This window comes from Cydia pomonella, unplaced genomic scaffold, assembly GCF_033807575.1.
Source record: "Cydia pomonella isolate Wapato2018A unplaced genomic scaffold, ilCydPomo1 PGA_scaffold_183, whole genome shotgun sequence".
Lineage (NCBI taxonomy): Eukaryota > Metazoa > Arthropoda > Insecta > Lepidoptera > Tortricidae > Cydia > Cydia pomonella.
Genome location: NW_026907824.1, coordinates 636,136 through 894,950, shown reverse-complemented (window position 1 = coordinate 894,950; position 258,815 = coordinate 636,136). Strand labels below are relative to the sequence as shown.

The following is a 258,815-nucleotide window of genomic DNA, read 5'->3' as shown; positions in this document are numbered from 1 at the left end:
TGTTTGAGGACTACTAACGTATTCTAATCTAGAAGAACTTGTGTTATACAACTATATCTACAAGTCATGGAATTGAATAAATATAACATCACCCAATTTATCGATCCTGCATTTTATATGTACCAGTGGCGGCGCGTCACAAATATTCATAGGGAACCCGGAGCTAATTTTGCTTTCCTTTTCTCCATGAACCGATCGTGAAAGTACTCAACGGGCTGAAATTAGACAAGCCGGTGGGAATCGAGTTCTATGAACGATCCGCCACTGATATGTACTGAGACGTCGGTGGCAAACAACCATACAGTCCGCTCAAGTAAGCACCCTAGCCTATGGACGCTTGCAAGTACTATTGTATGTACTGGTGAATGTTTATTTTCGGTTGGTTTTGGTCAGATAAACGCCAGTCCATACAATAAGTATGACCATTGGGCGAGGTTTTCGACAGAGGGGTAAGCTCTTAATGGCGACTCCGGTTTAAATGCTCTAAGGATTGTAGGCATTTAACGGAAAATTTGAGGAAATATTCAACCTTAAACGCTTTGAAATAAGCTTCATTAATAATTCACGAGAGCTGATATTTGCTTGTAATTTCATACAAAATATTAAGGACAGTAGACCTTATTAACCTTAAATACGGCTTACCATATTACCATACCGTATTAAACCTTAAGCACTTTGAAATAATACAATACTTAATTCACGAAGACTGATATTTGCTTGTAACTTCATACAAAATATTAAGGACGGTAGATCTTATTAACCGTAAAACTCTATCTGTCAAAATCAAATATATTCTAGATTAACATAAAGAATAATGACAAACAACGATCAACTCTAAGTACTAGAATTAAAGTAGAATTTTACTCAAATCGGCCGGCTGTAATGCGACATGCATAATTGAGGCGATGGAATAAAAGTTTCACTTTAAGGGGCTCCCTAGTGCCAATGACCTTCGATCTGAATCCCCTTAGTTACCTTACCATAGCTAGTAGCCAGCTTACCATATTTACTTCAAGTTTATTGTCTTCGAGATATTTGGCATCAAAGTTGAACAATTTTAGGCCAAAAAACTGGTTTTCTGGACATAACTTTTGTGTTAGTTAACTAGTTAGTTTAAAATTAAATTCTCTGACGAGTTTTTAGAGACGACAGACGAACCCAAATGTGTAGATTTCGTGTACGTAAAACCCTTCACAGCAATCGAGTAACGAAAAAAGTGTTTTTATAGACAATATTTAAAAAAATCATAAATAAATAAGTGTTCATGTTTCTTTTAAAATCGGCAGACCAGAATGGAGATAAAATATTGAAGACCCGATAGCCGTTCGTCATAAAATTCTATCTATTGTGCAAATGTAGGAGTAACGACTCAAAACTTGTCAAAAATCTGGACTGGGGACTGTGACAAGAACAAACAATAGCAACGCCTTCTCTGCTACTCCTACTGAAAGATAAATAGGACTATCCCGTTCGGTCATTTCCCCCACCGCTCATGCCATGGTTCAGAGAAATGTTATCATAAATGAGACCACATTACCGGCAACCTGCCACTAGCGCATACGCATTCTAAAATTAATTAAAAATCAGAAAATAACAATGGAGTACGTAATTGAGCTCGTTGTGAGGCTGTGGTTCAGTAACAAGGGGTTGGGGTATAATTATAAATGCGGAGATAGCGACGGAACAAATATTGCTTTCATCTCATCAATCGAGGCGCTAGCACCTGACGTGGACATCTACAAGTGGGAGGCAGCCCGGAGCGATCTGAAGAAGCTGATCAAAGAGATTTTGGAGGAGAGGTCCGTCCTCCAGTTACACTCGGGATACCATGCGGAGGGGCTACTGCTGGAGGTGCTAAGGAAACACAACATTAGATCATTGCTCTCCGTGCCTGTCAAACAGAAAACTTTAATCTGGAAAGACGCGGGGTTGTGGTTCGTGGAGGTGATTAACCCGAAAATCATAAAAAAAATATATGTGTTTGCGGACTAAGAATAATTGTATTTGTATGCATTCCGAAAATAAAAAAGTTTAAAAGTGAATGACTAATTATTTATTTATTTACCAATCATTTAGGTATTTTATAACGTCCCCATGCAAAGGTTTTAATACCATCGTCTAAAATTAACCCTTTACCGCATACGAAGCTATGTATGGCGGATATGATATTCAACTATATTGACAACTGTTAAAGTTCAAATTTCAACAAATATCTTTATAACATGTGGTAAGGGGTTAATCTCTTTTTCATTCTTTTAATTTGTACATATTGTGCTTCATCATCATCATCTCAGCCAAAAGACGTCTACTACTGGACAAAGGCCAAATTATACATGTTATCATAAAGAGGTTTACGTAAGACTAAACAGCAAGAGCATTTATTAAAATTTAATCGTTGTCGTACAGGAGCGGCATTAATACCTTTCGTTTTTTACACATTTTAATTTTGTTTATTTATGTCGTCTGAGGCTAATATACACGCATACATTTTTTGGTCTTAACGCAACCAATTCTCGCACTATTCTCCATTTGTTTTCATCCTTCATCATGCCTAAAACTTTTTATTGACTTGTGGTAAATTATATACATTGTTATGAGAGGTCACATTAGAGTAAATTGTCTATTTATAAGGGGATTCTACGTGTTTGCTTCGGCTCCACGCACGCATACCAAATTTCAGGTCCTGAGATTATGTAAATGACAGAGATAATAATTAAGTAAGTAAATATTCTTTATTGCACCACAAACAAAACAAATTTTAAAACATATTAGGTAGCAACAGGCGGTCTTATCGCTGTAAGCGATCTCTTCCAGACAACCTTAGGGTATCAGGATATAAAGAACAGTAAGTTTTTATAACAGGTAGTGCACGAATATATTAGAGGAATAGGAAAATTACACAAACATTAAGCAGACAGTACATACAGTACATTTACAATTTAAATAAACAAATAAATATAACAATACATACCAATATTAAAATAAATGAATATTAGTTACATATCTAAATATACATACATACATACATACCTAATATAACACAGTGACACATTAAGAGAGACAAGTAATGATTTTTCAGTAGGGTTTTAAAGCTAATTAATCCCTTGCTTTTAGATTAAATTGTCTTAAAGGACCTCTGCGCTGTTGGCTTCGGCCCCAAGCATGCCTCCCAAAGGTCCCGAGATATGGAAAGGACAAACAAACAAAATAACTAACTAACTAATAACTGGAACTGGAAGAGATCCCCGAAAGGGATAAGTTCGCCTTTGTACACATGATGTGTTTTTTTTCTGTTTTATGTTTCTTTTTGTACAATAAAGTGTTTTACTACTACTACAATAATAATAACTCTAGACCCTAGCTAATTACGAGCGTGAGCTCTAATATGCCCTCGTAAAGCCGAAACTCTGTCGCAGGTGGGGTAGTAAAGTTGACGAGAATCATTGTAGGTATAATTATAGGAGGGTTTCGGTAGGGATTTACCTATCTGACGTTTCGCATCAAGGTCAATGAGACTCGTGCCTTCAAAGTTCTTTACACTTGTTTCAAAACGAGAACGTCATTCTGACCGCAGAGATGCATAAGTACTCCTCCCATTTGTCAGGTGGTATAGCGTAGGTGGCGCGTAAGCACGTCCTTATTACGTAGGTGCTGCCCACATTGCTTCCGATTACCAGTTGATAGCTGGGAATAGAAAACGGCTTTCCAGTCCAGTCTGCAATCCGCCATACGCTAAACATGCCTACACCACCTTAGCTGACCCTTCATTAAGAGCGCCTCCATGTCAGGCATCTTGCATCGACTAAGAACTTCAGTGTTGGGCACGCGATCTTACCATCTTAAACGCAGAATGGAACGTGGCTTGCAAGCGAATGTCGCCTTTGTACAAATACCAAGAATCGAAAGAACCATGGCTCTGTACATCGACAACTTCGTCTGCAGCTTTAGATTATGCGATCCCCGGATACGATGTGTTAACCGACTGAAAGTGGACGCAGCAATCCTAGTTGGGATCTCGGAGGCTAGTCTGTTATCCTTTCTGATTTGGCTCCCAAGACACTTGTAAGAAGACACTTCTGTTAGGAGTTTCTCTTCTATAGTAATAATATCAAGGACCGAGGCACTTTAAGAAATAAAGAACAAGTAATGTTGAAAGGTCTTGTAATGAAATATGTGCTCTCTCACCATGATTTGAGTAGAATCTAGTGGGCATAAATGTTTTTAATGCAGTCAGGGTTTCCTAAATGAGCCCTTGACCCCACTGTAGGAGAGCAGGGAAGATCCCATCCGGACCAGCCGTCTTGTAAGGATGAAAGCTGTCAATGGGCCCACGCCTGAGTTTTTCAGCGGTGACGAGATTCTGTACGCCATTTGTCAGTTGTACTGTATTCCTCGTCCTGCTGATCTTCATTGTTGAGACTTACGCGTCCTGGAAAGTGGGTTACTAGCGAGAGAACGCGTTGGGTCTCTGTAGGGGAAGATGTGTATGTACCATCGGGCTGCCCAGTTGTGCTGTGGGCTTGTTTTTCGATGCTGCTGCAGACGTTCCTCCATGATCTCCAGTACCGCAGTATGTACCTGGCCTTGGTTTCATAGTAGTTGTCCCAGTCCATCTGAGCCGTTGTGTTCATGGCCCTTATAGAACATACCCCATTCTGTTAACTATTAAAACAGACCAATTCCAAAACAGGTCACAACAGAACAGGCAAACCAAAATAGGTTAGAACAGGTTTCCAAAACCTGTTGAAACGAAGTTGTCGATGTACAGAGCCATGGTTCTTTCGATTCTTGGTATTTGTACAAAGGCGACATTCGCTTGCAAGCCACGTTCCATTCTGCGTTTAAGATGGTAAGATCGCGTGCCCAACACTGAAGTTCTTAGTCGATGCAAGATGCCTGACATGGAGGCGCTCTTAATGAAGGGTCAGCTAAGGTGGTGTAGGCATGTTTAGCGTATGGCGGATTGCAGACTGGACTGGAAAGCCGTTTTCTATTCCCAGCTATCAACTGGTAATCGGAAGCAATGTGGGCAGCACCTACGTAATAAGGACGTGCTTACGCGCCACCTACGCTATACCACCTGACAAATGGGAGGAGTACTTATGCATCTCTGCGGTCAGAATGACGTTCTCGTTTTGAAACAAGTGTAAAGAACTTTGAAGGCACGAGTCTCATTGACCTTGATGCGAAACGTCAGATAGGTAAATCCCTACCGAAACCCTCCTATAATTATACCTACAATGATTCTCGTCAACTTTACTACCCCACCTGCGACAGAGTTTCGGCTTTACGAGGGCATATTAGAGCTCACGCTCGTAATTAGCTAGGGTCTAGAGTTATTATTATTGTAGTAGTAGTAAAACACTTTATTGTACAAAAAGAAACATAAAACAGAAAAAAAAACACATCATGTGTACAAAGGCGAACTTATCCCTTTCGGGGATCTCTTCCAGTTCCAGTTATTAGTTAGTTAGTTATTTTGTTTGTTTGTCCTTTCCATATCTCGGGACCTTTGGGAGGCATGCTTGGGGCCGAAGCCAACAGCGCAGAGGTCCTTTAAGACAATTTAATCTAAAAGCAAGGGATTAATTAGCTTTAAAACCCTACTGAAAAATCATTACTTGTCTCTCTTAATGTGTCACTGTGTTATATTAGGTATGTATGTATGTATGTATATTTAGATATGTAACTAATATTCATTTATTTTAATATTGGTATGTATTGTTATATTTATTTGTTTATTTAAATTGTAAATGTACTGTATGTACTGTCTGCTTAATGTTTGTGTAATTTTCCTATTCCTCTAATATATTCGTGCACTACCTGTTATAAAAACTTACTGTTCTTTATATCCTGATACCCTAAGGTTGTCTGGAAGAGATCGCTTACAGCGATAAGACCGCCTGTTGCTACCTAATATGTTTTAAAATTTGTTTTGTTTGTGGTGCAATAAAGAATATTTACTTACTTAATTATTATCTCTGTCATTTACATAATCTCAGGACCTGAAATTTGGTATGCGTGCGTGGAGCCGAAGCAAACACGTAGAATCCCCTTATAAATAGACAATTTACTCTAATGTGACCTCTCATAACAATGTATATAATTTACCACAAGTCAATAAAAAGTTTTAGGCATGATGAAGGATGAAAACAAATGGAGAATAGTGCGAGAATTGGTTGCGTTAAGACCAAAAAATGTATGCGTGTATATTAGCCTCAGACGACATAAATAAACAAAATTAAAATGTGTAAAAAACGAAAGGTATTAATGCCGCTCCTGTACGACAACGATTAAATTTTAATAAATGCTCTTGCTGTTTAGTCTTACGTAAACCTCTTTATGATAACATGTATAATTTGGCCTTTGTCCAGTAGTAGACGTCTTTTGGCTGAGATGATGATGATGAAGCACAATATGTACAAATTAAAAGAATGAAAAAGAGATTAACCCCTTACCACATGTTATAAAGATATTTGTTGAAATTTGAACTTTAACAGTTGTCAATATAGTTGAATATCATATCCGCCATACATAGCTTCGTATGCGGTAAAGGGTTAATTTTAGACGATGGTATTAAAACCTTTGCATGGGGACGTTATAAAATACCTAAATGATTGGTAAATAAATAAATAATTAGTCATTCACTTTTAAACTTTTTTATTTTCGGAATGCATACAAATACAATTATTCTTAGTCCGCAAACACATATATTTTTTTTATGATTTTCGGGTTAATCACCTCCACGAACCACAACCCCGCGTCTTTCCAGATTAAAGTTTTCTGTTTGACAGGCACGGAGAGCAATGATCTAATGTTGTGTTTCCTTAGCACCTCCAGCAGTAGCCCCTCCGCATGGTATCCCGAGTGTAACTGGAGGACGGACCTCTCCTCCAAAATCTCTTTGATCAGCTTCTTCAGATCGCTCCGGGCTGCCTCCCACTTGTAGATGTCCACGTCAGGTGCTAGCGCCTCGATTGATGAGATGAAAGCAATATTTGTTCCGTCGCTATCTCCGCATTTATAATTATACCCCAACCCCTTGTTACTGAACCACAGCCTCACAACGAGCTCAATTACGTACTCCATTGTTATTTTCTGATTTTTAATTAATTTTAGAATGCGTATGCGCTAGTGGCAGGTTGCCGGTAATGTGGTCTCATTTATGATAACATTTCTCTGAACCATGGCATGAGCGGTGGGGGAAATGACCGAACGGGATAGTCCTATTTATCTTTCAGTAGGAGTAGCAGAGAAGGCGTTGCTATTGTTTGTTCTTGTCACAGTCCCCAGTCCAGATTTTTGACAAGTTTTGAGTCGTTACTCCTACATTTGCACAATAGATAGAATTTTATGACGAACGGCTATCGGGTCTTCAATATTTTATCTCCATTCTGGTCTGCCGATTTTAAAAGAAACATGAACACTTATTTATTTATGATTTTTTTAAATATTGTCTATAAAAACACTTTTTTCGTTACTCGATTGCTGTGAAGGGTTTTACGTACACGAAATCTACACATTTGGGTTCGTCTGTCGTCTCTAAAAACTCGTCAGAGAATTTAATTTTAAACTAACTAGTTAACTAACACAAAAGTTATGTCCAGAAAACCAGTTTTTTGGCCTAAAATTGTTCAACTTTGATGCCAAATATCTCGAAGACAATAAACTTGAAGTAAATATGGTAAGCTGGCTACTAGCTATGGTAAGGTAACTAAGGGGATTCAGATCGAAGGTCATTGGCACTAGGGAGCCCCTTAAAGTGAAACTTTTATTCCATCGCCTCAATTATGCATGTCGCATTACAGCCGGCCGATTTGAGTAAAATTCTACTTTAATTCTAGTACTTAGAGTTGATCGTTGTTTGTCATTATTCTTTATGTTAATCTAGAATATATTTGATTTTGACAGATAGAGTTTTACGGTTAATAAGATCTACCGTCCTTAATATTTTGTATGAAGTTACAAGCAAATATCAGTCTTCGTGAATTAAGTATTGTATTATTTCAAAGTGCTTAAGGTTTAATACGGTATGGTAATATGGTAAGCCGTATTTAAGGTTAATAAGGTCTACTGTCCTTAATATTTTGTATGAAATTACAAGCAAATATCAGCTCTCGTGAATTATTAATGAAGCTTATTTCAAAGCGTTTAAGGTTGAATATTTCCTCAAATTTTCCGTTAAATGCCTACAATCCTTAGAGCATTTAAACCGGAGTCGCCATTAAGAGCTTACCCCTCTGTCGAAAACCTCGCCCAATGGTCATACTTATTGTATGGACTGGCGTTTATCTGACCAAAACCAACCGAAAATAAACATTCACCAGTACATACAATAGTACTTGCAAGCGTCCATAGGCTAGGGTGCTTACTTGAGCGGACTGTATGGTTGTTTGCCACCGACGTCTCAGTACATATCAGTGGCGGATCGTTCATAGAACTCGATTCCCACCGGCTTGTCTAATTTCAGCCCGTTGAGTACTTTCACGATCGGTTCATGGAGAAAAGGAAAGCAAAATTAGCTCCGGGTTCCCTATGAATATTTGTGACGCGCCGCCACTGGTACATATAAAATGCAGGATCGATAAATTGGGTGATGTTATATTTATTCAATTCCATGACTTGTAGATATAGTTGTATAACACAAGTTCTTCTAGATTAGAATACGTTAGTAGTCCTCAAACACGCAAACTGGGGCGAGGCAACGCGCATGTGACAACTTTGAAGTTGCAGGCGTCCAAAGGCTACACTGACTACACTTACAATCAGGCAGGTCGCGCCGTATGCAATTTCACAACATTTCGCATACTTTAATGATCAACAACGCGCATGATCCATAGGCTACAGTGATTGCTTAGCATCAGATGGGTCGTATTCTTGTTTGCCACCAACGTGGTATAAAAATGTTCACCAATACCAGTGATCGACAACGCGCATGTAACAACTTAGAAGTTGCAGGCATCCATAGGCTACGGTGACAGCTTATCATCAGGCGGGCAGTATTCGTGTTTGCCACCGACATGGTATAAAAAAAAGTTGCAGGCATCCATAGGCTACGTTGACAGCTTATCACCAGGCGGGCAGTATTCGTGTTTGCCACTGACGTGGTATAAAACAAAGTTGCAGGCATCCATAGGCTACGGTGACAGCTTATCATCAGGCGGACAGTATTCGTGTTTGCCACCGACATGGTATAAAAAAAAAGTTGCAGGCATCCATAGGCTACGGTGACAGCTTATCACCAGGCGGGCAGTATTCGTGTTTGCCACTGACGTGGTATAAAAAAAAAAAGTTGCAGGCATCCATAGGCTACGGTGACAGTTTATCATCAGGCGGACAGTATTCGTGTTTGCCACCGACATGGTATAAAAAAAAAGTTGCAGGCATCCATAGGCTACGGTGACAGCTTATCACCAGGCGGGCAGTATTCGTGTTTGCCACTGACGTGGTATAAAAAAAAAAGTTGCAGGCATCCATAGGCTACGGTGACAGTTTATCATCAGGCGGACAGTATTCGTGTTTGCCACCGACATGGTATAAAAAAAAAGTTGCAGGCATCCATAGGCTACGGTGACAGCTTATCACCAGGCGGGCAGTATTCGTGTTTGCCACTGACGTGGTATAAAAAAAAAGTTGCAGGCATCCATAGGCTACGGTGACAGTTTATCATCAGGCGGACAGTATTCGTGTTTGCCACCGACGTGGTATAAATAAGTTCACCAGTACCAGGAATCGGAATTAGGTCAGCTAAAAAATACCTATTACATAATATAGAGTGGTTACAACCGGATATAAAAATGTATTTTTCTTGAATACCTGGATATTCGATATTTATTTATTATTCACATACAGATATACTCGACTTTGCTAGTTAACGACATAATTAGGTTTAGAAACTCCCTTTTCTAAAAAGTGTGATGTAAATGTTACCAGATGTAACTAGAAATAGTTACAACTTTTAGATTAACATGAAACATCCCGTAATGTAAGTAAAAACATGTATGTTTAACATTACGACTAGTACCTGGATAAATATCGAATACCCAGGTATTCAAGAAAATATATATTTTTCTATCCGGTTTTAACCACTCTATATTATGTGCTCTTGCAAATATGCCCGTATGCATATTTTAAAACAAACTTATTGGGCAGTTGGAAAAGTACAAAGTCCATATATTTGTTGACCACAAGCTCCAAAACCAACCGCACCTGGAGCAAGCCGATGCCATCGACCTGGACCTTGACGCGTACACGTGCTCTGTGGCGTCAGATACATACAAAGTAGCGCCAATATATAAACATATAAATATATATATGCATATTTTAAATCTAACTTATTCTCTCTCTTATCTCGATCGACCTCGACGCCCACGTAGGAATTTGCAGGTGGCCGTCGGCGCCACGGTGGCGGCTGATGCAACACGTCGGGAGATAAATACCTAAATTGAGCCAGTAACGAGAAATTAGGACCAGTTTCACCGTGACGGGGTGGCCTAGGGGTTCATGACGTTAACTGGCTGGCTGGGGTGAGGGGGGGTGAGGGGGGTGAGGGGGAGGGGGTGAGGGGGGAGGGGGAGAGGGGGAGGGGGAGAGGGGGGAGGGGGAGAGGGGGTGGGGTGAGGGGGGTGAGGGGGTTGAGGGGTGGGGAGTGAGGGGGGGGTGGGGGGAGGGGGTTGAGGGGGAGGGGGGAGATAAATACCTAAAGTGAGCTGGAATCGGCATATCCTCCCTACTCAAGGGCAGACGCTAATCAAAACCTTAAAAGGTTAAAGTTAGTTCCATAGAAAAAAACACGAAAAAATATCTTATTTTATTTTGTTTTAGCAGTGTAGAATAATTTTAGTATATAAACTAACTGACGTAACTGAGGATCCTGACTAGCAAAATTTTCAACAGAAGTATATTTTCATAATAATTGAGATAAAAGACAATTTTTCCGTCGCAAGTACTCCCGGCGCGCCATATATTTTGCCCACTTCTATTTATTTGGCTTTACGCCCCCCCTTAATTAGAACACAAGGAAGCCGAGGTACTTGTAAAAAGTTTCCCAACACCTTACAAGATTGTGACTCTACAACAAAAGATTAGACGGAGAATGTTGTCTTGGCATTGTTCAGCTTTTAACAATAAAGGGTATTAAGGAAACGTAAGCAAATTTTGAAGTGGTGTCATTGAAAATTAGGTACTCGTTTATTAAATCGCCATCAGTCCATCACATTACTTTTGAGTGATATTTTTTTACGCTCAAACATTTCTTTTTAACGCGACGTACGCGGCAGGCCCAGACGGAGATGGCGGGACGACCTAGACATCTTTCTCAACAACTGGCCGGACGAGGCATTAAACCGCCGGGTCGTGGAAGACTAGGGAAGAGGCATTTATCCAGCAGTAGGACACCATAATATGTAATTATTTCTTATTATAATTTCCCTCCATTGACGTGGAGCATGCGAATAATGGATGGATACCCACCGATTAGTTGACAATCGAATTAATTTTCGGGAATGCTATTAAATAATTTGCAAATACATTCTCACTGTATTTGGAGCTCACCACTATACTACTCACCACTATAGTTGTATAAAGCAAAGTTGTTTTATTAATGACCTATAACTGGTATACACCAGGAGACCTATAATTATGCGTTATTGAAGTTCTCGGTTACACAGATTCTGCCGATGCGCTTAACTAGGAAGCATTATGTATGTTTTAATATTGTTCGTGCTGAAAAGCATCATCCACTACAGTTGCCGTTGTTCAGTACGTCTATTAGTACGAAAACATGTTTTAGAATAAGTACATTAATGTCTGTGCGATACGACTCAAAATTGTATACGTCTTTTTTACGGTAACAGTACTCATAATGTACCTACCAGCCGTTAAGCTCATGTGAAATTTACTCCGCATGCAGTCATTAACGACGTATATGAAGCACGTTAAGAAGTGTTCAAAGGACTGCAAAGATTCACTAGTGAAGGATATTCACTGTTTTGCTGAAATATCACAGTTTATTATATACGCGTTCCGAACACAGTGAAACGCTAACCTTCCCGCTTATTGAGCCCAAAAATCCTAGGAACTCAAGTGCGTATTTACTATACCTATCTATAGTAGGTATCGCTTAAGATAACATCCGTCAATCCGTCAAGATGAAACTTTTATCTACAGAAAACAACATTTACCGAAATAAGACGAATCATTCACGAAAAAGCTTAGCAAAACGATATCGGCGAATTTAGCTAGAGATCAATTTAGATTTTTAACATTCACTGCCAGCGCGGACTACGTGCTACGCTTGTAGCCGATAGCAAGTTTTTACCGCTTTTCGCTGACAGTAAATATGTTAAAAATGTGATGAAAATAACGATAGCCACTTTGGTGTCATATTACGGCGATGGCTGCGGTAAATTTCTGAGGATTTAATAGTTTAGCAGTGATTTGTCTCAATTTACCTACTTTTTATGTAAAATTGACACACAAATACAGATTATTCCTCCCGTGCCATTCAATGAGTTATTAATAAAGTTTATGCACCTTGTTTTTTTTATATTTCCGTTAATTTCAAGGGTGCATGTGTGCCTTGAGCTTAAATTAAGTAACTTTCTCCAAGACACCGGTATTCTAGTAAACTCCATTTCGGAGATAATCAATAATTTATTTTTATCTTATAAGGCCCTCACGAGCGTATACACTTGACTGTTTACATATTGATTAGTATTACCTTATAATGTATTCAAAAACACGGTCAAGACTTTTTTTTAAAACCATGCCTTCTATTCGATTACTGAATATTTATCATTACAAAATATTTTAATTGAAGCAAATTGTAAATAGATTTTTAATATTATTAATCGTATTTACTTCGTATAGTAAATTCATAGTGTAGAATATTGTGAAATACTGACTTACCATGTAATGATCATGTTACATTATGGTTAATAAATAAACTAAACTAAACTAAACTATTTAGTACGAGTGTGTACATTTGCTACTAAACGTAAATAGTATCTCGGACTATTGATGTTCGAAATGACATTGACATGTCATAGTTTTCAATTGTTTGGTTAAATTCAATATAATGTCCGTGTTACAACAACGCTATATGCAAAATTTAATTACTTTATATAAAATTTTTTTTTTTTTTTTTTTAATAACTATGCCATTACCCATACCCCGGAGTTAACGGAATTCAATAAAAACATGGTGTATAGTATTAAAATTTTATATGCTTCTAGTAACATGATTCTCATTTTATATTATGTTAAAACGTTGATCTTGTTATGACAGACCGCATTAATTACGGCCCCATTCGAACTAAGATACGTCAAATATATATTACTTACTTTTGACACTGACATATCCGATCGACATTTAAGTAAAGGATTGTAAAAGGCACAGGCAGGGTGTTTTTAGGTTTTCATACTCAATTCATTATCATATAATATTATGTAAACGTAACTAGCGTGGTCATCGGTAAATCTTTTTTTTTTATAACGATAGGCAAGCGTTTGACCACGATCTCACCTGATGGTAAGTGATGATGCGGTCTACGGTGGAGCACGCTTACCTATGAGATACCTATTTACCCTATTTATCTTGAGAGTACTTGACGTTTGATGGCTTACAGAAAGCCGAAATTGTACGCCTAATAATTTGAATGTGCCTTTATCTTGCATCAGAAGGGATGTTTTTAGGGTTCCGTAGCCAAATGGCAAAAAAAATGTCCGTCTGTCTGTCCGATTATGTCACCGCCACTTTTTTCCGAAACTATAAGAGCTATACTGTTCAAACTTGGTAAGTAGATGTATTCTATGAACCGCATTAGGATGTTTACACAAAAATAGAAAAAAAAAACAATAAATTTTGGGGGTTCCCCATACTTAGAACTGAAACTCAAAAAATCTTTTTTCAACAAACCCATACGTGTGGGGTATCTATGGATAGGTCTTCAAAAATGATATTGAGGTTTCTAATATCATTTTTTTTCTAAACTGAATACTTTGCGCAAGAGACACTTCCAAAGTGGTAAAATGTGTGTCCCCCCCTGTAACTTCTAAAATAACAGAATGAAAAATCTAAAAAAAAATATATGATATACATTGCCATGCAAACTTCCACCGAAAATTGGTTTGAACGAGATCTAGTAAGTAGTTTTTTTTAATACGTCATAAAATTGAAAAAAAAATCCATTTCATCAAACCTATACGTGTGGGATATCTATGGATAGGTCTTTAAAAATGATATTTAGGTTTCTAATATCATTTTTTTCTAAACTGAATAGTTTGCGCGAGAGACACTTCCAAAGTGAAAAAAATATTAGCACTGTCGCTTGCTCGTTAAAATAATAATCAAATCAGGGGGGAAGTGGTAAGATTTTGCCGAGAGCAAAAAATAACTTCATAAAAAGCCTCTCGCTTTACCGAGAAGCGTGGGAGTTTTGTAATATATTTTTTCCAATAATTGGGCGAACCCATTTGATTTACATATATTTTATATAGCATTTCTTTATAAATCTTAATATATGTTGACGCTGAGGCATCGATGGTAATATAAAGATTTTCAGTAGGTCCTTGTAATTGAGATTTCAAGTTCTTTGTAACCACCGGTTTAGTGGTTCCACGAGACACGCGTTGTAACGTGTAGTGTCCAGACTAAATACCTGTAGTACTTAACTAATCTAGAATGTTTTATATATATTTTGTTTGTTTGTAAACTTTATTGCACAAATTTACAAAAAGAGTACAAATGGCGGACTTAACGCCTTGAGGCATTCTCTACCAGTCAACCATTGGGCTAAACAGAAATAGTTAGTTTGGTGCAGGATTGTAAAGAGTTGATATGGAAATAGACACAAGTCGAGACTACTATGATACTATACTTACACAAATACAGTACATTACTATAGGGGACGGGAAACGAAAGGTTGCAGGCCAAATAGATATAGACGGCCGAGCGTAGCGAAGTCGAATAGGGATATGCGGCCGGCAACCCCGTTTCTCGCTGAGATTTGTATAGTGCTTTTCTCAAACTTACAATGATTAAAAAATAAAATAAAATAGGATGATGATGATGATGATGACTGTTTCATGTCCTAATGTGATTGGTTATTCAGGGCGTCGGGTATTGAAGGGGAACAAAAATGTGATTATTTTGGCGCTACGGCGCATGCCATTACGCTTTTTTTTCTTTCTTTTTTTCTTTTTTGTGTTTTAAAGTTATTAAAATATAATGGTTGAATGCCCAAACTTGCCGTAATTTGACGTTTAAAAACAAAAGAAGGTTGCTTTACAGGCCTAGGTGTGTAAGGCTGTATGAAATTCCTTTACATATCATCTTCACTCATCGCACCTGATATATAGTATTTCCGGACCTAATTTGAAGTAAGTCATGTCAACAATTCCTTACAAGTTTGAGAAAAGGTATATTTCAGACAGACTTTTAATTCCTTCAAGGCGCTAAAGTAAAGTAAAGTTACATTCCGGGGTTAAAAAATAAAAAAAGCTCCAATAAAGGACCATGGGCAAATTTGTATGGGCACTGTCCCCACCCACCAACAGAAACGAAACATGTCTCATTCAATAAGTCTTGGCAACCTGATGATTTGTTTCTATGACGAGGATCGCCCTATGCATGGGGTTTTCTTGGAAAACTGTATTTTCTTTTTATATATTTTTCGCTCATTTCATTGAAAGTTGCAGGCAGAAGGTTATAGAAACATTATGTTACTGGCAATAATAAACAAACTATGTGTCTTAAAAAAAGAAAAACAAAAATTCGCTTAGAGCTGTATATTTTTTATATCTACAAAATCTAATACTACTTTACATATTAGACATATTATCACTTATCACATTGTTAACTCAAAATTCATCTAATATTACATTACTTAAGAGTTCTGCTGGCAGAATAAAATCAGTACGCCTAAGGGCCGGTACAGACGGACTGCAACTCGACTGCAACTTGTATGGGAACTGCACGTCGACGTTGCAGTTGGAGTGCAGTCGGCATGCAATTCCCATACAAGTTGCAGTCGAGTTGCAGTCCGTCTGTACCGGCCCTTATGATACTCTGATAAGGAAAATTCAGAAATAGATGTCGTTCGGGTACTATTTAGAATAAAAGTTAGGTTTGACATTCATTTGCATTTGGCAGTTTTTTTTTTTCATTTGGCGGTTTTTTTTTGTCTCGCACTGTTATGGAAAATCGAAGATGTCTGGCCTAAATATATGTATGTATAGTAGGAAGATTATTGCTATAACCTTTTGCCTGCAACTTTCAATGAAATGAGCGAAAAATATATAAAAACAAAATACAGTTTTCCATGAAAACCCCATACATAGGGCGATCCTCGTCATAGTAACAAATCATCAGATTGCCAAGATCTATTGAATGAGACATGTTTTGTTTCTGTTAGTGGTTGGGGACATTTCTGCCCATGGTCCTTTAAAGATTTATCTTCTAATTTTCCGAGATAAAAGGGTACTTTTATACCTATACTCATAACGTAACATACCGCATGTGTTTTTCTTAACTTATTTTATAAGCCTGAAAGACTAGTACATTTTATGTATAAGTTTTCGTCAAATAACATACATGACAGTATCATATATGACTTACCTTTTTCTTGTTTTTCATGTGATTCGCGTCCCGTATTTCCAGTGCATTCCCTGGCGCCCGTGCACCCCACAGCTTCAAGGACATGTGAGCGTATGCGAACGTTATCACGCACAGAGGGATGATGTACTGAGGGAAAAATGTGACATTAGTCTTCTTATATTTATTTTTATGTAATGTTTTATTAAAAAATATAAACAAGCAATCTAGGGACTTAAAATACGGCCTAGCTACATATTCCATCTAGAATTCTTTAAACAAGTATTACAAATAGTCAATTATCCAACACTCCTTAGAAAAAACATATATTATTTATTAAATGTGATCAAGATCAAAATATATATTTTTTATTAAATCTGAACATGATTCTAGTTTCATTTCCATCCACGTCATATTTTGTATATTTTATTTTAAAAAGCCGCAATAATTTTACTAAATGCGCTTTTGTCTATAAAAGTTTATGTTGTCAGATTCAAGTTTTCATTGCAGGATTTCTCAAAACTCCCTTTATACGAGTATTTCGTGATTCTGTTTTTAGCATCATAATTATGACGGTTAATTTGAGTACCATTTCACTGCTCCAGTATGATTTGGGCCGAATTTCTGAACAAAATCGACGGTCTCCTATGCCTCTCGGCGGTTGTCAGACAAATGATTTATAAGTCGATGTCATCAATCACATCTGTTTACATCGAATGCCTAAATAAACACACTGTTTGTATTCATCAGAATCATCTACATATAGTTATGTATAGAAAAGGCAATGACATTCTATACTATGTTTATAATACAATATGCTTAAAAATTGCCCTCTACATATATAGGTACACATTTCGGCTATAGTTTGATAAAGCAGTGACGTTTTCCAGATAGATTTTCGCACATTGACCCGCCCGTTGCTATCTCTATTGCACACGACCCGCACATTATTGACCATCGGCATCATGGGCTACAGCAAACTACCTCTTAAACTACGTCCAAAAGAGAGGTATGGGCATTGTGAATGTCATCTCGCTTTGTGTGGTAGGGCACAGCACAGCGGATGTTATTACAGATCTAGAGCAGAGCCCAACTGGGGAAGTACCTCCACCTTACAGAAAACCGCAGCCAAATAACACAAGACCCTACTCGTAGTGTTGTGTTCCTGCTGGTGAGTAAGGTTGCCAGAGCTCAACGAGGGTGTGGAGTGTTAGGGTCGGCAACGCGCATGTAACTCCTCTGGAGTTGCAGGCGTACATAGGCTACGGAGACTGCTTACCATCAGGCGGGCCGTATGCTTGTTTGCCACCGACGTAGTATAAAAAAAGTTAAGCTGTATAATTAGCTTAGTATAAAATAATAAAAAAATAAACTCGCATATATCATTAAAAAATAAACATAATTTACCTGACAAATGTATAATATTAGTCGATAAATTGCCAAGGAATGTAATCCAAATTCACTAGGAGCACAAAATGGTTTCTTGTACAGCAGCTTTGTAACTGTAACAAAACATTAGTGTTATGAATTTTAGATTATTTTCAGTTTAAAAATACTTTTGATATTAGGGATATATGAATGGCTGAAAGCGTGAATCGTGAAGCGTGATATGAGGTATGAAATGAAGTTATAGTACCGTCTAAAACAAGATAAAATGACGTATTTAAGTACGTTAAAATAATCATGTTCATAAGTCCAACGCCTTTTTTATTTGTTTTATACAGACATGCAGTATGCGAAATGTACGAACAGAGAAAATTGAATTAAAACAGAGTGGAATGGAGTTTTACCATGAATCCGTCATCTTTGCATATCTTCATACTCACTCCTAGCTATGCAGGGAACTATTATTTTTGTTACTGTGGGCGCCGATACATTAGTAGCAATACGTTATTAGTCAAATAAAAAAATAACATGATGTATGATAACCCTTCTCTTCCCTTGGCAACCGATCTCAATGTATTAGTTTACTTATAGCCTGAATCAATCCTCTCCATTTTCGCAACAAAAAGTTATATTGTATCGCGTATATTTTTTAGTTTTCCCTTCGGTGCGTAGATGGAATCCACTGTTTTTAGGGTACCGTACCCAAAGGATAAAACAGCACCCTATTACTAAGACTTCGCTGTCCGTCCGTCTGTCCGTCACCAGGCTGTATCTCATGAACCGTGATATATTTATTTGTAGATGATGTATTTCTGTTGCTGCTAAAACAACAAATACTAAAAGTACGGAACCCTTGGTGGGCGAATCCGACTCACTCTTGTCTAGTTTTTTTAGCTTCCTAATACTTACTTAGGTCATTCTGAAAGTTCCTAGAATCTCAAAAATTGTTGTAGATATGTAACTTTTTCGTGTATAATTCTTTTTCTAAACTCTTTCTCACAATGCGTAAAAAAATTCGAGAACGATAGGATCATCCTTAAAAGTTCACTACCCATTTTTCTTTAGACACTTTTTGTATGCAAAAATGGGACCTTAGTATAGCATATCAGCGTTTCAGAAAATGCATCGTCCGTAAGATTATTATGAAAGCAATTCAGTTTATAAAACCACAAATAGTCGAGCGAAAACTAGGCTTCATTATTATATCGAAGCCCGGTATAAACTTGTTTTCGACTGAGGGCACATTGACAATCATATAAAATTCCATGACTAAAAATAAATAACTCGAGTTATAAATTTAAATTATGAATTTCCTGTTTATTTTTAATTTAAAAAATAAAAGTTTAAGAATAACAAACTGCCAGGATTCCTAAAATACACATCATACCAAAATAAATTGTAGGTACCTCAAAAAATTGCTAGAATAGATTTTCAAACAATGAACCTTTTATTTTACTGCCTTATCTCCAAGTGACTCATTCCTATAACTTTCAGTATTGCCCATGTATTACTTGTCATTTATTTATTGCTATTATTTATTTTGTGGTTTCTTTGAGATGTATTTTTCTCAGTAAAACTAAACGACGCACCAACTTCAATAAAGTCTTTTTTAGAATCCCCTTATTGTCAATGAGTCTGTGAAAGGGTTAATAAAAAGGGAATTTAACAGTTGAAAGTATCAAGGCCGAGGTTCGATTTAAACGTTATTGACAACCCTTCAGGTCTTATACTTTTATTTGAACAGCTACTAAGTAAAAATACGTAGGTACTTATTCTTGGAAGCAAATAAAGATCTTTCATATTTACTTACTTTTACCGTGTATTTAAGACGAAAAAGAAGGAATTACTTTTTTGTTATAGTACCTATCCTGGGAAAATCGAGAGAGCTCTTGAAAATATTATAGGCGGACCTGTAGTGACGTGACTTGAGTATTGTGGTATTTTAAAGAGTTCCAGCATAGCTATGCATTCATTTTCTGCGAATACCACTTGGTGAAGTGCAATTGCTGATGGCCTCGGTTTTTTTTAATATATTCATTTTTTTATACACCTTGCTTAGTCCAGCTGTCGTTTTTATTATGCTCCATACATCGGTCGCCGAGTAGTTGCATCAGCATAATGTGCACCGCATTTTTCTAGGCAATAGGTATGACGTTTTTTTGAGATTCAACAGATTTTCACCGTATTCTTCGCTCGAATATTAAGAACTAAAGAATAATACTGGAATTAAGTACAGTCAGCACCAATGGTCACTAGACCTCATAAAACGAAGTTCCCGCTGCATCTGTATGTCTGTATGTTCCCGATAAACCTAAAAATTTCTGAAAGTGTCTGTAACATTCGAATTGTGCTACTTACATACAGCGACATATCTCGTTTTGTTAGGTAAGCTAGCAAATGGCTATATGCCTTTGACTGACGGTATTCTAAAATTTCTAAATATGTCATATTTGCCATGCAAAGCCACTGCTCGCCCTTTAGTCAAAGGCGGGTAGCGCTGTGGCCGGATGGCTTAGAGGTCTAGGTCGTTAGTCGCGTAAGCTAAAGAGGTCGGTTCAATTCCGATCTCGGCCATTTGGTCGGTCACTTTTTCTTTAGTATATGATATCTATTGCAGTTTATGATTTATATATGGTAGTGTGACTACTTAAAAACAGATATCAAATATTTAATAAAAATAATTTGTATTGTTCCCTTAATGTGGTATTTACTATAAGATAAGTACATTAAGGTCTGACGTCCGACAACTGAACTGGTTTCAGCACTGATCTTTTCGTGGATTAGGACCCATGTTTTGACGGTAGGGGTAAAGTAGCTAAAAAATGCTTGTAGTAATACCTGGGTCCAGTTCTGGTACAATGGTCACCTCCCACGACATGGCCATGGGAGCCGCTAACAGGAATGCCAACACCCATATCAAAACTATTGTTACTTTAGCCACCCTCTTGGACGTGTGAGCACTGTAACAAACAAATAAAATACATAATTAAGTACATACTCGTATTAATATAGTACAGTAAATAGAAGTTGCTAGGCGGGCAAGGTGTCTGAAATGAAAACAACTTTGGGATTTTTTTTAAATACCACTTTTTACCACAGAATCACGAGCTCTTTCAATCCTAATATAAAAAAGCGGCCAAGTGCGAGTCGGACTCGCCCGTAAAGGGTTCCGTACCATTTATGACGTATTAAAAAAAACTACTTACTAGATCTCATTCAAACCAATTTTCGGTGGAAGTTTGCATGGTAATGTATATCATATATTTTTTTTAGTTTTATCCTTGTGTTATTTTTGAAGTTACAGGGGGGGGACCCACATTTTAGCAATTTGGAAGTGTCTCTCGCGCAAACTATTCAGTTTAGAAAAAAATTATATTAGAAACCTCAATATCATTTTTGAAGACCTATCCATAGATATCCCACACGTATGGGTTTGATGAAAAAAGATTTTTGAGTTTCAGTTCTAAGTATGGGGAACCCCCAAAATTTATAAATAAAAATAAAATCATTTATTGCAGACAACATTGATCCATATACATATAACATTTATAAAAAGAACTAAAAAAAATAATTAAAATAAAAACTAGACATCAAAATTTATGGTTTATTTATAGTTTTTTTTCTATTTTTGTGTGAAAATCTTAATGTGGTTCATAGAATACATCTACTTACCAAGTTTGAACAGTATAGCTCTTATAGTTTCGGAAAAAAGTGGCTGGGACATAAACGGACAGACAGACGGACATGACGAATCTATAAGGGTTCCGTTTTTTGCCATTTGGCTACGGAACCCTAAAAAGTCTCCCTAAGCTTTTTACAATTGTGCTAACTTTACCTAAAACAAATGAAAGCTTATAAATATGTGTCTATTAACAAATGTATACACACAGTTTTGGGACACGTTTTTTCGTTTGGATGAAATGAGCTCGTAAAAGAGCTTCGAAAAGAAATAAAAACAAGTCATTGTTGTAGCCATCTTCAGAAGTCCGATTCAAATTGTATGGTTATGAACTGGTTTTGACATGACCATGATCATGTTTCGTGCGCATCTCACGCACGACTTCCACTTAATTTCGCATGCACCAATCAGTGTGAGCGATCTTCAAGGTCGTGTCAAAACCAGTTTAAAACAATAACAAAATGTTATATTTGAATCGGGCTCCAGATAATATAAGTGTGGTGAGTCATTTTGAGAAGCGCTGATGGCCAAGCGGTAACCGTAAGTGCGTACGATTTATAATTCAGAGGTCGCGGGTTCACACACTTCAAACCCCGGCTCATACCAATGAATTCGGCAACGTCTGAGGTTAATAATTGTTTAAGCTTAGGTTCTACCTAGTCAAGTTTGGTGTCATTTTCACCTAAATCGACGAACTACGAACTACGAAAAACGTAGATTTCATCTAAATCGGTTCAACGGTTATTGATTCCTCATAAAAACCTCCCTCTTCACTTTAAAATGATAATTTTTGGAATAAAAACTATCCTATGTTCTTTCCCGGAACTCAAACTATCTTCATCCTTCATTTCATCTAAATTGGTTCGGCGATAATTGATGCCCCATACAAGTTTTTCACACCTTTAAGGGATGGTTTTTGGAATGAAACCTATCCTATCTTCTTTTCCAAAACTCAAACTATCTCTATTCCTTTTAACCAAATTGATTCAGCCTGAAGTGAAATTAAAATAAGTTTTTTTTTCATATTTTATACGTTCAGAATCTTGCCAATATGATTACATAATATTAATGAACTCGGCATCCCCGATATAAATATCAAGATACATTTGAGACCCTCCTTGTAAAAATTTACATCGAAAATCTTGGTGACTCCACTTCTTAAATCCATCCTTGGGTTCTAGGGACCAATCCTGCCAAAGGAAATCTTTTCTCTGCACCGACTACTACAGCGATTTTCTTTGAAATAGAATAGGCAAATTGGCCCCGACTCGGGAAGTTTCGTGATTACTTTTGTGTAAGTAACTACGTGTATAGGTATTAAGTAGTATTTATACGAGTATATGTTATTTGGGAATCAACGTTACATTACTGTAATTAGTGATAGATACTATACGAAATGTTATTAAGATAAGATTATTGTAGGTATAAACCCAAAGTTCTCATAAATACGTTAATTGGTATAATGTATAATAAAATACATATTAAGGTTTCTCTAAGATGGTTTCAATAATAACAGTTTTTTTTTTAACTAAAGCAGGAAGGTAATTATATGATCAGCTTAATTTAATTTTTATGTAAACAAGCTGTGCCTAAAAAATAATTAAACAAACATCAACCTTATTTTGGTGGTAATAAGGTTCATTATGGCTATGAACTTGTGGTGGTAATTTGTGAGTTTTGCTTGTCACCTAACGATACGTCCATGGGATGGTCTGTGTAGTGTCATTCTTAATTTTATTTTGTATTTCTAACAGCGAGTGTATACAAAAAACTTGTTCATTCCTACATACAGACGAGCTGGCTAGAAGAGGATCAGACAGCAATTAGGCCAAGCCCGATGCTTCCCCAACCCTTCAACCAGCTAAGGTCATGGCTGCGGCAAATATCCAAGCGCAACATAGTCAACATGCCAATCAATGGGCAATTAGTAATACACCGGGGTGTGCGCTTAGGGTAGGTACTTATATGAACATTGCTTCTAAAAAGGCGCAATTTTATTTTTGATCGAACTCATCGATAATATTTTTTTAAGCAGCCAAAAAAATAAAACATTACATCTCGCTCACGCTTACGCTTAGTGGAAGTGAGAGAAGAACTTGAACCCACGGGGTCTTAATGCTGCGTTCTGACCAGAGCTGTGCAATAGAAACACTTCATTTACATATCCTTGCTCAGCGCAGCTCTAGTGAAAGAAGCTCAGCGGAGCGAGGTTTTTGTACATGATGCCAACGGCCGCTTTTTATCACCGCACCGCTCTTCGTTGGAAAGGTGTCCTTCCTCGGTGAATTCCCATCTGTGCCCGCCCCACGTGACCACCGCCATACAAGAGGCGGGCACAGGTGGGAATGATTTGTATGCAGCGCCTATGCCCATTAGTGCCCGGCGGACACCCTAGAAACAGAATGGTCGCGCAGTTTGCTGTTTTAGGCAGTGTCTTACGTGAGCGAATAACTCGCGAACGCGAAGCGGCGCGGCGCGGGTGAATTCAATCCTTTGATACCTATGGAAGTGTCCTACGTGGGCAATCTCCGAATGCCGTTGGGCCTCTGCGCCGCGCCGCGCCGCGTCGCATTCGCGAGTCATCGCTCGCGTAAGCCGCTGCGTTACAGGAATTTCCTCCCGTGGACGCTTCGGCTGTAGAATGGGCTCATGTCGAGGTTTTCCCGAGAGGCTCCAAATAGATAGATAGAATACTCGTTATTGAAAAACCTCAGTAAAAGATACAGCTTAAAGAAAAACAATTGATTGATGATAGAGGCAGACAACAGGCGGTCTGAGTATAATATAGGTTCTTTAAAACAAGGAGTGAACAGGTCGTTTTAAAGGTTCGGCAACGCGGATATAATACCCCTTAAGTTGCAGGCGTCCATAGCCTACGGTGACTGCTTACCATCAGGCGGACCGTATGCTTGTTTGCCACTGACGTGATATAAAGAAATACAAAACAAGTGAAGGATGTGAGCGAGGTACGCTCCCACCTCACCGCACCCCTACTTGCTTATTTGAAAAGGGCCCGCTACACATTTTTGCTACGCATACTCGCACCGCTTAGCTTCGGTTGGTTTGGCTGGTTGGATTGGTTAGCTTAGATTTGGTTGGTTGGTTATTTGGTGGTGGTTTGGCTTTGGTTTGGTTTGAGCCCATGTGAAACTATTTATAATATTGTGTAACATCTATATTACCATGGTCGCAATAAAGTATTATGATTATGATTAGTGGAGACGCAGGCTAAAATAACACTTGAAAATATAATCAATTTTCCACGTTGGTACGCGGTTACCGTAGCCGACTGTACGAGTACCTTGCAATTCCCGGGAGCGTAGCGTAGTCGACTCTTTAATAAACTCCTATGGGTAAAATACACTCCTTATAATAAGAATCTCGTACATTATTTATTTGATAAGTTGGATTCGAACATCAATCATATTGTATTTGATTAATACGAGTATATGGTAATATTTTTAATGCTGCTAAATAAAAACCTGTAGTTGACTCTGTTCACCCAGCTCAGATCACCCGGGTCAATTAAGTAAACTAAAAATACACTTAGTTCACCTATGATTTTCTTGGGGGTATTAAGTAAACTTTAAGTATATTTGATTCCCCTTTGTTCACCTGAGGTGCATAAAGCTAACAGACAGTAAATTTAATGCACCTGTGACCAATTATGGGTGCATTAAGTATACTTTAATTTACTTTTTGTTTACTATGTTAACAAATTTAATGCATCAGTGACCCATTATGGGATTTATGTGGGTATAAAAAGTACGTTTAGTGTACAATACTGTAAATCTACTGTGGTGTACCTACCTAATTAGTAGTAGTAAAACACCTTATTTAACTGAATAATTTATAGTTAAAGAACTGTTTTTTCAAAAAATTTAAGGACTGTAGTTTCGGAGACAAGAAGACTTCAGCACAGAAGTGCCGCGACAGTATTTCACTTGTGAGATAAATTACCAGTCCCTCTCTAATGAATACCGCTTCAAAAATACGGGTAGTCTATTTCGCGGGCGATATCCTGGCGCGCCACTCCTGTTCTAGGCCGGAATGTGGGGGAATGGTTATTTTTTACCCATATCTTAAATAACTTCTAAACTATTTATCTTTAATTTATAAAGAGATTCTCTTAATGAGTCCTTTCATTCAATATTTTAACACGATATTGTTTGCATAACTTTTTTTTAAATTTTTAAGAGTAATTTATATACGTTTCATGGCCGTCTTTGGGTTACAGACTTAGGTAGTTCAATATCTGTACCAAATGTTAACTGTAGTTATTAACTGGTTACATAGTTTCGGGACAAATAGGCTACAGCTGGACAGATAGACGTATTTAACCGAGGTACAGAAGCCTAAAAATCGGTCAAATGCCTCTCGGGTGATGGATAGTTTTTGTATCTTCATAAGTGTCGCACGATATCAGAAAGACGGCAGGACCGACCTGGAATAGAACCGCTGCATACAGAACAACATGGAAATCCATGAAAGAGGCATATCTTCAGCAGTGGACGCATATATTCTGAGAAGAAGAGAGAATTTTAGCGTCGTAAAAGCCTACAAATCTGTGCTTTTAATTCTTTTGAATCTCTACAAAAAATGTTTTCTACTCAACAATAGATGCCGCTACATGTCATAATTGTACTTAAATATTTACATTTAAGAACGACGTTATTGTGACGTTAATGCCGTCGGTCTTACTCCATCATTTTATTAAAACGTATATAGATAAGTTATAACAAATTGTCTATGCATGAACAAAAATAGAGTTGTCACCTTCTATCAAAAACGACATTTTCAATCATTAGTGAACAATTTGCTAATACAGTCATGATATTTTGAATGTATAAATGAAAAAAATTAAATACCCAACCACGACTTCGTAAACATTGTGCCATTTATATTATAACTATAATAATAATCTTGAAACGCTGTGGCTACGTTCAAGAAGTCTAGCTAAAAATTCCGTCACTCTTCCCATCATCCCTGAGAATGTCGGGCTATATTGAAATTAGTTGATGTAGAACTAGCATGTTGACGCTGACAATAAGAGACCGACTGAGAATATCGTTGAGCGCGGCGTGCCTGTTGTGTTCAAAGGCGTCGTGGCGAGGACCTCGGGTGGTCGATCACGTCGGCTTCGACATCATTACCGCAGTGGCACCGAGTCGCAGGCAGATTGCAAAGCACTAAGTGTGATATTCAAAGAGAGTTTCAGTGTGTACAGACGGAAGAGCGTGTAACCAGACAGCAGATTCCTTGCTGCTAAGCGTCTGGCGTATGCAAAACCTGTGCTGCGTGATATAAATGTCGGAGAACGGCTGAATTGTGCCATCTATCGCCTTTAACAAGTGTATAATAACGCTATCTTTTACAAATAGAGCAAAATCAATCTTCAGGCGAAAAGAAGCGGGAGAAGATGGCGTTAGTGGTGGTTCTTGGGATCAAATCAAACCCACTGGTTTGCTTAGGCTAAGTAATGTAACGTGTACTATGATTTTGTAATCAGTATTGTCCAGGAAAGACTGTGAGTTGAATATCGTTTTTCATTGAAAGCCCTCGTCATACACGATTGAAGGTTCTGATGTACTGTCTCTAGTATTTTGTAGTAGTATATACATATTCATTCGTTTACCTTAGAACAGTAACCATGAGCCTCTAAATAGAATGGTTTAACTGTTTAACTGCAAATTCTGTTCTTTAATAAAATTAAACCTAAAATAAAATTTCAAATGTCCGTACTTATTATGTTTGTTTGAGAGGCAAGGCTGAGCAAGTGTTTTTTTATATATACTTTGTTTTACCCACTTACTTGATATAATGCTAGGTCTCGTAAAAGGCATCGACTGATCAGTACGCGTCAGACACTAGTTTGGATTTAAGTTTTTATTGAAACATTCGTCGCCAGTGGTTTGTTTTAAGTCCAGCGGGATTTTGTTATATATGCTTTTCATTTCTCATTCTCTGGAAGTGGGCCGTTGTTCTAAAAAGTGTACAGAAAATGATAAGTTTCTGCTTTAGAGCACTGTACTTTTTAAGTTCATCTTTTTGTACGATAAGCAATTAAAATTTGGTTTTAAATGGATTTGTCTCTCTCCATTTCATAAATACCGATATTTTTACCGAAATTGTTAATTGAAAGTACCCTACTGAAGTTTATTATTATTATTATTTAAACTTTATACCTACCTACCTATTATTTTAGTTTATACCTACTTAGCAGTATTTTGTGAAATGCACAAGTCTTTTAATTTCCTCAAATATGAAATGAAAATTAAAGTGTTTAACACGGGTGAAAAGCACCAATTGAAATGGGTGCCTTTCATCTCTTGGCTAACAATATACTATTTATAAATTATATATACAGATGTCAATCACAAGGAAAAAACAGCATATGGTTATTTATTTAATCTATTGAATCGTCTATCGTACTGGTGTGGGACGCAACGTGTGTCGACACCTTTCCACAATCCCACATTGGGGCAGCCCGCAATCAGGCCGGCGCTGCGGTTGACCAGGCCCAGATGCTCAAGCGCCGCAAATACTCGGCCTTACTCAAAGTCTATGAGTTTGCGCGGCGCTCTCGGTTGAGACTTTTGGTCCCTGGTCAGCCGACATGAAAGCATTTATGAGGGCACTGTCGGCGCGGCTTGTCGACACAACAGGGGACCCCAGGACTGGCGCGTACCTCTCTAAACGTATCTTCCTTGCGATACAGAGAGGTAACGCCGCCAGTTTCATGGGGTCCATGCCGCAGGCAGATTTATTGGACGGGGTGTTCTCTTTGTGATTGGGTTTTTTTATTATTTTGTAGGTAAGTATATTTTTATTTTTCCTTTGTTATTTTCTATACTTAGTTTCAACTTTAGTATTATTTATTTTTTTATTTAGGTTTTACGTTTTTATTGATTACAAAACTCTAGCATCATAGAAATAATATTACGCCATTCAATATTATTTATAAACGCGCTGCAAGGCTAAATTAGCTTTTTCATTTACGCTTTACATCCCCTTCGGCCGCGTATGTAACCGGAGTTTTGTAACCAGTTACCTAAGAAGAAAAAATGATCCTCATAGGATACTGGTATCCAAGTGATATATTTTTTTCCTTTCACGTAACCGAGTTACAACCTAGGAAAACTTCTTAATGATTACGAGTAAGTACTTTATATTCCTCGCAGGTAACTGCTTGAAAGATAGGTATGGTATTATCAACCTCTTTTGATATCATGCACTCAACATCTCAACATTCTTTATATAACTGACATTTTCATAACACCTAGCACGGTACTGCTACAACCTGAACGCACAAACTGAGACAGAATAGTATAGTACTGTTCTGTCTCAGCTTGTGCTGCCTACTATTCTGCCCCGCTGCTCTGCCCTCGTGTGAAACGGGCATAACTTTGCAACTCAAATATCATGAACTAAGCGTAATACTTTCTGTTGCCCTGCTTTTCACTCTTTTCTCACCACGATATTCGTCACTTATTCCAGATGTCTTCAATTACAAAAAAAATAATATGGTATAGGTCCTCGGTAAAGCATGGGTCCGGATGACTCATGGTTTCATAAGAGTATTATTTATTTCTTACTGGATACTAGTTACGAACAATCATACAGGTATCAGTAAAGGTAAAAATCCTATTACTTGGATACCAGTATCCTATGAGGATCATTTTTTATTTTTATGTAACTGGTTACAAAACTCCGGTTACATACGCGGCCGAAGGGTTTATTTACATCATAAACAAAAACCTCTTTGACATGCCAAGGTCCCGGGCGCAAGCAAGCTAATGTATACCTAACTTGTAAGTGTCAAGTTTATTTTGACAGTGTCTTATGACAGACGTTTTTAGTTGTCCCTGGCGATGTGGGGCTCTGGGCACGACTACAGTCAGAACAAGACAAGTCTGCAACGATTTTGATAGCACACGCAGAGCAAGTGTTATTTTTCTACGTCATAATTTCATAGATGTTTGACGTGCCCCTCCCCCGCAAAAATCAGTAGACTGTAACAGGCTTGTTTTGTACAGAAAATTCAGGCAAGGCGTCTCCAATTGTCAAATCTTCCAAGGTTAAAATCGACAATCTAGTCCAAACATCTTAGAAAGGCGTCATCATAGTCTATGAATAAAGCACTAAAAAATAAAAGTGACATTTGTCATTTTATATCAGGTGTCATTTAAAATCATAAATTTATTTACAGAAAATAATTCTAAAAGAAAATCTACCAAACTAATTTACAATAAAAACCATAAATTCCCAAGATTTGATCAGTGTTCCGTCCTATTGACAAGGTTAGTTGACTTTTATTCTACTAAGATTGCATGCGTTTGCTGCTGTTGACTATAAGTATAGCGGACTAGCAGACCTGCGATAATTATTATTGTATTTCCAACTGACTTTTAAAAGGAGGAGGCTCTCCATCCGGCTGATTTTATTTAACGAGATAACGACAAACCCAAAAAGATAGAGTTATGATTTTAACAGTTTTTGTGTGCATGTCTTTGATGTGTCTAAAGAATAAATTACTCTTGATGAATTGGAGCTGCTCCTAAAAACATTACACCGTCAATGTTTACTTATAAGTATTATGATGATGGCTTTATAGTCGTTCGTAAGATATTAGCATGCTGGTATAACCTGTAAAGTACTAATAGCAGAATAAGCAACCAATTGCCACCTAAAAACCACTATATTTATTCTTTACAAATAAATATTGTAGTTAGGTAGATACTTTGTTAATTATATTCCATATCTGATCATTAGATTTATTTGTTAAAAGAGGACCTGTTCTAGTGCTCATTAAGATCGTATAATGATCAACGGAACTCCATAATAAACCAATTTACCTATCCTAGTCATGTTTGGAACAATTGAAATAAGATGCACAAGTATATGTGAGTAATAAATGATTTCAAAGGTATTTTCACTACTCTTAAGTTATTATTATTATTATACTTGTTGTATTCCGAGGTTATAAGCATTATTTGTTATAAGTTAACTATAGTCGAGCACGACGTTCTAATATTTAGAATTAATGGTTTCGTAGCCAAAATGGCAATAAAGATCCATCCGTCCGTCCGTCCGCCCGTTCGTCCGTCCGTCCGTCCGTTCGTTCGTCGGCCGTCCGTCCGTCCGTCCGTCCGTCCGTCCGTTCGTTCGTCGGCTGTCCGTCCGTCCGTCCGTTCCCAGCTGTCCGTCCTTTGTCTGTCCGTCCGTCCGTCCGTCTGTCTGTCTGTTTGTCTATTTGTATGTTAGAGCCATTAGACTAGGAGTGTATATAGGTATAATAATGATAATGACATTTAGGATGTAGGTAGTAAAAACGTATAAGCTACTCTTTTTTACAGAGGCAACCAGGCGTACGGCCCGGCCCGTCCGATAGTTTAGTTTAGTTTATTCATATCACATACTTACAGGTTTCATTTTATTAAATTAGCTTAACCGTTATAAAACGATTGTTTAGATACTTATGCAAAGTAAGTTCCAGAAGAAGAAAATGAAAAATGAATTACTAGTTTTGAATTTTGACAAAGTATGTATTTATATAAGCACCAGGTTTTAGTAATGTTACAGCAAGTCGGCAATCTACGACGGTCGCTTAGCTTACGAGTAGTTGCTGGTGATTCTACCCACAAAACTGCAAATCCCGGGTTCGATTCCCGATAAGGGCATTTATTAGCATGATGAACACGGATATCTTTATTTGTTTATGTAAGCCCATACAAGCTTTTATTTAACTTGCTCTGTTAGTATGTAAGTTTGTTAGTTAGGGTGGGTCAAATCTTGGAAACTAAAATTGACCCACTTCCCGATACATAATAATAACATTGCATACATAATAACATATAAGTCGGGTGACAATGCAATATTATGGTACCATCGAGCTGATCTGATGACGGATACAGGAGGTGGCCATAGAAACTCTGTGATGAAACAACGGAACTATATTGTGTTTGGGGTTTTTAGAATTATCTCGATGAGTATTTAGTTACCTATGGTAAGAAAAGTACAGTCAGCGACAAAGGTTTGTACCCAAAAAAGATAAAAACTTTTTTTTTTGGCAAAAACTTACCTATTTATAAAACAGTTTCGTTACTTATATACTGACAGACAACACATACAGCTTAATAAATCGTTGAAGTTAAAACTATGAAATTTAAAACATTACATATGTATATAGTACAAATGGTGTAGAGGTGCCCTAAGGTAGGATTTTCTGAAATTTAACCCTTAAGGGGTAAGAAGGGGCTTAAAGTTATTTAAGTTATCTTTAATTATGTGAGTGTATTTTTCAGTTAAAATATAAGTGATTGTGACTGATAATGTTTTTTATTTTCATAACTGCAAATCTGCTTTCAACTGGCCTGGATATACAAGGAGACAAATCATGAATGGACCAGTGCAACCATGTTGAGCTACCTTCTTATAATAATTAAGAAGTGGAGGGCGATCCTTATTTTAACAGTCGGAAACTTATGCCTGACGAAACCGAGACGCTATATAAAATGCATTTATGGTAAGATATTGTGTATACATAGAAATGTATATTCCCAATTATTTCCAAATCAGTTCTACTGATCTAGTTGCAGCTATATGTAAAGCATTTGTGATACACCAGCGATGGTTATTAGATGGTTTTGAGGTGACATTGTTATAATTGTCGATTTTTTTAAATTTAAACTTAAACTTCTTAAAGACTACACATGCGCAGGCATGTATGTTCGTAACAAGTAAGTCAAAGATATGTAAGCCTATATCTTCTTTAAGTAATTTAAGATCATATGAATTTATCCTCGAAAAGTCTCGATTTTCTCATTATGAAAACGCAACCCACTGAGTGATTAACCTTGATACTTTTTTATTTGTTTTGAAATTCGACCAACATTTGTAATAGTGTCATATGATTAAATAAATGAATAAATTACAAATATACTGATATCCCAAGAAATAGAAAAAAGAATCGCATAATATTGCCGAGTTATGTCTGTGGGTTAGCTTAGAGAAGAACCACTAATTACGAGTACATACTCGTATTACCAATACTCTGTCTATGAAGTAGGCGAGCCTGGCTTCGAATCCTCGTACGGGAATTTAATTGATATAGAAGAAGATTTGCAAATACCTTGGTAACCTTTTTGTTACGATGTGAGAACTGTTACCTAAAATTAATGTAAGTACTTTTGTCAAGGTAGAGAACTATAGTACAATGGCTACAAATATACATAAATAGTTGGTACAAAATATGAGTCGTGCGTAACAGAAATAAAATATTTTTTATGTCATATTCCCCTATAGGTACTAGGAAACTTTAATGTGTAACTCATCATCCCTTAATGTGTGTTTTTTTTTGCATTGCTTAGACGAAAAGCTCTTCATTAGTTTGGCTACGGCGGTGATCAGGTGTCATCGGGGCGATGTTGTCAAATTGAAACGGAGATAATTTATAATTATATTGGTGACAATATTGGCTTGTTTTTATTTTGTAAGTAGGTGTGTAGTTTTAACCTAAATACTTATTTAAATAATCTTCAGAGTGGTACTGTCAGCATCTATCATAGTGGATAAAACAACGCGCCAAAAGTATCTGCCACCATCGAACACTTTTCCAATATATCTGTACAGTTCGCGTTCAAAAGTATTTTGTCGCAGTTGATTTTTTAGGGTTCCGTACCCAAAGGGTAAAGCGGGACCCTATTACTTAGACTCCGATGTCCGGCCGTCCGTCCGTCTGTTCGTCCGTCCGTCCGTCTGTCCGTCCGTCCGCCCGTCTGTCCGTCCGTCCGTCCATCTGTGCGTCCTTCCGTCCGCCCGTCCGTCTGTCCGTCCGTCCGTCTGTCCGTCTGTCCGTCTGTCCGTCTGTCCGTCCGTGCGTCTGTCTGTCTGTCCGTCCGTCCGTCTGTCACCAGGCTGTATCTCATGAACCGTGATAGTGAGAAAGTTGAAATTTGCACAGATAATGTATTTCTGTTGCCGCTATAGCAACATATATCTACTAAAAAACAAAATTAAATAAATATTTAAGGGGCCTCCCATACAACAAACATAATTTTTTGTCGTTTTATAGATAATTGTACGGAACCCTTCGTAGAGTCCAACCCGCACTTGGCCGGTTTTTTGTGTATAGAGACGTATCTCTTTAGGTTAAGTTATATGTAAAGCATTTGTGATACACCAGCGATGGTTCTTAGATGGTTGTGAGGTGACATTGTTGTAATTATCACTTTTTTTTTTAATTTAAACTTATAGTACTTAGTATTAGCTTCTTAAAGACTACACATGCGTAGGCATGTATGTCCAATGTGTGTATGAATGTATGTAGAATGATAGCTACTTTTGATGCTGACTATACGTATAAGTAGCAGCTGTAGAGTTCGGAACATTTGACTAGGTATATCTAATAAGTGTAATGTTAAATGTAAATCCCTACTAATATTATAAATGCGATTAGTATCTAACTCTGATTCAAATGAAGTTCAATTCAGGGAGTCCTCGGAGATAGGATGTAGGTTAGTTTTATCCTGAAATCCTGTCTACAGGAGATGAGAAGGGAATATTGGATCGCGTACGCAATACATATTTTTAACTAACTACCTCTTAGCCAATTTGAAACATTGCAAAAAAAAAACCCTTTCATTATAATAAGTACCTAATTATGTTACTAATAAATAAATAAATAAATAAATATTATAGGACATTATTACACAAATTGACTAAGTCCCTCAGTAAGCTCAATAAGGCTTGTGTTGTAGGTACCTAGGCTTGTGTTGTAGGTACTAATTAAGCCTTATTTATATCTATTGATTTTGTATCATAATGTAAAGCGAAGTATTTGCCGTGCACGTAGGTATGTACGAGTATGGAATCATATCGTTAAGTATGTATGTGTGTTCGTATATTACATGTGACGAAGATGTTGATATTTGTAAGAAGGATCCCTACAAACTACTTTAAACTGAGACGGACACTAAGCTTAATTTAAGCCTAAGCGACCCTATCTAAGAAGTAGGCGGTCCTAGGTTCGAATCCTGGTAAGAAAATAAAAGTTGTTACAATCCACTTAATGCACCACTTAGCAGAATTGAAACTAAGATAACTGTTTGTAGCCTTTTGGATAGAAACCCTGGCTAAGAAAAAAGCGACTCTGGGTTCGAATCCTTGTTAGAAAACTAATTTATATGTGGAGACTTGAGAGGTTTTTATTGGACGTACTTTCGCCACTCTTAGAAATTAAATAAACTTCGTAAATTTAATCAGTGTGAATAAAAAAGTATACATAATATATACTGAATAGGCATTCTTCGCAAACTGAATAGAATTGACCAGAATAGGTTTTTTTACTGACCATGTAAACTTGACAAAGTTATCTTATTAAACACGTCCATATGTTGCTTATGCATGTATGTATGTAGTTGCGCTTTTGATTTAACTCCCGTCTTCCATTACGATGGTACAAAATACAAACGGTAAGCTTTACATAATATGGATACCCGTTATCAAAATTCTAAATAGCCCCACAAGTGGGTTGGTCTAATAGCATTTTGCGAGTCGCATTCCAAGTTACAATGGTATATAGGTATACAAGGAAACAATACCAAAGGTATTAGATGTAAAAAATATATATTAGGGCATTACCTTACAACTTCCTAAAGTGGAGATGAGTTTGTTCTTGTCGATCACACGGTCTCAAGTATTATTGTGTAGGTAATCCATTTCCCGCCCAGGAGCCTAAAGTATAATTGAGTGCTAGTCAAAGTTTAGAACTCAGAATTAAAAAAGGTTTCTTTCTCTCGAAAAGGCGTCGCCATTGTTTAATATCTATTTCATTTTGTTTATTTTTTTACGATAATCTACACACTTCTACCATTCTTACTATATATATTATAAATATTATAAATGCGATAATAACTCATATACCTCGTCTTGCTTATGGAAAAAATCCAGAAAGCGTTTCTGCGATTCTTATATAAAAAGGTTTACGGGTATTACCCATATTTGTACCCATCAAAGTTCCTGCTTGGCGTTTTAGGGTTTAATTCCTTAGAGGTGATACGTAACTACGGGCTATTGACTACTGTATGTAACGTCTTACGGTGGAACTCGGACTGCCCTGAACTGGTTGCACAGCTCGTACGCCTGTTCGTTCCATCTGTGGCTAAGGCCCAATTTAATTTCCGACCACGAATTCGTCACCTATTAGCGGTGCCTAAAACACGCACTATGTCCCATGGCAAATCACCACTTGTCCGCGCTCTACAATATATCGCGCTCCTCGCATCAGCACCGGAATGTAATGTATTTGCAAGTAGTAGGATGGATATGTGTAAAGAATGTATGAAGTTCTGTGAGACGATGGATAAGCGAGAATCTTCTGTTTTTTATTTGTTTTTAGGGTTCCGTAGCCAAATGGCATAAAACGGAACCCTTATAGTTTCGCCATGTCCGTCGTGTCTGTCTGTCTGTCTGTCTGTCTGTCCGAGGCTTTGCTCCGTGGTCGTTAGTGCTAGAAAGGTGAAATTTGGCATGGATATATAAATCAATAAAGCCGACAAAGTCGTTCAATAAAACCTAAAAATTTAATTTTTTTTAGGGTACCTCCCCTACACGTAAAGTGGGGGTGAAATTTTTTTTTCTCTTCAACCCTGGAGTGTGGGGTATCGTTGGAAAGGTCTTTCAAAACTAATAGGGGTTTTCAAGAAAAATTTTTTGATGAAGTGAATATATTCAGAGATAATCGCTCCGAAAGAAAAAAAAATGTGTCCCCCCCCCTCTAACTTTTGAACTATAGGTCCAAAAAATATGAAAAAAATCGTGGAAGTAGAGCTTAAGAAAGACATTAAATGAAAACTATAGCAGACATGATCAGTTTAGCTGTTTTTGAGTTATCGCAAAAAGTTTTCCCTTCATAGTAAAAAGACTTACTTTAATTAGGTACTGATTATGCAAATTTGCCTATTTGTTTAACTCGAGTGAAAGGTATCGTTTCATCCCTTGGTTAACAATTTACTATACTTTAAGCTCCAGTTTAGCTTATTGTGACGGAAGAGTAACTACGGAACCCTACACTGAGCGTAGCCCGACATGCTCTTGGCCGGTTTTCTTTCTTACATTTGTTCTCTTTTTCCTTTCTAGACTGTATCATGTACCTAGTTTGTATACATACTGTCTATTCAAAATTTCACAGTGTATTAGTTTGCTGTAATGCTGTGTAAATTTTTTGAATCAATAAAATAAAAAATAAACTCTGTGTAAAATTTGGTATGGAGATTGTTTCAGAGCCGGGGAAGGACATCAGGATAGTTTCTATGATTCATCATCATTCTACGTCTACGCGTACGAAGTCGAGGGCAGAAACTAGTACTTAAATAAATGCAATATAAATAATATTACTTAATTAAGAGGGTAACATAAATAATAACTAGACTTCGATAGGTACCTAAAACAGTTTTATATTAAATCAGGTTTCGTTGGAGGAAGAGTCCGAATTTTGAGCAACGATGCTATGCGAGAAGTCGCGCAAAACAACGCGAGTTGCGTATCCTGTACTGGAGGCCAAGACCCACGGTGCTGCTGATTTACAAAGTTAGTATATTTTACTCTGCACCCTACCGGCAGATCATTAATAAATTCGAAAGCGAGATAAACAATTGTAATTTACAAGATTCGATAATTAGGGACGCTAGTATTATATCCTAATGGACATCTATCATTTGTAAATATTACTTGTTATATATAATGACCCAAAACTTATATGTACTTGTATGTATATAAACATGATAACTTAAATATATATTGTATAATACTTGCAGTGAAAATTTGTGTAATGATATGCAAACGAAACCAGAGGAATTAAGTGTTCAGCGGAACTGCTCCTGAAAAAAAGATTGCTGTCATAAGGTATGTTTATTAATAAATATGTACATATTGTGGTACCTAATAGGTAATATTACCGTGCTACATCACTCGTTCTCTAATCTCAAAGTCAAATGGACCCCATTCCATGTAGGCAGACATTCATAATAACGTTTATATAAATCAAATGTTTGCCTTCTTAACATTTCATAACATACCAACGAAATTAAAAATTATTATTAAACAGAAACGTTTGCGAACGATCCAGGGGCCGTGAGTTCAAGTCTCACCTAAGGCAGTAATTTTTCTCTTAAGTAACTTTTTAATTTATTAGATACTTTCTTATTAAGTACTTTATTGTGCAACCGCTAAGAGTCCTAGCGTCTAAGACGAAGAGGCAATCTTAGAATTCGGTTCAACTATATGTAGTCGTATGGCGCAAACACATACAATATGTATTTTTATTTTATATTTCATTGAAATAAACGATCCGTTTAATTATATTATGTACTCATAGAGGTAGACATTAATATTTCATACAAAAAAAAGTTGACCAGCTAAAAATTGGGCCCGAAAATGCGAAAAAGTTATTTTTTTTAATTATAAATCAAGATGACAGAATATCCAAAGGTATGCCACGGTTTTAAGATGATTGTTATAAAATCAAGAAAAACAAATATAGTGTGATGTACTTGTGTACATATTGTAATAAATAAATGAACGTGGAGATTTACTGAAAGTCTTTCCCGAGGGCCTCCATGACGACACGTTGTGCCCTCCCATTGCGACCAGGCCCACATATATCGACAACGAGCTATTTTGCCTTGTGGTACGTAATTACTGATATTTAAATGAATTTGGACTTATTGTGTTTTACGCTATTGAATTTCGGTAAAGGTCAATGTCGGGAAGTCCATCTATAAGAGAAGACAGTCTGACAAGCTCTTTCGTCGCTTTTAACTCCCTTTAATTTTACACTCACTGAAGCGATCAGGTCTAGCGAGTAGCAGTCTAAAATGATCGCCGACTGCGTTGAGTTTTGCGCATGCCACAGACTGTATTTTTCAGTTTATAATTTATATTATACTACTTACTATGTCGACTTACTACTGTGACTACTTAATAAAAAAAAACACAAATCAAAATATTTTATAATATGATTTGGTTTGTTCCCAATGTTGTAGGTATTATGACTGTGTGTTACTTTATTTTATGTAGGTACGAGTACGTATTGTATGTGTTTGTGTACATGGTTGAAAATAAATAATTTGAAATTAAAATATTTAGAGAGCACTAAATTTGAAACGCTTGTTTCATGTATAAAAAATAAATTAAGTAGGGTGACTGCTATAGTTATTGGCCGCTACATAGGAATTGGCCACTCATAACAATAAGACTTCAATTGGCTTCTTTCTTCCTGATTTGTTAGGAGTGGCCAATAACTATAGCAGTCACCCTAGGTAAGCTTAACCAAAACTAAAACGCACAATTTCTTTTTCAGAGATGCGGGTATCTACTTTTAATATGTGTGACCAGCCTATAAGATCGAACCTGAAGCAAACAAGACAATTTACCCTTAAATGTATTAGTATAAGTTTGCCTATTTATTATTAATTCTCCATATTGCCTAATAAAACAACTATATTGTGCATTAGAAGACAGTATCATCCGGACATGGCGGACATGGTATATCAGAATGTTACGTTCTGTGGATATACTCTGTTCTAATGCACAGACATTTTTATTGTGTGATTAATTCATGGGATCCATAAATTGAGACTATGACGATTGCCCATGGTATGTGTTTAGTAGTAGTAGTAAGAAAAGCATTCCTTTTTACCAATTTGAGAAAGGCCCTTTTTTCTTGTATCGTCCTGATATATATTATGTCAACCTTAAACTTGTATGTAGTATTAAAGTCACTTCTAGGGTACTTTTGAGGGTTTAATTCTACTTACTTACATATATGACATGACAATAGGGTTAGTGGAAGAAATAAGATGTAGACGAGTGCATGCTATAATAGCGTAAATTAAGTATCTATAAGTATTACTCATTAAGTGTTAGACCTATATAGATGAGCCTTTCAGCTTTTTTTGGACAACATTTGTAACACTTGATGAGGTTATTGTACATTTTTTTTCCTTATTACTATCTACTCAGATTGCATTTTTTTGTGATCCTTGCCTTTTGGAGTGAAATATAATGGCGAAAAGATGAATGTAAATATTGTTGTCCATTGATAACGTTCTCTGCAGATTTTGACGGCGAAATTAATAACACTGTCAATAACTATATACTTATTTTATTATTCATATTTTAAAGGGACTCTTATTATAAAAGTATGATACAAATTGTATTCATATTTTAAAGGGACTCTTATTATAAAAGTATGATACAAATTTCGGATCGGCAATCCAGAGGTGTGGGTTCGAGTCCCACGATGGCCACAGTTTATCATCACAGTTAATTATTACATTGTGATTGACATCTGTATATACAATTCATAAAGTATACCATTTTAATATTTGCTGCCCACCTTATTAAATTTTAGAGAAGAAGAAACAATACACGAGAAGTTCTGTACTAAGTGCATAAATACCAACATAATGACAATATTGTGTAATAATTCTATATATTTTTGTTAAGTACCTACGTTATAATGTATAGTTTTTATTTTATTTATTGATTAATTAGTCACCTTAGGATGTCGTTATAGGTACTTGCTAAGCTATAGGTTTAGCTTGTAAGACTCCAGTAACATCATTATTAAGATGTAACTCGTTTGTAACTACAGGATCTACAATAGCGTCTCATAAGTGTAAAGTATTATTTTCTTTTCCGATATAAGGAGCTCTAAAAGACTTTTTTACGCCTGTTTAGACCCAGAAAACGCAAATAGCAGCTGTTTATTGCGTGTATGGATGTTAAGGTTGTACGATTCACTTTAAGCTGTAACACTAACTTCTCACAAGTAGCATGCATTATAGCGACCAATACAGCTACCTGTGGCTCGGTGAACCTCTTAAACACTTTTATGTCAACTGTACCTGTAGGCTAAGACTACGAATATGTAGCTATTCTAGAGCTGTTTTATGTCTATATTAGGTTCGGCTTTCCGTCCGTCTGTCTCTCTCTCTCTCTCTCTCTCTCTCTCTCTCTCTATCTCTCTCTCAGTTACCACTTCACGCTTAAACCGCTTTAGATAAAATTTGTTCTGGAGGTAGTTTGAGGCCCGAGGAAGATAATAGGATAGTTTTTATCAATCATCATCATCATCCCACGCAGACGAAGTCGCAGGTAGAAGATGGTTAACTATAATAATGGATTGGATAACAATGCGTACGGTTACAGATAACTTCTTGGTACGTTTTTGGTGACCGTAAAAAATAACTAGTATTACATTAGCAGCATGCAGAGGCCTTGGAAATTGCACTTAAAATGTAATACTTATATAAGCTGTATATAATGTAAATGGCCTGTGATACGAGTATATCGATCACTTATAGACAGGAAGGAAACTTATCGTAAGGAAATGTGATGCAGTCGGCGAGACAATACAAAGTCGTATAGATAATATAATATATTAATGTAAAAGGCTGAAAGAGAATAGGTAAACTGATTATGTAATTGATGATTCGACCAAGAAGAAAATGAATGACTGAGATGTCTAGTAACCGAAGTCTGAAAGCGATACTAAGGGCCAGTCGCACCAACCGCAATTAGCGGACTGATTAACGTCACTCACCGGTGACATGAAATTTCCTAAAAAATAAATTTAAGTAGTGAAAGCTTTAACTGTGACAAATGGTCTGTGTACGTGATATATGCAAACGGATGACAAACCTCTATAATAGTACGGGCACGTCTGAAAATATCGATACAAAAAAGTGTCAAAAATATGTGTACACGACTTTATTGCCCATATATTAAGGTGGTGTATATTTCAGACGTACCTTACTGTACGTCCTATTATTAGAGTGGAAACAAGGGCAAGATTTTTAAACTCTTTTTTATTTAGTTTACATAGTAGCGTTACAAAATCGTTTATATAAGGTATAATTATGGTAAAAGGGAATGCAGTATTATATTTCTAAAGTCGTCGTTACTAGTCGTGCCCACAGCGTCGTGGCGCTGTGGGCACGACGAGCGACGACGCCTTTAGGTGTTATTGGCGTTCAAAGGATTAAAAAAATCAGAATGAAGTGCCTACCGCGAAAATCAAAATTTTGCTATCCGTCTATCACTCTTGCATAAACGAGCGATACAATGGCGGATAGAGAAATTTCGATTTTCGCGGTAGACCTCGATGGTCTACCGTGAAAATCGTTTTTGGTGACCATAAACAACGCATTAATCAACAAAGCCGTAATATTAACCCCCTTAGTACATTAACCTTACGTCTATGGACGGTAGAGAACTCCATACTTACGTCCGAAGTACGTATCGGGTCTACGTTGGTCAATTTAGATATACTAATAGTCGCGTGTCACCATGAGGTATACGGCCGTTTCCGATTAGCGTTTTATACAAGCGTACGTGTACGCGCGCGTAAGCTGGTATAGACTAAATGGAGGTAAAAGTAACGCGCGCGTATGCCCGTAAAAAGCAAATGCAGGGAAATGTAACGCGCGTATAAGCTCGTATCGCTGTAAGGGCCGTATACGCTAGGCTGAAACCGCTCATAACGAAGCGGCCGAAGTGCACAAAAAAATCGAAACATGCACTCTAACGCCTTGACAATAGAGGCATGTTCAGATATTTGTGAGTATCTTGGCCGCTCCGATATATATAATGGCGACTACATATTACCAAAGAGCAAATTTTGTAGCCACAGTAAAGTTACTGCCATCTTTCGACATATGATTAAAACTTTTGGAACGCACGAATAAAAAGTGGCAACATCATACTGAGCATTGGCTAAAGGTCGTGGCGCCATCGCTCGAAACGATACCGCCATGCATTTGGCTTTTGATCTATTAGATTTATTCATTAACAAATTTAACATATATCAGTGAAAGAATAATGATCAAAGTCAAATGGCGTTTTAAAAGTTTTAATCATGTGTCGGAAAATGGCAGTAATTTATCGTGGTTACAAAGTTTTTTTTTACAATCCACCTCTATTTCAAATTCTCTTTGATACCCATACATTAACCCTTTGAATGCTTTATGTCATAAACACAACATCAGTCAAACACCAAAATCCCGGGCGCAAAGGGGGCCAATGTAAACCTTAGGTATTCGAAAGTGTGAAGGTTACTTTGACAGCGTCTGCCAGAACACCTATAGGTGTCCTTGGCGCTGTGGGTACGACAAGTAACGACGATTTTAGGTATTTTTGGCGTTCAGAATGTTAATCTGTACTGCATATCTCGTTTTCGCTCATCCTAACCTATCACCCATCCTGCGTCCATAGACGGTAGAGAAAGGACGAAAATCTCTTATGACAGAACTATTGCAAAAGTAACCAGCTTTCAGCTTTAACCTTATGAACGCCAAGAGCCACTAAAGTGGTCGTGTGCTGTCGTGCCTACCACGCCAACGACCACTAAAGAGGTCATGGCAGACGCTGTCAAAGCAATTTTACTGTTGACAGATAAGGTTTAAATTCGTTTCTCAATAGTTGACATATTGGCGTGAATGCCACATTTTGATGAGAGGGAGAAAGCGTTGAAAAGGTTAAATAATAGTTCCTAATCTCTCCGGTGGCGCTAGGTAGGCTCATGGATATTACATGAATCATATACGTATAATAATATAGAGATGAAATGGGGAGGGGCAGCAAATAACCCGACCAAATTACGACGAGCCTACCTAGCGCCACTGGAGATATTATTAGGAACTATAATTTAACCTTTTGTACCTAACCCTTTTTTGAAAAAAGTTTACTTTGACAGCGTACGTCATGACACCTATAGTTGCCTTGGCGCTGTGGACTAGATAACGACGCTTTTATTTTATTTTCTTGGCGTTCAAAGGGTTAAAGCTGAAAGCTGGTCACTTTTGCAATAGTTCTGCCATAAGGGATGGTCGTCCTTTCTCTACCGTCCATACTTTAGATTGACCTATGTTAGCCCAATTTGACATTGCAAATGTCAAGCAGAATTAGCTTTATCCGACACGACAGTGTGTACACCAACCATACAAATGGCGACAGCACACGAAAACTGATTGCATTCACACTGCGACAGAGTTAAGCGCCACCATAGTTATATTCCTATAAAAATGTGGTGTTTACCTAGTGGCGCTGGCACACTTTGGAGGGGAAGGACATTATTGTAATATTTATAACACAAACGTTATGATTTTTTTCTAATGTCAAGCAAATGTTAGTCAAATTTATATACGTTAAATAAAGTATCTGAATGATATATGAATGTTTTATTAACTAAAGAGGTTTTAGTGAGGTATTAGTAAGGAATTATAGGAAGCCCGGCAATCCATCGTAGCTATTAAATTTGTAAAGTACAGCGGTAGCAGCATGGTTGCATTTTTATCATTTGTCACTATGCCTGTCACTTTCGCACTTACATACCTATTAGAACGTGACAAGCATGGTGACAGGCGATAAAAATGCTTAGCCCGCTGCTATCACTTTACTATGAGCAATCACCGTACAACGTCATGCTTTACGAGCACATTTTTATATGGTGAAATCTTTATATAAATTTGATCGTTCAACCTTGACGCTGGCAAAATTGTCCCATTTTACAAATGCCACCAAAATACTGGATTGAATTGCTATATGCGTGACAGGGAGCGAGGGACAAAATATAAGCATTACGACGAAATTAAAAACAAGTTTTTACTTTGCCGTCAACATACTCGAAAACGACCTATGTAATTTAGTCGTATTTAACAATGTAACCTCCTTGCTGAGTCCTTTAGATACTTTTTTCGAGCGTGTAAAGTTATCATGTGGAGCCAACATTATTGACAGATATACCTATGGTTAGTTCGGCTACTCGCCACCTTACAGTTTGAGTTCTTCTATCGCATACGAGATGTCACTAGCTAAAGTGGACACAAAGCTTAAACATTTCATTTGGAATTTTTATAAACCTTTCCTCGGTTTGTAAATTACTTATTATTCAGAAAACTTGCAGTCTCACTGATATTTCTGTACAGTATTAAGGAACTATAGACTGGAATCGTTTTTGTGTCTAGTATTACACGTTTTTCTTGCACTTAAAGCATTTCAGTAATTACAGAAACTACTTACTTGCTCATTTTGTGGTACGTGGTACTTACCTAACGCTAGGCCATCAGTGCTCTCTTTGAAATTCCTTCGTTTTGAATATATCAATGAGCATGCTATGACCGTTTCATTTAAACAATTATACACTGCATTCATTCTCCTGGTAATATTATAAGAGTTATAAGACCCGTTTGGCCTAATCTCATAATTTTCAATCAAATTTTATACATTGCAATAGGATTTAACGGATTATTTTATTCGGAACTCAGTAGTAGAACAAAACAAATTAGTTTTCTACTGCGAAGTCAGAGTCCTTTCCTGTCTTGAATATATTTATTTCAGGTAAACTTACTATATTTAGGAACTAACATAATACTTGACCCTGTTAGGAAAACTAAATCGAAGAAAAAATATACTTGGTGTATCGGCAATTCATCGTGAACATTAAATTTAAGTCGGCTTAATTCATCTGCATTCGGTCATAAATACATCAAATAAACTTTAAAAAAACTTAGTTCACCTGCAGTTGGTCACAAGTACATTAAGTAAACTAATAGTTTACCTAATGCACCTTGGGTGAACAAAGTAAACGAAAAATATGTCACAAATTTGACAATGACGTAAAGGTGAATAAAGTGTATTTTTAGTTTACTTAATTGACCCAGGTGATTTGAGCTGGGTGAACAGAGTCAACTACAGGAATAAAAACGTACTTAGTTAATGGTGGTTAATTGTATATTGTTCTTGTTTGGTGACTTCCTTTTGACGTTGAGTAAGCGAAATAGCTTAAAGTTTGTGTGTTCATCACGAATATTGGTTATTATGTTAAAGTTATTGGTGTTTATAATAATATAAGTATGTATTTGTCTATTTAAGTATATCGACTATGTGTGATCGATATGAAATTGTCCCCGAATATTTATTTAAGTACTTATTTATTCTGTTTCCCAAACTTTTGACATTGGACGGTAATGCAAATGTTTCTCAAGTAACATAGTTGTGCCTGTTTTGATTATGTACAATCCTTATCTATCCTAATGAATTTAATATTTGTTAGGGGCATTCGATGAGAATGTCGCTTACGTAACGCTATTCTTCTAATACTTCCAAAAATGCTGAGAAATCGATATTGGATCTGGTAATATTTAATGAGTTGGCTAATAAACTGGCAGTATATTCACAAGCTTTATGGATTTGATTGAGGTGAGGTAGCAGCCACACAAAACATAAGGGTTACGTAAGCGACATTCTAGTGGAATGAAAATGAAAATGAAAATGATTTATTTCATAAATGTTAGGAACACATATGAAAACAAGGTTGGGTCTTCCTAGTAGGTAAGAAATACCTGTGTCAGGAAGTCCCGCTCCTCCATAATAAACAGTGGTTGTTTGTAACAATTGTAACTATTTAATTACTTATCTATAACTTAAAAACTAGAAGTACTTATTATTCATTACGACGACAGAGCAGTTGTAGTAATAATAGTCTTACGGCATAAATACTATAAATAGGAACCTGTAGTTGGGTGCGTCTGTGTGTGCGTGATAGTGATTGTGAGATTGTGTATGTATTCCCCAATAAATGACTTACCCCACTACTCAACCATCGTTTACTCTTAGTGCTTGAAGTTCCGTGTACCAAATGCCAAAGCTTATCAGTTATTTATCGCATGGCCTATATGTAGTTTTGGAAGTACCCACGCACTAGAAGCTACTTGAATAGTTGAATATAATATTGCTAAACAACCTTTATCGTGTAACTGTTATCTGTGTGCTTTAGATATAGGTGTGATGAATATGAGCACATTAACCTGCATAGGTCACCATTTTTTGATTATCATTACTGTGATTTTATAGTGTGGTACTTAGTGTTGGTTAACAAAATACAGCAAACATGTAAAAAATTTCAAAGGGAAAAAAGTGATTGTTTTTTTCTGTATAGTTAATTAATTAACATATCTGCCAATATTTAACTGAAAGAAGGAGCCCACGAAGATCATAAAACGTGACAACTGACAATGACATTTGAAATTTATGACAGTCGTGTGACCGGACCCAAAGAGCATATAATCACTACTTTTTAAGAGACGGGACTTCCATACTAGCGAGTGGAATCCCTTTGTTTCGCAAATCATTACCAAAATGTACGACAAAGAACTGTCAAAGAACCATAGTACCAACATAAGCAATTTAAATAGTGTAGTACGCTACACGCTTGCGTTTCTTATCGATATCGATAAAATGGGGAGGGTTGAAATATAGACTCTTGTCTACAAATTTTGTACTCGAAATCAAGTTAGGATCGAGTCCACATTTAAGTTGTATGTTATATGTATAGTGGATAGTTCTATGAGTGGACTAATACGTGGTCGAGCTTAATGTGGACTCGATTTTTTTTTAGAACACCTTGTTGTTCTTCAAACAAGAACAACAAGGATCAAAGTAGCACTTTTTTTCCCTACTAGGGGGGACCACTTTTTTCCTCTTTTTGCATACTTCTTAGGTTAAATTATTTAATTTAATTACCATTAATTAAATTTATTTATTTATTTGTACCATAATAATTTCCTCATAGGTGATGTGAAAAGCAGTGTGTAAATTTATCACGAGGTAGCAAAAATATTTCCACCTTAGGGTGGTATTCCACCTATCCAATTTCTTGGTCCAATGTCATTGCGTCTCACTCTGTCATTAATCAAAATGTGAGACGCAATACACATTGGACAAAGAAATTGCATAGGTGGAATACCACCCATAGGCGTTAACACTTGAATCCCTCACTACGCTAGGATTCTATTTTAGAATACCTCGTTACACTCAGATTGTAATTATAAAATCCTTCACTATTTTTTTTCTTTATTTTTTTTTATTAAAAGCACTATTTCAAAATGATCTGCAGATACATGTTTCAATAAATGTAAATTTTCTATGGGAAGATGTATCAGGTCTTCGTTCCCAACAAATTTAACCCACTGCCTGCATCTGAAAACATACAGCCTTGGTTATGTACAGTTTATATTCCAAGTGTTTGCTAATGAGATGATCAACTGATTATTTAGCGCTAATATGCATCTATAAATCAAATCAAATATGTTAAATAATGACCATTAATGCATAGATGATAGATAATTTTCCACTGAAAATCTTCCACGAATTAATTTTGTGTCATATTGCATGCAAGTTCTCAGGAAATTTCACATATTTTATTTAACTACTTACACTGATATACAAATAAACAGTTTTGACGACCGGTTTGGCCTAGTGGGTAGTGACCCTACCTACGAAGCTGATGGTCCCGGGTTCAAATCCTGGTAAGGGCATGTATTTGTGTGATGAGCATGGATATTTGTTCCTGAGTCATGGGTGTTTTATATGTATTTAAGTATTTATAAATATTTATATATTATATATATCGTTGTCTAAGTACCCTCAACACAAGCCTTATTGAGCTTACTGTGGGACTTAGTCAATTTGTGTAATAATGTCCTATAATATTTATTTATTTATTTAATTATCGATAGTTTTAGTACATCCCTAGTTCACAACTAAAAATAATATAAAATATCAAATTTTCGATGTGTTTAAAGCCTGCTGCACCAAAATAAGGTCAAAAGTATCTAAAGCAATACGTACCGGTCTTTATCCAAGGAAAATTTCGCCATAAAATCCCTTTTTTCGTGATTTTCTCGAGTGGCTTGCTTGCCACATATTTCACTCTTAGTAAACCGTTTTCTCGGTGGCATTGTAACAAACTCGTTCTTTACTCTGATCACGGTTCACTATTTTCGATATTTTCACTAAATAATAAAGAAATTGCACGAAATACCCGAACAAAACATTGAAGCCTTCATAACAAACAAAACAATTAGGCTGACAGTTGACTTGATGTAAACTTGACAGAATAAATAGCACTGACGTTTTATTTTTCTTCGTTGGCAAAGATTTGCGAAACAAGTTCCATACAAAACTTATTTTGTTCCTAGTTGCGTCAGCCTGACCGGACCAACCAAATTTTATACCAAAGAGTAAAGTAAGTATATAGAAAAAGAGAGCCCTCTTGAAGCATTTTAAGGAAACTAATTTCGAAGCGCTATCTCTGATTTGCATCCGAAACTAGCTATGTATGCACATCTACATATGCATCCGTATGTGTAGGTACTTGCGTACTACGTAATATTAGGTCTTCTTGGGCGGTTTACAAGTAAATTTTTTGTTTGATTTCTTGTAACTTTGATAGTTTTTTTGTTTATAAGATATCAAACAAAATATTAACTTGTAAGCCGCCCAAGTAGACCTAATATTATGTAGAATAGTTTTAAAAGAATCGAAACCATAAAAAAGACATACTTTATAGTAAATCAAGTATATGTATACTGTTTTCAATTTGGTATACAAGATAGTAATAGACTAGGTGTTGTAAGTACTTGAATTGTTCTTCTTTTTACCTTTGGTCATCTTTGTGTACAAATCTGCATTAGCTTCGTCTCTGTGACTTGTGTCTCAGTCTGACTTAGAACTCTTTCATGTGCGCATAACTGACTTGCCTAGTTCTCAACTGAGCGTTTCTTCTTTGACCTTAACATCCAACTGGGTTTGAATTCAAGATATTCCGGAGGTAAAGTAAGGACAGGTAAAGTGCACATTAGGAGCATTCCTGGTAATTTCGTCTCGCTCTGTAGCTCCGTAAACAATTCGCTCCAGATATTCTTTAAAATAAACAAATGCGATGCGTAATGATGTCGTGGTTCGGGTACTTCTTGTATTTATTTATTTATTTATTTATTGATATTTAGGACAACAACAGCCGTAAATAAAAGTTTTACATATGAGTGATTACATAACAGATGGCCAATGACAGTTATCCACTAATTACATTTTACTTAGAATAACGTACTAATGAATTTCAGGCATAGGACGTATGTCTCGTCTACGCACGTACCTCCATATATGCACTCTATCTCGTCTAACTTAGCGGTATCAAATTGCACAAATCCTGGCAGAGTGTCAGCGGAAATGTTTGTCGTAAACAAAATTAAATTAATCATCGCTTGTTTTCATCGCTGCATGAGCACTAAGGACGATGGTATTTTCTTCTTACCTTCGAAAATATCTGTGCCTCCCGGCATTGCTTTGAACACTGTTAAAATTTTAAACCTCCAGGTTTTGTAACACTAGAACTATTGGGATTCTAATTTCCCTATTTGAATTTGATTCGTGTTTAATGCTTGCCCCGATTTTACTCTGCTCTGCTCTGCACTTTAAAATTAATAGAGAAATAATAAGTTCATATCAATCATATCTCTGTTTACTTTTATTTGACAGTAAACAACAGTTGCTAGGTAACAACATTATGAATAAAGATAGGTCTTGACATACGAGGTATATGCAACCTTCTTAATGTTGTATTCATCCCTTTAAATTGTACCAATTTTATAGTGACATCTGGTGATGTAGTTTGCACAATCGGTAGTCAACTTTACGCAAAAGTAGGTTATCGGATGCCATTAATAGAAACCGCCGCCATCTTTACTAATGTTAACTACGTTTCCTAAGTGTCGTCCCCCTGTTTTATACATAAAAGTACCTTGGCGACCGAGCGTTGCTCGGTTATAACTATTTATTGCAATATGGTGGTGTATAGGTGATAATCTTAACTAAAATTTTTTAATAAATTAAACTTGTCTAAAACAATAAAAATTAAAAAAATAGATATTTATAAACTTGAACATATATATAAAAAAAAACAAAAGTTAGTCACCGGGCGAGATTCGAACCCGTAGCACTCGTTTCTAGCAGTCCGCGTCTTAACCCGCTGGGCCAGACGGACAGTGGCCGGCAATACGAAATTAGCGACCATATTCTGCGTCGAAAGAAAAACGCATGAAAACTCGAAAACACGCGTTTTCCCAAACATAAGACTAATCTAGATCGATTGTATACCCCCAAAAACCCCCATATACCAAATTTCAGCGAAATCGTTAGAGCCGTTTTCGAGATCACAGAAATATATTTATATATACACAAGAATTGCTCATTTAAAGGTATAAGATATTATATCTTAATCAGTCATAAATGTAGTAATAACATCACAGTTCTAGTTTATACTTTATCGCGTTCTTTATCTAGTTTATAGTTTATATTTTCTATGAAAATAATGGGCAAAAGAATAACTTACTACATACACGTGCTATTCACCGAAATGGTTTTTGATTTAGCCCACTTTACAAATTTTGAAATGTTGTTATTTCCCGCTACCCAAAGGTTGTTGTTGTTTGTTTATTCATACAACACACAAGCTTACAGTTCAGATACCAAAGCGCTTACATGTTAAATAATAATATTCAGAATTATTTACAATATACACAAATAGTTTAACATTACAAACTAGGTACAATGACTTAAAAACATATATAGAGCTGTGAAAAATGAGCCTGGCGAGTCATAATAAACATCAACATCAGGTCTTTGGATACATAATGCGTTTAGGAGTAAGAGTGCCCGATTGGTGGGAGCATTGTTGGTCTGACGCGTACGCAACGCACCCTACCTACGGCGAATAGTCTTCTCCGGCGTCGCGGCCGCGGTTGTCTGGAAGAGACCGCTTTTTAGCGATAAGACCGCCTGTTTTACCTAGTTCTATTTACTTTTTAAATTTCTTTGTATTTTTGCGTGTAAAATGTACTGTATTTACTGTATTTGTCTTTCCCCTCACGGAACAATGGTGTTCCGGACCTTTGGGAGGCGTGCGCGAAGCCGAAGCCAACACGTAGAGCTCTTTTTACACTTTAATGAAATGTAACTACACCGAGCGGATGCTGCCCTTGCCCGTGTCATGGAACGCACGCAGAGGCAGCATCCGCCAGAGTGTAAAGACTATTAAGAGTTAATGAAATCTAAAATTAACTGGGCTATTGGGTGAAAGCGATGGACTAAATACTTATCTACGGGATATAAAACCGGACACCTGCCTAATAAAATGGTATTTAATTTAATTTGCAGCAGACGGTGACTTGCCCCCACAAGATGGGGCCCCCCACATAAAGCGACATCTAAGATGGTTCAAAAGCAACACCGATGTGAGAGCTGAGGGTAGAGAGTTGTCACTGGACTTAAACATATAGCCAAGTCGCTACTTATGTTTCCACACAACCGTTGAAAACGCAGCTCTCGACTCTACTCTGTACGGCCGGCCAAGGCAAGCCAGAAGCAGAGAATCCTCTAACACCCACCCACCTTCGGGTAACAGAACTCCCCAGGAGTACTCTGGTACGCGGGGTTGCTAGTGCCACGAGCTGCCCTGCACTAATACTTGTGCGGACAAGTCTGAGCGAAATGAACGCGTGAATGACAGTTAACTGATAGACCGCGGGCCAGGAGCATATTTCTCGGCTGATACTTTGTCAGATGATAGTTTATTTATTTATTAATTTATTTAATCTTTATTGCACAAAAGAAAAACAAAAATACATAAAATAACATATACATACAAATATAATACACACAAATACATACACATACATACATACAAATACATACACATACATATAAATATAAAAAGACGAAACATATGAAGCTAATAAATAAATAAATACATTAAAAATCTTTCATTCTGCTAGCAAAGAAAGCACGTAATGATTTTTTGAAAGCGAACTTATTTGGCGCATTTTTGATGTTAAAAGGAAGTCCATTCCAAAGACGCGCCACCTGCACGGTGAACGAATTTGACATGAACCCGGTCCGGTGAAGATATAGTTTAGATGCTGTTTTAAATTTTAAAAACCGTCAGCCGGTTGTATCGCGGTGGAAAGACGGTCAGCTGTAAAATGAACATGTAAAAAATATGCGCCTTACCACTTTATGTACGGCAAAGTATGCATAATGTGTAAATTACGTAATCCGTTGACGACTTAATTTCAGGCGTTACGCCTGATGGAATGCTACATGCAAAGTTTCATGATTTGTTATTTCTATCATAAAAAGGTATAGCGCTTATTTTTTACATGTTTATGCGACCAGCTGATGTTCTTACCACCGCGATATAACTGGCTGACGATTTTTTTTATTAACAATAGCATCTGAAATATCATTTGACAAAGTATCAAACGGAAGGCGATAACAATTTCTGTTTTGTTTTACGTATTTCAGTGGCTGCCATTCCTCAACCCACCAACGGAGCGGCAGCTGACGTCCACGAGGGTTCATCATACCTAGCCGTTAACCGCTACACCAGTTTTCGGCCGGGAGGCGATTGGTCATGGAAATCTGTTCCTGGCTCGCGGTCTATGATAATTATGATTCCAGTATAATTCTAATATCGGTTTGGTTTAATTACACGTTCTAATTGGTATGTTGTTTGTTAATATATTAATACCGACTTGTGGAAGATGAAGCCAGGGAGGCCAATTCGGACTTATAATTTAATGTCGAAATGTCAATTTGTTATCATTCTCGTATCGTATGTACGTAGTTGTGTGAAATATAATAGCAGTACATAAGAAAATGAAAATTAGGGGAAAACTAACTTTCAATCAGTTATTATGGATATTTTTTATAATTAATCTGAATTACTTGATGTTTTTTCAAAATAAATAATATTGGAAGTAAAAAAAACGTAAAACCTTAGGTACTTAAAAAATACACAACGTACTTAACAAGTAAAAAAAGACGGTTTTCATGATTTTTTTAATAGTATTTAAGTAAAGGCTGTAAAAGATACAGTTTATTTTGAAATAATGTCAAGTAATGCAGAAGAATTATAAGCAAAAATCCGATATAATTGATCTAAAGTATAAGTTTTCCCCTAATTTTCATTTTCTTATTGATTGCTAATGATAACAAAATGACATCATTTAGATATCATTTTGACATCAAAATGTAAGTTTAAATTGGCTTCCAGGCATCTATCTTCCTATCTCTGCGCGGTTTTCGTGGCGTGAACTGTAAATTGACGGAAATTTGAAATAATATTAGTATACTATTATTACTATTGTATATTAATAGTGACTTAATTACAGGTGTTGTCAACGAAGGAGCGCGTGAAAGCCACGAAGCTTGCTTAGTAACTAAGTACGATCGAGTTTTCCGAAAATATATTTACAGGAGCTTATTTTCAGTATCCTAGAAGCATATTATATTATTTTTAAGAACGTTGACTTGTAAAGATATTTGTAAACTCGATTTTACCTAAGGCACAAGTTTAAAAAAGGTAATTATAACTGTTTAGAATACATAGTAACTTTTTCTCACACATAAACATTCATAGCAAGCTTTATAGGGATTGTTAATGAAATTTCCTCCTCTGTAGTTGCAGGCGTAGTATATACAAAAAAAATTAAAACAGCTACTAATTATATCTTGGATTTCTTTCTATTTCTATAAATCCCGGTCTTTTGATGGGCTTGCATGGGGATATAGATCCAACACCTAGAGGCCCCTTGGAGAGATTTAATGTTATGTAGAATGCCTGCTGGAACCCGTTCACATGCGCAACAATGACACAACAGACACCCAGACGCAGCAGGCATTGGGACTATTATAGAAAAAGTGAACAGTATAACGGTCTTGAAGTTTGGGTGGACAATGAGACTGGGTTTTTGCAAAGTCGTCCGGACACCTGCCATAACAATGTTTTCACTATTTATCGAGGCAGGGAGTGACTTGCCGCCCACTAGATGGGCTCCAGAAACTGCCGTCGTAAAGACGACTAGGAGCAACACCGGTGTGAGCGGCTCAGGGGTGTTGAGAGGTGTACGCCGCTTTCTACCCAGTGGCTGATAACAGCCACTGTGCCAACTCGCGTCTTCACTTCCACCCCTGGAGCATATAGCTCTAACAACTCGTCTCTGGACGGCCAATGAAGGCAAGTCAGAGTTGAGAGTCCTGCGGGGTCCACTGCGACCGACAAAGACCCTAATCGACTCCCAGGAGCACTCGGATCCGTGTGGTCGTTACTCTCCAACAGCTCGCCACAAGCTGATCTGCGAATTATATTATTATTAATTATTATTTATTAGCTTCTGGAACTGCTATGGCTAATTAATATAAAAGCTCGTAAATAAATAGTCACAATAAAACTACTATATATAACTATGAACGAAATTATTTTTAAGAACCAATATTCTTCTGCTTCAAAAGACCTCTTCGCTAGATTTACTTTACTTTTTAATATTGTATTCAGTGAATTTATAAATCGCGTTAGCAATACCTACCTAAATTGGCTAAATTTAATATATCTTTCTGTTCCCAATTCACGTGAATAGATTTACTTTATTTTCCATCATTCTATTTATGGGTTACCTTGACATGACAAAAAACAAAAACCATACGCTATGTAATTAAACTGATTAAACAATGGAATGGGTACAAGGTGCGATCAAAAGATCAGGGTTCGGGTATGTTAACCACTTGTGTCAATAATTTTATTGTGACGACCCAATTCTGTAAGTTACCGATTTCCATTTCGATTCATTTCACAAATATTAGTTATTTCTAAACAATGTGTATGACCTAAATACGTAAGCCCGCATATTGAAATGCTTAAATAAGGTGTTCGTAATCACGTAAAGCCCCAAGACCGCTAAATATCTACCACGATATAAAGTTCATGTTGGCAAAATGCTTGCTGTGTGCATTTTCGGTCGGATATGGTCTTTATAGAAGATGAGTAATAATATAAAGGTCATAAAGAATATACGTTAAAATAAATGTCTGCAAACCAGAATATTTTTATTGGAAGTACACAGTATTTCGACATTTCACGTCTTTGAATATGTTCATGAATAGTCTTAATACAGGGTTTTATTATTATTAATTAGTAATTTTACTCCTGTTTAAAAACGACGAGGATGCAATTTTATTAGTGAAGAGTTAGACCTATAGGTAACTATGAATGAACGAATGAATGAAATTTAATCCAGAAAATTATTTCCATATACATTATACATTTACACATAATTACATTACATAAAGAATTAAATTAAATTAAAATGTTTCACCATATTATGCTACGAGTATAACGTTTCTAAGGGGGCCAGTACACCGAAAATTCCCTATTCCCCATCCGGGTATCCTCCTGGGACGTCATTGGTCAGTAAAAGCCCCTAGCAGGGCGCTCAATTTACCCAAACCCACGCATAAACTACAGAAAATCCGGATTACTTTTTACATTGCTCACCCGACGTTGAAAATGCCTTAACCAAGTATTTTTGTAGTATTATCGAGAAGCTAGAAAGGTCGCTTTTTAACATTTCCAAGTAGGTTATTTGCATATCTCGACTGGAAATGGTCTGTGGTTTGCATATTTCATTAGTATAATTTGGGAATGGTACAATGAACGATACAAGCATATATAAGCATTTAAAAGCGCATATTTATATTTATTAGTATACGGACGCATATTGGGTAAAACAACTTTTTTCAATCAAATAAAATTTTCGCTGATTCTTCTGGTCGATAATCATTTCGGACAGCAAAATAAAAACAATGGAATAATTTTGGATATAGAAAATCACCCGAACCTACTACATGGTTTCTGTGATATTTCTGGTATATGCAGACTATGTGTGTTCAAAAGATTATTTAGGCATTATGGTATCTAATACCTTCTTTATAAATATAGAAGACATAAAAAACGCTTAATTGAGATATTCCTTGAATATTGTACTACTTCTCCCAAGATTCTACTACAAACATAAATAAATAAACGTGTCTATCAACTGAGTAGCAATGATTTTGCAAATTTAATGAGCTATATTAAAAGTTTTCCTGGGCCTAGCTAGACTTATTTTATTTTAAGAATTAACAACATATACTATTATCCCAAGGGCGTCCAAAAAATGTTAGACGTAGCTAATCAAAAGGTCCCGTATAAAGTATCTGAAGACATCTTTATCTTTGTACAAGATCCATAATCTGGCTGACCGACCTCATCATACAAAGTGTGCGTTTTTCCTCCACCTGCACCTACCTACGAGTACACCACTGTGCAGTGCAATAAAGGGTCATCCATTAATTACGTCACACGTTTAGGGAAGTCACAAACTTTGGGACGTCACCTTAACTTCACCTGTAACCGATTTTTTTGTTGTTTTTTTTTCACATTATTACACAAATTGACCAAGTTCCACAGTAAGCTCAATAAGGCTTGTGATGTGGGTACTTAGACAACGATATACTTATACAAATACTTAAATACATAGAAAACACCCAAGACCCTGCAAATATCCGTACTCATCACACAAATAAATGCCCTTACCAGGATTTGAGCCCGGGACCATCGGCTTCATAGGCAGGGACACTACCCACTAGGGCAGACAGATCGTCAACAGGTTTTTTGTATTCGCTGTACAGTTCAAAATTTGCCAAATGTGTGAAGTCAAACTAGGCGGGAGTGGATTGGCAAATGTGACCAGCTATGACAAGGAGGGGGGAAGGGGTCAAAGAAATCATGAAATTCGTGTGACATAATTGCCTACCTAAAGGTTGTCTGGAAGAGATCGCTTTTTAGCGATAAGACCGCCTGTTGTTTACCTCTTCTTTATGTGTTGTATTATTTGTACTGTTTCTGTATTGAGGTGTGCAATAAAGTATATTTGTATTGTATTGTATAATTGAGATATAGTAGGTGATAACTGTCAATGTGTTAACCACTGATGCGTTAAAAAACTTTTATTTTTTTTGTATTATTTTATTGTATTAATGCATGTGTACTCGTATTTGTAGAATAGTGTTTAAGTCTAGTGTTCCAAATTAATATGTATGAGTCATTATGTTACTCGAAATAAACGAATTTTTATTTTTTTATTTTTTTTATTTTAATAATATGATTCCTAATGGGTCTCGCAGACACCTGCGACAACGCCGCGCTCGATGTTACTGCCAAAAGTTCAAAGATAAATAACTAGTCGTTTGTAACGTTCTCCAATGCCGTCTAGTTCACAGGTTTTGGCAATCAACTGTTATAGCGGAAAACTTTCGCAAACTGCCTTTCACTTCTCTTCATCAAAGCGGCGTAAGCTTTTACTCACATCATTTTCATGCCATTGAAAAATTGAAATAAAAGACTATTACGAACTTTTGTCCATCGGACAATTTTGAGTAGCGTATCTCCCTATGGGATTTTTGCATATTACAACTTGCTAGATTGTTCAAGCGCACGGGAAAATTTAAATAAATAAATAATAATGGGGCGAATATATGAATTGCACGACCTCCACAGCGATAGTATGCTTTTCCGGGGTCCAGCATGTCAACGAAAAAATAGTAGAATGTGCAACGAGGGGGGGTAAGTGAAATTTTGGAAGCAAGGGCGGGAATTAAAGACTCAAGTTAGCAATATTCTTACCCCCGGAGTTACAATGTTTTTCATCATACATGCGAAGAAAAAACTAAATTTTAAGCGTAAGAGTCCTTATTCCTACAGACGAGCGTATTTTGTAAAATGCTTCCTTTTTCATTCAAGATTACGACGTAACTATTAGTATTTATTCAAAAACTGATAACGTACTTAAATAATCGTTTCCTAAACTAGGGGCTCCAACAGTTCAAATTTTCATTTTCTCTTTTAAACCTCTTTTTTAATGAGGTTTTTTGGGAGTCTTTTCCAAATTTTGCAGTGAGATGTGGCGTTTCGGTTCTCAATTTTGCTATAAACAAGAATCATTTGGTACATGAATGACTACAATTTGATTCAACATATCTCGTACGAGGGGCTGGAATGATTAACAATCGAAGATTCATTTGAAAAAACTGATAAAATACCTTCCGAGGTTTCTTCATTTTTTTGGCGAAAACAGGGTTTTATTATATTTTATTTCCGCAATTTGTACGCATATTTTGCTTTAAAAATAATATTATAGCAAACTGTAACTTTATGTTAACCTATAAAAAAAAAATCGTAACTATGGGACCTACATTGCCGTAAATTTATATTTTTTTAAAACACGTATAAATCACGCAGCAGCGACGCCCCGCTCTCAGTCCGCGCGGAGCGCGCTTAGAGGACGGACCTGTGCTCGATTGTCAGGCATTCGTTGCGATCGTAATCAGCTACGGAGTTCCGAGAAGTGCTATATACTGCGATTAGAAAATCTTAATAAAAGTTCATTTTTTACAGTATGCCTAACAGACTCGCTTATTGATGGATTTTCTGTTACTTTTTTTTTAATACTAAGTCGGTGGCAAACAAGCATACGGCCCGCATATGTACGCCTGCAACTCCAGAGGAGTTACATGCGCGTTGCCGACCCTAACCCCCTCCCACCCCTCGTTGAGCTCTGGCAACCTTACTCACCGGCAGGAACACAACACTATGAGTAAGGTCTAGTGTTATTTGGCTGCGATTTTCTGAAAAACGCATTTTCACTTGAAATTACGTTAGGGTTTGCATTATTATTTTTGACCCGGATGAAGTCCAAGTTCTCATGATGGAGTCAGGAGTTGGTCACCAGAACTCCTAATCTACTAATTATAATCCCATCGTGTTTGGGCTCAAAAGATTTGCCCTGACGAACACCATCGATCTAGATGAGGTCCAGGGTCTCATGATGGAGTCAGGAGTTGGTCACTAGAACTCCTAATCTACTCATTATAATCCCATCGTGTTTGGGCTCAAAAGATTTGCCCTGACGAACACCATCGATCTAGATGAGGTCCAGGGTCTCATGATGGAGTCAGGAGTTGGTCACTAGAACTCCTAATCTACTCATTATAATTCCATCGTGTTTGGGCTCAACAGAGTTGCCCTGATGAGCACCTTCAATCTAGATGAGGTCCAGGGTCTCATGATGGAGTCAGGAGCTGGTCACCAGAACTCCTAATCTACTCATCATAACTCCATCGTGTTTGGGTTCAATAGAGTTGCCCTGACGAGCACCATCAATCTAGATGAGGTCCAGGGTCTCATGATGGAGTTAGGAGCTGGTCACCAGAACTCCTAATCTACTCATCATAACTCCATCGTGTTTGGGCTCAATAGATTTGCCCTGATGAACACCATCGATCTAGATGAGGCCCAGGGTCTCATGATGGAGTCAGGAGTTGGTCACCAGAACTCCTAAACTACTCATCATAACCTCATCGTGTTCGGGCTCAATAGATTTGCCCTGACGAGCATCATCAATCTAGATAAAGTCCAGGGTCTCATGATGGAGTCAGGAGTTGGTCACTAGAACTCCTAATCTACTCATTATAATTCCAACGTGTTTGGGCTCAAAAGATTTGCCCTGATGAGCACCATCGATCTAGATGAAGTCCAGGGTCTCATGATGGAGTCAGGAGTTAGTCACCAGAACTCCTACTCTACTCATCATAACTCCATCGTGTTTGGGCTCAATAGAGTTGCCCTGACGAGCACCTTCAATCTAGATGAGGTCCAGGGTCTCATGATGGAGTCAGGAGCTGGTTACCAGAACTCCTAATCTACTCATCATAACTCCATCGTGTTTGGGCTCAATAGATTTGCCCTGATGAACACCATCGATCTAGATGAGGCCCAGGGTCTCATGATGGAGTCAGGAGTTGGTCACCAGAACTCCTAATCTACTCATCATAACCTCATCGTGTTCGGGCTCAATAGATTTGCCCTGACGAGCATCATCAATCTAGATAAAGTCCAGGGTCTCATGATGGAGTCAGGAGTTGGTCACAAGAACTCCTAATCTACTCATAATAAATCCAACGTGTTTGGGCTCAATAGATTTGCCCTGATGAGCACCATCGATCTAGATGAGGTCCAGGGTCTCATGATGGAGTCAGGAGTTGGTCACCAGAACTCCTAATCTACTCATCATAACTCCATCGTGTTTGGGCTCAATAGATTTGCCCTGATGAACACCATCGATCTAGATGAGGTCCAGGGTCTCATGATGGAGTCAGGAGTTGGTCACCAGAACTCCTAAACTACTCATCATAACCTCATCGTGTTTGGGCTCAATAGATTTGCCCTGACGAGCATCATCAATCTAGATAAAGTCCAGGGTCTCATGATGGAGTCTGGAGTTGGTCACTAGAACTCCTAATCTACTCATTATAATTCCAACGTGTTTGGGCTCAAAAGATTTGCCCTGACGAGCACCATCGATCTAGATGAGGTCCAGGGTCTCATGATGGAGTCAGGACTTGGTCACCAGAACTCCTAATCTACTCATCATAACTCCATCGTGTATGGGCTCAATAGAGTTGCCCTGACGAGCACCATCAATCTAGATCAGGTCCAGGGTCTCATGATGGACTCAGGAGTTGATCACCAGAACTCCTAGTCTATTCATCATAACTCCATCGTGTTTGGGCTCAAAAGATTTGCCCTGACGAGTACCATCGATCTAGATTAAGTCGAGGGTCTCATGATGGACTCAGTAGTTGGTCACCAGAAATCCTAATCTATTCATCATAATGGTAATTTGATGGTGCTTGTCGGAGTAAATCTATTGAGCCCAAACACGATGGAGTTATGATAAATAGATTACGAGTTCTGGTGACCAACTCCTGACTCCATCATGAGACCCTGGACTTCATCTAGATCGATGGTACTCGTCAGGGCAAATCTTTTGAGCCCAAACACGATGGAATTATAATGAGTAGATTAGGAGTTCTAGTGACCAACTCCTGACTCCATCATGAGACCCTGAACATCATCTAGATTGATGGTGCTCGTGAGGGCAAATCTATTGAGCCCAAACATGATGGAGTTATGATGAGTAGATTAGGAATTATGGTGACCAACTCCTGACTCCATCATGAGACCCTGGACTTCATCTAGATCGATGGTACTCGTCAGGGCAAATCTTTTGAGCCCAAACACGATGGAATTATAATGAGTAGATTAGGAGTTCTAGTGACCAACTCCTGACTCCATCATGAGACCCTGAACATCATCTAGATTGATGGTGCTCGTGAGGGCAAATCTATTGAGCCCAAACACGATGGAGTTATGATGAGTAGATTAGGAATTATGGTGACCAACTCCTGACTCCATCATGAGACCCTGGACTTCATCTAGATCGATGGTACTCGTCAGGGCAAATCTTTTGAGCCCAAACACGATGGAATTATAATGAGTAGATTAGGAGTTCTGGTGACCAACTCCTGACTCCATCATGAGACCCTGGACTTCATCTAGATCGATGGTACTCGTCAGGGCAAATCTTTTGAGCCCGAACACGATGGAATTATAATGAGTAGATTAGGAGTTCTAGTGACCAACTCCTGACTCCATCATGAGACCCTGAACATCATCTAGATTGATGGTGCTCGTGAGGGCAAATCTATTGAGCCCAAACACGATGGAGTTATGATGAGTAGATTAGGAATTATGGTGACCAACTCCTGACTCCATCATGAGACCCTGGACTTCATCTAGATCGATGTTACTCGTCAGGGCAAATCTTTTGAGCCCAAACACGATGGAATTATAATGAGTAGATTAGGAGTTCTGGTGACCAACTCCTGACTCCATCATGAGACCCTGGACTTCATTTAGATCGATGGTACTCGTCAGGGCAAATCTATTGAGCTCGAATACGATGGAATTATAATAAGTAGATTAGGAGTTCTAGTGACCTACTCCTGACTCCATCATGAGACCCTGGACTTCATCTAGATTGATGGTGCTCATCAGGGTAAATCTATTGAGCCCAAACTAGATGGAGTTATGATGAGTAGATTAGGAGTTCTGGTGACCAACTCCTGACTCCGTCATGAGACCCTGGACCTCATCTAGATCGATGGTGTTCGTCAGGGCAAATCTTTTGAGCCCAAGCACGATGGAATTATAATGAGTAGATTAGGAGTTCTGGTGACCAACTCCTGACTCCATCATAAGAACCTGGATGGACTTCATTCGGGTCAAAAATAATAATACAAACCCTAACGTGATTTCAAATAACACTGAAACTCTATAGCACTAATGTGCGCAAACGATTGGCATCTTGACTACGCAGCATGGGTGCGTAGCCACCATGCCAATCGATACGACAACGAAACACTATCTGTCTCTCTCTCGTACTAATATGCACAAACGATTGGCATCTTGGCTGGGCTGCACGGGTGCGTAGCCAACAAGCCAAACGTTTACGATACGACAAGGAAACACTATCTGTCTCTCTATCGCACTAATATGCGCAATCGATTGGCTTCTTGGCTAGGTATCATGGGTGCGTAGCCAACATGCCAATCGTTTACGATACGACAACGAAACACTACTCTCTCTCTATCGCACTAATATACGCAAACGATTGGTATTTTGGCTAGGCACTAAGCAAGTGTGTGGCCAACATGCCAATCGTTTACGATACGACAACGAAACACTATCTGTCTCTCTATCGCACTAATATACTTTATTTATACCTGCAGTCATTTAGTAACTTCTTCATTTTCCATTGGTGTGAAAGAGACAGAATAAAGAGCAAGGGTTATAGTACACTCTGTAGTCTGTACACTTAGTAGTAGTGTACATAAAAAAAAAACTACTGTGCATATACAATAAAATAAAGAGTGCCCATATGATATCATATGACACTAAAATTAATGTTGCTTGAAATTATATTGAAAACTATCAAGATTATTCTAGTCTGCATTGAAACGCGCGTCGCGTTGCCGGCGCTCGCGTACCGAGCGCCAACGCCATCTATCGAGCGTTATTTCGTGAAATCGGAGAACGCTCCAAGGATTAAGGGCTCTTAAATACGGTGACCATACGGTGACATACCAAACATTCGTCCTCCATATTGTCATTTGTTGACAGGTTAGACATCCAAGGTACAGACCTATTCGGCATTCAGCCACGATTAAAAATCATGGAAAAATCTTTTAAACGGCTATTAAATTAATCAAATTTAATATTTTTATACCAATACAAACTATTTACGCTACTTGGTTGGCTTGATTTATATAAATTAGTGTCAAAAAAAAAGAAAGTTATAACTCCTTAGGGAGTTATAGCTTTTTTCACAATCCATAACTCCCTCAGGAACAATATAGGCCTTTGTCCTTCAGTACACCTGCATGAAAAAAGATCTTTTTCAAGCAAGTGTGATTACAAAGTATATTTTCGCATGGACTTCAGAAGTAGTAGGTAACGCTTGTATATATTGAAATACTAAGTATAAACCAAATTTCTTATAACGTAAATGATCAAATCCTCTTAGAGAAACCATCCTTTTTTTATTCGTATACCCATTCGTTTTTATCGTCTTGCTATAATTGTATGAAGTAAGTATACTCAGTCTACTCTTAAATTCTGTCAGTAAGAAGATAAAGCATTCACCACATTTATACGAGCAATTACATTTCAAAAGAAAATACGATAAATAAAACTTTTCAATATGTCACCCTTCTCTTTATACGCATTTCTCAGATTTACAAAGGCATTTTATTATGTTTCGACGTTGTTATTAAACTTTATATTACTTACTACATTCTTTGTCAGCTAGGACAATATTGGTAGCCCTCCAATACACACACATACACACACACACACCAATCGCATAGACATTTACGTACAAACCCACAAACATGGCCTTACTGAAAATCAGCGTCGCGGAGTGTGCCATGCCGCTCATACCACGACATAAAGCTGAGTAAGGACCATTTAGCGCAACTCTTTATTTTGTGTAATTATTTTTAGCTAGTTTATAAGGTTATTTATTGTCCTAATAAATGGTTTTTCTTCTTCGCCTTCTTCTTCAATACATAATATTTCTCCCTCTAATAAATAAAAAATACTATATTTCATTTGTCTCAAAATAGTCGGTCAATGACAAACTAGCTTTGAAATACTTGTATTTTCAACTGATTTAATTTCTTACGATAAAAATGCATGCAGAAAAACCGGCCAAAAGCGAGTCAGACTCGTGCACGAAGCGTTCCGTACCAGTGCGTAAAAACACGTTTGTTGTATGGGAAGCCAGCTGCATTAAATATTTATTTTATTATTTATTGTTATAGCGGCAAGAGAAAAACATGTGAAAATTTCAACTGTACATACAGCCTGGTGACAGACAGACAGACGGACAGTGGAGTCTTAGTAATAAGGTCCCTTCGGGTACGGAACCCTAAAAACGGAATACCATATAATTAATTCATCTAGTTCCACTGTTGTTGTGTCTTGCTGTAATTGTAAATGTTTAGAAGGGATGTATATATGACTACATATTTCTGCGCATGACTATGACTATAACAAACTAAACGTTGTTGTAAGTATATTTGGTTTAAAGTGTAATATAATATAATATATTTATTTAAAGTCAAATCTAATTAACTAATGTGAGATTGTAATGTTTTCAGCGTCAAGTTTTTCCCACTTTCTACATTTCAAAACCTTTTAAATATTTATTTTAGGTATTCAATAGGTCAATTGTTATTGTTGATAACGTATCTTTAATTATAGATGGCATCAGTGAGAAGGAGTATATTAACGAGGTTTGTAATCGATATGTACTTAAAGCCAGAGATACACTAGTATTCGATGTCGAGTCAACGGGGGACGTTGCCGGACTTCGCTCGACATGTCTGGCAACATCGCGCGACACATGTCGCCAGTGTGCGTCATAAGTTATGATATGTCGCCAGTATATCGGACATAAGTTGCTCGATGTCACTAAGGTGCCTAGCCAACGTGCCAATCTTTAACGCTCCGCAGCGTAGCGTAGTAATCTCTCTCTATCACTTTTCCATATTAGTGCGACAGTGTGTAATATGGCAAACCTGCATCATGCAGCCACCGAGCGCACTGGCCGGTGCTAAAATAAAAACTAAGCCATAGCATTATTATAAAATTGATTTTACTATAAGGACCAAGTTTTCATTTACCCCTCTAGTTTGCTGGCTACAATACGAGTGACAGTTTCCGTTCCCTTCGCTACGACGGACGCATAAACGATTGGCACGTTGGCGTTGGCTACGCAGCGTATGTCAAGCGAACGCTCGACTTTGCTTGACATGTCGCCGACACGCGTCGTGGAACATTTGTCCCCTAGTGTATCCCCAGCTTACAGAACATTCACAAAATTAATTAACGACATCACGCACGCGATCTATGTTTTGTTACGAATCGTTAAATTCATAAAGAAAATTGAGTGACGATAACGAAGTTATGAAGATTGCTTGATAATTTAGTTAATAGGCCGGCAGAGGTCATGTGGCAATGGCTATGTATATACTCGTAGTACTAATAACAATATCTCACTTTTCCACTTCTGCAAAATCTTAAATGTGTAGATATTCATATTGTACCGTACGTAAAATTCAATATAAAGCCGAACCAATATTTGAGCGTCACGTCGTGTTGTCACGTTTTCAATATCTTTTTCACCGTGAACCACCTAGTATTTATATTTAGGGATCGAGATCGGGGTTGGGAGGCCTGGATGCTTAGCCAACGTGCCAATCGTTAACGCTCCGTTGCGTAGCTATCACTCTTAAATAAATATAAATAAATAATAATTAAATAAATATTGGATATTCTTACACAAACCGACTAAGCCCCACAGTACTCGTAAGCTCAAGAAGGCTTGTGTTGAGCCTACTCAGACAACGATATACACAATATATAAATACATAGAAAACACCCATGACTCAGGAACAAATATCTGTGCTCATAGACCGGTCGCCAGAACTCTTCCATTATGAAAGGTGGAGGTAAGGAATTAAATCTCCATGTACCAAAAAATTACATAAAAAAACATTAAATAGGTGGCGCTACAATACCTGAAATACTTGAAAAAAATATCAAATCATAGACAGCGCACGTCACTCCGTTAATAACGCCTAGGTTCTTAGCTACTCTAGCGCTACTCTGGAGAGATTTGGAACTATTATTTATAGCTGATAGCTGGACATTTTTGCAACAGTTCTACCATAAGAGATTTAACTCCTTTTAATTACACACTCCATATCTTCCATATTAGTGTGACAGTGACAGTTGCGTTTCGTTCGCTACGGAGCGTGAACGATGGGCACGTTGGCTACGCAACCTGAAGTGTGAACAAGTTTAGAAACGAAACGAGAAAGCCAAACCCCAATATTAGATGGACTTAGACAGAAAGAAAGATACTGATAGGTATATAATAATATAACTAATTACCTATATTGACCTGCAAGATTTACAAAAGACTAACTTAACATTTGCATAATTATAGGTACAGTCACGTTCTTTAATTGTTGAGCCATTTGGAGTTCAAGCTAATTTGGTTGTTTACGGTATTAAACACACCCGTACTGCCTTAATGAACATTGCCAAGTAAATAAAAAGCATTTAATTGCGAACATGACAAACACTTTCTGGATACCCATTTCGTTAAACCTAGTACTTATAGGTATCTGTACCTATATCGTAGACTTCTTCCACACATAATTAATATAGGTAAACAAAGCAGTGACCTATGATAAAAAAGTTTTGCAGAAATCAAGGTACTTAAACTGTCCATATTTCCCATATTTATTAGAAATCTTTTTGTATATTCTACTACAAATGACTTTGTCAAAAGGAAACTTTGTTAAATTTTAACATAAACATTTTGGTACATTAATGGAAAAGAAAAAGCTGATGACCAAGTTGCGGGCTGCTAAACATTTTTTTCAACTTTCGAGATTGAGTGCTCCCGTAATCGCTTTTAATGACTTTAATTTAAACCGACTTCAAAAAAGGTAGAGGTTATCAATTTGATCGTTTTTTGGAAGCATGTAGGTATGCTACCACGAAAGTCCGTCATTGTCCGCCTTTATGTCGACCGTGAATGTTACAAATATGTAATAGTGTGATTATTCATAAATAGTTTCTGAGTTGATTAATTTCTTACATTTATTTTTAAGTTTTTCTGCGAGCCCTTACTGTAAGAATACCTGACTTGACTGCAAGTGCCACTTTGACAGTGACAGTACTCGTAGTTTATTTACCTACATTAATTCCGTGTGAATGAAATCTACGGTATACTCACGTCGAGATTTTTTTTTAACTGAATACAGTTTATTAAAAAAGTCAGCCAGGCATAATGTAGCGTTCCGTACCTTCAAACGGTATAATAAAGGCGTACAAGGAAAAAGGCTTATCTGAGTGGCACTTACGTCCTTTTAATATCAAGAAATGTTTTTGAAAAAAAAAAAACACCTTTTAATCCTCTCCTATTTATCTCCCTCGGTTGCTTAAAGGTTATCTGGAAGAGATCCCTTAAAAGAATACATAAGTTTGCCTTTGTACACATTTATTGTTTTGTTTTACTACTACTTACTCATTAATAGCTAAATCGGTCATTTTCCAAACCATTTTCTTAGAACGTATTTATTTTCTGAATCTTTTTCTAGCCTAGGTCAAAAAAAGTAGCAGCTCACGAAATAACACCTTTTTAGGGTTCCGTAGCCAAATGGCAAAAAACGGAACCCTTATAGATTCGTCATGTCCGTCTGTCTGTCCGATTATGTCACAGCCACTTTTTTCCGAAACTATAAGAGCTATACTGTTCAAACTTGGTAAGTAGATGTATTCTATGAACCGCATTAAGATGTTTACACAAAAATAGAAAAAAAAACAATAAATTTTGGGGGTTCCCCATACTTAGAACTGAAACTCATAAAATCTTTTTTCATCAAACCCATACGTGTGGGGTATCTATGGATAGGTCTTTAAAAATGATATTGAGGTTTCTAATATCATTTTTTTCTAAACTGAATAGTTTGCGCGAGAGACACTTCCAAAGTGGAAAAATGTGTATCCCCCCCCCCCGTAACTTCTAAAAAAACAGAATGAAAAATCTAAAAAAAATATATGATATACATTGCCATGCAAACTTCCACCGAAAATTGGTTTGAACGAGATCTAGTAAGTAGTTTTTTAAATACGTCATAAATGGTACGGAACCCTTCATGGGCGAGTCCGTCTCGCACTTGGCCGCTTTTTTTTATAAATTTAATTAAAATATATCATATTTTTGAAAAAAAAATTGCTAGGACATACGAACGGACTCACAGACCGACATGATGAAACTACATATAAGGAATGTTTCTAAATAATCAACAGCCCCCTTATTGATCACCTGATTTTGAGAGCGTCAACAGGCTCAAAAAAAATTGGCATAAATATCATTTTTAGGGTTCCGTAGCCAAATGGCAAAAAACGGAACCCTTATAGATTCGTCATGTCCATCTGTCTGTCCGTTTATGTCACAGCCACTTTTTTCCGAAACTATAAGAACTATACTGTTCAAACTTGGTAAGCAGATGTATTCTATGAATCGCATTAAGATTTTGACACAAAAATAGAAAAAAAAACAATAAATTTTGGGGGTTCCCCATACTTAGAACTGAAACTCAAAATTTTTTTCTTCATCAAACCCATACGTGTGGGGTATGAATAGTTTGCGCGAGAGACACTTCCAAAGTGGTAAAATGTGTCCCCCCCCTCCTGTAATTTCTAAAATAAGAGAATGATAAACCTAAAAAAAATATATGATGTACATTACCATTCAAACTTCCACCGAAAATTGGTTTGAACGAGATCTAGTAAGTAGTTTTTTTTAATACGTCATAAATGGTACGGAACCCTTCATGGGCGAGTCCAACTCGCAGTTGGCCGCTTTTGGTACAAGCTTTTGTCGCTGACTGTACTTTTCTTACCATGGACAACTAATACTCATTGATAAAATTCTAAAAACCCCAAACACAATTAAGTTGCCATGTTTCATCACGGAGTTCCTATGGCCATCTCCTGTCTCCATCATCAGATCAGCTCGATAGTATTGCATTGTCACCCGACTTACATATGTATGCAATTTTTTAGCTCAATCAGAAATTGGGAAGTGGATCAAATTTAACTTCCAAGATTTGACACTAACAAAATAACAACCATACTAACAAGGCAAGTCAAATAAAAGCTTTTAAAACCGCTTACCGCCGACGTGAAATAAAAATAAATCTCAAAGTCGAAATTAGCCTCGGCTTGCGGGCGGGCAAGCCAGACCCGCTGGTCTAAAAAGTTAATTACTTTTTCCATATCTTGGTGTATTTATTAAACAATACTCTGTTTCAATTCCGTTTCAACATTCAGTTTGAATTCCGAAACATCCTTACATCAAAATAAATACACCCCAACAAATAGCAATCAAACCACGAACGAGCATGAACAAATAAAATTTCCAAATTATGTCTGTTAACCGAATTTTTAACCGACTTCAGTTGTATTCAGTTGTGGCTATTTTTTTTTAAGACTATGGTCCCACGGTGAATTTTATCAGCCGCATTACAGAATTTACACATCTCATTCAGGAACATAAAAACATATTATTCCAACTAGGATTGTCTAGGTTTTGTGCCACAGATTGCAAAAGGCGCATACGGTCCTCTAGGAAATTTAATCTTAACAAAAACTTTAAGATGACTAAAGAAAATTTAGATTTCTTAATAAAACATTTTACATATATACTGGGTGTCCAGTAATCAATGGATAACCTTCTAACCACTGACAAGGCACCTTAAGCTGGGTCAGAAAATAGACTTATAGGTCTAGTAAAAGTTTCATGGTTTTCGCGATAGTCGAAGTTTTCTTTCTTTGTTCTTAAAGCACCATACTTTGCTTTTATCACCATCTAAGCAATATTTTTTTTTGTAAAAATGTAAATAGCATGTTTTCTAACATCTTAGAATCAGTATGAGGTAAACTATTTCTCGAAGTTGACCACATTGGTCTCCGTATATTTGATTGCCACAAAAAATTTCTAAACAATAGTTTACTTAATACTGATATTTATATCTTTACAAATAAAGATATGGCTTAGATGGTGATTAAGTAAAGAAAAGTATGGTGCGATTATTTCGTAGACCATGAAACTTTTAATAGACCTATTAAGTCCATTTTCTGGACCAGCCTAAAGTGCTCTGTCGGTGGTTAGAAGGTTATTCCATTAATTCTTGGACACCCAGTATACGGCATCGAAGGAATTTAAATCCACAATAAAGAAACGTGTGTTTACATATTAAATCAATGGTTTACATTTACACAGTCCACGAGGGCTGCTACGTCAAGACACACCTAGACCGATATTCCACGCGTAAATGCTGTAATGTAATTGAGCCGTAAAGCTTTCGTCGGTCTATCTGTAGTATTAAATTTAATTTGTGGAACGAAATACGACGTAGTATAATCTAGAACTAGAGGCGTATTCAGGTTTTAATTAAAATGAAGTACTAGATTATACGGATGAGGCCTGTAAACACGAGAAAATTAACTTTAACATAGATTATATTATATACAGATGTCAATCACAATGAAAAAATCAACAAAGATCAATTTGATGATGATGATCGCATTGGACCGGCAATCAAAGATGTGGGTTCGAGTCCCACGTTCCAGACCAGAGTTGATTTTTTCCTTGTGATTGACATCTGTATTTACAATTTATAGATTGTAATGTGGTACATCAGCATATATTGAGTATGGTGTACTGAACTATTTGGCTAGTTTACACTTTTATTCAATAACTTTTAAAAAAATTATGAAGTCTTTTAGACTCCCTATTTTTCATACAAGCCTATTGTATAAAATTGAAAATGCCAGAAAGGGAATAAAACGAAGGACGGAGCGAGGCGCTGGCGCCTTACAAAACTTTAAGAATTAGGTGACACGTTTCATAAGAAAAGACTATGCAAATCTATTGTTTTAATATGAGAATAGAACAAGAGCATAATAACTACCGTTTTCGCGGTGTATTTACTTCACAATCAGCTATAGAAATTTTCACAAAAATCTTCATTTTACGACGATCGGCTATTTTCGGCAACTTTCGGTGGTTTCACATCTACAAAGTTTAAGTACTTAGTCCAAATTATGTTCGTCATGTAGGTATGCTGTTATATCCGTGTTTTTTTACTCGAAGTAAAATTTAATATCAAAATTGAGTAGCTTAGCTTCAAACTCAGGTAAATCCATGTGCCAGATTATGCGATTTTGGTATTATGAAAAGGCAATAAGGTAGATATTTGCTGAGAGGGTCGAATGGATTTATCTAAGTTTGAAGTTAAGCGACACAATTGCTGTCAACCGTAGTGTATGCCCAAACAAAGCCCGCCCGACAAATTTTTGACGTAAATTCAAGTAACCTAAAGTATGTTTGTCAAGTTGGTATGCAATTTAATCGGTGTTTTTAACTCGAAGTGAAATTAAAAATCAGAAGTGCTATCAACCTTAAGCGCCAATTACATCCACACTTCCCGATATCTGGTCCATAATTAGTCCCGATTTCGGGCCTGATAATCGTTTTCCGTTTTACGGAATACCAGCACACCGTTAACAATATTTGAAATGTAAAAAAATACTTTTCCTCTAAGTGCCAAAAATGTTCAATGTTAGATATTTTTACATATTAACCATTTTTTTGCATTTCAAAAATTGTAAACGATGTGCTGATATTTGGTGAAACAGAAAAACATCCTTGCTCGAGCGCGAAATCGGGTCTGATATCAGACCTGATAAAGTGTTGATGTAATTGGCACTTCAGTCTATGCCCATCCGAGAAGTGTGATAGTTTGTGGAAAATATTCCTTCCTTCCGATGTAATACCGCCTGTAATGGATGTTGTACATTAAAAATCAAAAGTGCTATCAACTTTAGTCTATGCCCATACGAGAAGTGTGACAGTTTGCAAATAAGTGGATGAAAAAATAGAATATCTAATTTTTCCAAATCATATCATTTATTGACAATTTGCAAATTATCCCCCTTATTCATAAAACTTAGCAAACTTCTGTTAATTTTTCCCACTTTCTAACAAACACAAATGTCAATATTGCAGACAGGGACAAACGGCATTTTACCTTAAACAGACGTTTATGAATAACGCCATAAATATATAACTGTTACAAATAAGAAGTATCACACAACTGTTACAATAAAAATATTTAACCTATACCTACTATTTATACTATTAATAAAATAAATTAATTAAACATTTAAAAATATGACTGCACCTTAAAAGCAAAGTGAAAAGCTAAAAGTAAACTTTAGATATGTTAAGGGGCCCACTGATTAACAGTCCGCCGGTCGGTATCGGCCTGTCAGTTAGAACAAAAAGTTGACAGTTCCGAACTACTGATAGGCCGGTACCGTCCGGCGGACTGTTAGTCAGTTTAGTTACGCAATTTAATGATTGTTAACTAAAATATAAGTGTTCAGTCAGGTCAGGGTCATAAACAGCAAACGCAAAAGTTTATGCTTATTTGATACTGCGATTGAAGTTAATTTTACAAACAAACTATCGGCCCGATTCGAAGAATGAGATATGATAACGATAAGTTCTGGTTTAGATAAGTTCTCATTTAGATATCGTTTGTATGTCGTATATTTGACAGAAGCAGCTCGATTTGGGCAACCAATGTCACTTTGACGTTAGAAATATCGTAGGTAGAGCTTTAATGGGATCACAGCGGAATCGAAATAAACGTCAATTTATGTGTCGTTTAATTATCGATCTTTTAAAGATCTTTCCAAGATCTTAAACGTGTCTTAATCATTTTTCGAATCGGGCTGTATGTGAGATTTTAACAAGCTATAAAAGCTCCTTCGACCCTACATGGACCCCGACCTTCGGCCTTCGCATTTAGGCACCTGTAGGTACACTTATTCTATTTTTGATGATCTCCAAAATATTTCTTCATCACTGACATGTTTTTAGATTCCCGTATTTAGTATTTTATAAAAACAATACCTATCGATTGTGACGTGTCTATCAGGCACCTATCTCGTAATTTTGCAGTTGAAAATAAACGCACGCAAGTTACACGTAAAGATTAGATGGACTAAAGTATGCACCTACGCATCAAATCAAAACCGGGTCTTTGCTTTGCAGTTGAAGTAAAACAGTATAGGAGAGAATCTACATTTTTTACAAGAAATTAATTTGGTCTCTCCCTTTGAAGTTTGAGTTTTTCCTATGATATTTCCACTCCTTGCATATTACTAACACTTACTTGACGCATGTCACTGAAAGTTTTCTCCTTCTCCATAATACTCAACCCGCAGCTTTAAATACTACCAAATCCACAATTTGCCGCTAAAAAAAGTTCTTTTTGGGGTCACTAAAAGTTGCGATGAATTACAATATTTAACGTTGTCAAACTGCGCTTTGAGGGCCTAGTCAAGGTGGCAATCGTTTGCAGAAAATGTAACAAAACGCTATGATTTAGATATGTTTGCAAATCGATGGATGTTTGTGTATCGGACTTGTCTGCGGTACTGTGAGAGGATGGAAGAAAGTTGATTGTGATCTAATTTTTTATAGTGAATTATGTGTTTTATAATATAACCTGAATTGTACAGTGCCTTTACCAGTACCAGTGTTTCAGATGTAATTCTGTATAAATTATGTTTGCAATAAATAAAATTAAAAAAATCTTAGTGCTTCGTTTCGTTGTCTACGAACGAGTGTCACCTTGGCTAGGCTACACCATACTGGTGGGGTTATTTTAGATCTCTAGTCAGACTTAGCTATATAGTTATTTTATTTTACTTCGTTGCAAGATGCAAATCATAGATATTAGACATATTTTGACTTTAAATAAGTAGCTGTTATGTAGTTGTTGTAATGGACAAAACATTACATCAGTATCGGTGAATTAATATGCAATACCAATAATGGTTGATTTTATTAACCTTTTGTAAAGTGAGGTTACCACAACGGTATTAACACGTTGAGCTATTGAATATGCCCAATCGATGCATTGTTTTTTGGAATAATGTGAATCATTGTAATTTATGCGTATTTTGTAATGACGGTAATAAATGCAATAAGTTAAAATATTCACGAGGTATGTTAATAATGGTGACAGTCAATACAACCATGTAAATTTCCTATAACAGTTTTTTTTTTCAGCACGGTTAGTTTCACTACACTTAAATCAACCGGGATATAAACCGTGATTACCATCCATGTCTTTTACATTGAAAATGGAACAAGAAAGGAGTATTGCGTTTCTTGATGTGAGACTTAATGTTAAGGATTGTGAAATGTTGCGACACTTAGTCTATAGGAAACCGCCTCACACAGACCGCTATTTACACGCGAGCTCACAACCTCATGCCAGACAGTTAAACACAGTTGTGGCATCACTGACCAATCGAGCACACGCTCTGTGTGACTCGCTACATCTAAAACAGGAGCTGAACCACGTTCAGAGAGTCCTGAGGATGAATGGTTACCGAGTTAACATTAACAAGCGGGACATAAAAACCAAGCGTCTCACTCAACGCGTTGAGAGACAGCCAGCATTTATGCCGTACATCAGGGGGTTGACAGATAAGATCTCAAAGATCTCTGTAAAAACTATCTTCACCCCGCACAGGAAAATTGCACATGTTTTGCGGTCGCCTAAAGACAATTTTCCTCTGGAAAAACCTAGTATGTACAAGGTTGAATGCAGCTGTGGCAGTTCGTACATTGGGCAGACCAAGCGCACTATTGGCTGTAGAATCAAAGAACACATCGCTGCGGTCAAGAGCAATGACGTTCGCAAGTCAGCTATTGCTCAGCATCTCCTTGAGTCGGGTACAAATCACTGGATCGAGTTGCATAGTCCGAAGGTCATTTCGACAGAACGCCACTATATACCAAGATTGGTAAGGGAAGCCATTGAAATTCATAAATACAGAAATGTCAATAGTGAAGTTGGTTTAAATTGTCAAATGTGTGGAATCCTGTGATTTGTTTGTGTAAAAAACCATTGATATCCGAATCAAACACGCGTAGTGACACTGTCAGTGTAGTCTGCGTAGATAGACTAACAAGTGTGCACGCGACCAATGGTAATGTTGAAAGCGAACGCAACCGACGCGCACGAATGAGGGTAGACCGAGCGCGGTCTACACTACACAACTTTGACACCCACCCGCTATCTCCAGTTACCCGTGAACAAGATGCATGTAACTGTGTCTAAATATCGGGAGTTCAATAAAAACAATATACAAGGTAATTACGGTTTATATCCCGGTCGATTTAAGCGTAGTGAAATTTCCTGTAGTTTCAAAATCTGTAGTAGATATATGTAACATTATCTTTGAAAATTTATTTTATTCACTTTTTCTAAAAATGTGTACGAAATATGCGGTGTCAGATAACTGCAATATTTAGTAATGAGTCACAGCCTCACAGCACATAAAGCATGTAATCACGACGACGACTAGGCCGGGGTCGTAAAACTTATCATTCACGCATTCGTGGTCATGGCAAGACTGATAAAGATAGTGATTAGTTTACCTCAGTGGTGTGATGATGGCGCGATGCCGATCAATGGCAATCGCTGTGAGCGTGAACACGCTAACGTTGACGTTCAGTGCCTGCACGAACGGGCAGAACGGGCACATGAAGTGTGGTAGCAGCCATCGCTGCAACAGCGCAGCTTGGAACTGGAGACAAAATAAATAATTAGAAATCATTATTAACAAAGTTTACGAAGAGAAAAGAAATTATTCTTCAAATAAATAGTGAATTGAACGTATTCTGTGTTGTATAAACGTGATCTAGTTAGAAGTCTGAATGTGGACTATGATAGCAGAGGCTCCGAAAGAGGGTAGATCGCTATGGTGTGTGTGGAGCATGGAAGTTACTTTTTGAAGATGACATGTGGAACTGTGCCGAAATATCAGGAACTCGCTAAAATTCAGGAACAGAAAGTTGAATTCCTAAAATGTTGAATTCCCAAAATGTTAATTCCCAGAAAGTTGAACATTAAAATGTTGAATTTGCATAAAGTTGAATACCCCGTTTTCACTAGTATTTATAAGGGAACAATATAAATATATGTTTTTTATATACTACGTCGGTGGCAAACAAGCATACGGCGCGCCTGATGGTAAGCGAGCTATGGCAACCTTACTCACCGGCAGGAACACGTCAGTATGAGTAGGGTCTAGTGTTATTTGGCTGCGGTTTTCTGTAAGGTGGAGGTACTTCCCTAGTTGGGCTCTGCTCTAGATTTGGAATGACATCCGCTGTGCTGTGCCCTACCACACAAAGCGAGATGACATTCACAATGCTTATACCTCTCTTGAACTTCATGACTTACCTGATTCGTAAGATATTATACGGCGGAGTGAAAGCTTAACGAATTACCTCACGAAATTCAGATGTCAACTGGCCACCAAGATCATGCGAATGAACGCTGTGCGGTTTTTTTCTTAGGGATTTTGTAAAATCTCGGGTTTATCCAAATAAACCAGAAACAATTCCTGAGGTCAAAGCCGAGACCCAACGCATTATCAGTGAGATTGCCAAATCTTTGTCAAAAAGTCATCGAAAATTTCATGAAAAGAGTAATAGCCTGTCATCAGAGCTGTGGAGCCCATATGCCAGATACATAATCGGAACAGGTCTTCCTAATAATGCAATATAAATTTCACAACTTACTCAAACAATACGTGTTTTTATTCCTAAACGAAATAGTTCACTATAATGTGATATAAATATCACAACATACTCAAAAAAAATAATGTTTTTATTTTTAAACAAAATAGTGCACTCTTATTGAGTGTTTGATACGTAGACGGCTTCTTCTTGATGCTAATGGTAAGTACCATTAGTGTTTAGTGTTTTAAGCTTTTTTGTTCTTTACTTCCACCAAGTATAGTATTTAACTTATTCATGTGGACATCTTTAATTGGCTTTCTGTATTATACTTTTAAGTTTAGCATTTTTTGTTTGTGTTGCTGTTGATGCCCCAAATAAACGAAAAAATAAATAAAAGAAACTCAAAGCTTCATATTTTGTAGACCTTCAATCTTTCAATAGAGTCTTTTAACTTTTAGAAGTTTTAAACACCTTATATATTTGCATTGACTTCATGATCAGCTTTGCTCATCTATTAAACAAAGTGTCCGGAATGGGAGGAATGCGATTATCTTGCTCCGGAAATAATGACAGCAGCTTACAGTGGATTGTTTGAAAAACAGAAATGTTTATGTTCCTACTTTACATCCAACGACCCGCACTAAAAACCCACATCTATAAACTTATAATTAGCATATCTCTTTGTCTCTTAGGGACGTAGTACACGGCGACTTTTTGCAGCAATAGCGATGCAGTCGCAAAAAGGCCGCGATGCTGTCATTGGTCACACAAATAAACACAATTCGGCATCGCTACTATCACGCTACGTATCGCTACAGTCGCGATACAGACGCAATACAGCATCAATACAGCCGCGATAACTGTATCGCGCCTGTATTGTGCCTGGAAAGTCGTGGCAACACTGATTCTCGCTTTAGCAATAGGTATTATTAATAGACTAGCGACCCGCCCCGGCTTCTCACTTCTCCCGGGTTACGCAAAAGTCACAAAACCTTAACAAATTATACACCTAAACGATCCTCAATTTTTTTTGAGTTTATCACGAACATACAGACATACAGACAGATAGGCGTGGCGGGGGACTTTGTTTTATAAGGTGTATTTTTTTAATACCACGTCGGTGGCAAGCAAGCATACTGCTCACCTGATGGTGAGCCGTCACCGTAGTCTATGGACGCCTGCAACTCCAGAGGTGTTACATGTGCGTTGCCGACCCTTTAAAAACCTGTACACTCCTTTTTGAAAATTATATGTAGGTATAATATAATAAGTTTGTGTAGTTTATTATTATTATATTTTATACCCTGCTAAAGGCAGCCTTATTGTTTCAGCGTTATTACTACTAGAGCGTTGACAAAGACGATGTTACATATTTCCTTGTCTCAAACATGCAATGAAATATTGCCGTTGAATTCCTTATAATACTCGTAGGCTTCAAAGTAGCCTCGTTTCGGGCGCAGTAGCTCGAGAGGACTGTAACAGGACTATCCAAAATTGAAGGTCTCTATGAAGGAAAGATTTAGGCCTGCAAGGCAACCATCTTTTGTTTCAATACACAACGTCATTCATTTTGATTTTTTATTAATAACCTCCAACGCAAAAAGAGAGGTATAATTTTCTAATGCTGGACTGGTTAATAGACTAACATATCCACGATATAAGCCATAATAGACGTGTTGAATCTCATATATATAAACAGAGACGATATTAAATATTATGACGACAACAGAAAATTAAAAATAAATCATTGTATAATTCGATTTCACAGTCTACCGTGCCCCCGCTAAGACGAGCCGAACGAAGCGAACGGGTACGGACTTTTTCTCGAAGCATTTCGTTGTTTTTTGAACCCTCATAACTTGGGTTTGGATTATACCAGATAAAATTATCGGGATATAATATTAATAGTGGACTTATTAAACATATAAAGTTTCACTCGCATAACTTGTATACTTAAGATTATATTGATATCTAAAAAAACGATTACGTCACGATGATCATCAAATTTTTTAGGGTACTTCCTGAAGTCCTAAAAAGCTTAAATTTACAAGTAAACTATTAGTATTAATACATAAAGAAAAAACCTAACAGGGCTTCATTTTATGATGACATTTGCCTTGTGAAGCAGGACAATAACCTCTAAAACTCAGAGGAAGGCCTGTTGCGAAAAATAGCAAAGCTCCAAAAAAACCCAGCCCTTCTTATTCACGCGGAGTTTCTGGAACCAGCCAACCGTCGTTTAAGATATAGGAATGCTTTCTACAGTATCTCCAGAGATCTTCTCGACAGGTGCTTCAATCTGAAGCGTGAGAAGACACAGTCGTGGAACTCATTGATGGCGGGAAAGTTGGGCTCGTTCCAGGTACCATTATTAAAGGGTCTGATCTCCCAAGACGGCACTGGTATAACTTGAACAGACTCCGCACTGGCCATGACCGCTGTGCTCAATACAAACACCGGATGGGTGGAATCCCCGGCCTGCACTTGTGGAGAGGCTGCCCAAACAATCCAGCACATTATCGAGTATTGTCCCTTAACGAGCTATGCCAATGGACCTCCTGAAGATCTGATCATCTATATTTAAGTATAGCTGTCTGTATTTTGTTAAAAAAAAAATATATGCCATACGATTAAATAAACTTATTTTATCAAAGAAATTGGCAGTGACATCGTCCGCGTCAGCCCTGCAATAAAGCTGCAACAACAACGCTGTCGCAGTCGCCATCCGAATTAAACTGTATCCACATCAGAAAAACACACAGTTTTCTTACACGTATTTTATTATAATGCATTTCTATGGGCGTCCGATAGCTAGTGCCATTGCACTGAGCGGACGCACCTACGCGGGTTCCAATTGTACGTTAAATCCGTCGCACGCGTCCACAGTCCGCACCAGTTAGCGTTGCTCAAACTGTTGTTAACTTCCCACCCGCTCCGTGCAGCCGCGCCAGCTAGCTGACGCCCTAAGTATTTTCTAATGACTGGATTATCTTCATTTTATTACTGAATTAATGATAATATTCATTTTCAAGTAACTATGGACTCATACAACTTGTTAGTAGACTTACGTTCCTAATATTAGTGCCTACTTAACTATATGCCTAGTTAATATATATATATATATATATATATATATATATATATATATATATATATATATATATATATTATCTTATACCTTTAAACGAGCAATTCTTGTATACATATATATATATATATATATATTTCTGTGATCTCGGAAACGGCTCTAACGATTTCGCTGAAATTTGGTATATGGGGGTTTTTGGGGGTATACAATCTATCTAGATTAGTTTTATGTTTGGGAAAACGCGTGTTTTCGAGTTTTCATGCGTTTTTCTTTCGACGTAGAATATGGTCGTTAATTTCGTGTTGCCCGCCACTGTCCGTCTGGTCCAGCGGGTCAAGACGCGGACTGCTAAACGAGTGTTACGGGTTCGAATCTCGCCCGGTGACTAACTTTTGTTTTTTATTTTTTATATGTTCAAGTTTATATATAATTTTTTAATTTTTATTGTTTTAGACAAGTTTAATTTAGTAAAAAAACGTAGTTAAGATTATCACCTACAGACCACCATATTACAATAAATAGTTATAACCGAGCAAAGCTCGGTCGCCCAGGTACTGCCTATTTAAATACAGTTACAGTATATATACACTGCTTAATGAAAACAAGTGATTTAGGTACCTACTTAACTGTCTAAGGTCTCTGACGTGCCTACTAAGCCAGAAAGTGTTCCATTGTGCTATGCGGCGTTTTGCCGGAGGCATTCCCTTACGCCACATTTACACGTGCCCGAAATCTCAACCGCCCAAATCCAATAAGGAAAAGCGGGTTAAAATTGTATCCCAGAAAATTGGCCATACCTTTCAAGGCGAAGGACAAGTCAAATTCAATAAACTTCCCTCCTCCTTTAACTACTTCGCTCATTTATTCGTGCGTCATTCGAAGTTTCAAAATTTGATCTCAATTTATAAAATCTACCCTTGTGTCTTTATATTGTTTCACCAGGTATTCTATCCCTAAACAATGAGTTACAAATATAAAAAGGGTCGAAACCTCAGTACTAGACCGCGGGCGAGTCGATCAAAACTTTGTCAGGTGGTAGTTTAGATGCTATTGTGAATAAAAAATATCGTTAGCCGGTTGTATCGCGGTTGAGAGACCGCCAGCTAGCCACATGAACAAGTAAAAAAAATTTTTATCCGTCATCGCCTGCCATTTGATACTTTGCCAGATGGTAGTTAGTAAAAGAGAATCGTATTGCAGTAATTGCGTTGCACAAATGTGGGCACCCGCTAAACATGATTTTCAAGTGGCACTAAGAATGGCGCTAGTTCTGTGGTGTCACATCATGTAGAGAAGCCCTTAGACTGCACAATTGGCTCGAATTCGTGTGCGTGACACCGCTGTACTGGCCCCATTCTTATTGTCCGTAAGGCCCGTGCTTAGATATATATGTCAATGCCGACGACATATAAAATTTCTAAAATCGTCCGGAAAAGTGTGAAATAAATACATTACACACATTTCCTAGGAAATGTATACATTTCCTAAATATCAATCAGAAGTACTAAAAAAATGAAGAGGAAACAATTTAATGTATTAAATTTAAAACTTCTGGCAACAATTCGTTTTCGTGATGGTCGGGTTGCGGTTCTAACCTAACCTGACCTACATAATATCAATCTTCGTGCAAGCCGACAAGATTCACGATAACGCGCCGCACACGATACGCGTAGCGTTCAAAGGGTTGATCTGAATGATATTTATTGAAGTCCTTAATTTTGTTTTTGAATAATAACAACAATAATTTGAGATTTCTAGCAGCTTTCATATTGAGGCTACTCTGATTATCTGCCGTACCATATTTAGAGTAAATTCAATCATGCACAAAATTTACTGACGCACCTGAAACGGTACAGCAAAGAGTCCAATAACGATGTCAGCAAGCGCCAAGTTCGCTATGTAGCAGTTCGTGACACTCTGCATCCGTCTCGAGGTGGCGACCACCCACATCACTAGGAAGTTTCCTACGACGGCGAGCACCGATATCGAGCCGTACAGGAACGACAGGAGCACGATCATGCCCGTCGGAACATCGTACAACGTTTCTGAAACGATAAAGATAAAGTTAAAATCATTTTTCGACTTAGGGACACTTCATTAATTAAATCGAATCGCTAAACAATTGAATCGATTCGCTTAATATACTAAACATAATAAAGAATTACAGAGCAATATATCTAGCCTCTTTTCATGTACGGCTGCGCAGCGTCTTCATAGGGGTATTAAAATGCGCTTATGAACGACGTCAAAAAGAAATCTACCACCGTTTTAACCCTATAGCTCTGACCAGAGAAGATTGGTATCTGCGCTTCACCGAGTTTCTCGGTTGGCCTTTTTCAAAACAGTATACATCTTATAATTAACATTGTACTAATATGTATTCACGACATACAATAGGTACTCGTACTATATAGAAATTACATGCACCGGATTATTTGTACAGGACGTTATCACTCTAGGTAGTATCACTACCAATCATCCATCATTACCATCATTCATGACAGTAACTGCATCTCTATCAATGGTATATACGTACTTTTTATCAGAATTGGCAACAGATTTTTTTATTTTGATGACACTATTTTCATTAAACTTTCTCACAAATTTCGTTATGTAAAAAAAAACCGCGGGTTTTAAAAAATTCCAAAAGGTAGACTTAAATCGACCGGGATATAAACCGTGATTACCCTTTATATTGTTTTGTTAATGCCAAAAGGTGAACAGTTTTATATGAAATTAATGTAATCGGAGCCATTACAGATTTTATTAACAAGGTAATATATGACTTTCATATTTTGCTCTCTGCTCCCGACATCTGCGGCGTAGAATTCGTTAAGCTTCGCCCACCCTCTTTCCCTTAGTATTACTAGTCGCACTATTTTCCCACTTGGGTGTACCTCTTTCGATGATGAATTCCGGGATTAAAAGCGTCCTATATCCTTTTCCAGGTAACCTATGTGAGTGTCAAAATTTCATTGACTTCAGTTTTCTTAGCTGTCGCCAACGGGATGGAGGAACAATTATCCAAACAAACATACATTCACATTTTTAATTTTATAGTATTTTTTTTTTGTAATTATACAGTACGCAATATATTTTCTGTGCATGAAAGAAATGAGAGTTACATACTATTTTATATGGGCAGTACCTACCTACTTCATAGTTAACAGGGTATTATTAATCTGCCTTTTCTCAGATGTTTTATTGTTCAAATTTTACTTGTCAACCAACTTTTCGCAGATGATTTACTTTGGCAAATTTTCATTATGATATTGATAACGTTTCACTTTGTTGAATATTGTGACAAGGGTTGAATTTGTAGAATTATTGTTAAGTTATACACCATTTAAATACCTACATTTTACCCGCCAAATAATTTGATTGGCTTAATATTTTTTAATACAATCTTATCTGTACTTAATGATAAGCAAAGAAACGCATTTCATTCATTCATGCATTTAATACATTATCGTCTAATCATTGGACAGCTTGGAGGATTTAACAACTGGAGACACCTTGTCAAATGTATGGCTATTTGTATGTAACGTGCAAATCAGATGACCGCCAGTCCAAACAATACCCATTGGGCGAGGTTTTCGACAAAGGGGTAAGCCCTTTAAACGACGTTGCAACGACGAGCGAAGTGAGGAGGAGAATGTTAGGTAAACTGCTACCAAATATTGCGACAAAATTTAAGATAAGTACATAAACCACTGACATAAATGTACTACGTACTAGACACGCTATCGGGAACAAATTGTGTCTTCCATTTTCGGCGTTTGACGTCTGTCACAAGCAGAGATCGGACAAATTTGCGTCATTGCTCGCAATAATGTGGACATGACTCCAAAATTAATCAAATATGTAACATTTAATTAATTTCTTACTTGACTTAAATTTTAATTCCTAGTCAATAAATACAAAAGTTTGTTAAAGTATAGATTTATTAAGAAAATGATCAGTATTTTTTCCAAATTTTCTGCAGTCAAGTCAGTCTATTTCTTTTTACATCAAAAATATACTTAAGTGCTGAGAAACTCCGCTCGCACTCCACTGATGTTAATGGGGCAAACTTAAGTAGTTTTATAGGAATATTATTATTCCAGTATAATTCAGAGTTTATTTTCTGTTCTAAGTTGTGGGCGATAACCTCAAAATCGGGATAAACTAAACAAAGAACAGAAAATATAATTATATATACTTTAACAAACTTGTATTTATTGACTAGGAATTAAAATTTAAGTCAAGTAAGAAATTAATTAAATGATTACATATTTGATTAATTTTGGAGTCATGTCCACATTATTGCGAGCAATGACGCAAATTTGTCCGATCTCTGGTCACAAGTTAAAGAATAAGCGAATAAGCCAGAGGCGAAACTGTTATGACAACTGTTCATTTTCTGCCTAAATACGCACTGTATAAAAGAATCTTGATAAAATGTATTTATTTTCTTACAAGTGTATTGATTTTTTTTACATATGTGACACTGACGACATTAAAATGTATAAAAATAGTTATAAAACTCTTTCTATTTGACTCTCGTACTCGTAGCAATTTTATTCAAATCGCGCTTACAGCGTAATACACTCAATAAATGTAAAAAAAAAAACACTACAAACCATTACGATATAAAGAGTAATATATCATTATTGTGTATATATTTAGCAAACAATGAGGTAGGTAATCATTAGTACCTAAACACTTAGGACGTTTCGAAATTATCAAAATGAGCTTAAAACAATAGTTTTTTCGCAGTGTATTGTTATTATATAGCTTTTATTATGTTTCTTGATATTATTAGAATACATTTTCATAACACACACGTGGCACAAAGGCATTTTTAATTATTTATTATTTTTAATTTTTGTTACATGCGTGGCATTTCGCCAGTAGTCGGAGACGTACTAATCGCAATGAAGCCGGCACTTCATTGAGGTGCGGAACCATTTTGATAGAGATGCCGACTCTACTTAATTTATACCTCAATGATATAAACGATAGGACCACGTTTTACTTCAAAAGTGCGTGATTACCTACATAGTTACTTACTTACTAACTTACTCCTCTGGCGCAGCGACCCAAAGTGTGTCTTGGCCTCCAACACTACTGCTCGCCACTGATCCCTACATCGTTAATGGAAGTAAATTAGTTTGATATTAAAAATAAAATACAAGTCTATACCATAAAAATAAACCTTAGCCTGAGCGTAAATTCACTTAAATACATCAATATATACAATTATACATAGACATATTAGACTATAAGTAGACCTGTTTGCCCGTATTTGGGAAAAAAATGTCCATTGCGACGGTGTTAGCATAGCCGTCTCTTTATCACGTGTCACGTCATGCGTTGTTTTAGAGTTTACTTACTCTGTTAGAACGTGACAGATATGGTGACAGACGACAAAAAGGCGGCCATGCAGACGCCGCTGGACAAATTAAAAGTCGACACATGACTTTATCTATTTAACCTAAAAACAAATGACCAGGGTAACGAAAAACAAATGAATCATTAATTGAAGGATATCCAAACTACTCCTATTACTCAACACTTAAGTTTGAGTTCTCAAATTAACTGAAAAAGACATTTCAATATTAAAGACTACGGGTCTCGGCCCCGAATCCAATTTTGTACCTTTTGGCGTCGAGACCCTTGGCCCGTGGGGTCCGAACGCGACTACACTATTTAAAGAAAAGAATTAGCTAAAATAATAGCAGACGCCACCAGTGATCGTAGAGCTGGCAGCTTCCTCACACCAAGAATAAGTATTGCGATACAACGAGGAAATGCTGCCAGCATCTAACGGCACCATGCCGCAGGGGGATAGTTTTTAAATATTTATTTTATGAACTAGATATATTTAGTTTTATTGGTAACTCAGTTATATAATTCTGTTACTTTTTTCTTTTTTTTTTTACTGAAATTAACCGAGCAAAGGCGAACTATTCTCATACAGGTTAAGCTCATAGAGGTTATACCATTGTCAAACTTTCCGGAAATGAAGTACTTCATTACATGCAGAAATGCCACAAAAGGAAGTCCTTGCGAAGCAACTAAACTGCCGAGGTTTATGAGAGAAATATACCCGCGGATTTATTAGTCTGAAAGCTGCAATAAATTCGAACTTTTTTGAGACTCAAATTATGCACTAACTAATAACTCAAGACAATCGGCCCAATTCAAACTTTAAGATACGTCAAATATCAGGTCTAAATACGATATTGGATCGGATATGTCAGACAAACAAAAACGCCACTTCTGAAGTTCGAATCGGCCGTTAGTATCGTAATCTAACGACCAAATAGAACAATACTGCAATATTAAACATGGGCTTATTACTCGTATTATTCGGGCAACTAAAATATTAACCAGGAACTTTCATTGGGCATATAATATTAAAATATTTTGGTCGTGTATATTAATACACGATACAAGGTACGATTTTAGAGCCTAAAAATATATATTAGCTCCAAATATAAGTATCATATTATTAAAAAAATGGCAGCAAATTCAAGTCACAAAAAATTAATAGGGAGCTTGAAATGATAGCTTGGCGACTACATAATAAATTGGCACCTATTATTGTAAAGCGTATGATTTTTAATATTTGTTGTAATATAGTTGTGCACACCTAAGTAATCGTATTGAGCACATTGTTGCAGGTAGTATTTTAATTGCTGAAGCAGCTAAATTTAATGAATATTGCTTGAAATTTTTGTAATAATACATCGTTTGTTTATGAAAACGGGTAACAACGCAAACATCATTATTTGCGCGTAAACCACGGGTAGTTTCATGGCACAGCTATCGGCTAATAGCAACCGCCATGCATCGTTCATAATCGTTTCTAGCCAAGTCGACCATCGCGTTTGTTATGAATTGTTATCCATTATACCTATATAACTGATATACCTAACATCAAACGAATATATGTACCTACCTAATGAAAGAAACAACAAATTTTTAATCACCATCTTATCTACTCGTACCTAAAACTAAATGGTTATTTACAGCTATTTTCACAGTTTTGGCACTTGGTTCGGGTATAGGTACTAATTCGAGTTTAAATAAAATCGAAAATGTTTCTCCTCGCTGCACTCTTAGTCACACATAAATATTTCAAGGTACTCTAAATTTAAAATATTCATATTTCTGAGTAATATGAAATTTTAAAAATTTAAGACCTGGTTTAGGTTAGGTTATCGACTACCGTGATCGTTAGGTGTGATCGTGAGTGAGGCCGGGAAGAGCATGTAAGAATTAACTGGGACTTAAATACGAGTGTAAGTACCGAGAAAGCGAAGCGAGTATACAAAATGTCATTAAATTCAGATAATTCGTTCATTAGGTTATTTTCAGGCATAACGACCATTAAACTTTTCAAAATTAAGTATTTCCGCCATAGTTTATTTAGACAAGGTACTTACTTGTTGTTATGATAAGAATTTATTTTAGGAAGGTAGGTAATTCGTTAATTGGGTGTAATATAGTTAAAATAATCATAAGGTTTTTATGATATACTACGTGTCATATGTTATACTTCGATAACATGCAGGACGACCTAGACATGCATGGAGCGTGAACGAAGGGCCCTGGCAATACGTAGCAATATGCTGGCGCGCAGGTTCGCTAAGTGCTCTAAGGAAGTTAAGCTTGTGCTATTTCGGGCATATTGCCAAAGTTTTTATACTTGCCAACTATGGGCAAAATATACACGAAAAGCCTACAACATCCTTAGAGTACAGTACAATGACCCTTTGGGAATTCTCACCAAACAACCACGGTTTTGCAGTACGTCAGCGATGTTTGTTGAAGCCAGGGTACCTGACTTCTTTGCCATTATTAGCAACCGAATAGCGTCGTTCTGGACCAGGGTTATGCATTTCTAATAATAGGCTAATTATGACAGTAAATGAGAACATTTACCAAAATGTGTTCTTTCTGCATTGGTTGTCCGCGCATCAGCAACCGAACTGTAAGTAGTTTTTAGTGTTTATTTATTTTATTTTTATGTATTTTTATTTTTACTGTATTTCTGTATCTTTTTTTAATTTGTATTTTAAAATTATGTAATGGGTCTATTGCCTGAATAAAGAAACATTCATTCATTTATATGTATTTATTAAGTAGGTAAATCGATTTTTAATACAATTATTGAAAAAGTTCTACTTTACATAGCTGTTTACATTTATAACATACGAAAAATATTATTAAGGCTTTTTGTAGACTTAACAAGAAATGATTGGTGCGGATTTTTTTTATTCCTACACCTACAAAAAATAAATAAAAAAATTAAGAAGTGTCCTTGTAAGCTTGAATAGACAGTATCTTGCGCATGACATACTAGTCTATTCCTCCCTCTTTGAATTAATACAGTAAGAAAAAGACGAAATCAGTCGTGTTAATATTAAGGATATCGTGTATGCATACTTATGCATCGATATTTATGAACTCGACTTTACCTAGTCTATCTCACGCATTTGACACTATTGCGGCGCACTATAGTAGCCTAACAAACTTATACAATTATAAATGTGATGTTTTTATGTACACACTAACGTTCCGCAATTATTCCACAAACATTATCTTAACGACGACATAATCAAACAGCTTAAGTTTTCTACCCGTAGGTTCCATGTTTATACGACCACAATAACTTTTTAAGGATCCTTTTTTATATTTAAATGACGTCGATACACAAATTTTAAGTGTGCATTTACCTTAATTTGCTATCTAAATATTTTTTTAAAGAACTTTATTTTTAAATTAATAGAAAGGCGTTTTCTATTTCAAATGTGCTTCACAAATAGTCTCCAATATAATAATTCAGTCGCCAAATAAATAATTGGTACTTGCCTTAAAATAAACAAAAGCTGTAACGGAATGAAAATACTGTTCATATTGAAATATTTTAAGGTTCCGTTTTAGTTGCCAAACTATTAATTTTAGTACCTATTTGTATTTTTTTTAGCTACCGCAATACGATTAATTAGTTAACCGGTTAAAAACGTGCCTTAAAGAAGTATGCAGCTTAGGTGACGTCATAAATTTGCTCTGTCATGCAAGGAACAAGAGAAGCGATATTAAAACGCATTAACACAATCTTGGCATTGTTGTAAAATTTATGACTTTCATGTTAAAGGTTAAATAAATATAGCATCCTCATAAAGTTAGTTATTTTAAGCAAATACTAAAGTACTAACCCAGTGTAGTGTTTGTGCCATTTTGACTGAAGTACTCTTCGAATAAACTGCTTCTCGGCCAGTCCGCGTCGTCATCTTGAGAAGAACTGGTTGTACTGTAAGAAAAACCATGAATTAAAAACTAGAAAATTATTGAACTTGTAATTTTACATTTAAAAAAAAAATATTTTATCTTTTGGAATATTTTTTCCCCTGTTGTGTATCTATTAGATTGTTTGTAATATGTTTGCAAACAAATTTATTATATTCTAATTACCCAAAGGTTATCTGCAAGAGATCGTTGAACGATATGACCGTCGGTTATCAACCATTTATTTTATTTATTGTCTTTGTATTTGGTAAATATATTTTTAATGGATACTCGTCATACTCAGTGCAATTAAGTCTGAGTATACTTCACGCTTCAAATGGTGATCCCTATGACAGTTCCTCCAAATCGCTTTTCGATAGGCTTCATTTAAAAAATAATTTGAAGAAATATGTTTTTACCATATTTTATTACATACATGTTACAATCCAAAATAAATTTATGCACTACACTTCCAAAAAATGTCTACAAACATTTTATGTGACAGTTGCTGCATATAATAATGAACTGTCATCGGGATCATGATTGGAAGCGCGAGGCGCGAGGTATAGGGACCGCGCGCGTTGGAGGGTCTGCCATCTTGTGGCTTGAATCGGAACCATAAACATGTATATTTACACGTCACGTGTTTTCTTGTCCATAGTAGGTTCTGCCATCTTGTGGGCTACATCGGAACAATAAACATCACATTTACGCCTCGCGCCAAAAATCTGACGGATCCTGTGCTGCCTCCTACAGTTCATGCACGCTCCCTATATACATAGGTCACTAGATAAGTTTTGCAATAGACAAATATGAAACAAACAGGTGGCCTATCACATATACTTTTTAAAACTATATTTCAATAGACGATGATTGTCAGGAAAACATTTACTTTGATTTTAAATTCACTTACTAAAAAAATCATAACTGTATGAAATGAAAATGTTGTATAAAATATGCGTAAATTTTCAAAGTTTAAATCTATTATTCAATAAGTCAATTTAAAAATAAAGTAAATGTTTTCCGCCCAAACATTGTCTATGGAAATATAGTTTTAAAAATTATATGTGATAGGCCACCTCATTGTTTTATATTTGTCTATTGCAAAACTTATCGAGAGACCTACGTAATAAGAATGAATTAGAATCAATGCTCTAATGGCTCCTCTATACGATGGCCTATTATACTGACCCACTAAGACGGGCCAGTGTGTAGAGAGGGCAGTGGTGTCCGATGGCTTATGATGCGGCGGGATGGTGATGGGATGGCCAAGGTGTCGGTTCTTCGATTGCATCAAAGGTAATGAGCCAGCGATGGTGCGTACGTATCTACACGTGACCCATTCCAGAATGCGTGCTCTCAACCATTGCATAGCCATCTCGCTGGTCCAGCGCTGGAACATCGTGTAGAGGAGCCATAGAAACATTTGTGTGATGTTATTCAATGTCTTATTAAAGTACTAGATTTTATTCGAGATCATTATGAAGTATTTACGTATGTGCGTCATTTTATACGAAATGTAAGTATATATTTTTGAGCCATTGAATAATACCCATCGTATACAATGGCCGACATATATTATTGGTGATTTTTGATAGGACGTTAGACCTGGAAATTTTTGGTATTTGTGTAAAAAAAAATCTGATGGTACTTCACAAACATATTATAAGAAAAAAAATTGGCTTCATCTTTTTCCTTATGTATAAAAACCATTATGATATAATAACAATAAAGAACATTACCTAAACAAATCACTTCAATACATTAAGATGTCCTCACAAAAAAAACAGAGTTCATTTAAGGGCCGATTTACTGAGGAAACCCGACAAAGAGTCTCAGGCTCAGCCTTCAGTGGTCATACTGCCCTGCTTTTGATTGATGTCATTTTAGCAGCTACTCCGTCGACCCCAGGTCTTGGTTGTTGTTAACAAGGGGGCGGGGTTTTGGTTTAAGATGCCGCTCTCCTATTGCTCGTTGCAGTTATTAACGATGCTCATTACTAATTACACCCATTAATTTGGCCATGTCGATGACGCTCTCCTATTGGGTAACTAATGGTGCACATTTCCAACTAACAGCCGCTTATCTGCACGGTGGTCACAGTTTTTAAACCTAACCTAACGTAAAGTCATCGAATACGTCAAATATCTAGTCTTCATAAATATAGACTTTCCAATATTCTTAGACCAAGTAACTATCGATTACAACAGCTAATGGAATGTGATTGTGAAATAATATATGTCCGCCATTTATATTACTTATTTATTAATTGTATTACTGTACTAAATCTAATAAAAAATTAACTATGTATATGATTGCATGAATTCATGCATGAATTGCATGAAATTGTAAACTTTAATCGTAGTGTGAAGTGTGGGTTTATATCTTGGACATACTCTATTTAGTTAGTTTAAAAACAATATTTGTACGCCAGTCATGACAAAAACAAGGATCGTTCAAAAAACAAAAATGTAACACCTGTGTGGATATACATGCTTGTTTGATTCAAATTAACATTAATTAATTCATTCATTCATTGTGTGAGAGGTTTAATTCGCTAGGAGACGATGGCTACGACCACGTAAGTAGTTGTCGGGAACATATAAGGCAGTCGTCTTCGGCACCAAGTCCAAGCAGTCCGACTCTCTTAATATATTTAAAGATGCAACAGACATTAAGTTGAAATTACGTCTTATCTCTAGGAAGTTAAAGCATAGCATTCTTGCACTTTAAAAAGACACTTTTTAGTACTTTATCAATAAGTACTAAAAAGTGAAATTACAATTAAATACTACCATAAACATTTTATCGGTATTTATCATCATGTTAATATTTTTAACAAGACTGGATACGATTTCGTAGCAATCATTTAAAGAATTACGAGGCGCATGTATAAACATAATTTTTGTCCGAATCAAACAAATATGTACTACCTGTTTGTTACAGGAAATCGTGCCAAAAAATACACTCGTTCTTTTATCGGTTCTTAAATATTTTACGATCTCGCTTTCCCTGAGGTAAGCAACATTATATTTAGATTTGGTGAGTTTATAAAAAGTGCTTAAGTACGTAGGGTGTTCAACAAGTCTTGACGTGTCTGCAAACGATAAGCGTACAGCGACAGTTTTTGTGTCCATTATTAAGTGTTCTCAATTACAAGCGTTAACACGTTTGTTTTCACTTCCTACAATTAATATTTTAGTTTAAGGAAAACATTTAAAAAATTGAGATGACGTCGTTGAATAAACGAGACGTTCGTGTTATTATCTACTATAACTTCAAACGCGGTTTATCCAAACAAGAATGTTTTGACGAGATGTGTTCTGTTCTTGGTCAGGAAGTACCTTCTGTAAGGACTGTGGAACGATGGTATTTACAGTTCAAACGTGGGGAATTTGAACTAGACGACGACCCGCGACCGGGAAGACCCGCGGAAGTACAAGTGCCGGAAAACATAACTCGTGTGGAAAAAGCTATAAGAGAAGATCGCCGAATCACATATCGTCAGTTAGAAGAACTCTTAAATATTCCTATATCCTCTTTGCACAACATTGTGAAGAAACATTTAAATGTAAAAAAACTTTGTACGTTGTGGGTACCCCACACCTTAAGTGAGCACCAAAAACAACAACGCGTCCAATGGGCGCAATCTATGGTGAAAAAATTTGACAATGGCCAATCCAAGAGTGTCAGTTCAATTATCACGGGTGACGAGACCTGGATTTATTATTACGACGTGCCAACTAAATCACAAAGCAAAATATGGGTCTTCGAAGACGAAGAGCAACCAACACAAGTGCGGAAATCGAAATCGGTGAAAAAAATAATGATGACCGTTTTTTTTAACAAACAAGGATTAGTAAAATCAGTGATGCTTAGTGGACAGAAGACCGTTACAAGTGAATGGTATACTGACATTTGCCTGCCTCAATTGTTCGAAGAACTGAGAAATCTACGACCGAACTCGGGACTAGGATCGTGGTTCCTACATCACGACAATGCACCAGCCCATAGAGCTGGCGCTACTTCGCGATTTCTGAGAGCATCTGGCATTAAAGTACTGGAACACCCTTCCTACAGTCCTGACCTTGCACCATGCGACTTCGGGTTATTTCCGTTTGTGAAAAACCGCATGAAAGGGCGCAAGTTTTCTACGGACGAGCAGTTGGTTGGTGCGTTTGAGGAAGAATTAGAATTAATTGATAAAGAAAAGTGGGAGGGTTGGATTAATGAGTGGTTTGTGCGTATGAATAAATGTATTAATTGTAGTGGAGCTTATTTTGAAAAAATATAAATTTATATGATCACACGACAAAACTTATTGAACACCCTACGTAGTTCAGTTTTAGCTTTGGGGAAAAAACTACATTTTTTACACAAAGTGAGAAATCATATCAAGTACAAAATTAGTATTAGTTAAATAAAATAAAAATATTTGATTGATATTAAACTATGAATAACTAAATAAAAATGTTTGCAATAATTTGATTGAGTTGTAATTTAATATGGCCGTTAATTTGGCATTCTTGGCTGACTGTACAACTATCTATGTACTACCTAAAATAATTACGATTGTGTTAGTATAATATAACGTTCTAATGTACGATTATCACCGAATATGCCGAGTTGTAGAGCGCGACCAAGCGTATTTTACTAATTGCCAAAGGAATTTAGTGCGTCGGCACAGTAGGCAGATCCCATATTTGAATATATTTGGCTCGGTGGTTTTGTGTTTGGTTAGTTAACCAATAAATGTTATAATTACCTGAAAATGTACAAATTGTTTGTTTACTTTAATTGAAATACCTAAAGATACAGAGTATAAGTGTTAATCTGTGTTGACAGTAGACATAGACCCTCTATGGCTCTTAAGACCATTGTAAGTTTGCTGTGTTTGCTGTTGTGTTTTTATATTGACTACTACTGGCTATATATTGACTCAAAAAAGTAAGTATTTGTTATTTTATCTAAGCTTGTGAAGCTTGTCGCGGAGTCTACAGCTTAGAGTTACTATTAAGTAGTTAATTCGATATAAAACTGACTACGACATTGAAGGAGGTCGCTCTGGGTTTGAACGCTGGGCCGGATGCGGTCGTATACTGCGAGGTGCTGCAGCGTCCGTGTCAGCCGACCCGGCCCAGCCCGGTCGGTGGGAATCGTACTTAATTTTTTTTACAAATACATAATAACAGGCATGAATTTAATTGGGTAAGCAACTCTCATCTGGGTATCCCAAATTTCGAAAATCCGGGAATCGCTAATAACGTAACTGCAAGAAGGAAGTCAAAACGGAGGCGCAGGAACCGAAACGAATAAAAAGCAACTATAGCATCTAACGTACTTTACTCTTTTTCGGACTCGAAGGGTAGGCTGACACATGTCAAAAAGAAATTATAGAATTGTGACAAATTAGAAACGATTTTTTTACGATTCTCGGTTAAATCAACAAAAGCCATATAATCGATTCTATTGGTGACAAATTATATTTTTTTCATCTCACTTGCTCGAAAAAGATCTTATTTCATACAGGTGTACTGAAGGACAAAGGCCTATTTTGTTCCCGCAGGAGTTATGGATTGTGAAAAAAGCTGTAACTAGTTTTTTTTAATTATGTCAGTTATTTATACAAACCAAGTAACATAAATGAGTTTTACTTTTAAAATACTGACGTTTATAATTTAATGTTTTTGTTTATGTTTAAAATTATTTAATTTGTATAATTTAACAGCCGTTTAAAATACTTTTACATCATATTCAATTTAGGCTGTATGCCGAATAGGTTGTATCTTCCATGCCTAACTTGTCAAGAAATTACGAAATGGTGGACGAATATTTGGTATGTCACCGTATTTAAGAATTACTTCGCTTAAAATTTAGTTTTTTCTTAGCAAGTGTGATGAAAAACATTTACACACAATGTTACTCTCTCGGGGGCTAAGCAGGACCTGTTGTTTATGCAGGAGCTTGGCCTCTGAATGCTGAATGCTAAATAGGTATAATAATACAAAGCCGACTGTAGCTGTAACATTAATGGTGACCGCGGCTGGCAAAACGTCCCGCTTTGTCGCTGGCCATAAGGACGAGATTTGCTTGTATCTTTACACAAATAACATGACAAGTGGGACGTTTCGCTGACTACGGTCACAATTTATTAATTCACTTTTTTTTAACTCTTAAATTTAATTGGTGTTTCATTAATTTCACTGTTTCGGGCGTTTCAATGTGAATGTAAGTAGCTTTTTTTCCTTTATATTAAATACGTACCAACTTATATGTATATTTTTTTTAAATAAGTCAATTAAAATTTCGCTTTTTTTTTAAATTGAAATTATAATTCGTGTAGGAAATACAATTTCAAATATTTGTAAAAATGGTTCGTAGATTTCCATTCAACTTTTTCAACTTCAACATTTGTTCAGCAAATAGGAATGGAAGAGAACATGGAATTTACATACAAGCAAAAACAAGCACAACAACAATTATAAAATACAATTCATTGGAAATATTAATGCAACTACAGTTGTTTAAAGAAAAAGTAAGCAAAATATTATTTTTACTTAGAGATGTATACAGTCTCTAAATGTTGAATTACAAAAAAAAACCTAAAATAATAATAATAAAAAACATAAACAGATCTAAAATTAGTTAGTGGTGTAAATATCTCTAAATGTCAGAACTAAATGATTTTTATCATATTATTCTTAGACATGTATAGAGTCTCTAAGAGTCCAAATTCCGTATAATTAAAACATTCATTAGGATAAAAGAAACATACGAGAACAATGAGGCGTCTCACTGTAATTATACTCAAAAATAAAATTAGCTTAAACAGACCATTTAACTTCTAATACTATATATCGTATATGAATATGACACATCAACAACTCCAACAATAACATCGTATCTTTCAAAGTTAATGACATTTTCAAACAACACTCAGCAGCGAATGTTTGACGCCTTGTATCCTTTATATGTATAACACGACACTCAAATTAACGTGTTTAGATACTAATTTGACGCATACAGGGCAGTTAAATCATCGTGAGACAGTTTCGACACAATACCTAAATAGACCCTTAAGAGTCATATTATTGATATTTATTATAACATTCAACATCGGTTCAAAAAAATCTTCAATAAGTTTAAGACTTTAAGGTAGACTAGCAAGATATTTACCAATACATTATCGGCTATTGTTCAGTTCGCTAAAAGCTTTAGCTGCCATTATGATTTCATGCTCAACTTTATCAGAGAGATTTTTATAATATAGACTAGGAAAGAGAATGACAAAGTACAATGCAGCCAAAGCCTTAGAAAATTTATAAAAGCTTGGTTTTATTGTACCGATCGCTTTTAGGTTTACCATAGAGGGGTTGCCTTTCATGAAAAATTGTTACGGAGCTTGAGTACAGATTTATGCCGGTTCAATTATATACTTGGAAAGCAATAGAAATAAAGTCCTGGAGATCGACTACACTTATATTTTGCAAGGTCTATTGTCAACTTTTTTTAGGTCAAGCGATATCCATCATGTTATTCTCGTATTTAGAATGACAAATTGGTAACACGTTCCGTCTTAGGACATACACGCATGGATATTGTTTGTTATATAAGTGAAGAAAGTTTGCCTATACTTGTATTGGCATCATTTAATAATCTACCATTTATATACCACAGTATCTTTATATTGACATACTACAAAAATAGTTTGAGATATTTTAGTTAATTCCTTAATAAAAACAAAATAAATAAATAAATGAAATAATTAATTAATGCATGTGGAGAATGGGTTACATATTTAGCTAAAATTGCTACTCTAGTAGTCTCACCAAACTCTAGCTTTTCAGGCATACAAATATTTCAGGATGACACACTCAATCACATTATATAATATCGTTTTAAAATTCTATAAACAACAAAGATAAATTAAATTAAATTTGTCATGTAACTTAGAAAATCGTTTATACTGTAATAACATTTTTGTATGAGCCATTGTTTAACTAAGTTCTTAAATTTATTAAAATTACATTCCTTAAACATGTCCGGTAACTTATTATAGAGGGACATACAGTACGCATTTCTGGATGAAACCGCTAGCTTGACCGCGGAGCAATACAAGCACAAACTATATAAGCATATAGTTTGTGCTTGTATTGCTCCCGAACTTGGCGGGGTCATAGCTGTTGTACTTCCATAAACTGGGTTTAAATGATTGTTTAGGACAATACCCGTTAATTTCTACGACACAGGGCCAATTACGCGTTCCAGGGTTAGCCTAACTTGGGGTTAACCGATTATACAGGGTTAAACTTTACTGTATAAACGGTGAGCTTACTTATTTATCTATACAAATACAAATATTTATTAATAACAAAAAGTTACAAGTCGTTTCTTGGTAGTGGGTACATTTTGTACATTTCGTCTTGTAATTACGATTATAAAATCACAGATAGTGTTAAAATAATTAATTATTAACTATAAAATCAATGTATAAACGTTCAAATTAGGTATAAGAGTAACAACAATATTATTTATATAATCAGAACAATAATATTATTTATGTCGTAATAGGTAGGTTAAAGTATTTCGCGTAATCGTAGAACACTTCGCTCATGAGCCACATTTTTAGCTGCGTTTCTGATACTATCAGGTAAGCGATTGTAAACAGACGGTCCTGGGACTTAGCGAGTCTGTGCGGTTCAGCGATCAGTCTGTGCACATTGCTACGGAGAGGGTAGTTATCATTCATTCCCTTGAGTTTGAACTTGTTTAGGTTTTCGTATGTAAATACCGCCACTTGGTATAGGTAAAGGCAAGGTAGGGGCAATATGTTGAGATCCCGGAAGATGTCTCTTGCTGGGGCATCTGATGGTTTACCGGTCATAATGCGGACGGCACGCTTCTGCATAACAAATACGCGATTCCAGTCTGAAGCGCGGGCCCATAACACGCCATAGGTGAGGAGTGCATAGTTGCGTAATAGCACTCGCGCACCGTGCACAGCCCGGCGGTGCTCGCTAGGTGCCGTAGCGCATAGCATGCCCGCCCCAACCAGCCACACAGATCATCGATATGGGACTCCCACGTTAATTCGCTGTCAAGCTGGAAACCCAGGAGGCGTGTGCAGGAAACTTGCTGTATAAGGGCATCGCCCGCATACACCCTCAGGGGGGCTCGGGTGACCGTTTAACTTCATGAAGCATGTTTTTTGGTTTCTTTGTTCATGGCCAGGCCGCTAGACTGGAATCATTGGTGTAGTTGTTCCATGATGTCATTTATCGCTCCCTCCAACTCATGTTCAGCGGATGCGGTTACGACTGCCGTGACGTCGTCAACGTACATAAATATCTCCGCACCTTTTATCGCTTTTGGCAAGTCGTTTAAAAGAACACTGAACAAGGTGTTGGAAAGGCATGAGCTCTGGGGAACGCCCATTAGGTTTCGTAGTTCCGCACGTAGTTCTATGGTACCTAATACAAACTTAGAACTCAAATTACGTAGGTATGTTTTGTTGTTCAGACATACGAGTAAGTACTGAATTGTTATGTAGGTTATTATATTTAATTCTAGTACCTACTGTGACGTTAGGACACAGACCCACCTCTACTTTTTTATAAACTTTGGCAGCTTGAGTTTATACAGTAAACTGGTATTAGTGGAATCCTTAATGTTCGGGACCTATCTATACTATATAAAGACAGCCGTAGCCACCTGGAAGGGAAGGCTGCGCTGGCATCCAAAAAACTCGGTGTGCTCAATAAAGCGAGGCGAAACTTTACTCCGGGGCAAAGACTGCTGCTATATAAATCGCAAGTCAGACCCCATATGGAGTATTGCTGTCACCTTTGGGCAGGAGCACCTGCATGCCAGCTTGGACCCTTTGACTCAGTCCAAAGGCCGTATGCTTGTTTGCCACCGTCTTGGTATAAAAAAAAACAGACGCTAATTAAGTACACCGTCTTATACCTGAATATTGTATTAATCGATATACGCTTTCAGTTTAATAAGTAATTTGTATAACCAGCCGGTAAAAAACGCTTGAAGTTCCATGTGTATGCATGAACTTTCAACTAGCACAATTATATGATAAATTAAAATAGGTACAATGAATGTATAAATTGCATTTCAGAGAAGCAAAAATCTGTGGATTCCCAATTAATAGAATCCATTCCACATCGTTGGTTTAGGGCATAATGGGTTTAAAACAGTAATCGGTGGCAGAGCAATGTAAACACAGCGTGGGAACTATGAAGTACGAGTATACTGTATACCGCACCTTTTTACTGATATGTGATGTATGTAGTCATTAAAAACCTACTCATCCATATTTCAAAGTAAAATAAACCGTTTTTTCAAAATTATATAGCCTTGTTTTATATTAATTGTTTACCCTACTTTTTTACAAATTGACTAACCCTCACAGTAAGCTCAAGAAGGCTTGTATTATGGGTACTTAGACGACGATATATATATAATATACAAATACTTAAATACATAGAAAACATAGCATACATAGGAACAAATATCTGTGCTCAACACACAAATAAATGCGCTTACCGGGATTCGAACCCAGGATCATCTGCTTCGTACGTCACAATCACTACCGACTAATAGGCTAGACCGGTCGTTAACATTAATCATTCTGCTAAATAAACTCATTAGCAGGCTTTCACAAACCCCGTCTGCCAAACTTTTGACTGATGTCGCATTATGTACTCAGTAGGTACTTCAAGTGATATTGATATATGGCTAAAGCCAACTCAAGTAGCGGCTCGCCCTCAGGCATATAAAAACGCGGTAAAAACCGCACCCCATAAAGCTAGCAAAGTCATAACACTCATAACCTAATGAACAAACCTACAAGGGATAGGTAGTTCGCCGCTATTTAATTATAGCCTATTTATAGATTTGCGGTGGCGTAACGGAATATGACTATCAAATACCTATATCAAACCTGGGTTTTGGAGAGAAGGACATAGTGAAATGTTTCTGTGGTACAAACTTATGAGCCGAATTGAGAAATATTTTCATATTACAGTAAACTTTGAGTGTGTTAGTGTGTTACAAATGAATTATTAATAAAACTTTGCTATCTCTGTTTTTATCTCTTTCTACCTAACACAGGATAGGAACAAACTATTATCAACGGCTAGTTAGATTTAACAGGAGACAACGTTTTGGTGGCTATAAAAGCATTAATCAGAACGGCTCGATCTTCCATATTTCTGATAAACGTAGTAGTTATATGCGCAAGCTTCTTCCGGCCAATCTCTCGATGTAGCTTGAACAGCATGATAACAGCTCTAATATATATATATATTCTATATATATATATATTAGAGCTGTTATCATATATCTTAAACTAATGTTTCAAACGCTGATTAAATTTGCTAAAGCTTTCGCGGATGCAATGTAATTATGGTGAGAGACCAAATTTTTTCCGATCACATGGCCTAGCCCAGTCACAATCGTTGTTAGAAAGATGAATTAATGTATAGAAATGATCACGTGAATTTTCGTTATATGTCTTTTTATACTCGAATGATGTTTGACCTTTGCATGTAGGGTTGGCGAACTTGGACGATCTGCCCCACAGATTTTTTTTTTTTTTTACTTTTACTCAATCAAAACACGATTGCAAATACGCCTTTAAATGGATCCCCACTATTTTTCTTACACCGTTTATAGTTAGCGGGTCGTTAACGCTCGTCAACTAGAATGAAAAAAAAACATATTAAAAAAGTACAGCAACACGATAAAAGAAATAAAATAACATTTGAAGGTTTTTCCTAAAAATAATAGGTATTTGTGTGTTATGATTTCCATAAACAACACTTTTAGTAGAAGATAAAGAAAAGTGGTGTTTGAATAAGGCTTACATGAAAGAGCCGTTGGTCTCACAAGTACATTGATATAGTTCGTGTCATCCACGATGACGCGCAGAGTTGTCAAATCTAACCTTTAATATCAGGACAATACGAGCCAATGCATCACGTCGTCGGGAATGACACGATTTATATGTATCTAATTAGGATGTCAGCCAGGAACTACGTAATAGCAGCTGATACCTCTATACTGGGCACTAGAGCCCGATTCAAATTGAACAACTTATCACGGTTTTGGTCTAATTTAGATATGACTTAAAATCGCTCACGCTTGAAAAATGAAATGAAAGTTATGCGTAAGATGCGCGCCAATCAGCAAGACGATCGTCAAGATCGTAACAAAACCAGTAGGGCTAAGATGGTCGGCTCTTTATCATTTGTCACGATGCCTGTCACGTTCTAACAAGTATGTAAGCGCGAAAGTGACAGGCATAGTGACAAGTGATAAAAATGGAACCATGCTGCCGCCGCTGATCAAAACCATAAAAAAACGTTAAATTTGAATCGATCTCCTGGTTCCTCTAACCACGCATTAGAAATGAAAATAAATGGAACAGCTAAAGAAACAACTGAGTATGTACAGTTAATGTTTACCTTAGATATCGCGGCAGACGATATCTTTGAATATTTACGGCACGATTTAGCTACGTTTTCTATTTACTTCAGTATAATTAAAATAAACGTAGCTGAATTTATAGATGCACTTAATTGCTGTTTACATGGTTTACTGTCTGAGTCCATATCCTAATAATGTATGTACAAATTTCGTAGATGAGATTAGAAGATTAGATTTTGCTTACACACATTCACCGAGTAATTATAACTGTCAGAGTAACATATTAAAGGATTCTTTGTTGAAGCAAACAAGGAAAACGTGAGAAAAGTTACACATTGCCTGGAATTGTGATCCGCTGCCATATTTGGCTGTTAATAGTAGCAATTAATATTGAGCTCTAATGTTAATTGCCACTATTAGCAGCCAAATATGGTAGCGGTGCTTCTTTTATATTAAGTTTCAAACCAATGGCCCAGTGCCTATTCATTCCACGTGCCCTGTACATGTACACTTCTTTTTATGAAGAACCCCATACTATAATATGTTGAGAAAACCTCGACAGGGAGTTCATTCCGAGTCCGGGTCACTTGCGGAAGGAAATTCCCCTGAAACTGCACAGAATGTGGGCATACGTTCTTACCCAAGCACGTACGTGAAACATAATATCCATTGTCAATGGATATTATATTTCAATTTAGTAAGCCCCAAAATTGAAACGTATTTTTTTTACCTAAGACCTTTTTTCGCCATAAATAAATATACGGTAGGTAGGAGTAAGTGAGACGGAACCTGAATTCTTTATTGCAGCAACAATTATACATTTTACATACATGTAAAACTACAAAAATATGTATTTTTTAATTTAAATTTGAATATTAATGAAATATTATGTACATTTTAATCTAATAAGAGTAATAAGTCCCTTAAATACGTAATCTATGTAAGTTCATTCTGTAGATTGGCTTAAGAGTCAGCAGCAAGCTCGGCTGAATTTCACCTTTTTTCACCAAGGAGTTTCGTTCTCAATTTAAAACTATCTGTTAGATTATAATTAAACTTTCCACATACAATGACATCTATGCCTGTAATTAGTTTATATAGCTCCAGCTTATAAAACACACGAAATAGAGCAAGAACAAATTTTTGTATGAAAAAGTTAAATTCACTGTATTTGTTTAATTTGGTACCTGAAGCGACATAAACTAATTAAAAACCTCCCTCCTCCTCCTCTCCTCTTAAAACTTTGTACTTCACATTTCTTTATCGTTATAATATGAGAGCATAACTACTTTTATATGGAGAACCGAGCTTGCTACGGACTCTTAAACAAAATATTTATGTATGAAATATTTTTATTTTAAAGAATAGATAAAACTTATCCGCGTCGATTTCTACATCTTACATTATACAAGGTGCCCGTGAGCATTGCGAGAGATTTTAACGGTGCATTCCTGATGGCAACAGAAGCAAAAAATGTTATATGACTTTTTGTGAAATTCGACAAAAAAATATTTTTTCGCTTTTTTAAAAAAAATTGAACATTTTTTACATAAAACGTAATTTTTATTGATAAACACATAACCTAAAATTAGCTAAAAAGTTTTTTTTTTTTTTGGGGGTAGCCTCTCCAATACATTTTATTAATTTTTCGATGTCAATCAATAGGTATGTCCAGACTAGACCTCAAAGTGGCAATACCGCAGTCAAAAATGTGTTTTGTACCGACTTACGGCGAAAGAATGATTTCGAAAAACATTTAATTATCCCTGAAACTAGGCCTAATCCAGAAAATTTTATGACATTTTAGTTTCTAAATATTACCAGGAATGCTTAGTTAAAATGTCTCGTATATTATCTCTTGCGTATCAAAAAATAAAAGCCCAGAAAATAGTCCTCAGACCCGTCTTATATACATGTACAACAACTGTTTTGTTTACATGATACTAACGATTTCAGCACATTTTATTAAACATCATTTTTATTTCGCAGTGTCGAAAAACTCTGACTGCCATGCATAATCATTAAGATACAGCAGCGAATTATATCAGAGTGCAGAACTTACCTTACGTAAAATAAGCTACTGTCAAAAATTTATTTTCAAGGGTTCCATAGCCAACAAGCAACCTTTAAGTTTTCTGATACATGTTTTTTATTGATGTCTACCTCATACCCATTGCACATAGACCTTTCTTATTACTCTAACGTACTTAACTACTCTTTTGACGTCGGGAAGGGCCTTCATCAATCATCACCTTTTGACTGTATGTATTGTTAGATAAACTCCATTTTGCTATTATTAATGTATTGTAATCGAAATTACGGAAGCTTAAAAAACTTTAGCTCAAACAGGCACTGAGAAATCATCAATTGCAAGTAAAAGCAAACGTTGAATTTTATGACAGATTCTAGAGTAATTAATGCAAAGTAATTAAGCTTTCGAATATTTGTAGGTATAATTGGAAAAAATATAAATGTATAATATATATTGAGTTATTTATCCTACCACAGATGAAGTTTCATAAGTTCACGACCTCAAAAATATGATTTCGATTGTGACCTCCGTCAGGTGCCCAAGACGATTCCGGATGTTACTTTTCGAGTGTATTTGTTAGATTGATCTTTTTAACTTCGGAAACATATTAACTTCGGAAACTTATACAGTTTAACATCACTTGCCTTGAATCCATGTTGAGATAAGAGGTCACGGCGGAGAGCTGGATCGTTGCTGATAACAGGTAGGTCCTTTGTTCTTGCAGCGAGGCCTTTCGCGGCCTACCGTGATAACACTCAACACACACACAGAGCACAGGCTACGCGGTATTTACACTATGATTAACACCGTTAAACTCACAACCAAAGTTGACATTGCACAGATTTTTCAACCTTGCCACTTCTGAAAGAAATTATTTCTGCAAACTGTGATATTATTTATCACTCAGATATGTACACTTAAAACACCTAGCGTTTGACGTGTTTATACACTTATACATTTCACTATTATCATGCTAGCTATTGGAAATTTAAATCATTTATCTTCTAACTATTTAAGCTCACCCCATTTAAAAATAATTAAACTAATATTTCGTACCTATATAACAACAGGAAAGTTGCGAAAAAGTTTTGCATATACTTTTTTCCCCAAGTTTTTTTAATATGCTAAGTACCAACAATTTACTGAAAACGTAATATCGTATGTGGTTTGGGCGGGAAGCGGCTGAAAGTTTGTGGACGCTCGTCGTCGATGGCACAAGCGATGTGCCGCGTCGCTTGGCTAGCCGCGACTGCCGCTGCTCGCTTCATATTACACCCACCCTAGCAAACATCGGTGCTCACAAAACATTTCTCCAGGAGGAAAGTCATTACTGCACACTAGAGTAGAATGAAAGAGGTGTCAGAGAATTCTGCTGAGCTTAAAAAGTGTAATTTTTTAGTTTTTTAAATTAAACCCATGCCATGAAAAGGTGGCCTAGGGATAGCTGAAAATGCCGGTTCGAATGCGGGCTTCACCATTGGAGGGCATCGTCACTTTTTCTTTAATGTATGACATCTATTTAAGTTTGTAAATAGAGTTAATTATTTTTACTAAAATATTTGTATAAAAGGAGTGACTTAGTGGAATACCTTTTACATTGACTAATTACTAACAGTAATTATAAGGATAGAGTAGTTATATGATGCGTAGGTACTTATGGAATAACAATTACCAAAATAATTAAATGTTTTACGTGGCACACCATTCTGATTCATTGTTTATTTATTTATTTTATAAAATAAGATGGCAATTTTTCACTTTTAAATAAATATAAGCATACCGTTATAGTGCCACATTTGTGTCATCGTGTGTTCTGTACAAAAGAGTTCTACATATTCTACGGATCCTTCGTAAAAGTGCAAAGTGAGTTTGTATGTACGGATATTTCGATTACTTATTTCGTTCTTATCGCGTTTATTACTTAAAAACAGCTTATAACCCGGATTATCCATTTAGGATATTGTTTGTTACAGGAATAATCCTCTGAAGTGAGTGTATGGAGGTAAAAGTTATACTAAGTTTTACTTCCATACTACAGGAAGTACTAATTGGGAGAGTGCGGACGTGTACCAACTTCTATTCTACACAAAGTCGCGAGCAAAAGCTACTATAATTAATGTGCTATGCCGAGGTTTCCTCGAGGGACTACAGTTGAGGTTCTTCAAAAAAATAATGTACAGGTTTTTAAAGCGGCTACAACGCGCATGTAAACACCCCTGAAACTGCAGGCGTCCATGGTTAAAACGATCATTTATTTATTATTTGTTTATTTATTATTCGCTGCACTATATACGACTAGTGGAATGATAAAGAAAGGGCCTAGGGACCGAAGCTCACTGAGAGTTGGTCGGAAGTTGTATATATAGAAACTGATATTTGGAATTCCGTAAACGTGATGTAGATTTCTACCAAATTGCGTTCTAAGTTGTAATGCGACTGTTAGATCATTGTGGCACAACGCCAGACCTTTTGTGAAATCCGTTCACAGCTCTCAACCCAACATCAATGTGACAAAACGAACTTAAGTAGTAACGAAACCAAGAAAGCGGCGTGTGAGAAAGATAGCTTAGTCCTACACACCATCGCGCTGGTGACGAGTGCTGCCAACCCAAGATTCAGCAGCCTCAGGGGTGTTGCCGCGCATCACGAGCATCAACGAGTTGATAAGCAGGCACAGCGCGAACAAGAATATCAGCACCGGAACGGACACCAGCATCTCCACAAACAGCTGCTGTCAAGCTGAAACAAACAATGGACACTAGAAAGTAGAACTTTTATGGGAAGTCAAGTTAAATTAATTTTATGTCACTACCTCAAGTTAGCATTTGGCCATCAATGATGTGATTCCAGAACACTTCAACAGGGTAAATACTCGTACAATAAATGGCACTGATCTTACTGTTGTTGAGGAGAAAACTCTGACTCCTTGTGGCCATTGTCGATTGAGGGTATTGTTACATGGGTGTATGTGTATACTTACAGCACTTTCCGCACCAAGATGACTTTGAAAGGCTAATAAGGAACGGTGTTTTCCCATATGAAATTATTAAATCCTATGACTCATTGAATGCCACGTCGCTCCCAACCCCATCTGCATCTTTACAAAAAGCTTTTTTTTCGTAAAAACTGTTTAAAAGCGTTGTTGTTATACGGACATAAAACTTAAATCCTCCAAACAATTGAAAACTATGATATATCAACGACATTTAGAATACATATCGATCGTCCGAGATAGTACTTGCGTTTAGTGGCAAATGTATAAACTCATACTAAACACTAATGAAATAATCAACATGTAAACAGGCCCTAAGGTAAGTGTACACGCTTGTAGGGGCCTGATCAGATAAAAATAAAATCATTTATTATCGCCAAAATTGAGTTAATATGAATATCGGTTTCTTTGAAAAAGTTACTTAATTTAAGCTCAGGAATGCACGTTTCAAATTAACGGCCTTAAAACCGTGTATTCAAATATATTGATGAGGCATTAAATAACTCAAAATAATTTAATTTTAATAAAATATAATTATTTCAACAAATATTCGTATTATTACAGCAAAGCAAATTTCAATCTAAATCAAAAAATAAAAAACAGCCCGTAATTTCCATAGTTTCAGCAATCAGTTTTATGTCTAACCAGTCGATAAAAGAATAAGATCATTTTTTTTTTGTTTTCGCATGAATCGTTTAATTCAGGTAAAACCCATAACTACATGACAAACAACATCAACAATAATAATAATATTTTTTTGTATTTAATTTTTATATTCATATTATAAAGTACCTACCTAACTTGAGATCGAAAATAAATAAATATAATAATAACAAACATAAAACGGCACCCTAGGTTAGATATTTTACAATGTGTTTATATGTGTTTTGTATTGTTTTTATAATGTGTTTTTATATTTTACTTTTATATCATGTTGTAAAAAACCTCATCCTAAGAACATATAGAAATACATATAGGAAATAAACATAAAATACAATTTAAATTAAAAGAAAAAGTCGTAAGTCATATATATATATATATATATATATCTTAACTCGTTGCTTTTCCTTCACTACCTGGCAATAAGTTACTACTTTACCTCATTCACATTCCTATGTGAATGAGGTTCAGAACATTTATAAATGTTAAATGGTACAGCTAATTCTGAAGTTGTAAAAAGTCAACAAATTGAATGTCTGAATTTGAATGCTTTAATTTACTGCGATGAATTTAAAATGCATTCCTTTGAACTTTCCATGCTGTTATTATGTAGGTTATTTGCTCATATACAGAGACGTACAAATTACTCGAGGAAACCATATTTAATGCTAATACAGTAAAATGTGGAATTTAAACAGTGTTATTTATTTTGTTGGTCAGTTGTTATTAACTGAGTTTTTTAACAGTTTTGAGTCATAGTTTATTTTTGGCGCTTGCGTTTGAGTTCTAAATTGACATAAATAGTATTTGCTTTGTGTATTAGACTATGACTATTGGTACTTGCCCATAAGTAAGGTTTCGTCGGCTATCGAGATTATCTAATTGTTTATGATTTTAGTAAATCTAACATAAAATACGACAATGTAATAATACAACCTTTCTTTAAAAAATGTATTTCGACAAATAAACAAAAAAATGTGAAGTGTAACGAATATTCGGCGTGACGATGTTTGTTTTTTTATTGATTTCAGTAAAAAGTTGTGAGGAAGTAAGTAACACAATTTGTAGCCTTCAGTAAGTTCCTCAAATGCAAATTGAATACTGATTTTTCCACACCGGGCTCTGGCAATGAATACAAATCAATAAAGCAATGCCGCCGGATTCACAAATAAATTCTTAAACTCACTTCTGAAAATGAAAGGGAAATGCATTTACATTCTATTTTGGGTGAAAATGTTGGTCATGTTTGTTTTGATGTTAACGCATCGGTAATGCCATGAGTTTAACCACAGAACAGAACCCCTAGTGTAAATTTATTCGATAGCGTGACGTGACGTACGCGTTTGCGTTAAGTCTCATTTTGTATAGGATTTAGAAACAGCGCGCCAAACGGGACGTTTTGGAGACTCAAAATCCCATGCAAAATGAGACTTAACGCAAACGCGTAGGTACGTCACGTCACGCTATCGAATAAATTTACACTAAGGGTACAGTAGCGTCTGAAAATATCGGTACGAAAAATGTGCCAAAAATTGTGTACACTACCTTAATATATGGGCAATAAGTCGTGTAAGTATACCTACCTACATATTTTTAGCACTTTTTTCGTATTGATATTTTCAGACGTGACCGTACAGATAATACAGTTGGCGCTTATATTAATTATACAATATATGGCATTTTAAAGATAGAAGTTATTGTAATAATGTCCATTGTCCAGTTATTATTTCTTTAACAGGTGCGTCCTGTAACATTGCGCGACTTCAGCGAATTCACAAGGGCCACGCTGTATTGTGTTACTGTAGTTAGTAATAATCAATTTACATACCTATGTAATTATATTCTTCTGTGTGTCAAATTCCATACTGTCGATTTAGGATAGCCTGTAACGATGGTTGTGTGTATGTAATAAATAAATAAAAAACATACGAAAAAAATTTAAGCATATACACCGTGTTTTTATTAAATTCCGTTAACTTCGAGGTATCGGTATGTACGTTCAAGGAAACTAAATGACATTGTTAATTTAAAAAAAAATTTTTTTTTTTGTATTTTCACTTTTTTAAAGTAATAAAATGTTGCATATTTAGGACATGTGGTGAGCGCTGACCTTAAAGACGATGCGGATATTGAGCGCGAGCGCAGAGCGTTGTCCGTCAGAGCGAATATGATAGCCCGCATTCAGAGCCTACTGTACTAGTTTTTACACAAGCAGCCTGTGGGCAGACTACACGTATAAACGGTACAATGCTCTGCGCGTTCAATATAATAACGCGTACAGGGTGCTGATGGGGTTGTCTAGATTCTGTAGCGCGTCAGGGATGTTCGCGGAAGCGCGGGTAGACTGCTTTTACACCACGATGCGCAAGCGAGCCACATCCCTGGTGCGCAGAGTACGGGCCAGCTCCAACAGCATCCTGACCATGCTTGCGGACAGGGTTGATGGCCTATATTTAAATAACTGCTGCCTGACTCATGTGCGCAGGAATAGGTGAGTACCTAGGCGGATTTTCTTGAATCCGCTTATTTATTTATTTATAAGAAACTCAAATATAGTATATAGTTTGCTATAATTAAGTTAATGTCATTTCGAACGTCGATCGTCCGAGACAGTACTTACGTTTAGTAGCAAATGTATGAACTCGCACTTAACACTAATCAATAAGTAAACAGGCCCTAAGGCAAGTGTACACGCTCGTAAGGGCCTTATAAGATAAAAATTACAAATACAAATACAAATACAATATACTACTCATCAAACGATAAAACATTAGTATAACAAATTTTAAAAATGATGAAGTTTCTAGACTTTCTATTTTTAAAACAAATTAATTATTATCCTCAATGTACGCTATCATCTTTGTCTAATTAACGTTGCTTCTCACGCTTTAAACATAACAAAATACATTGGATCTTAGAATAAACTTTACTAAAATCAAAACACAAATTGGTTCATTCTACTTTTCGTTGTACATTTTGGGCCCAAATTAGAGAAGAATATTAATAATAAAAAAAAAACCTTTAATATTACGATAAAATTATACAACTTAAAGTTTGTTACTTAATTTTTACAAAAATGTATGAAACAGCGATCTATGTACTATATTTTTTGAAAAACAATGATATTGATACAAAATGGACATAAAATAAATTAACTGCATTACTTTAAGTATTTATTTTTAAATTACTTAACCCTCATCAGTTTCGATTAAATAATGAATTATACTAAACTTTGGATAAAATTAGCTTTACTTAAAACCACTAAATATGAAAACCAAAAAAAAATTAATTAAACATTACTGCGTTTCTTTCTTGACACTTACAATTCATATTTGTTGAAATAAATGCTTTTTATTACTTTAGCATATATATGTTTCATATCAAAGTGATGGACTTTTAAAAAAAATATTTTAAAATCACAGTTAACATCAAAGTAACGAATAGAGTAGAACCATTTACATTGTAGCAGACAATTTTATTGTAATCGAGAACTGTAGAGCAGCAGCATGCTACCAAGCATGGTTGCATGTTTATCACTTGTGACTGTCTGTCAATTTCGCACTTACATACTTGTTAGAACGTGACAGGCATGGTGACAGTTGATAAAAATGCGATCGTGCTACAGCAACTGAATTTGGAAAAGTATTAGAGGGTGGCAGTGTTTCATCCACTACTATTGATGCTGATTGTACATTTATTTGTCATGACTTGAGCAACTCCGCTTATGTGTGATAATACATTTACCCTTTAACCTAATAAAGGGCTCAACCTCGGAATGCGATAAACTGGAAACTCACTGCAAATTGATAACTTTTATAACGCCATAATGAAGGCCTATACAAGTTTCCAGCTTATTATCTCTCATTCCGAGTTGAAACCCTTTATTTGAGTGGGTTACGGATCTCAGCTATATAAAATAAAATGAAAAAATATTTATTTAGATAAATAAATGATACCTATATTATAAGATCCCAATAAATACATAAATGTGAACCAAGTTTAATATTAGGAATGTGTCGTTGTTTTATTATATTTGTCTGTGTTACTTATCTAAAATTTGGTTTGTCGGTAAAAAACTAACTAGCTATTGAACTTGGCTCTCATTTCACATTTATGTTTTTATTGGGATATCATTACTTTTTGTACAGAAATTACTATTAATCATGAAAGTAGTGTTGCCCAAGCTAAAAAGGAGAACAGAATATTGTAAAAAAAAAACAGTTTTCAGATTTTTTCCTCTATACACATTTAATAGTTTTATCAAGTTTCTAACTCATCTGGAAGTGGGTTAGATTTTTGAAAGGTTTTTGATGTATAAGTCAGTCAGTCACAAAGATGCCGATTTTTAAATGTTAATTTATCAAATTATCAATAACTGTTTGAGCTACGTTTGTGAAATTTTGTATTTTAGTCAAGCTAAGAGTCTTGAATAATTATGCAAAATTTAATGTGTAGTTTAATAAGTTTCAAGTTGTGAATGGGTCAAAAGTAGTTCAAATTGGTTCGTGTAATATTTACACACGGTTGCGTCGCCAGTTCCTTTTTCTTTGAACTTGGCTGGGCACGCTTCCACGTATCTAGATAGAGACATGACCTAAGGATGTTGCACTGTTTTTGCCGTGAAAATATCGAGATAGAAATGTAGCCCATGCAAATCGGATTATTTTTGACTGTAATATAAATAACATAAGTTATATAGTATAATAATTGTCGACGATTCGGTTGGCATACAAGGGCCGGCACCCCCCAACGCCCATTCGGCTATCTGTTGAGTGGCGGACGTTATCCATTTGGTTAACTGGTTAATTGTACATCAATCGATTGTAGATGGCCTTATATAATATAGAGCCGCAATTTCATTAAATTTAGTAAGGAAATAGTGTAGTAGAGAATATTACAGGTATACATTCCACATGTATACGTATAATATTCATATAAATGACTTGTGACCGGTGATACTTCCAAGGTTTTTTTCAACACGTCTCGTCACAATCTTGTACATTTATTCTGTTTAAACTTTTAAAGATGATTTACGGAAAACATAGATATACATACGAGTAGGTAAAGGGAGGGTAGAAATGAATACTGGTAAAAGCAAGAATTAACAAAAACCAAGTAGCGTGAATAAAACACAAATCTCTTCTCTGTCGGTCCCTCATTACTAAGGATCGTGATCACTTGGCTTTGCAGCTCCTATGATTTGTCTCCATCGGTCTCGATCTCTCACTGCTAGATGGAGTTTTCCTGTGGCCTTCTTAACTTGGTCGGACCATCTAGTAGATGGAGGGCCCTGCGGTCTTTCGCCTTCCACTTTTGCGAGCACGACCACTTTCTCCAAACTTTCATCACCTTTACGCATAACATGGGCAAAGTAGGATAGCAATCGATGTTGGCATATGGTGGACAGACTTGTTTTGATGCCCAGCTGTGAGAGAATTGACGCATTTGTGCGCCTGGCCGTCCAGGGTATCCTATGCATTCGCCTCCAGCACCACATTTCGAATGCGTCCATCCTCTGTCTCTCTCTGGTGAGTTTATCCACCAACACCAATAAAACAATATAAAAGTACTCAAACGTAAGCAATGAGAGAAAAAAGGTACTTTTTAAATGTCAAACAGATAACAAACAACGCTATAAACCAAAGCATTTTCACTAAATCAGCTGCTCCAAATTCCAAAACAAACTACCATCCTTGGTAAGTATTTCTAAGTTGTACCTAAGCATCTTAAAACTTTTAATTGATTGAATGGCTCTCATTTATATCGGGTTTCTTACGTAGAACAAAATTTGTTGAGAAGATTAAGTACTAAATAGAGATACACTTTTATATTTACGAAAAACGAACCTTTTTCTCAGACTATATATATATATTTGTTTTCCCTCAATGAGTAAAGACAAAATTTATTTCATCAATGATTAGCACTTATATTATGAGGCAATGGCAAAAAAAAAAAACAAATTAGCCACTTCCTGGTCATATATTATAATGTCGTATATACTTTTATGTAATATTATATTTCTCAATTTGCATTTTTCCCGAATAAAAAAAAAAAGGTTATTGAAAACGATATTTTCAAGCTATATGAAACGGGATAAGTAGATTAAAAAAGAAGTACCTAGCCTCTTGTATGTTGTTGAATATAGTTTACTTGTCCTTGACCGTTTGCGTTAACGTTTAAAAACATATTTTGTAAACTAAACGTTTACAAAATAACAATATTGTGTGTTTATTATTCTTAATATAAAATAATTAAAATGGTTCATTGTTGCATAGTGTCCACATAACGAATGTCGGCAAAGGGAATGGTAGGTATTATTATGTGGTCAGTGCAGTGCAGATATAATGAAACAACGTGTAGTATTTTTTGTTTTTTACTTCGTATTTGTTGAAGGTAAATAGTTAACAAATAATCATATATATATTTTGAATAGGTCACCCTATTTTGATTTGGTAGTACAGTCAGCATCAATAGTAGCGGATGAAACAATGCACCAAAAGTATCTGACATCTCAGATAACTTTTCTAAATATAGATAAATTTCTAAAATTCCCGTTCCAAAGTATATCTTTTACAGTCTCAGTTGTTCTACATTAAAGACATAATTTCTTGTTTAGCTGTTACAGAATGTTCCGCTACTTTTGATGCTGACTGTACCTGTTTCTTTGTTTTGGTTTGGTACTATAATTTAAACAACGAAAATAAAATGACGGTTAAAATTTTATTGGTTTATAAGCTGCGTGTAGCCAAATCTGTTTAACCGCATATAATTATATACCTACTAAGTATACTGTGGAATGAACTATCGCTTACGGTATTTTGGGACAATACAACCTTCAAACCTTCAAGAAAAAAACGTACTCTCATCTCAAAGCTGCCAACATAGTTAAAACCCCTCTGGTGTTTCGGTTGACTATGGGCGGGTGCGTATCGATGGCTATAAATATTTTTGTTATAATATCAGTCGCAATAACGCTCATTTGATATAATTATTGAATGGCATACCAAGACTTTATATATTTACAAAATGAATAATGAACCTAATAATATTTAGCATAACGTTCTTGAAGTATAATGCATATTTCCTATACCGATCTTATGATATAACGTTCATTTGATGTAAAATAGGATTGATATAAACTTTGTTGATATAATGTATTAGATACATACACACTGCGCCCCTTACACAAAAAACTGCAACCAGAAAAGTAGGTTAGGTTAGTTTAAATTTGTAACCCATACACAAAACGAACCACGACTAGAAAAGTAGGTTAGGTTAGGTTACAACTGCGACCCTTACACAAAACAAACAGATACGAGAAAAGTAGATTAGGTTAGGTTGGAACTGCGACCTCTACACAAACGAACTGTTTAAACCAGGGAATTTGGTTAAGTTATGTTAAAACTGCAATCGCTACACAAAACGAACCGCTACCAAAAAAGTATGTTAGGTTGAGTTAGAACTGCGACCCTTACACAAAACGAACCGCTTCCATAAAAGTGGGTTCCGTTGGGTTTGATTTTCTTTAGGTAGGCTTAGGCATTTGTTTAAAGTGTCAGGCGTTACAATTCCACATATGTGGTCATAAAATACCTACATTATACCGATTAATAATAATATAATAAAACTTGGCTACAAAATGTGCATTATACTATATAATCGTTATAAATAAGTTTTATACCAAAGGATAATTATATAAAATAAACATTTAAAAATTATACAAAATCTATATTATATACAATGAGTGATTATACCCTTGAAATTGTATAAAATGTTGTTATATCGGGAGAAAATATATTATTCATTACACACCCTAGGCATTGCGTCTACTCGTTTGCTCATATATCATAAAAAATATAGATGTATATCCAAATGTTCACAGCCACATGCTATAATTAGTGGTTTGGTGAGTTGCATAGACCTCGCGACCCCCCATCGCTTTGTTGAGAAAGACTGCTAAGGAAAGGAAAACCAGTCGACAGCCGGACAGACATGTAAAAGCATTTTTGTCGAAAGCTGAAATGGAGAACTTTTGCGCTAAACACTCAATAAGCTATTTTAGAATAATTTTCTTGTAAATTGATTATTTTGCAAACAAATTCATTGTATAGGTACTACAAAAACATTTACTATAAACAGACAGCTATAAATAAGTCGAAATATTTGGGAAATGCGAATTACTTAGGTACAGTGTCTGGTTAGTACCCGATTCGCCGAATTCTTGTTTCGCCAGATTCTTGTTTTGTCAGAAATATTACTATGCAATAAAATCATTTTGGTAAAGAAAGCGTGTTGTTATATTTTATGATTATTGTTTTTTTTTTTGTTACACAATAGGACATAACTACAATTACCTAGAAATCGGTTCCATTCATATTTTCAACGGGCAATTTTATTGAATAGATATAGATATAGGTAAAGCCGCGATATTTCTATAGTTTTGTTTGATTTCCCGTAATTGGAAAATGCCGGCGAAACAAGAGTCCAACGAAACAAGAATCCGGCGCAGCAATTTGTACATTTTTTATTACGGCAACATTCAATAATTTACATACAAATATATAATATATATATAAGTGACATATATTCTAGTAGTAATAATTTACATAACATGATTAATAGGCCTGTGTTCTACGTGACGAAATGTGTAATTAACATTTTAATTGGAAGGAACTTATTTGCAGATCGTTATCCCATGTTTTTTTTTATATCGACAAATACTGAATGCAGCTATCTGATAGGGCCTCCAATCCCGGTAATCTGATATCTCAGTATTCCAGGAACCCGCGCCTTTTTTCATTCCCGCATCTTGCGGGATTACGAGCGGAGCATCCGAAATGCTTTCAATAATATTTTGCGTTTTAAGGTTAAGTTAGGTTAGTATAGTAATGTAGTATCCCAACTAGCAAAACAGTCCTATAAGAATTGATTTACTCAGCCTGTAATCGTATAACAGCCGAATTACGGTTATTGAAACATCACTTTATCGTATAATAGGGGTTATCACGACTATTTAGTGATTTTCGCTAATTTGTGTTATAATCATGTCTTACCTATAAACGTTTAGAGCACTGTCTAATAGCACTTTTATTCCACCTTTTAACAAATGCTGAGTTAACACAACTAAATCACTTATATTCAGCATAATTATTGTATAGAAATCATATAACAGCTAAAGAATAGCTAATTTCCTGAATATGGCGTTTTAATACAACTGGTTACCCAACTCTCTTCTCTATTGCTATAAAAACCTAGTAATAGCAATCCAATAACTATTTGGCATCAATACTGCTGTAACTACACGCTTATATTTTAATTCGTGTAATGGGGTTCAAACCGCTCTTATAGGAGCTGAAGTGTATTTACAAGTTTTATACAAAATTTGCTCAGCGTTAAGTACTTTTAAAGAGTTTCGAACTACATTAACAGCACAAGTCAGGCATTATGTTGTTCACTTAAAATTACACGTGGTAATTCTGCTAATAAAATGGATAGGAATAAGTGGAAGATATTTTATGGATTCCTTCCTTTAAATAAATAAAAAACACGAAGAACTCAATAAATTTGGTTCTTCGACTTAAGGAACCCTAAATCCATTAACATGGCCGCATCGTGTGCTATAAATGTAGCAGTTACTCGGCTTATAATCTAATAAATGAGATATAACAGAAACTAGAATTAATATTTTATTATTGAAATCTGCTTTATAAACCTAGAAAATAGGCGGCCCATGCATATATATGAATAAGTGCCTTTGGTTTTCGCACTAATTTTACTGTATTACGTGTATTTACAGACGGTAAAACTTATGTACATATTGGCGGTAAAAAACGTCATAGACGACATCAGTAAAAAATAATTACTTTACTTTTTCTTTAAACAACGTGAAGACGATGAGGCATGTTTTTAGTTGAATAACAGCATTTCCTTCACTCTTATACATTTAAAATGCCGAGTAAAAGCCAAATTTTGGCAGCTTTTACGTAACATACTTGGCAAAAAAAACAGTGCAGCTGCTTTTATAGAACACTTTTACGGAGTAATAGCAAATTGCTGATGTTTATAGAACAAATAATCGAATTAAAGCGCTATCGTTGCTATTAAAACACTAAGTGTTTATACTCAAACTCACATCACTTTAACTAAATCTTACAGCATCGATTAGCTTCTTATACAGCATATATTCTAGTTTTATAACACTCTAGTCTGTATAAAGTGCGTCTTTTTCGCGTCGTGTAAACGTTTACAGGACTTTTATTAGAGTGTTGTTATATTGTTAATAGCATCAAAAAGCGAAAATAAAAACGTGCTCTCAACTTTTATAACACACAGAATTGCTAGTTGGGATGTTATACAGTTTGTATTGAGACGGTAGATAGCACAGGCTTTTGGAGTGATAAAGTGTGGAATTAGACGTTTATGCTGAGACTTCCACACCTCAAAGTGTGTGCAGTGATGGCTTGGTTCGACCCTTGTGATTGATAAATCCAAAAACAGTTTTATCAACATCCGTACCTAGGGTTGCCACCCGTACAATATATCGTATTTTACTATATTTTAGTCATTTTTACTATAAATTATGTAAAAACAATATAGTACGAAAAATACTATATGTTCATCACTATAAAGAAAGGGGTATACAAATGTCATCGATATCGCATCGTATGCGACTTGGATTTTTAAACGTCGCTATTTGCTTCAAAAAGTTGCCCCATATTATTCCATTTTCCCAATAATTACTAATACATTTTTTTGTAGAAAAAAGGTGGCAACCCTATCAATACCATAACCTCCCTATAACACATTCCGAAACGATAAGCTAACACCCTATATTAATAAACATGTACCTGTGGTGGCTACGTAAAGTTTACTTTATATTATCGATAACCGATACTTTAATTAAACTCAAATTAAGAACGTCTCTGAGATACGAAGCAATTTCATTCGACCTATATTCTAATACCAGTCGAGATGATGTTTTATTTAAAGTGAAGTGTCATTTGCAAACAATTTTGACAAATCTCGCATGTTCCTTGGTATCGAATGATATGGCAGTCGGCCCCCGACTCTCTGTCTCTAAATTAAAAAAAAACTACGGATGCTTGACTTGACATGAGCGGAAAAGGTTCCACTTATCGTCATGTGACGTTTAGTTTCGTTTGTAAGCATAAAATTAGTTTGTTTTGTTGAAGCTTCTGAAATGTATGTAGATAAAGCAGTGTATGTAGTTGTAAATAATTAGGCACTCATTTCATTCGTTTCATAAACTCACACTCGTATTTTAATTTCATTATGTAGTAGTCACAAAAACTACTATTATGATTCTGTATACCTATATCCATAACGCGAATAACTATTTATTACAAACCTAGCAATTCCTTCATGAGTGTCATTAGTTTATGTGTCGTGTGGCGCACCGATTATGACATTACGAGTCAAGGCACGCGTCTTCGTGAATGACACGATCTATAATAAAGTACTTAATGTGTTCTAACGTACTTCCCAAACTCAATATCATGGCGGTAGAAATACATCATGCAAAGTTTATTTAGGTCGAATACTAATACATATTCGCCAAATTTCCCAAAGTAAACAGAGTACTTAATTCCCTAACAACACATCAATTAGGTCTCTTAATTCCTTTCTTGATAAGACCGATCGAGAATAAAAGAGAGGTACAATACGATTATACCAACATTAATCTTTTATCCTGAGGCAACGTGTGAGATTTTTCGTTTTCCCAGGAGAGTACTTCATCCCTCGTAAAATGTAGGCCGGCATACAGGAAAAACGTATTGGCTTGCGACATGTAGCTCGTAACGCTATGATGCTTGTGCTCCACATTTCCTTTAAGGTGCCGTAGGTTCAGCCATCAGAGTATTTTAAAATTGTGGCGGTTTTTTAGATCACAATACTGTTGCCGATTGCTTTTTAGGATTCCGTAGTCAACTAGGAACCCTTATAGTTTCGCCATGTCCGTCTGTCTGTCCGAGGCTTTGCTCCGTGGTCGTTAGTGCTAGAAAGCTGAAATTTGGCATAGATATATAAATCAATAAAGCCGACAAAGTCGTACAATAAAATCTAAAAAATTATTTTTTTTAGGGTACCTCCCCTACACGTAAATTGGGGGTGATTTTTTTTATGCTTCAACCCTACAGTGTGGGCTATCGGTCTTTCAAAACTAATAGGGATCTTCAACAAATATTTCTTGATAAAGTGAATATATTCGGATATAATTGCTCCGAAAGAAAAAAAAATATGTACCCATAGGTCCAAAAAATATGAAAAAAATCTTGGAAGTAGAGCTTAAGAAAGACATTAAATGAAAACTATAGCGGATTTGATCAGTTTAGCTATTTTTGAGTTATCGCAAAAAGTTTCCCCTTCATAGTAAAAAGACGTACACCCACAGTTCATCCCTTGGTTAACAATCTACCATACTTTAAACTCCAGTTTAGCTTATTGTGACGGAAGAGTAACTACGGAACCCTACTCTGAGCATGGCCCGACATGCTCTTGGCCGCTTTTTTATTATTAAAACACATATATTATGTATAATATAATTCAAAAGCATGATATCTGCCGCAAGAACACGAACGTACTGGGCCATAAGTAACAATCATGAAGCCTTATAAATATATATAGAAATCGTGCATCGACCCGAAACCTGATTTCTTGACTTTTGCGCGATAGAATAACATCACGAACATGACCTACCTGACCTCTGTAAAACACACCTTAAAAAAATGTTAACAATTGAAACTGAACCTAAAATGCTTCTAAAAATGCGCTTGTTTATAATTTTTGTTAAAACTGCGAAAAAATTAAAATTAAAAATCATTATGTAAAGTTATTTTTTTTAATTCAATATTAATTTAAATTGTATTTTTTTGTTTAATACATGTTACTTATACGATGTAATGTTTTAAAAAGATGTGTCCCTCAGAGTTTCTTGCCGGTCCCACATTGGGATTATAGGAGGGTACTACAATTTCTCGGGTCAGAGGTGTAGTGTAGGGTTAGAGTCGGCGTAGCTTTATTTGTCGTTCATAAGCGCATTGTAATACTAATAGACCTACTTGAAAGACGTACTATCTTTATCATGATATCCGCGATCCCAGGCACACACAGCCACGTCGCCCAGAGAGATTGAAAGAAGAATCGGTACCCACGGGGCCTTATACCCGATATATTCTCAGTTTATTTTTGTTCACTCTTTGGGAAGTACGAAACATTTTTTTATCGTAACTTAGCGTTGGTAAACCGTATGGGATTGGGGCAGTTTTTTTTTGCATATATAGAAACACCGTGATTTTTCAAGGTTTTAGTTGTTTCTTCAGAATGGTAAAATAATATGAATTTGATATTATAATAATGTGTCCTAAAAAATAAAATTTAAATGCCGATCAAGCGTAACGCGGCGTAAAGACACAAAAATCTAAAAATGTGTGGTGCGTATTGCGCTTGGCAGAATACGGTTAGTAAAAAGGAAAATAATTAGCAATCTTTAGGCTTTTCTCTAGTAACTACATCAATTCGACAGGAAAAAACCCGAACATAGGTCTAGTAAACCACACATATACAATTGTAACAATTTTTGCACAAAAGCGAAAAAAAGGAACATTGCTTCTAAAATGAACGAACGATCGAACTCATCGTTTCCTTTTTACCCACGGCCTTAAAGTTTTTTTATTGTTTTGGAAAAAAACCTTTGGGATTGTTTCTCATTTCCGCTGGGTGGTCATAATGGCGACTATAACAATTAATGAAAACGTGAATGGGATGTAATTTTACACGAAACCTACCCGTGTCAAACGAAATTAGGTCAGTAAATTGCTAAACTGAGTAACTTACACTTTTTTTTTTATATACAATACCAGTACGTGTACATGCTCACCTCATTAAGCGAAATTACTTTGAGATTTTATTAGTAGTAGTCTTTATAATGTGGCTTAGCCGTTTTGCTACCATGTGACGGCGTAAGGTGAAAAATGAAAAAAAAAATTAATCGCCACTCGTTGCAAATTACCTATTCGCAAATGTATTGTACAAAGATTTACATATGGCCCTTTGAATTTTCGACACAGTCACATAATATGCCATATGTTGCACTAGTGCGGTAAAATAGCAACATATGTACTGTAAACTATTATATTCGTAATGTATTAACATTACGGTATACAAGTGCAAAAATTGGGAAATGTAACGAGTGGCGATTTTTTTAAATCAGTGCGTGTTGCTGTAATTTTTTTTTTTCGTCACTATTATTGGAAACAACTAAAACGGATCCTGCAACGACATAGTATCCTTACTACAAATATACGAATCGCTCCACTGTTTATTAACGTTCCTATTCTTATAGGAACAATTTACCCCCGGCACTTTTTTCCCCTACATAAAATTATTTACATTCAATAGCAACACGATTTCACGATACAATAAAAGCTGTTCACTGTTTACGGGAGCCGTTAAGTTTAATAATATTTTTGTCGTAAAACGTAATAGACTGAAAATCTGGTCGTAACTCCATCATAACAGCGAGGTCGGTGTAAATGTGCCGTTTATAGTGGACGCTAGTTTTTTTTTGTGACAACAGTGTAGTAAGTTACTACTTAATATTACTAAATATTCATATGAACAAAATAAAAGTTAATACGGTATTGAGTGAAAATTAGGTAGGCTTACGACGATCGGAGTACATGATATACTCCCTCTGACTTCGACATTAGCGTCATCAATCAAAGAACGCAGATCATTAAATCCCATCGTTATCGAGAGCATCGACTCAATGTGATCTCGTTTACATGATCTTTATACGCTTACCATAGGATTACCCACTTGCAGTGCATCTCGCTCGCACTAATTCGAGCAGATCAGGATGCGTAGACAAGATGTCAATCATTCACGCTCCATAGCGTAGCGTAGTTATCTCTTTCTATCACGCTTCGATATTAGTGCGACAGAGACAGCTGCGTTTCGTTCGCTATTGAGCGTTAACGATTGGCATCTTGTCTACGCACCCAGTGCCAGTGAGATGCATTGCGAGTTACTTTCGCAAACGCTAACGACCACGGCCGCAAAAAACTCCTGGCAAAAGAACGATTTAAGCGTATCGTATTTGAGTTACGGAAATCGAATAATCTGGGGTAGAAATCATTTTAAACTTTCAAGCGTTCGCCCTATAGTCAGACCAAGATAAGTTGACAGCAATTTTGACAACACAGTGCAAGTGTTATTTTAAACGTCAAACTTCTATGAAATTATGACGTTAACACATGCACAGACTAGGCTATCAAAATCACCGCTTGTATTGAACTGGTTTTGACATAAACTTGACGATCGTATTGATTTGGTGATGGGCGTGAATCCCACGCACGAAGTTCGCATGCACCAATCAGCGTGAACTATCTTCAAGGTCGTAACAAAATAATACCATGAATAACAAGTTTTAATCTTCTTCCTCGCGTTGTCCCGGCATTTTGCCACGGCTCATGGGAGCCTGGGGTCCGCTTGACAACTAATCCCAAGATTTGGCATAGGCACTAGTTTTTACGAAAGCGACTGCCATCTGACCTTCCAACCCAGAGGGTAAACTAGGCCTTGTTGGGATTAGTCCGGTTTCCTCACGATGTTTTCCTTCACCGAAAAGCGACTGGTAAATATCAAATGATATTTCGTACATAAGTTCCGAAAAACTCATTGGTACGAGCCGGGGTTTGAACCCGCGACCTCCGGATTGCAAGTCGCACGCTCTTACCGCTAGGCCACCAGCGCTTTTTTTTACAATAACAAGTTTTAATAATTATAATAAATAAATATTAGTATAGGACATATTTTTACACAAATTGACTAAGCCCCACGGTAAGCTCAAGAAGGCTTGTATTGAGTATACTCAGCAACGTCATATGTAATATATAAATACTTAAATACATAGAAAGTAACCATGACTCAGGAACAAATATCTGTGCTCATCACACAAATAAATGCCCTTACCGGGATTCGAACCCAGGACCATCAGCTTCATAGGCAGGGTTACTACCCACTAGGTCAGACCGGTTGTTAATTGGAATCATGTTCCTGACGATAAGTAGACGCTGTGTGATATAGACACGTAATAGGCGTAACCACTGTACCCAATTACCCACTGTACCCCAGTTTTGTACTTAAGCTCATGTCGCCGCTAAATGTCACTGAAAGCATGTCGAGATATCGAGCTAATCCCAACAAGGAGGCCAATTCAAACTTACATTTGATTTCAAAATGAAATCTAATTGATATAATTTTTTTCTCATTCGCCGGTACACGTACATGTCACTCGTATACAAAGATATTCTAAGTGAATTATATGTAACTATAGCCAGTAGCTACAGTAGCAAGCTGTAACGAGAATACACGAATTAGACTAAACTTGGTATCGTAATCGATGAGTACACTTACTTGAGCCAGATAGCATCCTTCGAGATCAGGCAGTCCATAGAAATCGATAGACGTATCGAGAACGCCTGGAAGAGCTTCTGGTCCATGAAAGCGCTAATGAAGGGCGACCTTCCTTTGTATCTGAAGCGCAAACTCCTCGACATGTGCATCCTGCCTATCCTAACCTACGGTGTTCAAACTTGGTCATTAACTGAGACTCTAAAGTCGAAACTTAAGGTTTGCCAGCGAGCGATGGAGCGTAGGTGTTCGTAGAACTGATCGAATCAGAAACACGAAACTACGTTCCAGAACTCGAGTTGTAGATGTAGGCGTCAAAATCGCCAAGCTCAAGTGGCTCTTCGCTGGACGTGTCCGCCGCATGCACCCGGAAAGGTGATGAGCCAAAATGGTTACTGAATGGGACCCACGGAACACCATTGACGGTGCAGGACGGGGTGCAGGCATACCGAAAAGGAGATGGCGGGACGACTTGGACGCATTCTATACAAAATGGTAAGAAAATGCCGATGGCAGGGTCGAGTGGAGATAACGAGGAGAGGCCTTTGCCCAGTAGTGGGACACTAAAGTAGGCTAACAAAAAAAAACTTTTTTTTTTAATTCTTTTATTTATTTAGGGACTTTTAATCTAAAGATTATGCCAGTCCCATCGTACCTTAAACTATGTAAATTACAATCACTCATCAATCACGGCCTGACAGTATACTGACTAATAGAATTATAGATAAATAAATATACCTCCTTTGCCTCTTCTGAATTTGGTGTCGCCAAGATGCTTTGGAATGCGCCTACATCTAACCTATTAAGCTTTATTGACTTCAACAATATTTGTCTTTTACCTTCGTTCCGCACACATTCCACCAATACATGTTGAACATCCTCTACAACATTGCAAGCTTCGCTGTTCGGGGATAGCTCTTTTTTCATCATAAAAGCGAACTTTTTTAGAGGAATATGTCCTGAACGAAGTCTTAATCCTATCTTAATCAATTTCCTACTTATCCTAGCATTCATAAACCAAGGAATATGAGGAGGTTCACATTGCATAGTCCTGTACCATACACCTTTTGTTTTACAACGCTCATCAAAGTGTTCTTTCCATATCTCACGTACTTTCTTGTTGTATTTATGTAACTTTTCTGTATAGTCTGGTGTAATATAAACTTCTGCTCCAATTGTGCAGGCTTCTTTTGCTAAAATGTCAACCTCCTCATTTCCTCTTAATCCTACGTGTGAGGGGATCCATTGCAGTCTCAAAGACATATCAGTTGGTAAAGAGTACAATTTATCAAGCACAGTATAAGCTATCGCTGCACCTCTGTTTCCAGAGGCGCAGCGAGCTACATGTTGCAAAGCGCTTTTACTGTCTGTAAAAATGACGATATTTTTGCATTTTAAACAAAAAAAAAAAACTTGGTATATATACTTATTCACCATGTAAAGGAGAACGGGCATATTGTAATGTAGTTAAAAGTTAAAACTTATCTCGTATTTTAATATGAGCATAATTTTACTGTATGACTCGAAAGTTGGATAGCGTGCAGGGGCTGTGATATTTAAACACAACTTACCACTACAACACTAATCAACTTATCACTAATTGCAAAAAAAAAACAAAAAGACTGAACAAAGATCAGCAAATTTTTCAAATGCGAGTTCCCGATATAATAACTGAAGCTATAGATAATAGGGAGAAGATTAAGTAGGTACGTATGGATCATAAAATCATTCCTATTTCCCCGAAGCAATGCGCTCGATAAACGAAGGTAATAACGATGCATCTTATTAAACAAAACGACACATAAATCTTCCTTTTACTTTTCAGAATTCAAGCCAAATCTTTAATCGTACTGAATCGAATAAACATTCTGTTTAATCCAGTTTAATTGCAGAAATTTAAACGCTGTTAATGAGGCTAATTTGTTGTTATTGTTTTGGGAGTTTTCGTTTGAATGTTCTCATTCTTTGAGGATATTACCTTAGGAGCTACTAACACATACAGGCCGCTCCAAAGTAAAAAATGGTAATTTGGTAATTTCTTCGAAACCGCTACACCGGTTGTTATGATACTTTGTACACTGGTTCTAAATACCCTAATGCATATGTACATTTCGGCTTTGTCCAATGGCTATTGACACACTGTATATTTCTACCTTAACGCGATAATATAATTAATCTAAACAAAAGTATTACTTTTCTAATCCGCGAAATATTAACGTGCTAGTCAATTACCTAGTGCTAACCCGTTATACGTACTTACTTGCGTATTTTTGCATGCATTAATCTGCTTACTGTGCGTGTGTTTTACTTTTGTTTTGATTAATGTGGATTTCAGAAAATTAACGCAAGATCCTATTAATCATAATATAATGAATATACACTCGTATTGGGAACTGTAATTTATTTACAAATAACATATCAATATTTGTTTAAAAAATTTCAAAAAATTAAATTCCAAAAATATATATATTCTTAACTAATCTACATTAACGTAGTTAGGTTCGCCATGTCCGTCTGTCCGTCCGTTCGCGGCTTTGCTCCGTGATCGCTAGTGCGAGAAAGCTGTAATTTGGCATGGATACATAAATCATGCATGGCAACAAAACGGTAAAATAAAAAAATAAAATAAAGTTTTTAGGGTACTTTCCCATACAAAATGTTTTTTTTTTGTTGCTTTGACCCAATAGTGTGGGATATCCTCGGATAGGTCTTTTAAAACAAATACGGGTCTTTAACACCCATTTTTTTATAAAGTTAATATTTTAGGAAATAAACGCTCCGAAATAAAATAATAATATAATATATGTCCCCCTCTAAGTTTTGAACTATAGGTCCAAAAAATAGGAAGATATAAATTAAGCCTTATATCATATTCTAACGCTATAAATTGTATGTATACAGAGTGTGTGTCAAATTTCATTTAAATGTACTATGTTGTAATGTACATGATACTTACTAATTAGTAACTACGAAACCCTACACTAAGCATGGCACGACATGCTCTTGGTTGATTTTTTATTGTTTACTTCACAAGTCACTAAGCGACTAAGCGCATTTTTACTGAAATATTATAAATAATAAATAAATATTATACGACATTATTACACAAATTGACTAAGTCCCACAGTAAGCTCAATAAGGCTTGTGTTGAGGGTACTTAGACAACGATATATATAATATATAAATATTTATCAATACTTAAATACATAGAAAACACCCATGACTCAGGAACAAATATCCATGCTCATCACACGAATAAATGCCCTTACCAGGATTTGAACCCGGGACCATCAGCTTCGTAGGCAGGGTCACTACCCACTAGGCCAAATCGGTCGTCAAATATTATGCTGGCAAACAAGCAATCAACTTAAAATCCTATTAACGTTTTCAATGTCAAATTATTTTAGGACCAACAACAGTGCTACGTTATTCATTCCGTGAAATTCCGTCCAAAACCTTCTGGTATGATTAAAATCGTAATCGTTTGGCATTTGAAACAATCTCAGTTGGTTTGTTCGCTTTCATTTCCATTTACCAAATCTAATTAATTCCAAGTAAATATCAAGATCAGTTAACAAACTCAAAAATAATGGTAAAAAAACGGGAAAATATAATGAAACACAGTACAGTATTTTTAAGAATCATCATTTTTGACATCTTTATAGCTGAATTATATTGCAAGGTTTCATCTATAATTATAATAGACGCATTTCCATTTGTAGTTGGAAGTCCATTTGTAATGGAGTTGTAGGCTTCCATAAGCTACGGTGACTTTTTACCATCAGGCGAGTCGTATGCTTGTTTGCCACCGTCATGGTATAAATTAACACAGCACTATATCAACCAATGTGTCTATTTATGCAGATAACGTCTATATAGAGTATCTGGAGACCGATTCTGATTTAGCAATCTGTTATAGTGCTATATGTGATAGCATTGATAGCATTCGCGCACACCAGTCAGTGTCGTCTCATTAGGTGGGAAACGGTATAAAATTTTATTTCCAGCAGACGGTGACTCGCCCCCACAAGATGGGCTCCCTCAAAAAAGCGAAAAGCTGCCTAATTTTTCGGAAATCTTATTGGGACCGTGCAAAGTAAATGGTGGGGGTAAGTAAAGCGATCCCAGCGCATAAGGTGGTAAAAATTAGAACTAACTGCGGATAGCGTCTTTAACATTTCGTACAAGTTATATGGCTTTTAAATTGTATGTTTTAAGGGACCATTGTAATCTGTATGAAAGGCTCAATATAACTAACGTATTTAATTTGATAATTATTAATTCTGTGTCCGTGTAAATAGCTTTAAAAATGCCACATACTACGTGATCTTTTTCTAGAAGTTAAGAATGGGTATAGTAAGTTATCTTTAAAAGATAGACATTCAACATCGCGGACTTTTTTATAGACCCATGAAAGAGAGACAACCCCACCATACAATTCATACAAACTAAGTTGCGTGGAATTCATATTGTGCAGAATAGCGAATAGACAAAAACAAGATTGCGTAAAAATAATGACTGTGAAGCATTACGCATGTGATCAAACTCAGTTGTGTGGAATTCATATTGTGCAGAATCGCGAATAGGCAAAAACAATAATGGCACAAACCTCGTATAATCCGCTCAAACAGATTAGGCAGCGTTTTCGATTAAAGCTCCTAGCCAGCGTGTTTTTTTTTCCGACAACATTGTTATATTTCAACAATTTACACAAATCCTTAACAAGTTATATACCTAAACCTTCCTCAAGAATCACTCTATTAATAGATGAAAGTCGTATGAAAATTTATTCAGTAGTTTTTAGTTTTGGAGTAGTTTTATTACATGAAGTGCATTGGCGTTTTCCCCTAGACTTGAGGATGGACGCTAGGTTGCCTGACAGTCGTGCACATAGCGAATACCTTTAAACGAGCAATTCTTGTATATATATTTCGGGGATCGCGCAAACAGCTTTAACGATTTCGATAAAATTTGTTATGTGGGAGTTTTCGGGGGCGAAAAATCGAGCGAATTAAGTTTTTATGTTTTCCGAGCAAAGCTCGTTCTCCCAGATTTATAGTCTTTAACGACACCTAGTGCCTAGAAAAAAATTGGTTAAAGATAACAAAGTCAACCTGTAGAAATAAATACCTACAAGTTTTTTTTTTGTTAAAAACTGATCGGGGATTGGCCCTAGTCACACCTGATGAAAAGTGAAGACAGGGCCTAAGATGGAACTCACCGGTTCAGTAGTAGCCTATTCACTCTTGCTAAATGAATGAATGAATGAATGAAATTTAATCTAGAAAATTATTTCCATATACATTATACATTTACACATCATACAATTACATTACATAAATAATTAAATTAAATTAAAATAAAATAAAATTAAATTAAATAGCATCCTAAAAGTTAAATAACAATATACTATATTAAATTAAAATTCAAATAAGGTAAAGAGGCCGAGGTCATATTTAACAGGGAAAACAGATGGCGGAAGCGCATTCGATTTTTGTGCCGTCCGTACCAAAAAAGAGGAGGACAACCATTTCCATTTTACCACGAACGGGTGCATTTGCTTCCACGCCTGGATGTCCGATGATGGTAAGGAGAAGGTGGGATCAGGTCGTGCAGTTCCTTTGCGCACTCCCCGAAATGTATCCGATAGAACACCGATAGGCTAGCGACTCGATAGATGGGTCATCGCCAAAGAGTCTATGAGCCCGGCGCTCTATCGAGTCAAGGGCTGCCAGCTGATTTTTGGCGAAACCGACCCACAGGTGGCAGCAGTATTCCATGCACGAGCGGAGCAGTGCGGAGCAGTCCTAGGGAGAGAAGCTGATTCGGCGTGAAATACTGCTTCACCTTAAATAGGACACCAAGTTTTTTGGCAGCAGTTTTAGCCCTGGACTCAATAGTCAAGAGTCAACCCGAAGTTACAGTTTGATTTTAAACTTAGACCAAGAAGCTCTAAAGTGCTAGTCACGGGAAGGGACACATTTCGGCAAGTGGGAGCCAAGGTGAACTGACTCCCTTTTACGGTGAAAAGATACGCCTGTGTTTTGGTGGCATTGAATCCGACCAAGTTGGCTTCACGATCGAGCCATTTCAATATATTAAATTTAGATTCGATAAATGTTACTGCCAAATACCTACGACCTTTAATTATTATTCCCCCTTTTCATTAATCTTTGTATACTGAAAATGAACCTAATAGTAAAAAATCAAGCCAAAAATATAACTCAAACTTTATCTTTAATCTACTAAACAACTTGCAATCGAGGAATGCCATACTTTGTTTTATTTGCTACCTTTTGCCTCAAGCCATGATAAACTTTGTTGAACTTTTATGTAACTCAAGTCCCGTTCGTTAAAAAAGACGCAAACTTGTCGTTGGTTTGCTTATTTAATAAAGCGTCAAACGAAAAAATCACCGGGGAGTTACTTGTGTAAAACTTGCTATTAGAAGTCTTAAATATAAAATCGATTTCAGTCTATGTACTGTTAGGGAACGATTTTCTCAATCATTCTACAAATATCAAATGGAAGAAATATTAGAATATGTGATACGGCATGACAACTTTCTCTTAAATATTCAGGAAGGCAGGATTGGAAAGACGAGAGGCAGAAGAAAAACTTGAATCACATTTGTCAGCCAAGTGAAAAATAATGCGTCGTACTAGGAAATCAAAAGATTGGCCCAGGAAAGCAAGGATTGGCAATTACTCCACCGACAAAAGCAAAACTCTTAAGTTATGATGATGATTAAAGTATGTATATTGTGTTCAGGGCAACATGCATGCATAGCATGACCAAAACTGCAAAACATTAGGTGACTCCAGTTTACAATTTTAATAAACATCCACTGCAAAGTGAAGCCATTGGTTTCAAGTGCTGCGTTAAGGCAGGCGTACTACGCATACTTCCACTCGCTTATGGTCTACGGCGTGATCTTGTGGGGTAACTCGACCGACGCCAACAGGATGTTGCTTATGCAAAAAAGGGCGCTGAGGACTATACTCGGTCTACAGCAGAGGCAGTCCTGTAAAGCGTTATTTGCTGAGCATCAGATTATGACCCACAATTCGGAGTACATTTTTGAGGTCATAATGTTCACGCGTAAACACCTGTCTCAATTTAAGCGAGTGGAGGCCGTGGGCAAATGCCTCCAGAGCACGGGAAAACTTCGGACTGTTCCGCGTCGCACAGTATTGCATGCAAAAAACCCGCGAGTAATAGGTCCGACTTTCTACGAGCACTTGCCTAATCAAATAAAAAATGAGACATGTGATGCAACATTCAGGCGCAAACTAAGATTTTTTTTACTAAAGAAATCTCTCTACTCAGTTAAGAAATATCTTTCAAAATAGACTGAATCTGACCAACTACATGTAGATTGTAATTTCTAATATGTATATTGTTATTGTTATTTATTTTAAGGTTTTTGTTTTCAGTTGACATTCTTTTTTATTTTCTACTTGACATTGTTTGAATAAGTTAAATTATTCATTGATAGGTACTCTGTAGTATCATGGTACAATCTCAGTTTTTTTTTCTTTATTCCTATTAATTATTTTTGACATTTTGATATGGCAAATATTATATAATAGATATATATACCATTGTATATAACTACCTCTATAACATATATTATATTGTATTGTAATAATATTAAATTTCACATTGTATCCGACGATCACTATACGATAAGTAATTGCTTATGTATCCTCTTACACTAACTTTGAACATTGTATTGAGAGATAAATAAACTAAACTACATTTGTGGTTAGGTACCTACATAGACAATATACATAGATAGTGTATATAAAATAGACATAGAAAGTGGACAGTAGTTAGGTACCTACTGATCACTTTTTAGGTGTTATGTTTCTTAGAGGGTAGTTTTAAACATCATTATTCAGCGTGAGTGACAGCTTATCCTTTCGTTTAAGGCTATCGTGTCCCAAATTAATACATTTCAAGCAACCTTTTATATTGAATAGAAAATGCTCAGTCACTTTCCTATGGAGCACCGCCGTTAGGTGACCAACAAAAAGCTATCTTTCATCGTTAATATTTCACAGTCACTTCACAGTGGATTTTTGTAAAAACATATCTTAAACACTTATATTTTATCTTTAGGCTTGCCGTTAGTGCGGCAGTAAGTGAAAAGTTATTATGGTCAGCGGACCACGGACTAGTTGAAGGCTTAGTTGCATGATTTGTATTACGCTAGAGATAAAATGGTAGATAAAAAGGTTCAGAAAATGGAATTTAAAATTATTGGATCACAATACGGCTGACATAAATTTAATTAGCAATCTTGAGGCCCTTCTCTGTGGACTTCAGTGATTTGAATCCTGAGTTTTTGACTTACGCGCGATAGAAAAAAACACAAACATAGGTCCAAAATGCACTTTGAAAAATAATTTTAAATTTTATACAAAAGCTATACATGAAAATTATTTTGAAAAATGAGCAATAGTATGCTTGAGCGAACTCAGCGATTTTTATTTTTTAAAAAGGCAAAAAAAAAATATTCTAAAAACGCGGACCTCCCAGGCACGCAATTCCATCTCGTTTATGCTCAGTGAGATTGGAAGAAGGACACGAACTTACACGTATACTTATATAAACTAGTTTTCGTCCCAAAACTCAGTTACCTTCTACTATAACATCTGCTTCACCAACCGCCTGAGATAAGTGGTAGACGCTTAACTCTTTTTAAATTGAGCTTTATTAGCTTTTTTTTTATAATTGGCGAAATCAAGGCCACACGACTCCGCTGGCTCGGTCACCTAGAGAGGATGGGAGAGGATCGTGCCGTGAGAAGAGCGTATGTGGGGCACCCGGGTGGAAAACGTCCGTCTGGGCGTCCCAGATACCGCTAGAGCGACGAAGTCCTAAAAGACCTGTTCGCCCTCGGAATACCCAACTGGCGTGAAGTGGCGCAGGATAGGGCAGAGTGGCGCTCTCTTGTGTCAGAGCCCAAGATCCTGTTTGGGTCACTGAGCCAGTGAAGAAGAAGAAGAAGAAGAAGCTTTTTTTTTAATTGGAGTGATTTGAAGAAAAACACATTTAAACACAAAACATCACATTTAAACGCTTCCATATTGTGTAATGACAAGATGACAATACTGCCACAAATAAATGCCATAGGGAAATACCCTAATATCAGAAACATATTTGGCCTACCTAGAATCTTGACATATAATATTTAAAAAAAAAAACCTGGCAACAGTAGCAACTAGTTTTTTTAACGTTAAATTTATTCAGTATTACAGCTTACTCACGCCCAATGCTCCTTAACGGCCTGCGAAGTGCTGGACATGGTGTCTCGAGGTATCCAGGGCCAGGATCCTAAAAGCCCTGGAAATTGCGTCGAAGATCTGCAGTGGAGACAACTGGACCGCCGACTACGCGCTATTGAACAGTCGAGTTAGAGACTTCTCATTATTTATATATTTAATGCATGAAGCATATACATAGACCAGGCTAACTCTGCATGCCATTTGTAATGACAAAGTGTGGTAAGGTCATTATCAATGTAAATTTTTAGGGTTCCGTACCTCAAAGGAAAAAATGGCTCACTTTGTTGTACGTCCGTGTGTCCGTCCGTCCGTTTGTCTGTCTGTCAAGACCCTTTATCTCGGTAACGCGTGGAAGTAAAAGGATGTTGAAATTAAAAGAATATAGTCAGGTCTATAGTCCCTTTAAGCTGCATAAAAATCAAACATGTAAGTTAACGTAAAATGCCGCAAAAAACGGATTTTTTTCTCACAAGGGAATGAAAATTTTGGCAAGTAATATAGTCTTATACTACAATTACAGGGAAAATTTTAAAAACAATACATTTGTAAAAAAAAAACGAAACCGTCAGTGGGCGAGTCCAACTCGCACTTGTCCGGTTCTTTTAAAGAAAATTAACGTTTACAACGACACTTTATTCTAATATAGTCAGTACAAAGTTAGCTTAGCTTAACTTTTGGAACGCCAAAAACAACTAAAGTCGTCGTTAATAGTCCTGCCCAAGGACAACTATAGGTGTTATGGCGGACGCTGCCAAAGTAACCTTCCTACTTTCAAGTAAGGTTTACATTAACCCGCCTACGCCCGGGAGCTCGGCGTTTGAGTGATCTTTGTATTATCAATAATGTATTATATTATGCGATTAGCATTTATTTTTGTACCTACACGTGTTGTTGATAACAATAGTTACCCAACACTATCGATCTAATTAATCTAATTAAGATAACTAAGAAATATGTAATCCCTACTAGTATTAGAAATGCGAAAGTATATCTGTATGTCGTTTGTCTGTAATGTTTGTTACCTCTTCACGACCGCTGAACTGATTTAGATGAAATTTAATATGGAGGTTGTTTAAAGCCCAAGGAAGGACAAAGGACAATTTCTATAAACTATCATCATCATCCAACGCAAACGCAGTCGCGGGCAGAAACTAGTGATTGACAAATATAACAAGATAAGACCATTTAGAGCGTGACCTGAACCTTAACCTTTTCGCCGCCACGTCAATGAAGCAATTAAGTGTCATCAACGCCAAGTCACAAATTGTACATAAACATATCAAGTCGTGTCGTGTGGGGCACGAAATGTACTGACTTTAATATCAAGTCAATGCCGGCGAAAAGGTTAACAACTATATAAAAAAAGCGTCGACTCGAGAACCTCCTCCGTTTTTTTCGTTGGTTGAAAATATATTCTTGCTCGTTACGCAGACTTACCTTTATTAGGGATCTAATAAAGTAAAAAAATAATAATAAAAGAGTTTCACTCAAAATTATCTATTATTCTCTGTTAGTATTTTTGTACATGGACAAAAACTTTTTAAAGTTAAAGATGGCTATCTAATGGCATGTGTATAACTACTTGCGTTAATTGCGTTACATCCTTACATTATATTATGTATATTCCATATGCTGTTTTGTAGCTGTCAGGAATATGTAGTTTTGCTTCCAACTCTAAAATACGATTGATCCCTTGTTAGATTTATCTTAGACCTTCCGAATCAAGAATTCTTTTGCTAAAGAAAAAGGTATCTATAAAACTGTAGGTAAGGTAAACGTACTATGGTAATGCGCAATAGATGACACCCTGCGACAGCAGACAACCTCTATTAACAATGACTTAAGTTTCAAGATGACATGTACTGGGGTCGTGACGAGCGCTAGTACGTTTACTAGTAATGAGTTTATTTATACTTTAAATCAAAGTTATTTATTCTAGAGTCTTTTCACTTTCTCTAACTATTTACAGCATGGACGGTTAGTGTGTCTCAATCGCGCTGGCGACAGTGCGGGAAAAGCGTGTGCCGTTGCGATGTGGCTCGGCGGTCGCTCAACTGCTGGCGTGCTGGCCTCACCACTCTCTCAAGTGACCTTCTGGTCCCATCGGACCTTGTCAATATGTAAGTAGATAATTAAGTTGCAGATAGAGCGTCGTTAATCGTGTCAAGAGGTGTCGCCTGAGACAAAAGCGCATACTGCTCCATATATTTCTGCACTTACTTCCCCAACTACTAGCCCATATTAAAGTTTTATTTAAATTTTAAGTTTTAAGCTTTTGTTATGAGTGACGCAGCATCCAGCAGGACTCGTTACTGCATGGCCAAGTAGTCATGTGACTAAAAAAATCGCGCCTTGAGTATGTTTCAAGATGCAAGGTCTGAATCTAAATCCATTATGATTTGAGGAGTCCTCTCGATTCCTCGTGGAACCCATCATCAGAATTGAAATGTTCCTTAAAAAAATACTTGACAAACTAAAAAAAGAATTCACTATAGATCGTATCATTCATGACGATGCGTGCCTTGACTCGTATGTTCATGTTATTAAAGGTTAGATTTGACAAATCTGCGCGTCATCGTTGATGACTCGAACTATACACAAAAATTGGCGTCGTTGAAGAGTTCCCTTCAGGTCTTGATCAGTAGTTCCACTTCATCAAGGGCACTTTTTTAAATGCAAATGCTTGGTTTATTGATGAAAACACAAATATCGCTATATAGTTTGAGGAGTTCCCTCAATTCCTCATTGATCCCATCAAAAGACGTATTCGACAAAAATGGGACCAATCTGGAACTACATATTTACTTTTAAACAAAAAAATATATTGTTGCACGTTCTTATTGCCCATATATTAAAGGTAATGTGAACCTGAACATATTTTTGGCACTTTGTCCGTGGCGGTATTTAATACCTTAACTGTACATCCGATGTAATGTAATTATGTACTTGTAAATGAGATATTGGATACTACACTGTAGGGCTAAATTAAAGTTTCATACATTAATGTAACTTAATTAATAATCATATAAATTGAACTTGATTCGAAGGGAATCTTGAAACGACAGGTACAGTCAAGGTACTAAATATCGACCCGGACAAAGTGCCAAAACTATGTAAACACTACCTTAATGTATGAGCAATAAGGTCGTGGTTACATGTTTTAGCACTTTGTCCGTATCCATATTTAATACCTTGACTGTATTATATCTTGTACCTTTAACCGAGCAATTCTTGTATGTAATATAATTCATATTGAAAAAAAAAAAGATAAGTATGTACGTACAATAAACGTAAGTAATCTATAAATAATACCTATATATACAGACTTATTCACTAATATACATACATTTCGGGGATCTCGGAAACAGCTCTATTTCGATGAAATTTGTTATATGGAGGTTGTTATTCGGGAGCGAAAAATCGATCTAGTTAAGTCTTATCTCTGGGAAAACGCGCATTTTTAAGTTATTATATGTTTTCCGAGTTAATATATTTTAACTTTGTTGCATGAAGTACAATATTATCATACAAAAAGTGAATTTTAATGCTATGCTATGAGTCATGTACCATAGTTTGTCTGTGCGTCTGTTAGTCCGAAGCTTATAGTGCATAGGCCTTTATCTCGTATGATACAGTCAGCTGCAGAAAGAGGTGGCATACAATCAGTCTATGCAGGGGGGGGCGTCACCGTTCTCTGCATTTGACTGTATACAAAAGTTCAGAATATGATCAAACTAGCCGAATGTAAATGTAAATCGGAGACATCACACCATTGAATTCTTTATATGTATATACAGATGTTAAGAAAAATATTGCCCACATAATTATTAATAAAATCAAACTAACTTCAAAAGTTGGTTTACAATTGTGGGTTCAAATCCCGGTAAGGACATTTTTCCCCAAGTCATGTTTACTAAGTAAATATTTCAGTATTTATAAATTATATATATCGTTGTCTAACCCACAAGACAAGCCTTATTGAGCCTACTGTTGGGCTGAGTCAATTTGTATAATGTCCTATAATGAATATTAATGATTTATTTATTATGACATTACAGCGATCTGGGCACGAATAAGCTGCGCACACTTCACAAGACAACGTTCAAAGGCATGAGGTCGCTGAGTGAACTGGACATGTTTGATAACCACGTGGAATACCTGCCGGCCGGCATTTTTGACTCCCTCGTCAGTCTGAGGATACTGTGAGTAATGAGTATGGGCTCAATCAACAGCAGTGATCTTATTTTATATTAATATTAAGTATGAATTATATAGGTGCAATTATCACCCATTATTGAAAAAATTGTCCTTAATTACACCCTGTGTGAAAATACCATATCAATGTATATGTATAAGTAGGTACAGTCAGCAATATCGATTGGCAATTATTATCAAAAATGACCCAAATTTTTTATCACCCAACAGCCAAGGTTTGCCCTACAACTGAGATACTATCTGAAACAGAAAAATCAGTTGTATTTTACCTATCACTTGGGTAATTGTAATAATGGTGGCCGCTTTCGGATGAAAGGAGGAACGAGTCGCATGCGTAAACTCGTTAGGTGAACGGCATTTGGAAGATTGCGGGTCACTTCTGAATTAGATTAGCTCAGGACCGGGACGTGTGCCGTAATCGAAGAGACGCCTATTTATGCTCAGCAGTGGTCGATAAAAGGCTGATATGATGATGAAGACGATCTAAAAATGCAATCACGATTAATGAAATATGCTACTGCTACCAAAAAGATCAATTCTAAGTGAACACTTTTGTTACAACATTTATCGGCGAACAACGATTTTAAAATTAGTAAATAAATACTTAACATCGTATAACCAAGAAAGTACAAGGCTCCGGTAATTATGTCCCAAGTCGGTGGAAACAATGTTAATTAAACTATTTGGAAAATACATTTATATACAAATCCTACCTACTGTAAAAATGAATAGTAACAAATATAATTTGTAACTGTAAATTCATGAAAATATTGAGGCTATTTTGTTGAATCCTTTTTCGTACAAAATGACCCATGAATAATCCTTTTCAGTACAATTTTCTGCTAATAATGATTTCCATTCCGCGATCCTAGCGGTCCCGTAAAATTACTTCATAAGCTATATTCGTTTATTAGTATGTAACAAATTCGATCACCGATATAAATAGTAATATTATATTCAGATATTTTTTTTAAAATAAAAACTATATTAAATAAGGGTCATAAAACAGGTTACTTCATTTTAATATTTCTTTCATTGGAGCAGACCCACCTAGGCCAAAACCCAGGTCATACGCCACGAATAAAAAAAGATCGAAATCATTTATTTCAATCATCAAATCATCATGAAGTACTTAATACTTAATTTATAATTGTTTTTTTTTTTTTTCAGACGACTTCAAAGAAATTTTCTAGAGGAAATTGACAGCGAAACTTTCCGAGCCACTAAGAAACTATTCCATGTAGATCTATCTAACAACTTCCTCTACACGCTGCCTGAAAAATTATTTGCCAATAACTCATATCTAGAAACCATCGATATCTCAAATAATCAAGTCGTTTATATACCGTCAGACAGCTTTATAGGATTGGAATCTCTACGCATTTTAGATTTATCTAATAACAAAATACAACAAATCCAAAACGGCACGTTTTTGCTGAGGACCTTAGTAATTTTGAAATTGTCAGAAAACCGGATCGTTAATATAACCGAGAATGCTTTTGAAAGTCTCATTTCATTAGAGACATTGCTACTGGATAAAAACAATCTTGAGAACATTCCAGAGCGGTTGTTTAGCAAGCTCGGCTGTCTCATTTACTTGGATTTGTCGGATAATAACTTACAAAGCGTAAGATACTTTTTTATAATTATATATTTATTATTTATCTCTTTTTTAAAGTACTTTGGTTGCTAGTTACTAATTTGGTTACTTTTCCTATAAAATCTTTACTGAATCGGTCCTAGTAAATGTAATTGTGTAGATTTTGAAAATAATGATATTCCAATTTCGACAACAAGACCTGTATCATACTCTGATATACTTAATAATAGTACATTTTGTTAAAATGTTAATTTGAGAGTTCTCAAGAGATAATTAAACGCGATACAATAGACATATACCAAAGATAATTTGACTAAATTTTACGTACGAATTATACAATTACTCGTGCGCTTAAGAATGTTATTAAATATTGTTTCAGCTAACAGGTGTGGAATTTGAAAATCTAAAGCATTTAAGAAACTTGGATTTGAAAGGCAATTCTTTGACAGTTCTGCCAGACTACACATTTTCTAATTGCTCTAAACTTGAAAAGCTCGATCTATCTAAAAACAAGATGCGCTTTTTAAATATCACAAGCTTTCACGGGTTAGACAACCTGGGCTCCCTTATGCTTTCGGAGAACAAACTGTACGAAGTACACTTCAAAACTTTCTCGATGTTAAAGAATCTCACAACATTGTAAGTCATTTTTATTAAGCATTTACAAATTTCAATTACATAGGCAACACTGAAAGTTCTTAGAGAGGGCCACTTAGATATCATATAACAAAAAGAGGCATATAATTTATGAAAATATAACCCTTAATATTTTTTTTGAGGGAGGTGTATGTCATTTTGAAAATTGTATGTCGAGCGTTATTCCAACTTTGACCTGAGAAATGTTTGGTGTAATAATTTTATACGGTTTTCAGTGTAGGCTTAACCAACAACAGAGTTATAAAAGGCTTCAGTTATAGTTTTGTAATGAAACCTAGTTCACGTACGACGGTTTACATTTATAATTAAAATTTAATTGCTTCGCGGGGTGGCCGCAATTTTGCACATTTCTGAATAGGTACGAGTATGAGGCAAATTCCCGCTGCGATCGGCGCCAGCGCCTCCCTTAAGGACCGATTTTTGTGTGTGTAATTTTTTTTATGGAGGGGTGTGTTTTCTTACTCATTTTTTTGAAAGTGTATATAATATTGTAGATGAAATGCAAAATTGAAAGAAAAATTGTGTTATTTTAGAAGTTTTAACGGGAAATTGGGATAGTCTATATATCTGTTTAACGTGGAATGTTCTTTTATTTTTACACTATAAACATAATAGTTATCTGAATAGAATCTAATAGCGTATTTTGCCTTGATAAAATTTACAGATTTCGCGCTTCTCGCAACTATCGGAAAACATTCGAAATTAACATAAAAAAATTAAAAGTACTATAAATAATATCTAGTTCAGCCATCTGCTCGTTCGTGAAATATAATTCCTTTTTTTATGATTACATTGCGATCGCATGATATAACTAAACTACATGCAATTTCAATAAACTGTGATTAATAATATGTAAGTATATACGTTTATTGGACGTCGCATTGCCCACATGGCGACCGCATATGTGCCTACAGAAATATATTCGAATTACGCCCCCTACGAATACGATCTGATAAATATTAACAACTTAACTCAACTCAATTTTTTGTCCAAAAAAACGGGAAATTTGTTTTTTTTTTCCCTGTTTTGGATTTTTCAAATAAATGACAGACTGATTTTCGACAATTTAATACCATAATATGCCCCACGAGCCATCGAATTATTTTTCTGTCTCGCTGTGGGAATTTGCCACGCGAAGGGGTATTTATTTAACGGATGATCATAAAGAAACATTTCTTTCAATGACGACGTCATAATTTAACATCTCAATTATTCGTGCGGTTGATAAAATAGACAAAAGAGTTGCATATCAGCAGTCTCTGACATCCCCCAGTATTCTTATCACATCAGTAAAAAAATCGACAAAATTTTAATTTGGATACAACTCTTCAATTTCAAACAAAACCTTTAACCTTTTGAACGCTTTATAACATAAACACAAACATCACTGAAACGCCAAACTCCCGTTTAAAAGGTTAAAGACCTAAAAGAGCCATACACAAAGGGCATTGGGAGAATAAGCCGTGTGCGTCTCAGGGTGATTTAAACGCGTGACCAGAAAAACTTAAAGCACGCATTAAAATAAAGAGTGACGGCCTATTTATTACAGTTTTTTCTATTCTAAAAACTTTCAGTTTGGCCTTCGTATTAGCGTTATACCTATATTACGACTTAATTTCGACAATTTAACAAAAGCATGTTACAAGTAGAATGATTTCGCTTATTAAAATAAACTTTGAAAACTCAGATGAATAAATATTTAATCTTTATACTTCAAATCAAACAAATGATTAGAAACTTACTTGCGTATTAAGTTCACTTATGTTTATTAACATGAGCTCTGACTACGCGAATACTTCTAAGCACGAACATTAAATGTACCTCTATAAATAAATAAATAAATAAATAAATATTATAGGACATTATTACACAAATAGACTAAGTCCCACGGTAAGCTCAAAAAGGCTTGTCGGGTACTTATACAACGATATATATAATATATACATATTCATAAATACTTAAATACATAGAAAACATCCATGACTCAGGAACACATATCCATGCTCGTCACACGAATAAATGTCCTTACCAGGATTTGAACCCGGGACCATTGGCTTCATAGGCAGGGTCACTATCCACTAGACAAGATAGGTCATTTATGACTTTCATTTTTAAATAAGTTTCATTTATCATCGTTCATTTACGATTTAAAGTTTATTCGTAAGTAATCGTGGCATGTTTGTCTCGTTTCCTTTTACTGAGGTTAGATAATAAAGTTTTTCTATTTTATTATGTCCAGATACTTAGACGGAAACATGTTCCCATCTCTGCCATCCCGCACTTTGGACTATATGCCCAAGTTAGCAATCGTGAAACTTTCGGGCAACCCTTGGCATTGCGACTGCCACACGCTCTATATATCGGCGTAAGTATCTAACTTTTCCTATGTTTTAAATAAGTTTAAAATAGTACTACAGAAAACACATTACAGTAAATGCTGCAAGATAATGTTTATAGTACCGAATAATCGCAGGCAAAACAATAAAAGTTCTCAAAAATCATATTAAATCCCAATCCTTACTAACAACTCTAAATAGTACCTAATTGTATTAACTTATCGTCCTTTTTGGTATATTGTGGTTAGTTATTTCTTGTTTTATGTAAGTACTTGTATCTTAGTAAAGTGCCAAAATTCACGACGCGACGCTTTCTCGGTGTACTACATATGACTGCATAATGAATGTAGATAAAAATAATTACTCAATGTGCGCAATTTCGTACACATGCAGCTTCATTTTGATGAAACCCACACCACCTTAATTAAGACCACGTACATTTGTTAGCCTCCGTTGCCTACGTTACAGATGGGTGCGGCTAAATGAGATGAAAATATGGGACTACTCTCCGACATGCGTGTCGCCCTGGTATTTGGAGGGCCATTTCCTGAGGAAGCTAAAGTTTCCCGAGCTGTGCTCAGGCCAATGGGCTAGCATGGTCAACCTGTCGCCTCGCCTGCCGATACAACAACTCCTCTCCCTCAATGTCACAGTTAACAGGAAACCGCAGGAAAGCATGGAACAGAATCATGACGTCACCACTATTGATCCTTGGCATTGAAACGACCTCTACGTTACATTTGTCCAGCAGGCGAATTCGAGTTTTAGTTATTCAATCTCATTCCAATATGATATTGATCTAATACTGATTTATCATTGTCAAAAATGACGTTTTTGTATTCGAGTTTCATAGTCTGTCAGGCCATTTCTGACAGTAGAAATAAGCGGGGAATTTAAAAAATGTAGGCGCGAAGGCTTAACGATTCATAGAAAATTTGAATTACGCGCCTTTTTCTACTAACAAAGTTGTTTGACAGACTTTATTTATTAGATCTCATTCCAAACTGATCTGTCAGTGTCAAAAGTGACGTCATCTACAGGAACCATCTAATATTGAAATGATGTCAGATCCGTGTTAGATCAGTATTACATTAAATTGTTGGAATTGGTCAGCAAGATGGCTTAAGACTACTTATATGTTATTTTATTTAGCACTGTGGCTGTAAAATACAGGCTGTTTACAGGCGATAAACTATATGGCCTTGTTTGTTTCAAAGCCTATAACGATTTTTGTTTCTAACCTGTTTATATACGTATTACAAGAAGCTACAGTGTCGGTTTGATAACCCTTATTTGGCGAGTACATACCTACGAGGGTTTGGAGTTTTGAAATTCATGACAAAATGTATAAATATAGGTTTCATACGTTATTTAAATAAATTATAACGTAGAAATGAGTTGTATTAGACAGGGCAAGGAAATACAAAAATAAAAAAGTCATCCAATAAACATCCAAATGATTGTCTGGAAAACAATTAGTCTTAAAATTAAATTAAATTAAATCATCCTAATAAAATGAATTAAAAATGTATTTCTATCAATCCAATATAATTATTTATTTATTCTGTTTTTTTTCCTTGTGTAACTATGTAACACTGCTAATTTTGGACCGTAGTTTTTAAGAGTTTTTGGTATAAATCTTTAGATCGTGTCATTCACGACGGCGCGTACCTTTACTTGTCTTGTTACGTTATTAAAGGTTATTATTTGACAAATTTGAGCGTCATCGTAGATGACACGTACTATATGAGTTTTACGGTAGCTTACATACTTAATTTGAATGTTAATTTGATTTTGGTAATTAGTCTGATAATATATTATGCTCCTACTCGAGATAATTGCACAGTTTATCATGGCTATCATATAGTTATCATTTTGCTGCTTTTATAATAAATAAGCGATAATTTAGCTACATCAAAATTAAAAACTAAAATGACGACAAATTATAAAGGTCCTCTGTAATGACGGTTAAAAATAACACAGCCCAACATCCCCAAATTTAATAGCCTAAAACTCTACTATTCCTCAACTCAAATAACCGGCTACCCCAAATAATTAAAGCCCAACAACCCATGGACTCCAATAGTTAACCCAAATCGTAAGAACCCTAAAAGCGAACTTAGCTGTTATTGATCTCTGTCCTGAATTTAAACTTATTGGCCATAAAAGTGATGTGATCGTCTAGAAAATGGTAGGCCCCGTAGCTGTACGTAATAACCCCTGATTCTTTTACAAAGAGGAAAGTAAGTAAGGTCCTCAGCGCATGGAGCTAAGCGTAGGCGTCTCGTAAACGTATCGTAAAAACGCAACGAGTACAAGACGCGAAGAGTTCTGCACACGATCCGTCGCGTAAGCGAATTGTTTTGTAAGTGAAATCTCATTAGTTGAAATCATGGTGTCCTAATACTCTTCCGTGACATTGGCAGTATTGTTTATAATTAATTTTCTTTAAAAATATTATATCGTATTACTTACCTGTCCAGTTAGCTTTTGAAGATATTTTTGCCCAAGCTTTATCCGTTACATTTTCCTTGAATATTCACTAATAATATAATAAATGATACTATACGTAATTTCACGTAGTATTCTATACATTTATCAGCCTTGTCGAAAAGTGCAGAAATTATTACTTATTAATTAGTACAGTAGAAATTAGTACAGAAATAATTATTACCTCGTTTAAATTTATTTATAACCCAGACAACATTCAAAACATGATTAAAATAGTAAGTGGCAGGTTTTATATAAGAATGCCATCCAAAATACGCATGCGCAGCAAAAAGGAAATACAAATACGTTTATTTCGTTACTTTTTACAGCAGTTCATAGGTATAAATGTTAGGTAGGTAATTAGTCCATCTTAGGTACAAAGAGTAGGTAGGTATTTAGGTAAAATATCAATGAGCAAAAAGTATCCTAAAATTATAAAATTAGGTATATCTTAAAACCACAAGACTCACATTTCACTTCTTTATAGATTTTCCTATAATCTTTAGGCAAATAAATAAGAAATATTCAAATTCATATACATAAATAACTGAAGGACTAGCGGTGGCAGCATGGTTGCATTTTTATCATTTGTCACTATGCCTGTCACTTTCGCACTTACATATCTGTTAGAACGTGACAGGCGATAAAAATGCGATCAGGAGCCCTTATGGCACTTACGACTATTGTGAGTTGGCCGTGATAATGACTCGACAAAATGATTATTTTTTCTTATAACATTTTTCAAGTTAATTGCGAGGTATATAGCTCACAGAGCCACTAGTTCCGTTTTTTGACAGAGCGTTAGCAAAGGTCTCCATTTCTGATTGTCCGGACGTTCTCTGGAGGTCGCATTCCCCAAACGATTTTGATGAAATCTTGTGAGCCGGCTGGCTAAAAGTAAGCCAGAGGCAGAGAATCCTGGACCACCCACCCTCCTTCGGGTGACAGATCTCCCCAGGAACCCTCGGGTACGTGAGGTTGCTACTCCCCAACAGCTCGCCACAAGCTGCACTGCGTTGACTGATTGCACTAATGAACCATGCAGTAGGTTATGGGGTCGTCACATCTGTACGCGTTAATGTTATAATTAATTTTATTATGCATTTTATTCAACATTTTAGTATTTTTTCAATAAAGGTTTTTCCCCTAAAATTACCTGAGGTCATTGAGTACAGTCTTTATTCATTATCAGCAGAAGCTGCTTTAGATAAAGGTTTTGATAGTATCATATCAAGCGGCATGTTTGCATAAATCAATTACACCGATATCAGTAATAACAAAGCTAATTGACTTTTAAATTCCTATCACGTATGTCACACCGCGTAATTATCAAAGAATTTTCGTAAAAAATTGTTAATATAATAATGTCTTAATTCAACTTGAAAAATGTAGGGCTAAAAAACGAAAGACTAAAGGCTATAACCGTGTTAAGGAACAAAAAATTCCCCTGAACATAATATCCAATCAATATTTCCTATGTATAATGTATATTAGTCGTAATGGTAGTTAATAATCTTCCAAGTTTTATTTTGTAATTATTGACAGTTTTCGTGAAATATCACTTTAAAGTTTTTTTTTACTTTTCAAAATATTTTAAAAACTACTTATTTGTTGCTTTTGAAATTAACGTTCTATTCATGACTATATATTATTCTGTTCATGACTTAAAGAGGATTCATTTTGGAATAAGGGTGATTTTTAGAATAATCTTTAGGTACCTATGTAAATGCAGTATTGAAGAGATTATTACCAGTAGATTATTGAAAGAGGTTTGTTGCCTGGTATACTTTATGAATTAATGCTGGCTGATTATTATAATCCTTTTCATTTGTCATGCTCTGAAAGTGGGTCATTGCTGTTCTGTTCTGAAGTATGCAGAAAGTGATACGTTTATGCTCTAGAACATTTTTTATGATAATTAATTATAATTTGGTTTTAAATTGATTTGTTGTAAAAATTTCTTTCTAATAATTAACTTTTCAGTCCATAAATAAAGATAGTTTTACCTAAATTGTCAATTGAAAGTACCCTCAAGAAATACTATACTATAAAAATTTATGTTTCTTTAAAACTTATTTATATTTTACTTTCCTCGAAAGGCGTAATTCTATCCTTTGGTTAAGAATCTAGTATTTAAATACCGAAATGTATTCTTTATAAAAGTCATAAGTTGCAGTAGTTTCATTTCGTCCCAGAAACAACTAAACAAATAGAGTGAAAACTAGCATACTTGGGTAATGCCTAAGTTAAGTACCTACCTATCTCACGGTGAATACTGCATTAAAAACAGTTTTCTGCAGTACAATAACAAGGGACAGACAAAAATACAAGACTTTATGTATAGAACTGTTGTTCTGCCTTAAGGTCGTCACAGACGGAGCGATAATATATATTAATATACCATAAGATACCGACAGAAACCGACAGATATCTTATAGCATAGCTAAGCACTACAGACGCCAACGATGCCAAAATATATCGTATATTACCGAGCTGTATATCGCAGGGTATCTTAAGATGCCTTGCTGTAAGATACCAAAATATATATTAGCGCTTTGTGTGTGGACTCTGCCAAATGGTAAGTAAACTATATCGTAAGATGCCTTGCTATATCTTTTGGTATATTATCGCACCGTGTTTGACGGGCTTTAAGCATTTCGGCCGCAGAAGATTTACAATATACCTGCAGAAAGCCAATCCTTTATGTTATGTATGATTTATTTATTGATGACTGTGCTTACCTTACCTACCTACTTGTAGGTATTTTACCAACTTAAATGGCTTTGATTGAGAATCGCCTGGTAGGTATGAAATGGCTATTTATTCGTTTGTTCTTATATATTCCATACACCTGTATAAATGTTCCATCAAATAATATGAATATATATTGGTATTTTATAATAGGTACACTAAAAAGCATTACTTACGTCGAAAACCATTATGCGATATCATAAGTGTGATTTTATCGCATATCATTCAAAAATAAATACTTAATTATCACATTTGTCGCATTTCCAATGTTATCACTTTACTATCGCTCAACTTCCTCTTAAATGATATCAATCGATTGATAATAATGATTATCATACACGGAGTTAGTTCCATATACATTTTTGTACACGTTGACGTAAAACAAAACAGGATATATTGTAAGAGCTAATATTGTGCAATAAATAGTGCCTATTTAATTAATAAAACTGTATACAAAAAAAGTGAAAGATTTATATAATCATTACCAATGAATTAAACAGTATTTTACCTACGACCTACGAGTGGCAAGTTTTGTGTAATTTTATTGAAAGTGATTTCCAAATAATGGTCATCCAAACAAAATGGGATTTAGGATGAATTATTTATTCATCGGATGCCTTGTGGCATCGATATATAGCAGTAATGGTAAGTATTGATTTTATTTATATTTTATAGCATCAGTACAAGAGGCCGTAACAAGCTAAACGACTGATTTTTATTTTTTTACCTTTTAATGTGCCTACTTTATTCTACTACTAGGTAATTGTGCTCCAACATATTTTTTCATATAGAAAAACTATAACACAACCACATTTTAATATGACAATATGATCGTAGTGATGGTATACTTGGTAAATCAACATAATACTTATCATAACTTATGATTTATAAGTTTTAAGACGAATGTAAACACAAATAGTTCAATTACTGAAATGTTATACGATAATATGAATATTTTTACATCGAACTATAAGTAATTAAAGTAAATTGAGTTTATTTAAAATGGACTTCTGTGTTTTTCATTATAGTCGTTGAATACGTTGGCATTTAGGGGGCGCCGGCACCATTCCGAAAATGTAACGTTTACTGGCGGGAAAGTATTGGAAGCAGAATAAAATCAGTAATCTAGATGAAATATTAAATTGTATACAAAAGTATTGAGAAACATTTCGAATTCTACGCTGAATAACCAATATTTAATTACCATACCTGTATTGCGGGAAGAGGATATTTTCAGAAGAAGGTAGTATTTTTCCTCATTTTCGAATAAAAGGTGCCATCTTCGAAGTTTTTAGCTGTCGGACAGACATATAAAGTATAAAACTGTCGAATTTCGCAGCAAATTTTGAAGCAAAGTAGGCCCATTTTACGGTAATATAATCCTAGTACTTAACCCAATGTAAGTATTGACTAAATAAATATTCCCAAAGGTTGCCTGGCGTTTACTATAACAACCGAAATATTTGAACAGTGGGGTAACTATTTGAACAATTCATAGCTTTCGGAGCAAATTCTTAGGCTCATTGTTATTCAATGAAGGGGTGTGTAATGTTTTTAATAACAACTTTTTGCGAATATTCATTTAGCATAATTTGAATTGCATAATTTTGAATTGCAGAAATGATGATTCGGTATAAAAATAAGTGAAATAAAAACAAATTGCATAATGTCGAAAGTAATAATAATTAACTAGCATAATAATGTATTTTCATAACAGGCAACCAGCATAATGTTTATTTTTTATACAATTTATTATTCAGAAGGGTTTTCATGCATCAAAACTAATATCATAATATTGAAGGTTATAAACGCCTAGTGAAAATGAACGAGCAAAAATACATTTCTGTCCATATGGTCACAGTTCTACCTAACACTCCTCCTCGCTTCGCTCGTCGTCGTACCTAACCAGCCTTAAAGTTCAATGAGTAGATTTTGTATAATTTAATATGTCATAGAAAATTATGCCACCTGATAATTCATTAAAATTTAGTTCTACATTTTAATCATAATATGAAATGAATGTTATTAGAAGTAAAATTATTCCTGAGGATTGTTATGAAGAATGTTTTTATGGCTATACAGTATTCTGTAATTTAATTAGTATGACAAACAACATTCTGTGGTTTGTTTTTATACATAATGTTTATTATGAGTTTCCATAGTAGTTAAATGAAATTATGCTAAAAGTTTGTATTAAAATTGAACGGCACCCCAATGAAGGTAAGCATCTATTTTTTCAGGGTACAAGCCTACAAATCAAGTAGAGTATTGGGCACTGTGAAAGGCTACAAAGCTAAAATAGCAAACCTCTTAAATCTTAAAGACTTGGTATTTGTCTTCTGGGGTCAGTAAGGGGTTAAGTAAATACAGTAGCTAAGCTCCTGCTATAAGACTCTTGACTCGACGATCGCCCTAGTAAAGTTACCCTTTACTTGGTGAAATAAGAGAAATCGTAGCCTATTCTTGCTAGTGCTCACTATTACACATATAATTGAATGAGTTTATGTTATAGTAGGAGATACGTTAATAAGGAATATCTACCTTCATCTGTTATTTATTGTGATAAGAAATAAATGATAGATAATACACATTGACACATAAACACATTGCAAACAGGTTGCATAGTAAAATTGCGTACAGACAGATTTGTTTTTACTAAATGCCTAGATTAATAAAATTGATTTGTATATAAAATCTAGGCAACCATAAACTGGACCAACTTTTTTTAAAAGAAAACCTATTACAGTTATATTATATATAAAGTAACCTTTCATTTGATATATCATACGATTAAAGAAACAAAAAAAAAAGTAAAGTAGATAGAAGTAAAAAGTAAAGTAGATATTCCTTACAACGTATCTTAAACCATTAGTATTGCGTGGTGGGTCATTGGTCATATTACAAGCTTGGCAAAGTAAGGTACAGTATGGAGTTCATCAAAAAAGGGGTGTACATGTTTTTAAAGGGTCGTTCACTATGCATGGCTTATAATATGTGACAGCCCTGAAGTTGCAGGCACCCCCAGGGCTGGCACCAGGTCGCAGGCTGCGGCGACCGTTTATCATCAGGCGAGCCATATACATACAAGGTGTTTATTTAGTCACCTACAAATATTTACCTATATCTTCATATATAGGTCATACTAAGCAACTTGTACTATGGGACCAACCCCGAATTCACGTAAAAAAATTGGCTGTTTCATACATTTTGGCTGTCTGACCTTGACATTTTGTATGGGAGAGTAACATTTTTTTCGCGATTTCGGGGTTGGTCCCATAGTAAAAGTGTATCTCAGGTGATTAAATAAACATTAACAACTGTATTTATTTGTTAGCCGCCGATGTGGTATTAAAAAAAAACTAGGTAAATTTCACCAAATACGTATTCATAAATTTCAGGTTGCACAATGGAAGGTGTCACAACTTGGCAGCTACCGATCACCGTTCGCATCGAGGATTATCATGACGGCATTGTTTTACAACGAACTGTTACCGATATTGGAGGTGAGATTGTAGTTATAATTGACAGTGGATTAATATATGGCTTACGGCGCACACGTAAAAAAATATCATTTCTATAACTAAATGTTTAAATCATTCACGTTGTCGTTTTGCCTCTACGAAACATTTCCGTTACGTACCGGCAAAGAAATTTGAAATAGAGGTGGATTGTCAAAGAAAACTTTGTAAAAATACCACAGCAAATTTACTGATATCTTTCGACACATGATTAAACTTTTAGAGATTAGAGAGAGAATAAATCAAGGCCAAAGGTATGGCGTATTCGAGCTATGACGCCATAACCTTTAGTCGATGCCCGGTAAGATGGCGCCACTTTTTGATATTTAACAAATTTAACACATGTCAGTGAAAGAATAAGGATCAAAGTCAAATGGTGTTTTAAAATTTTTATCATGTAGCGAAAGATGACAGTAAATTTACTGTGGCTACAAAATTTTCTATGAAAATCCACCTCCGACAGGGAAACCCATGTTATCGGCTACGACGTAGCGCTTACGACCGTAACTCAGCGGTGAAATGTGTTGAAAAATGGACACACACACATCTCACACGAATCACTTTGATGAATCCATCAGGCCTTTAGTTTCGTTATTTCCGTGTCAATGGAAAATGATTAACACCTCACTAGCTCCAAAAAGCGTTCCTTGTTCTTTGAGTTCAATCAAATGTCAATTTTATCCACAATTCTTCAAAGGAATTGGACGCGTATTTTGTTTGTTTTCCCACGGTAGCTGATAGCTCGGGAACAACGGCATAGTATGGAGGAGGCCTATGTCCATAAAAGGACATCCAATAGAATTTAAATTGTTATAAATTATTTCGCAATATTTAATTTTATTAATATATAAAAAAATCGCAATAATTACAAAATAATATAATTTAATTAGATTATGAGGATTAAGGAAAAACGTAAATAGTTTTAAATGCTTTTTATAATTATTCGTGCATGTATGTATCTTGTTCTAGTGGAAATAAAAGTCTAAATAATAAGGGGGTGTCTCCTCACCCAAGCTCTGCAACCTGTATATAAATGCATTAATAGAGGAGCTCAGCAGCACTCATGTCGGCTGCCACATTGATGACGTATGTCTCAACAACTTAAGCTACGCTGACGACATGGTGCTGTTGAGTGCCTCTCCGTGTGGCCTTGGGCAGCTGCTTGGCATCTGTGAGCAATTTGCTAGCAGCCATGGCCTAATATATAATGTAAAAAAGAGCGAATGCATGGTCTTTCAAGTCAGAGGTAAGCACCTGCCACCTGTGCCGCCTATTCGCTTATATGGTACTCCTTTGGATAGGGTAGAATCTTTTAAGTATCTTGGCCATGTGGTAACCTCTGACTTGAAAGATGATGCCGATATAGAGCGAGAACGGAGGGCGTTGTCTGTTAGGGCAAATATGGTGGCCCGCAGGTTTGCTCGTTGCTCTGCCGAAGTTAAGGTAACTCTATTTAGAGCCTTTTGCACAACTTTTTACACGAGCAGCCTGTGGATCTCTTATACCCAGAAACGGTACAACGCTCTCCGTGTACAGTACAACAATGCCTTCAGGATGATGATGGGGCTGCCTCGCTACTGCAGCGCATCGGGGATGTTTGCTGAAGCTAGGGTAGACTGTTTCTACACCACAATGCGGAAGCGGTGCACATCCCTGTCGCGTAGGGTGCGGGACAGCTCTAACATCATCCTGAGGGCATTTGCGTCAAGGTTTGACTGTCAGTACATGAACCATTGCCATATGATGCATGTACTGACAGGCAAGCCAATATACTGTATGTAGAAATAGTATGTTATGTCATGTGTTTACTAACCTTAGTTGTAGGAAGACTAATTAATGTAAATGTGTAATTTAATATAGTATAATGTAATTACTAACAAACTATATGGGCCTATTTGACCTGAAATAAATGTATTGAATTGAATTGAATAATAAAAAAGCTGATAGGTCGTTTAAGTTATAAAATTGTTTTATTTGTTTTATACTACGTCGGTGGCAAACAAGCATACGGCCCGCCTGATGGTAAGCCCTACTCATAGTGTTGTGTTCCTGCCGGTGAGTAAGGTCGCCAGTGCTCAAAGAGAGTGCGGAGTGTTAGGGTCGGCAACGCGCATGTAACTCCTCTGGAGTTGCAGGCGTACTTAGGCTACGGAGACTGCTACTACATGCGCGTTGCCGACCCTAACTCTCCACACCCTCGTTGAGCTCTTACAACCTTACTCACCGGCAAGAACCAAACTATGAGTAGGGTCTAGTGTTATTCTATAGTTGTTATTTATTAATTTAAAATGTAATCAGACCACAATGCATCCAATACAAATACCTCATTGACTAACATACATTATAATTATAAACTTAAAAATAAACACTATTCAGACGACAAAACGGCTAAAGACTAAGGCTAGTTCACACGGCGTAAACTTTTCCCGCATCGTATACGGGATTTTGTATCGCAACCGTCAATATCGTTCAAACGGCTAGACGGATTTCCTGTATAGAATATCTAGCCTAACGGCGGTGCCAAACAGTTTTGATCTATAGGCAGCAGTTTGTTTGCATCTCGTACCTCACAATGCTCAAGATTCCACTTTTCGAACTATTATTGGCTACGGACAAGCGTAGTCGGCCTTAATTTTCAATTCCCGCGGCAAACCATAAATAATCGAAAAATTATTTCAGGTTTCACCCTCACATCGTCTAGTGATCTTAACCAAGGTCCTTACATCGTTGCATCAATCGAAAATTCCGCCTTTGTCCTTCGTACAAACGACGCATACAGATTGTTTGAGGAACACGAGACCGCCGACCTTATTAGTTTGACGTACGCCTTCACATGTACGAACGGACAGACTCCGTCATCTCCTCTTGTAAGTATCCGAGTGAGCTTCAAAGCAAGGAATTTTGCCTCTTTATGCAACCTTAAACTTCCTGGTTGCGTAACATAACCTGTGTTTATTTATTACAAGATGGTCCAAAACACGGTGAAAAAGTTTTGTAACCGCCTTCAAAAAAAGGTGTTTCTCAGTTTGAGACGTTTGTATATATGTATGTATGTTAGATGATAGTACATAGATAGAGTGTAATCTCAGAAGATCAGATGTGCAAGTTGCGGAAAGTTTTCAAAAAGGCGAAAATATACTCGGTATTTTCACACGAAACAAAGGAAACTCATTTTTGTAGGAAAACCCTCTGTACTCAGTATCAGTAAATGAGTTCATGGAAATGACATTTTGATTCAGAAATTGTTTTATTCTTATTGTTTTTTATTGACATTATTTTGTTTACCATACAGACGATCCTTATTGGGAGATACTATTTCATTGTTTATTATATTATTGCATGTTGACGATTCTTATTGGGAGATATTATTTGTGTTATTTTATACCTACTCTATGTAAATATAACAATGTAACGGACTGTTCCTATTGGAGATTAATTGACTTTTTATTTATCGTTTTTATTTTTATTATTCTTGTATTAGTTTTGATATTTTAAATTTATATTTTGGATTTTGTAAGTATGTACCTACCTACTGTTATTCTAATTGTATTGACAATCCTTATTGGAGCTATAATTTTATTTTATTAGTATGTTTATTATTTTTATTTTTATTTTGTTTTAACGATCATGCTAGAAATGTCTTATTTTTGACATCAATGCAAATGTATTATGTAATTGTCTTTCATGAAATAAACCATCTAATGTAATCATTTTGGAAATGAAAACTTTCTATAGAACAAATTGAGAATTTTCCGAAATATTGTCCACGTAATAATTTTGCAATTTTAGAAATCTCCAGGCAGCTCTTTATGCTGACTGCACATTGCATGATTTTGATTTCCTTCGTATCATCAGAATTGATATTCATCAATGATTGGGGAATGGTACTGTATTGGCCCAACATATTTCCTATTATTTTAAATAAGTTTAGGAGATATATTTCAATCTAGTTATCTCTAGTACAGTCACGTCTGAAAATATCGATACGGACAAAGTGCCAAAAATATGTATACACGACCTTATTGCCCACATAATAAGGTAGTGAATACATATTTTTGGCACTTGATCCGTATCGATATTTTCAGAGGAGACTGTACCTAAGTATTAAGGAAAGGGTAGGAAGCAGACTGCAACATATCCTCTATAGATTAAGATACGAGTACGAGCAATGTTTGTACTAAAAACTGCTGTGACATTTTTGATTTAACTTACGGTAGACTAGATCATCTTTTTCAAAAAAATCATAAAATCTCAATCAATCGTTTCATCACCGCCCAACGACTGTATTTGGGTCATACACATTTTGTTCTATGCTTAACTCGTTCACGTCTTTCCTGTAGACATCGAAAAGTTAAGGGAATCAAAAGCAAATTTCTACGTGGAATACATTTTTCAGTATTTGAGACTCAAATAAGAAAAAACGTGATACCTATGTATGTACCCGGGTCATTAACTTTTATTGTTTTGTCCACAGAAAAAACCTTTTTTCCAAAATGACTGTGTTTGACCCAGTTTATAGACATACATTATTTGGCCAGTTAGATATTAATAATAATATATTTTTATTGTATGACAGACGATCCGTATAGAAATAAACGACAACAACAACAATCCACCGCTGTGGAAGACGCCAGACACTGTCGCATCAGAAACCACCGCATACGATTTCACCATCGCTACGCCCGTGCCGCCCGGTTTCCTCATCACCAACTGCGTCAGCGATATAATCGTTAGAGATATCGATCTCACTACATACAGAATCGATTTCAGTATCGAGGACAATCCGTATATTGGTATCGAGTATGACGAGGCGGCCTCGACCGATGCTAAAGAGTTTAAAGCCGTATTGAAGAGCACTGCGTTTATAAGATCTATTCCTGAGCCGATTATTCTAACAATCAGTGCTACGGTGAGTATCAAACATACATCGCATCGATTGATGAAGAAATTAGGTTAAGTAGGGTTTTTCATCTTCAATAATAGACTTTTGCATGTGTTATGCTTTTAATGGTTAATTGATAGCATTTTATTGATCTAACGAAGCTAAATCCGACAACTAATGATACTCGGTGTCGAATGTTCTATAGGTAACATATTTTATTTGCTCTGTCCTTGAACCCAAACCCTTAATGTAACCCAGCTCCCAGTCAATTTATTGCGCTATCGGGAATACGCCACAAATCTTTCAATACTCTACTCTAGTTTGTGCTCGTATGGCGCGCTGCAAAAGTGCATACATTTTAAAATTATATTCACACTTTATGAGTGAATTCCACTCAGAAAGTTCGTATCTACATTTGCACCTGTGTGTACAACGCCATTGAGAGGCGCCCGCAGCGACATCTACATGCTTTAAAAAACTTTTACAGGACGTTGACCAAACTGGAGACCCTCCTATAACAAGAAGCACAACAGTTACCATACATGGTAGTTCCGATTTCGAGCTGCCCCTCGAGCCGATTTTCAGTCAGGCGTTCTACTTAGCAAGTTATACCGAAAACAACCAAGTTACTGTGGAACAATCGATCACGTTGGAGCAAGGCTATGATGAACTTGTACAGTTCAGTTTGGAAGGAGGTATGATATCTTGTTAACATTGTTCTGCTAACTCTACACAGACATGCAGAGACCTTTGCAAATATCAAGGGAAACTAAATCTTATCCACAATGTTACAAAGACTAGCTTGTTGTTGATTTTTTTACGCTTGTCTCTCAACTTATTTGTTGGTCGTTTTAATTTGATCTCTATTAACGTTTAAAATATGGAAGCAGTCGCCAAATAGTAACAAAATTTAAAATGTTCTTTGATACCCCCAAATAAGATAGCTAAATTAGCACCACCGAATCTGATCATGGCTTTTAAAAGTAACCAAGCAAATTATTGACATATTCGTTACAACAATTTAAAACTTTACTAAGTATTTTATTTTGTTTGCATCCCGACATGTGGAGAATTTTAACCCTTACTAAAAGCTGACTCATAACCCTAATTGAATTTTATATTTATTTTTGACAGATTACGCTGCCGATCATTTCACCATTACCGTCAACGGCAATCTTGTGACTCTGTCAGTCACAAATGCGCTACCCGCAGCAGCGTTGCAAGAAGGACGGATTTACTTAGTGGTACATGCTTCTCGGGAGTACACCAGCGGAGCATCCGCCACCATCATCATAGAGCTACCTGAAGGTTAGACCTCTTTTAACCCATTAGCGCCTACACCTATTTTTGGGAAACCACCATTTTTCTAATTCTGTTACCGTAGAAAATCGAGTCAAACGCCGTAACCCAGGTGTACGCAAGAGGGTATAATAAATAAATAAATACATATTTTTGTAGGTATAGCAATCTGTCAGATTTATATAATGTATATTCTCATTTCTTTATTAATTTTATTTTTCTTTTCCCGTTGTAAGAATTCGATATATTTTTGAGGGAGCTACGTATTTGTATGAATTGATATGAATATGACATTTTTTTTTATCAAATTCTATAATGAAAAGTAGCTACCTACTGTATGTATGTTATTGCATGATTTCTATAGTAATCTAAATTGTATTTTTTCTTATTTAATGCATGTTAATTATAAGATGTAATGTTTTGAAAATATGTGTCCCACCGAGTTTCTTGCCGGTCCATATTGGTATACCCTCCTCCAATTGAGGGGGGATTTAAATCTTCTCGGGTCAGAGGTGTAGGGTTAGAACCGGTGTAGCTTTATTTGACGTTCATAAGCGCATTGTAATATGCCTACTTGAATAATAATAGTACATTACGATACAAGTGCGAAAAATAGGAAATTCGAAACGAGTGGCGATAAATTAAAACACGACCGAATGGAGTGTTTTAAATCGACACGAGTTGCGAATTACTTATTCGCACATGTATCGTACAAAGTTTTACAGTACATATGGCCCTTTAAATGTTCGACACAGTAACGTAATATGCTAATTTTCGCACTAGTGCGGTAAAGTAGCACCATATGTACTGTAAACTATCTTTATCTTTATAATAGGCGCTAATGGCTGAAGTACTCCCTGTACGTCTGAATAAATTATATGATAATATTGTAAATAGTCTTAAACGTGAAAGTCGCTTCTTGTTATTACCCTTCATTGCAATTTAATCATATCTACTTACTGTTTATAGTAACAGAAGAATGAGAGGTCACCATTGAAGCAGCATTGCTTATTATGTAACTCACACCAGCTAATAATATTCATTCTAGAACCAATTTTTTGGAGATGTGTTTAATTTACATGAGTACCTGATGGACCCCATTTTATGAAACTTTAGAATTTAGGTACAAGGTACAAAACGCCGTGCATACCAATAGTAAGGGTAGTTTTAGTCTGTCTTTCTGCTTTAGATTTATTAAATTGTTACTTAATATATCTTTATAAAACGCAACGCTACTGAAATAAGTGATGGCGGCTCCAATACCAAATCAATACGGGAGCGCCTTTGTATGGAAATCCGCAGATGATGACCTCTAGTTGAGGTGATCTGTGATTAATGATGAAGACAGAAAGTTTCTGCATTTAATCTTATAATTTCATGGAATCGTTTGAACTAATTCAAATTGTTTAATAAGTAAATACTTAGTTAAGAAGTAGAATTGAGCAGTAAATAATATGGAAATGAAATTTCCAACACAAAGTTAAGTATTTGAGTAGGTTAATTAGTAGTTTAGTTCTTTAACCCGTCTACCAGCGACCTACTACATAAGTTTAAATAATTTTTAGTTGAATTGGTTTTGCTTGGTTCGATTTTGAAACGACACAAATTCGATCCTAATTTCAATTGATCTTGTCTGGTTGGTCGCTAGAAACTATTATTAATATACATATAAATACCTCTCGCTTCCACTGATGGCCCCTGTGAAAGCTCCTTCAAGGTTTTTATGGTTGTACCTAATAAAATAAAATAAATGTTTTTACCGTAAATTAATATTTAACAAGCAGAAACGTCTGCGAACGATGCTATTAAGACAGTAATTTTTCCACTTTTATTTTTATTCTAAGCTTAATGTTTTACCGTATTATTATTACTTACTTAAAAAAAAATATGGAAGCTTTCCAAAAAATATCTACAAACATTTTACGTGTCAGCTACTCCATGTAAAAATAAACTGTCATATAATTAACTGATATACTGTTAGAGGTCTAGCTGTGTGTATAGAGGTATAGCTTACCTGGAGCCTTTTAAATTCAGATTTCATTCAAAATATTATGTTTACTTGGCTACACGTACAGCCACTTGCAATATTATGTTGTGCAATATATGGTACGAATCGCGCCAAAACAACTGGGCTATAACCGCGAAAATCGAAGTTCGTCAATTACGGGCATTTTTCTGTGTCACTGTAATTACGTCTTAGTGAGAGTAAAAGAGAAAGATGCCCGCAATTTTCGAATTTCAGTTTTGGAGGTAAGCCTCCTGACAGTCTTACTTGTGAAACCGTAAAAGCGTTCATATATTATAGGATCTTTCGTTTTTTTTTCAAGATAATTTTGCGACTGTACGATCAATATAAAGAGCAATGTACGAACAAAGTGAGACGAGTAAGCCCGTACAAATGGTTTTGCCACTTTGTCAATTGTTATAAATTTATGACTACATTCGAGGCCACGCGGTTCAACTTCCCAGGCCAAGTTATGTAATTTTGTTAGGACGAAATATGTGTTTTGGCTCTGCTACGTTCGCATCGTAATTTGTGATCACGAGTGCTGTAAATTGTTTTCCAGAAAAAATGTGTTAACATATTGTTGTTAGGAGGTTTTGTTGTATCGCTGACGCAGACGAGCTTTTATTAAAACTGATCATCGCTAAAAAAGTTGCTTTTTCATTATTGTCATAGATGACGTCACATCGATGAGACCTATGTTTCCTAAAATTTTTTAACGGGTTTTACTTCTGCTTGATACCGTAATGCCATCTATTTGAACTCAGACAATTTACAATATGGCTTAATTAACCGGTGATTGATTTTTCTTATGCACGGTGGCACCATCTACTACAATGACGAAGAAATGGAAATCGTCTTTGTAACAATTACGACACTAATAACTTATACTTTGTGACGAGAGCCCCTTCACCTAGATAATAGGCTTTATATATCTGGGGTCACCAAATTTCGAACCCCGGTCCGGGTCTGGACCGCCGACCTATATTATTTTTTTACTAATTTAATAAACTCAAGTAGAAAAGGACCGCGAAGAAACTAATTGGTGACCCCGGGTATATATTTTTAGGACGACAGTGGAGGACCCGCGCAAAAACGCCTTTTCATACAAAAGTAGTCCTCATTTTCCTCTCTGGATATTCGCATTATTGAAAATATTTTGACACAATTGGTTATACGTCAATCACATACAGCTACGGCATAAGTTTGATTTTTTTCGAATTTCTAATCATTACAAGAGTTATGAGCATTTAAAATTTTTATGAAATCTTTACAATAATCAAGTAAAGAAAAAAATCAAACATAGGGGTATAACTATGGTTAATTTACATCAAATTGTGTAATTTTTTATTTATTCATGATGTCAATATCCAGAGAGGAAAAGGGGACTACCTTTGTTTGGAGAAGCGTCCGTTCCTTTTCCTCTTGACTTAAGTCAGCTTTCAACAGCTTTGATTAATAGCCCTAACCTTAATTTTCAGTTGAGCACCTGGAATTTGAACGTCCTCATTACGAGGGAGAGATCGTGGACAATACTCTGCAGTTAACGCCACTAGTTTTAAGTCAAGGATACCAAGGATCTGATGTGACTGTGACTGTAGAAGGTAATAAGTAAAAATGGCAGTGCCAGCTCGTGAAAGTCCCATTTGCATTGTTTTATGTTAAAATGATTGCGAAAAATCTGTATCGCTATAATAAAAAGTCTCTAATATAAGTACATATTATTATCTTTAGTGTTAATAAGACGACGAGTCTTTTGAGTTTAAATTTGAAGAACTCAAAGTTTTTACGAGATTGTGCAAATAAAATTTCAGTCTTTAAAGTCACGAGTCGAGTCTTCTCATTAAGTCTTTTTTAAGCGCAACTGATAAGAACTCGAGCCTCCGAATAAAAACTTTGTCAACATCTTTGTAGGTATAAATATAAATAGCAGTAAATAATATAAGCGTTATTGTATGTTGTCCTTAACCCATGAATTTTACATGAAAACAATGCATATTGTTATAAAATACTAAAATTCTCTGAAAATTACTGACGTGTCTACAGAAGACTCGGGTCTCTAATAAGTAAAAAAAAAGTAAAAAGTAATTTATTCAAGTAGGATTTTACAATCTCTTTTCAAGTTGAAGAGAACTCGAGTTTCGACTTATTTATATTAGTGAAAAGCACAGTCGAGTCTTAAAGCAGAGGACTCAAATGACTCGAGTCTTTACGAACACTATTTTACTTAGATTCTTGTATGTTTTCTTCTATGTATATGCCATTTAGCCAGCCATATCCGTGAGCCAAGATTGGATATTCAGTGGATTTATTTTCCAACAAATATTTCATTTTATTGTTGTACCTCTACCTACTCTTGCATACTATATAACACGTCCATGAGCTGTAGCCTCCATCAAAAAATCCGCAAATTTTATGTGAAATTGCAGCGAACTACAACAATAATCTGTTTTTTACTATTAATTATGGTTTCTAATTTAAATAATTTTAGAAAGATAGGGAATTGTTTTAATTTCTGAATTCTGTACACACGATAATTCGCTAAAAATTACGGCAATTTCACGAGCTTTAACGATAGCTAAACACGCGACAACACACAAGGCTGATAGCAAGAAAATAAAACATTTTGATGCGCTTCATTGTCTTCTTTGTGTTCAAAGGAACTTTATCTTAAATTAAGTAACATTTTTCCAGATTACTCCTCGTTTTTCTCCTACGCGGTCGTTGGAAACACAATAACCCTGTCGATGACTCCCTTGGACGATAACATTATTCAAGAAAATAATTATATAAATTTGAGAGTCACCGCTTCTACTGGCTATAGCTCTGCTACAACTATAGTCACGTTAGAGATCGTGAAAGATGACGTCACAACTCCAGTATTCGATCAGAGTTTGTATGCGGGAACTTACGATCCAGCCGCTGGTCTGGCGGTGGAACCAATTTTGTTGGCGCGGGGATATGATGAAACCGTCACTGTAACCCTTTCTGGAGGTAAGACTGACGACGTGCAAATGCTTAATATGCTTCCATGTTTTAACACCATCAAATGTTTTTACATTTGCTTAATACTGTCATCGTTTAATTTACCTCCACATGGTAGTAAAGTACTTCATGTAACATAAAAAGAAATTAAGTTCAAGCCTACCGGCCTAGCCAAGGTGACAATCGCAATCGCTTCGCTGTGTCTCTCTATCACTCCATATTAGAGCGACAGTGACAGTTGCGTTTCCATCGCTACGGAGCGTAAGCGACTTGCACGTTGGCTACGCGGCCTGATACGTTCATAAAAGATAACGACAAAATTTAGTGAAATTCACTTCTTAGAAGTTATGCCTAATTTGGCACGGTAAAACATTTCAGAATACGAAACTTACTTCGAGTTGACTCAGGACGGGCCCTCGTCAACGCTCCGGGTGGCCGGCGACGGCCTGCCCTCGCATATCTTAAGCCAGACCCACCTCCACCTCTCCGTCGAGGCCACAAAACCGCGCACCGTCGGCGCGAGCGCTGTTGTGGCTATCACTTTACCCGGAGGTGACATATGTATTTTAAATGCTAGAAAGTTAACCAACTTCCATTCTATCCGCATTTTTGATTCAAGCTTTCAGAGTCCGATTGTGGAAGCTGAAATAAATCCAGGAAACAGATGTTGCAAAGTTTAATGCTTTACCATACTTTGCGGATCCGTTTCTGTGATATGAAACTGGACAGATCGCATGTTCACAGTGTTTCTATTGCTAAATATTAGCTATTTTGTCGGGATCAAAGAATAATAACTACATCAATTTACAAAGACTTTACAATGTTTTTATGAATAAGGTAAGGTGGGGTAAGACGAACATAGTATATTTTGCTTGGGGCTAGATAAACATTATGAGGATTCCATACAAGTGTTTGTCTTGCCCCGGTAATAATCTTACTCCATCTTGCCTAATATACTCGTAAAACGTTACAGATTGTAAGACTATACAGCGTGTCTTTTTAATACAAATGAAAATTGAAACATTAAAAAAATTTATTTAGCCTTAACTAACAGACTACAATAATTATTTTTTTATGTTTTTTCGAGCAGCATTGTATTGCGTACCTACCTACATAATCATCATTTGTGAGAGTAGTGAAGTCGCGTTAGTAAGTGCGACGTTTTTTAATAAAAATAAGCTAATGATAGGTACATAGTGTTCTGAATTGTTTTATAAAGAAAAAATAAAGTCATTAATTTTTAGTAAACCATAATGAAAGTGAAATAATTTGGGCCTATACTAACTACCCTTCGAATATGTGAGCTTTGTTGAAAATACACACTGTATATATATAACAATTTATACATTAAGAACGAAAACCACAAAACGTCTGTCAATGACTGCAGGAATTTATTGTTTAACCCAAACTTTTGTTTCCATACTTTTTTCTTGCAATCTTCTCTAGTCTAAGCCTTTCCTTTTCTTTTCTTCGCTAATCCTTTTTAGCAAGGGAAATGCAATTTGAAGCTCAGTCATACAAAGGAGCGATACAAGATAATATACTGACACTAGACACGATCATTTTAAGTGTCGGTTACGAAGAAGACGTGACTTTTTCGCTCTCCGGTGGTAAGTAAACTTTGCTTTAATACAATTTTAAGTGGAAACTTTAAGTTAAAGTATAGTTGGCACGATATTTCGACTTGGATTAAAAACATGATGAGCATTTTAAGCTTTATTAAACTCCAAAACAGACACCTATCTTCTAAGTAGTCTTGATATTTTATTGTCAAGGCAATGGCCTCATAAACGGGCGGATTCTAATAAAGATTAGTATCATTCAATATTTGTCGACTTTCAGTTATTGACTTCAATTCTTCCCAACTAATCTTGGCGCCGTTCCAGATTACTCAACCTCATTCGCTGTATCGAACGTGCAAAATCAAGTGACAATAAATATGCCAGCACAGCTTCCTCAAGAGGTTATTTCAGAAAACAATTTCGTAATGTTGACGCTGTCGGCTGAAGGACTGAACGCGCTGCCGACTACCACTGCTGTGTTACTTGAGATTATCAAAGTTGACGCAACGACGCCTGTGTTTAGCCAGCCCATTTATGATGGCACTTTCTTTGGTTCATTAGGTATTGTCTTGGAGAATATAAACCTACTACAAGGATACGACAGCAGCGTGACGTTCAGGATTCAAGGAGGTACTTAAAATAACATAAAATAATTTATTATACACGATGACTTACGGTACACCGTGCTGAGCCTATGCTACTCCCATAAGTAGTTATTATACAGGTGCGGAAAGTAGGCAATTCGCAACGAGTGGCGATAAATTAAAACACGACCGAAGGTAGTGTTTTAAATCGACACAAGTTGCAAATTACCTATTTGCATGTGTATCGTATAACTATTCAAAGTGCATATGGGTCTTTAAACTTTACAAGTCACTTATTTTGCAGTATTTTTTCTTTTTATAGAGACTGACACTAATATTTTTATTTTATTTACAGAAAACTCTGAATATTTTTCTATTACTCAAAACCTAAATAGTGTAACGTTGACTGTCCAATCAAGTATTCCTGAAGAGGTAATATTCCAAGAAAAGGCATTTGTTTTCAACATATTCGCCGAAAAACCACTGACAGTAGGCGCTAATGCTGCCATCGTCGTAAGATTCTCAGAAGGTTGGTCCATGTTGATGTTTTATTACATATAAATTATTGTTATAACCGCTCAGTTCATTAGATAATCACCTTTTTAGGGTTCCGTACCCAAAGCTTAAAACGGGACCCAAAGGTTAAAATAAAAAACTATATATATTTTTGATAAAAATAATTAAATGTTGCATATAGCGTTGTTGTAACACGGAAATTACATCTAATTCAAGCAAATAATTTAAAACTATGACATAACAATGTCATTTCGAACACCACTCATCCGAGATAGTATTTACGTTTAGTAGCAAATGTACACACTCGTACTAAACACTAATCAATAAGTAAACAGGCCCTAAGGCAAGTGTATACGCTCGTGAGGGCCTTATAAGATAAAAATAAATTATTGATTATCGCCGAAATATAGTTAATTAGAACACCGGTGTCTTTGAGAAAGTTACTTAATTTAAGCTCAAGAATGTACCCTTGAAATTAACGGAAATAAAAAAATACGGTGTATATGCCTTCTTTAATAAATTTGATTAATAAATTGTTTAACGGTTTTTTTTCGGATTGTAGGTATCTACTGCAAAGTAGTATTTTCGTAAAAAAATCATTAAAATGTTGATTATTTGCAAATTTTGCAATTTGCATATTCTCTTTGGCCTTAAACTTTTGACGGTAGTTATTTTAGGTACATCTTTAAAGTCTGTTAGTTTATATGGGCCCCCGGTGTATATAATGTAAACATATATTGTCTGTCAAGCCATTTCAGTCAGTAAAAAAAGAAGCAAATTTAAAAAATGTAGTTCGGAAGGGTAATCGTCCAATAGAAAATTTGAATTTTACTCCTTTTTCTACTGACAAAGTTGTTTGACTATACGAGTATATTATTATTATTACTTATTTCGAATACTTATACAATATATAAAAGTGAAAAAACATGTAATATTATAACTTTTGTTAATAAATAATATTAATATGAATATATCTGAAAAATTGCGGGTACCATTGGGAGTATCGTTGAAAGCCATAGATCTGACTAACTAGGTTTCTATGTTTAGAAAATTGCCCTTCCTTTCTGAAATACCCAGGCAATCTCAATATATAGATCCAACATGATTGGATATCATTGAGCTCAACCTTTTATGTTTCAGACCTAATAGAGTCTACTGTTATGCAGTTTGCTAAAAATACTTATGTCGGAAGCTTAGAAAATAACGAATTGGCGCTGGAAAACATCGTTCTCGAGACAGGGTTCGCTGTTGGCACACAGTTTTATCTTTCTGGAGGTATGTTAATATTGTTAATAATAGATTATTAACCAAGGGATGAAAGGCACTCATTTCTGTCGAGGTAGTTTAGTCCAAAACTGAAACGGTGCCTTTCACCGGAGTTAAATACTACTTTTTATTTGGAATACGAGGAAAGAAAAATATAAGTAAGTACGTGCATTTAAAAAACACGGCTAAGCATAAATCTCAGTGCTATTTTCAATTAACAATTAAGGTAAAAAATATGGTTATTTATGAATTGGGGAGTTAATTATCAGAAACAAATTTTACAACAAATCCCGTTAAAACCATAATTTTAATTGTTTATCGAAGAAAAAGAAAAAACCTACTTTGAAAGTACAGTACTCTAGAGCAGAAACGTATTATTTTCAAAGTTTTTAGAACAACAACGACGACCCATTTTCAAAGCATGAGAAATGATAAATAATTAATTAAACTCATTGTGACATATCCATGTTTCACTTTGGAATTTTTTACGTTATTTTGAACGAAGTAAATAAAAACGTTCTTAAAAATATCTCCATGAATTATTAATGTTTTTTACAGACTATGCAGCATCATTCACGCACACAGTCACAGCCAACACAGTAACTGTTTCAATGACAAGTGAACTCCCTGCCGAAGTTCTAGAAAATAACAGATTTATTATTTTAGAATTAGAAGCACGTAGAGACAGGGCGGTGTCAGTCGTCGCTGGAATTGTTATTGAAATAGTTGAAACAGAAATTATAGCGCCTGTGTTCAGCCAAGCATATTACAGCGGAATGTATACAGAAGAAAATGCTTTGCAGTTCCAAGATACTATTACTCTGATACAAGGTTTTGACGAAACCGTTACTTTTGGGTTGGAAGGGGGTAAGCATGGTATTGTTTTAGTAATTTCATTACTCAACGGGATATCAACCGACAGTCAAGATTCATCCTGCATAATTTCTTTGCGGAGATAAAAAGAGGTCCCATTAAAAATGTTCAAAGTACTTCAGTACAATGTTTATGAAACAATCTCCGCTTTTAATAGGATAATATCAGCCCTGTGTTTACGGCAAGCGGTGTTTTTATTTTCAATTTCGTGGTGCGTTTTACAGTTTTTAGACGGAACATAAGCTTTTGTTATTTCTTTTAGAATCTGCAGCGTGGTTTGGGGTGGAATGGAATGGAAATTCCGTTACTGTAGTGAGTACAGCTCCCCTGCCACAGGATGTACTGGACAGCCAGCACCAGCTTCTCTTCGGTGTGATCGCATACAAACCTAACTCCATCAATGGACGCGCTGCTATTTCTATCGAATTACCTAAAGGTGACTGACTCATCCAGCCGACACAAGGCTGATTAAAATCGATATTAATAATACCTATAATATTTAAATAACCATCCTTGTCGATAAAGTTTAATAATCTTTTAGTATGCTTTTAAAATAAATAAATATTTGGGGACAATCTCACACAGATCGACCTAGCCCCAAACTAAGCAAAGCTTGTACTATGATAAATACATACTTATGCATAAAAAACATCCATGACTCAGGAACAAATATCTGTGTTTGTCACACAAATAAATGGCCTTACCGGGATTCGAACCCGGAACCATCAGCTTCATAGGCAGAGTCACTACTAACTATGCCACACCGGTCCTCAAAAAATATAAAATATTCCAACTAATACATAAAAATGTCTGTAATGGCTTACATACTTTGTACCATTAATTAAATTCGTGGTAATTAATTTATTTATTTGAAATACACTTATAGGTACTGATTCGCAAGCAGGCCTGGAGAGTTAAATCAAAATTAAGTTTATTTCTGATTCACGTTGTATTGTTTTTGTTATTCGATTATTGAATAAAGAATAAGTATTTTTATTTAATGCAATAAATATTAAACTTTACTAACAAAGGCAACATTTTTCTTATAAATAGAAGCGATTATTAAGAGACAAGAATAGCTTTGCGATCCAAGCGAAATAACGATACTTTTTCTATTAAATTCCATTTTGGAAGAAAACGTTTTTCAGTAACTAAATCTCAACAACTTACCATAATTTTGATGTCGATCGCTACAGGATAATATATTCTAGGTAAATAGGTTTCGTTTAAAAAAATGTTTTTTTGTATCACAAATTTTGAAAAAAAAGAAGGAAAACCCATAAAGTTAGTTTTTCATTGTGTCAGTAACATTAAAAAATCATAGAGAATGAGAAATATTTAAAAGTAGAAAATCGTTTTCTCTTTTTCTATGGACTCACGTGGTATACTTCCCTCTTCACTAATTTAAGCTTTCAATTGGAATCATTTATTTAGAATACTTGTACTATTTCAAACTTCGTCGGAAGTGATACATGCGTATATAAGAAGTATATTTCAGTCAGATATCGGGCACTTACTTTTTATTTACGGGGATATTTTTTAAAAATGTAGTATTATCACTTTTTTATCATGGCAGATTTATTAGAACAAGAAGTACTACGCTTCGCCCAAAGCAGTTACGAGGGCCAGTTAGACGGATCCCAGTTGCAAGTGCCGACAATTACGCTGAGCAACGAAATTACGGAGAACGTGATAGTGTCACTGTCAGGAGGTAAGTCGTGCATTTTTAATTAAGGCTTCTTAGCAAACTTTTAATTCTGCAGGAAAATTACTTTTATTTCACTTTCATAACTAAGTACCTACTTTAGATAACAATATAAAATTATTTATAATTCAAAACCATTATGCTAATGGTGCTTTTTGTGTGCGTAGCCTTTTAGAAAAAATTAAAATTCTTTCATAGTTACCAGCTTTTTAAATCATAATCATGTTCTGTAGTTAAGTACCGAAATTTAAGACCCATTGAAATAAAATAACAACACCTTCTTTTAACACTTAGTTGCATAACAAATATTTTTTTACAGCTTACGCAACTTATTTCACTGTAACCCTTGATTCAAACACCGTTCATATTGAGCTTGTAAATGAACTGCCTTCAGAAGTAATAACCAACAATGAGTTCATAGTACTTGATATAATTGCTTCAAAAACAGATGCTGTAAGCGGTTACACAGCTCTCGTTCTAAGTATAGTCAAAGAACCCATTATCGTAACACCTGTTTTCGATCAAGCTTACTATACTGGTGAAATCTCAGAGCAAGGCGAATTACTCTTTGAGCATACGATGCGATTGATCCAGGGATTTGATGAATCTGTTACATTTACTCTCAGCGGAGGTGAGTGGGTCATTGCCGGTATCTAAATTTATTGACAAGACTTCGTTATTATGTGTAAGATACACGATACACTGTTATTTTATGTTATTATAGATGGGTCTGAGAGGTTTATCCTTACGCAAACTGGGCAGAATAGTTTATCGCTGTCTATCAGTCAAGGAGAATTAGAAGGGATAGAAAACATTAGCCATTTTGTTTTTTCTGTTGTGGCTAGCAAAGCTGGAAGTGTTTCAGGCCAAGCGGCTATTGTCATTCATAATACGGGTAAGAACTTTATCTGAATTATTCTGTCCTAAGCAAATAAGGTACCAGCTAGGTAAGTAGGAATAACAATAACATAAGAAGTAGAACGAAAATCACAAATCGACATTGTAAGAAGTAGTTATTTTTTTTAGTAGATAAATGAGTTATTAATTATTATATTACAAGTTAATCCATGGAAAGAATATATCATAAAATTCATAAAATAAGAAAAAAAATTCTACTTCAAATTCATTTTATATTGATGACAATTTGCACGATTGTTTAAAACGTTATTATGTTTTTACCGTTGCTTTTTTGCTACCCAAGCTACGGTCAAACATAATAATTAACGCGATACCTATGCTTCAGCGGAAGCGTAACCTGTTGCAATGGAACCTTGCATTTTATTATTCTATACAATATTCTTAGATTCCTCCACAGCTAGAACTATTAGCTTTTCTCGTAATCACTACACGGGATCACTGGAAGACAATGTTTTGACCATGGAAGCAATCAGTATCGTAGAAGGTTACGGTTCGGATGTCTATCTCACGTTAAGTGGAGGTAAAGTTTGACTAAATTATTTAAAACTATACTCTTTTATTAGTTCGGGAGTGCAATATCTAGTTTCTTTTAGACTATGTGGAATATTTCCAGTTGGTCGGACAGGACGGCACATACACATTGCAGCTAATATCTAACGTTCCAAATGAAATAATTGAAGCACGTACTATGTTGGTATATACTCTTGAAGCAAATGGAGACACTGGAAGGGCCCATACCACAGTTATTGTAGAACTGGTTAAAAGTAATGAAGTAATTGAGGCCCTATCTTTTGATGAAGCTTACTATCTTGGCTCTTATTCTGCAACAACTGGTGTTATGGCAGATATACAGCTGCGGATCGTTACTGGATATGATAGTGAGATAGTCTTAACTGTACAAGGAGGTTGGTATTTTTTTGTTGATTTATGCAATTAAACCAAAACTAAAAATAAATCTGTACAAAAAGTTAATTAAAGGTTTTGTCTAACAGTAGCACATTAGTTTTTTTATACAAATTTGGTGCCAAACAAGCATACGGCCCGCCTAATGGTAAGCAGTCACCGTAGCGTCACCGCAGTTTCAAACAATGTTATTCATTATTCTATAAAACCTTTCAGAAAACAGTGCTTGGTTTATCGTTCAGCATTCGGAAAGCGTGGTGACAATAAGTTTAGCTGCTCCTTTGCCAATCGAACTATTTATTGACAACCAGCCAGTAATATTTGCCATCAATGCAGTCAACTCTGGTGGCAGTACAGCACTAGCTACGATAGTAGTATCTTTAGAAGGAGGTAAGACTATATTTTATAGTTATATCTATTGTTTCAAAAATACCGAATACATAATATACGCTTTATCGTTTAGTGCAATTTTAGGTATAACCATATTTTTTTTTTCTAGAATTATCTGAACTAACTGTTCTTGGATTCGAAAGAAGTAGTTACCTTGGAACAATAGAAAGTGATACATCAACGCTGCAACCTATAATCCTTACGCAAGGATACAGCTCAGAAGTTTATTTCACATTACAAGGAGGTAAACAATAACTGCAGAAAACTGGGTCGCCAAAATGCATTTTTTGTTTTTATAATTATTATTGGTGTTTGTAAGTTAAATGTATTATTGTAAGGTGTAGTTATAGGCCTTAGAAAAATATACAATATTTGATTTTGTATTGATTTGAATACATTGCGGTATCTGATTGCGAATTAAACACAAATGCCTTTTCCAGATCTATCCAACTATTTCACAATAAACCAACAAGGTTCTTCAGTAAACATAGTACTACAAAGCACTATCCCCACTTCAGAATTACCAGCGAATGGTATTATCGTTCTTGAATTACAAGCTACTGCAGTTCAAGCTGTTTCCGCAACTACTACTATAGTTTTTGAGGTAGCCGATGGAGAAGATCTCAGTTTCAGTGCTGCATACTACATTGGACAATACATCGAAACAGAAGGCCTAATTTTCGATACAATCTCACTAGACGTGGGTTACGACCAAGACGTGCAGTTCAGCTTGGAAGGAGGTATAAAGTTTAGCATACAAATCTGGGTAGTGGTGATTTAATTACACACTACTGTTACTTTGAACATTCTTTACAGAAAACGCTCAATGGTTCGCTCTGCAAGTGCAGGGGAACGCTGTCACCCTCATTATGACTAGCGCTATTCCGCCTGCGATCTTAGCCGACAATCATCAACTGGTATTTAGTGTAACAGCACTGAAGCCCAGAAGTAACATTGCCACAGCAACCATAGTGATATCATTAATTGATGGTAAGCACCTATGGAACCTAACTGTAATTACGTAACTGACCAAATAAAATATTTAAGTTTTGTTTTTTTGTTCATTATAGAATCTACCGTCGTGACCATTCTTAGCTTTGAACAAACAAGCTATCTCGGGTCTATTGCAAATGATGCATTAAGTATAGAACCAATTGTCTTAAACGAAGGGTACACGGAAGCCGTCAGTTTTACACTTTCTGGTGGTAAGTTCATTGATAACAAGTGGATAATAGTGTAACTTTTAATATAAGTACTGAATACAGTTTCGAAGTATTTATCGTTTCTAGATCTGGCCTCATACTTTAATCTACAACAGCAAGGGTCTACAATTAACATCGTACTACAGAGCGCCCTTCCAGAGCAAACGTTACCTGCTAACGGCATAGTATTACTTGATTTACGAGCTTCAGCACCACTTGCCATTACCGCCACGACTACGGTTGTTATTGACACGCAGAGAACCTTTTATGTGGAGGAACTAGCTTTTAGTGCTGCGTATTATGTTGGAGAGTATAGCGAAACTAGTGGCTTCACGTTTGACTCCATTATCTCGCTAGACGTGGGCTATGATCAAAACGTTCAATTCATATTGGAAGGAGGTACCTGGTTCTCATAGTTTGTAACAATACAAGCAAAATAATTAAAATTAGTTTGTAACGATGCAAGCGCGTAATGAAATTGGCTATAACTTTAGTCCGTTTTCAGAACACTCACAGTGGTTTGCCCTGGAAGTTCAAGGCAATGCTGTCACGCTCACTATGTCCGGTGCCATTCCGTCGGCGATCTTAGTGAACAACCATCATCTCGCATTTATTGTTACTGCACAGAAACCCAATAGTAATATTGCAACGGCAACCATAATCATTTCATTAGTAGACGGTAAGTAGCAGATAAAATAATGATGAATATCTAAAAATATTCTCTTATGAAGATATATATGTGATTTTATATTTTCAAGACGCCTTTTATATATTTTCTCATTATTTATTTCAGATTACACTGATGCAATTGTTCTTGGCTTCGAGCGAGCACACTATCTTGGTTCTATTGAAAATGATGCATTAACTATGGAACCAATTGTCCTTAGCGAGGGGTACACGGACGCCGTTACGTTTACGCTTTCTGGTGGTAAGTACACCGGTAAAATGTGTAAATCAATTTTGACTTGAGTTTAAAAATTATAAGAAATCTTTTCCGTTTCTAGATCTGGCCTCATATTTCAATCTACAACAGCAAGGGTCCACAGTTAACATCGTTCTACAGGGTGCCATTCCAGAAGAGACAATACCTGTGAACGGAATTTTGTTACTTGAGTTGAGAGCGTCAGCACCACAAGCTATAACCGCTACGACGACTGTAGTAATAGAGGCCCAGAAAGCTGCCAATCTCGAGCAACTTGCCTTTAGTGAAGCTTACTATATTGGAGAGTACAGTGAGAACAGCGGCCTCGCGTTTGACTCTATCATCGCGCTAGACGTAGGCTACGATCAAAACGTGCAGTTCGCATTGGAAGGCGGTACGTGATTTGTATACTTTAAAATTATTATTAGGGCAAACCTAAAACAAAATCAACTAAAACTTAATTCTCTTTTCAGAACATTCACAGTGGTTTGCGCTGGAAGTTCAAGACAATGCTGTCACGCTCACTATGTCCGGTGCCATTCCGCCGGCGATCTTAGTCAACAACCATCAGCTAGTATTTATTGTTACTGCACAGAAATCCAGTAGCAATATTGCAACAGCAACCATAATCATTTCATTAATAGACGGTAAGAAGGAGATGAAGCACTTATGAGAATTTAAAAGATATTTGCATATGAATCCATACATATTACCTACGTATTTATTACGCCTTTATATTTTTCTTCTTTTTTTTCAGATTACACTGACGCAATTATTCTCGGTTTCGAACGAGCAAACTATTTTGGTTCAATTGAAAATGATGCATTAACTATAGAACCAATTATCCTTAACGAGGGGTATACAGACGCCGTTACGTTTACGCTTTCTGGTGGTAAGTACATCGGTAAAATGTGTAAATCAATTTTGACTCGTGTTTAGATATCATAAAATATGTTTTTCGTTTCTAGATTTGGCCTCATATTTCAATCTACAACAGCAAGAGTCCACAGTTAACATCGTTCTACAGAGTGCCATTCCAGAAGAGACGATACCTGCCAACGGGATATTGTTACTTGAGTTAAGAGCGTCAGCACCACAAGCCATAGCCGCCACGACAACTGTGGTAATCGAGGCCCAGCAAGCAGCCGATATCGAAGAACTTGCCTTTAGTGCTGCTTACTATATTGGAGAGTACAGTGAGAGTAGCGGCCTTGCGTTTGACTCTATCATCGCGCTAGACGTAGGCTACGATGAAAACGTACAGTTCGCATTGGAAGGCGGTACGCGATTTGTATACTTTAAACTTATTATTAGGGCAAACCTAAAACGAAATCAACGAAAACTTTATTTTCTTTTCAGAACATTCACAGTGGTTTGCGCTGGAAGTCCAAGACAATACTGTCACGCTCACTACGTCCGGTGCCATTCCGCCGGCGATCTTAGTCAACAACCATCAGCTAGTATTTATTGTTAATGCACAGAAAGCCAGTGGCAATATTGCAACAGCAACCATAATCATTTCATTAATATACGGTAAGAAGGAGATGAAGCACTAATGAGTATCTAAAAAATATTTGCTTATGAAGATACATCGCATCATAAATATGATTAATACACGTATTTTTTCAATCCATACATATGTAATCTTACTGCACAGAAAGCCAATAGCAATATTGCAACAGCAACCATAATCATTTCATTGACAGACGGTAAGAGAAAGACGTAGCACTAATGAGTGTCTAAACAATATTTGCTTATGAAGATATTCAGAAACATAATGAATATATTTTCAACACATACATATTACCTATGTATTTCTTAAACCTCTATATTTTGATTATTCTTCTTTATTTATTTCAGATTACACTGAGGCAATTATTCTTGGTTTCGAGCGAGCGAACTATCTTGGTTCTATTGAAAATGATGTATTAACTATAGAACCTATTGTCCTTATCGAGGGGTACACGGACGCCGTTACGTTTACGCTTTCTGGTGGTAAGTACATCGGTAGACGATAATATACATAAATTTGAACTCATATTTAACCTTTTAATCCCGGAACGCGGATCCACGTTAGTAGATATTGAGCTCTAATATCTACTAACATAATAATTATTTAGAATTCAACACTTACTGCACGAAGCCACGTTCCATATAAGACGTTAAATAAAGTAAGATTATTTTTTGTTTCTAGATCTGGCATCATATTTCAATCTACAACACCAAGGGTTCACAGTTAACATCGTTCTACAGAGTACCATTCCAGAAGAGACGATACCTACCAACGGGATTTTATTACTCGAGTTGAGAGCGTCAGCACCTCAAGCTATAGCCGCCACGACAACTGTGGTAATCGAAGCCCAGCCAACTGCCGATGTCGAGGAACTTACCTTTAGTGCTACTTACTATATCGGAGAGTACAGTGAGACCAGCGGCCTCGCGTTTGACTCTATTATCGCACTAGATGTAGGCTACGATCAAAACGTCCAATTCTCCTTGGAAGGAGGTATGCAATACAAAAAGACATTAAATATTAGTAACCAAGTACTGAGCAAGTAATTAATGCCAAGTATTATCTATTAAATCTTATTTTCAGAACACGCCCAATGGTTCTCGTTAGAAGTTCAAGGCAACGCTGCCGCGCTTGTTATGACTGGCGCCATTCCACCTGCAATTTTAGTCAACAATCACCAACTCGTGTTTCGGGTTACTGCACAGAAACCCAACAGCAATATTGCTACAGCGACAATTGTGGTTTCGCTAGTAGATGGTAAGCATTATTATATAAAACAGTCAATTGCAAATGGACATTTGTATTAAGAAAAAGGGAGGAAACCTTCCCTTCTATTTCAAGAATATTTAAAATTGATCTTAGTCAGCATTCAGCAATCACCAACTCGTATTTAGTGTCACTGTCACCGCACAAAAACCCAACAGCAAAATTGTGTCTACAACAATACTGATTTTTTTTTTTTGGTTTCGGGTTATTGCACAGAAACCCAAGAGCAATATTGCTACAGCGACAATTGTGATTTCGCTAGTAGATGATAAGCATTATTATTTTTATTTTTATTTTCTTTATTTAGAAACAAACAGTCTATTATATTGATAAATTGTTACAATATAGGGTAATAGACTTATAGACCTACAGTTTCCTTAAATATAGTATGAATACCATATAACCTAATTACATAAAATTACTAAAATAAACCTGAAATTCTAAGTTGCCAAATCGTAGTTACAAATAATGCTCGTACATCCTAACAAAACCAAATACAAAGATGAAGTACATTGCAATAACACTAATAACAAACAATAATTGCAATTAAATTAAAGTTAACTACCAAAGTCCATTAATACATTTCAATGTAAGTTGTTTGAAACTACCGAACTTTTCACGGAAAATATCTACATTTTGAAACTTATCATCATACATCCTGCATGCTCTTCTAGTGAAACCGTTTCTCGCATATGCGGTTTGACTACGAGGAATATAAAAGAGGTTCTTCTTTCTACATGCTCGCTCACAACGACGGGGTACTCTAAATGAAACAGATTTTAATAACTCAGGTGCGTCGATGATGTTGTTAATGACTTTATAGAGAATTATAACATCAGTGCGTTCGCGACGCAAGCTCAAGGGTAAAATATTATGTATTTTCCTAGCGGTAGTGTAATCTATGTATTTATTTCCAGTGCGATATTCAATTGCTCTTACAAACTTCTTTTGCACTCTCTCTATTCTGTCGCTATGAATTTTATATAGCGGGTTCCACACTGAACTAGCAAATTCTAATCGACTACGGACATAACTATTAAATAATATCTTATACGTCGAAGGTCTCCTGAAATCTTTACCTACGCGCAATATGAATCCCAAATGCTTAAAAGATTTATTTAAGATATTATCAATGTGGGGTACAAAGGTAAGCTTTCAGTCCATGATTACGCCGAGGTCACGGATCTGGTTCACACGAGTTAACTCTTTATTACAAAGATCATACTTGAAATTAATAGTTGTCCTTTTTTTACTAAAGCTAATGACAAAACATTTTTCTGGGTTTAAGAAAAGATTATTTGTGTTACAAAAAGTCTGGAAATTATGTAAATCGTATTGTAGTAAAGTACAATCTTCTGGATTTCGTATGACTCTGAAAATTTTCGTGTCGTCGGCGTATAAAAGCATGTTTGAATTCTTAATACATTCAGTGATATCATTTATATACAGGACAAATAACAAAGGCCCCAAATGGGAACCCTGCGGTACAGCAGAACTGATAGACCTATAATAAGAAATATGCCCCTTTACAGCTACGGCCTGCGAACGGTTTTCTACATAGGATTTTATCCAGCGATAAAGATCCCCGTGTATACCAAAATGCCACAGCTTTATAAGTAAGCGCTCATGACAGACCTTGTCGAAAGCCTTTGCAAAATCGGTATACACAGCGTCTACTTGACAGTTGTTATCTAGCGCAGTTAATATGGCTTCTGTATAAGATAGAAGATTCGATTCGACACTACGACCACTAAGAAAACCATGTTGGTTTGGAATGATATGACGCCGCATCGCAGTGGAAAGCTGATCACTAACAATCTTCTCGAAAATTTTGCCAAACTGACACAATTTCGATATAGGGCGATATTTCTCTATGTCCGAGCTAACTTCACCTTTTGGTACTGGTGTAACTAATGCCTGTTTCCAAAGTGAAGGTACACACCCCTCCCTGATAGACTTCTCAAAAAGTAAAGTTATAGGCAATGTTAAGCTAGAGGAGCAACTTTAAATTATGATGGGAGGTATACCGTCAGGACCAGCAATTATTATATAAAACACTCAATTGCAAATGAACATTTTCATTAATAAAGAGGGAGGACACCTTACCTTCTATTTCAAGAATATTTAAAATTGATCTTAGTCAGCAGTCAGCAATCATCAACTCGCATTTAGTGTCACTGTCACCGCACAAAAACCCAACAGCAAAATTGTGTCTACAACAATAGTGATTTTTTTAGTAGATGGTGAGCATGAAGAGTAATTGAAGCATCTGTTTGTTCCTTTATATCTTAAAATAAACGCTCCACTTCATCAAATGAACATAAAAATTATTGCAGTCATGTAATGTATTGAAAAGACATGGCAAATAGAATAAATAATACAACAAAAGTTTACAAATACATTCTTTAACCAACTAAGAAAAGTAAATTATATGTGGCAGATATATATAAAAAAAACTTAAACGTGTATAAGATGGTAAAACATGTGTATTGATCGAGTACACTCTCATCATTTTGTATCCTTTTCACAAACTTTATTTTTTCGCTATTTCAGATTACACTGATGCAACAATACTCGGGTTCGAGCAAGCAAGCTATTTTGGTTCCATAGAAAATAATGTTTTAATTATAGAACAAATTGTTCTTAACGAGGGGTACACGGATGCTGTTACATTTTCTCTATCTGGTGGTAAGTACGCTGATAGCATGCATTAAATAACTCTATTATGTTGTACTCGAAGACATTTCTCAATGTTAATTATTTTCAGATTTGGCCTCGTACTTCAATCTCCAGCAGCAAGATGCCACAGTAAACATTGTTCTACAAAGTACTATCCCAGAACAAGCGTTACCCGCCAACGGCATAATATTGCTGAATTTGCGAGCATCAGCGTTGCAATCTGTACCCGGGACGACGACCATAGTGATTGAAGCCCAGCGGGCTGGAGTTTTAGAAGAACTGGCCTTCAGTGCTGCCTACTATGTAGGAGAGTACAGTGCAACCAGCGGCCTCGTGTTCGGTGCAACCATTTCACTAGACGTTGGCTATGACCAAAATGTCCAATTTGCTCTGGAGGGAGGTATGATATTTTTGATTATACTTAATAGTATATAACAAGTAATGAGTCAAATATATTCACAAGCTCTTTATTTTCAGATCACGCACAATGGTTTGCTCTGCAAGTTCAAAGCAATGCTGTCACGCTCACTTTGTCTACCGCCATTCCACCCGCGGTTTTAGTCAACAACCATCAATTGGTATTTAGTGTTATTGCACAAAAACCTAACAGCATCATCGCGACATCAACCATAGTGATATCGTTAATTGATGGTAAGAATGTGATCATACATTAGGTACAGTTTATTGTTTGTTTGTTTTATTAAAAATTATAATTGTGTGTTCTGTATTATTTCAGACTACACGGATGCAACAATTCTTGGTTTCGAACGAGCAAGCTATCTTGGTTCTATTGAAAATAGTACGTTAATTATTGAACCAATTAATCTAAGCGAGGGGTATTCATATGCTGTCACATTTGCTCTATCTGGTGGTAAGTACGGTAATAACTAATGCCCTCAAAAACCTAACTTGTAAAAAAAAACAAAGTCTCGCAACTCAGTTTTTCTACCCTAAAAAGGTGTGAGATCCATGTGATACCAAGTCCGTTAATTTATTTAGTCCTTTCTTAAGGGACATTACTTACTTAGCTAACTTAATAACATCTTATAGTGACCATATTAATATTAAAAGTCTTCTATGTTTTAAATAAATAGATTGACTTGGCAATTCATTTATAAACTGTATTTTGCTGCACTCGCAGATATTCCTCAATAATTAATATTTTCAGATTTGGCCTCATACTTTAATCTCCAGCAGCAAGGTGCCATAGTCAACATCGTTTTGCAGAGCACTATCCCAGAACAGGCATTACCTGCCAACGGCATATTGTTATTGGAGTTACAAGCATCAGCGACCCAATCTGTATCTGCTACGACGATTATAGTAATCGAGGTTCAACGGGCTGCTGTTGTAGAAGAATTGGCCTTCAGTGCTGCCTACTACACCGGAGAGTACAGCGAAACCAGCGGCCTCACATTCGAAAATGCCATCTCGCTGGACGCTGGCTACGGCCAAGATGTTTCGTTTACCTTGGAGGGTGGTAAGTTTCCAACAGTAATCCTGCAGCTTACCCTCATTTACCAGATATTTCCTATTTACTTGGATGCAGATTCTTATTTCTTAGTACTTTTGTTTTGTGTCTCATTTACCAGCACATAAGTATTTTAGGTGAATATTTGACTTAGATTTTTTTTTCTTGTATATTTATACTATGTAATTATGTACCTATCTATTTTGAAGCGAACACAAGATGCGTTTACAAATTACAAAAATTCCATAGATTGTTAATTATTCTTCCAGATAATGCCCAATGGTTTGGGTTATCTGTAAATGGAAATTCGATAACACTAGTTGTGGTGGAACCAATTCCTTCTGCAATATTAATCGATCTTCGAAAGATCATTATGATTGTGACGGCAGCAAAATCAGAGACCACTGCGAGCACAATTATCATCATATCCATAATTGACGGTAAGTCATCATTTTAATTTGTCATTTTATAAATAATTTCCATATCCATACTTCATCGGAAATTCAATTACATTCTCTCTTGAAGATTATGATGTACTTTACACAACAGAGCTGATATAATCAGAGAATGGAGATCAAAGATTGCTTGTTTTCTTTATCGATGACATGTCATCTTTTCATTTCCTGGCACTCGCTATGGATAATCCATTAACACAAAACATCTTTCCTTTTGATAACATAACGTTTGATTACAATAAATTATTCCCCACTACATTAATGATAGCAACCTTATCTTGTACCTTGTTTGTGATATCTTATCAAGCGAGGGATTGACATTATTTATGTTCGAGCCCGTCATCTTCGATTACACATGAATCGATGGTTGTCTCTTACTAAGGAGCATTTCCTTTGTTGTTGATCATTTTCCTTCTTGTTCATTAATCATCTCATATTTTCAGCAACGTATTTAACATATTTATAGTTGTGGTTTTCGTTCTTAAATATAGGATTAATTTAGTTTATAATGAAAACCGTGTAGCAATTATAAGTTATTTTTAAACTTTTTTCAATTTCACAGATTCGGGATCCCTGATAAATGAGGCATTTGATAAAGTCCTGTACGAGGGAACCATCAATAACAACGTGGTTCAACATGAACCGATTACTATCACAGGACACGCTTCTGGAATCGATATCGAAATACTTGGAGGTAAATTTTGGTGTACTTGGTATTTTTTTTGGATTCAGGTGTCGTCTACATATGTCTGCGTCCGTTTTATGTTGTTTCGTCTTAACCTGACACCATCGAACGGCAACCTTCCGTATACTATTCATTTTGTTTAATTTTGAAATAAAATAAAATTCAAAAATAAATTTAAAAGAACCAACATCCTAAAAGTATTTATGTAAATAATCGGTTTATATGCTATATGTGCGCGTGTGAAATCTTATGTGCCTGCCTATAGGTAAAACAATCTACACAACCCCTTTGTGTATGTGACGGTAAGTGTTCAAAATAGACATTACAAATATGACTATGGTATTATTTTAGGGTCTTGATTTTTTTCTATACTTAACTCTATAATTACAACCATATGTGATAAATTAATATTTATCACTTGAACTATATTATATTACTTACCTAATACCTATAAAATTCGACAAAAAAATTTTTTTTTTTCCTTTTTTTGAACATAACCTAAAACTAACTAAAAAGTTTTTTTTTTATTTGGGGGTAGCCTCTCGAATACATTTTTTAAATTTTTCGATGTCTATCAATAGGTATGTCCAGACTAGACCTCAAAGTCAAAAATGTGTTTTGTACCGACTTATGGTGAAAGAATGATTTCGGAAAACATTTCATTACCTCTGAAACTAGGCCTAATCCATAAAATTTTATATGACATTTTAGTTTCTAAATATTACCAGGAATGCTGACTTAAAATGTCTCGCAATGCTCACGGGCACCTTGTATAATAGTTCAAAAGATTGAAAAAAAAAAGATTAAGGAAAAAGGGAACAATCACACTCGGGCAATGCAGATTATTGTACATTTTTCCTCTCGGTATTAGTTACTGCGGAGGGCTCTGCTTGCGAAATAACAATGTAGAATGTTTGCTTGCGTTCAGTGCTGATCAGACGTAGGCCAATAAAAGATAATTTTAAGAGCTAAGGATTTGACCCCCATGGCAGTTGGCGAAATATAAGATGATGAGGTTTTGGAGAAATAATCAATTTGTGTTCCTCTTAAACCGTGCTAACTTAATTTTTAAACAGATTATTTAAAAAAAATATGAATGTTATGTGCCTTTACAAAATAATGGCCACGAGAAAGGGAACCAAGATGCCAATCGTTTGCGCCGCCGTAGCGACACGAAACGCTATCTGACTGTCGCACTTATAAGGAGGAACGATAGTGACATTACCGTTTCGTTCGCTACAGCGCAAACGATTGGCATGCCCACTGTATGAATGAATTCCACTAATAAAATGGATAATTGGGTATGTACTTATACAGCTTTGTGTACGAGCTGTAAAATTACATGGGCACGAATGTAATCTTTCATAAAGTGGCCACTGGCCATGCATTTTTGCAAATGTGTGTATATATTAACCGGGTTTGATTTAAAATTGTCATGATGGTTATCAATTTATGAAGCTAATTTTCGTTGATTTCTTCGAAACTATAAATTTTCCTGAATAGACGTGAGAGTTAACGCTCTTACTAGCCCATGGAATTGGTACATTTTACCTAACATCAAATGAGGTAGTTCTGTTTTTTTAATATGTTGATAGTGATGAAATGGTAATAACATGGCCAAGTTTTCGACCTCAAAAGCCCTTGGGATCATTGTATAGTACATGAAAATCCATTAAATTTTAGGATTTTTTTCAGTTTTTGTAAAGTTAGTTAAGCGGAGTTAAGGCAAAAGTCACTATGCACACTTTTATGAAGATGATATTTGCAATTAATTGACTATAATTTAGTCTTAGTAAGCCAAATAGTTTCTAAGATACGGCTTTTCAAAGTTTTGCAAAAATTTTAACCAACTGTAACTGCAAAACAGGTTGTACCAGCACTTGTGGATGCAGGAAAGCAGGACTCAAATGCTTAGCTGTTTGCAACTACAGCAATGGTCAATCCTGCGAGAATATACAGGACCGGAGATGTGTGCAGACATTGAAAAACCATTCATTGATAATTCACCATGACAATTTCGACCGGCCTGATCAGGTTGACGAAGAAATGCTACCACACACGCTGTCCCCAAAAGGAGTACTGTGGATCCAAAGCAGAAGCCTGGTCCATCAAAGATATACAAGAGATACGAGCTATAACGATTTCCCTCGCTATACTGTATAATATACACACAATGATCCGAAGGGCTTTCGAGGTGGAAAACTTGGATTTGTCATAACTATTTCATAACTACCAATATATATATAAAAAACAGACCTACCTCATTTGATGTAAGGCACCACCTCTTTTTTGGTATGATTTCCACATGGGTGGTGGTTTGGAGGAGGTTATAGGTATTATACCATTGGCCTGTGTTTGATCCGTACTAAACGCGACATGTAACATATCGATTATTTCTGACACTGAGTAAAAATAGCCCAAATTGTCCTTTAAATGCTCGTTCTAAAAATTGGCGGGTGCGTTACAATTTTCCGAAAACCTTGTCCGTTATTATTAAGTTATAAGCTGACTTTATGCAATAAGTGTAACCGCCAAATTTGTTCGCCTGCAGTGTACAGGGAGCTTTTCTCAGCCTCTGTATCGGGAGATACGGTATTAATCGGAGCGGCTGGCACTCTGAATCTGCCTGAGGGAGTCTCACACGTCGCGCTCGAATTCCGAGCGGGCAGCGCAAGCGCAGTTGTCATTTTCAACGTTATACAATCAGGTAAGAACAATCAAATCAATTCAAACAATCATTTATTCTCAGGCAACAAAGGCCCATAATACCTTAGGTCATATAATACCTTACAGACTAACATAAATACAATAATCTAAAGAACTGAAAAATATTTTAGCGTCACTATTTTTTGTTCTGGGGTAGAATTCGGCAGATTGCCACGGAACTACCAAAATACCTCACCTTTCGGCCACAAGTCCAGTGGTTTCCAGCAGTTTCAACGCCTGTGTGAATATTTTTCAGCATGAAACATAAAAATGCGTATAACAGCATAGCATATTTATAGGTCTACCAGGCGGCTGCTAAAGTAAAAAGTTTTTTAGTAAAAAGAAGCTTGGTTTTGGGACTAAGTTCAGTTTAAGTTTTGAACTCATACGAGTACTTACTTGCTTTAACTTATCAGACGCATGCATCCAAGCTATATTATGATTAATGGCTATAAAGCCTAATTTTCTGATTGAACCCTTATCGGCATAAAGAAGTAGGACTCAAACAAACAAACAAACAATAATTTATTTGCAGAAAAGGGGTAAAAATTACATGTGTTAGTGTAAAAGAAATACGTTTCACCTTTTACAACACCTTTTGCAAATACAAAGGGTATTCATTAGAATTTAAATTCTTAGGATAACATTAGAGTAACATAACAACACTAAAAAAAAAGAGGCAGTAATATAGAGGGTAAGAATCAGTTGGAATCAGATTAGAATTAGAAGACAGTAAATAGTTTATGAAATTGTTGTAATATAACACACTCCTGTTTTATCAATAAGGGAGGTATGGCCAAAATTGAGAGTTAATAGAAATCCGACGCCCAACGGGACCTGCACGACGCCCAAAAGAAATATAAAGTATCTGTGAAAAGCTCAGAGGAGCATTTGTTATTCAATTTTCCTCATATATTGAACTCCGTTACTCCGAACTTAGTTAATAAACGGTCCATACAAACGTAGTTAGTTACACTCTCATTTTAAAACGACCAGCTAGATTGCTCTGAAACTTTGTACTTACAATAGGATAAGATATATCTAGTCCTGCGGTAAAGATAAAAAGATAAAAAATAAGTTTATTGCACACAAAACAGTATACAGAATCGATACAGAATTGGTGTGACATCGGATGGGTGTATAGCATAGTTACATAAAAGGAGTTTCCAGGGGTCTCCGCACTAGGCTAGGACTGTTCAGCAGGAGACCAAGTATGCATTTGTATGTCATATGTGTGACCTAAACATACATTGTTTTGTTAGTCAACTAAATAAAACTACGTTACATTAAAGTTTTACAGAAACTATTTTCATAATGAACACAAGTATAGATAGGGTTAACCTTAAACTACCCTTAGAAGTAAGTTTTCAGTCTCATGGTAGTCAAGTGACAATAACCATTTAAAAATAAACCGTTTAGTCTCCAATACCATAACGTATCAACCCACTTTGTAGCTTTACAGCAGCATTGTAAATCTTAGAGCTAAGGACATCACCGGACTGCGGTGGCAGCATGATTCCATTTTTATCACTTGTCACTATGCCCGTCACTTTCGCACTCACATACTTGTTAGAACGTGACAGGCATGGTGACAAATGATAAAGAGCCGACCATCTTAGCCCTACTGTAATTAGTTTATGTAGCTTCAGATATCATAGTAAAACAATACAGCGAATTTAAGTTTTTCATACAAAAAGTTTTTTGCTCTATTAGGTTTGTTTATATAAACATGAGCTATATAAACTAATTACATAAAGTATATGACTTTAAATCATTATATGTCTTCTTCTTCAGGTGCCATCTCCGTCCAGGAGGTTCGCGACCATATGTCTATATGTCTCTCTATGTTCAGTCATGCGAATTAGTCCATCATTCTATGCTCTTCACTTTTAACCAGTCTCTTATATTTTTAGTCCATGATGTGCGCCTTCTACCACGACCACGCTTGCCTTCAATTATTAATTTCAGTAGGTTGTATTTATTGTTCCTATATATATGTCCAAAATACGCTGCTTTTCTTTTCTTAATAGTTGATACTACTTCTAGATCTCTTTTTATGATTTCCAAAACCCTGATATTAGTTATTCTATCAGTCCATTTTATTTTGAGCATCCTTCGATAAATCCACATTTCAAAAGCCCTTAGCTTGTTGAATAAATTATTTTTCAAGGTCCAGCTTTAGGAACCATACATAAGAATTGGGATGATGTAACATTTAACCATTCGCCACCTCAATATGTGCAAAGTTTCATTACAATCCAACCCGTAGTTTTAAAATGAGAACGATACTCCGTTTGTATGGGAAGGTGAAATTCGGGCGAGCTTTCCGGGGACTCTTAAAAGGTAGTGCAGTAAAACAAGGTCACTTCACAGAATACGTTTAATATTAAACATTTATGCAAAAAATATAACACTTGTCAATTGACGAACCTTTTACCCTATATACTCGTATTTTGACAAATATTTTGACTGAGAAATCTATAGATAAAACACGGAACACAATTTAAACAGTTTCCTAAACAATATTAAGATGATCCCTGCTCTCCGCATAAAGGCTATTGAAATATAAAATAAAATAACCGGCCAAGAGCATGTCGGGCCACGCTCAGTGTAGGGTTCCGTAGTTACTCTTCCGTCACAATAAGCTAAACTGGAGCTTGAAGTATAGTAAATTGTTAACCAAGGGATGAAACGCTACCTTTCACCTGAGTTAAACAAATAGGCAAATTTGCATAATCAGTACCTAATTAAAATAAGGCTTTTTACTATGAAGGGAAAACTTTTTGCGATAACTCAAAAACAGCTAAACTGATCATGTCCGCTATAGTTTTCATTTAATGTTTTTCTTAAGGTCTACTTCCACGATTTTTTTCATATTTTTTGGACCTATGGTTCAAAAGTTAGAGGGGGGGGGACACATTTATTTTTTCTTTCGGAGCGATTATCTCCGAATATATTCACTTTATCAAAAAATGTTTCTTGAAAACCCCTATTAGTTTTGAAAGACCTTTCCAACGATACCCCACACTCTAGGGTTGAAGCGAAAAAAAAATTTCACCCCCACTTTACGTGTAGGGGAGGTACCCTAAAAAAAATTAAATTTTTAGATTTTATTGTACGACTTTGTCGGCTTTATTGATTTATATATTCATGCCAAATTTCAGCTTTCTAGCACTAACGACCACGGAGCAAAGCCTCGGACAGACAGACAGACAGACAGACAGACAGACAGACAGACAGACAGACAGACAGACGGACATGGCGAAACTATAAGGGTTCCGTTTTATGCCATTTGGCTACGGAACCCTAAAAAGGAGTCGGATGAAAATTGGCTGAGGGAAAAAAAATGTTTAATGGGGCGAATGAAATGGAGTGATGGTTGAAAAAAGTGTATGAAGGAAACCTAGCTTTCACGCCGAAAAATGTAATGGCTCGACTATTGGAGCAGTATTGAAATTTAGAAAATAAATAATTTAAGGAAAATGCGGGTTGCAGACATCTACAGGAATTTAACAAAAGTAAAAAAGGAGGGTAAGAACACAATAAATGGTTAACAATTTGGAGAAGGCAAATCAGAATTTTTCAGAATTCAGAAGGCAATTTAGAAGCGGTGGTGGCCGAGTGGATATGACGTCCGACTTTCGATCCGGAGGTCGCAGGTTCAAATCCTGGCTCGTACCAATAAGTTTTTCGGAACTTATGTACTAAATATCATTTGATATTTACCACTAGCTTTTCGGTGAAGGAAAACATCGTGAGGAAACCTGCATACATCTACGAAGAAATTCAAAGGTGTATGTGAAGTCACCAATCGGCATTGGGCTAGCGTGGGGACTATAGCCTAAGCCCTCTCGCGCATGGGAGGAGGCCTGTGCCCAGCAGTGGGACGTATATAGGCTGAATTATTATTATGTATTATTATTAAATCAGAATTTTAAAAAAATTTGAATGTATATCGATGAAAACTTGAATCCGTCTCGAATGGGTTAAATCGATGTCACCTGGCGAGCCTCGTGATAAACGGGCCAGGGTCCTCAGCTGGTGGTCTCGTTGAAGCCCTCCCGGAATTTGGAAATCGACAGGAGGGCCAAAAAATACGTGCCGTTGAGCCTTGGCGGCAAATACGCCACACGCTAATGCACAAGTTGTTGCTGGTGAATTCAAGTGGCCAGAATTGAGTGAAACGCTAGCCCCTGGGTTTCAAAGGGGAACACCGGCGTTCACGATGTAAACTAAAACGAACACAGGATAGCACTGTCATGCCACACACACCATTTCGGTGGAACTTTAAGCAGATATGATCCAATACTTTTCAAACAACACCAAAAATGGCAAACAATCAACCAACTTGACTTCGCTCTTCTCCTCAAAGTCCTTCTCTCTCACTTTTTTTCCAAAACAAAAACCTCAATTCCATCTTTCGAAAACCTTCCAATTCTCTATTCAAAAATCAGCCCCCCTCAAAAGTTACATTCTATTTTCAGCCTGCCATAAATCACATTCAAAATAGGCCAAAAAGGTAAAACAAACTTATAAACGACCAATGTGATACAGCGCCATCTAATCATCAACGCCTGAATTATGAAACCGCATAGAGAGACAACAGAAAGAGAACTGAGCAAGCAAGCTGCTAGCCACTGGAGAAGTTCAAAAATAAACCGACTGATGTCGATACATATGTAGCAATTTTGCTACAGCAGGTACTGTAAAAGAGATACGGTCAATGGGGAATGTAAACGCTCCAGGTAGATTCTGATACCACCCCACCTCAGATAGACCGTATCTCTTTTACAGTACCTATCGAAGACGAATAAACCTGAAACTGTCAGTCAGTAACCTCGCTTTGGGGCCCGGTATTGCCATTAATCATTAATTCGAGGGTCACCTGCAGTATCGATACTAATCCTATGGACTCAGGCAAATGGAAATTTCGGGACCAATTAACAATAAGATCAAACACTTCTACCCTTGCTTAAATTGAAAAGGCTTATAAAGGTGGGCTTGGTCAGACTAAATAATTCAATATCGCAGTCAAACTACCTAAAATTAAGCAAATTGGCTTAGTTTTAATTACAAGTGTCAAGCGTCTTATTTTTAAATACCACCAAGTTTGCAATTTTAATGCTCTCCTTTTTAGGGTTCCGTACCCAAAGGGTAAAACGGAAGACTAAGACTCCGCTGTCCGTCCGTCTGTCAGCAGGCTGTATCTCATGAACCATGATAGCTAGACAGTTGAAATTTTCACAGATGATGTATTTCTGTTGCCGCTAAAATAACAAATGCTAAAAAGTACCGAACCGTCGGTGAGCGAGTTCGACTCGCACTTGTCCGGTTTTTTTTTTCATCTAACTTTTAAAATCTTACTGTATTTTTTTACACCACGTTGCAATGACCGCCTGGAAAGTGGCATATGATCTACATTTAAAATTGAAATGTTTTTTTTTTTCAATTTAATTGAAATTAAATGAGAATAAAAACTACAATTGCGCTTATTTATCCTTTTTAAGGTTTCGTAGTCAACTAATGTCCGTCTGTCTGTCCGAGGCTTTGCTCCGTGATCGTTAGTGCTAGAAAGCAAAAATTTGGTATGGCTTTATAAATTAATCAACCGGACAACGTGGTAAAATAAAATTTAAAAAAAAACCTGTAAGGTACTTCCCCTACTGACAAAGTGACCTCGCTTTAACCGTATGGTGTAGGGTGTCGTTGGATAGGTATTTCCAAACGAATAGGGGTCTTCAACAAATATTACCTATTTGATGAAGTGAATATTTTCTGAAATAATAGCTCCGAAAGAAAAACATTGTGTCCCTTTCTCTAACTTTTCAACTAACTTGGGAATGGGAAGTACCTACACCTTACAGAAAACGGCAGCTAATTAAGAATAACACTAGACCCTGCTCATAGGTGAGTAAGGTTGCCAGAGCTCAACGAGGGTGCGGAGACTGCGGATTGTTAGGGATGCGCATGTAACTCCTCTGGAGTTGCAGGCGTACATAGGCTAAGGAGACTGTTTACCATCAGGCGGGCCGTGAATGAACGCGAAGTGATCGACAGCCCGCCTGCTTCCGGCCGGGCGTCCCTACACTACATCTACATCAGGCGGGCCGAAAGCTTGTTTGCCACCCACGTAGTAAAAAAATAGTCTAATATAGATATTCAATTAAAACTAAAGAGAACATGATCAGTTATGCCGTTTTTGAGTTATCGCAATAAAGTCTTCCCTTCATAGAAAAAGACGTACAAAGCGCTGCGCTGTAAAGGTACTCCCGTTTGTTTGTTATATACATGATACTTACTAATAGCACCCGTTCAAGGTATATTGTGACGGACGAATAACTACGGAACCCTACACTGAGCATGTCCCGACATGCTCTTGGCCGGTTTTTCACTTGAAGGCACAAACGAAGTCCAGATTGTTACATTCGTCAAAAATGCCAGGTCACTTTTGTTCAAGTTTCCATACAAAGCCACCTGTTTTTATTTATGTTTTTATTTATTTTACATCACAGTCATGAGTGTATTTGTCAAATTGCAAACATTTCCAGAAACTCCAGAGCTACCAACGGTAGCGTTCGAGTCCCCATCATATGTGCTGCGCGCGGACATGGCGCAGACCGGACTACTAGGACTGGTCCAAGCAACAGCGAGCAACGGCGAGAGTATAACGTACTCCCTAGCTGTCGATGATGGTAAATATATATATACTTATTCAACATTGATCGGACCGCCCACCAGCAGACCGGATAGAAGCAAATTTTCGAAAGAGTGTCTTTTAAGGAGATCTTCATTTAATCTTACAGCTGTATGTACATATGCAATATGTTAATTATTAGAATAATGAAAAAAAAACGGGAGACCATAACTTTAGATCAATCACATCGGAATTAAGATGGTCGTACTAAACAAATTTCTCCATGGAACTAACCACAAATTCGCGTAAAAATATCTATTAATATTATACTTAATGTACTTACACCTTAAGGGCCCGAAGTAGACGAAACGTATGGGCCCAGGGGGATTTTTTTTCACGATTTTCATATCGGTCCCATGGGAAACCTTGTTCAATATTACCATTTTAATACATTTTTGACATTCGGAATCGCGAAAGATCACCTAATATAACCTATTTTTAGAAATTATTAAAGTGCCCACGCAAGTTACTCTAATATCTAATATAATAAACTGCTATTATATTGGCCGTGTTTACCACTAAAAAAAAAACAATTTGCATTATTTTTTGTCTCGATTCTTGGAACTACGGTGAAGCTTTAAATTATGATTACAATTGAAGCAGACATAGGTTCGCGAGCATAACATAAAATCATAATCTCGTGAAACGTGTAAATCCGAACGATATATTATTTGAAAACGTTTGGGTTATCAGATTACCATCCCTAATCAGCTTATAAGTTAAGCTGATATTCGTAATCCTGATGTTTAATCATACGATAAGTACATGAAAATTCAAATCGTAATGAAATTCAGTTTATAAAATTAATGTAGTACTTACCTGTTTATAACACAAAATGGCATGATTAAATTGAGCGCCTGATTGTAAAACATTAGCAAGATCACACAAAAGTTATTTATTACCTATTACTAGGCGAACATGTTGCCTAGTGAAATATAGTTAACCTCCATACATTATCACTTTTATTTTATGGCCCTTTTTTATTTTTTATTTATATATTTTATTTCGGAACATATTAACCCTTTTTACACTTCTGTACTAGTTGTTTACCATCATATTTAGATTTGCCCAACTGTAACGTGATCTGAGTTTCAGCAGAATATCCAGTGCTTTGCTCGAAAGAGTGAAGCGCATTAATAGCTGAGTTGGAACCGTTTTGTTTTTGCTGTAATGCACACAAATCCATTTATAGATATAAACTTTTCTGTTAATTAAATTGTGTACTTTAGTTTTATTCTGTTCGTAATGTATTTGTAAATTGTGTGTTTCTGCAGCATTCAAATAAACGTTTTATCTATCTATCATACATACATTAGTGTATAGATGGTACAGACTATTTTGATACCCTATTTCATACTTTCAAAATTTCTAATATCAAAATTATGTTGCAATTAACAGGCCAATTCGAACGTACACTAATATTAGAATGATTATTCATCATATTATTAATTTATCGTGCGTCTTACCCGCGCCCATACATGTACGGCCAAGTACGAGCAAAATGCACGATAACGAAATAACATGAAACATTATTCGGATATCAGTGTACATTCGAATTGGCCTGTAGGACTTTTCTTGTGCACTAGCGTACTAATTGCAACCAAATTATACCCATGATTAGTACAAGTGCGAACTATTAATATATAATGGAGCCGCAGGGACTCCAACTTGACTCCTTAAAATAAATACATATAGGATAAATAAAATAAACCGTCTATTACTGGCCACCTTATACTAAAAGGGATTCTGTTTAATAATCACACAATCTAAGTGAATCATCAGACCGATCATTATTTAGTTTACTTGAGTTGTGTAAATAAATAAATGGAGTTCTTATTTTAGCCATTTCAGTATAAGGTGGCCAGTAATTGGAGGGTGGCCAGTAATAGACGATTTACCCTAGGTCCTTACTTAACCAAGACAAAATTACCTAGTTAATCCTAGTCTTTCTCGCTGCACGCAATTCTCAATACAAAAATGTCTGCCCCACGCGCGTCGTTCTCTCTGTTATTCAAAACAACCACGGGTGGCGCTGATCATTGCTAAAACGTCCGATCAAGCGAATATTGCAAGTATATCATGTACCTACCTAATTAGTTTACGAATAAATAAATAAATAAACATAAAGGTAGTTAGACAACGATATATATAATATATAAATATTTATAAATACTTAAATAAATAGAAAACACCCAAGACAAGGAACAAATATCCATGCTCATCACACGAATAAGTGCCCTTACCAGGATTTAAACACGGGACCATCGGCTTCACAGGCAGGGTCACTATCCACTAGGTCAGACCGGTCGTCAACACCATATAACATTGCAAGTTCAACATTAACACAAGGTTTTATAGGGCACTTCGAATTATTAACTTAATAATGAAAACAGCTTAAAAGTAATATTTCACAATTAACAATTTAATATATCTCTTTGATTCAGTATCGAAGAATTAATAAAATATTTTTAAACCACCCATACACAATTCAATAAGTACAGGCATCTCGAAAATAAAATCAACAAAATTCATCGACCCTAACTCCCACGCTCATTAGGTGTCAAGCGACTCACGCGAAAGTTTATTTTAAAAAAGTTCAAACATTTTTCCTTATCCCCCTATCTTTGTTATTAATGCGGCCAATAAATTGTTAGCATTTTTCACACTAAAACCATTATCTGCAACGACTAAGACACTTATTTTCAATTGTCTTTGTTTCCAGCTCATCTCCGAGAGCGGGTTTTGATTAACAGTGTTGGAGAAATACATTTATCTGCACCAACAAATACTGGCGTGTATAGCTTCCAAGCGATAGCTACATCATCTATCACCCAAGTCCAAGCTACAACGGCGGTAAGAAAATATCTAATAATAAGTAAAGGCTTAGCTAAAAATTACTTAAATATTTATAAGATACGAAAACGAAATGTGTGCCAACATTTTTATCGGGGGCCAAGACAAACTTATTATTTCGTATTATACACTTCATCCACGTTCCAAGTTTAATGTTTTGATGTTCAATCTATACCTACTCTTAATAGCCACGAAAACAGACCACTTATACATTACGTCAATAAAATGTTTCGTGTCATTGCTTTCCGGTCCATTAGACTGTTTATTTTTTTTATCTTATCTATAATTTTTTCATATTTTTTGTACACTTCTGAGCATGTATGACAAATATACTGTCACTGTGCAGGTACAACTAACAGTAGAAGCTGCCGCAATCTGTGGAGACGAAAACGCGCTCCCGCCACTCATAATCTTGGATAGAGACGAAGAGGAACCACACACTAACCTCGTCGTCCTCGACAGCGAAGCTCAAGCAGATTGCCAGTTCAGGCTGACCAATCGCTGGCCCCTCGACCAAGATTGGCTCTACATTGACAATACTGGTTTACATGCAAAAGCAATCGATCGAGAAGACCCGCGAATAGCTTTCATGGCATTGTCGCAAGTTCAGGTGGAACTGGTATTGGAATGCGCTAGTGACACACAGAGTCGAGCTAAGCGGTCTACATTAAACCCCAGACTAGACTGGCTCGGACCCTACGAATACGGAAGCAACAGATGGATACTTACTGACACAATCTTATATAACTCACGAAGAAGCTTCGTCAACTTGATAGTTAACGATATTAACGACAACTACCCCATATTTGTCGGCAATGAAAACGAGCCCATTATATGTGGGTATCCTATTCCGGAACTTGAAGATATTGTGCTCCCTCGAGCTTTAGCAGAATTAAAGGTAAAGTTAACTTTCATTTTAGAATTATATTTGATATGAAAATTGGGTTTGATTTACATACTAACGTAACCGTAAACGTAATTTTACACTTTAGGTAAGCTTTTTCGGTAACAAATACCTAATGTGAGATTAAAAATACGCACCTAACATACAAAGGTGGCCATTTACATGATTCCACGTCTTAGACATCAGCACGCACCTAAATCTCTACTTTGAATTTACCCTTTGAGCGTAAAACTAATTTCCATACCAAATGTGAATCCAGTGAGTTAATGTTTAAGCTGTTATTGCGAATGCTCCCGCAAAAAAGTCACGCATCATTTCGTGACTCCAATCTCAAGTTTCAAGGATGAATGTTCATGTATTTTATGGGATATTGAATTACATCAGGCCACTGACGCTGACGTGGGTGAGAATGCGGCGTTGTCGTTCTGGAGTGCGTCGGAAGTTTTGGCGGTTGCGTCAAATACGGGCTTCGTCCACGTCAGGGATGGAGCCAGCCTGTCGCAAGACCAGCGCCTCATTGTGTCAGTCACTGATCTTAACGGGAGGGAAGATGGTCTAACTACATCTATAGAACTTCTGGTAATTCTTACTTATATATATATATATTGTTAATGTTAAACTGGTCGGTGGCCTAGTTGTCGGTAGTGACCCTGCCTATGAAGCCGAAGGTCCCGGGTTCGAATCCCTGTAAGGACATTCATTTGTGTGATGAACACAGATATTTGTTTCTGAGTCATGGGTGTTTTCTATGTATATAAGTACATATGTATTTATCTAAATACGTACATACGTATATCGTCGCCTAGTACCATAGTATAAGCTTTGCTTAGTTTGGGGCTAGGTAGATCTGTGTAAGATAGATCCCAAATATTTAATTATTAAACGAAAGCCCATTAACAGTTTTAAAGTATCTGAATAATAGGTTACTTTTACCAGCTCATTCATAAAACGCCTCTGTCATTGTGTGACACTTTTAGTGTGGAATATGAACAAACGAAAAAAAACTAAATAACTTCATATTATATTAAAAAGCAAGGTTTTAGCATAGATAAATAAGTACGCTTACAGTGCTCACTCTTTTCATAAATAAAAACCTATTTATATCTAATAAGTTTTAAGCGAGCTTTACGAAAACTAAAACTAATAAGATAAGATTCGAGTTCAAGACTTATTAATAATAACTTTAACCATACATCTCATACAACTTATTATTAACAAGTAAGGATAGCCATGTATTGAGTGACCACTCTAAGCTTACTTATATACTTATTTCTCTGTGTTTTATATTAACTTGTGTTTGATTTAGTTGACACTATGAGCTAATCATCTGGGAAAAAATAAATGGAATCATTTATGTTCACTTGTCAATAAACAATCATTAGGTACGGGTTGGAAAAACCTATGAGTATATTTAACTCTCTCATTCTAGGTAAAACTATTAGATACGAGTCATATCGCTGTGGTCACTGTCCGCAACGCATTTTTAGACCAAGAGGAAACTATTTTGGAAAATCTGAGTTCAGCTGTGGGGTACGAGGTCAAAGTCCTCAGCTCCGCGGTCATATCCGATGACCCAAGCGATTCTGCGAATACAAGACGCAAACGAGAAGTAACCACCGAAGGAGCGTCATTGCAGCTTTATGTATACGGCTTAATTGATCGCGAACCGGTGGCCGTTGATCGGCTTACAAAGTAAGATATATAGATATAATAATCAATTCGATTCACTATTCCAAAAACGTTTTCGTTATTAAAAATACCTTTTAATTTCAGTGACATAACAGACAATATAATAACCGGGGTTGATGTCACGAGCACAGTATCTCTGGAAGATTATCTAGAAGGCCGCGAGATATACGGCGGAGGACGTGATACAGGTCTATTAGTCGCAACAATAGTCTTGAGCATCCTGCTCTTCATACTAATGCTGCTTATTGCCTTATGGTTCTTCCTCAGATGGTAAGAGTACAGTTACTAACATATTTGCTTGTATTATCATAGCTCAAACTAAATCACGTTTTCACGTCATTGCTTACAGGAGAAAATCACGAAATTATGAACAGTTCAGTGACGCTAATAGTTTAGCCTCTCGCGATGAACCGTTGGAATCACCCCAAAAGATTGACAGTTTGAGAAAACCAAGACTCAATATAGATGAGTTGAAAAGAAGTGAAAGGAGGCTTCAAGAAATGCTTGACGCTCCGGTTGAAGAAGTTAAACCGAAAGCCCAAACCTCGCAAGTAGATCCCAAAGATTCAGTCGACACAGTAATAAATATGGCATCGACACGTGCCACCGACGTTACACTGCCCATAGTAATACAATCCATAGACAAGCTTAAAGACGACGAGCATTCAGGAGAGGAAGATGAATTTGGCGAAAGGAAAAACAAGAGCCGGAGAAAATCAGTAGTTACCTTTAACGAGAATGTGGAAAAAATTATTCACGTAGAAGACATTCCGGATGATAATTCATCGGACTTAGAAATATACAAGTTTTGAGCTGCTATTAAATACAAAAATACATGTAAATAATGTTACTAAACTCTTTTTATGTTTTAATAATATAATTTAAACGTTTAATCTGTTTCCTTAAATAAATTCATTAGTATGCACATCCTTTTGTTAAAATCCAGAAGCGTGAGTAAGCTCGAGCCAACGACCTCTCAACGACTAACAGATGTTATCACTTTTATTAAATCTCAATAAACACTGTAATTTTTATTAAATCATTTACTTACTTCAATCGATAATTCGTTCAGTCAACAAGATTATAAATACAAACATCGTCATTTAGCTAATACTAAGATTATGACATGAGCCGGCAAATAAGGTGAATTTTATTATGCTGTTTATTACTTAGGTCATACTGAAAGTTCCTATAATCTCAAAAACTGTAGTAGATACGCACATTTTGGTATTGTAATCGCTTTTCTGAACTCTTTCTGATATTGCGCACAAATTTTGTTTACGATGAATGAATTAGACGGCCCATTTTTCCTCTGACACTTTTTGTATCAGGCGGTTGTGGGGTATCTATAATACTTATTCAGATTCATGTTTTCTGACGTACGTGTACCTATGTAGGTTTTATTTTTACTATGATACCTGAGGTTATCTGAATTTGGTTTGAGATTAGAGCGTTGTTTTTTAAAGACTTGCTTCTCGGTTATCGTCCGTAAGATTAATACAAAAGCGACTAAAATTATAATATTATAATCTATTACAAACAGATGCACGAGAAATGGGCTTCATTATAAAATAATAGTAAAGCCTGATATATTATCTTTGTTGTCGACTGAGAGCACATTGAAAATCGTATAAAATTCTGAAACGAGAAATTTCTCGGATTAAAATGATAAAAACGCTCGACATATAATTTCCTAATCGCTGGCATTCTGGAAATTGTACCACAAAAAAGACAATGAGTTGTATCTTCAAAAATAAACATTTTCTTTCACTGCGTGATCTCTAAGAGGGTTATTGTAGAAATTTTCAGTATGGCCCACGTAGGAGTACATATACCTCTGAATACGTCTCATAATAAATTCATGCGTAAGGCAGTGTGAACTGGTGAGTAAACGATAAAATAGTAAAGTCCGTCTAAGGTAACTCTGTAGCAACTTTTTAGCGAAATTAGTGTAGCGTGCCATTATAAATGTGGTATTTTAATTTCCTCGTTTATGGTGTCAATTTCACTCTCGTTGCTTGCCAAGTCTTTATAATTAGACCTAGTTAGGATGGGTGACGATCGGGTAGCCAAAAGGGCTTACTTGGGCCGACCAACTGGACGCCCCGTCCTGTTGTTTATCCTAAATATCGCTGGGCGGATAGAGTGGAGTAGTGTGCTTGGCGTTGGCGAAAGCTGGCGTAAATCCGCTCTGGACCAAGCAAAGTAGCGTGCTCTTGTGTTGGAGGCCAAGAAGTCTCATTTTAGCTGATCGCGCCAGCAATGTAAGTAAGTATGTAGCTTAGACTGGCTTGTTTTATAGTTATAGCAACCTACCTACCTATTGTATTACGTCATGGATTATTTAAAACACACGGTACCAACCGATATAAGCAAACAATAAAACCGTACCCAATCAAACGAGAGTGTTTCCCCATTCCCGTCCAGACTCTTGGGATGTGACTATGATTGGCCTCGACCTAACAAAGCCTTTCTTATGGGACAGATATTTCAATATTATATTGTTACGTTATAAAAAGAACCCTCATCTTTATTTTATCGAACGGCGAAGCTACAGCATATTATTACGATTATATAAATGTTATCTTAGTTTTTTCGAATCCTATTTCAATAAATTTTAAGGATATGACACTTAAGCCACGCCCGCTATCTCACAAAATACGAGTATGTTAGACACCGTATGACCGGACGAATACAGTTATCTTTCGGGCGGTTGCTTTAATGGTCATTTAAATTATTATTCGAGTCACAGTCGTTTGATAACATCTGAAACATGTTTAAATTTTGCAATTATGTCGATTTTTTTAAGGACTTAACTTGTTCAAGGGCAGGGCATTTTGTGAATTTGTATTTAATGAAGACAAACAACGTTAAAATGCGGCTTAGTTATGGTTGCTTAAAGAAATACCGGACCGGAGCCTTTTCTTAACGCAATCGTCGTAATAAAGATTAACAGAATTACTAAATCTAAACACATACTTTATTATTTATTAGAAATTTGACGACCAGTCTGGCCTAGTTGATAGTGAACTAACTGGATGGTCCCGGGTTCGTATTCCGGTAAGGGATTTATTTGTGTGATGAGCACAGATATGTGTTCCTAAGTCATGGATGTTTTCTATTGTATTTAAGTATTTGTATATTATACATATATATCGTTGTCTGAGTACCCACAACACATGCAATCATGAGCTTTACCATGGGATTTAGTCAATTTGTGTAAAAATATTCCTATTAAAAAAATTTATTTATGTAATATTAATGCATCAAACTCTCCAAACATCAAAACAACAAAATTTAAGTAAGTAAAATCTTAACCAGGGTGCGTTGCCATCGTGCCAATCGTTAACGCTCCGTAGCGAACGAAACGCAACTGTCACTGTCGCGCTAATGCAAGAGTTATGGACGGAGATGACTACGCTACGCTACGGAGCATTAAAAATTGGCACGTTAGCTAAGCACCTTGACTACCTACAGTTTTGTGATCCCTCCTCTTTTTCTTTTGAAGCTATATCCCTATCTGCTATACCTACATATTTACCTATAGCTATATCAAGATAACAGTATTTGCCTATATCTTAATATAGGTACAATAGACTGCTAAAATCATTAACCATCCCGAAAAGTCTAGTGAATAGGCAATGGAAATTCGTTACCAACTATCCTAATGAAATCCCTTAAACAAAAGCCTAGCATGTAACTAAATATACCCATTCCATTTTCATAGCCTCAGAGTAAATACTGGTTGTAACACATTGCATTAAAATTCATAGTCATTTTTATGGTACATACCAAACAAACAACCAAGTGGCAAACTTGTGTACCTATCTAAATTAAATCTTTTTAACGAATACCGCATGAAACACAAACTAGGCATGAAATATAAAGAACCACCAGATTTGAATGCCACTGCAGGTATACAAATATGATAAATATACAGCTAACTAATATGTGAATACGAAACGCGAAAATACAAGCACAAACTCCCGAATTCCTGTTCAATATGAACCCGCCTAGCGAGTTCAGGATATACTACGAGTTATTACTACTTATTGGTATGGACCGCTATCGAAGTTGACTACCTAGTCAACTTTCCACGATCCTTGAAAACTTTGTTCAATAAAATAAATTTATTTATTGTAATTTTATTTGTTGTTGTTGTTCAGTGAGTTTATTCACTGAATACAATAAATAAATAACGGTGATGATTTTGACGTTCTAAAATTACTTGCCATTTAAAATCTTCGTGGCTTGACAATGTAGTCAAGTGGTTTAAAGGAGTAAGTAGTGATAAACTGGTATTTGGGCCAAAATACTTTTTATGCCTGATAGAAATTGTGTACAACCTTTGTTTCATAAAATAAATGAATTAATAAAAGATAACATTTTATAACTTTTTATATTTAATTCAGAATATTTATAATGTATTATACTATAATGTACTATCAACGCTGCAGCGAAGTTTTCACGATATCTATATTATTAATGTCAATATTTAAAAAAACATGGGATTTACCAACAACAACTGCGTTACTTTACCAAAACCAAAAAAGAAAAAAGATAAATTACAGAAAAATATAGAATTTTATTAAAATGTTATGTATTGCATTATAAGTTAATTGTATTATATTTGAAAATGAGTGTCATTTTCTCATAAGTTTCGAGAATTTATTGTGTTTTATGTAATATATTGATTTCAATAAGAAAAAGGCAAAATTTTAGACATTAAGAGGAATTGCCAGCTAAGCCCCTTCTCAAATCTATTTGATAATTTTAGGTGAATATCTCCGTCGCGTTGACAGAGGCGGCTCCTAAAATGAATGCGATAAGGACAACTGCAGCTAAGACGAAAAATCCTGCGTAAAAATCTCAGAAATCGAGGTTTTGTTCTTGACATTTCCCTCCTCGAAAACTTAACATATCGTATTGAAATTTTAGGAACAGAATAATAAAGAAATTGCCTGTCTAACCGTTTGAAGATTTGCGTTTATTGTTGCCTAATTTGTATCTAGGCGTCTGTTTACGGCGCATTTATTGGGACAAGAATTTCAAAAAAAGCTATACGTACGTAAAAAAAAAACATCTAGGGCCAAAATCCAGAGGAATATGTCGAGAACGTTTATATTGGAAAATTATCACTAATATTTCCGCTCAAAAAGTATTTTGGCCCATTTATCTACTTGTTTTATTCTTGGATCTGGAAAGACACACGCACCTCGCCGCAATTTTTTTACTTCGTTAATTAAATCAATTCAAATACACCCCTATTTTTAATAAAATTAATTACTCGTACCTACAAGGTAATTAAGGAACATCAATCGCTGTCACTAAATTAGTAGGGTCGACACCCGGTTCAAATTAATTATTGGTGCTTCCTGTGTTCGACCTGGGGGCCTAGCCAAGATGACAAATGAACAGAAAACGAGACGAAACGCTATGGTCTCTAGACAATCACCATCTCTAGACTTGCACCTACTCAAGGAATAAACGATCTCCCCCTAGCCGACTTACCTACACCCATCTGTATTTGTTCCGACTTCTGTGCTTCAGAGTATACAGGGTGATTCATGAGACGTGAGCAGGACTAAGCCTACACAATCAGTAAATGTTAATGAACCGTTCATCATCATATTTAAGTAAAATAATCTCGCTTTATTTCTGTTATTTAACTTTTTGGGAAGGACAAATTTGATAATCTACAATCATGGACACCCTACAACACTTAATTAAGAAAGATAAAACCTCTTTAACCGTTATGATAGCAGTTTGATTATGAAGAAAACAAAATGTCACACTTGAGTGAGATACGATTTTTCAAAAGTAACCAGACTCCGATGACATTCAATTTGTCTCTTGTTATGGATAAAACAAAGAGGGTGACCATACATGGCGTAAATAAATTAAAACATTTAACAGTAAAAAATAAAAGAACGTTAATCTCACAAATACTGGTACTAAACAGTTGCTTATAACTTACTGAATGCTCAAGCTTGATCCTGCTCACGTCTCCTGAATCACCCTGTATATTTATTATGTATTGTGTAAGTATTTATTAATAAACATTTTATAATTATTACCATAAAGCTATCTGGATTCTGATGTTATTATTAGAATTTATTTTTGACGATCACACAGATTCATATATTCTGACATGAATGTAATTTGTAATGCAATCGTATGTTGGGTAATAATGAATCTGAATCTGAATTATGTCTCAGTTTTCTTATAAATAATAATAAATAAATAAATATTATAGGACATTATTACACAAATTGACTAAGTTCCACAGTAAGCTCAATAACGCTTGTGTTGAGGGTACTTAGACAACAATATATATAAATATTAAATACATAGAAAACAGCCATGACTCAGGAACAAATATCCATGCTCATCACACAAATACCTGCCCTTACCAGGATTTGAACCCGGGACCATCAGCTTCGTAGGCAGGGTCACTACCCACTAGGCCAAACCGGTCGTCAAATAATAAATAATATAAATAATAATAAATAAATAAGTTTAACAGTCAAGTTGCATAATCAAGTCTTAACCCATTGAGACGATGATTACCTAATCCCTCTGGATTCGAATATCAGAATTAATACCTATCCACTCAAACTTCTACGATCCTTCACAGAGTGATCGAGATTATAGATTATGACTGTTAACGAGTAGACGCTCAAGAAGAAGAATTATTGGTTTTGGAACGAAGTTTCTTATCGGACGCTAGGCGAAAAAAAGTGTAAGATTTTTCCCTCACGGCCCATTTTATTATATTCTTTTATTTAAATTCTTTTTCGAAAATACTTAAGTATCCCAATTTCAGTGATACTTATATCCTATAGTAGCGCAGTTGGCAAACAGCTGCTTAGAAACAGGTGGAAACAGTGACGACCCGGGTTCAATCCCAAACGTGTATGCAGCAGTGTAAGCAGTAAGCTTAGCGATGTTATTTAGCTTATTAATTTAGTATGGGTAGCACATCTTTGCTGGTGAATTTCCAATATGACTTGGAACTCCGGTAGCCGTCTAAGTCTAACGTTCTTACGGTAGGTGTCGCTAGGGTCCCCTAGACCCATATGGTGGAAAATTTGCTGCCTGTGGATGAGGTCTTGGTGGCTCAGATGGCAGAGCGCTGGAGTATCGATCCAGAGGCCGTGAGTTCAAGTCTCACCCAAGACAGTAATTTTTCCACTTTTAAATTTATTCTAAGCCTAATTTTGATGAAATTTGGTACAGAAAAAGTTTCAGGCCCAGGGAAGGACATTCAATGTACGATAGTTGTTATTAATCATCACCATCATTCCACGCAGGCGAAATCACGGACAGAAGCTAGTATGTCACTATTTTTGCATGTTACCATGGGTTATGTCATAAACAGTACTTAGACTTATTAGCATTTATGACTTATATCATATCGCACAATGTATCCTGGTTGCGTTATTAACTCTGTAAACATGGCCATTATCGTGAGTGGTTAGAGTTACTCTACGAGGCTAAATGTATTCCAACATTCCGTGATGGCTCGTGTGTGTAGTTTCAGACAAGTATGTACGCGTAGGTATACTATACATTACCTAGGTGCAATACACATTAGATACTTATAATACAGTATATATGATTACTGTACTTTTTAGGGTTCCGTAGCCTAATGGCAAAAAACGGAACCCTTATAGATTCGTCATGTCCGTCTGTCTGTCCGATTCTGTCACAGCCACTTTTTTTAAATACCACGACGGTGGCAAACAAGCATATGGCCCGCCTGATGGTAAGCAGTCACCGTAGCCTATGGACGCCTGCAACACCAGAGGCATTACATGCGCGTTGCCGACCCTTTAAAAACCTGTACACTCCTTTTTTGAAGAACCCCATACTGTAGCCCCCTGTAAAACCTCGGCAGGAAGCTCATTCCACAGCCGACGCGTTCGCGGGAGGAAATTCCTCTTAAACCGCACAGTACGCGACCATTTAGGTTCTAGGGTGTGAGGATGAACACCCTGCCGACGGCGAGCGGTGCGGTGATAGAAAGCGGCCGTTGGCATCATGTCAAACAATTCTTCAGAGCACAGCCCATATTACTACACTATACTTATATTACGATTACTTACAATAATTACTTACCCCCTTATTCATAAACGTGTACTAAAGTTACGATGCCGCTAATACTCGTTTGTCCCTTTCCGACGTATTGGTATGATGGAAAGGGACAAACGATTATTAGCGGCATCGTAACTTTAGTACACGTTTATGAATAAGGGGGTTAGTCTCGCCTTTTGTTTTCAATGAAACGTCTTCGCTGGAGTTGAACACAATTCCAACGTTCTCAATTGTTTATATGATAAAATAGTTTTCATTATGTTTCTGTCGCTGTATTCTCCCGACAACCTGCGTTCTATTCATAGAACGAGTACATAGTTACCAATCAAATTGTAACTTTGTCAATTTGACAGAGTTAAATTTAAGCTGGCAAATTTTGGCAAAGAGGATATAGCGTTGCGTTTGCCGTGTAATTTAGACAAATCCTTATAATTTAATCCGCAATCTTCGAGGATTAACAAGTAATTTCAAATATTAATCGTGAATCCATCAAGTTTGAAGTTTAGAGAATCTAAACTTAGAACAAGCATAATCTTCACTCTTCCTTTGTCAAACGTTACCAAATCCCTTAGTAATTCAATTAAATTCCCGTAATTCGAGTAATTAAATTCCCGTAACTACGGGTCCTTTGGACCAAGATGTAAGGACAAGAAACCGTAATCACCTACCTACAGTTACAGATAAATGTATAAATACTTTTGTGGATAATTTGTTACACAAATGTAAAGGCCATGCTCCCAAGATCAAAGATTTGATTAAATCGGATGAACTGTAAAGTGGAGTTAAATTGAAATTGCTAATAATGTAAACAAACCAATTTCTCTTACTAACTTTCTTACTCTCGCACTTTTCAAGGACCACAATGATCTTATCAACGGTTTATAAACCTAAATATTTTATGTATATAATTTTTACTTAAAATGTATGTTAATTATTAATGTTTAAGTGCAAACAATTTTAGTAAAAATGTCAGGTTGTATATGTATATTGGTTTACATTACCATTATTTAAACCTCTTTAAAGTCAAATTGATGCTTGTATTTTGACAACTATAGTAGATGGCGCTGTACGGCTCCGTACACCGTAGATGATAGGATAACTGCTTCTCAAAAATGTACGTTTGACAATAGGGGATATTATGAAAAACTGTGTAGGGAGCGCCTCTACCACATACTGAGCGCCTACCACGAAACATGAAAATCTAAATATCTTTATCTGCCTCTCTATCACTCTTGCATATACGAGCAATAACGAAATTTCGATTCGCGTCTCGCGGTAGGCCTCTGTTAACAAACCGCCTTTATGCATCAATGTCATTGTAAAAACTTCTCAAAAAACTGTTTAAGGCCAGTACGAAAAAGTTACTTATATGACAGTGCTGCTCTCTGCGGCAGAACATTGCAGTAATACTCCCTCTTCAGTTGCCACAAAACATCGCGGCACTTTTATAGCTATCAAACTCTTAAAGACTAAGGATTCGTATTAGAGAAAAGTGATTTATAAATGCCTGAACTTAGGAGTTCCTGTGTTTCAAGCAGAAAATTACCTTTTTTTAATTATTCCCTTAATTATAAATTACGATTTTTTACAGACTATAGCTTTATACATCTTTTAAAATCAACGAATAAATGCGTATGCAAGCGACATCGTCACAATATCTAAGGTATACAGGGCGTCCCACGGCGATGCCACATGGAGGGAAAGTACCTTAAATATCATAGATAGCATATTTTGCTGAAAGAAGACTTCATTTTATTTTTAAAACTTAGTTAAATTGCATTCATACTTTTTTAATTTTTTTTGAAAAAAAAAATGTATGGAAAAAAAATATCGCGTCATTGGAGGAAAAGTACCTTAATTTTTGTAAATGAACATCTTACTGAAAGAAGACATTATTTCGATTTAAAAAAACAAGTTGAATTGCATTTTAAATAATTTCATGGTTAAACCGGGAATCGAACCCGCTACACGAGAAAAAAAAATACCTTGTAGCTTTGTCATACCGATCGAAAGGCTTCAATGTGAGAATTATTTTTTTGCCAATTAACATAGTGTTGGAAACAAAAGGAAGACCATTATTTTTTTCATTTGATGTGAAATTTTGATTAGAATAATGACATTCCCGTATGGGCATACAACTAATCTTTCATTTTAAAGTACCTATTACTAATGAATCAGGACCCACTTGAGAAGTACGCATCATTTCCTTATTATAATTGTAGTGCATGATAAAATGATAAAGAGATAAGTAATAAGTAGGAACGTACCTGTTTGTATGCAATCAATTGAGTTTGTGTGCATAATGTTCTGCCGTATGCGTAAACGACAACGAGCGTATTTTAATTCTTGCTTAATGTGTTTAAATTCCGTGTTTCGTGTCATTAAATTAAATAAATCTGTTAAAATAAGTGTCAATTATTGTTTAAACATGTTTTAAAATTACTGACTAGGCAGAAAAACAAGTATCTTAAACTATGATCAGGTGTTGAAAGTAAAAAAAAAAAGTTTAAAAAGTTTGTTGGCGGGAATTGACTATTTTATTTAGTTATTTCGCTTTACGAGGATTTTGTTACGACGGTATTGTATTAAATAACCATGGCGTATCAAAATAATGTTGATTTAATGGAAGCATACTTTTTGAACCACAAAAACATAACATTAGCCTTAAATTGGCACCGTGAAAGATATCCTGATAGAAATACACCATCTCGATTTATTATGAAACGGTTGGTGGATAATTTGACAAATTTGGGACGTTTCGATCATCTATTACCACAACCACGGCACCAAATGTTAAACACTGACGATGAGCTCGACATTTTGATATACTTTGAGGCAAATCCTAAATGTTCAGTGAGGGAAGGTGAAGCAGAAACCGGATTTTCGAAAAGCAAAATACACCGTGTACTGAAAAAATACAAATTTAAAAGTTACGTTGAAGGGCGATTAGTACAAAAATTGCAACCGGGTGATCCTGGTAGACGATTGATTTTCTGCCGAGAAATCGAGAGGCTCATTCTAGAGAATCAAGATTTTCTTAATAATATTATCTGGTCTGACGAAACAAACTTCAGCAATAATGGTATGTACAACAGACATAATAACCGCATCTGGTGCAGGGAGAATCCCTTACGTATCCGCGAGACTAACAATCAAGTGCGTTTTTCCTTCAACTGTTGGTGTGGTATTGTAAACAACCGGGTCCTCTTAGTACATTTTTACGAAGGGCATCTAAATACGGATAGGTATTTAGAAATACTTGAGATTTTAAGAATCTTCCGTTGGCAGAACGACAAAACATTATTTTTCAGCAAGATGGGGCTCCGGCTCATAACAGTCACAGAACAAGGGATTATCTCAATGAACACTTTACTTCCTGGATCGGAACAAATGGAGAAACTAGATGGCCGCCGAGATCCCCAGATCTAACCCCGTTAGATTTTTTTTTATGGGGTTATGTAAAAAATGTAGTTTACAAGAACCAGTATGAAAATGTCCACGAGCTACAAGCAGAACTTAGACGTATTATTTTAAATATCCACCACACCATAATTAAAAAATCGACAGGGAGTGAAATAATGAAAAGAGTGAGACTTTGTATTGAACAGGATGGAAAACATTTTGAGCATTTGATAAATTGATTTAATTTTGTATTAAAAATATTAAAATGCATGGCATTTTTATTTCGTTATTTAGCAAAAAAGTAATTCTCACATTGAAGCCTTTCGATCGATATGACAAAGCTACAGGGTATTTTTTTTTCTCGTGTAGAGGGTTCGATTCCCGGTTTAACCATGAAATTATTTAAAATGCAATTCAACTTGTTTTTTTAAATCGAAATAATGTCTTCTTTCAGTAAGATGTTCATTTACAAAAATTAAGGTACTTTTCCTCCAATGACGCGATATTTTTTTCCATACATTTTTTTTTCAAAAAAAATTAAAAAAGTATGAATGCAATTTAACTAAGTTTTAAAAATAAAATGAAGTCTTCTTTCAGCAAAATATGCTATCTATGTTATTTAAGGTACTTTCCCTCCATGTGGCATCGCCGTGGGACGCCCTGTATATTCATAGACTGCGAGCCAGGAACAGATTACCATGACCAATCGCCTCCCGGGCCAAAACTCGTATAGTGGTTAACGGCTTTGTATGATGAACATTCGTGGACGTCAGCAATTTACACATTACGCATACTTTGCGGACATAAAGAGGTAAGACGCGTATTTTTTACCTGTTCACAGTGAATAGCTGACGGTCTTTCCACCGCGATACCACCGGCTAACGGTTTCTTTTATTTAAAACAGCATCTACACCCTCAGGCTACATTCGGATTGAGACTGCATCAGTAACGCTTTTTAGTGCAGCGGGAAATACAATTTCCTTGATAAATTTCCGTTGCTGTCGTAAACACATGACTTTCGTGAGTAGAACATTCTATCCGTCACTCATTGTATCAAGGAGATCGACGTAACAACAACACCCGTTTTTATTATTGCAACAACGCCTAATGCTTTTTTTATATATATACAGCGGATAGCTGATTCTAAATGTATAAGAGGGTTAACTGTGTGTAGAATAAGTTGTATTATTTTCTTACATAGAAAATGAACAATTTCATTTTATTATTATATATTCTGTAAGGAAGAGATACCCAGGTAGGTAGGTAAGATATTCAGTTGAGAAATATCCGCTTAGCTGCCAACTGTCGCCGCTTAAAGGATCATTAAAAACGTTCATAATTTCATAAGCCTGCTGTCAAGCAGTTGTGGTAAAAATCAAAAATGAATCGAAAGTAAGAATTCGTTTAGTAAAAGATCCGTTGGGCAACATAATATTAATTTGGCTTCCCTATAGTCCGACAGGGAGTGAATTATGAGCCACAAAATACGCGAACGGTTGGATAACGAGTTGTAAAAAGACTCTGGCTCAGCCTAGCACTGAATACATGCTGGTATAATCATTTTTAGCACATACCCAGAATAACGTTTACGCTTAAAAACAATTTAAGTGTGCAAAAGACAAGCCATCACGTTTATGAACATTGCATGAGTGCAAAAGAGGCACACTATAAAAGAAAAAAAATTAAAAAAGGTCACCACTATTAAGCTTCGTATGTACCAAAACGTAGGGTTAGTGGACTGGAAAATCTGTATTCAGGAGATACGGTGGATGGTTATATCTTCGAATATACTGTTACAAAATCAAATATTTTATTTACGTAATCAGTACCCCTAGTGTAAATAAATTCGATTTTGAAACGTGACGTACGCGTTTGCGTTTAGTCTCATTTTGTATGGGTTTTTGAACCCATGAATCTCATACAAAATGACACTTAACGCAAACGCGTACGTCACGTTTCGCTGTCGAAAATATTTACACTAGGGGTACAGTACCCCTAGTGTAAATAAATTCGATTTTGAAACGTGACGTACGCGTTTGCGTTTAGTCTCATTTTGTATGGGTTTTTGAACAGCGCGCCAAGCGGGACGTTTTGGAAAGTCAAAAATCTCATACAAAATGACACTTAACGCAAACGCGTACGTCACGTTACGCTGTCGAAATTAGTTACACTAGGGGTACTGTACCTCTAGTGTAACTTCCATTCGATAGCGTAACGTAACTTTCGCGTTTAGGTTAAGTCTCATTTTGTATGGGATTTTGAACAGCGCGCCAAGCGGGACGTTTTGGAAACTCAAAGAGCGAGTGTAAATTATAAGTACGTTTACTCAAATTGTTGCTCACGTTTACGTTTCGTATCGTATTTATAAGGGATCGCAAACCGTTTTTTTTTTTTAACCGTTTTTGTACAATTACTCGGGAACGAAAAGGTTTTCGTTTCCGCTTGCGGTTACCGGTTAAAGAACTATTCTAATGAGGTACCAGTTTATGGCAAATTAGTTTTCTTTTGTGTTTGTGGAAAGAAATTAACCGGTTAAATTGAATATATCTACAAGATACAACGGCAAATATTGCTATCTTTTTAACATACATGCAAACGAGTTTACCGAGAGTCTCCGAAAGTCGAGAGTAACAAATATTAGGTATATCGTTCCGGCGAACCATAAAAGCTCGTTTCCTCTTATTTTTGGAAAAAAGCAGACACAGGCAGATGTTACAAAAAAGAGGACACTTATTGGTTTTTAAATTATAAGTGCAACTTACATCCTGAGACAATTCCCACTAAGATTTATGAACATATTTAGGTGGCATTGTCCTCAGATTGAGGTATAAAATTTTAGGTAAAATAGGTACTAAACTAATATTAGTACGAGTACACTGACGATAATCTCTTCTTAACGATTCAATTTAATTCAATAAGCCTTTTTTTTTTTTGAATAGTTTATTGCATATCACATTACAAGCATGGATGGAATGGAACATATAGGTATACATGTGACACCCTGTAAGGGCACAGCAATATAAGAGGGCTACAGTAGGTGATTAAATTACAATTATTTCGCACATCATTAAAATAATAAGCCTTTATTTAACAATCTTATTAACTAGTTTACAAAATATAATAAACATCTTATTTCCTAGTTTCACTTATCCTTAGTTTAAAAACAATTATTATATATCAATGCTCAGTTTCAGACATCGGCGTCGAGATTGTCTTGCTTTCCAGCATAGGCCTCCCCCAAGTTTCTCCAAAGTTCTCGATCATGGGCTTTCCTCCGCCAAGTGGCACCAGCAAGAGCTTTGAAGTCGTCTTCCCATCTTCGTAGAGGTCTATGATTTTTTCTGCCACCTTCTTAACGATAGGAGAGAGAACTAAGTTTTTTAGTTCATGTTCAATCAATAAACCGGTCACAAATGATAAAACTTAGAAATGTCATGTTTAAATATACCTACTTATAAATTTCTGAAAAGATTGGACATAAATAATAAAATATTTTTATTTAACGTTAATTTTATTATGGTCTATTTAAAAAACTAATAAACGTGTTTTGCACATTATACCGAAGCGAAATGATGAAAAAAAAGTAGGCATGTAAATTTGATAAATATGGTATTGAGTGAGCTCAAACCTTTAGTACCTTATTGTTGATTTCATCTGTGCTAGATATATGACTTATACGGTCCAGACAATATCGAGCATAAGTAAACTTATACATTCAAGAAATTCATTAAATTAAATTCATAAGTGACATTTATTTATTCTAATTTTATAAGTGCCGTTCAAGTATTTAACTAATCAATCTGCATAATAGAATGACTGTTTCATTTTCTATTTTATAATGATATCATTGATTTTTCCTATCTACTACTCGTTGTGGAGCCATCATCAGCAGTAAGCAGTAGTATCATAAACATATTAAAATGTTTACAAGCCCTCGCATTAAAAATTGTAGAAATACAACACAAATTAATATTAACCTAACTGATAAAGTATTAAGGATGATATTCAAATGAACATCGAATCAAAACATCACCAAAGACGATGAAGATAAAACCTCTTTAAGCACGTTGATTATGAAGAAAAAAATGTCACAATTGGGTGAGATACGATTATTCCAAAGTAACCAGACTCGGATGACATTCAGTTTGACACTTGTCATGTAAAAAGTTAATCGAGCAAACTACTGACGTTATGTTTTACGTTAATATGCGAGTGTATTGCGCAACGTGACACTTGACAATTCTGAAAGTTAGCTCACTACTTTTATAGTTAAATTCTTTTCGCATGTTGGCAGACCTGGGTGGTAATCATCAAATTACGAAGTACAGTCCATGTGGGATCTTCCGGCGTATAAAGACCGCTACTTTATTTGTTCAAGCTATAGGTACGAGGCCAATTAGTAAAAGAGAAGCTTTAGAGTGTCGAACAAGCAATAAACTTTACATTAACGTGGATGCCATGCCAGTATGTACAGCAAAACCCTTAATAATGGTCATATAGCTGAGTACCTACTAATATTACCCGATGCCGACCTGAAGTCCGATATTTTTTCAACAGTTTCAGCACGCAATCAAAAACTGAACTGGGGGCCTACCCAAGATGACAATCGTTTGTGCTGACGTAGCTATGTATCTCTATCTAACTAATATGGAAGAGAAAGAGAACGGAAAGCGTTTCGTTATCGTAGCAAACTATTGTCATCTCGGCTAAGATGTAATCCCATCATCTTAGATCGCTCCTTGCATATTTACTTACCACTTTACGTGGCCAGTGCAAAGCAAGCATGAAGAGCGTAACATATCATAATGAGCTTCAAGAAGCGGCGGCACAGAGGCAAGTAAAGTATTCTACAGGATACATCTTGCTGAGTTGTTTTTGAGTGCACATAATTTTTGTACACATAGATAAACTATATTTATATTACAAAACAAAATACCAACTGTATTGTTTATATTGGATACCTACTTACCAAGACCTGAAAAAATATTGAAATGTAGCGAACGATCAATTAAAAAAGGCGTATATTTTATTTCAACTTTTTAATAATTAACATAATAATAATTATGTAAATCTACAAATAATGTCTTATTAGGTACCTACCTAGGGATAAAAATTGACCGAATAAGTCAAGCCTATCCACCGTTCTTCGGTCCGTAGCCTACTTCTCTCCGCTGAATGCTGGGAAGTAAATCTTCGTCCTCCTGCTCGACTTGTACTTAAGCGTTTTGGGTAGATCAAGACAGGTAGGTAAACAATTACTTTGATGAAAAGTTCCATGCTGGAGGCAATTTGCAACACGGTAATCCATGGTGTTTCACATAGGTACACATCACATACATTATGTATAATTTTCATTTTCATCACACTTGCTCGAAAAAGATCTTATTTCATGCAGGCGTACTGAAGGACAAAGGCCTATATTTTTCCCACGGGAGTTATGGATTGTGAAAAAAAAATAGCAATCGAATAGATCCACCGATTACCTTTATTAGGTATACCTCTATTTCTATTGTATTTTCATCGATGGTAAAGGTAAACAATATATACCTAAGCAAAGTTTTAGATCGATACGGCTATATAAAAAGTAGGTAATACGGAATGGAGAGATCTAATTATATTGTTACTTTGTTACATGTAAAGTGAATTTAGGTGTGTTAATAGTAACATTATTTTATTGGGAACTACAAAAATTCCCATATAAGTAATTTAACGGTCACAGTTTTGAATGGTTCACGGTTAGTTTCACTAAACTTAAATTGACCGGGATATAAACCATGATTACCTTTTATATTGTTTTAATAATATCGGGAGCTCCATAAAAATAATATAAAACCGGTCTATTAAAGTCTAATTCAACTGTCTCCTAGCCTAGACGATATTGACCCTGCTTACAAAGCAAGAGGTCCCAGGTTGAATTCCCGATATGGGCAATTATTTGTGTGTTCATCACGAATATTTGTTCCCAGAGGTCCCAGGTTGAATTCCCGATATGGGCAATTATTTGTGTGTTCATCACGAATATTTGTTCCCGAGTTATGGATGTTATCTATGCACCTAAGTATGAATTTATCTATACAAGTCTGTGTATCGTCGCCTAATACCCCAAGCACAAGTTTTTCTGAATTTGGGACTAGGTCGACCTGTGTGAGATTTTTATGGACTCACGAGCTCTCACCACGTACCAGCCTCATTCCTATCGAACACGTTTGTCAAATGGGACTATAAGAACAGTAAAGTTCTTAAGCATGATCCTGCACCACCCATCCACGAGGACTTACAACGGGTTTGCTGAAGGAATGTGTCATCATGTCACATAATAATTTCTAGAAAGTAATAAATTCAATGAAATAGGTACCAATTCACATGTGTCAGAAGGTCAGAGGATGGCAGTTTTTTAAAAGACAAGTAATTTTAAACATAAAGGATACTATACCTATTTTTTAAAAATGATTTTTGTCAAACAGTGTCTAATAAGAAAATAAAAATATGTATTACGGTAAGTTACATTATTAGCTTTCATTTGATACCATTTTCTTCAGAGTGGCATGAGAATTGGAAAAGTTATTGAGTGAAGAACCAAATATGTGAAGTATTTAAGAAGATAAAGTGCTTGCTATTTCAAAGCTAAACAAGAGATACTTGAATTTGTGTAGAATGCTTCTGAGATTTTCGGGCAGTAATCTACACAGAAAACTAGTTTTGCCTGTACAAAGTTTAATATCAAAAAGTAAGCTCTGCTTAAACTGAGTATTATCGCCCTTAGTACAATGGCATAAACAGATGTTATATTTTAGACGAAATACCTACAAATGACGTTTTCTTGCTCTCCTCAAAAATTGGTTAAAACCGAGATACAGCAGCACTCCTCTCTGACAGCAGCAAATGCGACATGCCGTGGCCTCGTACGTCTGAACTTTTTCTTACTGCACGTTAAATGGGGTTGACCGGTCGAAGTATTTTACAGATGGCGCCAGCATAGGTTTTGTCAGTCCTAACGAATAGTGTCAGATTCTTGATTTTATTGTACTTTAAAACACTTCAAGACAAATTTCAGAACAAAACTAGAGACAATTTAATAGTAAATATTTCATAAATGTTAGAAAATTTAAAAAATGGAAATGCCACCTGAGGGCGAAACTACAAACGCAACATTTCACTCGACAACTCTCGAGTGACTAATTTAACTATTGAGTTTAGGTTTCGAAACGTTTACGAATGTCATATTTGAATTTACACTCGCCCGCAGTCAGCGCGTTTGAAAACGGATACATAATTCTCTTGTTCAGGGGTCGGCAACAGGCGGCCAGCGAACCTTCCTGGTTATTTTGTATATAAAATTTATATCAGGTCTACGTCTCTCAAGTCGGCGCGTTCGGAACGCAAATGATCATGACATAACATGACATGACAGGGACAACATGATTCGTCGCCTCGCGCTTAGAAACATCGATTTTGTTCGTAGTACTACATATAGTAAACACCCCTATAATGGAACAGGCACCAGTAATGGAATGGTATAGACAAATCCTGTAAAACAAGTATTTACCATCAGTTTTTAATCGCTGGCAACATTTTACCATAAACAAGAGCCAAAGAGCTGCTTATGTTTAATTTTTCATTGATACTTGTTATTTTGAAAATTAATGGGGCCACAAAAAACCACAGTTTTTATTGGTTAATAATATTGAAACCAATTGCAGTAGCTTTCATTAAATACATAGAAAACATAAAGGACGAATTGGACATGCAACTTTTAAAGCGTAATGCGGTAGAAATTGTACAGGTGTCGGTGAAATTACAAAAACACTCCAAATTTTCTCTTAAATGTTCCATGATTGGTGCCGTTAACATATTATAATTGTACCTTCTGTACCTAATATATGGTCTATTCAGATTTACTATATAAGTATCGAGAACCACGAAGAAAGGGTGCATATTTCTAAACAGCTTGATTGTAGATTTTCATTATCGAAAAGTAGGTATTACTATCAAGCCCGTGCGGCATTTGAACTTGAGAGTACTGCCGCTGTCGGGAACTTTTTTTGTATCCTTTAAGATAGGTATTTGTTGACAATTGTTGTCGTTGTCAGTCGTCGTTGACATTGTCGAGTGCTCTTTGCATAATAATAAATTCAGATATAGTGATAAAGTTGCAAATTATAAACAAAGTGCATTGGCTGCTTAAAGGTTGCCGACAACTGCATTTATTCAACCGAAATATAACGCGAACCAATTAAGTGGTGCTCTTAATACGCTCGAAGATCCCACATGGGCTGTACTTCGTAATTTGGCCACCTATACCACCCAGTTCTACCAACATGCGAAAAAGGTAAATTAATGTCAAAATGAGCTATCTTTCGTAACGGACGAGTTTGAGGTTGCATGTCACACTCGCATGTTAACTAAAAAGTACAGGTTTTTAGTTTCCGAATAGTTTTCTCACCTAACGTCATCGAATAGTTAACGAATATTTTGCTTTCATGATACACTAGACCTTCTGATATTAATTAGTTCTGAATTCAAAACTTCCGGTGACGCTTGACATCATTCCGATTTTGGTCGCACTTTTGATATTTGACAGGCACTCTTATACCATCGCCCCAATGTTAACTGTCCATCGTTGGACCTTATTCAATATAGAAATAATACGGAAATATTGAACCACAATTAGGAGTAGAAAACTATTCTTGATTAAAATCAAAGTTCTTTTTTCTTAATACATATTAGGTATATAATTTGCTAATAAAAAAACCTCTGTTCCTAGTAGATCTGTACCTCTAGTGTAAATAAATTCGATTTCGAAACGTGACATACGCGTTTGCGTTTAGTCTCATTTTGTATGGGTTTTTGAACAGCGCGCCAAGCGGGACGTTTTGGAAAGTCAAAAATCTCATACAAAATGACACTTAACGCAAACGCGTACGTAACGTTTCGCTGTCGAAAATATTTACACTAGGGGTACTGTTAAAAACAATATACACGAATTATTATTATTTTACTCAGCCTTCCCGCTAACTAAAGAAATCTCAATTAAATTTTTAGAAAATGGTAAATGGAAAAATTCACAGCCTAGGGCAGGGCAGGGCTTCAAATTTCCAACTTCTCTGAAAACGCAAGTACAGCCAGCATCAACAATAGCGGACGAAACAACGCTCGTAAAGTATCTACCGCCCAGGAATTCTGTTTCAAATATAGATATATCTCTACAGTTTGCGTACTAAAATATTTGTCACAGTCTAATTGTTCTGCAAACGGGGGCTTATTGTTTCTTAAGGTATCAGAGAGTGGTAGATTATAATATACAAATGATAGATAGAATACCTTTGTCGCGTAGTCAAATCAATTACTTCTGATGCTGACTGTACAACCTCGCTAAAGGTTGCAAAGTTTCCCGTATTTCCTGTTCTACCAGAATACATAAATCTTAATTTACAAAAACTCGACCGATGGCAGACGTATTGAATGATTAATTACTGCTTTATGGTTTACTAGCGCTTAATTTTCATAGAATTTTCTTTTCCACCTGATCAAGTATCAGTCATATCACTCATATCAGTAAATAAAAACAAAGTTCTTAGATAAAAACAAAGAATAATAACATAAAGGACATACTTAGTAGGAAGTTGAAAAAGTAGTAGTAAGCAGCCTACCTTAAGCAGTAGTAAGAAGAAGTAAAAGTAGAAAAAGTGACACGGCCCGATTCGAAGAATGAAATACGATAACGATAAGTTCTGGTTTAGATAAGTTCTCATTTAGATATCGTTTGTATGTCGTATAATTGCCAGAAGCAGTCACTTTGAAGTTAAACATATCGTAGATAAATCTTATTGGGATCACAGTGTAATCGAAATAAACGTCAATTTTGACATGTCCTTTAGTTGCCGATCTTTTAAAGATCTTAAACGTGTCTTAATCTTTCTTCGAATCGGGCCAATAGTTAGGAAATAAGTAATAGATATGTAAGTGATAAGTAATATAATATTGATGTAGTGATAGAAATGTAAGTACCTGAATGATTTTTTTTTTTAATGCGCAATCAACCATTGTACTTATTGAAAAAATGTTGGTCGCATGGAATGCACAGGTTTTGCTAGCGTACAATACGGGTCTCTATTGTTTCCCATAAAGTTTTAAGTCATAATGTATTGTTTGTCCGCATTTTCGTTAGTCATAATTTGGTTTTTCTCAGAAACGCGTAACTTTTCAGGATTGCCATAAAACAAACCTAACCTAACCTATCTATAGGATAATCTAAGGAAATTCCTGAAAAGTTAACGGTTTCAGAGTTATGACTATCATTACATTATGACTTTCAATAATTATGTCAAACAAAGGGATCCGGTACAATACAGATATACCGGGGCGGTTCAAGACATTGGTGTTCAGATACTTTTGAGCACCTTGGCCGCTCATATATATCTGCAGGCGACTGTACCTCAAATGAGTGGTCAGCGCGTGACATGCTATTAGTCAGATTTAATTTAAATTTAATGACACCATTCTAACCAATCGTTCTCGCTATAATAAAAAATGTTACCAATGCAATGTGGTTGAAGTATTTTTAATGTAGAAATATCGAAGTACTGCTAATTGGATTGACACGCGGTTATTAGGTTTGGCAAGGCCGGCCAAATCGTAAACAACGTGACATAGGCGCAGTTCCGTTTTGGGTTTTGGTGTTTGCATAAACGAACTCTCATAGACTCCGCATTTTAAGAGCGCTCTCACAAGAAAAGTCGAAATAATGTAAAATGTATAATAATCCTCGATGAAATTCAGAACTTTACACTCATTATTAGAAACAAAGAGTACTTGTTCCAGTACGAGCGTCTTCTTATAGTTAGGAATACGGTATTAAATATTAGAAAAAGCACTTATTTAATTAGTAATGTTTTTTTTTTCCGATAGTCGTTTACGAAAAACCGCGTGAAGCACTAAATTAAGAGCTCATATTTGTAAAATTTGAGAAGTTTACTCTACTAAAGGTGAATATTTTATATTACTAATACCCTGTAATTTAGAAATACGGTACGAATAAGGTAAAATCGAAACAAGTGTCTATTCCTATGAAAATCTACTTCATATCAAATTCATTTTCATACTCAGGCAATCTGCATCATTTGCTTATATGCAGATATTATTGATATTTCTAAGTACATGTGTAAAATTGCAACTGAAAACAGTAGTCTGAAGTAAGTAACTGAAGCAGTTTGGGAACGCCTATCTGTGACTGAAAACTAACTTATTCGCACCATCTAATGAGTAAGCAATCTGTGGTTTAGGCGTTACATAATTGAGGGAAGTCCAGTATGTATGACATGTATGTAGGTACTATTCATATAAAATATCTATCTAATTGGGACACTGTTAATGGTGTTGGTTTATTTTGCAGTTAGTGTCCATTGTCTTGCAATATCAGGACTAGCTGGTGGTTAGTTACTCGTAAAGTAGTATGTCATGATGTCATCTGTGTTTTTATAGCAAAGACAGATTCGTTAAGGTGCTGTAGGTTTAGAGAGCGGAGTTTTCGCGAAATTTGCTTCGCAAGCTTCAAATGTCCCAGCGTATGGGGACTAGTGTTGTGAATTTAAGCTTCGAGGCGTAAACTATAAGACTCGGGTCGCGACTGCTGAGTCTAGAAGCCTTGAACCTTAAAGCCTCGACCGCATAAGCCTCAAATTAATAAGTTTGCTTTGCTGCTTACGATCACAGAAACCTCGAGTCTTTAAGCCTCAAGTTTTAAAGCCTCCTAAGCTTATAGACTTAAGTCTATAAGGTTTGGAGCCTTTAAGTCTTAAAATCTTCTAAAAAGTTAGATCAATGTATGCCATATTTGATTTAATAGCGCGACCTTGGGGTCATTAGAATTAAAAAAATTATATTAATTTTTGTGAAATAGGGAAAAAAAGAAAATATATATTTGGACTTTATCGCATTTTTGTTTGTAAAATATCAATTAGAGTGGATAAACAATACCTCTAAACTTAAAGTCAAATAATTATTTCGACTGCAGATCAATTTTATGACAGACATCGGTCTTTTGCAATCTGTTAATCACTACACCCAGACATGACTACAAAGTGACAACGTAGTTAGGTTCATAATAATTAAAAAAAAACACACAATAATACTTTCTCCCTAGAACGCTCATTGTTTGAGCTCTTAACGCTCGACTCAGGCCTTCGAAGTTCGGGGGGCTTGAGCTTTCAATAGGCCCGAGTTTTTAAAGCTTGAGCTCTGTATGAGTCCCTAGTCTTAAAAACTTACTCTTAAGAGCTCGTAAAAAGCTTGAGTCGTTAAGGTTCTGAACCGTTTTAGAGCTCAAATCTTCAACCAAAGCTTAAACCTTCAAGGTTTGCGAGTCTTTAAGGTTTCAAAGTCTTCAAAACTACTCTTTTAACAACACTAATGGGGTGTCCCATCCCATCCCGTCCCATTAATGGCGATAATGCTGTTGATAAGGGCGATGCAACCGATAGCCTCCTTCATAAAATGAATAACGGATTGACCGTTCCCATCGCGAATGCGAAGTGGCAGCGACGATGTGGAAGCGGGGTTACCGCTTTATTTGATAACAATACGATTGTCAAAAATTTTATAAGCAATCTTGGGGATTCCTCTAGGGACTACAGCGATTCGAATACTGATTTTTTGACTTTCGCTCTATAGAAAAAAGTCATAAGTCGCTCTATAAAAACATAGGGCTAAAACACAATTTAAAAATTTGTAGCAATTATGCACAAAAGATAAAAATATGAAAATGGCTTCCAGAAATTCGCATTTTTTTTGAGAACTCATTGATTACTTTTTTAAACTTACAACAAATTAAAATTCAAAAACAAGATATCCGCGGTCCCGAGCGAGCACATCCATCTCGCTCACGCTTACGCTCAGTGAGAGTGAGGAAGAACACCATCTACGGGGCCTTAATATTAGTAGGTTTGGTTGATCGGTTGAATGAAAATAGCAGTGGAGTTGTACTGGTCAAGGTGGCAGTATTTCAGTTAAATACATTGATGTTTAAACATTTATTTTGAATATAAAATACACGAAATCGTTTAACCAGAAAAGTCTTAATGCTTATTTATTCCTTACAAAATTGTGGTATTTCTGTTTAAACATCGGAATCTAACTCAGAGGGTAAACTAGGCCTTATTGGGATGAGTCCGGTTTCCTCACGATGGTTTCCTTCAACGAAAAGCGACTGGTTAATATCAAAAATAGTTCGTACATGAATTCCGAAAAACTCATTGGTACGAGCCGGGGTTAGAACTTTGAACCAGCGATTCCTCCTACGCGAGACCTCCGGATTGCAAGTCGCACGCTCTTAACGCTAGGCGACCAGCGCTCTTAAATTAGTCAAAATAAGTAATTAGTAATATTTAAGTTATATTCTGAGGTTATTGTCATTTTATGAAAAAATGAAATTTAAAGATCTATTGTATTTATCTAAATAGTAATTTTAGTTTATTTTAATTTTGCTGGTTTGACGTACGCTCTAAATTTAGATAGGTGCATAGTAATATAATGTAATACTTGCTTACCTAAAGCAAGTATTACATGATATTACTATGCACCTCACGAAACGTACCTAGCAAAATTTCGGTTAAAATGACTCATCAAATGTACATTTAAAACTTTGCGACCCGGATTCAATGTGCTCGGTGCAAAGTTGTACAAAATTGGGTAAATGCAAAGTTATGCATAATAAATAACATTACCTACATGCGACCCAAACCCTTTTCTTTGTTTCCTTTGTTTAAGATATTTTGGGAAAGGCACTTCTCATAAATATTTTGACCGTAGTTGGCGAAAAGGGCCCTTTCCCTCATCAACGTTCTTGGTAAAGACCAAAATTAGAACATTTGTTAAATACAGGAATTTTAATCCGTTTTTACGATGCCTTTTCCGAAGGGAGCAAATACGACCTTATTATCAAGCTTACATACACTGTCGTCGTTTAAATAGCTATGGGTCAAATACATTTTGGAAAAAGGTCACTTCTGTGGCCAATACAATAAAAGTTAACGACTTTGGTACATTTACACCGTCATATTTATTTGAATCCCCAGTACTGAAAAAAATTATCCTGTCTCTAAGGGTACAGCGTAAAAATTGGCTTTAGATTTCCTTAACTTTTCTATCGGCCCGATTCGAAGAATGAGATACGATAACGGTAAGTTCTGGTTTAGATAATTAAGTTCTCATTTAAATATAGTTTGTATGTTGTAAAATTGATAGAAGCAGCTCGATTCGGGCAACCAATGTCACTTTGAAGTTATACATATCGTAGATAGATCTTGTTGGGATCACAGCGGGATCGAAATAAACGTCAATTTTGACATGTCGTATGGTCATTGGGGTCCGTGGAGTCCTGGCGCTCTGAGTCTCTTTGGAGACTTTTCAAAGAGACTCAGGGACGCAACTGGGGACCGGGAGCTGGCAGTTACCTCGCTCAACGCATCAGTCTGGCAGATCAGCGAGCATCTTCGGGACCTTGCCGCAGAGGCCTTTTTCAGATTTAGTTTAGTTTAGTGTAGTTTTATTATTGTATAAACTGTATTTAGATTAATTGTATTTTTACATATTTTTGTACATACCTTGTATATGAATTAAAATAAACTATTATTTAATCATTCAAGACATATGAGCAAAATCTGTAAGGAACATCTGGCAGCCTATTCTGTATAACTCACATGCAAAACGTATATTTATCGGTCGATCTACGAGTAGTCCTTAGACACAAAGGCACCGCAAAGGGACTTGATTATATCGTCACTGCGACAGAATAGAACGTGGAGTCGGACCAACCCAACTCTGCATTGCTTTGCAATGATAAAGTCTGGCAACTTGAAAATATTACGTTTATAATCTACACTCCCACACGTTGTTCTGTCCATAGCAAAGTAAAACCTCATTTACGCGATACGAGAACTTGCATTAAATATTCGATACAGTCAATGAATTCAGTCGATCAACCAAAACTACAATGTAACTAAAACCGCATGCAAGTTTTTGATCCGTCTAAATGAGACCTTAGCTTACACGGACTCTAGACAAGCTTTTTTTTTATTTTAGAAATTAGAGCGAAGCACTACCATCCTGCTTCGCTCTAATCTCTAAAATAAATAAAAAAAACAATTATACCAATTGGTGCCAAAAATGTGAAAAGTAAAAGTTTTAGGCTTAGTACGCATTTAATTTTATTGGTATGTAGATGATACTTGGTCGATTTAGCAATCAACTATGTGATGCTGAACTATGTGAGTAAAGAAACTTAACGTAGATAACTAACCGTGTACAACGTAATAAAAAATCCAAATAATTAGAAAATTTCATAGTGTTCCGGCGACGTAAATTAAATTGTTTAAGCCATCAAGGGGAAAACAGACAGAAAATAAAACGTTTTTTTTTTTCTAAATCCTTGCAAATTACGTATTCTGCCTTGCGTTTAAAAAAGATTCCGCCATTTACCATTCCGGAGTCTGCGGTTTCGAAATTTAATACCGGAGCCGTAAATAATAAAGCAACCGTAACGAAAATTTCCAAGCTAGTTTTAAAATGCAAATAGGCAATGTAGGTGGACACACATAGCTGTTTGCTGTCACATGTTTTGGGTCGTTCACCCTCACGTTTGACCCGCCGAATAATTTTACTTTAATAGGATATTAATTTATTCAAACACTGATGACGTTCACGAGCTAGACTATTAACGAGTGGACACATTTTTTAATCGGTTTAGTGAACTTCACTTACCAACTACACATACAATGGTAAACAATTAAAAATCATCCACTTTTTAAAGCATTCCTCTCGGATGTACAGAAAACCGCAGCCAAATAACACTAGACTCATAGTGTTCTGTTGCTGCCGGTGAGTAAATTGCCAGTGCTCAACGAGGTAGCGGAGTGTTGGGCTCGGCAACACACATGTAAAACATCTGGAGTTGCACGCGTCCATAAGCTACGGAGTCTGCTTACCATCAGGCGGCCCATATGCTTATTTGCCACGGACGTAAAATAAAAGATGTATTTATTTACCAATACTCAAATATTTGCCGTACCTCGGAAATTGAAGTCCTAAATAAAACTTGGCTGGACATACATATTTATCTATATCAGTCTAGTAAGTTACTGAAGATAACTTTTGGCAAGTTTTGTAAAGAATACCAAACATTTAAGATAGGGGGCGTGCAAGCACTTAGTTCAGGTCAAAGATATTTATGGTTCTAAAGACATCATAAAGATGCCAAGATGGGTAGCCGGTGGCCCGAACGTAATTTACTGCTCCATTTTTAATTCCACCGAAGCAATGCTGATGAAGAAGCATTAATCGTTAAGTAAGACGTCCTTTTTTCTCGATAATTAACCGTCACCCGCGGCTTCGTCCGCGCCGAAATACCTAGTTAAAAACTTTAAGCCGCGTTTTCATCCCTTAGGGGTTATATTTCAAAGAATCCTGAAACTCTATAATTACTTATATTTGGTGCTAAACAGCTAAAGCAAGTGCTACTTACACAAAGGGACAATTATACCTAGGTACCATATACCTCCAGCTGAATGTTAGTATATTTGACGTGGCCAACTCACATAAAAACAATTAACAATGCAATCAACCCCGGTATTCTCAAAATAGATGTTTATTGATCAAATCGGTACACACCTTTAAGTGACCAATACTGATATATATCAACAGAGATCACTCTCTAAATTCAATTCCCACCTTACCAACGTAGTATGAGTATTGGATGTGTTTGACAACAAACAATCGGAACGAAGGAACGTCCTCTTATCCAATCACTTCGCATAATAAGAAAAAATAAAATGTAAAGAAAGTAACAAACACGTTATCTGAAATTCGATTGAAGAAATTCAAACGCTTTCGATATACGACAAATGCTTCACTTTTTTACGCAAGGAATAAATAGACATTTTTTGGAAGTACTTGCTTACAGCACATTAATTTGCTTAGAACTGTAACATTTAAGTAATTAATATACTGTAAAAAAATAATTCTTTAATTATTTTTTAAATTAAGCCTATCCAAATGCGACTTGGAGGGACTGTCATATAGATCATCATTCGACGTCTGAAGTATAATAGTCGCCAGTAGTTATAAATAAATAAATATTTACACAAATTGACTAAGTTCCACAGTAAGCTCAATAAGGCTTGTGTTATAGGTACTTAGTGCGACGATATATGAATATATAATATATAAATACTTAGATACATAGAAAACACCCATGACTCAGGAACAAATAAGTATCCGTGCTCATCACACAAATATTTATTTGTGTGATGACCATTTACCCTTACCAGGATTTGAGACCGGGACCATCGGCTTCATAGGCAGGGTCACTACCTCACTATTATTATTAACGTTTGAGTTGTATGAAATTTTGTGTTTTAGGATGTTGTAGTTATTTTTTTATGGTTTTAAAGTGCATTATTGTGCAAAGATCCCCTGAATTATTAACCCAGGAAATTTTAAAGACTAAAACTCATTTTGGTACTTCTTTGTTGGCGAATTTAAATTGGTGAACTTTAATTAAAATTGTTAATACTTCAACCCCGGAAATTTTAAAGAGTAAAACTCATTTTGGTACTTCTTTGTTGGCGAATTTAAATTGGTGAACTTTAATTAAAATTGTTAATACTTCATAATAAGCATATTGAAATAACTTTTAGTTATATAGTGTGTCCCTAGCCATTGGACAAAGCCGAAATGTACACATGCACTAGGGTATTTAGAACCAACTACATAGTATACAAAGTATCATAACAACCGGTGTAGCGGTTACGAAGAAATTAACAAATTACGTTTTTTTACATTGGAGCAGCCTGTGTGTTAATAGCTCCTGAGGTAATACATCCTCATAGAATAGTACGAAACCTTCTTCGACCTTTTCATTATCTTTTTTATTTATGACACTAGACTTTTGACAAATGTCATCATTGCCAAACATTTTAGAACAAATTATCAAAAACACTGCCAATGATTAATACGGAATGTTTCTTTTTGTTGTCGATTATTGGAAATAACTTTTGTTTGATTTTTTTTCTTTTGTTCTAGATAATCAAAATAATATTAACGTTAGAGCATTCCTGAGAAGTAGTCCTACGTGGACTTTCAGGGTTTGTTCAATGGCTAAGGACTCACTTTTTACAGAAAGTGCCAATTGCAATAATATAATTTTATTTAATTCTAAATAATTATTAATAGATCAAACTTAAGGTAAGGACATATACACTAAAGCAGAAAATTCATCCTTACTTTTATTTCTATATTGGTCGTAACTAAGAAATTATCTCCTTATAAACTTTATAGAATCTCGAACTTTGCTCTCAAAAGACCAGATTAAAAAAATACTACCCAATTCTCGATTTATTATTGCCAATAAAACTTCAAAATTTATGAAACCTCGAGTTTCTTAGTCTGTTCCTCAGATGTTCTCGAGTCAGGTGTATTCTATAAAATCGAATACTTAAGAAGTTCAGAAGTCTGGTGTTCTAGTGCACTTCCACTCGTAGAACTCATAGGTACTAAAAGTCAGAAAAGACGATTTGCTTCGCGCGCTGGAATATCGTCAGCATAATGGAACGCATTTAAGGTAAAACGATCCAATTTACAAGACAATGATATCAATATGGTAACATAATGTTATAAACCTACGTTTTGTAGTTTTAACATGTTTGTTTCTGCAGTTAGGTACTTTCAAAACGGCTGTACCCACAGTCGGCATCAATAATAGCGTATGAAATAAGAATGTATTATGAATTTGCCGATACGATACCGATTTTTACGTGAATAATCGGCGAAACCGATACTGATACCATTATCCTTGGCTTAGTAGTTAGTTACATTAAATAAATAATTATTTACTTTATATGTATTATAGGTAAACTTATGTTCAATAGACACTACATTTTGTAAAGTTTGTTAAACCTGAAAAATAAAACAAAGAAAAATGTCAAATCAAAATCAAAGAAAACATTTATTTAGGTAATCAACAAACAATCAAAGCAGAAATAAATCAAATTCAAAATAGTAATTGAAGTCCACTTTAGGTGAATTTTTCTTAAGGAAACAAAATTTATTCAAATTATTAGCAGATTATCTATGCGCAAATCATTTTGCTTTCGCGCTTTTTAAACTGTGATATCGGGTGTATTTTTAATCGGGGATGCCGATAACATCGACCGATATATCGATATCGTTACATCGATTAGTTACTTTGCAATTTTAAAGATAAATTATGTATAATCTCGACAGCTTGCGTTCATAGTTATCTGTAACAGTTTAATTGTTATTTATATAGAGATGTATCTCTTTTTGTTGAGCTATCAAAGAAAGGTAGATACTTTTTACGCATAATCTGATACGCTACTTACTTTTAAATTTTTAATGCTGATGAATGTGTATGGTTCAAACTGTTCAAAGGGTCACCCTGTTGCTCATTGCCATGGTTACAACTGCCAGGTAACGTGTGGAAATCATAGTTTTATAACATTTAAGTTTACCAATATATAAGTCGTGTTCATTTTATAATGCCTCATCTACTAAGCATGGTAATGAAACAAGTTTAAAAAAAATGTGTTTTAACAAACTGTAACAGTCGTCCTGGGTGACAGGATAGAATAACAAGACGTTCATCAAAACACTTGCTATTCCTAAATGAGGAACTAGACTTATATACCATAAAATGGGGTGAGAAGGGATTGAGGAGGCGATGCGAATGTTTTCAGTTACTGTTTTGATTTTCTGGCTCAAGTTGGTAAGAGTAATTTTATTTTACATTTAGATTTTTTTTCAGGCAACACTTGTTGGCACAGGAGTTGCTTAATTATAACGTTTGGAAAAACTGGAATCTCCGTAAGTTTCACCCCATACGTTTAAAAATAAAAATAAAAATATTTATTTCTATTTTACGTTGCAACCACAGGATATTCTTTTACAGTGTTTAAAATCTGAATGTTAAAGCCTGTATATATATATATATACAGTGTGTGGCCCGAAACCGGGGCGAAAAAATTAAATGGAGATTCTTTAGATCATTTCTAGTAACTATTACCAGAATCTAATATTCCAAAGTCCATAATTTTGGAGAAAATAGCCTACAAAATTACAAATTGTAGGTCATGTATTTTTCCGTCGCGATATCGTCGTCTGGTCACTTGGTACGAGGTATGTCTTGGTACGGGGTGCCATTGACAACACGCGGTAGATTTAAACTTTTTGTGACATGTACATTAAAGAGGTTCACATGTTTGTTTTTCAAGTTTACTTTAGAAACTCTTTTTACATTATGATAGTCTCCTTTTCAAAGCGGTTTTAAATGAAAAAAAAAATTTTTTTTTGATTAATTAAGTCAAAGTTAGTTGTCACGGGATTTATTTTCGTTTGATTTCATTTTAATTATGGCTGAACCATTCGATTCACGGGAGTTTGTGGATATGATATTATTGTATGGTGAAACTCGCGGTAATGCATTACGTGCCCTAGAGTTATACCGTGAACGATTTCCAAACAGAAGGCATCCGAGGAATGGTCGCGTGATTACAAATGCAATACAACGCTTACGTGATAACCGTCCTCTTGTCCCTGGACAGCATTACGAGGTCAACCAACCGCAAAATGTCAGTCCGCAATTAGAAAGAAGAATTATTAGATATTTTAGACAGCATCCTACTTCCAGCACAAGAAAAGCTGGTAGAATCTTTGAAGTCAATAACCGCACCATAAATAAAGTAATGAGAAGAAGGAAGCAACATCCTTTTAAGTTTTTAAAGGTCCATGGTCTTTTACCAAGAGATTTACCTATTCGCACTGAGTTTTGTAGATGGTTTCTAAACATGCACCAGGAAGATAACAACTTTTTGCATCATATCATCTGGTCTGATGAGGCCACATTTACTCGTAATGGAATGTGGAATAGGAGAAATATGCACTATTATTCTACAATCGGAAAAAATCCACATGTCATGAGAGAATTGGCTCACCAATATCGTTTCTCCCTGAATGTATGGGCCGGAATCCATAATAATACAATAATTGGACCAATTTTTATTGACGGTGCACTTAACGGCAATAAATTCATTGAACTTATTGATGGGCCATTAACGGAATATCGTTTGAATTTACCAGTAGATGTCCGTGATGATACTTGGTTTCAGCTTGACGGCGCACCAGCACATTCTGCCGTACGGGTACGTGAAAAACTGAATGACATTTTTGGAAATAAATGGATGGGCAACTTTGGCCCACGCCGATGGCCCCCTAGGTCACCTGACCTCACACCTCTTGATTTCTTCTTATGGGGAGCTGTTAAGAATTATGTTTATGCAGTAGAGAACGATACAGTAGACATCCTCAGAAACAGAATAACCGAGGCTTTTCATATGTTGCAACACAACGTGGATCTCGGAACCGTTCACAATAATATCATCAGGCGTTACGCTACTTGCGAACAGCGGGGCGGTAGACATATTGAAAGTTTACGTATTTAAGATGCGACATGTTTTCTTCTTCATATCTGTATTTGTTATTTGTACAATAAATAAACTATTATTGACTAACAAAGTGGCTTACTTTATCTTGAGTGCAAAATAAAAACTTTAGAAACTGATAATAACTATTTAAGTGCTGATAGAAAGTTTTCTATTAGCCGACACAACCATGAAATGTCATGGGGACGTTCCGAGCAGCTCCGAATAAGTACGATGCAGAACGAACTCAATCGGTCAAGTTGAGCGTTGTTTGCATTACATTGAATTTACGATTAAGTTTGTTAGAAAAAACCGAAAGTTAATTTTTGATTTTAATTAAGTGAGACCATTATAATGTAATTACCGGTGATCTATAGAGCCTCTGTTTTTAATATTATCCCCGGTTTTGGGCCACACACTGTATACATACATGTATAAATATATATATATATATATATATATATATTTATACATGTATGTTTTTTTTAATTTAAATTGTTTGAGCATAAAGGTACACAAGTTAATAAGTTTTCCTAACTAATAAATAATATTGCTATCCCCTATAATCCCAACTACGGGGTGAGGTGGGATTTCGCACTCTCTTGTGCTTATCATCAAAATTATGAAATAAAACGACAAATAATCATTAAAAACTAAAATTGACACAGGCTTTTTTTATGTATAAAAATCAACGTGACACATGTGATTTTTTTTATCGAGGTTTGAATGTCTGTTTGTCCCTACTCACCCCTTTTTACGGTAATAATAGTGCTATTAATAAAGCTCCATGTGGATGAAGTCACATGTTTAATAAAATGGAGCGGCGGAACGAGAATGCCTTCTCTTTAATTAACATTTTTTTCCTTTGTGCTTTAGAATAAAAACAATAAAAAAAACCACCTACAGTCCTACATTCGGAATAGGGTTGTTTCCAATTTTTTGAAACGCTTGTATTACGTTCTATATTAACTAAAAGTTGCCCTAAAATTCAACTTTTATGCTAAAAACGGCTTTAAATATGTTAAATTAACAAAATATATTTCGATATGTTTACATATACGTTTCGAGTTTGGTCACGTGACGTGTGCCAAAAGATATTTTAAATTCAATATTTACTAAAATATGGTTATTACAGGTCCCCTAAAATTAGTTTAACATGTTCTTATAATCCAAAAGAATTTATTGGGATACAATTCTAACCTAAGATTTGTAGATGGAAACAACCCTATTGCTCTGTACGAAAATAGTACAAACGTATTAATATTCAAAATACAGCAGTGTCAAAAATATTACAATACACATCATTTATCACGGCCCACACTAAGTCTAATTGATAATTCAAAAATCTTATTTGCGGCTGACATTTAGCTCAGAATAAGTAACTACTGTTCAGAAGAGAAACTTCCTACAAAACCAAAGTTTCACAGCGATTCAGGGACGAATCATGCTGTCCATTTCTAATATATGGCACTATCCCTTTCGGCTATTTAGGGTTCTCAAAATTCAAGTCATTATCTTATCTGTGGTGTTGTGCCAACCTTAATCTTAATAATTGCTCGGGCCAATGCTAAGCCAAACGGAGCCAAGAATAATGCCCGAAAGGATCAGTTTCGCCCCCCCCCCCCCTGCATTTAGGTTAGTACTAGTCACTTTTCAGTGAAAAATAAATACTGGTCTAGTATACGTTTATGTTTTGAAAGGTATACAAAGATATGCACACGTAAACTGACACTGTGTTAAAATATAAATAATGAATACATATTTATTATACAAGACATTATTACACCAAATTGACTAAAGAGTCCTACAGAAAGCGTTGTGTAATTTTCGTGTTGTAATAGATTTATTTAGGTCTAATTTTTTTCAAATTTCAGATAAAATGATCTTTCACGAGCAAGAAAAAAAAGAGAGTGTTATCTTTATCTGACAGATAATTTTATCTGATGTTTGAAAAATCAGACCTTAATCATACAATGTAACATGACAGGTAATAACGGTATTACTAACTTGAACTAGAACTAATACTAAGGATAGGGACAATGCCATATGTGCTTTTTTATAACACTCCCTCAGATTCAGTTATCAGTTGCCCCATCCTTGTAGTAAATACATCTTTTTTATGGAGGACAGGCAGGCGCTTGACCACGATCTCACCTGATGGTAAGTGATGATGCGGTCTACGGTCGAGCACGCTTACCTATGAGATACCTATTTACTCTAGCCTTGAAAAGATCCAGATTGTACTCATGCGAAAACACAGACTCGGGCAGGGCATTCCACTCCTTGGCAGTTCGCAAAAGGAGTGTCGAAGTAAAACGCTTTTTTGCATTTCCTCGGTACATTCTCCGGAATATATCCTGTAAAAGATAATAAGGCTGGCAACCTTGCGACGATGCTCCAAACTTTGAAGTCGAGCATTCGTCAGATCGTCGTCATTAATGATCTCAATGCGGTAATGCTGCGTGCGCGAAAGTTGAGATTGGTATTTGAAAATAAGAAGTCAAGAAACAAAAGGTATTACTTATAGCTTGATGTTTCCAGTTAATATGTTAGGCTATTCGCAGATATTTTGTTTGGAAAAACGTTTCAACCCGGCTTATCGAGGGATTGATCGGCTTTGTTATGTTTGTGTTTGTGTGTCGCATGAGCGACTGGTCGTTTTTTGTAATGACTCGCTGGCCCGTTAACGCCATTTACATATATAACCTATGTCCAAATATACATGTATTGGACGTGTTGGATGTGTTGGACTAATAAACGGTTATTAAGGTTGCAAAATATTGAAAAGCGAGGAAGCAAGAGACTCCAATATTAAATCAATGTGACTCCAATACATCACACGGGTAATATTCATAACTAACTCATTTAACTCTCTGGATATTAACATTATTGAAAATATTTTGACACAATTTGTTGTACAGTCAGTCAACAAATTGTGTCATAATCTTCGTAGCAGTCAAAATGGCAAAATAGATCGGTACACCATACTAAATATAGGGTGTACCAAACTATTTGGCTACAAAGTATTTGACGTACATCAACCACAGCACATTCAACAATTATTAATTATTATAGGAGTTAGAAGCATTAAAAACTTTGTAGGAAATCTGTTTTTCGCTTTTAATTTTCATAGCTAACCGTAGCTATACCTCAAATTATGTAAACATATATTCCAAAATATCAATATCCAGAGAGGAAAATGGGAACTACGTTTGTATGGAGAATCGGCCGTCCTCTTTTCTCTTATGAGTCCGCAGCAAGCTCGGTTCTCCATACAAACGTAGTTACGCTCTCATTTTAAAACGAATAGCTAGATCGCTCTGAAACTTTGTACTTACAATAGGATAAGCCTATTTAGTTTAAGCTGGAGCTATATAAACTAATTACAGGCATAGATACCTCATGTCATTGTATGTGCAAAGTTTCATTACAATTCTACACGTAACAGTTTTGAATGATTCACGGTTGGTTTCACTACACTTAAATCGACCGGGATATAAACCGTGATTACCTTTTATATTGTTTTGATTGAGCCCCCGATATTTCGATGCAGTTACATGCATCTTGTTGCAGCCGACGCGCACGAATGAGGGTAGACCGCGCTCGGTCTACACAACTTTGACACCCACCCGCTATCTCCAGTTATACGTGAACAAGATGCATGTAAGGCACTGGTCCCACCGCGAGCGAGTAAGCTATGAACTATCGGCTATTTTCTAGCTCAAGAAACGAACAAAAGATAATCGCTTTCGTGTAAATAAAAGAGAGAGAGATATATATTTATAGTTCATAGCTGGCTTGTTCACACCGCCGGCGAAGACACTCTCCCACCGCCCGGCGAGTAAGCGATAATTCCATACAATGTTTACTAGCCGCCCGCTGATTGTCAACTGTTTCTAGTACATAATTTTACTAGATGATAGCCGAGCTCGCTGATAGTTGGCGGTGGGACCACTATTTTCTAGTTGACCGCCGCGATAAAAGCTATCGACTATAAAACTAGCTCAGCGGTACTCGCCGGTGCCTGCTTGGCGATCAGACCGATCATTTTACCTTATGAGGTGGATGCGAGTGCACGTATTTACAATGAATTTAAAACAATCATATGAACTATCTTTGTTGTCCAGTTCGGATGACGATGATGATGTATTTTATAAAAGCGTGTGTGTAGTGGCAGTGGCAATTTTGAAGAGACGGAAGAAAAAAAAAAAGATATTTTAAAAAGAATGACAAGAAAAAAAATCGATAGACATAATAAAAAAGTTTGTCAAAAATTTTCTCGCACCCCGTATGTTTTTTCAAAAATCTTTAAACGCCAATCTTTATTAATTTGAAATAGAAGGAAGGTCTTCTAAGACCATTTTCGCTTAGCAGTACGGAATCTGGTGGCTGCACTCACTGACCCAAAATCTATTTCCACCCTGTATAGGTCATTGGCGAATAGGGCCCTCTTAAGTTTTTTACCTTTATGCTGGGCCACCCGGCTGAGCTAGTGGAGCGAGTAATCGCCCGTCGCACGCAAACACTCGCTTATAGCTCAGCGTCTAAACTAGTAAAACTATACTCGCTTCTCGCCGCTCGCCCACTAGTTTGTAGTTTATAGTTTCACTCGCTTATAGTTTGTAGCCGGCGGTGGGACCAGTGCCTTACTGCGTCGAAATATCGGGAGCTCAATCAAAACAATATAAAAGGTAATCACGGTTTATATCCCGGTCGATTTAAGTGTAATTCTATACGTAGTTTTAAAATGAGAACGAAACTCCGTTTGTATGGGAAAGTGAAATTCGGCCAAGCTTGCGGCGGACTTTTAAGAAGCGTTCAATACTCGAGACAGGAAAACCCTTTCCTCAGTTATACCTATAATGAGTTTAAATTAAGTTTATTATAGAGCAGCGACTGGATTAATCTCAATTCCGGCTCCCATATGCCCACAAGCCGAGCACCCCCGAACAATTGAATGATATACCACTGTCGTAATATCTTGATAATTTCATGAAATTTGGTAACTACATGGCAAAAGCATTAGCATGTCAAATTCACCTACGCTTGTCGCTCATCATTGCACGAAGTTGGTGGCCTTAATTCATGTTTAATACACAGACGATCCCTTCACGTCATGTTCACTAAACATCGAGCTATAAACTCAGAAGCCTAACATGGTGTAAAATTAACGATGATATAAAAGGATAATAAAACATTATTGACACAATTAACCGTCACATCCATACTAATATTATAAATGCAGAAGTAACTCTATTTGGCAGCATCTAACGGCGCCTTACCGCGAGGTAATTTTTTATTGCAGTTTACGGTTTTTATAAACCGAAATAAATGTCATACATATACTAAGAAAAAGTGACCAAGGCCTCCAGTGCTCCAGGCACCTGCCGCGATAGCAGAGGCCGCTGGTTCGATTCCAGCCGATTCCATCCGAATCGAATCCGATTTCTATGAAAAATAGAGAGATCGTTTGAGTCCCGAAAAAGGACATACGACAGTTTTATTATGGAAATAATCCATTAAGTCGGTAAGGTTAAAATTATAATGCGAGTGGTATATACTATATACTAATAGAAGTTCTAATAAAATTGTACGCAGACGAAGTCGCGAGCAGAAGCTAGTTTTAAAAGTTTACACAGTGTTTTTATTAAACTCCGTCAATTGACAACATTTTAATTTTTTGACCCTATCATTTTATTGGTTCTCTGCATAGATTTAAAAAGCATAGATGAGTAGTCCGCACATCCTTGGTGAAGCCACTTCAGGGGCGACATTATGTCGCACTAGTTCGAACGGCCTTCGTAGTACTCAAGGTCGAGTCGGTTTGTGTACACCTCCCGGTTGTAAATTAAAAAATACAGGAATGATGGCTGTTTGTGCGTTGAATGGGTGTCACGATTCATCACTAAATAAATCAAATCACCTGATATTACATTCCACGCGTAAGCATCGAGTTTAATATGATATTTTTACGTAATTGTGAATACTAAAATCCAAACCTTCGTCAGCCGCCATTGCTTATAAATGTTGCCAGTTAAATGAATCATTTTTCCTCCACATGAGGCATGAGGTTGACATTCTAAAATAAGTACGCTTACTTTAAGTTCCCTGTATTATTAAAGGAAATTATATTTTTCGTTATTTTATTTCAAAATATGTTTTTTTTTTTAAATAATATTTTAGTTTAATTTTTATTTCATTTAATGATCTATTTAGAAATCCGACACTATAGCGCCAATACTGAACAGAGTCAGCTTGTGAGGTACCTCATTGCTTGTACACTTGTAAAATGTATTCAAATATAGTATTTTTTTCATATTTGTAAAATAAAAATAAAATAGTAAAAGCTTATTTATTTAAACCTTATTGCCAAAAAACAGGCGTGGTTCTCCCAGCGATTTCGTCGCGTTGCTATTTTTATTGAATTTGTATGCCAATAGGCACGACATAGTGATACCAAAATATTTATGTAGCATCTTGTAATCTACCTATGTTGTACAACTACAATCTTTGAATCTTACAAGTACATGCGGTCCACGTCCGGACCAATTTTGGTGTCTAGCAGTGGTTGCCGCGCACCGCTATAGAACGAGTAGTTATTGATACATTTTTATTAGGGTTCCGTACCCAAAGGGTAAAACGGGACCCTATTATTAAGACTCCGCTGTCCGTCCGTCCGTCTGTATCTCATGAACCGTGATAGCTAGACAGTTGAAATTTTCACAGATGATGTATTACTGTTGCTGCTATAACAACAAATACTAAAAAGTACGGAACCCTCGGTGGGCAAGTCCGACTCGCACTTGTCTGGTTTTATAGACTAATTTGATAGATTTCGTATTAAGTAAATGACCTATGTATTTGACATTTCCTGCAGTAATGCGGTCGACCGCAGCAATATTGCAATCACACTCAATTTTTGAGGGTTCAATGTAATAATGTAACCCTAAAAAGCTTTTTGTTACAAAATTAAAAATCTACATACTTCCAAATTATTGATAACCAAGTATAAGAATGTTGTTAAAATACCCCTACTCTGACGGGAATAAATAAATACTGGCAACCCGTTTTTGTATACTTGTGTGCGTTTCTGAGCGAAAGACACGAGCGTCGCACGCACACGTCAATCGTGTTTCGGCTTCACTTTTGGCTGAGTAGCCGCATTATCGGTCTCGGTGTATTATGTCTGTGGGTTCTCTGCATTTTAATTGAAACGAGGAATACGCTAATAGTTTATTTTTTCACTACGATTTGTATTTAATTTATTATATTTTTTTTAAATGTATACTTATTCTAAAATGGCGTAACTCCAGTTCTACGCTAGAAGCTAGGTCTTATCTCGATAGAAAAAAAACATGACTTAATTAATCTGACGTTGTCTGTCATTGTCAATATTTTAAACTGGTCCGTTGTTGTTTTAAAACAGTTTCGATAAAATATCAGATTTCTACGACGATTTGGATATTATAACGGATACTGATACACGAAACCGATACCAGGCTTTCATACGGACACGACGGATCGACGGATAAACACTAGCGAATGTAATGTAATTAAATGTTTGTACCGATATCTTCGACGAATCATTTTTGCAGTAGGTAACAGTAGGAAACAGTATTTGGTATACTTTGGAGGAGTAATATACCTCACCGATCCATACGGCTTTGTCGGATTATGTAAATAAATTTCTCTTTGTTTTGAAATTCAATCAATACGTCGTATTTAAATGACAATATCAAATCCAATATTATGACAGCTAATTTTTTTTCGTGATGAATGGCATATTTTGTATTATTTGTAATAAGCCATATTAAATTTATATTATTATATTGCAGTGTTCTGGGAGCAAAATAATTCCAAATCATACGTAAAATTTCAGGTTTTATAAAAATGAAATGTTGTCAATTTCGGAGTACATTTAACGAAACTAAATGGCATAGTTAATTCTCATTATTCATTTATTTTCATAAAAAGTAATTAAATGCAGCATATTGCGTTGTTGTAGCATGGATATTAAGGGTATGTTACTATCACAAAGCCGGGTGAAGTCCTGAATAAGCTTCTTGCCACTTATCTGACGAATAAAGTCATCGTTGACGTTTCACAATCTTCAAATAAGCTCAAATTGTAGATAAATACCTTTACAACTTATGGTAGTTTTATTTGACAGTCAATTTATTAGTTAATAAGCTATCCAATCCTTTACTCAGACTTTGTGATTGTGAAACAGGCCCTGAATTTAACTCAACCGAACATTTGGAAACTATAACATATCAACATCATTTCGAACATCGAACGTCCGAGCTAGTACTTGGGTTTAGTAGCAAATGTATAAACTCATACTCAACACAAACCAATATGTAAACAGGTCCTAGGGCAAATGTGCACGTTTGTAGGGGCCTTGATAAATAAAAAATAATTATTGATTATCTCCAAAATGGAGTTAATTAGACTACAGGTGTCTTTGGGAAATTGACTTGATCTTATTTTAACATCATATCTAACAACCGCTATAAAATTTAAATAGCCTGTTTTCTCGACTTAAGGATTTTATTCACCTTGAAAGTCGTAAAAAGATAAAAGGATATAGATGCAGACTTGGACCTGGTGTTTGCACAAACAGAATAAACAATCTGTTTTGTAACGGTTGTCTTACATGGCCCCCATTCTAAACCTCGCATTACGTTGGTAGGTATTTGCAAAATGTCCTTCGGAAGAACCGGTGTATTTGCCTCTGAGATAAAAGCTTTGGGTGTATCTTTTTTACGACCTTCCGCCGTTTCAATGTTTTTAAAATAAGATAGATAAAAGGTAAAGTCTGCAGTTGTAAGCCATGCACCAGTGGTCAGCCTTTCTTGCCTATTTTTGTCTATAATTATTAAAGTTTAATAATGTTCATATAATAAGTATGTAAAATATTGTAAATTGATGACAATTGATTTTAATAAAAAATAGCATATTTTTAAATGAAATTTGGCATAAATAAGCTAGGGATAGACTACGGACAATTGTCACACGATACGACGACGGAATCGGGAGCGGGAATACCTTATATTGCGTACCATGAATATTTTCACGAAATTTGCAAATTTAATAATTGAATTTAGTACCTTAAGAGTGGGTAGTTAATTGTAGTACTATTTCTGTTATACATGTTTTAGTGAGAGATGTTAAGGAAATAAGTGAATGTCCTTTGTGTGTATTTTGAAACCTTATCTCCTGCTTACTTATTTCAGTTATTTCTGTTTGCTTTCCAAATAAACTGTAATAAGGGGCAATTACCTAAATAATCTAATTAATATAAAATATACTCCCTGTCCGATAAATTCCAAAAAGGAAATGTAAAATCCGTTAACAGGTAAAAAGTTCCTATATCTACTTGGACAACTTAAAAAAATATTTTAAGAATAACTAGCGTATAATCAGCATGCTCTGCATATGTAGCATGAGTCTGCCTATGACCAAAAACATAACGTCACATTCGAAACGTCATGCCAAATAATAATCGTAAGTGTACGCGATTATATCCCATAAGTTTACAAATTATGAGTGAATATCATGTTAGTTTAAATCAACATACATACTCCATGAAGTTTCCGAGTTTAGCCATATTCACATTCAGTGCTACGTTGACGTACGCTATCTACACAATAAAATAGAAATTTAACTTCAGTGGCTCTTGATATTCGCTTGTTCCAGTATTTTATTACGATTCTTATACAAAGTCTCATACTGAAGCTCAATAGCTCGCCACTGACAATTTTAAACCGCCTTTATTCATAAAGGCGATCGCGATAAGGGAATGAAATGAAGCTGCGTATCAATGCAGTATTATCAAGCACGTCACTATCGACGCGCCGCCCTAGTGTTGTGCCGGTGCCATTCCAGGCTCAAGGAAATATCAATTGAGAAATTATAAACAAATACGAGTATGTACTATAGATACTGGAGGATACTTAGGTACTTAACCTTTTAACCGCTTAAAATTTTTCTTCGAGCTTACTCGTGTCGGCGCCGATACGATGTTAAACGAAGTTTTGTCTTTATTTTTTTTATGATTAAACTATCAGTCATGCAAATGATTATTTATCCGACTGCGGCTAAATGAGCTGGATATTGTTTATACGCAGACGAAGTAGCGGGCAGAAGCTAGTATAGATATAATTGACCGAGGGTTAGCAAAGGTCTCCGTTTCAGCTTGGGCAAAAATGCTTTGTATGTTCTGATTTTCTCTACAGGTTACATTTCTTAACCGATTCTCGTGAAATATTTATTGGAAGCAGGTTCGGTAGGTAGATAGTTTTTTTTCAGTCCTTTAATTTTTTGAAAACCACTTTTCGTTTTTTGACCATTTTTAATGTTGGAAATTGGCCTAAAGATCTTAAGTGCTAGTAGAGTCTATGGCACTTAAGACTATTGTGAGCTCGCTGTGATAATGATTCAACAAAGATTTTTTAAGGTTATCGCAAGATCTACACGGCTCACAGAGCCACTAGTTATATGTATTGTTATATGTAAGTAATCAATAGGCGCTAACGATTGACAATCCTCACCATAAATACGCGCCGTAAGCTGCAAAAAAAATGAAAACATGTTGAATGAAAATAGTTTTGTTTTATTTAATGTTCTGTTTCATGTTTTTTATAATGAATACCCAATAACACACTTGCATTTCTAAACATTGGTTCTCACTTAAACACGTTTCTACTCGTAGTACCTAGCTATTCTAAACAACAACAAAAAACATAAGGGTTTGCAAAACTATTTACCCTAACTTCAATGGTGAAATTAGGGTAGATGTATTTTTATAGAGCTGTGAAAAAACATTTTAAAGTAAAAAAATATATCTAAAATTCCTTAGATCCGCCACCCGTCCCCAACTGCTCTTAGTCAATTTTTTGTTTTGTATTTATTTATTCGATTATGTACTAATTAATAAAAGAAAAATATTTGATGTTTTTCACAATGAGCTCTTTAATTTGATATGTAATACAATATAATTTTTTATTTTGAAAATTAGACAACATTATTATCTAAATCCTAAATGTTGATTTACTAAACGCGCATGATATAAGTTACAGTGAAAGGGGACGACCGCTTCTTCATACAAACATTAGTCCCCATTTTCCTCCCGGAAAGGCAATTGCAGACGGTCGTCCACTTTCGTTTTAAGACGAATTTATGTAGGTGCCCACTAAAAGCGAATTTAGGGACGTATTTTTGCCAACCCTTATTTTCAATGACCTGCAACATTGATAACGGAATTTGAATCTAGCTTATTCACGCGAATAGTTTCGGGAGGGGAATCTCGTTACCTACATCACTATGTACACCGGGCGGCACCGGCCCAATAATGAAACTTGTTTGTTTATCTCTCACCACATCCCTGCACGCGAATTCGGCTACGCTACCGATCGGACAACAACAACGACGTAATACAACACACTTTAAACACACATCCGACTTTTTCCCCCCAGGGCGCCATCTGCATAATGCTCGAAAAAATTGCGGTTAGCTCGGTCACTGAACCAAACGATTATGAGGAAAAAACTTTCCATATGTATCGAATGAAACTACTGGCCCTCCTGGTGCCTCTGCAGAATTGTGCCCAAAAATACCGTTTTAATCTCGTACATACCGCTATGTCTCTCTTAACCCCGAAATCCGTGAAATATTTTGATGGAAATCCTTTTTTTTCGTGGGTATCGTGTTTTCTTTTACCGTCATAAGGGTTAATGTGCAACGAGACGCACAATCTATTAGCGATTCTAGCCACAGTGGTATTTAAAGTTAAACAGAGCATAGAAAGTAATTTGAATTAGTTATTTACGATACAAGTGCAGAAAAAGAAATTCGCAATGACTGGTGATAAATTAAAACACGACCGAAGGGAGTGTCTTAAATCGACACGAATTGTGAATCACCTATTCGCACGTGTATCGTAAATAACTAATTCAAACTACTTTCTATACGCACGTACAACGTTTTACAGTACATATGGCTCTTTAAAGTTTCGACATAATATTAAGCACGGAAAGTGCTCATTCCCGCACGCGTGCGGAAAATTAAAACCATATGTACTGTAATAGTACATTACTATAGAGGAAGGGAAACGAAGGGTTGCAGGCCAAGTAGAGATATAGACGGCCGAGCGTAGCAAGGTCGAATAGGGATACGCGGCCGACAACCCCGTTTCTCGCCGTGATTTGTATGGTGCTTTTCTCAAACTTGCAATTAAATAATTTAAAAAAATAGGATGATGATGATGATGATTGTTTCATGTCCTAATGAGGCGCTATTTTCTTTTCTTTTTTTCAGAAGATTTCTGCATGAAAAATAATCTTTATGGGGCTGTATCTCCTGAAGCGTGCGTCGTAGCGCAAAAATAATGAAATTTTTGCTCCCCTTTGAATAATATTTAACAAACACAAAAAAGACAAAAAAAAAGCATAATGGCAGATTTTGCTTATAGGTTTTTTATGGTTTAATGTCGAGACGTGCCATAATTTGACGTTTAAAAACTAAAGAAGGTTGCCTTACACTGATGTTAATGGGGCAAACTTAAGTAGTTTTATAGGAATATTATTATTCCAGTATAATTCAGAGTTTATTTCTGTTTTTTAGTTTATCCCGATTTTGAGGTTATCGCCCACAACTTAGAACAGAAAATAAACTTTGAATTATACTGGAATAATAATATTCCTATAAAACTACTTAAGTTTGCCCCATTAACATCAGTGGAGTGCGAGCGGAGTTTTTCAGCACTTAAGTATATTTTTGATGTAAAAAGAAATAGACTGACTGCAGAAAATTTGGAAAAAATACTGATTATTTTCTTTAATAAATCTATACTTTAACAAACTTTTGTATTTATTGACTAGGAATTAAAATTTAAGTCAAGTAAGAAATTAATTAAATGATTACATATTTGATTAATTTTGGAGTCATGTCCACATTATTGCGAGCAATGACGCAAATTTGTCCGATCTCTGTTGATAACTCAGTAATATGGTTCGGAAGTTTATTATAAAATCTCACACAATTACCCATGAATGATTTTTTAATTTTATGGAGCCGAGTGAAGGGCACGGCGAGCTTATGTTTATTTCTAGTATTAATATTATAATAAATATATTATAGTAAAATCGGCAATATTTTTATGCACATACAGAATATTCTCATAAATGTATTGATAGTGCACTGTCATGATGTCAATTTCCTTAAATAATAATCAAAATAATACATTCTATAAGAAGTAGAACTACAAAAATAAAATAAATTTCAAAGCATAAAAAGTATATATCATGGAAGCGGCAATTTTAGTATATATAAAAAATAAATACACGCCCATTCCATGTATTTTTGAATATCACTTTAGACTTTATTTTATCAATACAACCGAGCATTTCATTTCAGTTCAAGATGTCCGATTTGTTTGTTCGTTCTGATTTGTTTTGGAAGCAAGATAAGGTCAAAAGTTTAAGCCCAATCAGCATAGGGAGTAAATAAAGACGAGCCTGCTCCATATAAGGACCATGGAATCATCAATATTTTTAGCAATACACCATAACAACAAGCCTTAAATATTTGTTGTTATAACTACATACCTTACCTGTTGACCACTACCACATACAATACCTAATTAGTAGCTATAGCGTTACTTGTCAGCCCATCGTTTAATGACATATTGTATATGTCCCCGGGGAGCGGGGAGGTGTGCGCCTGTTTTAATGACACCTTGTCATATAGGAAAATTATAGATATCTTGATTATTCTTGATAATATGATTACAAATATGTTGGCATCTTTTGTCTATAAGTTAATTCACTTATCAATCATAGTCGACCATACGATAGGGCCATAAAGAATCGTGGTCTGTCACCTGAAACTGTTGAAGTATACCAGCATAATTACATAACATTTTTTTGTCTGTTTTATGGTAACCTGTTTATGTGCAATAAAGTGACATACATACATACATACATACATACATACATAATTATAGGTATCTACACAGGCAAGTATGAGTCATCATTTCCCTCGTACGTCTCGGGACATTCCTTTTTCACAAGGTTCAGCTTTGATAAATATTTCTCATCTTTTAATGATCTCATCTTAATATGAAGGATGCTTGAAATAAGAGTGCTTTTTAGAATCTCGTACGAGTATTGAATACGTTATGTAAGCTCATTTTATAGGTTCCCGTTAATTAAAACTAACATGTGTTTGTAATGTGACAAAAACTTAACGAATGAAGTGGTTTTTATATTAGAACCCACCCTACGATATTAAAAAGTTACTTTTTCTACTCGTCGACTGTTATGGTTGAATTAAGTTTTCGTGTCCCAAACTATAATTGCGTACTTTTACATTTTCATACTTTTCATGTATGGCATGTTCCTAACTGAACTATTGGTTTTCGATACGCTGTAGTCAACTATTAAAAAAAACCGGCCAAGAACATGTCGGGCCATGCTCAGAGTAGGGTTCCGTAATTACTCTTCCGTCACAATAAGCTAAACTGGAGCTTAAAGTATGGTAGATTGTTAACCAAGGGATGAACTGTGGGTGTACGTCTTTTTACTATGAAGGGGAAACTTTTTGCGATAACTCAAAAACAGCTTAACTGATCATATCGGCTATAGTTTTCATTTAATGTCTTTCTTAAGCTCCACTTCCAAGATTTTTTTCATATTTTTTGGACCTATGGTTCAAAAGTTAGAGGGGGGGACACATTTTTTTTTTCTTTTGGAGCAATTATCTCCGAATATATTCACTTTATCAAGAAATGTTTGTTGAAGACCCTATGTTTTGAAAGACCTTTCCAACGATATCCCACACTGTAGGGTTGAAGCAAAAAAATATATTCACCCCCACTTTACGTGTAGTCCCCTACATATTAAAAAATTTTTAGATTTTATTGTACGACTTTGTCGGCTTTATTGATTTATATATCCATGCCAAATTTCAGCTTTCTAGCACTAACGACCACGGAGCAAAGCCTTGGACAGACAGACAGACAAACAGACAGACGGACATGGCGGAACTATAAGGGTTCCTAGTTGACTACGGAACCCTAAAAAGAGCAATCACGTGGCGCTTCCATAGAACGAACGACGGGCTGGCGGGGGCACGCGCGTTTATGTCTTTTGTCTACTTAGATATTTACCAATTTTCATTACTTATTTAGGTTTTATAGTAAAAAAATATTATTTTTGATGACTCATAAAAAAGTATTGTATACAATAGTGATATAATCAAGCTTTTCAACGTCGTACCTGACTTAGGCAACTCGACTAAAAAGCTCTCTATTATATCACGATTGTATAAAATACTATTATAATAATACACGGTTAGGAGAATACTATTTTTACGCACTACGTACTTTCTAGCAGAAAAATACCAACATATTGCTTATTTGAACTACTCTTACTTATATATATCGTAAATGAGATTAAAATCCACAAAATATACCTACTGGTTCCAACTGGAACTACAAATCTGTAGTCGATTATGTTTATTTTAATTTCTCATGCTCTTAAAGAGAGTCACTGTTTCCTAAAAAGTGTGCAGAAAGTGATATGTAGCTTTTTACTTTCCAAGTAATTATTTTTTTCTTTTTTTTTTACAATAAGCAATTGAAAATTGGTTTTGAATGGGTTTGTTATATAATATCAATTCTGATATTTAACTCCCCATTCGATAAATAACGATCCTTTTATCTAACTGGTGCTTCAAGAAATGCTACAAAAAAATTATACTTAAACATATTTTTAAAACAACACATTTATTTTACTGTCCGTATTCGAAATGAAAAGTAGAGTGTTTAACACGGATGAAAGGCACCATTTCAGTCTCAGACTATTGGTGCTCTCACTGCCTTCGAACTCTAAACTACCGCGACAGAAATGAGTGCCTTTCATCCCTTGGTTAACAATCTACCTATTGAAGTTGGCATATCTAATGACATGTTTTCTGTAAGCGATTGCAGTGCCATCTGTTTAAGTTTTGCGTGTTTATCATCATTTCCGGGTACATGCACACAGAGGTCATCATTACATTTGTACACACGTCTTAGTGGACACAAGCATCCTCGTGGACGTTCTTATTACCCCTGGATACTAGCAACAATGCGGGTTGTGGACAAAGTTTCATAGTTTAATGAGACTTTTGGTCAATTCAGGTATCTATTGCAAACTTTAAATAAAATTGAGAGTTTAGTGTTGTACGCTATTTTACGGTCTTTTTGCGAGATTATTTTCAAAACGTGAGTTCCAGTATCGTATTCCGGCGTACCGGTACCTACCATTCCTACTTAATTCATTATACTAGTGTTGTTAAAAGACTAGTCTTGAAAACTTTGAAACCTTAAAGACTCGCAAACCTTGAAAGTTCAAGCTTTGAAGAATCGTTGAAGGTTTGAGCTCAAAAACCGTTCAGAACCTTAACGACTCAAGCTTTTAATGAGCTCTTAAGAGTAAGTTTCTAAGACAAGCCCCTCAAACCTCGAAGGTGAGTCGAGCGTTAAGAGCTTAAACAATGAGCGTTCTAGGCCGAAAGTATTATTGTTTCTTTTTTTAAGAATATTTTGAACCTTACTAGGTAGGTTGCCACTGTGTAGTCATGTCTGGGTGTAGTGATTAACAGATCGCAAAAAGACTGACGTCACTCATTTTTTCTTTTTCCCCCTATTTCACAAAAAATTATATAATATCTTTTAATTCTAATGACCTCAGGATTACGCTGTTAAAATCTCTCGGGTTCCTCACGGGCACCCTGTATAACTATCAAATATGGTAATAGGTTGATCTAATTTGTTAGAAACTTTTAAGACTTAAATGCTTCAAACCTTATAGACTTAAACCTTCAAAGCTTAGGAGGGTTGAAAGCTTGAAGCCTAAAGACTCGAGGTTTCTGTGATCGTAACGTAAGCAGCAACGGAAACTTATTAATTTGAGGCTTATACGGTCCAGGCTTTAAGGTTCAAGGCTTCTAGACTCAGTAGTCGCGACTCGAGTCTTGTAGTTTACGCCTCGAAGCTTGAATTTTGTGAATTTAAGCTAGTCATTACCTATTCATATAATGTACTATTTTTTTTATATTTTTTTATACTACGTCGGTGGCAAACAAGCATACGGCCCGCCTGATGGTAAGCAGTATCCGTAGCCCATGTACGCCTGCAACTACAGAGGAGTTACATGCGCGTTGCCGACCCTAACCCCCTCCCGCCCCTCGTTGAGCTCTGGCAACCTTACTCACCGGCAGGAACACAACACTATGAGTAGGGTCTAGTGTTATTTGGCTGCGATTTTCTGTAAGGTGGAGGTACTTCCCCAGTTGGGCTCTGCTCTAGATTTGGAATGACATCCGCTGTGCTGTGCCCTACCACACCGAGCGAGATGACATTCACAATGCCCATACCTCTCTTGTGGACGTAGTTTAAGGACGTACCCGGGTCCTTAAGGACGTACCCGGGTACTAGTAATTACATTAAAAAAAATTGTTTTGCAGTAACTATCAGACTCATATTTATGGTTTCTATGTAGCTATAAGTACCTACTAACCATTAATATGAGGCTGATAGTTACTTGTAATAAATTATGTGTAAAGTTGTATACATATATATATTTAATTAGTCTTAAACTTAAAACGAGTAATTAATTTCAACTCTCTCAACCATATTTCTTTCACGATAACAGTAAGCGACTACAATCGACAAAAAATATATCAGAAATGCCAACTAGGGAAACTAATTTATTCGTCGCTACAAGCGGTCCAGTCTACACAGATATCCGTTTAATCGTGGTTCAATAGAACTATTTATTATAATAATGTGGAATTAGGAGGTTGATGGCCGTTTCGGATACCTACCTACACATATTAATTTAGAGTCTGAGATAAAAACAAGAGATTAAAAGTAGACGCAGAATTACATAAATCCTGCTAACCACTTGTTTTTTTGTACATGTCAATATCTAAAGCTCTTGCTATAAATTCTAACACAGGGATATTTTTTCTCGAACATTCCGATCTAGATTTAATGTCAAATATCGCCAGAAGATGGGAAAAAATCGTCAGCGCGCGGCATGGCATTAAAAAAAAGAACACGATTTGACCAAACTTTATTAACTACCTACATCCACCTATCACGATAAATTTCTGTTCGGCTTTGGTGTGAATTTCTCAAAAAACTCAAAGCTGATTTAAACAGCAAGAGGTTTGTTAAAAGACTTCATTGACATGTATTAATTCGCAAGCTTCGAAGCGCGGACTATAAAGTTTTATTTACGTTTTGAATTCGTTTTTCACAGAAATAGCGTAATGGTGCCAAGTTTCAATCGTCCTCCAACTCAGAAGCGGCTTTTCAGATTTTGAGAAAACTTGGCTTGAACACTATATCAAATTATGGCTTACAAATAAATGCGGGCAGACTTATTTCAAGCCAGCACTTTAACTCTTATAGCGTCCCACTGAGCTAATAAAAGGACAATATTTCTTAAATTAAATTTCAAACTTTAGTTCCTTTTGTTTTTTTTTTTTTCTTTCGGTTTAAAATAAACAAATTTACTAATATATTCTAAGTCTAGTTAAATTCTACAATTCATTATAAATGGATTCAACATATACATATATTCTACTAAGCCATAGATATAGTTATTGAGTGGACTTTGATATTTTACTTGACTCCAGTCGTAAAATTTTTGCACATAACAGCCTGTCTTGATTCCGCGGTTTCCTGTTTGGTATGTGTACTCTTAATGATTTCACAGAGTCCCTTAGATCCACTTAGCGTATCTATGCAACGACTTAAAGATCTAGCAGCGGCTGGCATCAAATAAATGAAATAATCAAAAAAACGATGATCTAGAATTGATTCGCAGCTGGGCTAACTTAGGCTCTAAGTTAACGCACAGAAATCGCAAGTAATTGTTATTGGTAGTCTTTATTATATTAGCAAACTCTCTCGCAAGTGGTGGTACCCGACATTATTTTTGATGGAATTTTTATCATTTTCTATTCTACTGTTAGGAGCTTGGGTATCATCATAGATAAGACACTTTCTAGGTCTGCCCATAGAGCTGAGTTGAGTGAAGGGTTATTTGTAGGGATTGCTAACCGGACTGATTTACAATCCAGCCGGACCGAATCCGGATTGGTATAGGAATATTAAAGTTAATTAAATAACATACTATTCTACGAAATACGAGAAATGGAGAATATTTTTTCCAAATGATTCCCTAAATCAATAATTTCAAGTTACTAAATAAAGTTTCGATTATAAATTAAAACTTATTAGTAAAAAGTGTAACAATATCAATCTCACTTTAAAAACAAGTCATATCAATCTCACTTTGAAATCTAAGTCATTTAATATCGTTAAACCATTCATAAATTCATTTCATTTCATTTTATCAATAAAGGAATATGAATATGAATATGAATAAATGCTCTAATTTACGTTTACAATTATAAATTTGATTAGTATCCAATGCCATATGATGGGATTTGGAATAGAACTCCTCCTCCGGTGATTTTTAGCGAATCCGGCGGACCGGATTGCAATCCTTAGTTATTTGCATCTGTCCACTTAGTACAACTACCTATAGTCATACAAAACTATGACTTGGCTGTTGAATTCATGTCCACAATATAATTTTAAATTCAAAACGTGTTCAGTTCTTTTTCATCGCAAGGGTTTAACTCACACAAAAAAGTGTTGTCTCGGTGAATGCTGGCACTAACAATGTTAATAAAGTTAAAAAAAATATGAAAAACTTTAATTTGGCCATAACTCAAAAACCGTGCATCCTTTACCGATTCGATGGTTCTTGGGCTCGCCTCCCTTAAGTGTCTCTACGATGTGCCATTTATGGGACACCCTGTATAGGTACGCGTAAACTGCTTTCATTTATCATAAGAACATTAGATTTCTTACTGATTTTCGTTTAATGAAGACTATACAATATGAAACTATTAAAGGACCAACTTATTTTTATTCGTATCACGTATAGGTACATACCATATAATAGGAATGTGAAGTACGTGCTTCCGGATATAAAAAAATAACTGGGATGAAGCAGTAGATTCTCATATCTCGTCTCAAACATCCTCTTAAATCGTGGTGTCATAATAACTTCACTACCCTTTAATGGACTTTAAAATTTAAAAGCTAAATCGGATGTTAATTCTGCTGATATAGGATTTACGTGCGGCTTTAAGGATTCGGACTCACGCACACTAATGCGGTTTGTGTCATTGTCACGACACTCACACGCGGCGCAAAGGCTTCGCCGCCGAAAACACCTACACGCGAGCACACCTATATGCCAAATACGTTGCGGTATTCGACGTTATCGTAAGAGGTAATATAAGAGGCGCATCTTCGAGTTTGCACAATTTAGTTTGAAAAGCCGGCCGCTTGAGAGCGGGTCCTGAGCGAATTAGTCGTGCTAAGCCGGCGCGTGGAGGCTTTGTATTGTGGTGCGGGACTCGCCGGGACTGCAAAGGCCTAAAGGGCCGAACCCAGGCCATGGGGCCGGGAACGATTATTTATTTATTGGTAAGTTTTCAATTAATATTGTTTTTATGATTGAACGCATATAATAACAAACTAAAATAACAAAAGTTTCTGAATATTTCAAGGAGCGATAAATTATTTGTGAAACTTTCTTAGAAGTTAAATTGAATAATTATAATATTAAAGAGAATTTGAATCATGAATTATGAGCAAATTCAGTGTTAAGTAGTACAAAACTTTTTAGTACAGTTCATTTAAGTATAAATAGGTAATTAAATTTTACAGGAAGAGCCCTATCGTTTTTGCTTACCTAATAACTTTGTACAAAATAAATCTTTTGAATAGAATAATAGTAATTATTTTACAATAATACAGCATCATGACTATAAAATAAATCTGTATTCGAAGGAGTTGGTGCGAGCTTTATAATGAGATTAATGAGCTATCAACATTGTGATAGACATTTAGCTACAGCCCTATTGAATCGATCTTTAACTTCCAAAACTAAGACAACTTTGTATAAGTTCACGTGTACACGCAACTCAAGGAAGTTTGTCATAGCTTTATACGTAAATTCCGTAAATTATCTAACACTTCATTTACGTGAATGTATGTTAAAGGGTAGGAAAGGGCGGTAACGAGGGTTGGGTAATCAGTACTATCTGTGGCTTATCGCGCGTCAACCCGGACGACGTGCGGGACGGAAACTTGTCTTTATTATGACAAAGAGGATTATTATGCTCAGTAATTATTAATCTGGTTAACCGAGGCAATTCGGCGGGCAATATTGCTCGTATGAAAAATTTACGTTTTCACTGCTTTCTACATGCGCGTTACACGCTTTTCCCTAAATTACCAATACTTTATACACTTGAATTTAATTTAATTTAAAATTAAATTGTAGGAAATAGTAATTTACTAATAACTAATAGTTATAGGTACAATAAGTACATGTAAATCTTACTTGTATTTTTTGATGCAGTCAAATTAACCCTGTTCTTACCCTAATTCATTTTCATGAAGGTTTATACGCTGAAATTGTTGCCTTGGATTTCTTGTAACTAAGACATAAATATTAGCTTTCTAAGAAACACACTCGAATTGGTTTATGAATGAATTGAGATTTATAAATACAATTATTATGAGTTTTAGTATGACATGTCTCCCATTTTTAGGGTTCCGTAGCCAAATGGCAAAAAACGGAACCCTTATAGATTCGTCATGTCCGTCTGTCTGTCCGATTCTGTCACAGCCACTTTTTTCCGAAACTATAAAAGCTATACTGTTCAAACTTGGTAAGTAGATGTATTCTATGAACCGCATTATGATGTTTACACAAAAATAGAAAAAAACAATAAATTTTGGGGGTTCCCCATACTTAGAACTGAAACTCAAAAAATCTTTTTTCATCAAACCCATACGTGTGGGGTATCTATGGATAGGTCTTTAAAAATGATATTGAGGTTTCTAATATCATTTTTTTCTAAACTGAATAGTTTGCGCGACAGACACTTCCAAAGTGAAAAAAAGTGTGTCCCCCCCCCCCTGTAACTTCTAAAATAACGGAATGAAAAATCAAAAAAAAAATATATGATATACATTACCATGCAAACTTCCACCGAAAATTGGTTTGAACGAGATCTAGTAAGTAGTTTTTTTTTAATACGTCATGAAATTTAAAAAAAAAATTTTTTTTCATCATACCCATACATGTGGTGTATCTATGGATAGGTCTTCAAAAATGATATTAATGTTTCTAATATTATTTTTCTCTAAGCTGAATAGTTTGCGCGAGAGAACCTTCCAAAGTGAAAAAAAGTGTGTCCCCCCCCCCTGTAACTTCTAAAATAACAGAATTAAAAATCTAAAAAAAATATATGATATACATTACGATGCAAACTTCCAACGAAAATTGGTTTGAACGAGATCTATTGAGTAGTTTTTTTAATACGGCATAAAATTAAAAAAAATATATTTTTTCGTCAAACCCATACGTGTGGGGTATCTATAGATAGGTCTTCAAAAATTATATTGAGGTTTCTAATATAATTTTTTTCTAAAAAGAATAGTTTGCGCGAGAGACACTTCCAAAGTGAAAAAATGTGTGTCCAAAGTGGTAAAATGTTGAACGAGATCTAGTAAGTAGATTTTTTTTAATACGTCATAAATGGTACGGAACCCTTCATGCGCGAGTCCGACTCGCACTTGGCTGCTTTTTTTTTATTAAGTTTTCTGTTTTAATTATGTTACTTAGTTTTCAATTTGACGGTAAATTTGAAATATTATTTTAACTTATCAATTGCTAGTTTTCATAAGTTGTATTGTTTTTAAATATTATTGTTTCATTTTATAATTATATGTTTGCATGCCAAATAGAACTAAAAAAATATTAAATAAAATTAAATTGTTAAATTATTGACGGTCATAATAATAATAAAATACTTTATTGTGCACTACAAACAAAAATACATGTTACAAACAAAGACAGGACATAAGAGAGTAGGTTACAACAGGCGCACTTATCGCTAAAAAGCGATCTTTTCCAGACAACTTTCAGACAGCGAAAACCGTCAAATAGATAATATAAAAATTCATTAATTTATACTGCAATTTATCAATATTTTATTTTATTTATTTATTTTAAAGAATACCAACAACTACAAAAACATTATGCAGATTTAGGTAACAATACGAAGCCAATTACAAGTACTCACAGATAGAAATGGAATAAACAATATAACAAATTTTCCACGCTATTTTACAAAATGGTATCACGATTTATACACTCGGACCCGAAACGGCCCCGGGTGCGTCCTTAAACTACGGCCAAAAGAGAGGTATGGGTATTGTGAATGTCATCTCGCTTTGTGTGGTAGGGCACAGCACAGCGGATGTCATTCCAGGTCTAGAACAGAGCCCAACTGGGGAAGTCCCTCCACCTTACAGAAAACCGCAGCCAAATAACACTAGACCCTACTCATAGTGTTGTGTTCCTGCCGATGAGTAAGGTTGCCAGAGCTCAACGGGGGGGTTTAGGGCAACGCGCATGTAACACCTCTGGAGTTGCAGGCGTACATATCCTAGCAATGCTTACCATCAGGCGGGCCGTATGCTTGTTTGCCACCGACGTAGTATAAAAACATAAAAAAAATACAAAAACACTCAATTTTATACAACTCATAGCTTATCTACGTTATAGAACTGCTGGTAATACTAACAGTAAAAATAAAGGTTAATTAAATACATATACTTAAACACTCTAACAAATTGCAAACCTGTTACTTGTGAAAATAAAATAATTAGGATCAAAGTGGGTAACAAATAGATTCGCTAATTTTCGCTTCACTGAAGTAATGGAACTATTAAATACATGAATGTCCAAATATCTGAATACAATATTTAAATTACGACAAGCACGACACAAAATAGTAGTTTATGTGACTGCTACATAATAAAAGGCATTAAAATACACGAGTGTGGGTTTAAGAAACGAACGAAGTGAGTCTCTTAATAGGATCACACGAGTGTTTTAATATCTAATTATGTACAGTTACAAACACTATTTTATCTACACACATATTATAAACTTTCTATGATATATTCACTAACCCAAATTACAGCCAACGTTGGGGCATCATTGCTCTCTTGGCGGAACTCGCGGATATGATGTGGCATTGCCGAAATATTTTTATCGCTCATTTTACACGCACCTTTTGCTATAGTTATTTTAAAAACAACAAAACATATTCATTTTATACTTAAAACTAATTAAAAGATAAACTGTACGTCAAATGGTGGTAAATGAAAACATTTTTCACGCATACATAGTTTTTTTTAATTCAGAGACACACTAGAGTCGGGGGCCTGTTTCCGTATCATTCGATACAAACTAGCATGCGAGATATGTAAAATTTGTATGAAATGGACATTTCATTTCGAACAAAAAGGCATCTCGATTGATATTAGAATAGAGGGCAAATCGATTTTTTTTTAAAGATATGTTCCAAATTTGAATGTTTAACCAAATCGATTATGTTGTAGTTATGAAGCAATTACAGATAAGAAATTTGTTGTAACAAAACAGTTTATTGTAATGTTGGCCATTATTTACGGATTTTGAAGGCATCATAGAGGGTTTATGATATGTGTGTAGATAAAATAAACATATGAACATATAATCTATTAAATAAATAAACTAAATTAAGTGGAGACAATACATATAAACAAGTATTCTGTTTAGCAAATTTCACTCGACACTTACTGACTGATTTTTAAACAGTTTTATCGTGTAATTATACTAGTGCTTTCCAGTAGTATAAGTAGTAGTATTAGTATAGTAGTGAAACTAGGAATAGTAAAAAAACTTCAAGAAATTATTACGAATATAAATTAGATAAATAATTTACTGCTCGGTAGGACACAATATTTCAACATGATAGGCTTAGTCTAATTTTGTCGACTTATTTCATTTGACAAAGTCACAGGCATCGTCGACAGTCGGCAATTAGTGTCAACGCGAAAACGGCGGGTGACAGGGCTTTCAGTCTGAAACTAAACCAGACATTCGGTTGAGGTCTCGTAATTTGAAGCAAGCTTATTTATAGGCGACCGGCAAGGTCAATTAAGACTAAAACAAGCACCTCATAGACGATATGAAAAAAACCGTCATGGATACTAATGAGAGAAACAAATGCCGCATCTACTTTAACACATTCACCGCCAAGTTACGTCGTAGCTGATAACATGGATAGCGGAAACACTTCGTAGAGGCAAAACGACAACGTGTCGTAATTAGCGCTGAAGGGATTATAAATATGTAAATATGCACATATACCGCCATGCGCCTCTTCCCCTACTTAAAATCTAGTAATTTGTATTGTATACCTTTAAACAAATAGAAATATTCCTCAAATTCTGATTTGACTTGTGTATGTTGGAAATTTAATATAATCATGATTACTCCGCTAAAAGAAAAGCTGAAATAAAGAAAATTACAATTGGATAGGATCAATTTCTGCCACCTACATGGACGCAAATCGAGTATCGGATTTTTCCTCTTGGGGTGGAAAAGGAATTCAAAAGATCTATTGCCTACCATATGCCTATAATGTGTTGTTTTTTCTCGTTTATTCGTCGCCTCGCAGTCGGTACGAATATTTTATGCGTATAACAAGCAAGCTTTCTTATAATAAGCACGAAAGTATAATAAGGCGAAGTGGATAATATTTATTTCTGGCTTTTTCGTTTTAACTGATTTAGGCGCCGGAAAGGAAGGAAAAGGTCCTTTGAGTAAAAATACTGAAAGTTAGCATTTCGGAATTATTGCTCCGAGTGAAAAAACAACAAAGGGTAAATCAGATATAATTAAGAGGAAATTTGGAGGGACTTCCAATTACCCAATGGTGACCCGGAAATCTTATTGAATATGATTTGCTTCGCCTCTAGAATGAAATATTTACGGAAGCAAGCCTCATGCATATCAATGAGCGATGGACGGGATCTTTAAAGCGCAGTCTCAATAACCTTTAAACTTTAGTATAGCTTGGTACTCACTTCTAGTAGATTATATTACGGGGGAGTGGGGGAATCGAGAACGGCGGGTAATTTAAAACAGTGAGGTGTACAGTACTTATAATTTCCAAAATATCTCGACCATGGTTAACATAAAGAGGCCTCAATGTACCTAAGTGACTTTATTCCTACTACATACACATTGAAAATACAATATTTTAATATTTATAAAGATCATTGAAAAGTGATATTAAACAGAAAATCTACATTGTTTCTATTTCCCCCGCGGACTGTTTCAATTACCCCATACGGATTCGGGTAAAAAGGAACGGCAAGGTATTTTTTTGTCCAAATTAAGTAGGATAACATTAACTTAAAATTATAATTTTGTTAAAATTTGATAGATAACCAAACTAACGGTTAGCATAAAAATGTATTCGGTTTGCGTCATTTTTATATCTTTTTAGAGCGTTTGAAGTTAAACGTTCCTAATTCCCCCACTTTCCCCTTTGAGTGTAATCCTGATGCGCTGGCACTTCTAGGTTTGTCTAGTCAAGCCTCAGATTAGACCAATCATTTTAGTCAAAGTCCTAAACTTACTTCTGTCTGCCTTTGATTAGGCAATATCCTAGCATTGCCCAACTTAGACAGTCAAACTCCGAAACACAAATCGAGATTATACCAATTAGTAAAACAGAAAAGTGTCCCTGGGATTTTTTATTTAACGGGGTGACTTTATCAGCCCCTCTCTCTCAACAACTTTGGCATACCTGTATTTTATTACTAATTATATTATCTTACTCGTATGATGTTTTCGTCTTCTTAAAGATGAAATCACCATTTTACATTTTACATATCGCACACATTATCTATTATTATATGTTTACATTATCTATTATTATGTATACGAAGTTACATTGAATTATCAACATATTCAAGAGATACATGGATTAATTATCTTTAAATACATATACATAGTTAATTGAGTGACGACAAACATTGAGTGTATAACTGGTTTCTACATAATATTCACATTTATGATTAACAGTAACATAGCATTTATATGGCATCAGTACTATTAATAGTAACTTAAGACTAACTATTCACTTGGACATTGTAATAAAAATTTACAATTGCAAATTAACTAGATACATTATAAAGTCATCGATATCATCTTCGCCTTCAGATACATTTCAATTGATTTATAGCCTCTTGATGGATCGAATTGTATCAGGATCGCTACCGTTCATTATTTCTTGCCATTTCTTTATGCTAACTAGGCACAAAATTTCGACCATCATCAATCATGGTATTGTCTAGTTTCTTGCACTGATATCCTACCGCGATACCTCACTGAAGTTGAACGCCCTCTATTGTCGCAGTACCCACCTCTTCAGGCAATGACATCAACATTATGCACTAAATCGGAAGGTTGTTTTTATAAGTGCTTCCCTTTTATGGCCCGGTCTGCTTCCAAGGTCCAAATAAGCTTTTTAATTTACTTTTTACGAGATGTTATCTTTGAATAAGGCGTAAGCAACTGAAACAACTTGTTACTTCTAACAACGGTATTAATATAATGATTATTAAAATTCTGTAGTAATAATGACATAACTCTGACTGGTCCCATTAAATATTTCTTCGCGATTTCTTCATAAATCTATTGTTATTATGGTGAACACTAGTTTTCTCAAGGTATTTGAGAAGCTAACTAGCCGTGGCTAGGCAAATATTTTGTACTTTTTGTACCATAATATCATGCATTCCATACGAATACATAGTTACATACAGACGGACCCCCCGAGAAAGTCACTCTAAAATAAACCGTCGGGCTAACATAAAAGTAAAACACTATATTGCACAAAACTAGTAGGACACTAAATAAATTTAAATATTTCGATAAAAATTAATTTAATTTGGTAAGTAACAGTTTATAAATGTTTCAGCATCGTAATATAGGTTAAAAAGCGTATCGGCGGCTGCATAGAATGGTCAATCTACTTATGGACTCCATTAACGAAAACGTTACACTGCGGCTATTGTTTGGTTTACATAACAAATGGCCCGATAGTGGAACATGACGCGTAGATTGACAAAGGCGTTCCGTTAAGGCTTGCCGACTAAAACCGCTGTTTCATACAAACTTTACGCATTGTTAATACGGCCAAGCCAAAAAGAAGGTTAACCCTCGGTACAGTCAGCATCAATATTAGCGTATGAAACACCCTCGAATACTTTTCCAAATAGAGATATATCTCTATTTATTTATTTATTGTAAAGGGAAACAAACAAACAGCATATCATTACACATGCAGTTTAACAAATTAAATTAGTACAACAGCCAGAACAGTTTCCACTTATAGGTAACACAATTATTGCTCTGAGAAAAACAACATGCACGTATTAAACAATTAACAAGGCTAAAATGAAGATTAAAGTTAAATAATTAATGATAACATTTAAGAAATATGAAGATCATACAACTACTGATAAAATTTATAAACAAGTTAATTAATGACAACGTTCAAGAAAGAGAAAGAAGAAGCATTTTAGACAGATTTTCTATATTAAAAAGTTAGTGCTCATTGATTCGTATTTTTTTTTCTTTTTATTTATTTACTCTACAGTTCGTGTTTATAAGTATCTGCAACAGTTTAATTGTTCTACATACGAGGAACCGCAAAGCTTCTTAATAGTGTATTCGTGATCATATTTAAAGACTAAAATGTTCTATAAACTTTTCTGGAATTCGCCTAGTATCAGAATTAATGCCAATTGAAAAAACAAAACATATTTTTATTGTTACTTAGTGCTAAACGCCTTTTCTGTACCCCTAGTGTAAATATTTTCGACAGCGAAACGTAACGTACGCGTTTGCGTTAAGTGTCATTTTGTATGAGATTTTTGACTTTCCAAAACGTCCCGCTTGGCGCGCTGTTCAAAAACCCATACAAAATGAGACTTAACGCAAACGCGTACGTCACGTTTCGCTATCGAAAATATTTACACTAGGGGTACTGATGTTCCTACTATGGGACGTAGTCAATATATCCTCATTGATAGATGTAAAAAAATCGACAAAATAACATTTTGCAATACCTCAATTTCAAGTGACAGGATTACTAAATAATATTGGATTTTTATGTACAAATACAAAAAAATCGAAAAAATCTAACGAAAAAAATGTTTTTGGTGAAATTGACCTAAACTCATATAACATTTTTTCCTTCAGAAATGCGCGGTTATAATCCTTCGGGTTCCTCGTGATACGCCGTGTATACTAAAGAGCCATATCTCTTTTTGTTTCCTAAGTTTTCAGAGAATGGTAGGTACTTTTGACGCATAGTCTGTACCTATCCAAGTTCGATTTTTAATCTCATCCAGTTTTATTAATGGCTTTCTAATTTTCAGAGAGGTCCTTGACTCTATTCTAAAAGTTCCGTATGCATTATCATATACCTAACATAAAAGTAAATATAAAACTCACGTCACTGTTCAATTTAAATAACAAATTAACATATTATAAGCATTAATAACATCATAAAAATCATTGGCCAAACTGTTTGTGTGACTGTCGGCTTTGAGGAGGTCCCTCGAAAGATGAATGGGGCTACGTAGTCAGTGACGTTAGCTGTGACTCAGGACTCAGGGGACACTTCTTGCCGCTAGTTGCTAGGCTATTCTTAATACAATGGAAATCATTTAGGAACAAGTAAAAGCTGTGAAACATTCAATGTGTAAACAGTTAGTCATTTTGTATAAGTAAATGGCATATTAAGTATACAAAAGAATGTAAGACTTTTTTCTTTTTACTATAGGTACGCATGGAATAACGCAAATATAACTTTTTAAAAGTCAATATACATTGATTCAAGGAAAACATAACTACTAAAACACAACCATCATCTAAATCCACAGCGCTGACTTCATCAAAAGCGTAGGTACTAAACGGAATCCGCTTAGGTCGTGGCCACATGTCCACGACACGGCGCCGTACACGTAAAACGACGCGGTGTCGCGTCGGAGCGCGGCACGTTATCCACCGTGCGAAT

General features: G+C 35.8%; 3 protein-coding genes across 3 annotated transcripts; 2 read left to right on the top strand and 1 right to left on the bottom strand.

Moving 5' to 3' along the window:
* Positions 1 to 16,022: 16,022 nt before the first annotated feature.
* Positions 16,023 to 105,153, bottom strand: LOC133533605 (neuropeptide Y receptor type 2-like). The gene is made up of 7 exons (XM_061872610.1): positions 104,519 to 105,153; positions 89,332 to 89,426; positions 81,965 to 82,167; positions 75,946 to 76,094; positions 20,818 to 20,939; positions 18,001 to 18,095; positions 16,023 to 16,743 (listed from the first exon to the last, which is right to left on the bottom strand). Exons 1-7 carry the CDS (start codon positions 104,527 to 104,529, stop codon positions 16,603 to 16,605), a joined length of 816 nt encoding a protein of 271 aa, XP_061728594.1. The 5' UTR covers positions 104,530 to 105,153; the 3' UTR covers positions 16,023 to 16,602.
* A 28,053-nt stretch (positions 105,154 to 133,206) lies between these two features.
* Positions 133,207 to 142,920, top strand: LOC133533613 (carboxypeptidase N subunit 2-like). Its single transcript, XM_061872619.1, has 7 exons — positions 133,207 to 133,380; positions 135,223 to 135,373; positions 137,312 to 137,455; positions 138,639 to 139,095; positions 139,448 to 139,707; positions 141,965 to 142,090; positions 142,530 to 142,920. The coding sequence occupies exons 1-7, from the start codon at positions 133,272 to 133,274 to the stop codon at positions 142,780 to 142,782; spliced, it is 1,500 nt and encodes a 499-aa protein (XP_061728603.1). The 5' UTR covers positions 133,207 to 133,271; the 3' UTR covers positions 142,783 to 142,920.
* Positions 142,921 to 147,484: 4,564 nt separating this feature from the next.
* LOC133533623 (uncharacterized) lies at positions 147,485 to 196,786 on the top strand. The gene is made up of 51 exons (XM_061872634.1): positions 147,485 to 147,947; positions 150,701 to 150,805; positions 153,500 to 153,687; positions 155,397 to 155,729; positions 156,190 to 156,397; positions 156,837 to 157,010; positions 160,488 to 160,610; positions 161,701 to 162,000; positions 162,370 to 162,543; positions 163,479 to 163,601; positions 163,878 to 164,183; positions 164,493 to 164,666; positions 165,794 to 165,928; positions 166,478 to 166,786; positions 167,055 to 167,228; positions 168,369 to 168,503; positions 168,817 to 169,128; positions 169,222 to 169,392; positions 169,801 to 169,935; positions 170,009 to 170,320; positions 170,535 to 170,708; positions 170,818 to 170,952; positions 171,149 to 171,448; positions 171,525 to 171,698; positions 171,779 to 171,913; positions 171,998 to 172,309; positions 172,416 to 172,589; positions 172,704 to 172,838; positions 172,915 to 173,226; positions 173,306 to 173,479; positions 173,590 to 173,724; positions 173,801 to 174,112; positions 174,192 to 174,365; positions 174,693 to 174,827; positions 175,027 to 175,338; positions 175,429 to 175,602; positions 178,165 to 178,299; positions 178,379 to 178,690; positions 178,768 to 178,941; positions 179,027 to 179,161; positions 179,459 to 179,770; positions 180,031 to 180,201; positions 180,779 to 180,910; positions 183,453 to 183,608; positions 190,156 to 190,299; positions 193,024 to 193,154; positions 193,501 to 194,052; positions 194,443 to 194,637; positions 195,488 to 195,750; positions 195,832 to 196,017; positions 196,097 to 196,786. Exons 1-51 carry the CDS (start codon positions 147,884 to 147,886, stop codon positions 196,557 to 196,559), a joined length of 10,683 nt encoding a protein of 3,560 aa, XP_061728618.1. The 5' UTR covers positions 147,485 to 147,883; the 3' UTR covers positions 196,560 to 196,786.
* Positions 196,787 to 258,815: the final 62,029 nt, after the last annotated feature.

What these genes read in the sequence shown, in the direction of transcription:
- LOC133533605 (XM_061872610.1), bottom strand. An exon ending in TCTTTGCTGTACCGTTTCAG is followed by an intron (nt 76,095 to 81,964) that starts GTGCGTCAGTAA and finishes TTTTGTCTCCAG; the next exon opens with TTCCAAGCTGCGCTGTTGCA. An exon ending in GCCATCATCACACCACTGAG is followed by an intron (nt 20,940 to 75,945) that starts GTAAACTAATCA and finishes TGTTTGTTACAG; the next exon opens with TGCTCACACGTCCAAGAGGG.
- LOC133533613 (XM_061872619.1), top strand. Translation starts at nt 133,272, where the DNA reads ATGGTGTCTCGAGGTATCCAGGGCCAGGATCCTAAAAGCCCTGGAAAT. An exon ending in ACGCGCTATTGAACAGTCGA is followed by an intron (nt 133,381 to 135,222) that starts GTTAGAGACTTC and finishes AACTATTTACAG; the next exon opens with CATGGACGGTTAGTGTGTCT. An exon ending in TTAAAGAATCTCACAACATT is followed by an intron (nt 139,708 to 141,964) that starts GTAAGTCATTTT and finishes TATTATGTCCAG; the next exon opens with ATACTTAGACGGAAACATGT.
- LOC133533623 (XM_061872634.1), top strand. Translation starts at nt 147,884, where the DNA reads ATGGGATTTAGGATGAATTATTTATTCATCGGATGCCTTGTGGCATCG. An exon ending in CCAATTCTCCTTGGAAGGAG is followed by an intron (nt 175,339 to 175,428) that starts GTATGCAATACA and finishes TCTTATTTTCAG; the next exon opens with AACACGCCCAATGGTTCTCG. An exon ending in TTATGGTTCTTCCTCAGATG is followed by an intron (nt 196,018 to 196,096) that starts GTAAGAGTACAG and finishes CATTGCTTACAG; the next exon opens with GAGAAAATCACGAAATTATG.